General features: G+C 47.1%; 5 protein-coding genes, 1 long non-coding RNA gene and 1 pseudogene across 7 annotated transcripts in view; 3 read left to right on the forward strand and 4 right to left on the reverse strand.

Moving 5' to 3' along the window:
- Nucleotides 1-8,989: 8,989 nt before the first annotated feature.
- LOC8026701 (zinc finger protein 628) lies at nucleotides 8,990-122,154 on the reverse strand. The gene is made up of 3 exons (XM_040219333.3): nucleotides 121,523-122,154; nucleotides 20,422-20,517; nucleotides 8,990-17,158 (listed from the first exon to the last, which is right to left on the reverse strand). The coding sequence occupies exon 3, from the start codon at nucleotides 17,110-17,112 to the stop codon at nucleotides 15,394-15,396; it is 1,719 nt and encodes a 572-aa protein (XP_040075267.2). The 5' UTR covers nucleotides 17,113-17,158; nucleotides 20,422-20,517; nucleotides 121,523-122,154; the 3' UTR covers nucleotides 8,990-15,393.
- Nucleotides 122,155-124,144: 1,990 nt separating this feature from the next.
- LOC8041450 (serine/threonine-protein phosphatase 4 catalytic subunit) lies at nucleotides 124,145-171,248 on the reverse strand. Of its 2 annotated transcripts, none has more exons than XM_002414683.4 (8): nucleotides 170,886-171,248; nucleotides 170,310-170,468; nucleotides 165,263-165,415; nucleotides 157,442-157,615; nucleotides 149,946-150,072; nucleotides 133,994-134,183; nucleotides 132,312-132,390; nucleotides 124,145-124,792 (listed from the first exon to the last, which is right to left on the reverse strand). In XM_002414683.4, the coding sequence occupies exons 1-8, from the start codon at nucleotides 170,886-170,888 to the stop codon at nucleotides 124,742-124,744; spliced, it is 936 nt and encodes a 311-aa protein (XP_002414728.1). In that variant the 5' UTR covers nucleotides 170,889-171,248; the 3' UTR covers nucleotides 124,145-124,741. The 2 variants fall into 2 exon arrangements, with proteins under 2 accessions (XP_002414728.1, XP_029843717.1); XM_029987857.4 differs by lacking the exon at nucleotides 170,886-171,248 and adding an exon at nucleotides 170,657-170,780.
- A 2,875-nt stretch (nucleotides 171,249-174,123) lies between these two features.
- LOC8041452 (flotillin-2) lies at nucleotides 174,124-209,145 on the forward strand. The gene is made up of 9 exons (XM_002414682.5): nucleotides 174,124-174,429; nucleotides 195,800-195,881; nucleotides 197,011-197,225; nucleotides 199,562-199,794; nucleotides 200,229-200,348; nucleotides 200,593-200,807; nucleotides 202,379-202,562; nucleotides 204,359-204,505; nucleotides 206,228-209,145. Exons 1-9 carry the CDS (start codon nucleotides 174,381-174,383, stop codon nucleotides 206,258-206,260), a joined length of 1,278 nt encoding a protein of 425 aa, XP_002414727.2. The 5' UTR covers nucleotides 174,124-174,380; the 3' UTR covers nucleotides 206,261-209,145.
- On the reverse strand, nucleotides 178,873-180,930 carry LOC120847528. Its single transcript, XR_005717391.3, has 3 exons — nucleotides 180,723-180,930; nucleotides 180,207-180,334; nucleotides 178,873-178,928 (listed from the first exon to the last, which is right to left on the reverse strand). It is a non-coding gene; the product is annotated as an uncharacterized LOC120847528 (long non-coding RNA).
- Nucleotides 209,146-211,576: 2,431 nt separating the features above from the next.
- LOC8041453 (leucine-rich repeat-containing protein 47) lies at nucleotides 211,577-234,458 on the reverse strand. The gene is made up of 6 exons (XM_029987856.4): nucleotides 233,601-234,458; nucleotides 229,359-229,517; nucleotides 225,351-225,467; nucleotides 224,370-224,488; nucleotides 219,382-219,484; nucleotides 211,577-215,007 (listed from the first exon to the last, which is right to left on the reverse strand). The coding sequence occupies exons 1-6, from the start codon at nucleotides 234,429-234,431 to the stop codon at nucleotides 214,735-214,737; spliced, it is 1,602 nt and encodes a 533-aa protein (XP_029843716.2). The 5' UTR covers nucleotides 234,432-234,458; the 3' UTR covers nucleotides 211,577-214,734.
- A 19,330-nt stretch (nucleotides 234,459-253,788) lies between these two features.
- The window catches only part of LOC8040437 (rab effector Noc2), a 48,873-nt gene continuing 14,303 nt past the window's right edge, over nucleotides 253,789-288,358 (forward strand). Inside the window, exons 1-9 of the mRNA XM_040219335.3 lie at nucleotides 253,789-253,982; nucleotides 262,068-262,149; nucleotides 263,346-263,489; nucleotides 265,710-265,839; nucleotides 266,498-266,584; nucleotides 268,129-268,285; nucleotides 269,093-269,191; nucleotides 273,069-273,221; nucleotides 280,342-280,493. Of these exons, the coding sequence (XP_040075269.1) occupies nucleotides 262,082-262,149; nucleotides 263,346-263,489; nucleotides 265,710-265,839; nucleotides 266,498-266,584; nucleotides 268,129-268,285; nucleotides 269,093-269,191; nucleotides 273,069-273,221; nucleotides 280,342-280,493 (990 nt within the window). The 5' untranslated portion in view covers nucleotides 253,789-253,982; nucleotides 262,068-262,081. The remainder of the gene's footprint in view (nucleotides 253,983-262,067; nucleotides 262,150-263,345; nucleotides 263,490-265,709; nucleotides 265,840-266,497; nucleotides 266,585-268,128; nucleotides 268,286-269,092; nucleotides 269,192-273,068; nucleotides 273,222-280,341; nucleotides 280,494-288,358) is intronic.
- LOC115325573 lies at nucleotides 274,011-276,323 on the forward strand (annotated as a pseudogene).

The raw sequence follows: 288,358 nt of genomic DNA on the forward strand, positions 1-288,358 counted from the left end.
CTTTTCTCGAATTTCGCTTTATGTTAAAAGTTATAAGAAAATTATTATTACAAAAACTAGCAAAAAATAACCTCCTTCATGACGTCCTTGGTCGCTTGAGTGGCCGTGAACTAGAGGAGGGGTTGTGAGCTGGGCGAGTGCTCACGGCTGCCGCATTCCGTGTCTTCCCCGACTCTATAGTCAGTTACAAGTCAAGAAGGTAGCGGCAAATGCCCCTCAAAGGGAATCAGATATCCCTCCGCCACCTCCGCATCCAATAGCGTCCCACCGTTTCCTTGACGTCGCGGCCAAGGCGCGAGGAGGGTCTTTACCTTTCTGTACATATTTGCTTTATTTTTCGACTTTGACTTTGCATTGGGGAAGCCACGAGAGGGAGATTAGAGTTCTCCCCCACCGACGGAAACAAATACGACTTTCGGGGATTAGCTCCCCCCCTCCGATGGATACAAAGGCTGCATTCAGGGGCTCGGTTCCCCCTTCAATGAATACAAAGGTCGCTTTCTGGAAAAGTGGGATCGGAGACAAGTGGGAATCCATTGAAGCGGAACAAGGAGCGTTTCCAGTGAACTCTTCTTTCGACTGCGGAGAGATCTGAAGCGGGCTCATCACGCTTGTGGGAGGAGCTTCTCCTACCTTCTTGACTTGTAACCGACTATAGTACCGGTACATATGGTACTGGTACATATACACCGGTGCCCTCCGGGCTTTGTGGGTCCCCCAAAAAGCTGCAACATGCCGACCCAGCCTCTCTCCCCTGTAGTGGATCCCACCCTGTAAAAGGGCAGGAGCCATCCGCATAAACTTCCCAGTTTATTTCTTTATGCTCTCCGAGGTTTTAGTTGTACGCGACAAATGAAAGCGACTACCCAGAACAGAATTTGCGTCTCGAAATTCGGTTTCTTTCCGCCCAAACACCGACGATCGAGAACTGGCCGCTTTGAGCCGCGCTCACTCTCTCACACTCACACTCTCTAAGGTTTCGACGCAACCACCAAATTTAATCAAAGTCGTGGGTCATTGAAGGCACACAGTCAATACTAAAAATAGAAAAAAATACGAAACCCATTTTTTTGTGGCTTCCAAAAAGCTGCAAATACGTTGATTGAACAAAAAAGGTTGCACAGACAACCGGAAGAATTCTGGCGTCATTTCGCGTTTCGTGGGACTCATGGGTGGCAGCGGAAGACGGGCGTGGGACCTGTACTTCAGAACTGTCGTTCACGGTACCGGCGAATTTTGTCTTCCTTCGAAAGAGAAATTTTTGACCGATCAAAAAATTGATATTCATCCCGTACGACACGCCCGACCAGCAAGCCGATTGCACGGAGACGTCGCCGAGCCGTCGTCCCTTCTCGTGGCTGAAGACATCGCTCGCTCAAACGTCAAGCACGAAGTGCGTACATCGAGTTGAATACGCACGCGTACGGTTTCTTTACTTGGTGCTAATGTGGCAAATGCGGGGTGCTACCCGACTTCAAGCCGGGAGTGCATGTACTGAAGGGAAATCGGCAACAAACTTTCCGACATACAGTCGACCGGATGCATTAGAACGAAAGAGTTCCTCCAGTAGTTCGCTGGAAAGACATCCGCTTCACACGCAGCGGGCACGGGTTCTATCCCTAGTGTGAGCGTATCATTTTTTTTTTTTTTCAAACATTTTGCGACGTTTACATTTCTTTCACAGCGGAGCTGTTAAAGGCTAGGTTCCCCAGGATCGTGTCCGTGTATGTAGACGCATACACGGACACGTACCTGGACACCTGGACAGCTACCGCCATCTATAAGCGACGACGGCAAGCACACAACCAGTATGGTTTCCGCCATCGCTCGTAGATGGCGGCAACCTTTCCAGCTATAATAGAAGAATGGATAGTTGGGCGCGTTGGTGGGAATTTATCGTAGGAAACAGCGCGAAAAGCGGACGACGACGAAGAAGAAGCACACAGTGTATCAAGTACAGCTCCGCTGGTCTTCCTTCTTCACGAGAGTGGAAAGACTGAAATATTTTTTTTTTCTTTTACAATTATCACTGAAAAAAAAAAAAAGAAAAAAAAAAGAAAGAATTGTTGTGGACGATACGCCGCTGAACTAATAGCGAGTTCGTTTCACACGCACTGGCACCGTTCGAGTTCTCTCCCAGAATGCATCGCACTCACAGAGTGTTGCACGGAAAACTGGACTCAAACGAACTCGCCAAATGCACCGCGTGCAGAAGACTGATGTTGCCGCCATCTATGTTGTAGAAAAGGTACCGATTTCAAACCGAAACTAGCGCCTTTCTGTTCAGAGTGATGCGTGGGAATGCGAGAATGCAGTCGGCTACCAATGTTTATCTACAAACTGTGGTCGCTGCAACCTGTAGTTTATAGTTGCGATGACTTCAAGCAGCTCGGCTGCCGTAGAGATAGTTACAGACGGCGTAAATTTTCGCACCCAGTTTTATACAAAGCAGCTGGTTACGATCTTTCAATTCTTATAACCGTTTACACTGAAGAAAACTGATGATGCTGTCCGAGCAGAAGCTTGATCCGTTTGAGCATGGTATTATGCGTGAACCACTGAAAGGGTACGGCTTAAAACTAGCCTGTTGGAATATCCAGCAAAACTGGGACTTTCGATTTGGATTGTCATTATAGGTGGATCAGAAATTAGCCTTGGTGAGGGCGTCAAGAACGAGAGCTTTCTCGAACAAAATACGACGGGGCAAGTTAGCTGACGTAGGTAAATGTTAAACATGATGATGTTGCCCAATCCTCGGGTAAAGTTACCATCTTTAGCTTTCTCTGATGCTTATTGGGCAGACAGAGGTTTCTGCTGGGGGAGTGTTGCCGACAAATATTAAATTTTCCACCCGCACACGGATGATGATAGACATCTTGGGGGGCCGCTGTTACGTTTGTTCTGAGCATTTCTTTACACACTGGTATATTTCAGCGTTTGTACGGCAACAGAGCGATTTAAAACCTGCAAATAAATCACGGGTTGTCAATTGCTTCCTTCGGGAAATAGCAGACGCTCACAATTCAAGCTCGCGTTTGATTTCGTGGCCCGCGGGACGCGATTTCTCTCAGAAAATCTACTTTTTGTTCCGTTCGGTTCCGCGACACATCGTAGCAGACGAACCCTCGTCGCCTGCTCTCGCTCCTCGCCGGCCCCGCCGGAGCGAGGCATGACGGGATTGCATTTTGGCGCACTCCCGATTTTCTTGGTGCAGCGAGTGCATGCACGCGTGGGGTATCAGCGCTGAAACGAACTCGGAGAGTGCAACCACTCGTGGAGTGCCGGCCGAAACGAACCCGTTCCACGCTGCGAGTGGGCACGCGTGGGCACGAGTGCCGTGAAACGAACTCGCTATAAATGGTATAGGATTTCATTTTTGACACCTCGGCCGCACAATGCCACTTTCAGATGTGAGGCAGCTCTTCACGCAACATCTTGGGAGTATTCTCGGTATTCTTTTCGGAGCCGATCACGAGAATTCCCCACGGGCACTCCCTCAAAACCGACGCGCCCCATCGCGGCGAAATACCACGCAGTGCACTCTGGGAACTAGTTGGCCACTCAGTTTCGGTTTCGACTGAGCAGCTTCATCTCATGCTATCACGCCGCGACCGAACGCGCTGCTTGCATTTTCGTTTACCTGACTTTTCACGAAGGTACAATACACTCATTCTCGAGCGATACAAAACGAAGACCGGGGCACTTTCCTTGGTTCCCGAAACACTGGATATTGTGCGTGCGTACGCGAACGTAGTAAGTCGTGGCTTAGTCACCTCACCCCACGAGTGGATCTTTGAGCTCAATGTCAGTAATCCCGTCTAGTACCAGAGAACTACAACTGAAATTTGTTCGTCTGGAGCCTTACACGCATTTTGTTTGCCAAATGTCCGCTTCTCGTTACTTCATTGGGCGAAAAGCAAGCCGCATCCTCGCAGGGTATCAAAGTTGAGGCCAGCGTTTACGCATGAACTTTTAAGGAAACGCAATAAATTCGACCTCACTACTGCACAAAAGGTACTATGATGTCTTCCTCGTGTCATCATATATCTCCCACTAGAATTGTATGCTGATAGAAGATTAACTTTTCGCAAACGCTGAGATCGGCTAGCTACGACGGAGGCCCTAACAAGCGTCCCCTACTCCTCGCTAAGCCTTTTTGGACGAGCTTTTACTGACGCCCGAGATCTGTGCCGGGAACGGTGTGTCTGAAATTATCTCGGCATACTCAGGCAGGAAGAAAGCAAACACATAACAAATATTATGGCCATTAGCAGTCGTCAAATGCGCTTTGAATCCGTTCGAGCACTTGTCTGAAGAATGTCGCACCGTGCGCCGGACGGGCATGCATGAACCCGTCTGACGCACTACCGGCGAACGGTGCGACATTCTTCACACAAGTGCTCGACTTTTGCATTCTTAAAACGGCCTGTATGCGCGAATTTGCCTATATGATTGCAGGATAACTTTATGCGCATACGCGATGTCGAATATTAGTGGAATGCAAGTGGGTAGGGACTTCACTTCGTGCAGTGCTGCGGGTCAGTACAAATAAGAGATAAGTGTGTTAAAATTGAGCTTTTCAATGGCACCTCCGAGTTCTACCTCGCGTACTCAGACACATTAAGAAAAACAGCAATTGCAAACAGTAATATTTCGTCTATGAACGCACGAAGCAAACTTCCTGATCAACAACACTAATGTAAAGGCGCGAGCTCGATGTATGCATACTTATTGGTTGCTACAGCTTGTTGATTCGTACACAAGCAAGATCCCCGAGCACCCGAGCTTCGCAGCGTCGAGACTCCCAGCACTGGCTCGTCCACATACCTCGATTGGAACGCTAACAGGAGGGCTCAAGTACAAAAATACGACAAGCATGTGTTAAGACAAGCTATACGTCTCTGGATTGTGCTAAAGCTTCGAGGTATGACCATTTAGCTTAGTTTAGAGACCACAAATGACGCTCTCGGGACCAGAAAACAATCTCTTGTCGACGTGTCGATCGAAACCGAAACCATGCCACCCTCCTCCCTGGCCAACTAGTTCCCGGAGTGCAACGCGCGCCGTGTTGCATGCAGGGCTTTATGGAAGTAGTCTATTGCCAACAGTTATATGTACAAAACAACTCATCTTGAAGTACACAACAGCGAGCGGAACAAATATAACTGCAAAGGAATCGCACGTACGGCAAACGGATCCCGAACACATTTCGTCTGCTGCACGCGAAAAAAAAAAAAAAAAAATCGCACGGTCGGGTGCCACTCAATTTCTCCTCATCTCGAGATGAGGAGAAATTGAGGAGAAGGTGCGGTGCGTGGGTTTCGATTTCAGTTGTAAGCAGTTGCGTTTTTTGGTTTTATTAAAAAAGTACGTGACTCTGTAGCAAAATATTAATTGGGTAGCATTCCGACACCATAATAAATCGCCTGGCAAAAAATAAAATAATATTTGGGGGGGGGGGGGGGGACCCGCTTCTCGATGAACCGCCTTTCGATGTCAAGAGATTGTCCCCGGACACGTGGGTTAGTGCATATTTCCACATGCACCCTCTCACTGACCGCTCTTAGTTTATCCAGTCCTGCCTCTATTTGTTTTCCCAGGTTCTGGCTCCTCCCGTTCAACACGAAGTTGAGTCCTGCGTAGATCAACATCAGGTTTTCCCCCTCCATTAATTGTCCCACAATACCTCCTCTGCTTTGGCAACGGCGTCTACCATGTAGTTTCCTGGCTGGGCCTCTACTCGCACCCTCACCTTGCCTAGCAATCCCTCTACGTTCCTTGCCACGTTGGAGTCTCCCACTACTAGGACTATCCTACCAGCCGACGGCTGCTCTCCTTCTCCTGGCACTACGCTGCCACCCCCTCCATTTACTACCGGTAGCAGGTTGGGCTCAGGGCCGGATGCAGGAATTTCCTGAGAGGAGGGGGGGGGGGTCAGGTGTTGGTCAGCGTACTATATGTTTAGGAGCCCCCTCCCCCTCTCCCTCGTTTCATGCCCTAAATTTTACACATGCAGAAATCGAGAGGGGGGTCAGGACATCCGGACGCCGCCTCGAAATCCGCCCCTGGTTGGGCTCTACCAATACAGCCGTTTCCTTCTCCTTTTGCGCGGCTTCACTGTAGGTCCTAGGAACCTCCTTCGTGCCCGCACTGCACGCTCCCTGCTTTCTGGCCCCTTGAATCATAGGCACTGCCGTCGCTGTCGACTCCCTCTTCATCTCTTCCCACTGTGCTTGTAGGTCGACCCTTTTCTCGACCTCTACTCTGAGAATTTCCTGTAATTCTGTCATCATTGCTTGACCTTTCTCGTTCTTCCCCTTCTCTAATTACACCGATGACGCGCTACACTCTATCCTCGCACTCCTTTTTCCCTCTTCTAGCCCTGCCTGAGCTCCTCCACCTGCTTCTCAAGCTCTGCCCGCTTCTCCCTTTCCTCATTAAGCTCAGCCTGCCATTGCACTTCGGGCGCCCCCCCCCCCCCTTCAACTCAGTGACCTGTTTCGAGCAGGACCCGCTTTTCCCGGTCTTCCTTCAGTTCCTCCTTCATCTCTTCGAATTTATCCCTGCACTCTCGTTCTAGCCTTCCCAAGCCTTCCTCAATCTTCTCATAAAGTTGGCAAGCGAAGGTACTTTTCTCTGCTTCAGCTACGCTCTCGAAGTCCGTTTCTTCTAAGTAGCACCACTGCTTGCACTCTCCGCACTCCACCATGTTCAGGTCCCCCTTGATCTTCTATGTTCTACTCATCGCCTAGTCACTCAGAAACCCGCACGTCTATCACAAAGAAAAAGCCCGCCGAAACCTACACAAAGACCGACCCAATTCTACCTTCTCATGGTTCGCCCGGCCGCCTAGGCTAACCCAAACCCCGTATCCTGCCGCTAATTAACCCTACCTCTATTATACCATGTACGCTTTAAACACCAAAATACCAAGAAAATGATGATAGTGATGAAAGTGGCCAGACTGAATTTCGGAAAGGGTCTAAAAGTGTTGCCCGCACAAGCAATTGTAGTAGTTCGACAGCGTGTGGTTTGCCCTTTTCACGGCCCCTATCCACGTTCTCGGACGAACCGAGCAGGCAGAAAACACGAAAACTGACCTTCAAACCTTCCCCGACTCTTTTGGTACAGCCCCCGTCGCGGCGTTTTGACGAGAAGGCAGATTTTTTGTCTGGTTTCTTCCAAAAGAACACAGGAATGCATGTCTCATACGGTGTCTTCCACCCACCGCCCCAGACCGGAAGTGCGCCCGACGAGCCACCACCGCGGCGTGACGTAACAGAGATGAGTTCCTGTTTAAAAGTATCATCCCTTTCCTTCTCGCCCAATGTACCAGCGTCCAAGACGCACTCCCCTATTCCCTTTACCCTGTACTATGGTCAATAAAGCGCTTTCAACAACAACAACCTGGAGGGCAGTACCGTGAGCAGCGAAGCGATTGGTTTGTACAGAGGCGTTCCCGACGTCAATCACCAAAACTTTTACGCTATTTGTCAACCAGTTTCTATCTTGTGCCCATAAAAACTGGAAGCAAGGTTTCTTCAAATATACTGATCATTGGAAGAGAGCGAAAATCAGCATCAGTGGTTACATGCTTCCTTTGCTTGCACCGTGAGTGCGAATTCTCAGCCTTCGAAACGGCGAACATTACATTAGGTTAGGCTCCGGAAAGACTGGAGGTCTCAACCAGAGTACGAGAGTTGGCTCCTGTCCGTGGACAGGAGCCAACTCTGTTGGTGTTAGACTAGTGGCAGCTGATAAAACCCGTTTGCTCTACTGACGTCTAACCCCTGGTTAGCTCAGTTGGTAGAGCGCTCCACTTGTAATGGAGAGGTCCCGGGTGCGATACCCGGACCAGGCGGATTTTTTCGGTCGCTCACCAGTCACCTAGCTGTGTTTGGAGATTTATGTTTGTCCCTTGCCCCTCTTGTTCCCCTTCTCCAGGGGTTATTTTCAGCATTTAAGTGTGGTTACTTTTCAGTGCAGCACAAATGTTATTCCACTGACTGCTATTTTTATGCCAACCAGCAGACTAGCTGGTTAGCTCAGTGTTGTGAATTTGTGTACATGTATGTACATTGTTTTCTCTAGAAAAACAATGTTACAATATATTGCATTGCTTGTCAGACTTCACATGGCGTTTTCTTTTGAACGCAAATTCAATCTTCTATAATTAGAAAAAAACAATATGTAGCCCTAAGAATATTTAGCCACAAAAATGAGATGAGCAAACAAAAAGTTAGCACGCAAACAAGCTGGTGAAGGTTTAACATTTTAGACAAAACCCCGAGACTGGGGGGAAAAAAGGACAACACAACACAAAGTCTCAACAGACTTTGTGTTGTGTTGTACTTTTTTCCCTCCAGTCTCGGCATTTTGTCTAAAATGAGATGAGCGATTTCAGGGGAGCATTCTGGATTTTGCGCAAGTAACCAGGCTGTTTTAAAACTTTTGTTTTTAATGGTCACACAAGACAATATTAAATATAACCTGAATAATTGCATCAAATGTTTTGTAGAAATTAAATATGCGGACTGCACATTTCGGTAACTGCTGGAAGTAACAAAGATAAGAAAAGGTGAGTAATGAAAAGTACTCCTTTTGGCGTTTTCCAGAGCAGTTGCCAGTCATGTGTCGCCCCCTTTCTTTCATTTGAAGCTGTGGACAATGGCATAGCCAGGGGAGGAGCTTATGAGGCTCCTCCCCCGGCTATGCCGCCAAAATCCACCAGACAAAATCTTTGGCGGATTTTGTCTTTCGGCGGCTTCATAGACTTTAATTCATAGAGTTTGGTTCATTCATCTGCTACATTTTTGATTATATCCCCATGGTAAAGAAATAAGCGTATCATTCCAAATTGCAAAGTTTTGTACCCACAAAGTATTCCCGAAACCCACACTCCGCAAAATTCGTGAAATATGGAGCCTGTATAGATGTCGTTTACCGTAAGTCCTTTCTTCGTTCCACACAGAAAGCAAAACAAGCAATGTCTTTCAACTAAAAAAAAAAGTTTATTTGAAATGAATCTTCGTATGGGAGCAGAGGAGACTATGAGAACAGCCAAGGGGAAGACATCATCGAGCAGAAAAGCAGCAACATGTAAGCACAAAAACGGCACAAGCGGCACCAGTCGCCTTTGCTTGCCTTCATCAAAAAGGAAACTCAGCGTCCAAAGTAGCAGCAGCGCAACTGTCACAATCAATCGGTCATTCTATGGCTCGATCCAAACAAGTTTGGAGGGAGGAGAGCTGTACTCGGCGCACAGAAAACATCTCAACAAGCTCGGGTCAGGAGGTGACAGCAGCAGGGGACAGTAGCACTTGGGGACTTTGCAGGGGGGGGGGGGGGGTGGGGGGGGAAGGCAAACTATTGGGAACAGCAAGAGAAATGCAGTGAATACTCTTCCCTGGCGAGGAAATGCAATCGTTGCTGGCATCGGCGGATGCCCTGTTCGCATGATACCATCCAACACCTCGAGATTCGGATACACATACACACTGACGCACCGGGGGGGGGGAAAATCGCGCATCGATCCAGCGTTACTTTGAAGACAGCTTTTCTCCATCACATATACAGCGCTACGACACACGGGCTTCACCACGAGGCTCTGAAAAAAAGAGATGATAAGAGAAAAGTGACACACGAGGCGGCTAGGCCGCGCACTTCGTCCAAAGTCTTTTGGGAGGGCGAAACAAAGGAGGAAGGTCCAAAAAGTCCGTTCGGGAGCGAACTTTTCTTCCCTCTTGGATTTGTTTCATCACAGTCTTCTTGCTTGCACGACATTCAGAAAAGCTGACATGTTTTTTTCTCTCTCCTCTTTCACACGCTGGTACAGATGGGGGTATCACACCGTGCCTGCACGGTAACGGAGGTGCCTTGCTGGCACTGTCTGCTACCGCGGCTATGGCTCATGAGACGCCCGTGAACAATGGGTCTGCAGTCACACACAAGCGAAATTGCCATTCGAGATGCTGTCATCTCTGCGGTGGGTTACTTCGAAAACTAGACCTTGGTAAAGTGAGAAACACATCAGCATGACTAAGCACAAAACAGCGGCAGAGCCAATCATGCCAATCATGGCAGCGGTCAAATAGGGTGCGGAGACCGGGAACTGTTTTGCTCGAGGAAACGGGCACGCAGCATCAGCAGCCTCATTGTAAGGCCGGTCTGCAAGTGTAATGCAATGAGACCGACCTCACAATGACCTCATAAGGTTATTCTAAGACCTTATATGAGGACCGCATGGCCACTACTTTGAGAAAAACAGAAGCCTCGCACATTCTTTTCTTCTGGCACTAGATGTCTGTGGCACTTAAAGAAACACCGGTACAAGCATACTTCATTTTAGAGAAACGAAGAGACGAGATGGTTTTTGAGCTTGATAATGTCTCCAATGAGAAAGCCAAAAGACAGGGTAAAATAAAACCAGCTTTGTTTGGTAAGTGGTAGCATGTCGCTTAGGCTTTCCTCTTGTTTCACACACGCTTGTCAGCACAATACACCAAAAAATGCATCCGTGTTTCTTTGCTCACGCATCGTGGCTACATACAGGTAAAAAATAAAAAGAGTACAAGTCATTATTCTATCGCAAGACTAGATGCGTAGTTCCACTCTACGAGACCACTCAGCCATTTATACCCTGCTTAGTATCGTCCAGACCCCAAGAAATGTAAACTAGTCAAAAAAACACACAAAAAAAAGAAAAACAGTAGTGTCTTTACTGGAATGAATTTCACCTTAAAACACACTTGCACATTTGCATCTAAAAAAAAAAAAAAAATGTTTAAAAGAAAGCAGAGGAAGTGTAGCTATCACAGAATTTGGTTCGAGAGGAAAATATCGAACCAAGGTATAAAGCATACTCACCCACATTAATTCCGACCAGGTTCTTTCTAAACACAATGCAACACAGAAATTTATCCAGTCAAAACATCATCTTCCAATAGCCCCTGTCTATTTCTTGTGCTCCACCCAACCACAGAGTCCTTACTGATTCGAGTGAAAAGCTAGTCATCTCTCTACCCTTCTTTTTTCATCCTTGCAAAGAGTGCAGTACAAACGTTTGAACAGGACGGATCCAAATTCTGTCTTTTCATCTTTGAAAGTGGAGCTTGCAACATAAGTCTTCACGTTGGAAATGAAATGGTCTAGCTCGACCGGAGCATCTGCTTCTAGTACGATACAACTGAGAAGCTCGGACAGAGCTAGCTGCCAATGTTAATAGACAATCGGAGAATCTTCACGAGCAATAGCGGGGGCCTCCCTCGACGGCTTCGCATTTTTCTTCGACATAAAAGCACCAGAATTCTCTACGCAACACCAAACAAAGGGAAAGACTGGACGTTCCCTCGCAGACACATACACTCATCACCATCATCGTTGTCACACACGTAGACAAACACGTCGTTAAACGTGACGACCATTGCGGCTCTATAAAACGACAAGACACTGGCCGGCAAACGCCGACAATGAAACATTTTCATTTTCGATTTTCCTTCTTAGAGAAGAATGTGCCATGGCTGCGCACAACCACGGCGGACCACGCAGAAACGCTCGAGCTGCCCCGCCCGGGCTCTCAACAGACGCTCGGGAAGGACAGACAACAGAGGGGGTGGGGCGAGACGCCTAGTCTTACTAGGATCGCCCAAACGAGGAGGGGGAACAGAAACCTTTGGGAGAGAGAATGCGTAGCGCCACACACGCCAGACTCCTCGTCCTCCGTACGTATACAGGAAGGCCGGCTGCGAGGCCGACGGGAAACTTTGCTGCATCCACGCGGTTTCCACTTTGCGGAAGAACCGACGACGACTCGTATTGCATTCGACCGGCACACCCGCCGATCGGGGCGGGTGGCTTTTCGGGCGAGCCTCGAAGGCCGCCCGCGCGTAGCAACCTCAGAGAGCGCTGCCAACGTCCGTCAAAAGTCTGCAAGGGGGAGACAGGTCCGAACCAATCCCCCCCGTCCCAACAACCGAAGGTCTGCATAACCAGAAGAGCAAGACACGACTCCTCCGTCCAAAGGATCCCTCGCGTAACGAAGGAGTGTGCGGGTCAGACGTCCGCCCGGCCTGCTCCCACTCCTCCTCGTAGCACTGCGTCGGTTCGGTCGTCTGCCTTCATAAATAACTAATGCCAAAACGGCCACTAGAACGAGGAGAGAGTGGCCGACGGGACTTCGACGAGAAATTGCCAATTCGGAAACGTTGGGTGTCGTAATTGGAAATAAATACTTTAAAGGAGCCAAATACGGAAGTCTCTTCCGTTAAATGTTGCACGGTATAAAAGACCGACGCAAGCATAAACTAGCCGTTTCGAGATCTAGCACCCTCTTGATCCACCGTTTAAAAATTTATTGAACGAATTAGATCACTATAAAAAAAAAGACAAAAACATTTTATTTTATGAAGAACCTAGAATATTAGCTTACTTTTAGCCCATCTCATCGAAGAGTTTGTACAGCCGTTTCTTTCAGACCTGTCCGTTCGGACCGGCTCATTTTGATTGACGGACTCCCGTGCAGAGAGTGCCACCCCTCCTTCCCCTCAAACCTCTCTCCAACAAACAAAGGAACAAATCAACTCTAGCCAGGACTAGCAGGGAAACAGTTTGAACTCATCCAGTGTCCGGCGGATGCCACACTTAGTGGCAGACCGCATCCTTTTGCTTTTGGTCTCCTGGAAACGCACTTGTAAACGTGCGAAGGCAAAAAAAAAAAAGTCAGACAAAAAAAAGAAAATAGCCTGTGTAAAAAAACAAACCAAAATAAACAACCTCACTGCACCTCGTTTTTTGATATCATCATATTTGCATTTCGCTTTCCACAAAGCTCGACAACAGTGTTCCCCCCCTCTAAGCACAACCTGTCAAAAAACGATCAGGTCTCGAAAACGACTGACTTGACAAAACAGAAACCCTCTCTACTCCTCCTCCAACTTGTAACTCGGTGACTACGAAAACCGCCCATCAAAGTAAAGACGACAGTTAGGCCCTCGAAACAAAGGGGGCATCGGCAACCGGTGTGCCATGGCTGTCTTCGTCACGGCTCCTGACAGACGTGGGCGGAAGGAAGGAGAGCTACAGGTCGAAAATGTTCCTTCTTCGAAAGATTGTCGTTCGTCCAGCAACGCAAGAGGGACAAGGCAAAGCAAGGCTCGAAAAAGCAAAGAATGTTCCAAGTGCAAGGGGCAGATTCACCAAACGAGGGGAAGTGATTATTGCACAAAAAACGCCAACACGAACAGTGCTGCCAGGGGGTGGCGTTTTGATTTCATTGCAGCGTCTGTGCTGCCAGCAGCAAGGAGCTTCTTGGAGCTTTATGCTGGCTGCGGTGTTCAAGGTTTCTCAAGGATATAGACAATGCCGAGTTATCAGACCGCGTCGAGGGAGGCTGTCATCAAACAGCTTGGCACCGTACCCAAGCCGGCTTCCAAACTGCACCAACCGCCACCCCCGGCATCACCGCCTCATGGAGCGGAGAAGCCTCCAGGGCAGACAATGCAGAAAGGGAGCCAAAGGCCAAAACACACTGCAGGAAGTAAGGTCGCTCATCCTCGGCTCTTACCGAACACCCCGTTACCGTGTGTCCGCTGTGACCCTAGCCTGACGCAGTCTCTTTTGACAGTCTTTCCGCTTTATAATGCTTACGTGAAACAGACAGTTATGGGTATGATTCGTTTACAGACAGCAGCAATGATCTGACGACAGGTTAAGCAGGCAGGGAAACAGACCGACACAGAGGGAGCCGAGATGAGTGAGGAGACACTGCAGTGGTGGCAGTGGCAGCAGTGGCCGAGGCACCCAGATAACGAGAGAAATACACCGACCCACGCCACGAAGTACAGTAAAGTAGAAAAGAAAATGGCCCGCTCAGCAATGCTACCACCGTGATTTTTTTTTCCTTTTTTTTTTTTTGAAACTGTGCCAAAACTCGGCTCAGGAAAGTTTCAATTCTGTGTGGTACGAAGTCTTGGGAATATTATTGTTATTGTTGTTTTCACAAAAAAAAAAAAAAAAAAAAAACCGAAGAAACGACGAGAAAAATAAGAAAGCAAAAAGAAAGCCAGGCAGGAAACGACAGACATCACCTTAAAGAAGAATGAGGGAAAAGAGAGAGGGGGCAGGAACTCAACAGCAGGTCGAAAAGACATCCATGCGCAGAACCGACACACTGCGAAAAATTGAACGGAAAAAAACGATAAGGAACTAACACGGACGAACACGACATCATGAGATCCAAGGGGCATAAAAGAAGTGGGCCATTAGATAAAAAAAAGAAAAGGATCCACCCCAAAAACCGACGAGAATACTCTGCCAGGTAAACGAAACGAAAAACAAAGAGTGGTAAAACCTATCCGGCAAGAAGAGAACGGCACCGAAAGAAATATAAGAGGATTTCTCGCTTAAAACTCCAGTGAGTGAGAGAGAGAGAGAGAGAGAGAGAGAGAGAAAGAGAGATAAGAAAAAGTCAAAAGAAAACGATCACAGATTTTTTTTTTTTTTTCGTTGGTGCCTTGGCACGGAATTCGCCACATGGGGGTCGAGGACCCCAGACCCCAAACGCGACGTCTCCCGTAGCGGCGGCATCGCAACCAGACAATGTGCATGGCCCCCATAGAGTCGGTTTAGGGTGGCACATGCACCCACCACTCCCTCCCCGTCTTTGAACTCAGCACGGAGCGACTTCTGGGTGGAATTGGCAAACCACCCTCCCTCACGAACACATATGAGAAAAGATGACATCGCCTCCGTCATCGTTTCTCCGTTCGTCTCCCCAGCCCTCGGCGGTGTGAGCGTGTCAAAGGAGGGCACAGAGAGACGCGAGACTGAGCCGGACTTCGCAGGCACGCCCGCCGTGAGCAGAAGGTTAACTCCCGACGCGGGAACCGAAGGACACTCGCGGGATTACCCTGTCCAGAACGCAGAAGGATAATGACGGGTGTGCGGGGAACGAAAGGCATGCCAGATAAACCCTATGTACAGCGCTAGAGCAGAAAGAAGGACCGCTTACGGTTTTACATCCGTCCTCGCGACGATAGACGACAGAACAGAGAGCATGATCTGGAGGGAGACAAAATAAAATAACTCGAGAGAAAGAAAAAAAAAAAGAACAGCAACAAACCAGCATTTTTCGGGCTCCGTTCCCGGAGTCGAGTCTTGAGCAAAACCCATTCGGTGCAGGCAACAACCCACCGCAGCTTCCGGGAGAGACAGACACGGCCGACAGTTCCAAAGAGAAAGGGGGAGGCTGGGGGAGTCCCAACGTGCGCACAGTTTCAGGGTCAAAGGGTCCCCCTGCAAGCCACACCGGAGACCCCCACGTGGGGGGCGACAGAGTCAGCGAGGGTCGCCCCCCACGGCCGTCACTCCCGGTCGTAGGCCGCAGTGGCGGCGGCGTCACTCGAGGAGCTGCGAGAAGTCGGGGTTGCTCGGCGAGTGGAATGAGTCTCCCGTGCCGAGGTGGTGTTGCTGCTGCTGCTGCTGCTGCTGGGAGGGCTGCTGCTGCTGTTGTTGTTGCTGCTGCTGTTGCTGCTGCTGCTGTTGCTGTTGTTGCTGCGCCGAGGTCTTGTCCTCGGGCGAGGCGCCCCCCGACGCGCTGTGAGGCTGGTGCTGCGGCGAGCCCGCCCCCAGCAGTGCCAAGCGCGATGCCAGGGGCGGGTGATGGAGCGACGACGGGTAGGGGGGCGCCTGGAACCCGCCGTCGTAGTGCCGCGGGTGCACCAGCCAGCGCGGGGAGTGTGGTGGCCCAGGGGCCGGGGTGGGCGGCGCCGAGTAGAAGGGCCGGGGGTCCCCGTGGCCAGAGCCCGGCGAGGAGTCGTCTCCCCGTCCGGGCGGTCCGCCCAACTCAGGGCTCAGGGGCGTCGGGGGCCCACTGCCCCTGGCGGGGGACTTGTCCGGCGGCGCCTTGGGCGAGGCCTGCTGGGCCGACGTGGAGGCGAGGGCAAAGGCTGCGGCGGCGGCGGCCAAGTGTGGCCGGTGAAGGAGACCTCCGGTGACTGCCTGGGCGGCGCGTGAGCCCCGCGAGCCGTAGCGGCGGGGCGGCAGCTGGCCCGTGTGACGCTGCATGTGCGTCTTGAGGTTCCCCTTCTGGGAGAACGTTTTGCCGCAGAGAGTACACGGAAAACGGTCCTCCTTGTTGTGCGTGCGCATGTGCGTCTGCATGTTGCCCTTCTGCGAGAAGCACTTTCCGCAGACGCCGCACGCAAAGGGCTTCTCCTTTGTGTGCACGCTCCGCACATGGGTTTTCAGGTTTCCTTTCTGGGTAAAGCGTTTCCCGCACGCCTCGCAGCCGAAATCCTTCTCGCCTGTGTGGATTTTCATGTGGGTGTCCACGTTGCCCTTCTGGGTGAAGCTCTTGCCACACACCTGGCAGGAGTAGGGCTTTTCCCCCGTGTGGATCATCATGTGTGTCTTGAGGTTGCCCTTCTGCGTGAAATACTTGTGGCACACTGGGCACAGGAACTGCTTGGTGGGCGGCGGGCGGGCGCGGGGGGGGCCCCCGGGGCCTCCGTGACCGTTGGCCCGCTCCAGCAGGGACTGGGGCTGGCAGGGCCCCACAAGCTGTCCGCCGCCGTGCTGGTGTTGTTGCTGCTGTTGCTGCTGCTGTTGCTGTTGCTGCTGCTGCTGCCCCAGCAGGGGGCCCTTGCGTTCCCCAGGAGGCAGGCCACCCCCGAGAGCCCCCGGCATTCCGCCGGCGGCGCCCCGGGGCCCCGCCCCCTCGGCACCGCGCAGGCTGTTGCAAAGCGTCAGGTACTTGTGACACAGGTCGCACGGGTAGGGCTTGTCCTTGGCGTCCGGGTGGGGACACTTGTGGTGGCCGTGCTCCGCCGCAGCCGCAGCCGCGGAGCCCAGAGTTGACATCTTCTCCAGGTAGCTGGAGGCGGCCGCCAGCTGGGAGATGCCCGTGCCGAAATGCAGCGGGTTCTTCTTCAGGAACAGGTTGGTGAGGGAGGCCTGGTAGCCTGGTGGCCAGCTCTTCTGGCTCAGGGCGGGGGGCGCCCCCACCCACGAGTAGGCACCGTTCTGCATCGCCCCACCGCCGCCTCCCCCGCTGCTCGTGGGGGGGCCCCCGTAGCACTCGGGGGGACCCCCCGGCTGGCTGGCGCTCAGCGACATGCGGCGCTCCAAGGGAAGCTCCAGGGCTCAGGGGTGCGGTTGGCACCTGCGAGCAGAACAGCAGGCTTCAGTGGCACCAACCGTGTACGCACAGAACTAACAAACTTGCAGCCACAAATCCCTACGAGCTATCTCACGGTCAGCTACCTCGATGTGGGATTGGAACACTTGACACATCGCGCGAGTCACTTACAAAATCAAGTCAGACAGTTGTGCGTCATCTAGCAGGAAAGCATTTTCCTCCCCCATTTTGTGACAGATATCCTCTGTTGCTGTGTAAACATTTAGGACAAATTACTTCAACATTCCTCTTGTATAACATAGTCTCATGTTTAATTAATGCTTCCACAAGATTAGTTTTTTTTTTTTCTTTTTTTAAGTCCTCTAGAGAATCGCTACTAAAAAATGGCAACTAAGAAGGTTGCAAACAGTTGCAAGTTCCTTAGTGTGTTATTTTAAGATGCACTAAAAAGAAAGCTGGGTGGTGCATCAGTGCATGGTTGAACTAGGTTATGCATAAATTAGTGCTTGCACAGTTAGAACACTTTACGTATGAGTAGCAATCAAGAGCATTGGTTGTTCGAGGGACCGCTGGGTATACTCAGTGACACTCCTAGTTTCACAGATATTCTGTATAAGGTGTCTCAATGCTCAATTGCCAGCCCCTACTCACTTCATAGCAGTGTTGCGGAGTTGCCACTCTGGAGTTAGAATGATTCCACAACCATTCCACACTTTCCCGACCCCGGAATGGAATGGGAATACAATGGCGGCATTGCTGGGGGGAATGGAATGGAAATGGAATTAAATCCCTTTTGTCCGGGATGAACTGGGAATGGAATGGGTATTCGCTATTATATTATGCGAGCTGTGTCGATTTTCATCTAGGGCCTATGGGCCGATGGCGCTATTTGCTAGCGCAAGGTAAGCGGCTCTTAAAACAGCATCAATGCAATGGAGGCGACTGATGGCTTTATTGTCTCACTGGCTTATGCCCCTTAGAGAATGAAAATGGCACGCCCTCCGTGAAGCAACCAAAACTGAATAGTTCTAGACGAACAAGCAGTTGTTGCTGGCCCTGCGAGACATGATGAGGCGGCTGTTGTAATCATGAGCGATTAGCATGCGGCTTTTAGCCAGGGTGTTGAACCGAACCAAAAATCGGAGCAGAGCCGTTATTTTAACTGAACCGGAACAAGACTGTAACCGAAATCAAACATTTGATATTGAACCTTGACCGGAACAGAGCCGTAATCTCATCTGCCGGTTACTGATTCATTGGAACCGGTTCGGCGTAATGAAACCTGAGCTGCACCTTCTTGCAGGCGGCGGCACAAAGTCAACTAAACTGGTGGTACAGTCCCTTGTGCTGGCGCCTTCTAACGATTGCATTTTGTCAGCGGTTTTCTGTTCTTGCCGCGGTGCATGGAGATTTGGGGTTCCCCAGGAACACCTTGCGTCGCGTCAACAGCGCGTCAGCGGTGCCGTTGCGAGTATTTGAAGCAGAGAGCAAGAGAGGTTCTTCTTCTGCTATCCACGAACTAGAGATTTTTAAGGCCTAATCAAACAAACAGCACGCTAAACATGTATCTGTGGAGGGTATACGGTCCATTTGCGAAGAAAATGGGTGGTTTTAATTGTTTGCCTCTGTTGCGACTCGCGAGCCTTTTATGCTTGATATCAATGTCTGCAGTGACACTAAGTGCCACAAAGCGCATTGTGCGACCACTCTTCGGCTTAGTAAAATGAATGATTTGAGGAAGCTTTTGCATACTTTTGCAGTCGTCTCCACATTTGCAAACACCAAAAGCTTCATGCTTCCTTTTTCCAGTAGCAATGTGGCTGTTAATGGCCATTTTTTCACATTTAGGAATTAGAGGAATGGAATGGTGGAATTCAGCCATTCCAGGAGTGGGAATGGTCCCAGTGTCTCCATTCCGAGGAATTGAAAGGAATGGAATTGTCGGAAACTTTAATTCCTCGGAATGGAATTGGAATGGAATGGGGGGTGCCCATTCAGCAACACTGCATCATAGTAAATTTGACAGTTGCATTGCCCTGATCCATTTTTTATTATTTTACCGAGAGAAGGGTCACTTGAAAGCAGCAGTGATTCGGCTTTATTGCCACTCCATTAAAGTCAGACGTAGTGGTGCTTTAAGAGAGATTGCGGAACGAAAATGCAGTTATGTCCCACTAATGCAACACTCAGTAAACCGTATTTCTACTCACTGAAATGTTTTAACAATTCAATATTACACTGTATGCTCGCTGCTTCTGCCTTTAAAGAAGCGAGAAAGAACTGCAATTGGGGCCCGAGAGAGGCTTACATAGAGCGGTAACAAGAAAAAGTTGTATTGAGGAGCTAGCAAAACGGCAAGTCATTGCCCTCTTGATCCACAACATTTTACTCCTTTTTGACTCCTAATGTAACCAAGGACTAGGTATAAACATGCATCCATGTTCCTCTGAATGCCATCTAAAAATTCGCTACAGAAGAAACATAGATGCAGTACACCCCTACAATTCATTCACTCCTAAGCTGGGACTGCGGTGGGAGCTATGTGCCCGCCAAATCAATCAGCCGCCTCCCTTTCATCAGCTAACGTGGCTCTCTGTGCGTGGGCATGGGCAGCAGTGTGATCAGAAGGCGAAAGAGAGATGTATGACTGATCCTACAAGGATGTAGCTTGTACGACAGTGTCAGCTTAGGGGTGAACAGATTGTACTGATCAGCAATGACATAGCTGATAAGCTTGGTTCTGGCCAGACTAAAAGGACATGCAGGTCCTACTCTCTCTTCAGTCAGCAGTGTGCAACTTCAGGGTTCCCACGGTGCTTTCAGAGAAAACTGCAACGAAGTTCAAAGACATGGCGACAGCTTCTATGTGGCCAAGCAATGATTGCCCCCCCATCATTCTAATATGGAACAATACTCTATAATGTTTCAAAGGGATCTTCTGAGCAGCTTCCACAGCATCTATTATCACTACTGACGATGCCTTGCCCCTTTTAAATTCCAATCTCTGTAGTTTCTTTTAGGGCCGCTTGGCTCTCTATCATAAGTCGGCACACTTGTATGCTACTCTTCGTCAGAAGTTGAAGCAGTGTGCTTTCGAGCTTAATTTTGTTCTGTGTACCACATCGTCGATTCCTTCGGTGATGAGGCACCTTTTTGTTGGAAAGATTAGAAGGTTTCAAAGGCCTCTAGACATCCATTTTCGTATTTGAGAGCTCTCAGGGGCCCATGGGACCTCTCTGCACCTTTTATCACTCCCCTAAAGTCGACGTCCCCCCGCTGCTGCTCACCAGAGGGTGCCCGGAAGCAGACGTATGTGATCCTCTTCAGCCCCCAGGCGCCCCCCTGGCAACATGGCTTCCCAGAGGCTTCCCCTTGGTCCTCCCCTGCAAGCGCAACAAATGGGACAGGCCGTCAGCATTGCGGGCACCTGCACGCACCTGTGAGGTGTCGGCAAGAGAAACTAGTGATGCGAAGAATAAGGTGCCAACAGTCTTTAAAGTAGTACCACCAAAGTGTTAGAAATTATTCTTGGATGCCGTTGACGAGAAATCGGTGTCTGTTATGGCAGCAGACATCTGCCTCCGTGCACATGCAGGTTCTGCTAAAAATACTGCCAAGCTCACGCCGAGCTTTATAGTGGCACTATTTCTCTCTGGGAAATCAAAGGCAGAGCCTCTCCCACAGTTTTCATGTTGAAACAAAGAGGTTCTAAAATTTTGGAATCTGACCCAAAAGTGGGAGAGTTTAAGATCTTACCCGCAATGCGCGATAGTCTATTTATGCCGTGAGGGAAACGCACTTCACCACAATTACGGTGGCTATAAGGGGAGGTGTGCCGAGCAGAAAATCGATAGCATGCCACTTGTTCATGACGCCGGTGGCACCGGTACCCTGTGCCTGTTGCCATCGGGCGGCGCACAATGGCACCAAGCGTAGAAGTGTGTCCTGCATGGGCACGCGCAGTATGAAATGCTCTCGTGCCCCGTGACGCTTCACACCACGCCACTTCCAGCAGAAATGCACCGGTCTCCTGGCTACAGCGCCACTTTTTCGTCATGAAGCGGCGGCACGTGGAACTACCCATAAACGCAGAGTGCTCGGTACAACTACCCCTATAGCCACCGTACCACAATGACTTTTACTCAAGACTGGGGCAGGAGAAGGAAGAAGTTTCTTTTTTTTTTTTTTGTTGTAAACTTCCACCAGCTCGCTTGCACATTGACTGCAATTTCGCAAATGCCCTTTGTTTTTCTTGCAAGCTTCTAATGCAAACAATGGTGTACTTCAACGATGTGGCGCATCCTTGCTTTACTCCGAAGGCATGTGACTGAAGCTTGTGGGAACCATGGGGTTTCCTATATCCCTATCCAGGCCTAGCTTCGAGCAGGCCGTGGGAGTCGTCGTCACCAATGGCGTCGGCCTCCCGGATACAAGGAACCACAACTTTTTTTTTCTTTTTTTTTTCCCCCTTCAAAGTACTGACTATGAAATATTGACAGGTGTTGTCTGTGCCAAGTTTGAATAGGTCTCATACCTTAGATATGTTTCATAAGATGTCCGTTTATATAATATATTTAGTGCTTAGGTTCGATATAGGTGACCCTTCGATTGGTACGTGTCCTAACACTTGGAAAAAGCTGCGGTATTTGCTGATTACAAACTTTTATTGACTTCTTTTGAAATTTACTGACATCAGAGTGTGAAATTGCGTGTCCCAAAAGCCAAAATCTCTCCTTCAAACAACCAGTCATCAGTTCCATGACTGAGTTATCATATGATGAAAATGAACACTTTATGACCATAGGGATGTGCATCTCTATATCAACCTTCTAGTCCTTGAAGTTTTTCCTGCAAAAATATTTCCTTCTTCATTTGTATCAAACACTGATAGTACCCGGAAGTCGTGCAGCACGACTTCCGGGTACTATCAGTGTTTGATACAAATACCAAACCGAGCAGTATGTTATTTAAGGCGATAACCGAAAGCTCCGAAAACTCCAACAGACATAACGTAACGATCCGGCCGTGGAGCTATTATTATATTTTCAATATTAATAAAGTAAAATTATGTTTTGGTGCAATGTTAGCGCAAATTTGTCCCATTTTGCCAATCACATCACGGGGGTTGTTAGGTTAACAAAGCCGTCTCCACTGCCGCTATGCAATGTCGCATTACATAAAATAATGCAATGTGTGCACCTTGCTAAGCGACCTTGGTCACAAGGTAGATAAAAATGTGTAAATGTCCAAAATTAACCTATAATAAGAAGTGAAGAAGGAAATATTTTTGCAGGAAAAACTTCAAGGACTAAGAAGGTTGATATAGAGATGCACATCCCTATGGTCATAAAGTGTTTGTTTTCATCATATGATAACTCAGTCATGGAACTGATGACTGGTTGTTTGAAGAAGAGATTCTGGCTTTTGGGACACGCAATTTCACACTCTGATGTCAGTAAATTTCAAAAGAAGTCAATAAAAGTTAGTAATCAGCAAATACCGCAGCTTTTTCCAAGTGTTAGGACACGTACCAATCGAAGGGTCACCTATATCGAACCTAAGCACTAAATATATTATATAAACGGACATCTTATGAAACATATCTAAGGTATGAGACGTATTCAAACCTGGCACAGACAACACCTGTCAATATTTCATAGTCAGTACTTTAAAGGGGAAAAAAAAAAGAAAAAAAAAAGTTGCTTCAGCAGCATGTTGAAGTTGAAGAAAATTTGAAACTTCTTTTTTTCCATAATTTATTTTTTAGTCAGGCGTCTACGAAATTGCCTCTCTCAAATTCCCCGACTTTTCCAGGTCTTCCCCGAATATTTCGATTAAATTCCCCAACCATTACAAAAGAAGAAAATGCAGAGGATGGTGTTTCAGCAGCTGTTTGGGCTGTTCCCATTTAATCCGGTGAATCGGGTGGTGGCTTATTCTGCCCAGTGATTCCTCGGACATGTTGCTCAGTGCAAAGGCCATTCACGTCAACGCACGCCACACCCTCCCGTGTCGCTGCAAAGCATGTTCCGGCCTTTTGTAATATTCTATGTTGTATATAATAAGATAATTGAGAAGAATGTATGACTGGTCTGCCTAGCTATCGCTAAAATTTGGGGATTGAACGGCATAAAGAAAATTCTAGAGACAACAATCGTCACAACTCCGTCACCCACCCGCAACGAGCAGTTTACAGTGCGTTTTTTTTTAAGTTTTACAGATTTGTTTAAAAAACTGCATGAAAGCTATACTATTATAATGTGTTTTGTGCAGGTGCGTCATACAGCCAGGTGAACATAATATAGGGGCTAATTATCACGGTAAGTTGGTCAATTAACTAACATTTGTTAATTATACTTTTAATTAATGATAAACACATGGTTAGATATCACTCACATTTTTGCATCGGCAGCCTGCTTTTCCCACACACTTCAGATCTTTCTCAAATTGGCTGATAAAGTAGTTTTCGATGGCGCTCAGCAAGTTTCTAATTGAAATCACATGTTTATTTTCACTAATTAAAACATTAATGAACAAGTTCTAGTTAATATATGAAGCATGGTGTAAGGCGCAAAAAACAATGGACGTAAGGAAGAGGACACACATACAGGTTACACTCACAGCTATATTTGAAAAGTGCAGAAAAAAATACATATCTCGTCTCTTTCATCAAGTTTATGCATGACTGGAAATACGCGCTAGATCATCCATTCACGAAAACTTTAAAAAAAAATCTTATCTGACCATTAAAGAGTGCTATAGATGTTTCAGGTAAGCCTTGTGCTCCCCTTTTTGTGATAAAGTGCTTTCTGGCTCTTGCCCTTATTCAGAATCGCTGTCTCAGATTTGAGGTGACGAGATAAGTATTTCCTTTCTGCATTTTTCAAATATAGTTATGAGTGGCACCCGTGTGTGTGTCTTCTTCCTTGTGTCCACTGTTTTTTGTGCCTTACACCATGCTTCATAACGTCCACCAACTAGCCCAACTACAAGTTCTTCTAGGTAATTATCCAACTTATCCTGGCGATTAGCCCCAATACCATGTTTCCCTGGCCGTGCAACTCACCTGCACACACCACATTAGAAATGATTTCACAACTTTTAAAGTAAGCCGTTTACAACTCCCTGTAACGACGAATTAGAGTGCAGCTCTTGAGGAGGAGAAGGGGAAGGTACGCGGAGAGGAGACTATGCCCCTCCTCCTCTCCTGCTCGCCTCCCATTTAGGGGAAAATTTCTGCTAAATTTAGTGGGAAAAATTTTCCGCTAGATATAGCGGGGGAAATTTCCCGCTAGATATAGCGGGGAAAGTTTCTTGCTAAATTTAGAGAGTAAAATTTCCCGCTAGATTTAGCGGGGAAAATTCACCGCTAAACTTAGCGGGGAAATTTTCCGCTAGATTTAGCGGGGGAAATTTCCCGCTAGTTTTAGCGGGGAAAATTTTCCGTTAGATTTAGCGGGGAAAATTTCCCGCTAGATTGAGCGGGGAAAATTTTCCGCTAAATTTAGCGGAGAAATTTACCCATCATGCACCGCGCGGTTACGCCGACGCTGATGGCGACGGCGACGCCGCTCAAGCCGGAAACGGGCGCCTAAAAACCTGCGCTCTAAAAAAAAAAAAAAAAAAAAAAAAAAAAAAAAAAAAAAAAAACTTTTCAGTGAAATTGACGGCACTTGGCGTTTAAAGCAGAAAGCTGTGGCGGCAGGTTGCCAGCCTTCTCCAGTAAATCAAATATTCAGTGCTTGGCGGTCTAAAGACGAAGCAGTGAAGCAGACTTTCTAAGGTCAACAGCGGACGTGTTCGCAGACAACCGAAGTCGCGATGACCTAAACTTGTGGCGCCATCTCCCGACAAGAACAGCAAACAAACGACGCATTCTTTCGTCTACTCGCTGCGCTTATCGGGAGGTGGCGCCACTAGTTTTAGATGTAGGGGCCTCACAGCCATCGCCTATTATCACCTGGGGAGACTATATTATACCCCTGTCAGACGGCAGCTAAAATGGCATTTACACCAAATGACATTCAGTGTAAATGTCATTTAGGCACTGCCACACGGCAACTCAAATGGCATTTAACCTAAATGCCATTTCGGGTAAACAGAGTTCCCCAAACTCATTTACGGCTCGCAAAGCGTACTCTCGATGGCAGCGCTCGACACATATTACGGGATTGTTTTAAAAAAAGAAGGCATATATTACGGAAACAATTTTTACATCGTTTTAATTACGAAAATAATTTCTTTAACGCGTATTTCGCACGCACTTTACGTTCCTAATTGTTTAACATACTCACGACTCCAGTTATCCAGTAGGCCTAATGGCTCTGAACCGCTGAACCTGTTGCGTGCGCGCCTAGGTCGGCTCTCGGTTGTTGGTTACACTTGCGATGTGCTCCTCATTTACGCGTTTTTACGATGTCGGAAATAGCGCCTGCCGACAAAAAAAGGCGACCTGTCCCGCGAGACGTCGGTACTCAAACTATGCGAGACGAGCGCCTCGAATGGTCTTCGGTAGCAGAAGCGGAACGGCGGGTTCTGCACCGGCCTACGGGCGATTTGAGATGCCCTCCGTTTCCTCAAGATATACGTCGCACTCCATCACAATACCGAAACCTCAAGGAACATTTTTGGGTAAGATATAACTTTGACGGTGGGCATAACCAACAGGAGCACGCGAAACAATTATCGGAGCGGACGGCCGCCTAGTATTCGTTTTGTGTGTGTGGGTCGTCGCAGCACTGCGTACCTCGACCGAGTACTGCGTACCTCGAACGAGTTCATTGCACGGCCGGCTTGGTCGTGGTTCATACTAGCTGACTTCGCCTAGCAGCGCTTTAAATTTCGCGTTTGTTGCTCTGGCAACAGCTTGCGAAGTTGGCTGAATCTTTACTTGGCTGCCGCGAAGTAGAGATTCTGGGAAGAATGCAATACGACAAAAAGAGTTTACTTTTCTTTAAGTGATACAAATCTTGTAAATGCCCTGTTCTAATAAACGTAGTGTAGGTATTCGTCACCCTGACTTTTGACCGGCTTTTACATTCCCATTGACATCCTCCAAAAAGAAATAAAAAGAAATGCTGCGTGAAGTCAGTCTCTCAATGTTTCTATTTCTAGCTTTCTTTGATGTTGGATAATCCCATACTGTTTCAAAGCGAAATATGTTACGTGTGTTTACATGATACGTGCTCAATTTTATTCCAAAACATCCTAAAAATTGTTTAATAATGCATTGCATATATACATTGAATACAGTTGCTGCACAGTTGCTACTCGAGATATTTACGTGTTCCAGAAAACATCTGCTGCTGGGGGCCACCATAGAAGTAGGCAAAGTAGTGAGCTGGCTACATTACAAAGGAATCTACAAGTTCCCGGGATCACTGTCTCTAAATAAGTGGCAGTTTCTTGCAGTCATGGCCACTTTTGTGACATTCTCTTCACTTGTTTTCAGACGTGCAGTGTAAAAGTATCGCAGAAAGCAACCTGGGTGAGGTACCTTCTAGAAAAGCAGCAATAAAATAATTGTGTGAGGCTGACGATGACAGTCCAATAGCCAGCATCAAGGCTGTCACTGGTATTGACCCCAAGATACCTTAGACTAGTGGCGATGTCAGTGATGATGCCACAAGTACCAGAACAGGCCGACGAAGCAGTGGTGTAAGGGCCGGCACAAACAGTAATGTGCAGCTGAGCTGACAAGTATGAAAACGAAAAGGCCACATAGCCATAGAAGCTGTTTCGGCTCGTTGAAGCAGCCCGACATGCCCCACTAGAGCACTCGGAAGATGCGAGTCGCAGTAGCAGTGCCACGAAATGTTGGAGAAGCAACTGCTCGCATTGCGCAGAAGGTCGAGTGGGTAACTACGTTCAGTAAAGAAGGCGGTCATCGTCTTAAAGACGAAAATCAATTTCGTTGCTGCAAATCTTATGGAGGCAAAGGAATTGTGAGAAGGGAATAGAGTTGATATGGGATCTAGGATGGATCAAGGAGTAAAGAAGGTAGCTATGGCTGTCAGTGGGTTTATAGTGCACAAAGGTGTGGAACCTGTGACCGTCACTAGTGACTTTTAAGTCTAGGAAGTTGACAGCGCATTTCGATATCAGTGAGGTAAACTTGAGGGAGGGGTAGGCGTTACAGAGTGCAGACCACCATGTTTCCACCCTTATTGGCTGGCTTGGTTACGAGGTTAGTGCGGTTTCGAAGGGAGTTTAGAGCGGTAACTTCTTGTGGGGTTGCGTTGCGGTATTCAGAGATTAGTTTGCTAGAGGAGTTGGCAAGAATGCTACAACATGCTTTGATTGAACTGTCAGTTTCAGGGTGTTTGGCGGGAAGCAGGGTCCGGATAGTAGTCTTTGGGTTAATGGTGTCGAACATGGTGCGATTAAAGTTAGACGGATGCTGGGCGAAGTGGGCATCTAAAAGTAGGCATCAGAAGAATTGTTTGCTGTCCACATGTAAAAACAAAAAAGGGTAAGGTCAGCTTTGAAATGCAGGAACGAAGGATGGGCCCTTCGATAAGATAACGTGTTCAGGGTCAGTGAGGGGTAAATCGTCTAGTATGGCGACATCATCAATGCGTTGGACGGCAGCCTCATCATTTCGGGGCAAGAGAGTGTATAGTTTCCTTGATTTACAGGTGAGACCATCGGCATAGAGGTATGAGTTGACTTCCAGAATTTTGTCAACAAGTTTGCATGAGTGTGAATCGAAAGGTGAGTCAAGGGACTTGAGGAGCCTTAGCGACGGTGAGCGTTTGGCGTAACTGGGCACAGTGGTCATTATGATATCTTAGATGTGCCTTCACTAGCTGGAGAGCAGCATTATCTAATATTTGTGACACTTTTGAAGGGCCGGAAGAATTCTCATTGGCAGGTTGTAAGGAGGGCCGGTGTGTTTGCACGCAAGACATATCGGAGTGCCGCACGGCGTGGTACCAGGGAGCAAAGTCTGAGGCTTTGTGGTCTGGTTGCTGCATACTGGAAGGGATCATAACTTGGGCTGTCGATAGGAAGTTAGGGCGGGTGCTTTAGAAATAACTGTAGAGTCTTCGAGGCGTGAAGTGGTTTCCATGATTAGTTTGCCGAGCCTGGGTACGGAGGGATGGAACGTAAAGATGAGGGGGTTTCGGAATGGTTGCTGCATACTGGAAGGGATCGTAAGTTAGGCTGTCGATAGGAAGTGAGGCCGGGTGCTTTAGAAATAACTGTACAGTCAATAAGGTGGGAAGTGGTTTCCATGATTAGTTTGCCGAGCCTGGGTACGGAGGGATGGAACGTAAAGATGAGGGGGTTTCGGAGTGATTGCTGCATACTGGAAGGGATCGCAAGTTAGGCTGTCGATAGGAAGTTAGGGCAGGTGCTTTAGAAATAACTGTAGAGTCTTCGAGGTGGGAAGTGGTTTCCATGATTAGTTTGCCGAGCCTGGGTACGGAGGGATGGAACGTAAAGATGAGGGGGTTTTGGAATGGTTGCTGCATACTGGAAGGGATCGTAAGTTGGGCTGTCGATAGGAAGTTAAGGCGGGTGCTTTAGAAATAACTGTAGAGTCTTTGAGGTGGGAAGTGGTTTCCATGATTAGTTTGCCGAGCCTGGGTACAAAGGGATGGAACGTAAAGATGGGGTTTCGGAGTGGTTGCTGCATACTAAAGGGATCGTAAGATGGGCTGTCGATAGGAAGTTAGGGTGGGTGGTTTAGGAATAACTGTAGAGTCTATGAGGTGGGAAGTGGTCTCCATGATTAGTTTGCCGAGCCTGGGTATGGGGGGATGGAACGTGAAGATGAGGGGGTTTCGGAGTGGTTGCTGCATACTGGAAGGGATCGTAAGTTGTGCTTCGATAGGAAGTTAGGGTGGGTGCTTTAGGAATAACTGTGGAGTCTATGAGGTGGGAAGTGGTCTCCATGATTAGTTTGCCGAGCCTGGGTATGGGGGGATGGAACGTAAAGATGAGGGGGTTTCAGAGTGGTTGCTGCATACTGGAAGGGATCGTAAATTGTGCTTCGATAGGAAGTTAGGGCGGGTGCTTTAGAAATAACTGTAGAGTCTTCGAGGTGGGAAGTAGTTTCCATGATTAGTTTGCCGAGCCTGGGTATGGAGGGACGGAACGTAAAGATGAGGGGGTTTCGGAGTGGTTGCTGCATACTAAAGGGATCGTAAGATGGGCTGTCGATAGGAAGTTAGGGTGGGTGCTTTAGAAATAACTGTAGGGTCTATGAGGTGGGAAGTGGTCTCCATGATTAGTTTGCCGAGCCTGGGTATGGGGGGATGGAACGTGAAGATGAGGGGGTTTCGGAGTGGTTGCTGCATACTGGAAGGGATCGTAAGCTGTGCTTCGATAGGACGTTAGGGCGGGTGCTTTAGAGATAACTGTAGAGTCAACCAGGTGGAAAGTGGTCTCGATGATTAGTCTGCTGAGCCTGGGTATGGAGGGATGGAACGTGATGATGAGGGTGTTGCATGGTGGTTTAGATCTTGGTTGGAGAAATAGAGCGTTGTGTCGCGAAATGTTAGAGACGCGACTGCTCGCATTGCACAGAACGCTGAGTGGGTAGCTACTTTCAATAAAGAAGGCGGTCATCGTCTTAAAGGGGCACTCAGGTGGATTCTGAGATCGTCTATTTTATGTCATAACTCAATCTATGGACTCTAAGCATCCTAAGAAACCCGAAATTACATACAAGGGCGGTCAATCTCGCTATTTAAAATTCTATTAAAAATTGCGGCATGCCCTCCTTTCTGCGCTGTGGCGCAGAACGCCAGAGGGTGCCATCGGACGGGAAGGCAACAGGGGAGGGCACATGACAGCCAATTACGAATAATGGCTTCCCGGCACACTAAATTTTCAAACATGTGCGCCTTTGAAAAATCAGTCTGCCGAGAAGCCGTCACTTGTGACTGGCTGTCGCGTGCCCTCCCATGCTGCCTTCCCGTCCGGTGGCACCCCCTGGTGTTCTGCGCTACGGCACAGAAAAGGTGGCGTGCCATAATCTTTAATTGGATTTTTACTATGAAAATCAGCTGCCCTTGAATGCTATCTTGGGTTTTTTAGAATGCTTAAAGCCCATAGATTGAGTTATGCCAATAAATAGACAATCTCAGAATCCACTTGAGTGCCCCTTTAAGCTGTTGACGGAAATCAATGTCGTTGCTGCAAATCCTACAAAGGCAAAGGATCTGCAGCCTCAAACGCCTTTTTGAGCTCCAGCACTGGTTTGCCCAGGGGACGACGCTGCACCCTTTTGTCCAGGACACCACACACCAGACGGTCCCATAGCATGGCTGACAAGGTCTCACCAAAGTTGCAGTGTTCGGAGAAGCAGCGTGGGGCGGGGACCAAATTCGAGATGCTTTCTCCAGGCTGTTGGCTGCACTTATGAAACGCAAAGCACTGAACAATCACTGACAGGCACGGTGTGAAGTGGGCGGTGAGCTCCAACACAATGTCCGCATAGGGAGTCCACTGGCACACACAACGAGCATACGACGGAGTAGATTGTCGGTCCACAAACGCTACACGGGACTGCGCATATTGGGGACTCCTCGACGATGTTGAGTATAATGAAGAAAACGTTTAGTCGCTCCTGGTACAGGGGCCATGTTTCAATCGTTTTGGGTCGAACTCTTCGAGATGTCTCAGCCGCCCTTTGATGACAACGTTAGGCTCGTCTTTTTTCGCCATATTGTCTCGTCGTTGCCAAGTTGCCACGAAGCTGTCGTTGCTCAAAAAAGTGTGGTTGCGTGCCTCGGAGTTTGAATTTCTTCATTCTCGTTGTTGCCCAAAGCTTTATTCAGGCGGCCGACTTGGCCGTGCAGAAAAGAGGAGTTAGACAAGAGACACGTGGTTTACGACGAGTCCCCAGAATGACAAACGGCTCGGTAAAACCAGCTTGACTCGCCTTGGCTTGACTTCTGCCGACTCGCCGATGATGCCAGATGCACACACAACACTCACGACGCAAGATTTCGTTTCATTTTAAGTGCAAGATCCAGGCTTTCAATGTCGCTACCAAGCATGCACGGTCATGTAGTGTTAGCATCGTTCAGGGCAACATGCTCATGCTCATAGCTTCAGCTTCACTTGCGCATGAAGTAAATGAAACCATAGCCCCTGTATCCACTCTAATTCTCCAAGTCAGTAGTAGGCTGAAATTTATCCATCACTACAAGAAGTTGGGAATGATGCTGAGAAGTCTGGGAGGGTCGTCGCATGTACGGAATTGACTGATCGACGTGCCGTTCCCTGCAAGATGATGTCCTGGGTTGGGCGAGGTTCGAGCATGTTGGATGCTATCAGGAACACGTGGTTACACAGGATCCGTGGGGACACGGCGGTCCCATTGACTGTGGCCATATGTGCCTGGGGCGTCACTGCTTCCCGAGTGCTAGCCAGTGCCAACCTCTGGAAGATGGTCACGAAATTGCCTCAGCATCCCAACATTGAGATACTGGAACTGGTAGCAGTGGTCTAGGAGAGCCAGAGGAATCACTGTAGTTGGATAGAAACGTTGCAACAGATGCATCAGTCCTCTAGGCATAAAATATCTTACACCTTAGACATATTATTCTCAAAATTGTAGATTCAATGGGCAAGCAGAGCAGTCAAAATTTCACCACACAGCTAGCTTGGAACATTTCTTGGAAACTTCACAGAATGGCAAACATTCTATAGCTTCTAAACATAGTATTTACAGTGCTAGAAGCTGGCACTCTTGTCTCGTATTTAGAAACAGTTATTCAGTCATTTTCACCTCATCAAAGATGCACAATTGGGAAGATGATCAATCCAGTTGTTTTATTCACATTAAAACGAGTTAACGAATAACTTTAGAATGCTGACAGGAGCTATATCAGTTAATTTTTTAGTGACATTCAGTAAAAGGAAGACAAGTGAATTTTTTTTATCTTTTTAATTTTGTGAGTTTGAAACAAGATTGCCTCATTTTCTAAGAGCTAAAAAAACATGTAGGGATATTATTTCTACTAGTTCAAACATTTTTTCTTTTTTTTCTTGGTTTTCGCAAAAAAGGGTACTTACTATATTTATTGTGCTTTGGTAGCCGCTGGTGCTGAAACTTGATGTCCCAGGTGGCATTCCTACAGCGATTCCCTATGACCTGAGGGAGTCCTGGGGCAGTTCGGTTATCCCGTGTGTGTTTAACCGTTCAGCGGTCGCGGCGGCGCTCAAGATCTTCGGCCAGTCGCGTCGGAGGGGTGCGATCACTTGGCAGTGGTTTGCCTCACGACGAGCAAGTTGGCGATGGTTCTGTCCTCCGCAGGAGAGTATAGCTTTGCAGTGCCGACTCACTTTGTCAATGGGTTGGTTAGGTGCACGCAAGTCACCTGGCGAACCAAGCACTCTATGTAACACCGACACACATTCACAAGGTGCCTGATCACGTCGCCGACATCAGCCAAACGCCTGCTTGAAGACGCAGTACGTTAGTAGGTACGGTAGCCTGTCTTCAAACCGAAGCTCGCGGAATGCGTCTACGACGAAGATGATGGACGGCCTTCTCAACAGCCGGAGACGCTCGAACCAAGATCAATCCATGCCGCCGTGATAGTGACGGCGGAAGCGCAATACGGCATCCAAGATCCCTCGCAAACGTAGAAGTGAACACGGCAGCCGAAGATCGAGCGTGAGGGACAGCCAGAGCAAGCAAGCACTACCGAAATTAACGAAAGAACTGTGCGAGCAAGCTGTCAGCTGTAGTGGCGGAGCGCAAGAGGCTCGGCTTACGGATCGGCTTATGACAACGTTAGGTTGGCTAATGGATTTCGCCCCACGCTTCGCTTTATTTTTTCGTCAGAAACTAGTGAGCGGAACTTTCTATCCCAGTTTTTTGTTATATTTTCTTGTTTCAGCAGACAAAACACACAAAAACAAGTGTTTTGCCGTGTTAAAATTGTTTATTGACGAAAACGTGTTATATGTGCACGCGACGAATTTGCGATCGTAATTGTAATAGACATCACTTAAATGTCATTTTAGTTGTCGTCTGGCAGGTCCCATCGTGAATGTCATTTGAAAACCTGAATGTCATTTGGCGTAAATGCCATTTTAGCTGCCGTCTGACAGGGGTATTACAGAGGTTCACACTGCTTTTCGCCTGCTTTCCTCGACACAGCGCATGCGCACTCGCGACCAATCTCCACAGGAGGCGTCTGCCACTAAATGGCAAACGCTCCCCATGGCTCTGTAATCTGGGCTCTCTACCACCCCCATATCGGTCGTCTGAGAACACGCCGGCCGTTGACCCTGGCAAAGTTTGTTTCGTCTTATTTTTCGCGGGAAGGGGGCTACACCTTAAAGTGTCACCAGGTAAAAGGCACCACCTACATGCACCTTCGGTGAAAGTTTGAGCTTTCTGCGTGCAAGCGCCGATTTCTCCGGCTCGTTTTTAGAGCGCTAAAATCCACCGCAGACACTTCTAAACGTGCCAGCGGTAGGTAGCACTGTAACAGCTCAGTCAGACGACCCTCCAGCAGAACGAAGCAAACAAGCGTTCGAGAAGTGTGCGGCAGCCTCGCTATTCCCAAGAACAAAAGCAGTGGGCTCTCCGGGAGAGAAAGGGTGGACCGCGCGGGAAAGCACCACGAGGTAACAAAGGCGCGACAGCAGGAGGCTTTCTCTCTTTCCACCCCCAGCCTACTACGAATCGAGAGACGTTCCCACACGACGCGCAGAGAAGAAAATCTTAAACCCGATCAACCCGCAACGAGGGACCGCGCACCCAACTGTACGGATGAGTGTGGCGGCTCCCCGCGGGGGCCGAGCGTCGTGCGTGTTGTTCTACCCCACTCGTCTAACAAAACCCAAATCGGCAAAACTAAAAAAAAAAAAAAAAAAAGAAAAACAAAGACGGGAAGGAAAGTTTTCCCTCCCCGCGCAACCCTTTCGAAAAATCAATATTTTCTAACCGGTTCTTTCCTAAAAATGCCCCCCACCCCTTCTCCCCTATTTTTCCCCCGGCTCTGGCGCTACTGCTGCTGCTTCGGCGTTGGTCCCCCTACTCCCCGTTCTGTTTGTGCTTGGGGCATTTTTAATTCCGCCGGGATTTTTCTACTTCTCCCCCGCATTGAAATGAGGGTGACTCAGACACAGGGGGGAGGTTTCCCGCGTCTCAAACATGGTGGCTGGTCGCGCCCTGCCCCGCGTCGGTCTCTCGGGCGAACAGAGCCACGCGCGTTCTCCTTTTCGAGCTGTCCCGATTTTCCCTCGTTAATTTACTTCATCCAACGGATACGATTTCAGTTCTTTCGGGGAACAGAATTCACATTTCGCGAGAAAACTGCAAGCCAAAGTGTAGTCGCGCCCTACAACAAAGCGCTGGACAATGACATGACGGGAGTTATGGAGCAACCAAGCGACGATCTAATTCGAGTGCTTAGACTAAACCACGCCGTAATCGCTTCGAAGAAAGGAAACAAATAACGGAGTCTACTATAAGTATAAGCGAGTCAGAGAGCCCTACTTTTCGGAATAAAATAGTTGGGAAGTTGGTGCGATCCTTCCTGCAAGTTATTAGCTGATCGCGGTCCTAACTTTTGAATCGCGGAGAACGTTAAGGCTAGTTCACAGATTTGAGTGGGAGTGAGATGCCTCGCCACTGCTTGTGAGTGCCTCCGACGAAAGCATCCATCAGCCCATCTGTCAGGCACCACAAATTGAAGGTTTCGCGGTATTTGCGAGAAGAAGTTCACGCACTATCGACGAGATGCGAGAGTTCGGGCGTTGCGGCTTATTCCTGCGGTGTAAAAAAAATATATATATAGGTTGTTTTTTTTTGTAGCTAGTCGGGATTTTTACGCATGCAAAAACCAAACTCGCAGCGGCTTGCGGACCTATCTTGTCATACAACTGTGCCGCGGCAGCGACTCCAACAACGTACTTCGAGAAGATACGTCAAAACGCGAGCCGAGCAGTCGTGCGCTGCATAGGAAACGAGTGGCGGATGCAACGCACATGGCAGCGGCACGTACTTTCAACGTCTGTCTCTGCCAACGTCTGCCCTCGTGCAGGAAGAACGTCCGCACTCCCTAAGCGCGGCGCGTGCAACCAGCGAACACCTGTCCCGCAGCAGCAATGCAGCAGCGAAGCACCGTATCCTCTGTGCACCGTTGGCAAGGGTGCCCTAGAGCACTATATAGCTCCTACGGAGCAGAGTAGCGCAATCCTTTGAACCCCGTGTTTTGCCGACAACATGGCCGACAGAGCGGCTCGGCGCGAGTCACGTGGTACTCAGGGTTCCAGGAGGCGGCCCGCCCTATGGGAGAATACATCGAGATCGACATAACACGGCTGATTAAAAAACTAACGGCGAGTTCACACTTTTCGAAACTAGTCTGTCGTGAAGTTAGTAAAGCACTAAATACTTTATCGAAGTTTTAATAATATCGGATGCGTGTGCGAATTTTGAGAAGGCGATTTCCAAGGCAATCGCGTTTGAAGCAGACGATTTTTGCTCGCAGCGGAGATGGGCTTTTCGGGTTGGCCGGAGCGGGTCACGTGAATGGTGTGACGTCGCCGTGTCGTCTGCTGCATGATGCCGCTCAGGCAATTTTTAAAAAAAAGTTACTTCCTTGTATGGCACAAAACGTATCGCATATTATTCTAAAATGTTTCATTATTATGTCAAAAATGATTTCCATTCCGCATATCCCCACAAAACTGAAGAAACAACGATTTTCTCACGTTCTCCATACATTTCTGACCGCAGTTGGAACCTCCGGGCGTTCGCCGCTAGTCGCCGAGAGACGGCGTTCTGGATTGCGCTACTTTGCTCCGAAGGAGCTATATAGACGCTTTGCAGCAGCTGTGCATGGGCGCCGCCATAACTGACCTTCAGTTTTTGTTCCCCCTCATTACGTTTACTTCACTTCATTATTACCTAGCAGGCCAGGTTATCGACATTTTAGATTTTATTGTGTCTTGCTCCCCAGCATTGGCCTTTCTGGAGGATCGTCCACACCAATTTCAGTGGCTTGGTATCTCGTTAAAACAGGAGAAGGTCAGCAATGGCGGCTGTATTCCGGCGCGTGTGTAAAGCGTCAATAGTGCTCTAGGGTGCCCGAGCCTGCGTCGGGCGCGAGCAAAAACAGCTCTCTGGACGCCGCCATTCTGCGACTCGGGCGACCCCTACGAATCAGAAAATTCTCCCACCCAAGTTGCACTTCCGTCGGTTTTTATGTCTCAACAGTGATTTTCATTATTCTGTTCCCATGAAAACCAGTTCAGACCTCCCCAGATCGGTCCATGATATGAGTGGTCCAGTCATTCGGGAGCAATCAGGCTTTTGGAGCACATGTTTGTGCTCCAAAAACTTCTGGCCACGAGTTGAGAGAAAAAACGCTGCTCGTTTTTCTTTGATTTTTCTTTTACGACTGCGAGAGTACAACTAACGCGCGTTTCGTAGGTTATAAACGTCAGGGATGCAATCGAAGTGGTAATTACGCAAAGTACAAAAAATTGTTGCACAGCATTATAGTTTTCGTTTCCGTAGCACGGGTTCTATTACTTTTTTATTTTTTTAATACAGCTGAGGCTGTGTTGTACACACTTTTTTCTTCTTAACGACTTGGAGCTGTGGACATCACTTCTTTAGGAACCGGCTAGAACCGGTTCGCGCTTGGTGGAACCGGTAACCGAACCGTTATTCCGAATTCATCACCAAACCGGAAGCGAACCGGAACAAAATGCAAAGCTACTGAACCAGAACCCAAATAATGACCGGTTCGACTGCCTGCACAGAGCATCATTACGTGCTTTCACCACAGTGCTCGCGCGAAACGGTTGGAATTTTCCAAAAGGAGCGAGAACTACGACAAGGCTAAAGGAACAGTGGGCTGGGCTAATTTACGGGCGGAGAAAACATTCACGAAAGAAGGGGTAATTTTAATGATACATATAGGCAAAAACAAGGGGCGCGAGCCACTGCCCGAGTCGAAGGGCTGTATCTTAAATTCATCCATCCATCATCCCCTCCCTTCCGAGGCCAATGTCCATCCGTTCACGGGCTCACTTTCTTCTTTTCTCAACACGAATTGCAGGATCGCAGCGCGGAAGGGGGGACGTACAGCAACGGAAGTTTCATCTGTCATAATCACGAGAACAACGCCGCCCATTCTCGAAGGAACGTCAGTCGTGACGTCAGAACACGACGACATTCTTCCTCAGAAGGTGCAGCTGGTAACGAACGGTCGTGGCGCTTTTCGAACGCCTTTCATCGAGGGATCGCGGGCCGCTGAGCAGGCAGGAACGAATAAACTCAAGTTTATGACTTCCAGCGAATTCATGTACCCCCCCCCCCCCCCCCCCCCCCCCCTTCACGATGGACCGCAAAGGACCCTACCGGCCGTCGAAGCCAATCCGATGCCGTATGAGCATCACGTGACCGCGAAGCTCGGGGCACGCGGTCACGTTCCCAACGCCAGATTGGCTGGGCTGGCCGGTGTCCGCTGCGGTCCACCGTCAAGTCGTCGTCACTTGCGGGCGCCAAGTGACGACGACTTGACTGCGCGCTGCCCATTTGTTGATTAGCCCGAAAGGGTCATCGTCGTGCGTTGTCTGCAACGCGTTTTCTCGTGCGTCGACGTCTGCCTTTTATATCGCGCACTCGCTGCTCCGCCTTTTCGAGATTCTTCTCTCTATCTCTACGCGTGCCGAATGCTACAGGTGTCGAGACGCAACGCGCGCGTCAAAGCTGGCGTCTACCCCAATCTGTTCCAAACGTATCGTAACATATTAATGCGCAAAACCAGATTTAAAAAAAAGAAAAGGATCTTTTTCTGTGGTATTTTGCTGGTGGTCGAAATGCGATAGCCTCGCTAGCCTTCTGAAGCGATCTACTAAAACTCCCTCTTAGGGAGTTTTAGTAGATCGTTTTCAAAACCAGCTGCCGTTACGGGCGCGCGCTTCAGAGCATGCATCGAAATGGCAGCGCGAGTTCGCGCTAGAAATAGCGTGGCCTGAAAACACGATCTACTAAAACTTTATATTATCAACCGCGTTTTTAGACCACTAGCGTTGCGCCTGTTGCACGAGGGAACTTCAGCGCACCACTGTGCTTACCGCATACTCCGAATTCTCCTAAAATTGAACGATTTCGTGGTTTTAAATGACGCTCATAAAGTGACTTGAAGCCACGTTGATTTCCACACACACATACACAAAGAAAAGTATTAAGAAGTTTAAGATAAGTGTTTGACTTATCGTGAAAATTAGTCCCTCGTATTACGTCCCCCTGTCCGCACAACTTACCTGCACAGACCTTTCACGGATCTTCTTTATTATTCTGTTCGAATTAAGATCAAATATCCTGTATACTTCATTCGTCCAGGAAATCATTCATATAGACTGGAATCGCTTGCGTCCGACTGACGGAATACACACAAAAAGACAAAATGAACGCGAAGTAAATACGTGGATTTAGTGTTTGGCGAGCTATCAATTTGCTAAGTCACTACATGCATTGTACGAACATACAGGCAGACTCTTACAAATATATTTACATAAAACGTAAAAAAAAGGAAAGATTTATTTTTAAATATTTTTTTAGTGGGTTTGTTACGTACATTGGAGTCTTTGAAGTAACCATTATCCTTCACACAAAAGATGGCGGGCATACGATTGGACAATTGTACATGCTGGGACGATAACTGGCACACTCAAAATTGTCTCAGGCAATATAAAAAAAAATACGTACTCGATGAGCCAGTTTTAGGCTTCTTGGCTCGGTTTACCCTGGCCAGACCCCCTTGCTCGGGGAGGAAATTAAGCTTTCTTGTATATCCTCTCTCTTTAAATAAAGTGCACCTGGCCAAAGTGCGCTTAGCACAACCGCATAAATTGCCTCGGCGAATGGGTCTTTCAAATTGTGAGAGACTGTACAAAAAGAAACGTCAAAACGCACACAGCAACACGTAGAGAGACGCTGCGAAAGTGGAAAAGGCAGAATGGACCCAGAAACGCTCAAATCAATTCGTCGAACCCACTAAAACAAGTGGCGCATTAAGCGCAAATAGTATGGTGCCACCGCACTCGCGCTATCGTGTCGTTTATGGACGCTGATGCGTCCATCAAATCCAGACAATCCGGAATTTGCAAACCCCGCATAACCGTAAAATTGCGTCACTGCGGGACGCCGATACACGAAAGTTAAGTAAACACAATATATATATATATATATATATATATATATATATATATATATATTAAGCTTGATTTTTTTTTTTTTTTAATTTTAAATGATGCAGGCGTATACGGTGCATGTATACGAGGTCACTTCGTTGTTGGCGTCTGAAAGGGTTCGAAAGCGCCTTAGGGAAGGCCGTTCCGTCAAAGGACGTTCAGTGCACCTCATCAGCGCTCCGCCTTTAGTGATAGGAACGTCCAAGAACGAATCACGGAACAAGCAGAGAAAATTCACAGGGTATCACGTTACCCCTAAGACGACGTGAAGCTGAAAGTCCAAGTGCCGATGCATTGAAGACAGACACACGATTTACTTTGTTTCACGTTCTCTTTTTTCGCATAGTCACTTTACTTAGCCAGATTAATTTGCCGAGTCATTCCTCTTAATTTGTTGAGTCATGCTTCTGTGCTGGGTCATCCACTCAATGTGCTGAGTCATCATATTCATTCGCTTAGTCATCCACTTAATTCGCCTTAATTCCTCCAAATTCACTCTAATTCCTCTGGACTTACTTTAATCTCTCTAATTCTAGCTTTGTCGTCCTTCTTTATTAGCTTTGATTACTCTTACTTCTCTTTAATTCCTCTTAATTCACTTTGACTCCTCTTAATGCACTTTGATTCTTCTTAGTTTGCTTTGATTCCTCTTAATTCGCTGTCATCCTTCTTGATTTCATTGCCTGTAATTCGCCTGGGTGGTCATGTAAACGTCTTGGTACCTTTCATGTCGATGACGTGTTTTCGCTTAAGGACTTTGAACGTCGACTGAACGATTATACATATAAGGCTTTCGTCTTAGCCACGCGCCGCGATTCTTAGGGGGTGGGGTCAAGGTGTATGTGTCACGGGTGGTGATTCGTGACCAATAAACGAGAAATAAACAGAAATAAATAAACGTTTAATGTGGCGAACTTGTGCCAAAAATAAAGAAGGAAACAGAAGAAAGCAGAGCGTCGCGGGCGTCGAAGTCGGCGTGTCAGCAGAATCGAGCGCTGGGGCGAGACTGACTCGACAAGGTCGCGGGCGGCCTCTTATCTAGAGTGCGTCGCTATCTCGAAGATTCGGCGAAAACGGTTCGAGCGTCGCGTGATCGGGGCGAGAATGAACACGCACTTTCTAGAAAACAAAAGCAGGATAAATGATAGAAGTTACGGGCGGTACATGAATAAACGGGAGCTTTCTGGAGGACCGCGACCGAGCGTTGCTTTCTCAGCCTTGCGCGCGGCATTACTCCCCCCTTTAAAAGGGCATCGCCCCGATGCAGTGTAAAACAAATCAAAATAAAAAAGAACGATAAACTAAAGAGTCTTTTGGAGCACAAAAGGTCCACAGTCCTATCGAGCGTAGTACGGCTTCAGGCGCACGACGTGGACGACCTCAGGTCGTGGTTGGCGGCGTGACGATGTTCGTGTTCCGTCGGGCATCACCTCGTAGTTCAGACCCCCGAGTCGACGAAGCACTTTGTAGGGTCCAAAGTAACGTTTCAGGAGCTTCTCGCTGAGACCGCGGCGGCGAATCGGTGTCCACACCCACACCCTGTCTCCGGGCTGGAAGTGGACGTCCCGACGACGAAGGTTGTAGCGGCCAGTGTCGACACGTTGTTGAGCCTGAATCCGAAGTCTGGCGAGCTGACGGACTTCTTCTGCCCTTTGGGCAACCACCTGGGCGTCGTCACTTGCGTCGACAGCCACTTCGTGGGGTAACATAGCGTCCAGCATTGTCGTTACCTTGCGCCCATGCACCAGCTGAAAGGGTGTCATTCCGGTGGTCTCTTGTACGGCCGTGTTGTAGGCAAATGTGACGTACGGCAGCACCTCGTCCCATGTCTTGTGCTCCACGTCGACGTACATGGAGATCATGTCGGCGATGGTCTTGTTGAGTCTCTCCGTTAGCCCGTTGGTCTGCGGGTGGTACGCCGTGGTGCGGCGATGGCTGGTGTGGCTGAGACGAAGGACTTCTTGCGTCAGCTGGGCCATGAATGATGATCCACGGTCTGAGATCAGGACTTCGGGAGCGCCGTGCCGGAGGACGATGGATTCAATGAAAAACTTGGCAACTTCCACAGCAGTTCCGGAAGGAAGGGCTTTCGTTTCGGCATACCGCGTGAGATAATCTGTGGCGACGATGATCCAGCGATTTCCCGACGTCGACGGCGGAAAAGGGCCAAGTAGATCCATTCCGATCTGCTGGAAGGGTGCTGTTGGCGGAGGAATTGACTGCAAGAGTCCGGCCGGCCTCGTCGGAGGTTTCTTTCGTCGCTGGCATTCATGACATGATCGCGTGTACAGGTGGACGGTTTTGGGGAGCTTGGGCCAGTAATACTTTTCACGAATACGTGCCAGGGTCCGGCTGTAACCAAGGTGTCCGGACGTCGGGTCGTCGTGGCAGGCTTGAAAGATCTCCTCCCGAAGGTCGGTCGGGATTACCAGCAGCCATGGCGAGTTGTTGTTCCCGAAGTTCTCTTTGTAGAGCACACCTTGTCTAATGGCGAAGGTCGGCAGCGCTCGTGAAAAAACACGTGGCACGGTACTCCCGCGCCCTTCCAGGTGCTCTATTAGTGCGCGCAGCTCAGGATCGTCTCGTTAACGCCGGGCCATGTCGTCGATGTTCACTGCGCCCAGAAAACGCTCGTCGTCATCGCCGTCGCTGCTGCCGGAAGGTGTTGCGACGGGAGCTCTGGACAGGCAGTCGGCGTCGCTGTGCTTGCGGCCTGACTTGTAGACGACGGTCATGTTGAACTCTTGTAGTCGGAGACTCCACCGCGCGAGGCGTCCTGACGGGTCCTTGAGGTTCGCAAGCCAGCAGAGCGAGTGGTGGTCCGTGACTACCCGGAACGGGCTCCCGTATAAGTACGGACGAAACTTCGTGATTGCCCAGACGACCGCAAGGCATTCTTTTTCAGTCGTGGAGTAATTTCTCTCCGCCTTGGTCAATGTCCGACTTGCGTAGGCGATGACTCGCTCGGTGCCTTCTTGTACTTGAACCAAAACCGCGCCAAGCCCTGCGTTACTTGCGTCCGTGTGAATCTCGGTTTCCGCATCCTGGTCGAAATGTCCAAGAACAGGAGGAGTCTGCAGTCGTCGCTTCAGCTCGTCAAATGCCTGCTGCTGTTCATCGGCCCATTCGAACTTCTCGGCGTCCTTCGTGAGGTGTGTGAGCGGTGCGGAAATTCTTGCGAAATCTCGAACGAAGCGCCGATAGTAGGCACATAGCCCAAGGAACCTTCGGACGGCCTTCTTGTCTCTTGGCGCTGGAAATGCTGCGACGGCACGAGTCTTCTCGGGGTCTGGGCGGACACCTTCGTTACTAACCACGTGGCCGAGGAACTTCAGTTCGTCATAAGCGAACCGACACTTTGACGGCTTCAGGGTGAGTCCGGCGGTCCGTATGGCTTGGAGAACTGCTCGGAGTCGTCGCAAGTGCTCGTCGAAGTCGCTGGAAAACACGATGACGTCGTCGAGGTAGACGAGACAGCTCTGCCACTTCAGTCCTGCCAGTACGGTGTCCATGACACGTTGGAAAGTTGCTGGCGCCGTGCACAGTCCGAAGGGCATCACTTTGAACTCGTACAGTCCATCCGGCGTGACGAAGGCTGTCTTTTCTCGGTCCCTTTCGTCGACTTCGATCTGCCAGTAGCCGCTCTTCAGGTCCATCGATGAGAAATATCGAGAGTGGCGCAGCCGGTCTAGAGTGTCGTCGATGCGGGGGAGTGGGTAGACGTCTTTCCTCGTCACCGTGTTCAGCTGCCGGTAGTCTACACAGAACCTAAGCGTCCCGTCTTTCTTCTTAACCAGTACGACTGGAGAGGCCCAAGGACTGCTTGAAGGTTGAATTATGTCGTCGTTCAGCATTTCTTGAACTTGCTGCTGGATCGCCTGCCTTTCCTTAACGGAGACTCTGTATGGCGATCGATGCACAGGGCGCGCGTCGTCCTCGGTAACGATGCGGTGCTTCGCAACGGTGGTTTGGCGCACCTTCGATGACGTGGCAAAGGAGTCGCGGTATTCGGCGAGAAGGTTAATCAACTGTCGTCGTTTCGGGCCCGGGAGTTTAGGGTCAATGTCGAGCTGCGCTGGCGACGCACTGTCTTGCTGAGGTGGCGAGAATTCGTCAGTAATGGCGGCGACAGCGGCGGAGTTTTGGAGTTCCTCGACCTGGCCCACGGCTGCACCTTTTGTGAGGTGTTGCGCTTCGTTTCGGAAGTTCGTGACGAGGACCACAGTGCGGCCATCCTGAAGTTCAGCAACTCCTCTTGCGACGCCTATTCCTCTTCCCAGAAGCAACTGGAGGCTTCCTTCGAGCAGAACTTCGCCGCAGAAATCTTCGGTGATCCCGACGGGTACGAAAACACTCGACCGCGGCGGTAAGTTGACGTGGCTGGCGAGGACTCGGACCGCAGATGACGTCGCTTTGGGTTCCTCCGGTGGTGAAACAGGCTTTCGCAGCGTCAACCGGTTTGCTCCGAGGTCGATGACGGCGCCATACTCGCAGAGGAAGTCCATTCCGAGGATAACGTCCCTCGAACAGTCTTGCAGAACGACGAACTTTACAGGGCACGTCTCACCGTGGATCTCGACGCGAGCGGTGCATCGCCCGATTGGTGTGATGAGGTGCCCACCGGCGGTTCGTATTTGAGGTCCATCCCACGGCGTCGTGACTTTTCGAAGGCGGCGGGAGAGCCTCCCACTCAAAACTGAGTAGTCTGCTCCGGTGTCCACGAGTGCCGATGCGTCGTGGCCGTCGATGATGACGTTTAGGTTGTTGGACACCGTTTCAGGAGCGTCGTTTCGGTCTCCGGTAGCGTTCGAGTGGGGGCCCTCCGACGTTCGTGGAGGATCTTGGCGTCGGTCGTCTTCGGCAACTCCACCTCCAGGGGTTGCCGCGCCTAGTTTCCCCGGCGTGGAGCAAGGGGCGACAGGCTTTCACGTCGGGGTCGGTGCATCGGCGAAGCTGGACGTCGTGGTGAAGGCGATCGGAACTCTCGGCGGGACGCAGGCTCGGGGGACTGGGGTCGTCGCAAGTACTCGTCGATCTCCCGAGGGCGTTCACCATACCTGGGACGCGGGTCGCTTGGGTGGAATCCGCGCAGCCCGAGTCGTCGGTATGGGCATCGGCGGTACACATGGTCAGCTTCCCCGCAGTGGTAACACAGCGGGCGTCGGTCGGCCGTCCTCCAGACGTCTGTCTTCCTCGGTGCAGGTCGGTCTGGGTGAACGTGCGCTTGATCTTCCTGTCGTCGGGGGTAATGCGGCGTTGGGGCGTCTCTTCGGGGTGGCGACGTGGCTTGACGGGGGGCTTGCGGCGGTCGTCGGGCCATTGCGGCGTAGCTCAACATCGGTTCCTCCGGTGCCACCGTGGTGACGGGAACCTCTGGTTGGAGCGCCCGACGCACTTCTTCGCGCACAGCCTCGGCAATGGAGAGTGTCGCTGGACGACTTGCGGCTGGCAGCAACTGGCGGAGTTCCTCCCGGACGACCTCCCGGATAATTTCGCGGATGTCCGTACCAGGAGCGTTCTCGCCGCCAAGCAGCGCGGTTGCAGCGACACTTGGACTTGGATGTCGCTGGTAGTGGGAAGCGCGCGCTTGGAGGGCGCGCTCGATGTTTGTCGCCTCGGTGACGAAGGCTTCGACGGTGCCCGGCGGGTTGCGCACGAGGCCTCCAAAGATGTCGTCTCTCACCCCGCGCATGAGGACCCGCAGCTTCTTGTCGTCTGTGGCTCGTGGGTCGGCACGGGCGCTCAGGCGGAGGACATCTTCTACGAAGCTTGTGACGCTTTCGTCGGGGCCCTGCGTTCGAATTCGGAGGAGATCTTCTGCCTTCTCCCGTCGGTGTAGGGTGGCGAACGTCCGCTGCAACTCGGCCACACAGATGTCCCACGACGTAAGCGAAGCCTCGTGATTCTCGAACCAATGCCTCGCAGTACCCTCCAGCGAAAAGTAGAGGTTCTGGAGGCACTGCTCCGCAGTCCATCCGTTGTGGCGCGCCACACGCTCGTAGTGCTTGATCCAGTCTTCGACATCCTCGTGGATCTCGCCGTGGAAGGGTGTCGGCATACGGGGAGCGGCGGGCAGGTAGACGATGGCAGGAGCGGCGGGCGTCGGCGACTGGTTGGCCATCGTCGGCTTTGTTGGCTGCTTGGTCCTGGGCGGCAGAAGTTCGTGTTCCGGGGGTAGACCTCGGATGCGGCGACTTGACCGGGTCTCGATCTGGTCTTCGTCGGGTCCTCTGGAGGCTGGGTCCGGACTTGTACTGCGGGACCTCGGAGGGGTACGCGGCAGGGGCATGCGTTACCCAGCACCTCCACCAGAATGTCACGGGTGGTGATTCGTGACCAATAAACGAGAAATAAACAGAAATAAATAAACGTTTAATGTGGCGAACTTGTGCCAAAAATAAAGAAGGAAACAGAAGAAAGCAGAGCGTCGCGGGCGTCGAAGTCGGCGTGTCAGCAGAATCGAGCGCTGGGGCGAGACTGACTCGACAAGGTCGCGGGCGGCCTCTTATCTAGAGTGCGTCGCTATCTCGAAGATTCGGCGAAAACGGTTCGAGCGTCGCGTGATCGGGGCGAGAATGAACACGCACTTTCTAGAAAACAAAAGCAGGATAAATGATAGAAGTTACGGGCGGTACATGAATAAACGGGAGCTTTCTGGAGGACCGCGACCGAGCGTTGCTTTCTCAGCCTTGCGCGCGGCATATGTATAAGCGACAAAGCCTGGCAGATCGCCACGAGAAGCGGCCGCCAAAATGGAAAAGGTGGAGCGGCAGAGAACAATGAAAGGAGAGCCACGTGATTGGCGCCCCGCTGCGGCGAGACGCCGAAATACACTTCTCCCGATCGAACAAGCGTGTTTCAAGTCCTCGCCGCTGCAAAAGCTGTGCGCTGACGTCCAGGTTCCCCGAAAAATGGCTCCTTGATGCTCTATGCTACCGGATCCTTGCGCTCCAAATCTGCGACCGGGCACTCTATGGCTTCGTCGTCGAACTGCCAGGCTTTGTGAGTATAGAGGAGGCAATGGTGTAGGTTGTACATAGGCCAGTTTCTTTCGGCCAGGTTGCGCGAGCGCGTCCTCAAGACGGGACCATCTAATTGCGACGGTAGCGTCTGAGATACGCTAACATAAAGGCGGCGCTGTACCGTCAGATCACGCACGAGGTAGGTTTGAATGCAAGCGTCTGTCAGCATCTTGCTATGCGCGCCAACAAAGTGCCGAAAAAAAATTAAAATGAATAAACAAAGTTATACAAGTCGCGGCCTTTGCGTTCTATGAAAACGCTAAGAGTAAGTTCCTTTCAGCTGCTTTGTTTCTATTTTTTTTATAGCGTCCGTGAGCAACTTGGAGGATCATAATGACACGCAAACGAAACGCGACCAAAAAGTATTATATTGTGATCACCGGGGCGCTGCTAAAGCTTGAGAGCTACAGACCTATAAAATCTGCTAAGTTCTTTTTTTTTGGGGGGAGGGGGGGGGGGGGGGGGAGGGTGTTCTTCTGGCAATACCACTGCTCAGGGGGGCTCGGCATGGTCCTCGGTCAATGACCCTCGGAGTCGCCCAAACCCCCCTTGAAAAAGCTTCAACCCAAGAGACAACGCGGTGACCACTGACCCCAAGTCAGCGTCGCTCTGTACGGCTCAATAAAGGTACCGGATGTATTCTACTGACCCTCTCTTTACATGGACCCAAAGGCACGACAACTCCGGCGGCAATCAGCTCGTCGAACGACGTCTCATCAAAATATATCTTAGTCGACTTGCGACGTCTTGAACCGCGGCACGGCGCAAGCATACCGCCAAAGCCAACGTTACTGGAGCAAGCTCAGTTTCACAGTTCCGCCTGCGACGTGGGCTCAGTGGCGGTCACGAGAACTACCAGCGCTGCGTTGGAGTCTTGCTTCCGGATTGTTTAGCCCGCCAAGTTTGAATAGCAATACTTGAGCTTGGGCGAGTTGTTGATTCATACTAACACGTCACAGCGCACGGAAACAGACGCACACAAAAATAAATTTCAAACACTCGAAGAAAGAACACTCACAATGCGCTGACTCTGATCTCTGTGGTGTATTACACTTCATCTTTATCATCTTTGTTTTGCTATTATGCACATGGAAGTAAAAAAAAAAAAGAAGAAAAGCAAAAGAAAAGGAAGCTTTCAATGCAGTTAGTGTGTTAAAGGGACCATGAAGGCAATTTAATTTTTTTTTTTAAAGAAGGCGTTTTCGGAAGCATTGGGGTCCTGGCATGCCACACAATTATTTCTAGAACGTTGTGACTCTTATTTCTATACCTGCAAATAAATTTGCGATACCGAAACAAACATTCAGATTTCTTCCCTTTTTCGCCTCTGGAAAGAGAAGTGACGTCAAGGAGCACTGTCGGCATCGGTAGGATTTAGTGCACACTCAGTGTGGTTCCCGTGGTTCGCTCTAGTGCACGGCGGTCTGTGAAGAAAACCTGGAAGAAATGGACGACAACGCCGCGCTCGCAAACGAGTTTGAGCTCCCGTTCAGCGACCTCACGCCGACTGAACGGGAGATGCTGCTAAGGACGCAGAACTCTGGATTGGCGACCGATGCAGCAATGCTGCGCATTGCTGCATCGGTCGGCAGTTTATGCAAACTGACGTCGCCCGATCGACCGCACGTCTTTAGCCGACCTTTCGCGCAACCTACTACTGCACATAAACGCGGCATGATTGGTGAGACACCAGTTTGCAAAGCGAACACGAGACGACGCACGAAAGCAAAACCAAAAGTCCGCCGCCCCCGGCGCTCGTACCTTCTTTTTTTTTGTCCATGGTTGCTCGATGCTTTTTACGCGCCCGAGGTAGCAGTACGGGATGCGTTCAACCAGTGACAAACGGAGGGATGGCTTCAGATTATGCTTTTATACACGGAATGAAACCTATTAATTCCCAACTACAACTTCAAAAGATTATCCAACGTTCAAATAAAATGTTTTTCATCACATCTCACCACCGAAATCGAAACCAAGAGCGCGTTTATCGTTTGAACCAATCGCCAGACGAGGTGCCCGTTGTCGTCACGCTTCGGCGCACTTTAGTTCACCTTTCTGCCGCCGCCTCGGTGGGGTCTCATGCATCGTTCCCGGCGCTATTATTACCGCGCCTGTTTGCTCGATTCGTGCGGCACCCAAGCTTCTGTTCGGGCTAGAACTTGGTCAAGAGTATCTGAGACGTGCCTGACATTCATTTCAGTCGTCGAATAAAACTTCGAAACTGCCTTCATGGTCACTTTAAGGCCGGTTCAGACACTTGCGTTTGAGTGCGTTTGACTGCGTCGAGAACCGAAAGCGAGTCACCGGCACATCTGTATTTTGTATAAAGCGTGGAATCAAATTCAAGGAATCACCTTGGCACGCGATATAAGCAGCAGGGATGTCCTGGTTTCTCGCAGCCGCAACGCAGTCAAACGCAGTCAAACGCAACTGTCTGAACCAGGCTTTATGCAGTGGTAGCAGACAACGCGCGAGACAGGGAAGCAATATCCGACTGCAGCGCTGCTAGTTCTCGTGACCGCCACCTGGGCCACTCGCCTTAGCGATGTGCGCGGCTAAAAGCGTCGCTGTGGTCAGCTTCCACGATTGGCCCAGCCATGGTCATATGAGCACTGTCAGATTGTCAAGTTTGACTGTGTTAGTTTCGGATTGCGATGGCTCCTAGCTTCTACTGTGGTTTTTAAACACACCATCAAACTCGTCGTCGCACCCGATGGTAAGTAGCGAGAATAACAACTGGTGACGTCACGGCGAGGCAAACCCCAGTCGTGAAGTCACGCAGGGAAATCATAAGAGGGCGCCACCAAAATATCTCGGCGCTAATATATGGAGCTGCGAAACTGAGCTTGCTCCAGTAACGTTGGCCAAGGCGTGGTTCTGGAATTTGAAAAAGAAATCATGAAACGCGCATACACATTTAAAATTAATTAACGACTTCAACCGAATGGATGGCGTTGGGATTAAGTTGGTGAGAACTTGAAATAAATTAATTTGCCCTTGGATTAGATTGACGACGACTTGGATTAAATTCAGGCACGCCGGGATCAAAAAAGATGGCGTTTGGAGTATTATGGGCGGGAAAACCCAGAGACGAAATGTCGTACCACCGGAAATACCGAGAGCTCGTGCCTGGAGATGCTCTTTCCCGCGTTCTAGAACAAAAGAAAGAAAACAAAACGTCGCGACTAAAATTGTGCTTGCCACAACATCCTTATTTTTGGGGCTTGTGCTTTGATGCCTGATTTAACAGCTAATTGACAGGTTGGGGCAATTAAACAATAGGACAATAGTCAATCATATCCTAATGTATGCAGTGCAACGAATTAGAATAAAAAATAATCTTGTGCCGTCGTCTTCTTTTTTTTTACAGCGGAGTTGTGTTAAGGGCTAGTCGTCCCAGTTTTGTGTGCCTGGACAAATAAATCAGCTACCGCCAGCAATGAGCGACGGTGGCACACAGTACAGCTCTTCCTTCTTCACCAGAGAAAAGGTTAAAAGTTTTTTGCTGTTCCAAAATCTTTTTTTTTTTTTTTTTGGTTTCTCTAAAGTGTGCTTCGAAGCGATTCAATCCATCCCCATCACTGAAAACTTTACTATAAAATATTGATCGAATCAACCAAAAGTTAGTATTTTATGCTAGAAAATGTCTACAACAAGATGGCGCTGATTTGTAAGCTTAATTCCAGCTTCCACAAAAAAAAAAAAAAAAAAAAAAAAAAGTGCAGTAAAAGCTGGAACAAAGCTGTATGTTGGGCTAGTTGAAATTATGTTATGCACTGTGCTTGAGTTGGAGATATTTTGGTCCCAGGGTATATGCTATGTCGGTACTCACTGAGCCTGACCTACTTCGGGAGATGTTTGACTTGGGCTGGTTTTCTACATCGGGGAATGCACTGTAGCTAAATTGGCAGATAATGTAACAGATTAATCCAAAGCTAGGAAGCTGTACCGAATAAATAAATAAATAAATAAATACAAAGTTTTTATTGTTATTTATTTATTTACTAGCTAAAGAAGCATATTTTAAAAGAGGTTGCACTGCACGTGGTGCGAAGGAGTTCTAGTGACGAAGCGCACGGGTTCAAGGGGGGCTGCAGTCCACCAGTGCGAGTACGCCGCAGGGAGGAGGCAAAAGGGAGCGAAGAGTCCGGTTAGCAGAAAAGTGGCTAGGAGCCGCGTGGTCGCTACTTGACGTCGACGTTGAAGCGGATCCCTGCCGAATGAACGGAGAAAGTGCAGTGCTCGATAGGATGGCGTTCGGGGGCCAAGTTGGCGCCTCACAATAAGCTAGGAAGCGCGACGTTGCACCGACTCGAGGGAGGCAACAGGTTGCCTGGTTGTCCAATCCCATACCGAGCAGGAAACCTCCAGGCTGGGCAACACCAGTGCTGTGAACAGCAATCAGGGCACATCGGGACTGGCTCTTCTTTTGGATCGAGGGACGAGGCCGAGGAGTCTCCTTTCCCCGGACACGACGTTTCGGACGAAGCGATGGAAATCGAAGTGCTAGTCGATGATGAGTGACACCCAGGAGGTGGATATGCGTTGTTCTCGGGGTCTCCACTTGGTTCAGGAAAAGTGTTGGAGAGGTCGAAGGTTGGCGGTAGGCAGTGATGTGCATGGTAGCGCATTTGGTTTAAATCCGAGGGAAGTTTGTTATCTTTCTACTAGAGAAGAATGCGATCTAGATCAGACTATAGCTCTTTACCGAACGTACAATCACAATAACGATGAGAAAAGTCCTTAAAATACAACCGATTATCCTCAAAACGTCGCCGGTCGAGGAGCGGACGCACACAGATACACACGCGAAAGCGTCTGCTAATGTGAGCTACAGCGACAGAAGACGCCGTGGCGGTTCAGCGAACTAGAGAAAGTACTAATAAGCAAAAGCAAATGCGGAGCGCTCGCGCTGCCTCGGGTGACCTGGTCGTCCCTATAAAGCCGGTCGTGCTCACGCCATTCATCACCATGTATTCGCGGGCAGTCATTGCCCTATATAAAAATATCTGAAAATCACTTGTACCGTTTGAATCAAATAACGACAAGCTCTGAAACTTTGTCATTTAGTCCAGACTGCTCGAGCTAAATTTAGGTGCAAACTGAGCTTTCGGCAATGCATAGTTTATTTTTGCAGTCAATAAAAGAGCAACATTTTTAGGGGGACACCTCGCACAAAATGGTGAGTGTGCAGCCATATGTAAAAATGAAAAAAAAAATGTACTGACATCGTTTCCAACGGAACATGTTTGAAATAAGGCAAACTTCCCGTCGTTAGCAGCAAACCGCACTTGTATACCATCATAGTGGTGTACGAGACACAAGCCTGCTAACCCTCTTGGCACAACATGTCCCGTGCTAAGGAATGATGGTACATGTTCTGTAGTTCAGTGATACGGAACATGTTGTGGCAACAAGGCCAGCAGGGACATGTCCCGTACAGTGCGCTGTAGGTGACAAATTTAGTCGGTGCAGCACAACCGCTAGCCTGGGATCTTTAACGAGCACCACGCAGTAGTGATACACGACCGCACGCCGGCACAATGCTCATCCAGATCAAGACAGGGAAGACAGAGGATTGAACCGAGGATCCCTGGGTTCTGCAGCGCGAGCTTTCGCTCCACGTGCTCCGAGCTGTTCCCCTTGCGGGCCTTGGATTCGACGCTACTCGTTAGGCCGGGGTCACACTGCTTATGCACCATACAGAAGACAGTCTGCAAATAGAATCGAACGCGAGTCACTTTAAGATATCCGATCCTCGAAAGCCGCATGCCAATGAGTTCAAAGAGGAAACTTGGCACGCGGCACTCGAACCACGCATATCACGGTGACTCGTGTTTGCAGACTGTCTTTTGTATGACGTATGAGCAGTGAGACCCCGGCTTTAGACTCGCACAAACACATCGAAGGGTTCAAAGTACGGCCACTGATCTCTATTGTAGTAGGCTGGATCGCGGACCGCGGCCTCGGCAGCTGGGGCCGATTGTCGCCACCGGCAGCCATTGATTGACACCAGCCAATGCATGGGACTCTATGGGAAGAACGAGAAAAAGTGACGTTTTCCCCTGTTTCTAAGCTGTTGTCAGCACTGAAAAATTTTGGATGCTTTTCGATGAGCCCGTCAAATAGTTTGCGTACAAACATTAAAACTGACAGCCCCTCGCAGTTCTTATAAACAAATATTTCGTGGTCAAGAGTGACTCCGCTGTAGTGCAGCTCAATGAGGCGAGAGTTACCTAGAGTTACCGCGGAGTCGGTGGCGGTTTCGTTGAGTTGGGTTTAGCAGACGACAAGCTCGAAGGCTATGCTACTCGGAAATCCCTCACTCCCGGAAAAGGGGTGTCCAAACAGGGCACTACAAAACTCACGACTCCGACAAATCGTGAAAATTGAAGCGGGCTTGAAGCGGGCGCGTCCGCTTCAATTTTCACGATTTGTCGCAGTCGTGCGTTTTGTAGTGTCCTGTTTGGACACCCCTAAAGCCGCTGTCAAGATTGAGCTTCTTTGTCAGTCATTAACTTCTGGGCTTCCCTAAGCTAAGGACAGTCTTATTGACAGCAAGTTCCTTTGTTTACTCCACTATGAGAGCAACCTTGCCAGCTCAGCCGTAGGTGCTCCGGTACGTTTCATTTTTTTATTCGGCGACCGAACGTTTGACAAATACCGATTCGATCTCCAAACACCCGACATAAGGATAGCAGCGCAACATAAGATACTCGCCTCCAAGCACAGCGTACATGCTTCAATATGCTCACTTTTGTGCGTTTCTCCCATAGACTTGCGTGTATTGCCTGGTGTCAAATAATGACCGCCGGTGGCGACACCGACGGGCTCCCGATCCGCGATCCAGCCTACTAAAATAGAGATCAGTGAGTACGGCACATCCAGCACAGAAAAAAAAAAAAAAAAACACGCCAACGAGAAAAAGGAGTGGGTTTACAACTCACTTCCTTGCTTCATTCGATCGGCCGGCAAAAAAACACTCGTTTTCACCATTACCACCAAACCTTAATCGCAAGCAAACTCTTCAAAGCCAAATAAAAGAGAAAATAATAATAATAATAATTCTATAGCTGCGTTAGCGTCGTGAGTTTGGCACCTGGTTTCTTATCAAAAACAAGAACAACTAAAAACCTTTCTGAACACCATCTCAATTTTAGTGGAGCGTTGCCACAACTAAAGCAAAAAGAGACTGACAATAAAGCAAATCATCAGCGCGGATCCTAAATGCCACCTAGCTAAAATTCAGGAAGGAACAAAAAAAAAAAAAAAACAAAAAAACATTGATCGTTTGTTTTGAAAATATATAAAAACACTCCCCCCCCCAAAAAAAAAAAAAAAGAAAAAGAAAAAAAAAACTCGTTTTTTCTTTTATTGCCTTTCTGTTTTGTGGTTGCTATCCTTATCTTTCATTATACAAAAAAAATTAATTTGCTTTTTTTATTAGTTTATATGAAAAAGTTTGAAATAATAATTCCCCAACATTTACCTCTCGAGTGGCTCCCAGTCCTTTCGAGTCCAATGTCGATATCCGTAAGCGCCGCGCTGCCAAATCATCCGAGCAGAATATTAAAAAAAAAAAGGGTAAAAAGTTGGAATCAAGAGTGCCCATACAGTTCCGGCCGTACCAAAGTTACACGGCCCTTTTTTGCGCCCGCTGCGCCTCGATGCACCAACTTTTGCCAGCAGGTGTCGAATGAGAGCAGAGAACAAGCGCGTGAACAATATATTCCGCCAGAACACAGAATTTCTCCTCCTTTTGTCTGGAATAGAAAAATGCCGTAAACACGTCGACTACTCGGCCAAAAGCACAATCCCTGGTTAGGAAACCCGTTGAAAAGGCTCCATTCAGTCCGGAATTTTTGGGATTGCAATTGTGAGAAGAGGCCATAAATGTATTCGTACTTCCAAATGCGCACTAAAGACCTTTTTTTCGCCTACTCTTGTCCCCAGTCACCCGGTAGGCATATCCCGTATGGGTGACAAAAAAATAACAAAAAACATTTTAACCTGCAAAAAAAAAAAAAAAAAAAAAAAAAAAAAAAAAAAAGAGGAAAAACGAGAATGGGTGACGGTTACTTCATATTTTAAAATATATTCTATTGGCGTGGAAACGGCAAAACAACGCTTTCGCTCATAGTGGAAGTGACGATATTTCAATATGGCAGCGCCCGTGTGAAAAAGGTCTATTGAGCAGCAAAAGCTCGTACCACAAATGTAAAAAAAAAAAAAAAAGAAAAAAAAGAAAAAAGTTATTTGGTGTTTTTATTGTTGGTTACAGGTTAAGGGGGGGGGGTGCAACGATTTTAAGATTAGCAGAATTTCCATCTCGTCACGTTTACGTTGTTTATCGTGTCCCGGAGAGAGAAAACATCTAATTCATTAAAAAAATGTCGCCATTCCGCTGCATAATCGCAAAGGAAAAGTCGAGCTTTTTCCTCCACCTGACGCCGCAAGTGGCAGCCGAAGGAACTACGGCGAAAAGCTGACGTGACCTCGCTCGGCTCTAAGCGGCAACATAACGCCCGCTAATGCCAGCAGAGAGAGGGAGAGGAAGCCTCCTCCGAGAGAGCACAGGGAACCTAAACAACACTTTGAATGACGTCACTAAGAGGGGGACCAGGTGTGACTCTGAAGACTGGGAGTGAGTTGAGGGGCGCCAGGAATGCCAATATATATATATATATATATTTACACAACTAGGGCACGCAGGCGAAATCGGTTTTCTGTTCCTTACTTCAGAAGTGCCAGAGGGAAACTTCCACAGATGTTTGACCGCAGTCCCTAAATCGTTGCGCCCCTCTTTAAGAAAAGTTTTCGAAAGAAAGGGAGGTAATGAGCAGGAAGCAGACGGAACGCAGGAGAGAGGAGGTTTCCATCTCTCCTCTCCAGCATTCCGTTTGCTTCCTCCTCGCCAGCCCTCCTTTTCTCGAATACTTTCCCTCGAACTGACTAGCAGGGGTCTCAAACCAATACCCCCTAGAAGACAAGGCCTGCGCATGACGTTTCGTTAGTAGATCCCCGACCCGCCCCGAGCGGCAAACACCCCGAAGCTTGACGAGAGTAGGGGCTCCCGGCGGAGCACGGGAGAAAAGTGATCGCAGAGTGGCGAGCTCGGAGCCTCCGCTAGCAGACGAATTCTCCGCAACGCATTCGTTTTGCCCATTTCCGTGCGAGGTGACCAATGAAAAACTTCGTCCCGGGTATTCGCTGCTTTTAATGTGAAAAAAAAAGGTGCCACCTCATAAGTGAAGGACATTTTCTTCGCGTGGGAAGGATGTTAGAGCTTTCAGGTTGCAATTTCGGGGCTCTCCTGAAGAAAACACCCTGTCACAACTTATATAAGCGAGACAAAACGCGAATGTATCTTCGCATTGTCTTTTGAAAAAAGGGCAATGTACCAAAATTTTAGAACGTAGCGACATTTCAACTTTACTGTTATTATCAGTCAATTTGTTTCCTTGTTGCAGCTCCCATTTCTCCTTGCTTATAACCGTTTTGTCGAATAGACGAATAGGATGAAGAAGCAAAACGCAATTTCGAACCACGCACGTTATTGCGATCTCAGTATGCTCTGGAAGGAGTCGATTGTGCACATAAAAATTTGACGCTATTACTGAAATTAATAAAAGCGGAGTTACAAGAACAACAAACTTCTTGCGCGTCCAAAAAAAAAAAAAAAAGAACAGCGTCGTAGTGCAAAGAAAAACAACAACAAAAGGATTGTCAGCGCCCGGGCGACTAACGTCTTCGTCGCCTTCTAGGCTAAAAGTCGGCACCCTTTGGACCGCCGTCAGCAACTCTGCCATTTTTCAGTCCACTTTGTATTTTTATTTTTGAGGAGCAGCCTCGATGGTGTTCGACAACGCGTTCTTTCTTCCTCCTGCTTTTTTTTTTTTTTTTTTAATTTGTATTCTATGTGTGTATGTTTCTGTTTACTTGATGTTCGGACCATCGCGGGTTTTGTTTTGCCTTGATGGACCTAGTTTTTGCTTTCTTCACTTCGGCGCTTATTACCGCCAGTCCGTCTGCTACACTGTTCCCGGACATTTTGAGGGCCGTCTGCAACTTTGTTGTTGTTTTCTTCTACTGCCGTCTGCAATGACCTCCTATTTTCACCTTCGATTGAGTTTCTAATCCGAAATCTTCATACGTGCTTTTTGGTATTTATTAAATATATTAAAAAGTGCAAGCTCGTTATACATTTATATTCGAATTTTATTTGTCTACGCCGGAACGCCTGCTATGGGTCATCGTTTGTTGACCAACCGGCCGCCTTCGGGCATACACCAGCGCATACTTGGAGAAGGCAGGCATGTCATTTGTCGATGTGTTACAAAATCCTTCTTCCGCTTCCCGAAGCCCGAATAAACGTGAGTAATTAAGTTGCTGCAACATTAAAATAAAGCTAAAACAAACCACTAAAAGCAAAAAAAAGAGCTCTTTTTTATGCTGCTGCTTTCTATTTTTTTTTTTCTTTTTTCCCTAAGCGCCGCAATGATCGTCGTCGTTGAAGGAGTTTCTTTGATGGGTGATACGTATCTTTCTATCGTCTGCTAACGTTTTGTTTTATTCGCCGTTGTTTGCTACTTGTTCCCCATTTCTCTTTATTTTCGCCTGAGAAGGGGACCCCATCCTTCCTGCAAAGTTTGGAAAGCGTTTGCACGGTCATTTTCTCGTTACTTTTTTGTTTTTGTCATGCTGCAGCGGCTGGTTCGCTTACTCTGTTGTTTGCGCACGTTTTTATGATCACCTATTTAGGTAAGAAACTGTGACAGCACAGTCTGTAACGGATCCACAGTAACCTCTTACGACGTAGTTCGAGTAGCTAAACGCCTTTCTTCCGCTTCCCAGATGCGCTCCAAACGTGTGTTCCCCTGAGTGGCGTTTGAGACCGCTAAATAGACTGCTCTATCTTGGTTTAAGCGCGCGTTGTTATTTGATTGTCATTGCAGTTCCGATCAGTGGATTCCGCTTCGCAAGCGGACTGACCGTAATGAATTGTTCAGCTGTTAGGGTGACGAAACGGGGATCGGAAAGCGTCTGCTTACGTAGACTCCGAGTCCTCTAGAGGCGTTCGCCGCCGCGCTCCCGTGGGTTTTCGGAGGAACTACCCCGCATTTACTGGCCATTACAGCTAAGTGCGCGACTGCTTAGCGCGAGCTAATAGCGAGCTACCACAGTTCACTTGCAACGTGTATGCGACACCATTAAAGGGGTTATGACACGAAAATTAAACGGATAGATTATTCTTGAAATGGAATGCTCATAGGCTACTTAGCATATACACCAAGTTACGCAATTTTTAGAGCTCTGATAATTGTAATATTCAATTTACGAATTTTTATAATTTTCATCTGGCGACCAGGCAACACTGCTCAAGTTAGTCACACCATGGTGTCCATAAACCACGTTACCATGAACACTCTCTCATTCTAGGCGCCCCTATGATCGCCCAAGCTCTTCTCGTCGCGGTACGAACAAAACCGCTCAAACAGCTCGGTAAACTGAAAGCTATTCTCGCTCTCGCCCCTCGGCCGGTTGACCTTCCACCCTGCATGCGCCTGCGAGACATTCCCGGACGACGGTGGCCACGGTGAACTCGTCATCGCTGGAGCTCGTCGCCAGCGGGTCGCAGTCAAAATGAACAGCTTTCAACATCTCTTGATAGCAATCACTCTCATCGCTGCTGCGATTAATGTCGAACACTTCGACAAGGCGATCGATGCCGTAGACGAAATCGTCACAGACCGGATGCTGGAAACGTGGAAGGTAAGCGAGAGAGCTGAGGCTCGATACGCCAAGAGAGCCCAGTTTGTGAGTGCGTGCAAGTAGACACCACGCTGGAGGCTGGCTACGTCATCAGCCTCCAGGTCCGCCCGGATCTGCCCCTCCGAGGGGCCCGCATATAAATCGATTTATCCACGAAATTATCGCGCCTTTTTCAAAACAAATTTAGTAGGATTATAGGAACATAGAATGGGTCCTAGCAGTATAGTTATGTAATATTTTATTTTTGGCGTGTCATAACCCCTTTAAGATTGCCGGTCTGAGCAATGCGAGTTCGATCTGAGCACGACCACTGAAGCAGGCGATGGAGCAGACGATGGAGCAGACGATGGTGCTCATCCGGGCTACCTAGGGGGCGCTGAGGGGATCTACTAGTGATGACGTTTAGAGGAGGAAACGCGCAGGCCTTGTGTTCTAGGTGGTATTGCTCAAACACGCGGCCCGCGACTCGCTGCGACGTGGCCCGCAGGCAACCGGCTACGAGTCCCGGTTCTAATGTCTTAAGCACTAGAACTGGCACGCGCCATCGTGATCTCATATCGCCGATTCATTTTCGCTCGAAAAGTAGTTTGTACTTATTTGTGTTATTTGCCCTTTGTTTCGCTTTATATTTTGCTTCCCAGCTTTTTGTAACGTACAATAATTCCGCTACTAGGCTGCAAGCGCAAGTTATTCGCTGAAAAATGCATTTCGGCTGCGCGAAGTCTCGATCAGCAGGGGTAACTATGGCTACGAGCTCGGAATTCTCGCCTTCAAAAATATATCACCATTAAAAGACAAGTATTTGTTCGAGTGTTGAAGTAAAAATAGTCAGGAAAACAACAACTGCCATATACACTGATTGTCTTTACAGACATGTGGAGCTTGGTCAATTCCTGGGTGAATTGAGCAACGGGAACGACAGCGTACTTGTTCTATTAAAAATGCCAGCACGTCGGCGGAGCCGGTGTCATTTTCATTTTTATCACATCAGGTCAATGCCCAAAGTAGCCTCATAAGCAAGTTAAATCTAACGATCTCACTGGCAAGACTTTGAGTTCGCACAAATCACAAAGCACGAGGTCTAATCCCCCCTTCCCGCGTCTTGCGCTGGCCCTCGTCATTTCAGGTGTTGCATATCTGGCCCCCACACTCAAATGAGTTTGAAACCACTGGACTATAACAAAGCCTGGAACACATGCGCCAAACATCAACCGAAGAATGTACGAAAATCTGAACTTAAACAAAAATAGTTCCGCGTAAATATTTTGTATTTCTGTTTAACGAAACACGCGAGAATATTTGTTGTACGGAAATCGCATTGTGTGCGTATTATAAAGGGTGATTTCATCTCGAGAAGGCTAAAAGTGCCTAATGTTTGTTTAAATATATGTTTCTAAAAAAAAAAAAAAGGAAGGCACAAACCGCAAGTTTCCCGTATTTTTTGTCCTCCAGTTATGTAGCGTAGAAGACGCAGCGGCAGAAATTAGCGTTTTCTCTTGCCGTCGCAGGTCGTATGTTCGACGCTTTCTGGTGCCGTTATTTCTTTCCTTGCCTCCTTTACACTTTTTTTTCTCTAGCATTTAGTATGTATACTGTAAAGACACTCTGGACAAAAAAAAAAAAAAAAAAGATATAAGTAAAAAAAAAAAAAAAAAAAAAACTTTAACAAAATCTGAAATTTCGATCTTCGTTCTTTTGTTGCACTTCAAACGAAGAATAATAAGCACATTTTAGAGGCCACAGGAAGCTCCCGAAAGAGGGCAAGCACCACGTGACCCCTAACGACCACTTTTCCGCGGGCTCCCGCGGGCGCCAACTACAAATTCGTTGCGTGCCGTAAATAAACCTCTAAAACTGTCTTTTTTTCGTTGTAAATTTGTTTTATGACATCCTTTTTCCCGTATGTTTTTATTTTTTCTTCTTTGCGTTCGTCTTTTAATTCAGATAAAGAAAAAGGAGCTTTTTTGTCATTGAATCATGAACATGAATGACATTTTGTGTGTAGAACTTCACAACAAAGATCGGCATGTGAACGATTCGGCATGGCACGATAAGTATGCCTTTCTAAAACAACCCAAAGTGGATAACGTTATTCCCAAATTTCCTTCCACTGCTTCACCTAAATTAGTTTTTATTTATTCCATTGACCGCACCTCGAAAGGATAAAACCTACTGAGAGTACTCTCGCTAAATCTCGATTAGAAAAAAAAAAAAAGATATCGCAAGAATATCATTGCCTTCATAAATAATAGCCGCAGTTTTCTTCAGAAAATTTTACTGCAACTAAAAGCTTTTACATAAGCACTCCACCATGTTCCCCTTAAAAAAAAAAAAAAAAAAAAAAAAAAAAGATGGGTTGTGTGTATGTTTATAAAACGTAGAACTTGCTCTTCCTCAACGGGCGACGAGTCTCCCAGCTGTAGATGAGCAATTTAGCCAGTGCAGTACAACCGCTAGCCTGGGGTCTTTAACGTGCACCACGCAGTAGTGATACACGACCGCACGCCGGTACGATACTCATCCAGATCGAAACGGGCAGGGGTCCTTGCGTTCTGCAGCGCGAGCTTTCGCTCCACGTGCTCCGAGCTGGTGTGCGCCAGCCCACTCGGCCGCCCTTTTCTTTTAAGTTAACAGATTTGTTGTAAAAAAGCTGTGAAAGCTACACTTATGCGGTTTGTTCAGGTAAGTTATAAGGCCAGGGGGACATAGTGTATGGGGCTAATCATAGCGATCAGTAGGGTAATTAATTAAAAATTTAATTAGCTTTTTAATTAGTGAAGAGTCTTATGGTTCCAATTACAAATTCACTGAGCGTCGTCGAAAACCCCTAATTCAGTAATTTTTAGAAAGACTGAGCGCGTGAGAAGCGCAGTAGTACGCTAAAGTTACCACTCGTGGAGCAGGTACAAGGCTGGGACTAGATAAGAGACGGAAAAATTGTGCGGGCGCCTTACCGCAACCGCTAGCCTTGTACCTCGAGTGGTAACTTTGGTGCACTACTACGCTTCTCACGCGCTCAATATCTTTCTGGAAATTACTGAATTAGGGGTTTTGGACGAAGCTGAGCAAGTTTCTAGTAGGAACCATATGTCGATTTTCATTAATTAAAAAGTTAATTAACGAATTTTAATTTATTAGCCGAGTGACCGTTACGATTAGCCCCCTATACTATGTCTCCCTGGCCGTATAACTCACCTGCACAAACCGCATAAGTATAACATTGACTTTTTTTTTTTCTTTTTTAGAAATTTGTTAAGCTAAAAAAAAGAAAAAAAAAAAAAAAAAAAGAAACACTTTACGCTTGCGCGCGCGTTGAACGTCCCGCTCTGGGGGAGTGCTTTCCCTTTAGCACTTGGATGCGCTGCGGGGAAGCAAGACGAGCAAAATCAGCGATGCTTACTTCACGGTTGTAGCTTCACGTAGTACACAAGAGAGCGGTGAAAAGGGTATTCAACAAAGCTAACTTATCCGCCAGAGCAGACCACGAACGTTAAAAAGAGTTGCGGAAATTCCGAGTACCGTCAGAGCTTGACACCGACAAAGATATCAAATAGGATAGTAAGTACAGCTGCAACGGAAAAAGAGTAGCACAAGTGACCGACGACCGGAGCGGCAAAATCGCGACACGCGGCGCTATTGTTCCCGAGCGCGCCGATACCGAGAGTGCCAGTCACGTTCCATGCCTCAACGGGGGGGGTGGCCGGCAAAAAACAGCTCCTCCTAAAGCCCTCATTTTAACACCTATCTTATCTCTCAATTTTCTGCCGGCCACCCCCCGCGTTGAGACATGCAACGTGACTGTCACTCTCGCTATCGGCACGCTTGAGAACAAGAGCGCCGCGTGTCGCGATTTTGCCGCTCCGGTCATCGGTCACTTGTGCTACTCTTTTTCCGTTGCAGCTGTACGTTATTTGCGGCTAGGATCGGAAGTTCGGAAAATTCCCACATGCCTATTATAACGATCCGGACGTGTAGCGGGGCCCGAGCCATTCTAGTTTCAGCATTAATAAAGTGCAATACAGTTCTGCCGAAATGTTGGCGCAGCAATCGCTTCACTGACTTTAGCCAGCGAACGCTGGAGAGGAGGCAAGGAGGGACTCTCGTCTTCTGCAGCGTTCGCTCTGCTAAAGCGGAAAGAGTGGGAGCTTGGCGGAAGGAATTTACGGGGTACCTCCGTTCAAAACTAACCACGATATCCATTTACGAAGACGAAATACGAGCACCGGCAAAAATATCGTACAATGGGAACCGCGATCCACTCTAAAACAAATATTCAAAATGCTGCCACCAGCTTCAAGGGGGGCATTCAGCGGATTGGCAGTTTGTCAAGCAACCTTGTGCCGCGTTGTCATGCTCGTACTCAAAAAGGTTTTCTTTTCGTATTACCCCTGACCTCGGCGTGTTTGTCCGCTGCGTTATTCGATTTCTGCATCGTTGTGTCACGTTTTAACGACCGTAGTTTGTAAGTGCTCCAGATTATGCGCCGAGAAACCGAGGGAGAGGAGGAGGCGAGAGGGACGCCAGAACGCCTTGCTCTGGTTGGAAGGATTAGTGGGCAGACCGAAAGGTAGAGCTGCCCTTGTCTCCACTGCGCTCGTCGAACGCTTCAGAATGCGGGACGCCCCCGTGTCCGTCGTTTGGCTCTCCCATTCGAAAGCGTTCGACGAGCGCAGTGGAGACAAGGGCAGCTCTACCTTTCGGTCTCCCCACTAATCATTCCAACCAGAGTTCGGCGTTCTGGCGTCCCTCTCGCCTCCTCCTCTCCCTCCGTTTCTCGGCGCATGGACTCCCGGCTCGCCGAAGCGCGTCGCGGTGCCGAGGGTGGCATTCACTGGCGGCTATAGTTCAGTCCGTTCTTGCTAAGCGCGAGCTTACGGTTAGCTTCCACAACGCTTCTGCAACGTGCATTGCACACCACAGGCCGGTTCACGCATACAACGGAGCGCTCAGTTAGCGCTTCACGAGCGCCGAAAGCAGCGCTCATGTGGCACCGACTTGCGCGTGACGTAGCGCTCGGTTAGCGCTTCAGAATGCCGTCGAAAAGGGACTCTCATAAATTTTATCTCATTGTTTTGTATATAAAGCTCAAATAAACGCCATTTAAATTACCTTCGTAACATATGGTAGGTACACTTTTGTTTTTTATTCCGACACGAAGGTACGTCAACGCTGTCCAGCTAGTACAGGTCGTGGGAGCTACGCGTGTCACGTCACCCCGAAGCGCTTACCAAGACACGGTTGAACAGCGCGAATCCAGCGCTTCGATCAAATGCGCGCGTCCGCTCCGAGTGTGAACAGGCACTTCCGTGGCTCTTGCCGACACCCGTAGTTCAAATGTATCTCTTTGGACGTCGGCTCGCTCGTGCATCTACGCCGCTTTGCAAACGAGCAGCGCGGACCGACACAATCCCCAGACAAGTGTTGGCGGAAAGGCCGCCTGTGTTTGTTATTCAAGATCCACGTGGCTCCGCACCATGGCGAGCTCTCCGATTGGTTGCTCGTGCTGCCGAAGACGCTGTCGCCATAGCAACAGCCCGCTTTTGCGAGAATCGGGAGCTTGCGGGACACAGGAAGTTCTAGTTTTTCCGCACGAGAACATCGCTTTCCTCCTCTCACTTAAGAACGCGTTCGTGAATACCGATTTCTCCTCTTCTTACGATGTTCTTAACCTACGAACTTCTTAGCTAAGTTGTCGTAGCCTCAGAAGCTCTTCGTGAATCTGGCCTCTGCTTCGCACGGAGGCGCTGTACCTCTAGTAGAAGCAATCACCCCAATATGACCCGCAAATATTGAGTAAAAGAAATTAAAAATAAAATATATATATATATATTAAAAGAACGTTAACACGGATTGTACTATATAGTATCAAACCTCGTACCCAGGTTCAAAAAGCTATGCGAAACAAGTGTGGAGATGAAAAAAGAAAAGAAAAAGTGCAGCATGGTTATTTTATTTAGGGAAATCCAAATTTTTTTTTTTTTTTTATGTACGGAGCTATTTTTATTTTATTCTTTGTTTTATACGCGCTACAGAGTGCAGTCCAATATGTCATAAGGCGCACTTGTAGCGCTAGCCCCCAGATGTTCGGATGAATATCTCAAATTAAATAAGCTTCGCAACTTGTCTATCTCCTTCTCCAGGGCAGCTGTTCACCGTTCTACCAGAATACACAAAACATCGGTGAGTAGAAGTTGCACTAACTCGACGTAACAAGACTTTTTCTTGGACTCCTCTCCCTAGCGCCATGCTGTCGATGACTTAAAGCCCTCCTGGAAAAAGTGGCGCCATTCGTTGTTGCGGAAATCCTCGAAGCACGTGCCGCGCGCCACTTCTGGGAAGAACATGGCGTCTGAAATTTAGCTCCGTTCTGTTCAGGGATGGGCAGTATTTCAAATACTTTGTGTATTTCGCATTTAATTACAAATTGGGTAATGTATTTGATGTGCGTATTTATATACTAAAACGTAGGTATTTCAAATACAATTGTAATTAAATACAAATTTGTGGGCGAAAATACATCTTGTTTTTATGCATGTGGTTGTAAGATATAATCTCCATCCTTTATTCGCCCATGGAGCTTTTTTTTCTTTTTCTCCTCCGGCTTTATTTTAAAGGCACTGTCCAGCGCAGGAAGAAAACTGTGTTCTGCACCGAATGCAATGTCTCTCAATCAAGCACAAGCGTTTAGTGATTTTGTGATTACGGTGCTAGTCCAGGGCAAGAATAGTGACGAAATCGACGTCCACGGGCAGACTGGCTAAATAAGTGCCTGTGACAACTTATGATGCTTTCCAGCCTGATTTTCACCATATTTTTGCCTGGAACATTCTAAATGCGCGGGTCGTCCAGATTTTCGTAACTGGTGCGAGTTGCAACAATAAAAAAATCTCTAGCTAAAGCTGCGCGTCTTGATCGTCTCGGTTCTTTGTTGGTCTATACCAAAATGTGATCGACAAAAAAAAAAAAAAAAGCTGCTTGAAGCTCTATATCTTTTTCACTTATTACGTCCAAGCTGATTACATTATTGTAATTAGCTTTCTGTTACATTACTAGAGCCTCGCACACTAACTCCCGAGTGTGCGATGCAAAATTAAAATTAGATACCCAGAAACCCGTTGCAGGTGCCCTGAAGTCGCTGACGCAAATTTTGAGGAATGTATTTGGAAAAGTATTTGGAGGAGACCAAATACATTTGGTTGTATTTGTATCTTGTACTTAAATTAGTTTTTTCGAAATGTAATTAGATTTGTAATTAAATGCATTTATGACAAAGTATTTTGTATTTGTATTTCGATACATATTTGCGTGCATTTTGCCCATCCCTGGTTCAGTTGCTGTGCCGCCATGATCTTCCCAAAGGCTGCACGTTGCGCGTGCCTCGTGCATCGACGCACATTGCGCTACTTTTGAAACATGAAGGAGCTTTACGATTACTTAGGGTGTCTACATCTGCCGGCCGCTCCGCTGACAGGGGAAGACACCCGCCATTTTGGGGCGAACTTTGCGATGCTCTCACCGGCGTCATATTGCGTCTACCTTTCCGGAACTTTCGCCAAACGCAGCGTTTTTGCACCACGACTTTGTCGCACACGATCTACAGGACCCACACTCAATGTGGAATTAATACTGACCGCAGGCGCCATATTGTGGCGCTCCATTGGCTTTATTGGTGTCTCTACTCTGTCAGCGGAAGCGGCCGGCAGATGGAGGCACCCTACGATTACTGGGTTGAGAGCGCCTCCCCGCGGAGGGACGCCCGCCTCCTTCTCTTTTTCCGATTACGCCCTCTCCGCACGAATGGGACGGCAGGAGAAGCGTTCGCGCGCTTCGGGATCTCGGAGGCCATGCTCTCAGCCTCGAATTTCAGCCACCTTTCAAAAGATGGCGCAAGTGCGCGTCGTCTGCTACAACATGAGTACTTTTTTGACATTTGGGACAATTAAACCGATTAAAAAAAAAAAAACAATCATAGAAAGTGACCTTAATTAGAACGAGAAAGGCTCTTATTTAAAATTCGTTGTTTAAATAGCTGTCTTTTGCTCTGAAACTTTTTTTTTTTTTCTTGCGAACAGAGCCGAGTTTTAAAATAGTATCATGATTTAAAATTATTTTAAACAAGCCTGTGAATATGAAAAAAAACCAAACCAGCCCTACGAAAACAACCTAAATCCTCTAATATGAAAAAAAAAAAAAAGATCAGATGTTAGAACGTTATTTGAGAAAATCAATAACGTGTGAAGGGAACTCTTTGAAATTTTATTATCATAAAGTGGTGTTTACGAAAAAAAAAAGAAAAGGGCTGGCGTTGCACTTTTAATATCGTTTTTTTTTTTATTTTGCGTTCATATATGTTTGCCAGGAACATGCTCTTGGATGTCGTTGCTGCGTTATGATGTGAAACTAAGTTAGGACACTTCCAAAATCTTATTTTAAAAAAAAATCACATTTTGAATAAATTTTTAAAAATGTGAGCGTGGTAACTAGAAAAAAAAAAGTATATACACAACCAGACGAGTCCTTTATCTATTCAATAAAAAATAAGAACTTCTTGGATGCATTACAAATCTAGAAGCTTGTAATACGTAGAGGGATATCTTTGAATATATTAACACTTGCACTTCTTGTTTTCTTTATTGTGCGGTAAGTTTTGACAAATGCATGTCACATTCCTCACTAAATCACTGATGATGAATGGGCCATTTATATGCAAAAAGAAGGAAATACGTGGCTCGCACACAGAAACGACATTTGCACCGCACACGTTAGCACAGCTGCCACCGCTATTATGGCTGGGGCGGTGAGGCCACCGCCTTAACACAGGCACAAAAAAAAAAAAAAAAAAAGTTTTGTTGGTGTATTGTTGGTATATGAGGTGCTCACAATACAATAAGAAAGCAAAAATAAATCTTATGGTGATTTTTATGGAATGGAAATGATTACACTCCCCATCACTACCTTCCAACCACTAATATGTCGTTCTATCAAAAAGAAGAGAGAACGGTCGCCCCCGAAAGAAGGCGGTTTCCGTGTTCGCCTCCGATGATGCTGGAGACAGATAGCGTCACGCAAAAATGTAACCAACCCGCGAGCGGGCGGGCAAGCCGAATGCAGAGACAGAGAGAGATCGGGGCTCGGTGCACTCTCCCAATAGGCCGAACTAGAATGTTACCAACGCAACAATGTGCTGCGGCGGCGCTTCGGGTCGAGGTGTTACACACACAAAACGATTGCGTGACTTAAGCGTCAGTTAAAAAAAAAAACACAAAAAAACGGGCATTTACTTTGCACCATTTTATAAAGGCGTATGAGAGTGCGTTCATTGTTGTGTTTGTGTGCTATGCACGCAACCTTTCTGGATGCCCGCAAGAGACCTTCCGCCGAATTACCCAAGCACCAAAAAGAATGCCGGGAATGTAGGTACACGCGCTGCGCGTGCTGGCGTCTCCAGCTCTAGGTCTTCGAAAACAAAAATCTCAAACAACTGGCACTTTGCCCGAGCGCGTTCCACACACCCTTCAGTTTGGTTATTTACTTCAAATATCTTAAGGCGAACACGTGCAGCACGTGCATACCTACGTTCCCAACATTCTCTTTGGTGCTTGGGTAATTTAGCGAAAGGTCTATTGGGGAGGAGATCGAACAGTCACGCCTTTAGCGGCATGCTTCAGCTGTGTGGGCAACAAGCCGAATTTGCGTGTTTGTTGTTGATCAGAGAAATCGAAGATGGCGATTCGAAGGCCGCTCCTCGTGCGTCCAAAGCACTGTTCAAGGCGAAGCGCTCGTGCCCAGATCGTGCTAGGCGAGCTTCAATTTATTTGCGTTTCTGTGTTAGTAAAGGGGTATTCACGTGAGGGAAAAATCCCGGGGATTTATCCCCGGCGAGCGCGCATCACGAGACGAAAACACGAGGCTTCTGCACATCGCAAAGCCTGACGTTTTCGTCACGAGAAGCACGTGCCGTAGAGAAATCCCAGGATTTCTCCCTCGTGTGAATCCCCCTTAAACAAGGGGCTGTGCGGACAATAAGCTCGATAAAGCGCCCCCTATAGTTCGACCTCCTGCCCAATAGACCATTTGCAGTATTCCCGAGCGCCCCGACCCGCACTCAAGGAATCATGGGAACGGTGTTCCTTCACCTCCCTAGCGGTCGCTAATTTTCGACCAACTCCATGGTTACACAGTTTTTGAGCGTAATTCGAGGTCACCTTGAACAAGCGCCTGATATACCCCAAGGACCTCTCATATTACTTTTAAATTTGCTCGTCAACGTGAGCATTTTTGATAGTGCGCATGCGGGCCACCTTTCAACCTGGCCTGAGCTGCAAAAATCTCTGACATTATCATTCTTTTGATTGTTGTTTGAGCAGGAATTGCTTCAAAAGCCGAGAATTCACAACAACAAAAACCAGGATATAGCTCGGAGTCCGCGGGGCTGTTTACAGCATTTTTAGCGTTTCTTACTTAATATCAGCATGATAATAATGTAAGAGATTTCCGCAGCCCATCCAGGTTGAAGGGTGGACAGCATGCACAGTATAAAAAACGCTGACATTGACGAGAAAGTTTAAAAGCGATGTGACAGGTCATTGGGGTATATCAGGCGCTTGTTCAGGGTGACTCCAAATTACGCTCAAAACCTGCGTAACCAAGAGTATAGGGTTGAAATTACCGATCACTAAGGGGCTGAAGAAACACCGTTCCCATGATTCTTATAGCGCGGGCGGGGCACTTGGGGGATAACGCAAACGGTCTACTGCGAGCGAGCGACAGCTGTCCTGTGATTTAGCACTTGTGGACTGTGATATGTCGTAAATAGTGGAAACGTCTATACTCAAAAAAAAAAAAAAATTGGGTTGTGTGTATGTTTATACAGCCTAGAACTTGGTCTGCCTCACAGGGGCGACGAGTCTCCCAGCTGTAGATGAGAAATTTAGCCAGTGCGGGACAACCGCTAGCCTGGGGTCTTTAACGTGCATCACGCAGTAGTGATACACGACCGCACGCCGGTACGATGCTCATCCAGATCGAAACGGGCAGGGGTGGGGCTCGAACCCAGGATCCCTGGGTTCTGCAGCGCGAGCTTTCGCTCCACGTGCTCCGAGCTGGTGTGCGCTAGACCACTCGGCCACCAATCCCCCCTCGTCTATACTCCATTTCACCTTAGGTTGTACCGCAGCGAAGGCTAGAAGCGCGAGCTCATAGCGGTGGCAACTGCACCTGGTGCACGAGAGCTTGTGCAGCCGTTTCCTACAGAACAGAGAGCTCGCGCTCGCAGCCTTTCAGGAAGTACAAAACTGCAAAGCAACGCCCTTTTTTTTCTTCACACGAGCACTCCTCCTCCTTCCTCCTCCTCGTTAACGTCCCTCCCTTTCTCCCTCCCTCCCTTCCCTCCCCCGGTTAACCCCTTTTCGCTGCTGCTCCAACGTAATCTTCGTCTTACGTAAGCAAAGCAAACAAACAAACAGGGCAAGGTAAACAGAAACAACGACCCTGACCGCATTGAACTTCGACGTTAGCATCAAAGTGTTGAGCGAAGACATCGTCACGATTATAAAGTTACGTAACACAGATGCAATCAGATCCTTTTCTTTCGCGTCTTTTCTTTCTTTTTTCCGTATTCGTTTAGTACCACTTTTTTTTGTGTGTTCCGGATCAAGGAGAAATACAGACGGACTAAGAAAGATAAACAAACAAACGAGTACAAACGTTAACAAAAAAAAAAAAAAAGGTAAACATGGTCTTTTTTTTTGCAACGAACAATGCCCCCCAGCTGTGCGAGCAACGCACATGTCCCGAGGGGAGCCTTTCCCAGTCAATGACAACGATACAACGAGCGAAAATAATAATAATAACAAACAACACACACAGCCGCTTCAGAAATAAAAAGTTACCGCGGCGGCAAAATAAAAATAAAACGATAAAAGAGAGAGGGGGGGAAAGAGGCTACACGGCCTTCCCCGTAACAAGGTTCACGCAACTCGCAACACATCTGAGCGTCGTGCCTCTTTCATTACGGTGCTTGCGTTCCTGCAGCGCCCCCCCGACCCACCCACAAAGCTTCGAAATGAAAACAAGCGGGCAGTACTAAACGACGAGGTGAAACGTCACGCGAAACATCTCTCGATGTGGTGGGCGGCTCCTTCCACCTGTAGCTGTTACCCTCTCCTATCGGCTGTAAGAGAGAAGAAAAAATGTAAACAAAGAAACATCGCTAAACATAGAAGCCACTAAATATAGACAAACACACCGCGCAGCATGGTCGCGGCAAATCGAGCGAGGCTTTCCTCCCCGTCGCCCCTTGTATTTTTTGCTTGCGCGTCTTTTTTGTTGTTTATTGTTTCTCTCATTTCTGCGCGCGAGCAGCTCCGGTATCCCCCCCTTTACGACTACTTACCACAGTTCGCTTCTCTTTCGTGAGTACCGCCATGAAGGCAAAGTATACAGTGTAACTCGAGAAAAAGCGCGCGGCAGGCGGAGCTTCGTGGTAGACCGTTTTGCACTCCGATGCAGCACTTTGTGTCGCTTCGCGATATCGGCTATGGATCGTCTCGACTTGGCCGCGGCTGCAGATCACACCTGGCTATTTCGTACTTCTACAAATTGGTTTCTGGAACGACAGCTTCGCGGCGGTATTTACGCAATACCTGCTTTCCCTCCAGAGATTATTTACACTGAGGCAACACGACGGAAACAGCAACACAACACGTTGTCCAACATTCGGGCAACTTGTTGTTCACTCCCCGTGTTGTCCGACAAACCTGTCACATCGCGGCAGCAGAACGACAACATGGACGACAACTAAAATGCTGCCTCGGTATGACAGCTCTCGGCAACAAAAGCAGCAGCAACTTGTGTTGGACAACGTGTGTTGGACAACGTGTGTTGGACAACGTGTGTTGGACAACGTGTGTTCGACAACGTGGGTTGCTCTGATCGCTGGCTGAGCGAGTTTCGGGCCGGGAACACAACACAGATAGCTTCGATGGTAGAGCTAGTTCCCTCCCAATAACGTCTTACTCAAATAAAGGCTCGAAAAACATTATTCAACAATTACTAGGGCTGGCGTGTAGCAAAGTATTCTCGATTAATGTTTTTAGTGCGTAGTTACGGAAAGCGATTTTCAAAATGGCCACAGCTACGGTCGTGAACGTTCAGACTGGTGCTGAAATTACAACTGCCGAGAGATTAGCTCACATTACTACAAGTGAAATAAAATGGAATGCCTACTCGCCCGCTGATAAAGTACAGTAAAAATGATCCAGAAAAGCAAACATTAAAGAATCGAAGCATTAAAACGACCACTCTGATCATGATTGTTGATGCTTGGAACTTAGAAACAGCCGCTACCAGACATCTGATTTGTTTTAAAAATACCCAGGACGTTTTGAGGAATGAAGCGACAACGTTGAAAAATATTTCTTCCACCGATTGTTATGAAGGCTGATCGTGTCGGTGCCGCAGTTTTTAAGCAATGTCAGTTCAGCTCAACACCACGCTACGAGAGACGCCTTGGGGTACTGCCGGTGCTAACTTGCTAACTCAATTTTACAGTAGAAATAGGAATTGCGCGAAAGAAAGAACCCGAAACAAACCCTTCATACGGTGGCGTAAATCCCGAACATATTATCAGCGATGTCACGTTCCTCGGTTAGGGCTATCTGCTTTTTCAGCGAATGAAGAACATTTTGATAAAATAAAGAGTGCAAAATACTCCCCGTGTCAAGTTTTTTAATCACAATCACTGGTTGATGTATCGTGGTAATTTCCGGCCCTTCGAACGCACTAGCACTTTGCAGAGTCACATTTTCCAGCGACTCCGCGCCGCACACGAACGAAGGTAAACAATCAAGATGACGGAGTGTTTCCCCATGTTGTCCCCGCCGTCAGCGCGGTGTGAAGCGCCGTTCACACACTTGGAACCGAGCAGGACGGAGAGAGAGCAGACCGGTTTTTAGGCCTCTTGCGACGTCTTAGGACCAGCTCCCCTGCAGCGCATCCGGTCCTAAGATGTCGCAAGAGGCTCGAAAACCGGTCTGCTCTCTCGGTCGTACTCGGTCACAAGAGTGTGAACGGGCCTTGAAGCACCGTTCACGCATATGCGACCGAGGAAGACCAAGAGAGACGAGACCGGTTTTTAAGCCTCTTCCAACGTCTTAGGACCGGATGCGCTGCAGCGGAGCTGGTCCTAAGACGTCGCAAGAGGTTTAGGACCAGCCGGTCTCGTCTTGGTCATTCTCCTTAATGCTTCGGTAATATAGCAATAGGTCTATTGGCGACGTGAGCGATCGAAAGCGTCGCAGTGGTCGGCCTGCCACTATTGACCGAATGCTGACTATGACGTCGGCATAGGGTTTCCCATCGGCAGAAATAAGAGTAATGTAAGACCTCCAATTTTGACGGTGTTGGCAGTGTTAGTTTCGGGGCGCAATGATATCAGACTTCCACCATGCTCATTACAAACACCACCTAACTTGTTATTCGCGAGGAAATGACGTCACGAGAAGGAACCCTAGAAGGGCACCACCAAAACGCATCGCCGCTAGTAGTGGCGATACTCGACCGCACGCAGACCTAAAGCCCCTTGATAAAAGCGTTTTTTACAAGTACCGCCAACCATTGTTGTGGAAGCGCGCGAGACACCTGCCATGAGCGGGTGCTCCGCCGCCATTCGCTTCCAAAGCCCGCTCATTTCAGTGCTGCGCCGCCATTTGCTTCCAAGGGCCGCTCGAGACATGGGCCTCGTGCACTCGCGCATTTGACGCTACTTGCAAGACAAGCGCAAACACATCGAGGGGCTTTACGCAGACCCAGGGGTACCCATGGGTTCTACAGCGCGAGCTTTCGCTGCACGTGCTCGGAGATGCGGTGCGTTGAACACTCGGTCACCGATCCCCCCAACGCAACGTCGGCCAAGTTTCAAGGGCATACACTAGGATTGCCTGATGGCATCCTAGTACGAGTTATTACTCGCACACCCCGCTTTCTCGGTCATTCCACGGAATGGGCTCAAAACACAACGGACGCATGGACGGCAGAGATAGACACCAAATCGTGTCTATCTTCACCTGCGTCGCTACAACGGAGTGAAAAATCGATAGCTTCGGAGTTGTCAACGACGACATCGTGCACACTACAGCACACGCACTGTTCGCCATGCGCACAGCTGAAGAGTGGATGGAAGAAAACATTCCGATATCTACTAAACTTGCCCACATCTCCCGCACGGGGGAAGCTAGTCATTTAAAAAAAAACAAAAAAACTAGGTTTCAGTTGTACGGTATGCTGAAGAGACAAGAGGTGAACAAATCGATTTATTTAAGCTACGGTATACACAGCACCTGTGCGTGTAATGGCGTGAAAAGAGACCTGAAACAGCACCCAACCCCCTTGCACAACCTCAGGTCGTCAGAGCTGGAAACCATTAAAAGTGCTGATGGTTTTTCTCGTGTAGGGGCCCCGAAAGTGCCTGGAATTGTACTCCTCCAAAGTGAAGCAGCATGCCTCGCCCAATACAGTGACACAGTTTAAAAAAAAAAAAAAAAAAAAAAAAAAAAATGGAATTTTTATAGTCTTGTGAAAAACATTAAATCCTGTCGCTTGTGAATGAAGGCTCCAAATAAAAACGGGTATTTCGAAATTGTGATAAAAAAAAAAGGAATCCTCAAGAGTAATGGTACACACACACACACACACACATATATATGTCTGTGTGTGTGTGTGCTAGAGTTCCTCGGTATGCTCCCCCGAAGGGAGAGCCAGAGTTGCGCATTTGTTTTCCCCGCGCCGCCACGCCGCTATTCGCCGAGACCCATCACGTGAGGAGCAAAGCTTCCGGCGTCATGCAAGAAAGCCACCTTTACGGTCGCTCCACCGACGTTGCTCGCGCCCCGGCGTATGTTCCCCTGCCTTTCGCCTCCTTCTCCTCCTCTCCTGTTTTCCATGCGCGGCGGCGCGAATGACGCGAGAGAAAAAAAGCAAATATACGGAAACAGCGAGTGTTCCGCAACTACTCAATAGATGGCGTCAGTGAGTTCTCTCGTCGTGAGAGATCACAAGAGGCAGTAACGCGCTCGCGGTCGTGAGCAGTCGCAACGTATGACAAACAAAAAACACCGCAGCAAAGCCCTCAGGAACAGTACCGATGCCAAAAAAAAAAGAGAAACTACACCAACGAGTTGTCTAAGGAAGAAAACACCGGCCAAGATATGCGGGTCCCACGTGACGGTGCCCAGCAAAAATGGATAGCGCGAATCGCAGAGAGGGTGCGAGCGCGCGTAGAGGCTTGCTGGGAAAAGGTCCACTGTCCGACCAACACGTCAGTACTTTTTTTTTTTTTTTTTTTTTAACGTTTTCTCAAACCTATAGACGTCCAACATCGCGGTTCGACTGGTTCGCCGAACCATCGAACCTCGGGCAAGATTCGCCAAAGTTCGACGTTTTAGCAGTGATGCCAGAATTGCGCACACAAATTTCGTCAAATATACATTGTTTTTGCAAGATAGTTTATTTTAAATATTAAAAAAAAAAGTGACTGCCAATGATCTCCCCACCACCACAACAGACATGGGCTCTCTCGGTTACTTCGTCAGTGTGCTACCCTCGTCCGCCAGGTGGCGTCGGCTCGTCCTCAATTTCCGCGCATGCGCATAAGAGTCGAAACTGGTGGAACGGGAAGCTCGCGACACTCCTACTTTCAACCAGGTGAAATAAACTAGAAGAAAGACAGGTTGGTTTCTTTTTTAGACGCCAGCTCTTTCTGTCGTCACCGCGGCGCCAGCTCGGCGCTCAGTCGCCGACACCCAAGTCCGGTAACGGGCGACTCGGTCACGCCAACCCGAGGCAAGGTCGCCGTCTCTCCTCCCGACTAACCAGAATAGTCAGCTCGCGTTAGCGGCAGCAGCCCCGCATACCGAGCCCCTTCGTCGCTCGCAAGATAGCATCTCCTCCTCGCCCTCCCCCAAACTGCACGAGGAGACGAGAGAAGGAAACAGCAGCAGCCAGCCACAGAGAAGGCACCGCGTGCCAAGGCGCTCTAATTATTCCCCCTAAAACCCGAAAAACCAGATTAAGAGCGCGAACGCGTGCCTGCCTGGCGACCGGCGTTGCTGGGCTTCGCCTGTCCCACCCCCTTTTTTCCTCCTGCCCTCGCTCACCAGCGACAGACGCAACTAGACGCAACCGGTGCCGCCGACGGCTCCCAGTGTTCTCCGGCGGCAACATTGTAACCAACTTGCAGGGCCGTGGATGGACCAACGCCGCCAACTGCGCCAACACGCCGGCGTGCCATCGCCTGCCCCTCTCTATCTCTCTCGAAGGGGACGTTTTGTCGCGCACGGGCGCTGGCGACCACCAGAGATCTTTTCTCGAAGTACATCGAGCAACACTGGTGGTCGCCATTTCTCGGGTACTAATTACGCGTTTCCGACACGAGATCAGCCGAATACCGACGCGAGCCTCGCGTCCAATACACGCCTACCTGCCCCAAACAATGCCGGGTTCGGATAATCGCCAAAGCATAGCTACTATACCCGTGTTCACCTCGAGAACCGTAGTAAAAAAAAAAGTGCGGTTCCTCACAGAGCATCACTAATTTCCCCTTTTATGATTAGGATATATGTAGGTGCATTTTAGATTAGATATATCTTAATCAGGACGAACACGTTCCAAACACCAAAAGCATCGCATCTTCGTCCGACAAGCAAATCTTGTAAGAATTACTTCGCGCGGCGTATGAGCAATGCGCAAAACTTCCTTCTTTCATGGGGTCCACACGAGTATATATGGCAAGCTCTTTTGAAAAGGGTCTATTTTGCCTAAGGCAAGGACCACGACCCTCTAACTCAAATTTTGCGAGGAACCGGGCTATTTACGGTCGATGAATGGAAATCATCGACCAGTCGGCAGTTTTCGTCAATCCCCACTCCGGCCGCTACGCCCTCCGCAACGAAGACGCCGCTGGTGCGCGCGCGCGCCACTGGCCTTGACTGCAGGGCTCCGGATATCGTAGTGGGTTCCGCAGAGCGTTGCGGGACGAAAAAAACATCTACGAAAACTCCCTAACAAAAACAAACTCCCTAACAAAAAAAAAGAAAAAAAAAAGCGCAATTTAGTGTATTTGACATTAACTATTGAATTCCTGCCATATCATGGGGGTCACTGTCATTTCGGCCGATAGTCACATTACGGCCGAGCGCGCATTACGGCCGAGAGGGGCGGAAGGGCCGGTTTTGGCTTTGAGGCCCAATAGTTCGTAGCGGCCGAGAACTGCGTTAAGGCCTATAGTCCATGAGTGGGCTGGTGTAGCCGTCTCCTCGGCGGTTGCGTTGTGTTTGACGACCGTAGTTGCCAGCATATTGGATAGATGACGCCACATATTTCTTTTATTTGTCAGTGCACACTGTATCTCTCGGTGACGGCAAATACTGTTTTTGATTTTATTGCTTCATTCTTTACGGAGACGTGTTTGGCACGTCTCCGCACCGGAGAAGTGCCTAACACGAGCAGACCAAGATACGTGGCAAACGCCGCCATCAGCCCTCCCAAGGCGAACACCGCGCGACACTGGAGCTATACATGAGCGCCGCAGCAGGAATGGGAACGGCAGCCATGTCGAACCTACAGCACCAGTTCGCAAACGACATCAACGCCTTCCTTGATGAAGTGTCCTGGCTGCTGGGGCTGAACAGCTAGGCGAGAAAAAGCTTGGCGGCCAGTTTTTTTTTTTTTTTTAACATGGCTTATGTGTTTTTAATATTTCCTAGCCTGCATGAATATTTTCCTTCGGTGTTTTGCTCTAAAAAGATTAAAAATTAGATTTCTATAATCAAGCTCACACATCGTTTTTGTAGCCGCCCGGTAGAACCAGAGTCATAATTATTTTGTTGAAGTGGTGAAAATGGAAAATACGCAATACATTTTTCACTGAGCTCTTAAAAACCGATTATTAAAATAAAAGAATGTTATACCAAAAAGGCGCCATAAATTCATAGCATTTATCTGGAAATACGTGTGGGCGTGCGTGTGTGTGTTTGTGTGTGTGTAATAATCCAAATATGCAGGTGAAGGAACTATTGATCAAACAAATAAGAAATTATAAAGCGCAGAAAAGCAAATAAATAAATAAAAATTTGGCTAGGCAAGGCCTGCGTACCGACATGGTGCCGGCCGTGAACGGCGAAAACAAACCCAAAACTGCAGTATTTCCAGTCACCGACACAAACTCGCTAAAAAATCCCCATACATATACTTTCCCGCAGAAGACTCGGAGCGCCAATCATTGCGATCTGCGAAGAGACCTCGGCGAATGACAGGACTGAAAATATGTTAAGATTAAAAATGAAGTCTGAGACGTGACACTGAGAATGACGTTTCATCCGTCATGCTCAGTGTGGCGCCATCTATCTAATTGGGTGGCAACTAAAGTCGTCAACCATAACGCGACCGCAGAGAATGCGGCCGCACCAGTCCATTCCAAGACTGTCGGCCTAAATGCAGTTCGCGGCCCTTACGCCCACTCGGCCTCAGAGCCACTTCCCGCCCTTCCGCCCCTCTCGGCCCTAATGCACTCTCGGTCGTAATGCGACTATCGGCCTTAGCGGGATGCTCCCTGTCATGGGAGGGAGGGAGGGGGGTGTCCCGACCGATGGTTTTGCCCGAGAGACAATGGCCTCGGCAGAGTGGGAATCGCAGACCTAAAATATGATCACGTGCTGCCAGTCCAGTTCGAACCCTTCACACACCGTCTTCGATCAAGAACGTTCAATGACCTGGATGGCCCAGTTCACTGCTTGAGTGACGAGTCTTGAAACCTCGTTGCTGGCAATTTCGTTTCCTAAAGTTTCGCGGCCCTTTTTCTTTTCTTGTTTCAATCTAAGCTAAATAGCAATCCATAAAGTGCAGAAATACGCTGTGCTAATATTATGAAAACCAAGATAAATGCAGATAAGCGTCGTGCATCGTCGAATGTTTTGCGGGAGCCAATCACTCCTAAAAAAAAAAACATGACCATAGGAGAAAAAAAAATTCTTACGCCTAAATTCGGTTCTCACCACCAGAGATCGTTTTAGAGTAGTAAAACGTTCTATATCTCGCAAAAAAAAAAAACACAAAAAAACAGTCTTTTGAAAAAGTAATGAATGCAGGGGTATCAATCGTGTCAGAAAAACCTGTTCCTCTTTGGCAAAAAAAAAAAAACAAAAAATCGGGAAAAAAAATAAAAGAACGCAAAACGGATTAGTTACAAGAGGTAGAAGCAGCCTACAGGTAGTGATGGGGCGAAACCGCGGAGGTTCCTTTTCAGACTGTTTCGGAAGATACCGAAACTTTTGGACGATATCGCGGTTGTTTCGAAGGTTCTGCAGTTTCGTTGCTATCTAGGCAACATGGCGTTGTTCCTTTTGGTTTTGTGGGCGTTGAGAGTGTTTAAAGACTCTGAACCTTGATACAGACGGAAATTCGATCGGTTTTGGGTTCCTTTTCTGCGTTATAGCATTACGTACCAGGCTGCCCGCGGTATGTGGGGGGACCTTCGTAGATCCTACGATCCCATGCTGAGGCTGGCGGGAGCGTCGACTCATCGAGCGCGTTCTTGGTCCGCGCTCAAAGGGACAAACTGACGGTAGGAAGAAAAGCTCTCTATATGGTGGCGCTCTATGGTAGCTTCTGCGTGTCCAAGTGGCAGAGCTCTGGGCGCAGTATGAAGGCCTCCCGACCATTCCGGTCACGAACCAAGGTTGACCGATCGGTGATTTTATTTCCAGTGTGGAAACACGCTGCCAGTGGTCTTCAGCGGAATACTCCGTGTGAAAGACGCCCGTCACGCACGAGAAATAAACGTCTTTGGGTAAGCAACGGATTAGCGCCTCTAAAGAACTAGGAATAAGTCACATGGCCACTGCAGCAAATAGTGACGGGAAGTGAAGCAAACCTCGGTCATCTGTACTGTGCAAATAACGCTACAATTGAAAACCGAGCGTGTCGGTTAATAGATACAAAACTTGAAAGTACCGTTGTTGTGCCATTCTATGTTGTTGCTAAATGAAAGATGTCCTGTTCCTGTCCTCATCCTCTCTGTTTTATACTTTCAAGTTTTGTAAATAACGTTAGCTTCGCGAAGGTCTGTTTCGCCGCCTTCTGTTCGCAGCCTGTGCCGCTATGAAAAATAGTCGCTCGGACCGACCCCTTTGTAAACGTACGTAAGTACCCGCGTTGAGGGTACACTTATTAGAGAGTTTTAGCAGATCGTTTCTTCGCCCCGATAACGATACGACGTGTGCCCAAGGCCGCCGGAGGGGAGAGGAGGTATCGTTATCGGGGCGAAAAAACGATCCGCTAAAACTCTCTATTAGGTTCGTCGGAAACGACTGTACCGAGATCCGCACTGTTTATTTCTTATAAAAGTGATACACGTATACAGCACAGGAGGTTTCGGGCAGCACGTGAGCACATTCTCGGTCGCATAACACAGATGTCGGAGATCTTCCGACACAGTCACCTCGACATGCCACCTGCGATCGTGTCGACGTCAACCGCAACGTTCCCGGCGCTTGGAACGAACAGCGCACACGTCGTCGAGCTATTGATGCGATGAAAACGAGCGCTGCGTCTTCTGATAATCCATTTCATTTCACCTATACCTGCCAGCTTTGTTTTGGTCATGTAACAACGTGACTATGGCGCTTGGGAAATCGAAGCCAGTTTGAACAACACAAAATCTCAACTTTTTTTTTTTTTGTCATGTCCGTTATTTGATTTTTCCGTATCTCAGATTTTATCTGAGGTACGAAGCGTTGCAACATTTTTAACGAAACAATATAAGATTGCTTAGATAGCAACGCTCAATTATGTGGTATGGTCAATCTGGCAACGCTCCGAACCTATCCGAAATACACCGAGGTCCGGCCGTTCTTCCGGAACTTCACGAAACCCGTTTCCGAAAACGTTTCGCCTTTTTTCACCTATACAAGTCGATCCGACACATTTAATTCAAACTTCGGGAGTGGTGCACGAACTTGCGCCAACACGAGTTTCCATTGTGGCGCGGTTCGTGCATGCCATCCCAGTATCCAGTGTACCGCCGAAGAGGGACTTCTCCTTAGCGGGCCTTGTAAATCGAGAGAAGCGGAACCAGCACTCCATTTACCCTCCATCGAAGACGTTCTGTTTCTCGACAAGTAAAACGTAACACGTCCCGAAACATGCTTCGAGTCCATGCGGCAAAACGTCAAAACCGTTATAAACTTTAACAATCTGTCTTACGAGGTACATATCGAGCTTGCGCATGAACACACTGCTTACAAACAAGACCGCGCGTTCGCTGCGCAGAAACCAAACCCACGAGAGAGGAAGCGTCGGCACACGTGCAACTGCTTGTGACTGCTATAGCGACGACGAGAGGTACCGTGTAGCCTCGGAACACCTCCGATCTGCGTAAAGATTTTGATCGTTCCTTTCTTCTTCAATGTTTGCGAAATCAAATGTACGCACTATCGATTATCAATGGTCGCTTATACCACCGTTAGAATAGACCTATCACTAAATTCCCCGAGCATCGAGGAGAATGCTGGGAATGTAGTTCGGTATACGCGCCGCACGCACTCGCCTTCCTCGTCTAAAAGATGCAAATAACCCAAACAAGGCGTCGACGAACGGGGGCTTGCAATATGCCATTTCTTTTTAGACTTTCGCTTTCCAGCAGTTACTGCTGTAGACGCCAGCACGCGCGGCGAGTAGACATATTTCCAGCGTTCCCCTCGATGCTCGGGTAATTTAGCGATACGTCGAGCACCTCCACAGGGAACGAAAGATGCGCGAGAAATTAAAACAAAAATACGCCCAGACCGGAAGAGTTCCGGGACTACCCCAAAACTCTTCCGGTTTGAGCAGTCGCAGCGCCCTCGGTAACACACTCAAACGCCAAAACAACCCTTTACATTTCCGTAGCAAGTATATACGAAAGAAGAAAAAAAAAACTAATAAATAAAGGCTGTTAACGAAATCAATGCCCACTTCCCTCGCGTCATCGTGCACGGTATGCGACGGGCAAAGGAAAGGATCGAGTCACCTGGGCAGTGGCTGTGCGGATTTCAGACAGCTGGGGAATAATACGTCGAATTGCACCGTCTTCCTGTAAACATCGTATACCAAAAGCTCTAGCGGAGGCCTACCCACCCATCATTTCAACCAGGGCTGGGCGTCCCCGTGCGCTCTCGCCTCCTCCTCTCCCTCCACTTCACAGGTCCGTGCCACTGATCGGCCAATATAGAACAGCTTTTTGTTGTTGTTTGTTTTTCATTGAGAGGACGTCCGCCGATCGTCGGAATTTACGGCAACAACGATACCTCGCGTGTTGCCCCACGGCAGCTACTGTTCGTTTCGGAAAACGGCAGCGAAACCCGTCTTCCGGAAGCTGGCAGCGTCAAAACTTCCGCCAAAAACACGTGTCGAAATTCGGACTTCCGGCCATGCACGCCCCCGTGGCTCAACCCGACCAAGAGCAGCGATGGGCATTCCTCCCTCCCGCCTTTCCTGCCGGCGGCTGAACTTCCGGCCCAGACGAAAAAAAAAGAAAGTTTCCTTCCGCATAACGCGACATTCGTTCAATTTACCTGCACCTCTTGTATTCAATTGGCGACTGCATCTCAAAACACAACTGCAAGTGCATTCTCCCGCATTTTCCCACACCTTGCTACACTTTTCTGTACCGGTGCAGGCTAGCGCGGGTGAATCGAACGAGATCAATGTTACTGTTTATGCCGTTCTTTTTTGTTTTTGTTTTTTTTTTCTTTGCGATTTCCACGTCTTTTGGGGTTCGGGCAAGCCAGCGGGCACGGAGATAGTAGCTAAATATCAGTGCATCATATTTTAACCGGACGACGCGGAAACCTCGTCCACCGACAGGGGCGACCCGCGGTACCGAAAACGGGCGAAATGTGACGTCTTTGGTCCTGAGCTTACTACTGGTCAGAGCCGCTAAAAGCTTCTTTTTAGTCGAAATACAAGATATAAGTGGCCACGAACCGTTTCAATTATTTATAAAAATAGTTTTTGTCCAGTATTTTAGATCAGGAAAGGAACAAATGTAGTTTATAAAGTACGGAAACAAGAAATGAGCCGTCGACATACCCGCCACCAAGCGGTGGAAAAGGCGGCGCATACTAGAAAGGAGTAGTGGGATCAGGCGCCGACACGGAAAGGTCCCGGATGTACGCGGCGGCGCTGCGGTCGTTTACGGACTGGAAGATCCGACCGGCTGCGAGCGCTCCGAAGGCCTTCAGCGAGCAGCTTTGTCTTGCGTTTTGGCCGTTTCGCGGTATGGCAGCGCAAAGTGGCTCCCATTCTGAACTGATCTTTCCCCCGTGTGTGCTGTCGTTTGCGGCCAATGAAGTGTCATGCCGAGTTAGTGTTTAATCGCGCAGCAAATGCAATGAGAGCCCCTCTGGCTGCCCGCTGTATTCGCGACTCCAGCAAAACGGACGCCGCCAAGCGGGCAAACCGGGAACCAGCCGGTCCAGGTCGCTCCGCGCCCCTCCGCGTCTCTGGTGGCTTTCGCGAAGACGCGCGTTGTCGGCGCGGTGGCGAACAATGTAATTCGACGGAGGTCCGAATATTTCTTAAGTTTGCCTGAGTGATCATTAGTGTGGTGAAGCCTCAGTAGATTGTTTTCTTCTATTACGTGTTTGAAAGCCCGTTTACTCCACAGCACACGGTCGCGTGCTTTCGATTTCTTGGATGGGGAGGAATTACGGAAAAACTTTTTAATTTCTTTTCTGTCTCCAATATCATTCAAAGTGACGAATGTTTGGTAACTGATACTGGAGGGAACATCAATTTTGCAGTCAAGTGAATGGGAAGGTTCGATAGCTGCTTTTCTTGAGTTTGGTTGTGTTCGGTTAGCTTCAAGTTGAGCCACCCACGCCGGTCGGTGCGTTGGCTATTCATCTCGGCTGCTTTTCGCCGAAAAAGCCTCTGGACCACACTGAAGGAGTTGGACTGATTTCGCAATTACTTGATTCAGGAAAACTTGCTCGCTGCAGATGATGAATGAGGGAAATTATCTGTTTTCAAAAGGTGGGAGACAAGTCTCGCAACGTTAGATGCTGTCACGGCATTTTGACCTATCGCGCCTCCAATATTTATATTACGAGGACGTCGAAGCCAGCAGCAATATACGTTTACATTGGTCGAAGCAAAGTTCAATGCAGAGAGGTTCTGCGTGGATCTTCAATGAAGACTCTCTTCAGTTTGTCTCCGTGCTGCCGGCTATAGAACCATTTGGCTAAGTTTAAGTAGTATGTCTCCGTCTGTCAAATATACTTCTATTCAGCAGCTCACCTAATAGCTAGTCAACGAAGCTCATATTTCAACCCGAAGGATATACTAATATCGCTCTAGTGGGACCATGTACGTAATATAATACATAACCCGCTCGTCAAAACGACTTCCCGATTGCTACTAAAACCTGAATTGAAATACGAGTATCAGCTGCTTAGTAAGGTGCCGGCGGGTTAACATGGTCTTTGGCTCAAGAAGCGGTTGCTTAATTTTCGTAATTATCCTGCAGCCTGTATTGTTGACCGAGCAGACGACTGGAGCTGTTTCGTAAACGCGGATACGCACAAAAGCTCGATTTCGCGGACAGATAAGTCGCATGGTCGAGGCATGCGAGTTAGCTGAAAAGTTACTCTCTGTGGAACAATTCTATAGTCATCGCCGCTTTCCTTAGAGAATCCAAACTGATTAGTATATTACCGTCTGTCCGGAGCCCATAGTTTCGGTTTTGAACGAAATCTCCGAAACGAAAGTTTGACACGAAAAGAACAAAAAAACACCAGCAAAACAAAACTATACTTTGCAAGTTTATCTGCACCGGCTACACTTAACCGTCTCAGTTCAAATGCCTATAAAATAGGGCATTAAACAAAAGAAAATCTGTTAAATTGAACACGCCACCTGTTCAGGCGGCCCGGCCGAGCCGCCGCGACCTGGACTCAGCCGCCATGTTTGTTTGGTGGTGGCGCCCCCTATAGGTCGCTGGAGTCGCGAATAGACCTTGTCTGTGTACTCTCGTGCCCAGCCACCTACAACGCGTATCCGGTATGGGCGACGAAAAAATAATCCAACGTTTCAACCTGCAAATAGTAAAAAAATAAAGGGGAGGCAAAACGAGAAAGTGTGACGGTTACGCTTTTATCCTAAATGCCTTCTATTGGCGTGGCAAAGGCAAAACAATGTTTTCGCCCATACTGGAAGTGACGTCAATTCAAGATGGCGGCGCACTTGCAGAAAAGGTCTATACAGCTTATCCAGAACACGCTTTAGTGGCGCCCTCTCGCGCTGTCAACACGGAGTGCGGCAGCCGTGAGCGCTCGCTGAGCTCACTATCCCTCCTCTAGTTCACGGCCACTAAAGCTACCAAGGACGTCATGAGGGAGGTTACTTTTTGCTTGTTTTTGTAATTTTAATTTGCCTATGACTTTTAAAGTAAAGCTAAATTAGAGAAAAGAAAAGTTTCATTAAGTTACTATGGTGAGTGCGCTCAGGTTCGGTGCAAATTAAAAACCAGTAAAAAAGTGCTTGCAGGGCCCCTTTAAGCGGCCAAACCACCCTTTCCATGTAAGATGCGTAAAAGAGCCGATGTCGTGTTCGCGCAGAGAACAATGAAGAGGGCCGATGCATGCTCAAAGTACGAGTCAATCAAACTACTGACCTCAAGTTAAGTCGCAAAGACTAGATAGACGAGCTAAAAACGCCTCACCGGTCACTGCTGTTCACGAAAGGTGGAAAAATTCGATACTGCGAAAACTACGCGTCGCAACAAAAAACGGCTTGTGTGTTTTGGTTCTGGGCCACGGGGTTATTTATGAAAATGATTAAATCAGGGGATAATTAGGTTGTTAATTATTTTTGCGTAATTAACTTTTTTTAATATTGGGTTTAAGGGCATGGTTTCAATAAGAAAATTGCTCAGCATCATAAAAAAAAAAACTAAATAAACAAATTGCAGAACGATAGAAGGCACGCGAAGCATTGTACGGCTTTCTAAAAAAGAGCAGAAATTCGACGGGCTTTTAAGTTTCGGTTTGCTATCGCAGCGCATCTCGGCCCCGGCGGCACAGCGCCCATATCGGGTGTTTCTGCGAAGACTTTCAAAAATCCTAAAAATTAAATCGTCAAAAAACAAAAAACAAAAAAACTTCCTTTGGGAACAAATTACCAGCCACGGCGGACGTCAGGAATTGCCAAAAACATAGTAATTAGCCAACTAATTAATTAATATTCGTTAATTAACTTTTTAATTAGTGGAAATAGACATATGGTTCTAATTAGAAAGTTGCTGAGCGTTATCGAAAACCACTAAATCAGTCATTTTCAAAAAGACTTTCGGCGCGTGAGGAGCGTAGTATTGTACTAAAGTTACCACTCGTGGAGCAGGTACAAGGCTGGGGCGAGATAAGAGACGGAAAAATCGCGCGGGCGCAACCCCTAGCTTTGTACCTGCTCAAAGAGCGGTAACTTTAGTGCACTACTACGCTTCTCACGCGCTCAAAGTCTTTCTGAAAACGACTGATTTAGTGGTTTTCAATAACGCTCAGCAACTTTCTAATTGGAACCATATGTCTATTTCCTCTCATTAAAAAGTTAATTAACAAGTTTTATTTAATTAGCTGGCTAATTAGCATGTTTTTGGAAATCCCTGACGTCCGCCGTGGCTGGTAGTTTGTTCCCGAAGAAAGTTTCTTCTTTTTTTCAAACGCCCTAATTTTTAGGATTTCTGAAAGTCTTCGCAAAAACATTCGGTATATATATATATAAAGCTTTATCCGATATCCAAAAGATACGTACTCACAAAGGCCACAAATTATGCGGGGCGACCTGGGGCTATAATCTGGACAAGATCGGCGAGGAATTCTCCCGCTACGATTGGCCAGCGCCAAGATGAAGCGAAGCGTCGGCCAATCACGGCCGCCGAATTCCCTGCCGAGTTTCTCGCCAAATGTCCAGATTATAGAGCCCCCTGCGAAGCCACGAACGGACGGACTGCGATCTAACTTCTGCCTATAGTCACCGCGCACAGAACAAATGCGACGAGTGCGTTATTAGGGAGTTTTCGTAGATCGTTTTCGCCGTCCCGCAAGGCCCTCCGCAACCCGCTACGATAGCGGGAACTCCACAGTCAAGGCTATCGGCGCGCAGGCGCAGTAGCAAGTGCTTCGTTGCGGAACGCTTAGCGGAGGGGGCAGCGCGGTCTACGAAAACTCCCTATTAAATGCACACTCCGTCGCGGCTTCCGCGTCAACGAAATTGACGGCACCTTGCGGCGGCTATAGAAAGCTGTGGCGACTTAAAGACAGAGCCGTTGGGAGCCGTGAAAGTAGGTTGAAGAACACGCGATAAAAGTCGCCGGGAGACCGACACCATGTGTACAAACAAGCCCGCGTCAACATTTCTGGGCACTGCATGCGTGCGCCGACAGCACCGCCACCGCAGAGGCATGGCGTCAGAGCCGCGTGTTGGTCTACAGCCCATCTTACACGTTGCGTGATTTTAACAGGCCCTTGCGCCTATACATGTGTTGGCATACAATCCCACACTGCAAAAGGCGATTCAGACACTTGCGCCGAGTCCAAACCCAGTGGTCGGGCTTAACGCAAATGTTTCATTTTTGTTAATAAAATACAAAAATAAAAACAAAAAACAAACAATGCAGTCCTTTTTAGTGTCACCCGGAAGACCACACATCAAAGATTACACGACGTAGTTCTGTCTAAATGTTTCTTAAACAGTCCGGCAAACTTTGCAACTTGCCGAAATCGGCTGACTCGATCGAGCGGGAGAATCGAGGCGCAACCAACAGCGCAGTCAAGGCTACGGGCTGGGCGTAGCCAACATTGAGCTAAATGTCATCATCATCATGGCCCCCTTTTCCTTGTTTTTACTTTTCCGGGGAAACGCAACGGGGGTGACATCAGCCACGTTTCCTCTCGGCGCTCAGCAGTGTCCATGCAGCGCGTATCTTGGGAGCCGTCCGGCCGCCCCACCGTGGCCCCGCCGATACCACCGTCTCCCGCGTCACAACCGCCGTCGTCGTCTCACCGTTTGTGATTAATAGGAAGTTTTAGCAGATCCTATTTCCCCCTCCGCTACGAAGAAACCGCCACTGAGACGGCGCACCGGTGGCCTTGGCTGTACAGTTCCGGGCAGCGGAGGGGCTTAGCGGAGGGGCTTAGCGGAGCGGGAAACACCGTCTACTAAAACTCGCTACTAGGGAGTTTTAGCAGGTCGTTTCCACACGAACGGTTCGCCCTCGAACCCATCCGCGACGCCACTGCGCATGCGCGCGCGAGTCGTTCGGGGAGTCGGGAGGCTCTTCTCGTTCGTTTCTCCCATTCCGGCCTCTGGACTCTGGAGTCGTCACCGCAACGCAGCCAGCACCGTTCACGACTCGAGTAAAAAAAAAGATGGCGGTCGGTTCGGCGACCGCCTTCGCCGACCCAGCCGAGTGTTAGGCTTAGGACAGCGGGAGGCGATTTGCCGCCCTGTTAGTGTGCTTCATTTGAGAGGTTGAACCAAATCATTTCGAGGACTGCTCACAATGGTAAGCAATCGTGAATGCTGTAAACTGCGCATGCTAGTAAATTTTTGCGATCTGCGGGCAGACTAGCTGCCGTGGCGACCGCGAGCAGACGAAATAATTTGGTTCGACGGCACACAACGTGAACGATCGTTCAAGTTCAAGATGACGGAGACACACCACATACCTTTACGCTCGTTCAGACACTTTTTACTATCTAGCTTGCAGTTCTTGAAATTCCGGCCGGCAAATGTTACGCCGGCCGTCTTGTTTACATCAGTCGTACGCCGGAAACACGAGCCGCCACCACGGTGTCCGCCACCGTCGGCACAGATTTACACGTTGCAGAATGTTTCACATGTTTACTAGAAGATGGCGCCACCATTAAGCACGATCATCATCATCGTTTGCACGGTCGTGCCACTTTCACGATTCGCTAAAGTATGTCAAATTTTACGTACGGTTTCACGGAACGGACCAGCTGTACCGTTCGTGATTTCGGAACCGTGTGCTTGAAAAACGACTCGCTAAAACTCCCTATTGTCTCTCGGAGTTTCGTCCACACCACGGACTTATGCCGCAGTTGTGCGCAGACTTATGCCGCAGTTGTGCAGACGTCGTCGAATGCCGTAGACACCAAAACGTGGCGAACAGTGCGGTGCAGACGACACTTGCCCCTGGCGCACTTCCGCCCCAATCCCGCCCGTCGTAGCGTAAAGGATCACGTAACATCTCGTACCACATTGAGAGGTCCCAGGTTCGATACACGGACGAGGCGGATTTTGTCGGTCGCGCACCAGTGACCCAGCAGTGTTTGGAGATTTGTGTTTGTCCTTAGTCCCTCTTGTTCCCTTTCTCCATTATGTTCTTGGCGGCCCGAGGCCAATGTTGCCGGGCGGAGCCGAAGTTTCGGTTTCCATTTCTGCTCGAGTTTAAAATTATATTTAAAAAAAATATATATCCCATTCTTCACGAAGCAAATGACGTAGTGCCTCTTAGTAAGGCTTTTTAATGCGAAATCACTAATTACCCAGAAATCTTCCAAACTTCCCGCAAAGCGATTGGCCCTCTCAATCGCAGGGGGTGTATTGCCTTGATCGAAGAGCACCCCCGTTACGGAGCATGCCGTGACGTTTTTCCTTGGTGGCATCCCTCAGGCGATGAATCAGGGTCACGTATTAGTTTCCTGTGATGCTGTGTCCTTCCTGCAGATGGAACAGACGGAGCCTTCTTCGAGGAGAGGAGGGCTGTATTCACTGTTTAGACTGCGCTTTGCTGTCGGATTGTAAGTGGTGGACCCAGGCTTTGTCCACAGTCACAAATTGCGTACGGAACACTGCGGGATCTGACCTGAGCAGCTCGAACTTTTCCCTGGGTGTGGTGTAGAGGATGCGTTTTTGGTCACAGTGACACGAGAGCAATCTTGGAACCCGTCCGGCGAAGATCTTGTGCGTGTCGAGATGTTGGGTCAAAATGCACTCCAACTGTGGTTTCGGACATGCCCGTGACCAGTGCAATGGTTCGGAATTCTACTGGGCGATCTGCCTTTACCTCATCCTGCACACGGTCGAAGATTTGTTGCGCGGTCACTTCCGCACGGCTGCCAAGGCAGGGGTCGTCTCCGAGGCTCTCGTCGTTTGAAGTTCGAGGCCACTTTTTTAAAGCCATCTTTGTCTCCTGGGCCGTGGAACGCCTTCCGAGCATGCGCTGTTGTTCTGCTGTGCGGCATATCAGACGCTCCGCACGCGTGCACAGCTATTGGCTCAGCATTTTTTCGCCCGGAAGATAAGCGATACAAAGGTCTATAGATGGGGCATCCTGTGCCTACGTCACCACCATATATCCGTGGATGCATGCCGGAGTTGGGCCTTTCCGAGATAAATATTAGATCACCGAACGTGCCTTCACTTTCTTCGTTTTAGGTCGACTGCGCGGAATGCCACCTGTTCCACAGGAAAACCGCCTTGTGCGCGCGCGTCATTTTTGGTCATGTGCTACAATAAAGATTTTTGCCCGTGCTCGCACTCTTTCATGTCCACCCGAGAACTTTTTGGGCTCGTGTATATATATATATATATATATATATATATATATATATATATATATATATATATATATATATATTTTTTTTTTGCGTGTGTGAAATTTGTTTTTTTTTTCTAAGGATTACTCCGAAGAAATCTCGAAAGCAAGGTACGCTGTCACACGTACAATCAGGAAAAAAATTAATAACTCCACGCAAAAAAAAAATAAATAAAAATAAATAAATAAATAAATAAAAAAAATATTTTAAGGCGAACGTTTTAGATTTTTTTTTTTTTTTTTTACGCGAAAGGATGTCGGCGTTGTGCACAAAGGATGGCCATAAAAACACCCCATCAAGCACGCGCCACTCAAGGTCAAAGCGGACGCGCCTCCGAAATATAACACGAAGAAAAGCACAGCAACGCAGATGCTTCGTGACGGAAGCCGTGGAACCGGCGAGGGCGCCGCACCTGCGCACTGGGAGAGCGCGATGTCGCCGCCGGAGCGCCGTGTGCAAAAGGTGCGCTTCGGACTTCACCCGTGCTCGTTGCGCGCTTCGTGCGATGGACTGTGAGGCGACCTTCCTAAACGTAACCAGTCTTAAAGTGACCACTGAGAGGGTATTTATCCTCGCAAAGGTTTCTATCTGTACATGACATATGAGCAGTCATCTCACTATAGGGGGCTGCGTGGCGCACTGAGCAGACAGGTGTGAAGCCACCGGAAGTAAGCGGCTTGTCCCGGAAGCGAGCGCTTGACAGGCTTTTCACCTCTTCACCTTTTCATGAAGCCCAGCGCACGCCCGATTTCCGGGACAAGCATCGACTTTCCGGTGAGTCCACTTGCGCCAGGTCGCAAAGCAGCTAAGCGCAATCCAGACCCTATAGTTAGAGATCAGTGCACATGAGAACCAATCTACCCAGAACACAATTATCGGCTCGAAATTCGTTTTATTTCCGCCCGAAAACCGCCGATCGATTGCTGTCAGTAAAATTGACGTGTGGGCCAGTTGGTATTGAGTTATGTAGAGCACAAAGCTTTGCTCGCTGAATACCTCAGTATGAGAACTGACAGGTTTGAGTCGCACTCACTCTCTTCTTCGTGGTCACGTGCCGTTTTCTATGGTTTAGACACGGCCACCAAAGGTAATCAAAGTCGTGCGTCATCGAAGGCTAACACTCAATACTATAAATGAAAAAAAAAAAAAAAACACAGGATACCCATTTTTTGTGGCTTCTAAAACGCTGCAAATACAATGATTGAAGGAAAAAAAAAAGTTGCATAGCCATGTGATTTTTGACAATTTTGCAGTCTAGTTTCGGTTTCGAGGAGTTGCGTTTTTAGAGCGCAGGTCTTGGGCGGCCGTTTCCGACTTGAGCGGCGACGGCGTAATCGCGGGGAAACTTTTCCGGAAAATTTCCGCTAGATTTAGCGGGGAATTTTTCCACTAAGTTTAGCTGGGAAAGTTTTCCGCTAAGTTTAGCGGGGAAGTTTTTCCGCTAAATTTAGCGGAAAATTTTCCCCTAAAGGGAGGCGAGCAGGGAAGGAGGAGAAGCATAGCCTCCTCTCCGTACCTTCCCCTCCTCCTCAAGAGCTGCGCTCTAATTCGGCGTTACAAGGGATTGTAAACGTCTAATTTTTTTAGAGCAAAATATTGATTGGGTAGTCTTCCGACACCAGAATGAACTCGCTGGCAAAAAAGAAGAAAACATTTTTGGGGGGTGTCAGTGTCCCTTTAAATGTCTTCCTGTATTATTATTTTTGCAGCGTTTGGTCGGTGGTTGTCGGCCCAACTGGGAAACCCATCAGCACAACGAAAGTTCCGTTATAATTTTTGTCTTAGTCGCTGTTGTGTAAATAAAAGGAGGGAGACGAGTTCGGAACAGGTATGCGCGGCAATCACTCGTGCAAGCGTGAGTTAGAAAAGATAAAAAGTCGCTTCATTTATGGGGGAGGGGGGGGGGGGGGGGGGGGGGGGGGCAAAATGAAGCTAGATAACATGGCAACACTTTGCCATGTTATGTTTATTTATTTCTTAGAGGGGCCATAAAATTTATTTTGGGCTGGGATCAATGCTTGCGATATTTCAAATGGCATACCGTTTAGTAAGGCGAAAGGGAGTCGAAAATTCGCTTTTCGGTACGAAAATTCGAAAACATAGCGGACTTCCCTTCCCTTCGAAAGCTCTCCGCCTATTCACTGCGATACATCTGCGGGGCCCAAAGCGCGTCGCATGACACCCGTCGCTTCATAAGCGGACAGTGCGGTGGGAGCTAGGCGCTTGCCGGACCGACCAGCTGCCTCCCTCTCATCAGCCGACCCCAATCTCTGCGCCTGGGTATGTACGAGGGAGCCTGATCACGCGGCAAAAGGACAGACGTGTGGCTGGCCCAACGAAGCATTACACTGTCAGCTTAGGGCAAAGCAACTCTTGTCCGAATTTCGAGCGACGGGCTAATCTTCTATGCTCCGTTTCTCCTCACGATGGACCGCGGAGGACGCTACGATGCCATCGGAGCCAATCCAATGCCGCATGAGCGTCACGTCACCTTTGAGATGGACGCAGCGAAGCGCGAGGTCACGCGATACGTTCACATGCGCTGGATTGGCTCGTATGACCTGTAGCATCCTTTGCGATCCATTGTAAGCTGAAACGGAGTATAGGGCAGTACTTCTCTAATGGGGGTCCGCGAGGCCCTGCCTCATCAGTCAAGCCCGGCAATAAATGTCTTATTTTTTTTTTTTTTCAGATTGAGAAGAAACGTCATAGTTTTCGGGTGAGTTTTCTCGTGTGTATGTCAATGAGAAAAGTCTGCTTCACATCAGCCCTTAGGTATATACATTTACTAAACCATTACCATAATTACCCTATACCTTTCCCATCCCCTCTCCACCGATTCACAAGGGGTTCGCGAAACATCAATGGTTGACTTGAGAGCCACTCTACAAGAGGAAGAATGGCGACGTCCGGGTACACAAACGAAGAAGGTTCGAGGAAGACAGGAGTCCCCTTTTCCCTCCTCTTGAACTGCTTTGTAACGCTGCGCGATTTGTGAGTCGAGGAGGAAAGATAAGAAGTTCAACTATCGTTGATAACCCCTTTAACTGTCGATGCGGTATTTCTTCTTTTTTTTATGTGTGTGTTTATTGTTTATGATTCTGCGGATCCTCTCCTGCCCTCACTGAGACAGCTGTGACCCAGATAATAATTTCAGCTGGTCTGCGTCGATCGCCTCCCCCGCCTGCTTCACATGGGCAGCCCGTGACGTCAGTTCGATCGAAAGCCGCCAGTGAAGCGTTCCTCAGAAAAAAAAAACACTCCAGCACGCTTTGAGTTATTACCTTCTAGCCAGACTGTACCTAGCTCGAGTTACTGCAAAGTTTCCATTTCGTTGCTAAGCAACACATAATCCAATATATCTCGCCCTCTCCCCCCTCCCCTCGAAAAACAAACAAACAGAAATTGTATATTCTCGCCGCGTATAGCGACAGCCACCACGCACCGCCGCGCGTCCGCGTGCAAATTTACACATGGGCATGCGCATTACACAAACAACCTTTAACGCGCCAATAACGCACCAACTAATCGGCCCGAGCACACACAAAGGAGACGCGCGCGCGCACAAACACGCCGCAACCACATACGCGCACGCACGCAAGGCACGCACTCAAAACAAAAACGCACAAACGCGCGCTCCCCGCCAAGACTACTACTGTCTGCGCACACACGCACGTTGCAATCGATTTCTTTTTTTCTTCTTTTATCCGCTTCGAGGCTTTGCACACGATTCGCTCGATGCGGCGGCAGCATGTTCCGATCAGCCGCAGCCACTATTATTCCCGGAAATAAGGTAGTATGTTCTTTACTCGTCTAGCAGTGAGCCGCCGCCGCTCGTCTCTTCAAAGACGACGGTTGGAGAGCAAAACACACAAAAGAAGACAAAACTTTCGCGGTCTGGTCGGAATCGAAATGATCTTCGCGTCTCCCCCGCCCTCCTGCGGAAAAGACGTCACGTTCGCCCTTCGCGCGTTTCACTGCCACGCCGTCGATCCATTTCTTCCCTCTTCTCTCCCTTCCCGTCGGGCAGCGCGGAAGTGCTCCCTCCCCGACCAGGAAGTAAGACGACCGGCGGCGATGAGGAGCGCCCTTCGGGAAGAAGACAGCGGGGAAAAGGAGGGACGCCTGTCAGGCTGTTGCTGCATCGATCACTCAGCAAAGGCAAAAATGTGCTACACTGTCGATCTCTCCGAAACCTCGGTACCGCGGTCGCCATTTTTAATACGCCAACAGACGTCTTCGTTCGTCCTCCTCCTTTTTTTTTTCTTCCTTCCCGTTTCAGTCGCTCTTTTGAAGCCAGACTAAGTTCATAAACTTGCATATAGGGAATATCTCCTTAGTTCTTTTTGTTTTTGTTTTTTTTTTAAGGGCGAGAATGATGAAAAACATCTAAATGAGACTCAGCTGATCGTGCAAACACAAAATATAAGACCTGTGACGAGGCTATGAAAAGATGGCAACTGTTTTTTTTTTTGCGTACTGGTGTTTAATTTATAGCAAGGTGTTTAATTCAGCAGGTTTCTTGGCCATCTCTCTCTGAAAAAGTACAAAAACTTAACCTCTATTTTTATCGGTTTACTTTTAAAAGACCCCCTTAGTATTCAACTGCTCTATAGATGACATTCCACTACAAACTTAACGAGTATAGGTACCACAATAACTCTTAATTACAGATAGAATGGTCGTATATTATTTAAAAAAAAGCATAGGCAAATTTTTGGTCAGTGAAAAGGCAGCCTCAACCGAGCATGCAATTTTACATTGGTTCAACCGGTTATAGAGTATATCGGTACACTGACACAAAGGCGAATATCAAACGAGGGAGTGCAAATGAAGGGTTTGCGTTTTGTCTGTAACAAATATAATAGATTGAGTTCTATCACCAAAATGTAGAATCAATCTAAAATTGCCCTTTTATCGATTCGTCGCCATTGTTCCATGACGCATCTCGTCTCTCCTTTAACAAATTTGTGCAATTTAATACCTCACGTCAGGCACGTCACAAACATGCAATCACGATTGTCGTACCCTAGTGTCGTAAAGCATTTTCCTTTCTTTTTTTTCACGCGTATTATTAATGAATTTGGCGCCCGGAGGTAAAAACGCGACTCGTGCAAACGGGGAGGAAATCGATCATGTTAGTATCTGCAGAAAACACCTCCGCCGTCTGGCGGCGAAACCGCGAAATGGAGGCACGGGGACCGCCGCAGATCGTGCCCATGAGCGATGAATTTTGCCGACCGCAAAGGCAGCAGACGGACGCTGCCAGCCAAAGCGCCGCGCTCCTTCTGAAAGTCAGGTGAAACGGAGCGCCAGTGTCCACAATACTAGTAACGAAAACATTGAAACAAAACTACGCGTTTGTCTGTGCATCGTGCAGAGAGAGAGCCAGACAGTGCGTCACAACATCTGCGCGCGAACGCAAGTACGTAACTCGACAAACTTCGTATTTGCTTTATTCCGCTACAACTTATATGTCGGCATTTCGTCGTATAAAATAAAAACTAAACGAAGACCACGCACTGGTCTGACGTTAGAGTAGGATTCCGAAATGTATCGAGGCAACTATAGTTGGAATTCAGACAGCGCTACGTTTCGTGCTATTAAAGTCTGGCAGCCAGCTGCGATTAAAATCGCGCAGCAGGTCGCTCGCCAGCTCAGACGAGACAATCGAGCGAGCGCCGCGTCATGCCTTGTTTTTCAGGTGTTTCAACTTTGTAAATTAAACTCCCATGTTAAAAAAAAGAAGACGAGCAAAACAAGCGACATACATCGCGCACGCAAGCCCATAGAAAGGTAAGCGAGTAAATAAAATAATAATAATAAAAAAAACAATCAACTCAACAGGCGGCTGCCAAGGTAGCCAACCCTTCCCCATTCTATTTCCCCCTAAAGCACCTCCAAAAAGCGCCTCTTCTCTCCCCCGCTCCGAGCCCGGCACATTGTGAAGCGGCCGCCGCCATTACCGACCTTCGCCTTCTTTTCTTTTTTCCTCCCCGAGCGGAAAGCAAAAATGTACGTACACAAACGAAATCAACAGGAGATAGAGGGCGAGTGCGCGCCAGACAATCTAAACATACACCGCGCAAAGCATAACAAGACCGACGACCGAATAATAAAAACAAACGAGCGCGCCGACGAGGAAGCGCGGCGGCAGAGGAGAGAAAGCGAGGAAACACAAGTAGCAGACGACGAATAAGGAAAAAGAGGAGGTGGAGTGACAGCGAAGAAGACCAGACAAGAAAAACACACAGCGGAAAAGACGGCAAACAAGCCGGCAACCGAGACCGGAAGAACCATCACCAACGCAAAAACATCAACAACAACAATACAGAAAAAAAAAAAAAAAAAAAAATGAAGAGCGGAGCGAAATCTAGAAACAGAGCAGCATATCTGATCGCAGCGGAGGCTCGAAAAAAAAAACAATTATAAACAAACAGCGCGCGGCGGCCGCCATTGGAGCGGCCTAGACGACGGCGACGAAAAAATCGAACCAATAACTACGGCAAAGCGAGTTCCCAGACAGAACGAGAGAACACGCGAAGAAGATGGAAAGCCGGAGAGCGAGAAAGACGTACAAAGAGAGCGAGAGAGAGAGAGCGCGCAGAGCGCGCGAAGCTACACAAAACAAAACAAAAACAAAAAAAAACCGTCACAGCCGGCAAAGTAAACTGCTACAGCGCCGAGAGCAAGCTGAAGAGGGAACGGCGGCGGCGGGCGCAGACTAGCGGCGCAGACGACGCAGACACGCGAACAAAAGCGGATCAAGCGTAAAAAAAGAAGATGGCAAGGCCCCAACCTTGCGCGTGTATCAACGTGTATCGAAGGCCGACGGCGGAACTGTGGGCAGCGCCGCCTCGCTGGCTACACTGCAGCAGCAGCGGCGGCGGCGGGAGGGAGGAGCGGAAGCGCAGTGCACTGCGAGAAGACGCCGCCGCTGCGCTCGCTGCGCCGCCGCCGTTCCCAAGCGGCGCTCCCGCGTCTTTTGGGCTGCCTCCGCGGTGGCCCATTTTTTTCTCCGGGCCGCTGTCATTCGGGTTTGCAATCGTGCTTGGGCGCGAGCTGAAGGATAAGCTCGCTGAGCGAAGCCGAAACTAAAAGCACGAGCATGTCGTCCCGCTGAACGATAACCGCACTGCACGAACGCGGGTGCTCCGCTTGGCCAGGGACGCCGAAAGCCCGGAGCTCGCCCTCGTTGCTTTCATAGCGAGGGTTGTGCTTCGGACCAAGTTCGGGGATTTCGGTCACCGCTCTCATTGGCCACGGACGCGACCGACCACGAACACGTTCGTCGACGGATTGTTTCACCTTAACAGAGCGAACGCTGGAGAGGAGGTCGCCTCCTCTCCAGCGTTCGCTCGGTGGATTGCCTTGGCACCTCCTAAACCCCAATGCTCAAATTTTTTTTTTTTTTTTCGTTTATTAAGCGAAGTAAGCTGAGATCGGCGGCTCGTTTCTTGTTCAATTACAGTGTGCACTAAAGTAAGCGTAGCTACCGTCGCATGCACCACACGAACAGAAACTCGGTCAGTATGGGTACTCTGCGCACCCACCACACACGCTCCAAGAACCGCCAATAAATAAAGGGGGAAAAACGTCGGCGGACGATCCAACTTCTCCAGACCCATGCAAGGCCCTCCACTCCGCAAGTAACCCAGTTCCACAACCATACGGAGCTTGAGTCTTAGTGCTCCGATAACGATACCCGATGCTCCGCTGGTGCCTTTTTGGCCTGTCCGGTTATCGTTATCGGAGTGCTAAAACGACCTCGTAAAACACCCCAGCTGATTGGCGGAGCTTACAACAAGTCAGGTTTGTTATTGGGAGATTTTTGACAGCGGGCATTTTCGTCTGCCTCTTGATAAGGTCTAATCTCAGGCACGCCCGAGACCTGGCACAATTGCACGGGAATCATTATAAGTTTCCGTGTTTTCGGAGTTTGTTTCTCGTGAAATTCGGAGGGTGTTTCTTGGAGCTTATTTTTCGCTGAAAAGGTTTCTCGGACTTTATTTTGTTAAACTTCCAATTCTTGGAAATTCTAAGTTCATTTTGCTGTAATGTTATATTGAATATATATATATCCGGCATTTTGTCAGTAGTTCTAGATTTCAAAGGATACTGAAGTAACACATTCTCAAGACCACTGCATGTGCTCTTATAAAGCTTACTTGTAAAACATGTTTTTTTTTTTTTTTTTTTTTTTTATTTTGTTATTGTGACCTCAAAATTCCGAGTTTTTCGAATAAATCCGGATCGACGGAAAATTTACCGGCGAGTATTTTTTCAAATTTCTGTTTTCGAAAAAAAAAAATTGCAAGCAAGGCATTGATCTGACCGTCACCATGTTTCTCTGCTCGAGTGAGCAAGTATTGTCGATTTTCATTACGCGTTTCTTCGGAACCTACTTTCACCAGAGGTCGGCATTTTAGGTCGCCCTCACTCACCCTCACCCTCACAGCCACACTGACCTAAGCCCCTCACTCACCCTCACCCTCACAACTACACTCATTTTCAGCCCCTCACTCACCCTCACCCTCACAGTCACACTCACCTTCAACCCCTCACTCACCCTCACCCTCACAGTCACATTCACCTTCAGCCCTTCACCCACCCTCACTGAACCTCACGCACTCACCGCCCTCACGGCCCTCAGGGCCCTCACCGCCCTCACGGCCCTCACGCCCCTCACTCACTCATGGCCCTCACGCCACTCACCGCCCTCACGGCCCTCACCGCCCTCACGGCCCTCACCGCCCTCACGCACTCATAGCCCTCACGCCACTCACCGCCCTCACCGCCCTCACGGCCCTCACCGCCCTCACGGCCCTCACCGCCCTCACGGCCCTCACGGCCCTCACGCCACTCACCGCCCTCACGCCACTCGCCTCCCTCACGCCACTCACCGCCCTCATGCCACTCACCGCCCTCACGCCCCTCACCGCCCTTGCGGCCCTCACACCCCTCACGCACTCATGGCCCTCACGCCACTCAGGCCAGCTTCAGATGGGGCGATTTCGCCCAGAAACTACGTCGCAACACCAGCGACACGGGCCGCCCGCGATCACACGCAGCAAACAATTGCTGCAATTTGCCATCGTCATCATAAAATTTTATTTTTCTTGCACTATTTAGACACAATTACGCGTTATAAACGTGTTTTTATGCATTTAAACCTCGTTAAGAATACTAATGTACCTTTCTGAAACAGTTTATTTCCGAAAAACGATCGATTTCAAACCAGAACCAAGTCTTTCGGTGTCATCATCAGCGGCACGAGGTATCACGTGAAAATTTTGCGTCCCTGATTGGTTGCAGCCGTTTCAAACGTATTCGAATTGCTCCGAGTTGCTTGCTTATTTCGAGCCGGACCCGATCTCAGCAATTCGTGTCGATCTAGGGAAAGCTAGAGAACAACCCGCCATTAACATCAAAATTGCTGAGAAAGATGCTCGATCTGAAGGGGGCCTCACGCACTCACAGCCCTCACGACCCTCACCGCCCTCACGGCCCTCACGTACTCATAGCCCTCACGCCACTCACCGCCCTCACGGCCCTCACCGCCCTCACGCCCTCACGCCACTCACCGCCCTCACGCCACTCACCGCCCTCACGCCACTCACCGCCCTCACGCCCCTCACCGCCCTTGCGGCCCTCACGCCCCTCACGCACTCATGGCCCTCACGGCCCTCACGGCCCTCATGGCCCTCACCGCCCTCACCCCCCTCACGGCCCTCACCGCCCTCACGGCCCTCACGGCCCTCACTCACCCTCACACTCATGAATTTTCCTGGTTCAGAAACTCACTCACCCTCACCTCACCTGTGAAGATGAGGGTGAGTGAGGGTGAGTGAGGGCCCTCATGAGTGAGGTTTGCCGAGGTATGACTTTCACAGCTTCGTGTTTCGACCGCCAGGCGCTGCGAATGTGTGATCGGCCCGAAGAGGCTGGAGAGCGAACCTGCCGCCACAGCTAGCCGTCCTAGCCGCTAGGTGCCGTACATTTCCCTCGAGTCGCCAATACCTCCACTCGCAATCCTGACAAAAAAAGCTACGTTCAAGCGGTTACAGAAATGCAACTACTCTCCGCAGACACATCTCATGTAATTCAGCTAGCCCAACACGAACGTAATTTTGGAGTCACTCATCACTACGAGCAACTTTAATAAAAAAAAAGTACTTGATTACTTTTTCTTTCTTCTTTAAGTTGCGTAGCTTTTGGAGCATAAAACACGCAGCGAATATTACGAAGTAATTTCGAAGGAAAGGACAGGATAAAGGTTGACTTCGAAGTGGTACTAGGAAAGGACGGTAAAGGCTCGAGAACCACGGGTCAAGATCTCCATGCGAGGACAACATGGGAGTAAGAAAATGGAAACCGACGAAGAAAAGAAAAGGTAGAGGCGCGCCATGGCCACCCGAATTTCAGAAAAGGCCAGACCTCCACGACCCCCGACATCTCCATCTCTCCAAACAAAAACCGTGGCTATTTTAAGATACCATAAAGAAGGAGCCATTTTAGAGTAATGCCATTGCTTCCTAAATGTAATTGTATATGTGGTCATCTGTAAGGTCATTTCATTACTTTTTTTAGGGAACCTTAAAAAAAAAAGTAGTAATGATTTTTTTTTTAATATCGAACTAATTTGGTTAATATTGGGTAATCCCAAACGTCCACGCAACAAACTTAACCCGACGGAGCCAAAATAGCGGCGTCAAGAATGCACCGTTATGGCGCTCACCGTCCTTGTATTTTTATTTGCAAACGCAAATAACACAACAAACAAGTTTGCACTTTTTTTTTTTTAGATTTTATTTAGCGTAGAGATACGTGCGACAGTGTATTACAATGCATTAATCTGCTCAGATACCCGCAGAGTCCCGTACGCACCTTTCTTCTTAAATCGCGGGAGTTTCAATTTCGGAGAATCAAACATCAGAGTTACTTTTTTGCTGTTGTTCTTGCGTGCATCTCTTTGTTTATGTATAAACTGCACCAGGAGTTTCCCCAGGAATTGAAATTAAGGGGGGGGGGGGGGGGGAGGGGGATCATTGAGAAGTCGTCGTAAAATAAGGGGCTGCCCTAAAAAAAGGGGGAGGGGGGTGCGTACTGAAGAGTCGATTTCTTCCAGAGGGTTGGTATGTACTTCAATTACAAATAATAGTTGTTCGATCGATGCGAAGTGATAATACGTCTACTTCCACGCTGGTTTTATAGTTATATTTAATCTTTTTTATACACATCCTACTTTCCCAATTTTTATTCCAATAAGCGTAGGAGAGCAGAGACGTGATCCGTGAAAAAGTTCACCAGTTTCGATCAATATCGCGGCGTTCTCGAAAACGAGGGAAAATCATCCATTCCTCCCGAATACCGCGCGCCCACTATTTGGCTAGGTACATTATAATTGGATAAACCGAAAGATTTGCTCGTGGACGGCAGTCGGACCCCATCCACTTCCGGTCACGTGAGCTCCGGCCCAACTCTGCCTTTCGTCAAACTTGTCAGCCCCCCCATGCGTGAACTCCCGAGATTCTTGGCGCGCAGTGCTTCGCAGCACGCCAAGAATCTCGGAGGCGACGTGTGTGACTGAAAGCGTCGCTGCGGTCGGCTTTCGGCGACTGCCCAAGTACACTCCCTATGACGTCTTAAAAGGAATTCTACCTTCCTCGACGGAAATACGAGCAATGTCAAAACTCGACCGGGGCGGTGTGGATTTAAGAACGCGATGACACCGAGCTTCCAGCGTGCTTTTTATACACACCGTCGAATCTGTCGCTCGAAAGGCGTGACAAGTAGCCAAGATCTCGCCTCCTTAGGCCCACGGCTAAGTAAAATCTATACTCGAAACGTCACAAATAATAAAAAAACAAGCAACGAGGGGGGCGCCATTAAAATATATTGGAGCTATCAGCCGCATCCCTTTCAGCACCTGACCCCGCTCTCGGCGCGTTGAGTAAAGGCGCCGCGCGTGCGTAGCGGCTACCGGCTCCACACTTCGGAGGATGTACGGCAATCTTCTCCGCAAAAGAAACCGCAACGTCAAACGACGTCCCCCGCCTCAACGCAGTTCTGCGAAGGTCGGCTCGCGTCTGCGGGACCCGAACTCCTTTCCACGCTGTCGATCAAATCCGTTCCGTTGACGTGCGCTGTCTGACTCGAGAAAATCAAGTGTCCGCGACAGCCGATACACAACGGCGCGCCGGTGCAATGCCCGCTCGTAGACACCGGCTGAATCGCCGCCGGGTCTCACCGGCGCCAGCTTTCACTCCTGATGCGACCGAGCGGTCCATAGCGTTACAGGTCAAATTGCTTTGGCGGGATGATCTATGCGTACCGGGCACGTAGCCAGGATTTTGTTTGGGAGGGGCGGGGCGCCCGTGACAAAATGCTGTATGAGGGGGGAGGTGAGAGGAGGTCCAAGCAAAATAGAAGATTTCGGGGGGGAGGGGGGGGGGGGCTCCATGCCCCCCCCCCCCCCCCCCCCCTGGCTATTGTGCCTGATATACTATATTTACCAACACACTGTTTGCAAACGAGCCCGCGTTCGCCCACACCCCGTGTGGGCGTCGCGCGCGCGCAGAAACCACATTCGCGACAGGCGAAGCTTCTGCGCACGCGCAATACCGACCGCAGCGCCACCGCAGGACCAATCAGATATTTCTGTAATCCTGCTAAATTTTTTTCTGAAACTGGCGCCATAGTTTCGCGGATAAATCGATTTATACGCGGGTCCCTCGGATCCGGCCCCTTCGAAAAGGCCGCCGTGGCTGGGAGGCTGGGGACGTCACGGGCCTCCCGCGCAACGTCCCCTTGCACGCACTCACAGACTGGGCTCTCTTGGCGTCTCGAGCTTCAGCTTCCGCGTTTACCTTCCGCGTTTCGAGCATGCGCGCCGTGATTATTACGTCTACGGCATCGCTCGCCTCGTCAGAGTGTTCGACATTGATCGCAGCAGCGATCAGAGTGATTGCTATCCAGAGATGTCGGAAGCTGTTCATTTTGACTGCGACCCGTTGGCGACCAGCCCCAGCGACGGCGAGTTACGGACGATCTCGCCGTAGTCACCGTCGTGCGGGAATATCTCCCAGGCGCATGCAGGGTGGAAGGTCAACGGGCCGGGGGCGAGATGCCGGGTCGGTCGCGTGAGCGGTTTTGACCGTACCGAAGCGAGGAGAGCTGGGGCGATCATGGGGGCGCCTAAAATGAGAGAGCGTTCATGATCACGTGGTTTATGGACACCATGGCGTGACTAACCTGGGCAGTGTTGCCTGGTCGCCGGATGAATATGATAAGAATTCGTAAATTGATTAATGCATTTATCAGAGCTCTAAAAACCGCGTAACTTGGTGTATATACTAAGTAGCTTATGAGCATTCCATTTCAAGAATAATCTATCCGTTTAATTTTTGTGTCATAACCCCTTTTAGGCTTATTCACTCGATGTACCTTTTCAAAGCGTCACGGTGTAGCGAAATCAAAATTTCGCAAAATCGGCCTGTTCACACGTGGAGTTTGACGCGCCAAACCTGCGAGGTTTTGAGTCACGGGAATTTCGCCAAACCTGGTCATCTGCACCGCGAATATCGAGCGTTTCGCATCAAAAGGATACAAAGTGCCATAGCCTCCTCTATACTGACAAAGCCTGGCAGATCGCCACGAGAAGCGGCCGCCGAAATTGGAAAAAAGGTAGAGCGGCAGGCAACGGATGAGAGGAGAGCCACGTGACGGGCGCCCCGCTGCGGCGAAACGCCGAAACACACGTCTCCCGCCGAAGCGATGGAATGTCCGCTCGTGCGCCTCGCCTTCCTCGCGCTCGCTTCTTTTCTCCGTCGGGTTTGAAAACCAGGTATCGGGTCCTCGCCGCTGCAAAAGCTGTGCGCTGACGACCAGGTTCCCCGAGAAACGGTCTGTGCTACCAGATGCTCGCGCTCCAAATCTGCTCTATGGCTCCGTCGTCGAACTGCCAGGCTTTGTGAGTGTAGAGGGGGCTATGGAAGTACACACAGCGTAAAGAGAGAGTCTGCTTTATTATTACCACTCCGTAAACTTCGTCCGATTCGGCTCACTGGATCCACTAAGCCTGCCAAAGCCGGGAAAAACCCCGAACGTCAAAGAGCAGGCGGATGATCTCGAAGAATTTCGGACATTTTTCCAGTCATCGTGTTTACATGCGGTGCTTGCACTCGTCGCAACTGTTGATGAATCTGCACCGCGCTAATAACCCGTACTGCTAACAGATATCGCCCGTACGCACCGCTTTTCCGCTTGTCGCCTGCCGCCATGTCTGCTTTTCTCTTTTCAGCTTTGGCTCGGATACGGAATCGGCCGAAAATCAGACTCCTCCAGGAGATTGCTCCGCCTCGGTCAAACGTCATAGCGAAGTCGAGTGGCCATTGGCAGCGTCTACGTTCCTCCTTCGGGTGATTGACAGGCCTCGGTGAGGTTTCAGCAAAATATTGCTTCAGAAGTGAGGAACACGCGCAACCTTTTTCGGAGGCGCGTCACTGTTTCGGTCGCGTTCACGCGGCTCATCTGATTCACAAACAAGATGCATCGTGTGAAAAGACCTCTAGTGCTCCTATAGGGAGGTGCCATTTTGTTACATCCAGGCATCTCAACGAAATTGGCGGAGTAAAAGAGGGAAAGCGCATGCGCCCGCTCCTGATATACTGTTCTAGATTTTTTTTTTCGTATTTTTTTATCTTGCATTAGATCCAACAAGCCCATCTCGCAGTGTTAATACTGATATACTCCGTTTCACACACTTGCAACCAAGTACGACCAAGTGAGACAAGACCGATTTTTAAGACTCTCGCGACGGCGTAAGACCAGACACGCTGCTGCGAAGGGGTCCTCGCAAGAGACTTCCAAACCGGTCTCGTCTCAGCCGGGCCTACACTCGGTTACAAGTGCGTGAACGAGCCTTAACTTGGCGAACTGTGGAGGTCACGACCCCCGCGACCCAATAAGAGCGTCGGAGCGAGGTACGTGACGCCACGTCACGGGAGCGTGTGTGTCACTCCGCCCAATGCGAGGCCGGAGGAACCGGCTGTCGTCTGCTGGCCTAAAGTCGTCTGCTGCGAAACCAACCAAGCTCGGACGAACGTCCATCGCCGTAACATTGCCGTCCGCTAGAGTAGCGAGCTCTCGGAGAACGGTTCATGACAAAACTATATGTCCGGTAAAAACTGGAAGTTCTTAATGGTCACCTGGCGGAAGCCTAATGATTAGCATACGCCACTTTTATTCCATTAAACGACACCCCAGTGTACTGTAATCAATGACGGAGAATTACACGAAACTTCGTATCAATGGCTGCGCTCCCATGCCTGATGTGACGTCAGACCATGCAGGCTTGCCAAATTCAGATCCTATGCCTCATTCCTCCGTGGGAACACAGTGCTCCCTACGCCAACGCAGCGTTCCATTTTACTCGCCACTGTAAATGTCGCGGAGAAGTGTGGAGCGTGACAACCGCACAACGAGAGTCCTCTTTCATTCCCAAAAAAAAGTTTTCTAGCGCAGCAACGAGGGTGAACCAGATCGTGTACGCTCATGGGGAGGACAAAATTCGACGGACGCCTCAGTTCGGCGCGACCTTTGCGTTATCTTACGTCGGAGCCCCCGCTGCTCTGAAGGTAGAGGAAAAGTCCGTTTTATGCACGCTCGGTTTAAAATATAATCGTCCAGGGAAGAGTACACCATTCCGATTTGTCGTGGAAGATCAGCCGTCGACAATCAGGTCTACGTGTTTTCTCGAATACGAAATTTGATCTGCGCGGGTGCTAATGGCATGGCGACGGTTTGAGCGGAAGCAGTCAACTACAGGACTGCGATGGTGCAAACATCGTTAAAAAGCCACATTGTTCTCAGGAAAGAGTTGATTTCTTCCGTGTCGCGTAGCGCAGTGTCAATAAAAATGAAATCACGCAATTTAAAAACAAACAAACCTTAGCATTATTTTTTTTGGCGCTAAACGGCGCTGTTGCTGTGGCGGTAACAAGGCGCTAATGCCGGCCTCCGGGGCCTCGACCCTGGAGTGAGGTCAGGTGCCTTGATCCGACGCCCTTACTGCAGGTCGCGGGGGCCGCAGCCTCCGCAGTTCGCCAAGTTTTATCGTGAAACGGAGACGACTAACCGGCCCTTTGGACCTGTGGGCTCAACCCATGGGCGTTGGCTGGACCGAACAACTGATGCTCGCTCTCTGCTGAACCCATGAGGTGGTTCGCGCTTCCACAACATTTACGGATATACTCCAGGATGAGCCTGTTGTGCGCTGTCCGTCTATTTCAGTAAATGATCGGCTAGCGTATCTTCGTTCGACTGTTTCGATGGCTACGACGAACACCGGAAGTACTACCCTCAACGACTGCATCTGTTGCGTCACGAGAAAATAGAATCCTAATTGTACACACAAAAAAAAAAAAGAGAATCTTGCCTGGCTTTTGCGAAACACCATGAAAACGTACATTTTGTTTCTTAGTCCGGGGTCGGTGGGGCGGTGCATCCAAGTCAATTGCGGCATCTATTGCGTCACGAGAAAGTAGAATCCTGACTGCACAGTTCGAAGTAAGTTAAAAAAAATCTTTGCTCGGCTTTTGCGAAACGCCATGAAAACGTCAATTTGTTCTTACTCCGGGGTCAGAGACATTAAAACCCAGAGCGGTTTTTCTGACGTGCTCCCAGCCATACGCGATATCATTTTTTTTTTTTTTTAGAAGGAAGCGCCGTTACGTCAAAGATAGTTGCTTTAGTTTTTTTGTTTTGTTTTTTAAATAGCAATTAACAACTCGTGCACCAACCAAGCTGCCGGCGCACCTGCGTCGTTGGATATTCGGCGATGCATTGAGTTAATTTCGCTCCCTTAGACGCTGCCCAAATAACACCTACGCTTAAACATGAAAAAAAAAAAAAAAAAAAAACTTATTTTAGTTACAAATATACCATTACAAACAACCACGATCATGTACGTCCTATAACTCGTAAGGTCTTCCCATCCAAGGCTACCAAGGAATAAAAAAAAGATATGCATATTCGTCGTTCTTAAAAAACAAAACAAAAAAAACATATCTTTGTTTTATGTTGAGCTCGTTTTCTTTTTTTAACATAGACCGCATACACTTTTCGCCGGAGATGATCATCGCCGCCGAAAAGCGTATGCGGTTTACAGTCAATTGTGTATGCGCTAAAAAGTGTATGCGGTTGCAGTAAAGTGGATACAACCCTGTAAACAGTGTTATTGGTTCGTCGACGGACCAGTAACACTGCTTATAGGGTTCTATTCGCTCTTCTTCATTATTTGTGCGGCAGGCGACAACAGGATTGTCCAGAAAAGAGTCAAAGTACAGGCTAGCTGGTGGAAGTCAACCATTTCGTCGTTTACCCTGAGACTGGTTTTTTTTTTTTCGAAGAGCAGAAGTAACAGAAAAAACAGACAGGTTGAGACCTGTCTGTTCTTTCTGTTACTTCTGCTCTTCGAAAGAAACCCCAGTCTCAGGGTAAACGACGAAATGGTTAACAGGATTGTGCCCTGCTAGTCTCTTTATGGGGTCTAACATTTAATTTGCGCCTAATATTGCCGAAATAGGGCAATTGGCAACCGTGTTTGCGCGCCAGCCGGTCTGCAGACAGAGCAGACGGCGTGCCGGGGTGAGAGGGGGCGCTTCCCTCTCCCCGGCACGCCGGGGGAGGGAGACGCCCCCTCTAGTAGTAAGACCGTATTTCAGTGGCGCCCTCTTACGGTTTCCATCCGTGACGTCACACGTCGATCCCTTACCAGTTGCGACGACAAGTTCACTCGTGCGTTTCAAAAAGCACGGTACAAGTGAGGAGCTATCGCGCTCTTGAATCAACGCCGTGGAAGTACACAGTGCCGCTGTCGAAAACTGGCACCGCCACCGAAAAGTGGCAAGAAGCTCCGCCTTCGGCGCGAGCCCTCTGCCCTTGCTAACACGAATGTAACCGCGCAGGCACACGCAACCGAAGCCCTGCGGAAGCCAGCGAGCTCGCGCTGAAGGCGGAGCTTCTAGCCACTTTTCGTGAACGTAATATAGCGTTTATGCGTATAGCGCGCGCTTTACTCGCTCTCGGAAGGAGCGAACAAACGCGTGTTAAACGCAAAAGCGCACGCACGCACGCACACACGCACACACACAGACACACGAAAGAAAGCTTGAGTATTCCGGGTTTCTACGTTCCCTGCCACTGCCAGCATGCGCCTGTACAGAGCAAGCATCGTTCGGGGCAACATGCGTGTAGCTTCGGCTTTGGTCGCCACAGAACTCGTTACCCGTAATAAAGAGAGAACGAGACGAACACTTTGTTACTCTTGAGACAGATACGCCTCTAGTAGGCGGCACAAAAAGATTTCCAGGAGGACACTTAAGCTTCGCCTTGAAGAGTGGAACGCGAGGGCTAAATATAAACCTCTCCCAAGCGGTACAAGCGTGTCTGCCTGGCCTGGCATGCAAATGTCAGTGTCCGAAGCGTCCGGAAATACTTCATTGAGAGCGATGCCTCGGGGAATGCTGCATAAAAATAAACAGCCACACCAAGTGGCTGGCAGTTCTGGACGAGCTGGCAACCTTAAGGCCTCTTAACCCCACCCAATACGGCTCCCAGCCAAAACATTGGCTGGTATAGTCTTTTATCCTCATTACTGGTCATTGGTTGGTGTGTCAGTGTGCGTGTGTGCCTGTAGCTGATTTCTTCTATCTTGCTCCCCAAACCGCAGTGTCTCTATTGACTGTATCATGTAAGACCGGCAACAATAATAATAATAATAATAAATAATAATAATAATAATAATAATAATAATAATAATAATAAAAGAATGTGTTTGCGTGGTTTAGTTGCTAGCGTGTCTGGCTCGCAACCGAATCGTGGTGGGTTCAAATCCCGCCCCCCTAAAATTCTTGATTTTGTTTTCTCTCGAAGGCAAATTAATTAGTTTATAAAATAATTTGAGACGCGCGAGGTCACGTGGCTGTGACGTCATGAGCACATCGACCAATCTTGGATTTTCCGGCCCCGCCGACGCCGGCTTTTCTGCGATACGAGCTCCTTGAAGGAGCTGTGTAACAGTTTCAGTGCTCTGCTTAAATAATTTGGAAGTTGGAAGTTGTCTCGACCATTCTGAAGTAAAAAAAAAAAAAAAAAAAAACGCTTTTGCCCGCATGTCGTAGTTTTTATTTTAAAAATGGACAGAGATTGAGGTTTTCGGCACCTCTCAACTCCTTCACCACCTTCCGAGTCACGTGCGCTGTGACGTCAATGGGGGTCGCGCGGGGTTCCGATGAAGCTCTCTCTAGAAATAGTACTGACGGTTCTGTTGGACCTCGGACAGATGCTACCAGGTTTTTGACGCATTTATTTTTATGTTGGAACGAAAAGATTTATAGAAAAATTACCTTTTATCGAGCACGTATTTGCACAACTTCCTATCTTTTACAAGTCTCCAATTGACGTTATGCCGCGTGTTTCTCATGGCCGCCGCTCGCGGATACCTCACCCCCCACCCCCAGGTCGGGGAATTCTCTAACTTTTGCCTCGCTATTACGCGGCGGAATCACAACATTTCGAAGGAAGGATGTGTGTTTTCTGTCCTTCGTGACAAGGTGAACAATGTCAAAAGTAGGAGATGCCAATTCTTTCAACGTTAAAATCGTTGCACAGCTCCTTTAAAGGGGTGGTGAAACGAAATTTTAGCGCCGATCTTGTTGCATAAATATGGGCTAGGGACAGGCACCACCTCGGAAATATAAATATTGCGCTGTAAAACACAGGAGAACTAATTTTATACATAATTAAACGATTTCAAATTCTCATCTGGTGGATGGGGGGAAGTTCTCGTGACATCACTTGTGCCAAAATAGCAGCGCCGTTCTGCGGCAATACGGCGTGCCGGCAGAATTCGCCTAGGCCTGAACGCGTTCGCAAAGCCTTGGCGGAGAAAGCCAAAGCGTAGTTGGCCACAGTGAGCTCGTTCTCGTTGCGGCTCTTTGCACGACACGGCCCGAGCATGCTTCTGGCAAGCCGACGTTAAAAAGGATATGTTTGAACTACGAGGGTGTCAGCAAGAGCCACGCAAATGCCAAATACCTGTTCACACTCGGAGCGGACACGCGCGTTTGATCGAAGTGCTGGATTCGCTCTGTTAGACCGCGTCTCGGTAAGCGCTTCTGGACCGATTTTTTACAATTGCAACTCGATACTGACATGACACTCGGCAAAGAAAGGTTAGACCGACATCGCGTAGCTCCCACGAACTGCTATAGCTTGACACTGACGTAGCGTCGAGTCAGAATAAAAATGGCATACTAATAACAGAGTACATACCGAGTTGCCAAGGTAATCCGTATGGCGTTTATTTGAGCTCTATATCACACAAAACAAGGAGATAGAATCAATGAGAGTCCCTTTTCGACGACAGCGTTCGTCACCGCTGTCTCGGAAAACAAGGAGATCGAGATGACAAGGGGAAAATATTGACCTCTGAAATTTAGTTCAGGGATCAAACTACTCATCCGGTAAGGGTCCACAAGGGTCGCACGGGCATATTCCATTCAGCAGGCCAGCCGGTCATGGACAGACGGTCTTGGCCAAGGACCGCTGGAGCAACGGTGCGCCGAGTCGATGTCGCTGCTAGGCCTACTATATTCTGCCGAGCTCGCTCGGTCGCCAGAATCGTGGCTGTTGTAGCTCTTCTCGTGTGTTTGTAGATCCTGCGTTCTTGATCGTCGTGGTCTGTTTTAAGTACTCCTTCCTTTTTTCTTGCTGGTTGAAGTCGGGACGCACGAGAAGAGCACGAAGAAAAATAAATGTCCGTTGGTGGCCGATACCAAGTAACTGAGCGACGCTGTCGGCCTTGTTGATTTGATCGTAAAAAGTGCGTAAGACAGCTTCGGAGCTGTCGTAGGATTCTGTCGTAACCAGCGCAAAGGTTACGACAATTTCGTTTCGAGAGCACGGGTTTTCTCTCAAATTTGTCGTACGCACTTTTTTCGTCGTGAATTCGCTTTGAGAAACCGGCCTCAGAGCTGGTTTTGTCAGTGCTGCCGTGGTTGCCGACTTGCCGTGGTCCCGTGGTGCAGCGTGCGTGCAGCCCTTGCACATCTCAAACGGCCACGTTGTCACAGGTCGTCAATCGTCGACGCGCCACCAAGTGGCAACGCTCGTAACCACAACATTCACGCCGTAGCCTTTCCCGACCGGCACAAGTGACGTCACGAATGCGCCCAATATCCCAAGACGCATCGCGCTCTCCGATGGCCGATTTTTGAGCGCGCGCCCAATCGGGCCCATCAGGGTGAAAAATATAGCCATCCGTTCAAAATACAAACGCGCGATTATGATTTATGAATATCATTGATCATATTGAACCTATTTCTGACCATAATAGGTGTATTTCAAGTTTCGCTTCAGTATCCCTTTAAAGCTATCACTTTAAAATGGCACTTTACTTTTCTGCCACCGAATTTGAAACGCGTAGCAAGCGTTTCGAACGGCGTCTTGGCCATTCCATGCCAAAGGAGACGCGTCAACATATTTGCCCAATATATCTACAAAAAAGAAAAACATTTCAAATAAAGATTTTTTTTTTTTTAGAAAATTAATTTTGTTTGTGTTGATACCATGCTCTAAATTTCTGGAATTAAAAACAAATATTTAGTTAAGAAAAACATTGTAAAAGAACGGTTGCTTACCACACACATTTAGGTGGGTGCCTAATTACTTAATAATATGCCCTATCTTACATTAAAATACAAGTAATGAAAGACGCCATATTGAGCCCAAATAGGAGCACCCAAAAAAAAAAGAGACGTCATGAAATTTTTTTTTTTTTAGTCAACTTGGATTTGGGTGTTAACTACATGTTTGGTTTTGTTCTCTCAAGACTAATAATTGAATTGCTCGCATTAAATTTTCAAAGCCTCGTTTTGTTGCGTTTTAAATCAATGACAAAATCTCCAGCATACGCAGAAACGGGTAAAAAGCAATGCGGGCAGTAATGCCCGGAACTTTCGGAATAGCCAAAAAGTTTAATCCACCTCATCTATTGAACATATTAAAAAACGAAAAAAAAAAAAGTACTTTTTCTTATTTACCATTTCCTCGAAGCACCTGAGACTGGGTAGAGAATCTAAAAATACAAAAGTTGTTCTTCTAAATTCTCCACCCAGACTCAGGTGGTTCAAAAAGATGGTAAATCTACACCAGCTCGCCTGCGACATCACAGTCTTACTTTTTGCTGTTGCCGAAAAATCATTTTTAAAGATGGACCATGCCTCCAGGCGCCAACCTCGTAGGCGACGCACGCCGGCGTTCGCCAGCGAGGCGTCAACCGTGTAGACGCCGCCGCAAAGTCTTCAACGCTTTCCTATAGACCTTTGCAAAAAGAGCGCTCTGGCCGCCGCCATTTTGCGAATCGAGCGACCTCTATCAGCCAGAAATTTCTGGCACCCGCCTGAGCTGTGGAAACCCGGTCAGCGTTATTCCCCACCTGCATCTTGCATTCGGAGTTCGCCGGCTGTTCTCGGAAGTTTTTACTTTATTCGCCAGTTTAGGATGCTTATCCTTTGTATGTTATCTTCCACTGTGAGAACCAGAGAAGAGACCCTTTCCGAAATTCAGTCTGGCCACTTTGATCACTGTCATCATCATCGGAAAAATGGCATATGTGCCATACCAATGGCGGCTTTCTATTTACTGATGAAGGAACATGTTAAAGATACTCCCAAGCTGAGGATTCGAGGCCTATACATTCTAGACGTTAGCACGTTGCGAAAATGCAAGCGCTCCGTAAGTGTTCATTTCTCTAATTCGAGCCCAGTGAACCTGTTAGTGGCACAAAATCGACTTCGAAACCCCTTGACTTATAGAACTTTATCAAGGCGTCTGGGTTGGCGCTTCGTTCTGACTGGTTGCATCGTTGTGGGAATCGAGACTGGATGAGATGATCTAAAAAAAACCTGTATAGCGAAAAGTTTATTCTCGTCTGCCGTTGACATGCAAAAGTGACGGTGCCCTATAAAATACTGCAGGCTACGGGTCCATTGCCGCCATTCGTATGGCAAAAGTTAAATCGCCATTTCAGCCACCAGATGGCACTGAATTTCGGAAAGGGTCTATATCAGGGCTCGTAGCCTGCTCGGCCTTCGCAGGAAACGAACGAATAGAGCGAACGTCAAGCAGCCCACGACGCAGGCAGTTCGACGTTCTTGGAGGATTATTTCCGTCAAGATAATCTCCAAAAAGCCTTCCCGGCTGTGTTCCGGGTCTTCGCGAACAATAGCTGATAGGGTCGGGTCCGGGTGTGGGGACAGCATAGACACGCTCATTCGTTTGCTTTGAAGCTGTGCAAAAAAGCTGCTCTCTTCTACATGTTCCCCAAAACACGCCGAATTCCGTTCGATTGTCGTGAAGTGACTATCGTCGACACTGTATATTGGACATGCTGGGTTATTTGAGAGCTTTCTCAAATCCTGTTCGGATAACGCGGCACCGTAAGGTACGTACATTATATGTTGTTCGATTGATGAGACTCATTGAATTTCATGTTGTGGGTGAGGAATATCCATGCAGTTCGGATATCCTGAGTGGTCAAATATTTTGACCTATCTAGATTGACACGGCTTAGTGTACGGAGCCGTCAAACGATGAGCATAAAATGAAACAAACATTCCAGTTGCATTTGTTCTGTCGCGCACGGACTCACCAAAACAGCTTTAATTTCTTTGTTTTTGTTCCCAAAAATAGAGCACTGCTTCCTTAAAGACCTCTATAAATTATGTTCGCCACAGAACACAAAATAAAAAAGAACACGCGGCAATTCAGCCGCTACCAGCGTCCGGAATTGCGCCTACGCGGGCTGCCACAGCCCACTGTCGAGAAACTTCACAGCTCAGCGCAGTCGGGCAACAATGACGTACACTCTCAAAAACAGGGACGCGCGCTGTAAATCGCTTCGTTCGAGACTGCCGCTGGAAAGGTCTATACGGCCCTACGGAGTCCGGGACATTGCCGCCGTCTGCGATTGGTCAACAAGCGCCGCTGGCCAATCGCAGACGGCAGCCATGTCCCGAACTCCCAGTTCCGCTTGGTCCCGCCGTGTAGCATACACTCTAAAAAAAAGCACGTGCGTCTACTTTCCCGCACAACACTCGGAGATCCAATCACCGCAACTTACGCGTGAAACTTAGCGAATGACGACGACGAAACATGTGTTTAGACCAAAACACGCACTCTGAGTTGTGGCATTAAGCAATGCAAGCGTGACGTTTTCCACGATTGCCTATAGTCACAACTCAGAGTGCGCTTTTTTGGTCTAAACGTATGTTTTGGCATCGTCATTTGCCAGGTTGCCTCCGTAGGTTGCACTTATTGGCTCTCCCAAGTGTGTCTGAAAGTAGACGCACTGGCTTTTATTAGAGTGCGGGGCCTCTGAAAACACGTTTATTCAGTTGAAGTGGACGTTATCCTGACTTCCATGCATCCTCTTTACGTTACGTAATGATACTGGCGTCTCAATTTTACTCTATATACTTCTGCCCAGGGAACTGCCGACGAACGCGGGCCTGCATCGTCTGCTTCCCGAGTTTGGGGGAATGCGAACTGCGCGTCGGCATCGTCTGTCGTATGTCCAGATATAAAAAATAACTCAGACCGGACAGCTCTTCACCGATGCGAAATGATAACGGCAATGTCGCTTCTCTATTGAACTCGAGTGTATTCTGATAGAATATGCAATGCTATATACCAAAAGCAGCGTAATGATGTAAAATGCATTTCACCTTTTGCAGCGGACGTTTGACAACCCCGAATTTCCGTTCATGCGCAGGATTTTATGGTGAATTCCGCTCGCAGATCTCGAGCGCTCCCAAAGCGGTCCATTTGCAGCGCGCATATTCCGCTCGCAGATCTGGCTCGAGTTGGCCATCTTCCGCTCGTAGATCTCTGCCAGCGCCCGCTCCATGGAGCGCCTCCAACCCCGCTGAACCTGATCCGCGGGATTTCATAGATCTTTGCACGGGTGCTGTCTTCACCATCTGCGAGTGTCAGGCTCCGCGGATATTTAATGAGGTAATAACCGTCATGCTGAAGCCGCTTTTTGTTTTGGTTTAACAAATTGTTGATTAAATTTTTAATCGATAGTGTCACGGCTCTTCTGGGGCAAGTTTCGTAGATCGTTTGCGCTGTCCCGCAACGTTCTCCGGAACCCGCTACAAGATCCGGGACTCTGCTGGCAAGACTAGTGCCGCGCACGCGCACTAGCGGCGCCTTCGTTCCGGAGAGTGTATAGCGGAGGTCGGAGAACGGTCTACGAAAACTCCCTAATGCAACTGCAGTATTGACGCCAACTATGCTATCAGGGGCTTGACCAATGAACAGAATTTGCGATAGGGCGACAGTTCCTTAGATGCTACGTATCGACCAGTTTTTAATCTCGATTTCAATGTTGCGCGCAAAAGATTGCCACAAGCCCTGCCCAGAATGACGCTTAGAAGAGTGATGTAGTCGTTTCCATGACGTCGTCACTATCTCGGTAGCGCGTCCTTGGTGCATGTGACAACGAACTTCAGTACACCTTAGTCCCATAAAAATACATTCAAGATCCACAGGGAAGCCACGCCACTCTTATCAATATTCGTCGGCGAAGAGCCGTCCGGTCTGGATTGTTTTTAAATCCGAATATGCGACAGACGAGGCCGACGCGCAGTAGATGCATCCCCAAACTCGGGAAGCAGCCGATGCAGGCCCGCGCGTTCGTCGGCAGTTACCTGTAGAGGAAACTCACGACGTCAGTATCATTATGTGACGCAAAGGGGCTACGGATATATGAAAGTCAGGATAACGGTTGCTTCACTAAGCCAAACTCCTTTTCTTTCTTCTTCATCTTTTGTAGGAGTGCGTTGAAGATTGAAGCATGGTCGAAAAATAATTTCTCAGCAACAAGAAAAATGACACACATAAAAAAAAAAAAAAAAAGCGAGACCGGGGAAAAGGAAGGGACGAACGGACTTCGTTGTGCTTGCTCCTTCTTTTCTCTTGTCTGTTTTATTTTATTTTTTAGTATGAACAAAGATTAGTTTTTCTTTTAATTTCTTGATATGTTGAACAGATCAGGTGAATTGAACTTTTGGCAATTTCGAAAGTTTCGGGTACCTCTGCCCACACTGCTTTTTGTGGCTCTCAATATGGCTGTTTCTGCGTAAACTGGAGATTTTGTCATTTAATTCAAACGCAACAAAAAGGGGCTTTGGAAATCTATTACAAGGAATTCAATTATTCGTCTCGAGAGAACAAAGGGGGAAAAAAAAAGCATTGGAGAGTTTTAGAATAACGTACGCAATGTTAGCACACGCTAGCGTTCAATAGGGAGTTTTCGTAGACCGCGTTGCCCCCTCCGCTAAACGTTCCGCAACGAAGAATTTGCTACTGCGCCTGCGCGCCGATAGCCTTGACTGTGGAGTTCCCGCTATCGTAGCGGATTGCGGAGGGCCTTGCGGGACGGCGAAAACGATCTACGAAAACTCCCTAATGTAGCGCTTGCGTTAGCGCCCGCTACGCAAGAGGTTTAGAAAAGCGTTTCTCCGCCGCGACACACAAGCCCAATCATCTCGCGCTTGCAAAGCCACCAAGTTACAAAAAATATATTTCACACATTAAGTGCCGTAACTTAAGAAACAAAATAATTTTTTTTATTCAGAATATCGACCGGTCGTGACCGCTAGCGTCGCCTCGGCGAGAGAAAAACTAAAAACCACCATATTTATATATAAATATATAGATATATACATTCTTTTAACTGCGTTTGTTTTGGTTTGTTTTGGCTTTAGACAACTTGTCCTTACGAATCCTCCTTAAAGTAGCGCAAATACCCTTTGCCCTACGCACGCAATTCCCGAAAAACTAGCGTACGCTAAAATAGCGGACGCAACGCGCAAAACGCATTTACCGTTCGGCGCATGCGCAGTGGCGACGACGCTATTCTCTGCGTATGCAAAGCTTTAGCGTGCGCTATTCTAAATCCGCCTACAGTAGCTGTGGCGGAAAGTGAACTCCCCGGGTTCTGCGGCGCGATCGAGCTTCCGCTGCACGTGCTTCGAGCGACGGTAGTTCGTCCGCTCTCTGGCTCACCACCGACACTCAAGCAGACGATAAGATGACTTCGATTCACAGCTCGCTCCGATGGCCACATCTGCACGAGTACCTACCTCCTTATGCTGCCTAAAACACGCCGCGAAAAATCCCCGGGCCATATCAACGCTGCCAAAAGCTAATCCGGGGACGATGCAATTTTTAATTGACGAAGTGCTGGCCTAATTATCTAAGGAGAAACGTAAAAAAACAAAAAAAAAAACAAAAAAAAACAACGTGTATATGTTAAAAACACCTGGAGCGTTTCAATCGCTTAAATAACCTATCCAAACTATAGAGCGATGCGAATCATACACAACACGACGTTGGAACGCAAAGAGCGTGCCTCATTACGGAGCTTTAGAATAACGTACGCAAAAGCTCTGCGTACGCAAAGAATACCTTCGTCGCCACAGTGCATGTGCCGAACGGTAACCGCGTTTTGCGGGCGCTATTTTAGCGTACGCCACTTTTGTTTTTTTTCTTCAGAAATTACTTGCGTACGCATAGAGGTTTTAGCGCCGTTCACACTCAAGACTGAGGGAGACCAGACAGGTTTTTAAGCCTTTTGCGACTTCTTAGGACCGGATGCGATGTATCGGATCTGGTCCTAAGAGATCGCAAGGGGCTTAAACACCGTTCTGGTCTCTCTCGGTCTTACTCGGTCGCAAGAGAGTGAACGGGCCTTTTGCGTTCCTCCGAGGAGAGTTCGTGATGAGCGGCAGGTTGGCTAAAGCCAACACGAGTCAAGTCAGATAATTGGCGGCTTCCAGGAACGCGGCATGCGGCCGTCGTGAGCGTGACATCGGCGGCATCCTCCCGGCTGAGATTTCCAATATTCTACGGGACAACATTGCACTCCTACGGGAGGTGCACGCCACAGAGTGTTCAGAAGACCCAGCAAGGTGGCCGGCGATCGCTGGCAACCTGCCGCTTGCGACGCGCGATGCGAAAGCTCTTGCCGAGGCGACAGGTCCGGACGACCGCTGGCGTCGTATTTTTATACTTAAACGAGTTTAGAATGTTACTAGAGAATTGCGTGTGCGATATAAAAATTGCTACTGAATCTTGGTGGCGTTGCGAGCGCGAGATGTTTGCGTTCAGCGCCGCGGCAGAGCGAGGCTATTCTAAAAACTCGATTGCATCGCGTGCGATCACACAAGCTCCAAAAATTGCGTACGTTAGTTTAGAACTGTCTATTGCCGCCAAACTTTGCAAATGTCGGAAAAAACTTTCGCTTGCGGACGCTTCGAACGTTGACTCTCCCGGAAACCACTTCATTTTTCCGGGTCACAAAGGGGCGGAGGCACCGAAAAAGTACGACGCACACTCGATAACCCGTCGACATCAGAAGGAGAGCGTATACCGTAGACGAAACAATAACTACTACTACTACTACTACTACTACTACTACTACTACTACTACTACTACTACTACTACTACTACTACTACAACAACACGTTTTTCGCACGTCTTTTTTTTTTTTTTTTCGTATACGCTGCGCGATTAGTTCTCAGTAGATTTTGGCTGTCGGAGGAAACAATCAAAAAAAAAAAAAAGGAATAGCTGACCTTAAACACACCCACAAAAAAGGGGGGGGGGGGGGGGGGGGGGGCATTTGTAACGATCAACGAGGACGAGAACAGGGATTCTTCACCGCATCAAGTTGTACGATCATAACAACGTTCTATTTCTTTTTTTTTTCTTCTTCGAATCTTGGGCGAAAAGTGCAGCTGCGACAATGACAACTCGATTATTTGTAATGCCCGCAGACAGTGGGCGAACCATACCAGCTTGAAAAGGTATACTCAGCCCCTACAGGCGTTGTTTTGCCCCGGAGACGCGCAAAAGTGAAGAGGGTGGCAGAAAGTACGCAAAAACGACGGATTTTCTTTCCGAAAAGCGTAACGTCCTGTAAAACATCTATGGTGAAGTTTCAGACCGAGAACGACGGGGGAGTGTCTTTCGAACAGCCGGCCTCCGGCAGGCGCTCCCTGCCTTCCGTCCGGCAGGCGCTCCCTGCCTTCCGCCATGCTTGGGCGCGCGGGCGCGTGGTGCACGATGGACGCCGAAGCGTCGATCGTGCACCTCGGTTGACCCGCGGTGACTTTATCGCCCTTGGTATATATATAGACTTGCTCAGCCGTCCTAACAATCTTATGCGTTAAAATTTAAAATTGCCATATTTCCCTTAAATATTAGTAATATATTATATATATATATATATATATATATATATATATATATATATATAGGCAGTGCACGAAAGCAGCATTCATATAATTTTCCTACAATTTATTTTATAATTTGGTAAAGGGGGGAAAGTTATATGAATGCGATTTTCACTGCGTGCTTATATGGATCGGCGGACATTAGACGGAAATATAACCATCACTCTTATCCGACTAATTAGCTCTAAAATAGTTAATCCACTTTTTAAGTACCGTGATATGGATATAAGATTATATTACAAACTTTGCGGCGGTCGTTCGCGAATACTGTTTCATTTTGTAAAATTCGCGTAACCGGCTCGTGTTCCGAGATATCTGCCCCCAAATGTTCTACTTAATCTGACTTTTTTTTTTTTTTCTTACATTAGCCGGATAAAAGTGCAAAATTCGGGGACGAATATCGCGGAACACGGGCTGGTATGGGAATTTTTCATTATATAATTAACAAAGTTTTGACAACAAATAGCTTTAGTTTTTTTGTTTTTTTTTTTCTAACAGTCGGCTCACATTTTTCAGAGTCAGGTACACATCTGCGCAGGTGATCCTTTTCTTTCTCACCATGTCAACATAAATTTTAAGCCTTCAAACAATTTTTTTTATTGAGGGGGGGGGGGGGGGGGGGGGTTCGGTACGCCTGTTTTGCCAATATCTACGGTTTTTTTTTTTCTTCAGTGGAAAGGTTTTTGGGATTACGCGAAGTGCTCTGCCGCAGCAGATATGGCTGATTTATTTTTAACCACCCCGATAACGTTACACCTGCCGCAAATCTGTCGGAGCAAATACAATGCCAGTCAGGAACTCCACTATCGCCTTCCCCACGGTACGTTGGTGGTAGCACCGTCCCTGACAGGAGACCGAGCGACCCTAATAAGAAGAATGTAAAAAAAAAAAAAAACCGTTTAAGCGTTTTTGACTAAGTAATGCTTGGCCAAACTGCGCGACGAAATCACCCGGTTCCGTTCGAAGCAAGTTGTAAAGCAACTTTGTGGTCAACGGTAACACGCAATTTACATATTTTATATTTGTTAATTTTAGGCTTAGCGCGTTGAAGCACAAGGCTTAGCATCTACCGCTTCGTAAAACGCGTACGGAGGCACAGCCAGCAGCAGACGGCCGGCGGAGAGAAAGAAAAAAAAAATGGGGCGAGAGGGGATCGAGAGATGGGAGAAATAGCAGCGAAGAGATGCTGTTCCTCTCCATACTTTCGATTTAGGCCTAATCGAGGAACGCTCCCTGATTGGCCCGCACTCCCGCAACGTCACGAAGGAGGGCGAGGAGGCGAGCCGTCAAAAGCTTTCTCGACAAGAGGAACCGCGGCGGCACGCGAAAAAAAGGAGACTATTAAATTGCAGGTAGGAAAAAAAAATACCCAAGTAGTTACACGAATCGTCAAATACGCACGAAAATGTAATCCAAGCCAGGCACAAGGAAGACAGCCGGCCAACAATAAAAAAAAAAAAAAGAGAGCGAAAAAAAAAAAAAAAGCGCGTTGGTTGTACGACGACGACGCGGCATTTGAAGGAGGAGGAACAGAAAAACGGAGAGACAGAAGAGAGAGAGAGAGAACTGTTTATGGTTGTTATCTGTACGCGGTTGTTTCTGTTTTTTGCTCGGCTGCTTTCTCTTCCCCGCCGCCGCCGTCTGCAAACGCGCTCAATGGCAGCAAGAAAAAAGCGAAGCGTGGCGGCCGCGCCAACAACACGAAGAGGAGGAGGTCCGCGCGTTCCCTCGCCCGTCCTTTTTTTATTTTATTCTTGTTCTTTTTGCTTGGTGCGCTTTTGGTCGGCTGTCTGACCTACTTGGTATGACTCGCGCGTCTCCGCGAGCAGACTTCCTACATCGGAGAGACCCGTCTGGGGCAAAACGGCAGCAGCGCGGACCGCGTCTGCCACGGTCGACGCTAAGGTCTGCCCGCCCGAGAACCACCGCCACCAACCACAACACCACCACCACCGCACCGATAAAATAAAGACAACGTTATTTCCGAGGTCCTTGAGGAGGAGGCGATGCCCAAGTCAAAGACCCCCTTCCCTCCGTAGAGAGCAGAAGCCCCTCTTTTTTCCTTTTTTTTTCTGTCGACAACGCCACGCGCGGTTTGGGCCGCAGCCAAAAGATAGACGTCGGCAGAAATAGCGGAGATCTCTCGAGCAGCAGCGGCGCTAAAACAGCCCATAGACGAAAACGCGAGCGCCTGACAGGCCGAAACACGGAAACCACAAAAATATTACGAGAAAAATAAAAAAAAGAAAGATCGTGACCACGGTGCGCGCGCGACATTTTTCGAGGCCGATTCTCGAACAAGAAAAGTGAGGTGCGCGCGCGGGAGCGCTCCCGCGCGCTGGTCCGAACCGCGGTGGTCGGCGAATTCTCAAACTTCTCACCTGTGACGACGGACGGGAAAAATCCGGGCCCCGGCTCGTGGAAATGGAGCAAAATCCGCACGGAGAAGGGGGTCGAAGGCAGCCAGTGGGGGGATCCCTGACACTGGCTGCCCGTACAGCAAAAAACCGTCCGGCTGGCTCTGTTGGCTTGTTTTGCTTGCGGACGCTGGGTCGCTTGGCCGGCGCTGGCCGCCGTTCACCTCTCGTTGCGGCAGCGTTTTCTCACCATGGAGACGGTGGGGGACTTCGCACGTTGACAGACGAATCGACGAACTCGGCTCAGTGGATGCGCGGTAGGCCTAATCACCTCGCTTTTAATCATTCGTAGAGCTCGGAGAAAAACTGCTCCGGACAGACAAAAAAAGCGCCATTCGTGGTCAGGTCCGCAGACGCCGCGGCCGGCTCCGTGCGACGGGAACCGACTGGCGAGGCACTCCATGGCGTGGTGAGCTGTCACATTTTTAATTGCACTCGGCCGTTGTCGCGCGTAGCCCGAAAAGACGACGGCCCGCGTTTATCGAAAACCCGAGGAAAAGCGCTCAAAAGGAGGATTTTTTTTCATCGATGCGAACCAACCACGTTACAACCTCGACGAAGCGTCTTTTGCGGAGCAGCAGCGCCCCCTGCGACGCGATTGCCGTAGACGCCGCCGGGCGACGCCACCGTCCACTCACGCCTCTCGCGTCCCGTCGGAAGCACAGTGGTCGGAACGACAAAATATGCTCCTCGAAAATATGAGGAAGCAACCAGGGGTTAGGGAAGATAAAGTGGAGTCACCGAACCACTGGCCACACAACAAAAATCACACGGCCCGAATATTTCATTCCATTTGCTCACTTTACAGCTTCCATGATGGCAAAGTGGATAATCAGCTGCAATACAGACACCGAAGTAAATGCCGATACTAAAAATCACGTTACATTGTTTTAATGGAGCTCTTGCTCCCCGTAGAGGACATTCTCACTTAAAACTGTCTCTACGTGGCTGAGAAAGGGGTATATTTTAACTGGTTCACTGCATTTTTTAAACTGTGGTTTATAGGTGCACATTATCTTTGGATCTGGACAATATTCAGGGGGCAAAAATGGTTTTACCTTGAATCCTGGCACGAAAACAAACCATCCACGAACCATAAGTGACAGCCACATGCGCCAACCTACATAAACAGACCCCCCCCACCCACCCACCGTCGAGATCAAAAGACCGAGATGCTCCAGAAACATGTAGACTTCGTTTATTAATTTGATCAGGGTCCGTCTGGTAATTATATTAACAGGCAGGACTCCGCCAAATATATTAACGCTGAGCTACCTCCACCTGACCGCTTTTACAAAAAGAAGAGCTCAAAATAATTGGTCAAGGCTCGACCATATGGTTGCATTCCTTTCCCGCCAAAACTCGGAACGTATTTCAGCTCCTTCCTAGGAAGGAGCTGAAATTGCATTATCATACGAGACATTAAAGGGAACAAAAGGCTCTTAGTGGTGCAAAGCTACCGACAGCAGATGCCAAATCCAACTACCTATAGTAAAGAGAAAAACTGGACACTACCAGCATAAAGTATCATGGAGCCATCAGTAGTACTTGCATCGACAAGCGACCACGAGAAAATGTTGGTGAATGCGATGCTAAAAACAAAAAGTAAATGCACTCCAATGAATATTCTTCATGCGATATAAAAAAATCTGGAGTTAAGCCGGAGAACCTCATGGAATGCATAGAAAACAACCAAAAGCAACTAAAACTACAAAACAAAAATTTCCACATTGACACCTAAACGATTGCATTCAGAAACTAATGAATAGTCACGTCATCGACAGCCTCACCTGCAGGAGGGCACTCCATTGTTCACAACCATTCACCGAAAAAATAAATAAAAACAGAACCTAGGCTATAGTGCAACAAGTAACGTTTCCAGGCACCATCTATTCCACAACAATTGCCACTCACCGACGAGTCATCCGTCACCTCCCTTGAAATGAAGATCGCTCATAATGAAGCAACAAAGCAAACAAAGCAGGCACAAACCCACACGTTTGGATAGAAAGAGCACAGAAGGCCGAGCCATTGTTGGTCGTACATTGACAGCGACGTCGCAGCCGCGAGATTTTACTCTTTCAACACAAAGGCGCATCACACTCTGGGACCGAGAAGCTCCCCAGACATGTCTGGACGCTCTCCGGCCAGACGTCGGGGAATTCCAGATGTGTTTTGCGCCGATGGCCCCAGACAAAGCGCAGACGCAGGCAACCCGAGGCCTTGTGCAAAGACGTACGAGGCCTGCGATGCCCCGAAATATTTAATTACTCGCGTACGACATACTGTAGGATTCGGGTTCCTCGAGCTTCCAATTTTCCTCGACCCTTGGTTCCCCAAAGTAAAGTGCCTTTCCAGTTTAGGCACCATCTTTGCAGATCTGAGCCGCCACCAGACACATAACTTTTTCAGTATGTGCATCCTAGCTTACGAGGTATGTAGGCTTCTGCACTGCCTTATGGCATCGACGTCGAGACTTGGAAGGGTTCCTTGCGATCAGAGTTCGAGAACACATGCCGTAGGACTTTGCAGAATAAAGGTCAAGTCCAGGATGTGTACCCTTGCCCCCAGTGAAAAAGACTCGAGTAAACATGTGCACACATTTTATTTAAACACCGTTTCATTCCACACCTAATCATCACCACGCCTCAATTAACCACTGTAAAAAAAAAAATTAATAAAAAATTTTGTAACAAGGCGGGGGCAGAGAACCTAAAGACGCAATGCGAGTTCACAAACTGTACAATGATAACGCCCTCAAAAACTCTGAAGTAAAATGAAAACGCACATTTTTAAGAAAAGAAAAGGGACCAGACGAAAAGGTCTGTATTTTTAGGAAAGTAGGAACGACGTAGAACTGTCAGACGTGCTTTCGCAACCGAGAATTCCTCCCGCCGCTGTAAGGAAGCGACGGAACACGGAAAACCAAAACAGTCCGTCTTCCACGCCCCAGCAATTCGTAGAAATCCCCTTCCCGTCGAGTATGCGAGGAAATGACGAAAAACACGGAAAACTTTGGACAATGGGCTTGATAGGGGAGAGGAGTGGGATCAACGTCCGGCCGACAGAACGGGCCCGACGCCTGGAGCCGGCGGGGCGGAGCGCTTCGGACGTCGCGTCCGCAAGGGAGGGTCGTTGTCCCCGGAAGAAACCGAGAGCACTCCGAGTAGACAAAGCTGGCCGTCACAGGAAGTAGTCCGGCTGTGGCTTCTTGGTGGGGATGCCCCTGCTCTCCTGTAACGAGATGCGAGAAAAGTGGTGAGAAAACAACTCCTTTTCATGTCAAACGGTGTATACACACTAAAGGCTGTTTCACACGTTTGTGCTCAAGTGCACTGCAGCCCTGGAACCCTTCAGATCTGTATAGAGCTCAAATTAAGGTTTTGGAATACTTGAGAGATGGAACCACGACAAATAGTCACTTCTCTCAGTGGCAGGCAAGAAAGGACAAATTGAAGGACTTTCTTCAGAGTGCTCCCAAACTTTACCTTTGTGCCCGGCATAAGCTACCTTGTGCTTTGGCATGCTTAAGAAGTTGCAGGTTGGTCGCGGCAACTCTTGCGGAACTGGACGGAATCGGACTGCCTACATTTCAGGCTGCCACATTTGGGAGGGAAATGTGCGGTCGAATATGCAAACGACCAAACTAAGGGGCCACAGTGACACTTTGTACGAAGCTCGTCGGCTGTAAGCCTGTTGGAGGATGGTGAAGCCGCAACGTTCCAAGTAGATGCATTGGATACTGAACGATAGGGGAAAAGTTTCAATAAAATATTTATGGACTGAACAGCAATTAAAACAAGCCACCGTTCAAGGTGACAGTGCGACATGCTATATTTTGACGCAAACATGAAGTACTAGGTATGTCTGAGTACCGAGAAATCAGCAACGGGTCGTTAAATGGAGAGAGCCAGGCTTGTTTCCCGCTTTAAATATGTATCTATGAATAGCCACATGACTGGTTGCAAGCTTATATTGACGGAGCCTCTTGTTTTGCAGACCCTGCGGCCAATAACGTCTAACCATCTTGTAGGCTTCTGAGCACGGATATGTATGGGCAACAGAACTGCCATTACTGGCATGTTTTCTTTACCTCTGTTGACGATATAGTACAACAAAAACAATGTCAATAGGCCGTCATACAACATTTGGCAATGCACCAATCCGCAACGATAAATATAGAGCACCACATACTTCAGCAGATGAGATAATCGGGCCTATCACACTTCTTGGGTTGCTTGTCACTTCCGAGTAAAGCACAATCAGAAACTCCATCATACAATTCATACAAACATTAAAAAAAAAAAGAAGAAAATTTAGGGTTTTGGAGGACTTTTAAAGCCCCGTAAAGATATATTCGAGGAAGCCGTACAGTGTTGTTGTACCCGGCAGATTTATAATAGTGCAACTTAAACACGTTGCTAATGTCTTATTACCTACTCGTGCATCTTGCACGCACTGTTCGAGTTCAATGACTGCTGGGGCTGTGTCGATGGATTGCTATTTACGCGCGGCATCGAATTACTCGTGGAGCTATTACGGCCGTCTTTGTGTTCCCGCCGTGTACCACACCCCTGATATGGCTTTTGCATTCACGAGATAGTGAACATTTCTTAGCGGGGCTTGCATTTCACCCGATACGAGTTCATTGCATCTGGTGCCTGTATTCGTCATTGATACAGACACAACCATTGGAAGTTGCACTTCCTGGGCATCACGTACGACCTCAAACACATCCACACTCTCCGTGCACCACATGAGGCATGTGCAGATTGAGCCAACCAAGCACAGACCACAAACGGCACGTGAATGTGCAAAGAACGCAAAGACAAAACAAAGCAAGACAACAAGACAGTGAACCAGACAAAACCACACTACTTCCAATGTTGCTAGGCACTTAAGAAACATCCTTTAAATGTCTCAGATGCAATACCGTAAAGTAAAACTTGCTCGTCAGAAGCTTGAAACATGCATGTTTTAATATAAATTAGGCATGTGCAAATAGTGGATTTTAAGTTGGAAGCAAATTTGAAATAAATGGTAGTTTTGGCCGAATAATTTCTAATTACATATTGAATAATTTCTCCAAGTCTTTTACTACTGCACTATGCTTGAAGGACAACCCAGCTGGAGTTGCGAGGGTTGCTCCCAAGCTTCCACTGGACCATTTCTATACTAAAGTGATTTTAATCTAATTACATTCAGGGAAGATTTATAAACCTTCTTGCTATATGCAAATATCTTTTCTTCAATCTCAAATTAAAAAAAAAAAAAAAAAGAAATATATAAATAAAAAATAGACAACTATGAATGATTAAAGCAGTTTTTCGGGGCATCCCTGCCTAACATAATCTTTTATAAAGCCAGTCTAATTTTGAAATTTGACTGATCTCAACATCTACAAAGTTGCCGTCTTTTCCATGCGCGTGTACCACCCCACTTTGAAAGTGCGCTTTCCTCCTAGGCGTGCGACTGATATTTGTACTTTTCTAAGACCGCGACGAGTTGGCCCCATTGCGGTCGCTCCTTACCGAGCACCATTGCTCTGTGGAAAAGCGACCCCAGCGGAAGAGAGATCCATGGGCGTTGCTTCTCCGCAGTGCACCGGTGCGCGACAAGAAGTATGCTCGACTGGGCTAACCCGCCACAATCAACACTTTGAAAAATGTAAATACTGCGGTTCATCTCGCAGCGAATGTCGAACAGCGTAATTTACGAAACTACTATAAAAAAATTCAAATATTCGCACAATCTTAAATAGAAAAAACATATATTCCCCGCAGTTTATTACGCTAAAAATTGGTCGGTGCATAGGTGTGCTATGCTGCATAAATTTCCATAGAACTACCTGTGGGTAGCACAAGAAATGAGAAAAGGGGGGGGGGGGGGGGGGGTTAACGCTTTGCCGAGTCGCGCTTGAGAGTCGCATGAATTGCCCAGGCCGCAGAGGATGCGAGCTTGGCCGCCGTCCGAAGCGATGAGCGAAGATTGTGGAACCACGGCTGCCGGAGCGGCGTCTATCGCTGTTTCAATCAGACAGGAGCGCATCGCATTGAAGCGAGCAAACGAGCGAGCCAGCAGATAAGAAATTGCTGCAGAAACCACTATTGTCGGTTCTCTATGAATTGCAATAGGATTCGTCTAGGACAACCTCAAGGACGATGTCTAAGACGACAACATCAAAGACGACCTCTAGGACGACCTTAAGGAAAACGTCTAGGATGACCCCAAGGAAGACCTTTAGGACGACCTCAAGGAAGACCTCTAGGACGACCTCAAGGAAAACACCAAGGACTACATCTAGGACGACCTCAAGGATGACGTCTAGGACGACCTAAAGGACGACATCAAGGTCGTCAGGTCCTTTGAAGATGGTACGAGTGTGAAGGAGTATGAGAATGTGAGCTAAAATTGTCTACTGCACATTACGAGGCCTGAAAGTCCAAAAATCTGGGGGGGGGGGGGGGGGTCAAAGAATGCTATCGCATTAAAAGGATGCGGGTGCACTGCACGGTTCTCGGCAGCAGGCATGGCATGCCGTCGGAAAGCGCGGCGATGCAAATTGGTCGGTGCTTCCGTGTTATCTGCGTGACGTCACTTCAGTGACCAAGTTTTCGTGACATCAATCTCCCAACTTTGCACCCCCTTCCAAGCGCGGAGAAAGACATAGTTCTACTTCAAAAAGGAACACCTGTGACTATAGTCGCAAAATTCAAGGGTTTTCAAACACTGTTGAAAATTCCAGGGCTTTCAAGGACTCGAAAATGGCATTTTCGAATTTATGTGTTTTTAAGGTTTTCAAGGGCCCATGCAAGCCCTGCACACCACATACAGGCTTAACCAGGGCCGTACCCAGAAAAAAATTTCGGGGGGGGGGTTTTCGGGGACAACGGCGGCCATTTTGAAAGTGTCTGTTGTCTTATTTTCGCCTATGAATCATGTGCATCGGTGGCATATAATGGAGAGTTACAGCAAACCGGAGAACCGGTCCCGGTTTGGTACCCGGTAGCCGACTGGCGCCACTGCGCGTGCGCAGAGGTGGAGATTAAAATCGGCTGGCTGCCAGTGCACCGACCAGGGCCGTACCCAGAAAAAAATTTCGGGGGGGGGGGGGTCAGAACCCCCTATCCCCCCCCCTGGTTACGGCCCTGGGCTTAACCCTACATTGCATGTAAATTACTTTCAATCGGTGATAAGCAAAGTCTGCAAAGAGACTGTCTCCATTTCATTCAATAATATATTCATCACTGCCCCTCAGAAATGGCCTGTCCTTGCTGCACAAAAATTAAAACAAGTTATAAAGGGTTTAGCAACTGCAACAAATTAACGCAAGACACCGCCTACCTTTTTACGAAACTGCAATCCGTTCGAAGCATGCAACCAGAGTATAAAAACCAACAGGGAATTTCTAAATCTAGCTCAGAAATAGATCAGCACTTGTAACAAAAGGCAAAGCAATAAAAACTGATTCAGTTTTAACACAGAAAACCAGTAAATATATTACACATATCACAACTACGTAAAGTAACATTTGCACTCTATCAAAATTTGTTTTCCTTCTATCCCTTTCGTCGAGAGATTACGACCAAGAAAAATATGCGAAGAACTTCGCTGACAGAATGAGAGATAATTTTTACGTCTGTGCAGGCTCACACTGAAAAAAATAAGGTACATTTTTTTTGTTCTTGCTAGATTTTCTAAGCCACACGCAACACGCTTGGATCAACATGGCAGCTGCAAGAACTCCACAATTATTCAACACGAAGCCACGTCAACATGAAGACACGTAGCCTTTACATCAAAGATGGCTACAGGGTGCTGAGACATTGTAGATAATTTATATGTGGTGGGCACATAATGAACCAGGAAAAAATCGGAAGTGCACGAGTAAATGGGCGACCTGAAAGAAGACTACAAAGACATAACAAAGCGTCCTTTCTTGCAATTAAGAAAACACGGCCCATTTTGAAGTTCCGGTGCAACCGGCGCAAAAGGCCACATCATCTTGGTGGCGAAATCTGCAACCCGCCACCAAACAAACTAAGCGTCTGTGCCTCGCACACATTGAACCCTGACATTAAGCGCGTCTCGACTTGCCGTCGAAGCAAAGGCCACCGACGCGGCCTTTTGCAAGGCAAGTCTGAAGCTTCGGTCCACGGTCTGAGCATGCACAATGGACATGTTGCGAACCGCGTGGGTGCTCCGAACAAGCGGCAGTGCGGCAGTTGCTCCGAGTATCGCCATGTCAAAACAGGGCCATCCATCATTCGTCGCTCTCCTTCCCACTTCCAAAGTGCAGCAGATATTTTTTTTTTTTGCTCTTACTGTACTTAATTTCACCATAACTTGGCAAAGAGTGAATGCTATGACCCCTCGAGCTAATCAGAGCGATGGAGGAAAACCGTGTGACAGCCCTTCCTAATGGTACAGGAGAGAGAGCGAAATCTAAGCAGTTGGAGAAGAGGGGAAGGAAGAACCCCCTTTTCACCCAGACATTCTTGTGTATCCCAGATGTTGCTTTTGGTCCCCACTCAGAGACTAGCCTGGCGCTCGAAATTCGCACAAAAGCGATTTTTTTTTCTCTCCCGCCCGTGGCTTCGACAGTGCTGCACGCAGCTTACGATGTAAAGATACAGTCGCACGTTTCCCTCCGACATTCTGATTGGCTCACTGGGACCGTAGCCTTCGCCTTTTGCCACGGAGTATAGGCTCCGCCCTCTCTTTGTCTCGTGGTTACAAATCCACCCGGCAAGAACATTTCTTTCGTCTTTTGCACGACATGTTACAATGGAGTCCTTGTAGCACTAAACCAAAATGAGCGTTAGGCTTACTTGAGCCAGATTTTGGCTTTTCTCCACAATGAATATGTGCATTTGTATACTTGCGCGGGGACTGGCATATTTTTGTGCCTTCGGACTCCCAGCGTATCTCCTCACACAGTGTATACGGGTTCACAAACAATAGTACAGATTTGTTTTTGTTGGAGCAGGTGAAAATTCTTGTCTGACAAAAGGGATTATGAATGATTACGAAAAAGGAGTATGTTGGGTTAGTAGGTAATTCCCAACATTCACACTTTGTTTCGTGCAAAATTTGGAAACTGCACGAACAAAGTTACAAGTGGGGCCATTACAAATTGGCTACACCAAAAAAAAGCAACAATTAAATCGGCCGAAAAAAATTTTCGCATCAGCAGGTTCCGCAGGTGGGATGCCAAGGTTTTCCTATCATGCCAACCAAACGGTTATGAAGTTGGAAAGGAGGCGAAGGGGGACTCCTCCCCTTCCTAAATAGCCAAGTTGAAGAACTTGTTCCCTTGAATCCCATATTCTTTGTCCTTCCTAAATCACCTTGTTCTTTTCCTCCATACTGTTCTTTCCCTCCAGGTTTTAGTACCAATAGAGAAGGCTTCACAGGTCAGCCTTAGATGCAAAGGAAGCACGCCTGTATCAAGCTGCTCAACAGCTGCTTCCATTTTCTCAGCTTTATTTTTGCAATGCAAAGCAAATGCTCTAGCTGCATTGTACGATACCAGCATGCGTTGGTCACTACTGCACGATGCCACATTAATAATACCGGGTTAGCATTCATGCTGCACTGGCAAAATGGCTCTTCTACAGCGAAGAAAAATTTTCTAAGTTTCAAGGCTGACTGATGTCCTTATTGTCTACCCAGTTATACAACCGATTTTTCATTATTATTTTACTTCTCAAGCTTTCAAACATTTCCTACCAACCACTTTGCAAGCAGACCTATCTTAACCATGTTCAAAATCTTCCTACACGGCTCAGTGGCTGCTACTTAAAGTATTGGTTCACTGGGACGTGCACACAAGTAACATTAACCGTGCAATGCACGTTGGAATTCAGATGTGCGTAAAACGCACCACAGGACCCTCGTGTCACATCCTGCAGGAGTACTATACCAGGATGTGGACCTCGAAGTATCATAACAGAAACATTAAGTTCCATTTGATCTGAAACCTACGCAGGTCAACTTGTCACATACACACAAAATATTTTGGAAAGCAGCTCTAATTAAGAAAATATCTATCTTGTTTTTCACCTGGCAACGGCTACGCTGATAGCCCGAGACAACCCAGACCTCTGGATTGTGTTGCCGTGGCACTTTTATGCTCCGTTCACCCCCAAGCTGACAGTGCAATGGAAGCTAGCGCTCGCCGAACCAATCAGCCACCTCCCTCTCATCATTTGACCCCACTCCTTGTACAAGGGTATGGGCGGGGGCGTGGTCACGTAGAAAAGACAAACTACGACTGGTCCAATGAAAACATAGCTTCTGACGCACTGTCGACGCAAGGGTGATGGAGAATAGGGCCTCAGGTCATCAGAGGACTCAAACAGTGAACATTCGAGGCTAACGCTACAGGAGAAGAGAATGACTGCAACAGATTAAAGTACTACAGCATTTGTACCTTGGTCTACAGCGAAGTACTACGGTAATTCTGCTGAAAAAATAAATAAAACGCAACTTTTCTAAAGGTCAAACTCCATGGAGCAAACATGAGACAACTAACCAATGAACTTCACCTGGCGGCACGTTCGCTTTGCGTGTGATGCAACGGCCACTGTTGTGACGCAAAGCGCGGAGCAAATGCCGCCCAGCGAAGCTCGTCGTTTATTTCGCTCTATGGAGTTCAAGCTTTGGAGATAGTTCAGTCAAACTATAACCGGTAGATTAAGCGAGCGGGTCCTCTGCTCCCAAGCTGCACTTTCCAAAAAACAGGACTCACCTGGGGAGCCGCCTCAAATATTGTGAAGTCCCGTTGCAAGTGCTCGTCTAGTTCCAAGATGGCCGCCACATTCCCGCACCTGGGGATCGAAAACGAAATGGTAGACATCGTGGTGGGACTGCATCCAGCCTGACCGCCATCATAAATGAATCGAACTTACTTTAAATGATTTGTAAATATTAGTTTCAGCACAGAGGCTTTTTTCATACTATGCTGCTGAAGAAAAGCTTGCCTCACTCGAGAGTGACAAACAAAAGCAAATTTTTTCCAAGACCCAACATGGAGTGAGCAAGCGCCGTTGGGGAATTCCCTATTTTTATTAAATCAAATACTTCAAGGTCTAGGGCAACATTTTTGCACTTTGATACAAAGAAGTCTGAAACCTTCACCTATTGCAGGAAACTTACTGTTTTTAGTCACAACGTTTGAATGAAGCAAGTATTTCCTTCGACATTCCGCAGAAAAATGCACCACCTAGCCACATGCAGGGCGACCAGACGTCCCCTTTTAGAGGTTCATTTGCATCGTCCCGTCAATCTGGTTCTAAAAAGCCTAAAGTCATGTTTTTGTGGGAGCAATCAGTACTAAGCGAATGGAAGAAAACTGAAAGAATGCTTCTTGACCTGAGACATAGTTACATAAAAATAAGCATACTATAAAAATGTTACATCCCATACGGAACAATTTTCAGCTCCTTTCCTCGTTACATCTGCCAATCACTCTGCAAGACTTTTCTTGTAGCACTACTGAATTTGACATGTTAGTTTGGCAACAATGAAACGGCGATGAAACTCACTTATCCTACTCGGGAACAGTATGCGCTTCTACTCTCAAATTAAAAAATTTTACAGCCGACGCTACGAGCTGATGGCACCAGTCATACAGCGTCAAAAGAGCACCATCATGGTACTTGTCATATTTCTGAACGTGCCCTATCATCGCCGAGCCAGCTATAAACAGAAAAGGCCTAGCGACTTGCGCTCTTGACGCTGCTTGATGTCCCATTAGCTCGTAGCATCGACTGCCCTTGGACTTAAGCTGAAACAAAGTAATAGCACTGCGTGACGATCGTGCGAGCGGGCGATCACGACACACCGTTTTTCTTAGCCCCCACCTGAGTGTCCAGTCTTTTACTTCGAGGATTATGGTCACCCTACACATGACCTTCGTAGCAGGTTAATGACAAATGTCAATGACAGGCTAAGAATGCAGCAGAAGCTCCATCTCTAGCATATTATCGTTGTCCTCTGCTGGGCTTTGGGTGCCCGTCCGACAAATTATTACCAAAGGCAGAAAGTTAGCAATGAAGGCAAAGCCCATACAGTCTTTTTAAAAAACATATGCAAAGGAAAAAAAAAGATTTAAACAGTTGGCGTCTGCAGGAGCCCGCGGAAAAGTGGCAACTAGCAGTCACATGACTAGCCACTAGTCACGCGGTGCTTGTGCTCTTTCGGGAGCTTCCTGCGGCTTCTAAAAGTTATTTATTAATATATATATATATATATTTCTTTTGTAGCACTTAAAACAAACATTTTAAGTGCAAAAAAATCTTCAAAATCTTGTCCTGCCACTGAATATAGCACACAAAACTGATTTATGCAATTTACTCGAAGCCTGTCCGACTCATTCAGCTAGGTTGGGCCATATTTGTTGGCGACCACATGGCACGCCTGTGTCCATACCTGTAGCAGTAGTTTGGGGCAGACCAGACGGTGAGCACGGTCTCGTTGAAGTGCCACTTGTAGCCCTCCATGACCAGCTGGTGGGCCCGGCAGATCATGTCGATGTGGTTGGTCGTGTTGAATTGGGACACCACGTCGCTGCCGAACAGGTAGCCTGCCCCCCGGGGGCTCACCCCCCAGCCCTGGGTATCTGCGAGAGGGAAACAGAAGACGTCAGCCGCAATAAAAGTGCGACAGAACCCAGTGGGGTTTCCAATGGGCAGCGTTTTCGATCGGAACGATGTGCAATGTGACACATAGTAAAGGGACTGCGAGTGCATACACCACCACGCTGTTTACAAACAAGCCCCCGTCTGCCCACATCGGGTGTGGGCACCGCGCGTGTACAGAAACTGGATCCGCGTGAAATGGCCCGTCTGCACATGCACGGTGCTGACGGCAGCGCCATCACAGTGGCGTGATGTCGAAGAGGTGAGTTGGTGTATAAACAAACTCCTCTTCTTCCCCATCCGTGTGCCTCTTGTTCGGAGGCATTGCGTTGTTTTCTCCGAAAAAGCCGTCATGCGCACGAACAAACCATGAAATTCCTCCGCACCTACTAGATTACTAATACGCAGTTCTTGTCCTGCCGCACAGCCCCTGTTCCTATGTAGTAAAGGGGTGGGAGTTTTGACTCGCTGCTTACACCCCGACCCCCTACTCTGTGCGGCACCACACTGTCGGTTGCATGCGCTATGACCAATTGATTGACTCAGATTTTACGGCACAAAAGCATCTAGGGCTATGAAGCGCCAGAGACAGACTATTGCGGAAAGGGTTTCAGAAAGGAAAGAGCTTTAGTAGCTTTCGATAGATTAAAACTATGTGCTTGATTTGTAAACAGGTATGGGCATGAAGTTAGAATATTAAATCATAATTGGCGTAAAAGACCAATATCTCTTAAAAAGTTAAGAACAGAGTTGTGCGAGATAAGAGGCTCGTACTTGAGTATGATTGTACGGTGTCACGGTGTATGCTCGCGATATATTTTGGAAAAATGTTTACGTCGTGCAGAGCCATACGCTGAACATTCAAACAATCTGTGTTGAACAGTTAATGGTTCATTGCAGTGCTCACACTTGGGAGACTTTTCCCTACGCGGAAAATGGCCGCGAGTGAGGTGCATACGAAACATCCCCAGTCGGCACGCGACAACCTCATGAGAACGATCCCAATGCCGTCCACTCTCCCACTCACTGTGCAATGGCTTTACTGTATGGAGCTTATTACTTATTTTAATCTCACTCTTGCTGCCAGTCTTGGGTGACAACATTTTACGAGTCTATGGCAATCCTTATGTGGGATATTATGACAGTCCGCTTCTTTCTCACCAGTAGAACTAGCTGCAACATAAAACTATTTCATTGTTTTTTTGGAAGGAAGATTAATTTTGTTCCGCAGCTCTACAATTATTGGGTTTTTAGAAGCTTTTAGTGATGAGAGTGCTCATAGAAAACTTAACTGAGTCGGTGTAGATGACACAGTGCATGCAGTTTGTTTTCACAATATGGTCAATGGCAAGGGGTAGACTACATAGTTCTACCGTTAAAATAGGGGCAGCAGATGCAGTTCGTTGGGTACAGCAAACAAGAGGGTCCAACCATGCCACATCCAACAAATGTAACTGTCTTTGTGCCACTTGCGTAGTATGAGCTGTGCACAAAATATCTACTGTGAAGTAAAAAAAATATACTTGTCTCATCCACCATAAAGCAGTGTCTTTCTTATTGTATTTGGTTAGTGAGAAGTCACAGCAATTGAGGTTGTAATCCCGTGGGGCTACAGTTTGTCGGATAGGGGTTACGGGCATTGCATTACAGTAGTTACGTTACACGACTGTAAGTCGACCCCCCCCCACATTGCACATCAGCAAAAAAAAAAAAAAAAACATTTAGAGGCACATTTTACGGCGAACACCTGAAAGTGGCAGGGTATCTTTTTCGAAAGCCCAGCCTCCAGCACGCGATCAATGCCTTCTGGTGTGCTATCGCTGCGCATGCACGCGCGAGGCGCACGAGATGCCCAGGCGCTATCGAAACTAGGAAGCTCCCGCTGGAGGTGGGACAACTGAGGCTACACCCTGTCGTGCTCACTCTGTCCGCGACTAGAGACTACGATTCATCCGCACAGGTGATGTCAGTCCCGTTGTCATCACTGCTACGTTTCTTAAAGCACGTCATCGGCGTCGTCCAACAAAATCTCGCACTTCGCAAATGACAGCATCTTCCATGCTAGCTCAGTGATTGTGTTGCACGTCACGGGTAGGGACCGATTGAGCACTTCTGCGGCGTACGTTGAAAGCCTAATCCTTAACTCCACAAGGCGTCCCCACCTATCCAGACTTTGGCCCGCGGGAGCCTCTTTGTTTGCAGTCACAATTAAAATCCCTCGCCACTTCAGACTCCATTGGAGCACCACTCGCTCAGACGGGTTGAACTTGCATCCAACAGTGCAGTTGTTGGTTGCTTCTGGATGAAGGATGGCCATAAACGAGCAGCAAAAACATGAACTGCGTGGATCACGCTTGTCAATACAAAAAACCGTAGACGGCGCTCCAGCATAATCTTGACACTCGATCAAACGACGCAAGTCCGTGAATCGTGCGAAAAGCTGCAAAAAGAAGCTGCGGGGAGTGAGGTTTGAGGCTGTACCGGCGGCCATTCCGGAGTGCCTCTTACAGGTGCCGCCATTTCCGGTAGTCAGGCGTGCTGTGCGCTGTTCGCCGCCATACATTTGGGCTAATTTGCAAATCGCTATCAATAATACTTGTTCGTGCAAATAAAAAAAAAACTTGTAAAATGAGCGCACAGAATAGCGCAATGCAACAGGTATAGCCGGCTGAACTCTTAACAACTCAAGGTGTTCTTGTTATCGCGATTGTTTCGTTTTTGTCGGCGGTGGAACGCTTAACTTCGATTATACGTCGACTCCCCCACTTCTGATTTTCAAAAATTGAAAACTGGGTCGACCTACAGTTGTGTACATATGGTACTCAGTCCAGCAGAATCTGCTACACTTGCGTTTCTCATATTGAACAGAGGTGTAATAGTAGGTTTGTTTACAAGGGCGCACTTGTATCTCGTTTCCGCTACAGCATCTTGGGAAGGGTGTAGGTACACTTAACGAATTCCAAGTGAATACATGAATCCAGTGGCGTACACAGGGGGGGGCCGAAGGGGCCGCGGCCCCCCTCCCCCTCCCCCGAAATTTCCGAGGGGGGGGGAGGGGTGGGGGGAGTCGGCGAAGTTACTGACTCTCGGAATATCAAACTTCGTGGAGATGTTGTAAAAAAAGGGAATAAAAAAGGAAGGGAATGCAATATGCCATTTACGACATAGTAAAAATAATAAAAAATGTGTAGTTTTAACGTCTTTTATCTCATATGACTGGAAAATAATTAATTAACGAATATCTTTTCTACTTCTATTACTTCGCGAGTGCCCCATGTCCCTCTCGTGGAGCCACCAGGGCTGGTTTGTCGTCGCCACGGAGCGGCCCCCGTGTCCCCTGTCTTAATTGTTCCTCGAGGACCCCGCTCTGGGTGCGTACCATGCGCTGTGCCTCACCCGAGCACAGCGGGGCCCCTCAATGTTTGTAGCCTTTTTTTTTATTTTGAGAAAAAGCGTCGGTGCTGCTCTTGCACCCCAACGAGGGGTTTTTCCTTGAAGCGGTGTCCGGCTGACGGTCGACAGTTAGGGCGAAGGTTTTTAGGAGTTTTCTGGGGTCTATGCACGTGTCCTCTCTTAATTGGATTTTGTATTGTATGTGTTTGTTTTGTACCGGGTGGCTCCCATTGGGGTCTAAAAAGAGCGATATCTGATTGGCCCCTCGGAGGGTGGGAAAAGTCTTAGCAAAGTGTAACCGCAAATCCCGCGCCTAAAGGCGCAGGATTTGTGGTTCAAGGTTCGAGTACGGAAGTTGTCATCAGCAGTTTGAGAACCGCGCGAGATAGGGGCGTGAGTGTGCGATTTGCTGCCTCAGGACGAGAGTCAAGTGCAATATGTGAGTGCGTAAACCATTTTACATCGTCCCTTTGTTGCGTTGTGTGACTTCCTTGACTTTCTTTTGTGAGCGGACTGCGGAAAGCTTAGAAATCGGCACCAACGAACAAATCACGTGAGATTTTTGTTGGTTAGATCAGGTTAAGATAGGGAGTACTTCATGGTGGAGCAGCTTTCCAGTGCTTATCGTCTATCCATCAAGATGTTCCGCGTTTCTACTTATGCATCATTGTTTTATCAGCCCCGATGACTGGAGGCTTTGTGCATTTGAGTCGTGCTTCATCAAATATTTGTTTTTATGATTCTTGTTTTCTGCTTACTCTGGTGCCTTCTTTTGACGTGACTTGTAAATTAAAAAAAGTAAAATGCAAATGCCTTCCTGGTGGGGAATTTCCGGGGCATCATTTTTATGTATCATAATCATCCGAAAACCAACATGACAACTTTATTTTAATTACTTAATAGAAGAATGCATAGTTATTAGAAAAAAATGAACATGCTTTTATTTTCTCTTGGACTTTCTTTTCTTTTTATCTCGTCCCCCTTTACTCTCGTCTGTCCGGCCCCCCGCGAAATGAAATCCTGCGTACGCCACTGCATGAATCCTAACACAGAACTTCGTCTTTCCAGCGACCATTAATTTGATTCTGCATAGAGGCTAGCGATAGGCGATGTGGAAAGGCATCAGTGGATAAATACAGCCCTCGGTGATGTTACAGGACAAAACATTTTTAGAGCTGAAGGCCTCGCCGATCCATATACAATACTGCCATAAACCAAAAGCAAGTGAATCACTGATCTATAGGTTCGTAGATGGGTAGCTGGTCAGAGCCCCAAGATTAGTGAGAAAGCACTTAAAAATGTTCAGTGCTGTTTTGCAGATAATTGGTGGTTCAGAATAAGCCCTGGGAGTTTGTGTTCTGGTTTTGTCGGAATTCAGGTGGAGTGCATAGCGATTGAGGGGTCCGCTAAGGGTAGGCGAGAGAAACAAACCACGCACAGCTTTTTCAGGAAAAAATTCAAACCCATTTTGATCCGCCCATGTTAGTAGATTGTTTACCGTTACCGTTGACTACTTCCAAAGGGGGCAGAACGGGAGTATGATGGGTGAGCTCCCCGATAATTCACACAAGAAACAGTGCCACTACCGCAGTTGTCGGTGGGGTGGTCGGTGCTTGCACATTTTGCACAGGGGGCTTTTCCCCCGCAGGTGAGTGACCCATGCCCAAAGCGTTGGCAGAGAAAGCAACGCCTTGGGTTGGGGATGTAGGGATGAACCTTGTGGTTCAGGTACTCAGCCTTGACTCTAGGGAGATGTGTTGTCGAGTTGAAGGTTAAAACAAGGAATCTTGTGTCTTGTTCCTCACCATTGCAACGGACTGTGATACGTTCTACAGCAGTGATCGGATCTTGTCGGTGGGAATTTGAAGCAGATAATCTTCGGAGATGACGCCCTGTGTGCTGTTCAGTGAGCGGTATGGAGCCGCCGATACTTTGTAGTTCCTTACTTGGTTAAGTTCAAGAAGTGCTGTGCTCTGCTTGGTGGTGGCGACTTCCACAAGAAGGTTACCAGGTGAAAGTTCCTTTAATTCAAAACATTTTCCAACCAAAGTCTCTAGGGTTTTTGCAACTAAGAATGGGGAAAGTTTTGCAAGTGGTTGGACCTCATTTTCCGAGTGCATTACTAGGAATTTTCTAAAGGTAATAGCTGGCAGGGTTACATTTGTTTTTGTGGCGTCTTCGGTCCGACCCCTTTTCAGGGGCCAATTAAGAAAAGATTTAGCTTTGGTACTAATATAAATGGAAAAATAAATTCGGCATCTGTGGTGTGCCACCCACCATTGAACCCAGCTGCTGAGGGAACAGTCAACAGACCATAAAAAGGGCTTTGCTGGAACTGTGGATTTGTTAGCACTTGCCCAGGTGCGATACCCAAACGTGGGTATAGATAAGAACGGGGTGGCCAAGCTGCAGCTCTTCGCGTGTTTAAACGCGGCCCACCCACTCACTGCAGATGAGCAATTTAGCCAGTGCAGCACAACTGCTAGCCTGGGGTCTTTAACGTGCACCACGCAGTAGTGATACACAACCGCACGCCAGTACGATGCTCATCCAGATCGGAACGGGCAGGGGTCGGAATTGAACCCAAGACCCTGGGTTCTGCAGCGCAAGCTTTCGCTCCACGTGCTCTGAGCTGGTGTGCGCTAGCCCACTCGGCCACCAATCGCAAGTCACAAAATCTAAGAATAGCAGTTTTAGAACTTTTTTCTATCGTATACCGAAAGTCAGCTTGCTTCTTACTTTACACCAATTTGCTTTCGATTTTAGTTGGGTCATCTCTCCGCATATTACGATAGAAGTGGTGCACGATCGAACGCCAGTGGAATGCCCTTCCAGACTGAGATGGGCAAGGGTGGGGATCGAAGCCAGGTTACCTCGGTCCTACCCAGTGTCGCAAACTCAGAAATAAAAAAAACCTGCCAAAAGAATCGAGAAACACCGCTACATTTAAAGGGACAATGAAGGCAATTTCAGAGATCTTTTTGGCGATTGAACTGGGTTCCAGGCACGTCTCAGGCCACGTTGCCCAAATTTCAGCCGAAACCGGTGCTTGTGTGCCGCGCAAATCAATTAAACAGTCGCGGTAATAATCGTACCGGGATCGACTGGGGCGACGCCCCAAGAGTTGCGGGAGAAGCCAGGAGAAGCGGAGCTCACGTGACCGATGCGGGGCCAAGGAGCGAGACGTCACAAGAGACGCGTCAGCGATTGGTCGAAACGAGAAACGTGTTCTCGGTCACGTTTTAGTTCGCGATTTTTAGAAATACTGTTCTAATTTCCGCTTGAATAACCATCAAAAGTATAAATCGGATCGGAAATGGTTACTAAACCGTAAATAAAGCAGCATCATTGTTTTTTTTCTTTGCTACGCTGGACGCGAAACCGGCAACGAGCAACTATGGGCCAACAAAATAAAATTAAAAAAGAACACGGTACTCGAAAGATTTTGCAAAATGGTAGCTGTAGATGGCTGTTCTAACGGTCGACTGAAGACCAGTATTCGTTTGGGCGACGCTAGTTTTACGTGTGGGTAGCTGTTAGTGTTCTTTGACGACAAAAAGAGGATGTCCGCGGAGGAACCGGATCCCGGCATGGCGGGATCGCTGCCGCTTTCCCTTCGGCATCTCCCCCGCGTCCGTCCTTCGGCATGCGGGCCGCTCGTTGCCGGCTGGGCGGTCTCCGTCGGGTGATGGCGGTGGCCGCCACAAACGGAAGCTCGAACTCGCTCGCGAGAGCGGCATTCGTCCATGTTGACAGAGTAGGCGCAATGACCGCGCCATCGCGCTGCTATAACCCACCGCGATAACCAGAGTCTCGATCTCCTAAATACTACCGGTACCGACTATTCACACTTGAATTCACTCCCTACGTCACCTCCGTTTTCGGAGGCCCAGAAACGAGACTGTAGATGGTTTTGTTTCAGTTTCTTTACTTCTTTCGTTGGCACATAAATATGCGTCATAAATGTCTACAAAAATTGGGCGGCATGCTATGTTCCCAAAAGCATTAAAACGCCATTTAAAAAAATTAAATAAAATCGTCTTCATTGTCCCTTTAAGGCGCAGGCAAAGAACGACTGTTTGAACATACTCTTCATTCTTGCCCCCCGCAACGTCTCGACGACGTCGCGAGCATTATTCTCTCTGACAATTTTGTCGAGAGTAAGCAAAAACAATGACCCCACAACTCGAACCTACCACAGAAATCAAGCTATTTACGATCAATAAACGTAAACTGAAGAACATTTTAGACTGCCAAAGAACACACTGACGTGACCTGGAAACTGCCAAAAATCCCGCCAACAGTGACTTCTTACGCGAGACAACTCAGAAAACCGCCAAATTGGTGACGCTGGTCCTGCAGTGCAAGCTTTCGCTCCGCATGTTCCGAGCCGCGGTGCATTAACGCGCTTGGCCACCGATCCACCCAGGACCCTAGACGTAAGTGCGACGTAACGATGTGCACTACACATTATCTGCCATTGAACTTTTTTAATTCTATGAAACAAAACAATGGCAGAAGATGCTCATGCCGACCTACGTAGGAAACTTGAAAACCACAAAATTTAAGCCCCGAGACAAGAAACAAAATAACGGGCAAGATTTGTCTCGAGGTTTAAATTATGACATTTCATAACCAGTTCGCCTGCATAATCTCGCTCCTTGGTAACTACTGCTGCTAAAAAAAAGTAAAAAAAAAACAAAAAAAACCTAAGAGGCATTTTTAATGGCTCTCATAAAACCGCCCACTGCGCACGGCACCAGTGACCTTAGTGTTCACAGTCGCGGTGCACCTGCATCCCTCGTTCCTATTGCACTTTGCCCGACGTGCGCAGAGCTTTTCCACTATGGCAAGCTAAAGGTAGTTAGTTCCTCGTGAATATGCTATTGTCGACGCAGTTTGGGTGGAAGCCTCTCAAAGCGCGATAGCATAAACCCGACTGACGCTTGCAGCCCAACGGCCCCCCGTCGTACTGCATCCCTAAGCCTGCACTCAAATCGCGCTACAGCTGTTGCCACAACGAGCATGTAACGTGGTCGGTTAAAAATGCACAGCTGCAATAAAACTGTACAAAGTGCTCAGAGGACGGTTGCCGTCTGTTACGCTAACATTATCACACTGGTGTGCATTGAAAGCAAAAAATTGCAGTGTTGCTGCAACGTGACTCCCACATGTCTTGTTATAAAGTAAAAAAAAAAAAGATTGATTGTTAAAAAAATAAGCAATGTTATATAAATTTCTTTGTGAAATGGTAGCCATGAGCAAATAGCAAGGGTGGAAGAAAGCTTCAGCCTTTTGTAGCAGGTCCGGAAGCAGCAAAGATGCCCCTTTGGAGCGGCCTTGGGGCAGTAAAAGTTCTGCTTTGGAGCAGCTCAGGAGCCACAAAAGTCAAGTTTCGTAGCTGCAAAATTCTGAGGGATGCCCACCCCCCAAAAATAGCTCACACCTATGTTTGGCTTGGTTTACTACATTCTTTCTAAATACTGAAAGATAGCCCACTCCTAGTAATAGCAGTGTTGGAATCAACGGTGGCCTTGACGTTAATGCGGCTAGTCAGCTATGGCGAGATATAAGCGAACATTGCCGAATGGTAAGTACAGTCAGCTTTGCTTTGTTGCCCCTAGCCACGATAACGACCTTTGAAGGGGCACGTGACGTAAAAAGAGCATTTTTTCAACTTTTCTTGATTATACACCAAAAGATAGCCCACTCCATTTTTTCACCCGTTTTGCTCTTGATTTTAGGTGGGCTATCTCTCGGAGTATTACGGTACGTAAATTTTGGAATTGGTCACACAGGTAAAACTTGAGGCTACAAGCGCAGGTGTTTCTCCAAATACAAAAATATCACAACGAAAAAGCATCTACATGTGAGGTTCCAGAACCATTTCTAAACACACCCTTTCCTTAAATATAATCCAGCCAATAGCATAAAAAGCAAACGGCGTAATTGCAATTTAGCTGAGTGGCAGCTACTAAGACTGTCCTGGTAGCAGGGTGGTTTCTCTTATGGATTTTCGATTGAAGGATAGATAGAACAAAAGAAGCCCAACTTAAGCCTCATGAAAACAAAACGTTGTGTCTATTTATTATGAGTTCCCTAAGTTGAAAACAAAACCATTTTAAGATGCAATAGTATGATATGAAATAAAGCCCTATACTTACTGACTACAGTTTCTATTATTAGGAAACACAAATGTTTCAAGTACCTGTTTAGAAAACAAATGTATTCCAAAACTCCGATAAAAGTACAAATGCAAAATATTGAAAATTTCCCATCATCCCTGCTCATACATAAGTGCTTAAGCCCTTACTATAACAAGCATGACTGTATAGAATAAAAAAAAAGCTTGTTTAAGTGTTATTACAAAATTGTAGAGCCCTTCCACTTCACGTGAAGATCCAGGACCAGCGAAGCTGTTATTTTTACGACGTCTAGGATGACGCCTAGAGGATGACGTCTAGGACGACCTCGAGGACGACGTCTAGCACGACCTCAAGGGCGACTTTTAGGACGACCTCCAGGACGACGCCTAGAGAATGACGTCTAGGACGACCTCGAGGACGACGTCTAGGACGACGTCTAGGACGACGTATAGGACGACCTCCAGGATGACACCTAGAGAATGACGTTAGGACGACCTCAAGGACGACTTTTAGGACGACCTCGAGGATAATGCCTAGAGACGATAACAAGGGATCAGGACCTCACTAGTATCTAATAATGCCAAGGAAGGCTGACTCACGCTAACTGCCCCCTCTTTTTTTTTTTTTTTTTTTCATACTTGCCACAATCAATTTTTCTGTCAACGTCCACGAACACATTTTTTCCCAGATCCTAGCGCATAACAGCTTCGCTATAAAAACACTTTTTTTCTTTGCAGTTACTTCTTAAGATGCCGCACGACAACATGTCAAAAGTTGCTGGCCTACTTTGAAGATAAGCTGATCAGTTTTCAGCAGTACGCGATGAAACTGTGCAGGGAACGCTGCTACGGCCTTGGCCAGATTGGCAACAGATATGAGATGCCAGTCTAGATTGATACACCAGGGACATTAACTGTCAATGAAGTAGACGCACGAGAGATCAAAATCCGGACCACAATCTACCAAAGCAGTGCGCAACGGTTCTGTCTTGACGGATCTGAGGAAGACCTCTTGTGGGACATGGAGAGCAACCGAAGCGGCAGCAGCTCGAACGGATGCACCGAGGACTCGTCGTTGAGCAATAGTGATTGAGCAAAGCGTGCTGCATGGTGTGCTGTGAGCTGTGCCGGCAAGTAGAGTGACAATCACCTGTATTTGTTGTATCTTCCATGTTCTATTTTACCTTTTATTTCACTTAGAATAAATTAATATTTCTTTGCTGAAATTTCTGAATATTTAGTGTCCTTCCAATCTAAGCACCCTCCCCCCTCCTCTTCGTGAAGCATCACAGATTTGAAAAAGGAGGGGTGCTTAGAATTGAGTGAATAAGCGCTCTGTCGATTGACACGACTGAGCGGGCAGCACTGTCAAAACTTAACGTAGAATAAAACTTACATTCCGTTCGCTCTAGATTTGTTGTGGACATACACAACAAAAATAGCTTACAGCTGTTTGTTTTTCATTTCATAAGGGAGAACAAACAAAGAAATGACGTCCAAGCCAGCGTGGTCCGAAAACACAATTCACCGAAATGAGATTGACATGAGAGGCTCAAGTCCACGACTGCAATGGTGAATAAACAAGGCACAAACCAAAATGGTAACAACAATGATGATGATAATGACGCGCAGCTAGAGAAAAAAAAAAAAAAAGCTGTACGGCGTCACCTAGCAGCAGGACTTAGCAGTACTCAAGTAGCACTGCCAAACCAAGCCAATCCATGTGCAGCCAACATAGAATTCAAAATGGCCACTCCTCGGTGGTATATTCCACTGATCGCTCGCGACGATTTTGTCCAAAAAATTAAACTTTCGGAGTTCAAGCTGTCCGAAACATCGGTCGTGAATATGCACTATTTCTATTGCGTAAGTCACAGTTCCTCCTTTAAGTCCGAAATATCCAATGAGTCCGAATTATCAGCGTCCGAAAAATCAGTCGGCGACTGTATATACAGATATACAAGAAAAATAGAAAAATATACAGATGCCGTAACTTGTCCAGAAACACATCGGAAGCTTTGCAACAGTGCTTGCAAATAGTCAATCACACTTGATCGGTTTCAATGGGATCAATACGTAAAGAGTTAAAACAAACATTTGATCGAACAAACCTTGGTATTGAGCGTCGTGGCAGCATTTTTACTGGAGCGTAACGAGAGAGCGATTTCAATTAGCCAAGCATTTTTGCAAGGCATCAGCAGTGCCTCCTTTAGTTACTTCACGCATTGCATAAGGCCATAGTTGCCGTTGCCACATTCCTGTTTGTCGAGGAGCAATTAGAGGATATTTTGCATCTCGGTTGTCGTGGCTATCTTGAGGTTCTCGTCTGACGCCTCTTTGGATTCACCACGGCCACACACAAGGTCTACGATCTTGGCATCCAAGGCGGAAGCAACAATGCAAATGTCCGCACCTGCAGGCACAAACGAACCCAAGTCCTCCTCGGGTGCTTCAAAAACGATTTTGTACACACTTCTGTATGGATTGTTGAAGCTCTAAAAATCATCTGCAGGCTTGATGAAGATGCACGAGAGAGAAAATCAAATGCGCAAAAAACTAAACCAAGTCCATGTCCACAGAACATGAGCAGGATGCAGATGAATGTCCACACAACATGAGCGTGCATAAGAGATTCAAAGAGATGGTCTAATTTTCTTCCCTGAACCAATTCTGATGGAAGCGTCGGGGGTTTCTCACGTCTCTCAGGTAAGTTGGGCTGTGGGCGTTGTGCGTGGCCTTGGAAGGTAAATGTTGCTCCTTGGCCGCGTTAGAGTGAGTCGCGTCGCCGCATCAGTGGGAAAAGCGCCCATGCGTCTTCATCGCTCCATTTACCACTCCACATGTTAGGGAGGGAATGATCAGGTCACCCTCTGCGTAGGTGTGCGTGCTTCGGGCAAATCGTCTTTCGTAATAAGCGTGGTCGGCCGCTGATGCACTTAGAATAAGATGGTTCAAGATGCACGAATTTCGGTCAAAACTGCATTAAGCTGAGAAAAGAGTGAGTTCATTAGTTATACATATTTATTTTATGTGCAGAGCAGGTGTTCACTGAGGCCACCAGAACCTCTTAACTTGATTTTGATGTACTATCGTGGACACTGTTAGCTATAACACCGCAGCGGCGGCCGTCCCTAGAGTAACTGTATAGGCTCTGCTTGCAGAGCCAGAGTATCGCGTTCCTTTTCCTTTCGCCGCCATCTCCGTATTGGCGGAGGAGTGCTCACGTGGGCAGAACTTAATCCGACCTTCTTGCGGGAAAGAGGCCTTCCAGAGCGCCGAGTTTCGGGGAACATATTTTCCGCTTTGAGTTCGCAAAATATAGATCCTAGACTAAACTTGAACGAACCGAAAACTTCCTAGGCCATTGAACATTATGTGCGTCAACTGGGTACAATACAATACTGATTTTTTATAACGCGAGCAATGTTTTAGGAGATCCGTTTCCAAGGTATGGGAAGCAGACGACACGGACGACGATCGCGTTGCTCGCGTCCAACGTTGCTCGCGTCTGCGGCGTCTGCGGGTCTCGCGGAGTGATACACGACTAGCACATCCGGCCATCTTGGCGAGTCGGCGAGCTCTCGTCCGAAAGCGAGGGGACGGCGTTTTCGTGAGCCGGTGCGTCGTTTACCGCAATGAATTGACGACTTCGCTTCACACGCGACCCGCAGGATCCGCGGGTGCGATTTTTGCAATTGAGAGGGAAACAGGAAACGACGGGAGAACGATTACGACTCATGCGCGGCTCGTCGCCGCACTATTTTCCTTACGCAGCGCGCCGCAGCACGCCACCTCGCGTCTGCGCCTTCGCATCCCCTGCAAAAACCGACCGTGGCTTCCCGCAGTGCTTGGCTCCAGAATGGCACCATTGCGGTACTCTGCTCCGCAAGCGGAGCATATACAGTTACTCTAGCCGTCCCGTACCCCCAGCGCCTCACAGCAGGCGCCGTCCGAAACTCCGCGCATGCGCCGTGTGGCGGACTCGCTCCTCCCGTTTGCGAGCACACCCTCGCTTTGTCGTCTGCTAGGCGCAGAGCAGGCGATGCCACAGTGCTGCTCGTCTGGTACCCTGGCCCTAGCGAACTGGTCTCAAACTCATTTTAAACCGGCGATTTTGATTGGGGGAGATTGCAGAGTCATTAAGGCATTAACCCTTTCAACATTGTTTTTTTTTTTTTTTTTTTTTCTTTTTTAGAAACAGGATTTTGCAATGCATCTTTCACAATATGCGTTCGCAAACCAGTATGAGCGCAGCAGGTGTGATACAGAAATAGACTTATACTCCGTTTCACCTTAAGTCCGAATGCAGCGTACGCTACAAAACGACATAGCCAATCAAATAACGGCAAAGGTGCAATGTCACGGAGTGCATCACCAGGGGACACAATAAGGTGCAAAAAGTGCGCTTTTGTCGCTTTTGGTTGGCCCTATCGTCTCGTAGCGTCTGCTGCGCTTAGACCTAAAGTAAAACGGAGTATAACTGCAAGTTTGTCCCATAAAAAAACAAAAAAGTAGTCTACGGTGATATTACAATTAGTGGCAATGATTATCCTTAGCCAGCGGAGTCAGGGAATCAACCGTGGACACCTCTTACGCGGTGGTTTGCTGAACCATGTTCAGGGAAAATTGGCAAGCGCTGTGGCGTCGTCTGCTCTGTGCCTAGCAGACGACAAAGCGAGGGTGTTACGTTACGCGTTACAATCGAGGGAGTGTTAGATTCAAGTAAATACGGTAGCTAGCGCAAATGCGGCATCGAATGATTTTCTGACTTTACTCCCCTTTCTAGTGCAGAGGTGCGCAACGTGGGGGTTGCAAGACGACGACTGGGGTTTCACGGGCTTAAGAAAGCTGAGCCCCTGATAGCTTTGACACCACTCTCAAGGGAGGGGGGAAGGGCGTGTACCGAATGGCGTTCATGTACCTAGTTTTTCTATTTTAATCTAAGACTGAGGGAAGGGTATGCCCCTCGACTATGCACAGCTAGGGATCACAGGTTTAACGTTATGTCAAATCTGTCGATTGCTTGTTGCCCCACGTAGGCCTTGGACTCTCCAAGGCCCAGTTAATATAAGTGGCTCCATTCGTGACCGCGGAGAATTACTAACCCCAAGATCAGCTCACTCGTAGCACGCAGGATAACGCTTGCCTGTCCTCTCTTTAGTTTGGAGAGCACAAAAGGTTCCCATGACAAAACCGATGGCGGACAGTTTGCCTGGGAAAGGGCGCACCAGTCTGAGAAGGGTGGGCACCATTAAAGTCTGTAAATAAGCTACACTTTAAAGTAGTGACACTTCTGGCATCTTGGTGCTTACAATCACTGACGCCACTTATCTGAAGCTTTATCTGGAATCCCAGGAAACGCTTTTAGGCCCTCCAGAAATGTTAAAACAGAGCGTGACAGAGTGTAACGATATCGTTTAAGCTTCCCTACGCCGCATCTAAAACACGGTAAGACACATTTTTCAAGTGTAACTATCGCCAATCGCTCTCGCTCTGCACTAAGCATCAACATGGCGGTGCCCACGAGGTAATGGGGAATGATGTGTTTGTGTACCCAAAGCATAGCTCACTTAATGGCTCCAGAACACGGTGTAAGATATTCTTTAGGTGAGGACACGGCATGGCAAACGGTGCGATGCAAGCAACCAGGTAAGGTCCCATTCGTGCGCACCCGAGTGGACTATGCCGACGGCGTCTTCTTCGGCCGAACGGCAGAAATGAGAAAAAAAACAATACAAACAAAAACCAGAAGAAGGTGTTGTTACCACGTCACCTCGAAACATGCACTTTCCGCTCGGTGCATCGGCTCTGACCTTGACAGATACTGGCTCGAACACCGCATCAGAGATCTCACCGCTTCGACGTGTTCATAAATCTGTTCTGGCCGCCGTTGAGGCACGAAACTACACAGGTTCTATGGTGAAGCTGCGTTTAAACAACACGCAGAGCGTGAGTGCGAAGTTCTACATGACACGGCACAGCCGGAAAAGAAAATTTAAAACAGGAGTCTCCCGCGGGGAAGCGTGGGAAACCGGGTATGCGACAGGCTATGACCAGCCGCTTATCAAAGAGTCATCTGGTGGCGTAGCTTGCAACTGAGGCGACGAGAGGTCTTCACCTGGCAGCTTTGACGCGCCCAGTTCTACACCTACGCCTTACAGCCTTCTCCAGGCGCTGCGTAGAAACAGGTCAAAAAGCGGCTCACCCTCGGGGTCCGACCAGAGGAGGTCACACATGGGTCCGTCGTGGGGCACCTCCTGCTTCCGGTCTATGGTCCGAATCTGGTCCAGGGTCTGGATCGACGGGGACAGGCCGCCGTGCACGCAGAAGATCTGTGGGGGATGACACACCGCTCGTCTCCATTGGGCATTGCATTACAGTCGACACGTGGCAATACAAAGTCGCTTTATACTAATTTTCAGTTTGAAGCAAAAGCACAAAAAGAAGTGCAGGATTCAGGCGCATTCACCGAGTGCGATTGGTTTAGTCATTGACAGAAACTGCACAAACAGCATCAGCGCAGTGATGATGCACTTTTGGTACCGCTTGATCGGCTCCATTGGATTGCAGCATTGGCTGCACTCAAACTTAACTTAAAACAGGGTATAGAGGTGCTGTCCCTGCAATTGCACATACGTTAAAAAAACAGAAATGCAAGAACCTGGCTATTTCCAAGGATCTCGTCATGTGCTCCAGCAGTCCGGAAACTCAAGAATGAAAGAACTTCGTAGCTATGCTGACCACTTCGGGCACATGATCATGCACACCTCGGTTCATTTTGTCCTCCGTAGGAAAGAGGGCAAAGAGCGTGGCCGCGCCAGCCAAGGAGCCAACTGAAAGCACAACCTGCTGCACACGTTTTGTCGTCCACCGAGTTGTTCCTAGGGAAGAACAGTGAGGTAACGCGGTGCGTTGGGGATGTCTTGCATCCTTATTTCTAATGTGAACTCGTGCAAGTGGTTGGACCTTGTGCGGTGCAAGAAAGTGCCGATCACTCCGACAAGGAACCGCCACGCTGCTTCCCCTGCTAATGCGGGGACTGCATTAGTCATTGCAAAGCGCTACTTCGGTGAAGGGAACAAAGATAACGCCCTAGAAATGTTTGCGACCTGCACAGCACCGTGGTGGATGTGAGCCAATGAAAACGAGTCGAAATTGGAAGCTCTTTCTTGCAAGTGACTACTTAAAAAGAAAAAAAAAAGATGCATGCTTTGAATGTTTTTTAAAATTTGAAGTCCACCAAATTCGAAGCAATTCGCTGCCTCCTGCAAATTTGAATTACAGAGAGCCAACCATATACCTTTCTTATCAATTTCTTGAGACCACAGCGATGTTCCCAATGCCTTGAGCCCTCTTGATGCATGCCCCCAATGAGATACAGAGTGGGGGATACTCGTTCCTAATGGTTGGCTTACAACATATCTCTTCTGTACAGGACTGAAGCACCAAGTAGTCTAACGATATGACATTTATAAGTCAGCAAAAGTTTTCAAGTGGTAGTAACAGGGGTGGAACTCATGAAATGTACTTGGGGGCAGTCACAGGAGCAGCTGAAACAGCTGTTTTGGAGCAGGTTGGGAGCAGCTAAAACTACAGTCTGGAGCAGGTAGGAGCAGCTCAAATCAGTCTTCATTGCACTTCAGCTTGTGTCTTCGACGAGCACAAGAACAATTTCAATTCTGCTTAGCAGCACAGATGAACATGAGAGGTTAGGGACCTAGGTAGATGGAATAACAGTAACAAATGCGAAATCTTGCAACGTTGTGAGCCTTAATGAGAACCAAAAAGCAAGTACCATATGTTTCTGCAAATAGTGTCCTTGATATTTTCTGAGTGGCTTTCAGCTGCTCAAATGCAAACCAGCACTGCTTATGGCACAACCCACACCTGCTCGACATAGTAATTATATGTGCGTACCACGTGACGTGTGTAAGCAACGGACATGCAGTTGCACGGAGGAACAGGGCAACAAATTCTGAGATGATACTATTGTACAACTCAATATTGAAGCAGCAGACTACGATCAATGGAGTTATCGTATTCTAAGCGATAAGCAGGAGCAAGGTTAAAGTACGCGGAGCAGATCTACCGCTCGCGCGAGAGCTGCTGGCCGGCAAGGATTCGGATCGGACCGCGTTTCAGTTTAATCAAATCACGATTTATCTTGCAGGAATGCGGTTCCAACTTCTAACGTTGAAGTACTAGAAAGAATCTTTTGCTAATGTGTTTTCGACAGGCTGAAGTCCGGATCCCAGGCCACAGAGCCTCAGGTAAAGTGACGCTTAACGACTCGACCCCATCTCGGCCGACTTGCTTAGCTGCTTATGGTTGAAGAATAACAATCCAGTCGCAGATGGTGTAGCGCTTGGAATTGAACCCCCGAGTTTTTTCGCGCGCTTCCGACTCGGGATACACAGGAAGAATAAACGGAACAAAGGATTGCAAGACCAACCAAGCTAAACGCGCTCATTGTTGCCAATCGAGTCAATAGAAATCAAAACCAAGACAAAAAAAAAAAAAAAAAGATTTGGCGCACGTTAAGCGATTTGGAGCATAATGGCACTAGCTATTGGCTGTGGCGCAGTTTTCGCAAAATGGCGCAGGATGGCGCAGACAAATGCGTCTGGCGCAAAATGGCGCAAATGGCGCAGCCGTTCCACCCCTGTAGTAAGCGTGATCTTTCTTCTTCCTAACCCTTTGAGGCCATGTGCCGGATGTCACCCGACAAAGAAATATTCCCAGTGAGGTCCAGTGTAGGGGCTCCAGCAACAGTCTCATATCTGCTTTGTGATCAATTGTCGCGCGCACCCCGACAACTTCCAACTTGTGCAATTTATCATCAGGTGCGTAAGCATGATGCATTTAAATTGTAGTTTTATGTGAAAAGGCCCAAGTAATTTCGTATGCCTTTTATTTTCTGGACAAGCGGAATTTTGCTTGCACATTCGCGCCTCGTTTACCACGGCAGCCTTTTCTCCAATCCCTTTTTATGAAAGATATGTTAGCAATTCAAGTGACGGTGGTGGAGAAGACAAGCCTGAAGAGGATTCTGGAAGTTTCAGTAATAAATCCTGAGAGAATGATTGGGACAAATCCGTGAATGAGAGCGATAAGGCGAGTCTTACAAATTCTCAAAGCTGGACACCCTACATGAACACAGGCCAAAATTCTGAAAATCTTCATTCTGCAGTTCAAAATACAACACAAAGTTTTTTTGTTTTGTTTTTTTAACGGAAGTTTGATGATGAATTTTACATACGATTGCTAAGGGATTGTATTGTTTTTAGTGTAAAATATTTCTGACCCCCAACAACAATGCAAAAAGTCACCCTTCGACGGTCATTGCCGTACATGTATGGCAGCGATTACACAGTTGAAAGTTCCTGCCTAAACGCGAAACCGAGCGCACCGCAGGAGGTGCTGCATTCTGTTATGCCTCTCGGGAACTATAAACATTGTATTCACACTGCGTTTCGCCTTGCTGGTGCTATTTAGAGTTTTAAAATTAGGCACTGAATGCACGTGATATATACTATCGTGGACAATATGAGCTGAAACGGCGCTCCGGCCTGTGCACGGGACTACCTGCGCCGCATGACGCATCGCTCCGCAAACACGGCGCACCCTGAGGCCGAGATAAGTTATCACTTGTGCTCACTGCGCCGCTGCGCTCTTCCGGCCGTCTGCTAGCGAAAATATTGGCCGACGGAACCACCATCACGATGCTCGTGCCGTGCAGCCCAATGTTCACGTTTTCAGCTATCATGCATAGCAGTGCATGTAAAGAAAGCGCCAAAGTGGAAAATGAGTTTTCAGGCTCGTGTCTCCTCGAGGAGAGCTGCCCGACGGAGCTGCTTTGACCGCCAAAAAGGAGCCGATCTGAACATCATCAAACACGTTTGGAGGTGCATCAAGATAGCGATGTCACGGCGTCCCCTCCCCCGCGCCACTGCCGATGAATTGCGGGGAGCTTTGAGAGGTGAATAGGGGGGGGGGGGGGGAGATTCTTCGGGCCAAGCAGGCGTCTTGGCCGCGCTCTATGAATCTTTTCCAGACAGGATGAGAGCCGTGGACGCGGTATTACCTTCCATCGTAAGCTTTAGTGCACCTCAGGACCCCATGAACCGGACTTCAACTGATTGGAACAAAGCTTGCTGCTACGATTTCGACACACTGTTTGGCTCCGTTACCCAGCAGATACCTTTGAGTGGTGCATCCTTGATCTCGATCTTCTTGTATAGTGCAGTTGAACTTCCATGCCAACTATTAATCTTTTGTGTCTGACATTGTCCTCTGCGAATATTCCTTTGATGAACTTTCAAGCTCCTTCTCTTGGCAAATATGTGACTCTTTGTTGAACTTTATTGAGACTAGGCATTTGTAAATAAAACACTGATGCCTTGTCAGCACTTGTTTTGTTTGAAATAAACACGTGGGCCCAGAAACAAAGAAATATTAATTTTGAACATTTTCATATTAATCAAATCAAATCAAATCTTTATTAAATCAAGGTTACAAAACCTCCGTAGTAACATGCATGGTTACCGTTGTTTCTTTTTTCTTTTTTGCCACTGTGCTCAATAAAAACAAAAATAAAAATGTAAATATCTTGAAGCCGGACGGAATTTCATACAAATTTCGGCCTGTATTTTACGATATCCTACTTTGTGCGTGCACTTCAAAAAAAAAAAAAAGCCTGCAACGTCTTTTTATATGACTTCCAAAAAACGATAATCTCAGCTGCATTTTAAGATACTTCAACATTTTTTCTTGATCAGTCTGAGTTTTTTTCTACGAGATTCTACACGATAGACTGAAGTAAATCAATTGCAAAAAAGGAACGACAAGTGTAGTCTTCTGTCCCTCTCCCCTCCCCCCCCTTTCCCTGCCGCCTTACCACACACATGCCCGCTGTCGCACACGCCGTCTCGCTAGCAGACGGCCGGAAGAGCGCAGTGGAGCAGCGAGCGCAAGTGATAATTTATCTCGGTCTCAGGGTGCGCCGTGTGTGCGGAGCAAGGCGACAGGCGGCGCGGGCAGTACTGCGCGCCGGCCGGAGCGCTGTTTCAGTTCATAATGTCCGCGATAGTGCAAGATGGTCACCTCTTGTGTCGCCTGCTCTGGCAGTAGTGGCAAACACAGTGCTGGTTCTCTCAATTCAAACTTTTAATGCTTCTCAGGATTGGATTTAGAGGATGGGAGTTCCTCATCCAATAGAGAAGCTCCAAAAAGATTCTGCCTTTCCGAGTCCGCCAGAATATCCCGAAGGCGGATGTGCCAAAATTAAATTGAATGAAAGGCGACAATGTATCACCCTCTATATTTTCATTCAATGCTTCTCAACTTGTACAGCTTGCAAGCACTATATGTGCTCTTGTTAGACAATTAAAGGAAACCTGAAGAGGCTCTAGGAGAAAACGAGTTGGAGGTGAATTCTAGAGTATTTTTATCCCGTGAATCTGAATATCACGTTCGCTTTCCCCGAAGATGTAACTAAACGCAAGAAAACACAAAAAACCTCCGACCAGTCGTTCTGTCATTAAAGGGTCTTTCAGCCGCCAAGCGCATGTTGCTCTGTGGGCAGTGCGCGTGCAATTGCAAGCTTGCCAGGTATATTCCCCTGCACTGACACCAGTTGTGACGTCTTTTTCTGACCTTTTTAAAAATAGCAAGTGCGCGCGCATAGCTTTGATAGCTGCTGAAGATGCGCAAGCACAAAGATTCTGAAAACTCCTTTTATGACGTAACGCAATCCACGCGAGTTGGTCCCGCGTGTATATTGCATCGTGAAATACGATTCTGCTGCATTCGCAATCTGCGGTATTTGTTCCCGTAACATACGAGTTTGTAGCGGATTCCTGCTTTTTTGTCCGTGATCTGCGCGCGCGATATCGGTTCCCGTGACAGGCAAGTTTGTAGTGGGTTCCCGCCTGCTTATTGCACCATAGAACTTGCATCTGCTGCATCTGCTGCATCCGCAATTCGCGGCATTCGTTCCCGTGAGATGCGAGTTCTCGGCAAAATTCCGCGGGTCTTTTGCACCATAAAACTTGCATCTGCTGCGTCCAGGATATGCGGCATTCGTTCCCGTAAAATGCGAGTTCTCGGCAGATTTCCGCGGGTACTTTGCATCGTGAAACGCGAATTCGCGGTGCCCGCGATCTGCGGTATCAGTTCCCACGTCACATGGTTTGTAGCTGGTTTTTGCTAAAGTTTTACTGTGGCATCCCCAAAGATAGCCCACCCCATGTTTTTCACCATTTATCTCTTCATTTTGGGTGAGCGTTCTTTCGGAACTTTATGGTAGTTCACTGGAAACGCCCCTTGTTCCGCTTCAATGAATAGATATTGACTACAGAGTGATGCCAAATTATCTCCGACCCCCACTTTTTAAGAAAGCGACCTTTGTATTTATCGGAGAGGGAACCAAGCCCGTGAAAGTGGCTTTTGTATCGATCGGTCGATACAAAAGTCGAGTCGAAAGGTGAAGCAAAAATTTACAGGAAGGCAAAACCCTCTTCCACGTTGGCCACGGCATCACGGAAACGATGGGACGCCATTGGATGCGGAGGTGGCGGAGGGATGTATGAATTCCTTTGAGCGGCATTTGCTGCTACTCTCTTGACCTGTAACTTACTATAGTGCCAAACGTGCCTTAGAGCATTGGGGAACAGGTTGAGCTCAGCTATTTTGTGGGCAGGGTCTTTCTTGCTGCTCTTTTGTCGTAACGCACTGTAAAAATACTTCTTACAAAATATTGACAATTAAAAAAAAAAAAAGACAGAGGTAACACGAAATTTGGCAACCAATCCAAGGAGTAGCTTGGCACACAGTCTAACATTCAAGGGCTATGCTGTTGACTCACCAGAGGCCAACATGGGGCACAGACTGGCTACCAGCGTTGCTTTGGCGTTAGGTTGGAACTCGCGTTAAATCGATGCGATCCCCAGCCGGACTCTGCACCCGGGTGACACGCTTCTGTTCCGGCCTTACAAAACCGGGAACTGCGGGGACTCAGCCGGATTACAGAGTCGGCGTTACGCTACAATGAGCAACTCCAGAAATGTGCGAGTGACCTACCAAAAAAAAAAGCCGCAGCTGAAATTCACTCGTAATAAATGGAAGTGGTCACAAATTCAGTGGAATCTATTGGCCCAACTACTGGCCTAAATTTAAGTATGCTAATGGTGGTTAAAATCCTGTACTCGTTCGTCGACCACAAACATATGAAAGTTAGGGTCTTCTTCGTTTTCGACTTGTTTCAGTTTTGTTGATGGTATAGAGAAACTCCCGCTCTGTACGAGGCACTTGGTTGAGTAAGACTCTCGATAATGTTCTCCACACTTTGTTGCCGTGAGCTGTCTGAAAGGAGACGAAGCCGAGCGTTCCGAGGATTTGCGTGACAGCCCCAAATCCGTAGCGCAAAGAAGCTTGTCGTCTCGGTGACATTGATCAACCATACAGCAAACCAACGTCTGGAACGCTCAGGCTCTGCATCAATGCCAGTCTTCAAATTATTCCTTCATCAGCCACTAAAGGGCAGCCTTAGCACAAACAGAGAATATACGCTTATATGATGATAGTTATCAAGGTGGCCAGACTGAATTTCAGAAAGGGTCTATTCACGTAGAGAATATTAATAGACTTCACAATGAAACCTGTGCTCCAAAAGGGCCAAGAAAACGAAAAGGCGTCCCCCACCTTTCCGTCGATGACGGCCGAGAGGGAGAGGTAGTCGAAGATCTCGGTGCAGTAGCGCCAGACGGTGATGGAGCCGTACTTCCGCAGGCACTCGTCGTAGAAGCCGTACACCTGAGTGATCTGGCGGCTCTCGTGGTTGCCCCGGATCAGGGTGATGCGGTCGGGGTACCGCACCTGAGAGGAGCAGCCAGTCAAAAGGAGGTGCAGCCTCATAGAAAAAAGTCAAAACTCTGAAAAACAAACCAGTATCTGGTAGATATGTGAAGGTTTGTGTTTAGTTTATGCTACTTTCAATTCTAGCTGTTCCTGCAGTATCACACTTTAAGAGCTACACAGTACCATTTATTAAACGATGTATACAAAATTCAAAACACAATGCTAACAAAAAATTTTTTTAAATAAGCAGCCGACATAGCATTGCTTTGAGAAAAGTTTAGTCATAGACTTTATGTACAAGTTATCAATAAAACATTAATCTTTCAAAAAAAAAACAAACTTGCAAGCTCATAATAACAAAGTTTTATAGATAAGATTTACATCCTGTCAAAATGAATTATACTATACTGAGTGTTCCTCACGACTGCGGTAAATAAGAGTACAAACAAGGAGGACATTTATTTCAACTAGCAATTTTTTTATTTTGCATTTTATTCAGCCAGCTGTGAAAACAAAGAAATTTATTGATGTGTGCCGATTGTGGCAGGTATTTTTTGTTCGTCAACAATTGTTCCATCCTGTGCTATACACCCATATGCACAACAGAGAAGTGGCAGGGATGCACAAGAACTACGACAACCCCATAAAGGGGTTGTCAAACACACGGCTCGCAAGTCCGCAAGCATCCCGGGACTGTGTGCCCTCGCTCAGACGTCTCGAGCGCTATGTACTCCACAAATAATAGACTCGTGTCATTGATGCCTTTCTGCTCCAAACATAGCTCTGGTCTTATAACATGTTCACATACTTTGCGCTATTCTGTTTCCTTTTATAATAAAACTTGCAGTTGTATTTCAATCCACTGATCAAACCGTCATGTGCTCAGAGCTGCATTTTATGAGGAAAGCAGTGGACGCTAACTCCAGTTTCAGTCTTTGGGGCATGAGCCGACATCTCTAGCGTAGCCACATTTTCATTTTGTATGCTTTATTTCTCTCCTTCCTTGTTTTCGAAACTTTTGCAGCTGGTCGCGATGCAGGAGTTTGGCACCCAGTGAACCCTCTTTGACCATGGCCACCATGGCATGCTTCACTTTTCAAGGCTAAATGAAACATCAGTAAGAGCGGAATTCAGCATTAAAAGAAAGTAACTACAAAATCAATCTCTAAATATAAGGGGGCCAAAATTTAAAAACCACTCAGTTTCTTGTTTAGGGGCCACTGACTGTTGAGGAGCAGCTTCCTCTTCTTCTGAGAGCAAATATGACTGTTCAACTGCAGCAGCCACTTTTTACAAGATGTTGTCTTTTCCTCTTGGTCACATGGCACAAAACGTCTGTTGAATATTTTCGAGTTTGAAGGGGCACTGACACATCAAAATCATATTTTTTTTATTATCCGAAACAATTGAAAACGATGCCAGGACATTACCCTCAAAATTCGAAACTTGGGAATTCAGTATTTGTGAAGTAAAAAAAAACAATTTCCAAATGTTGAATTCGAAGTTCCCGCGCGATCCGCGCACGTCAAATATTGCGGAGTCCTGAGAGTCCCCTTTCTTTCACAACTCCGTGCCGTTGCTATCGCGACCCAAAGCGAGGAGGAAAGGAGCAAGTGCCGGCGGACCGGTTTTGAGCGGTGTCGCCTGTTTTTCGTGGGAGGATACAAATCCAGGAGGCGGCACCTCAAAGGACTCTGATTTTTGATATTTCAAAAAGAAAAGCGTAGTGCGATCGCGATTGTGTTAAAAAACATGTTTTACGATTGCCGTTATTAAATGTTATAGAAATGTTGCCTACAAAGCTTCTAAATTTCATGATTCTTGACGTCACGAATCAAAAGAAGCGAGGAGGCGAAAAGCGGGAGAGGAGGGCAACAAAAATAAAAAGGCGGGCGCGCGCGTGGGAAAATTTTTTTTCGCAATGCGTTTTTTTTTTTGCGTGTCTATGACTATAACGTGCATCGTCTTAGACAATAAAATAAAATACGACCCTTGGGGTGTCAGTGCCACTTTAAGTATATTTTCTTTGGGATTAAGTTGTGATTAGTCTAAGGTTTTGCTTCTCAGTTCTTTCTCGCGTAATAAACATATAAAAAAAAAAAAATTCGCCTCCGCACGGTGGTTGAGCATCGGGCTCACATTTTTGGTGTCCTGGGTTTTGGGGTTGTAGAGAATTTTTTTCTTTCTTCTCTATCTATCCTCTTATCACTCCCACTCGCTCATGCATTTTTTTGTCTGTTACAGATCCAAATTTTTTCGGGAAAGGGTCCAAGGAGAAAAGGGGTAGGGGGGAGGGGGCTGCTAAAAGAACTGCAATTGCATTTAAAATGACCTTTCATGGGTTCTACTGTTGTTATTAATGAAAACATGTCACACAAAGGTTGGTACTTTTCAGGTGTACCGAGCTCTGACCCACCACTGCATGTAATTCAGGGAAAGCATAGGGGAAAACCTGGGTGGCTGGCTCTCGACTGGCAATTTTCTCGCAGAAAAAAGCCAGATTTCGAGTTGTGAATATTTTTTCTCGACTGTTGGTCCTCGATCCGCAAACATGGGGGAGCGCACAAATGCCTCATTGGATTATAGGTTGTCTTTTGAAGGACAAGCTGTACTGTCTTTTTGGCAAGGCTAAAACTCTTTCCCCTTTCATGCACAAAAGCAACATTCAAGAGGATACAGTACAGCAATTTTCGGTTCCATTTGCTGGCGGACATCGGAAAGAGGGAAGACAGAGAATAAAAACTCTGGGTTGGCTTTTGTAAGAATGGCCGTGTCACAAAGATGCTCCAACTTTTTCTCCAGCACTCAGAGTTGGGTACTACGTGAGAAGCGACTGGATAAGACTAAGCGTCACACACGAAACTGTCGACAAGCCACCTGGATGGCCACTTCCGCTTAGACAAATAGAGCTTTCTTGAAAGTCGCTCTAGCCACCCTGTCCGGAGTCGAACAGTGATGGAGGCATCACACAGCCTCTCCACGAAAGGAAAATTAAAAATTTTACAACACTACGGCAGGCAGCAGAGAAATGATTGGCACAAACTGGTTGAAGTATATGTGCCCTTCAGTTCACGAAGCTGAGGGTAAGTGATTTGGACAATTTGCTCCTTTTGTGACCATCATTGGAGCAAAAATGTTGGAGCTTATGCGACCACGGAACGTCCTTCTTCCTCGTGGGCGACTTTGTCAGCCATGGGGAAGAGGAACACAAAAGTGCCGACAGCAAAGAGTTGGCGCGCAGGATCACCTTTGCAAATGCAGTGATGGTTTTGTGGCAGGCATAATGTTGCTTAGGAGCAGCTAGTGACACATCATTTTGAAAATTAATTGATGATTGCATCATTAAATGAGACAAACTTTGATAATACTTCAGTGTTCACATTTTATATTGAAATATATTGCCTATTATCTTTTGTAATTATAATGCATATAATAATAAAAAGGTACAACATGACACACACCTCTTTTTTCTAATAAGGCTCAGGTCGATGTGGATTTCATTTATACTAGGGTTAAAAAAAATGTCTGAAAAATGAATCGTAGCAAGATACTTCACTTGAAATGAAGTGTCTCGCCCACTCCATATTTCTAAAATTCCGGAAAAAAACAAGCATATCCGTTGAAGCGTCAATCAATGTGTTGCTTACTGACTGTGATGGCATACCGACCGCGAGACAGTACGACGGTGGACGCAAGCACCGGCTGCTGCGCAATCTAAATACCGCCTTCCGCGTGCCCACATTCGGGATATGGACGCTCAACCTAGAGCATGCATGTGCGCCCATAAACCTTTGGTTCACCGTGCATGACTTACAGGACGCCTTGAATGGACTACTTTACACAATGAAAATATGTTCCACGAAGATTTACAAACCTACAAGACTCAAATATCTAATATCATGTGCTGCAAACACCTCCCTTCAATATTAAAATATTAACAAAAATTGAAGTTAGTTTGGGGCCTTTTCGATCAACTGTTGTGCGGGAACTACCTGGACTACTTTTTCAAATAAACGTCCACATTTTTTTTTCCTTTTTCGGCATTGTTTTTTGTGTTGTTGTTGTTTTTAAATTAAGGGTCGACCTACAATCCAGAACAAGAGACAAAAAAGGTAGACCTGTAATAGAAGGTACTGAGCCTAATTTTGGATCCGATTGCGCTGAACAGTGGATGCACTTTTAACAAACCAATGCGGCGCGGTGAAGATTGATGCACACATGCCAGTGCGAGGTGGTGAAGATTGACACCAAATAGCGATAGTGTCACGGCGTGGAAGCATATGGCCGAGATGAAGATCAAGTTATCTCACCGGGAGTATGAGACCCAACCTGGTTCTGTCTTACAACAGCAACCGCCATATTATTTTTTTTCTTGCGACTTCTAGCTCCATGACATTGCCAACATTATTGTTTGGAAGTTCAGATGATGAAGTGGATAGCAGTGTTGCGGAGTTGCCACTCCGGAGTTGGAATGTTTCATGAATCATTCCGCATTTTCGAGACCCCTGAATGAAATGGGAATGGAATGGCGGCAACGTTGAGGGGAATGGAATGGGAATGGAATTAGATGCCTTTTGCCTGGAAGGGAATGGGAATGGAATGGGCCCGGTTCTATATATATGTATGTATTTACGTTCAGTTATACCGAGCCAGTCAGGGAGTGAGTTGTTCAGAAATAAAATGAGCGGGAAACTGCGAACCCGCGTAAGGCCCTAACAGACTTACAGTTAAACCTCGATGTAACGAAGTCGGTAAAATTCGCAATTTACTTCGTTACATTGAAATTTCGCTAAATCAAAATTTAACTTTAGCATGCAAAAAAAAAAAATTTCGAAACATTTTACGGGTAAGAAAACTCACCGAAAATGACATTTATTTTGGGGCAAAGTACTCCGCGAGTTTTGCTTGCGCCTTTACGACAGTAGCAGCGGCGTCATACGGCGTTCGAGCGCCCAAAGCGCTTGCACGGCATCTTGCTGCGTATGCGACGCCGTGTACCTCCTCAGTACGTCCACTGCGTCGAGCACTTCCCGAGTGCTCGTGATCTCAGCACTTTCTTCAGGATGGCGTCCAAAACGTTCGCTTTCTCATCCAAAAAAAGAACTTTACGTTTCCTTATGCCAGCAAGCACGTGAGTGAGCCGCCCGGTTGAAAAATAAAGCTGTTTAGTTTAGGCGGTGCCAATGTTTCTAACCTACACAGCACTCTTGCCCGCACAGTTTACTTGCCCCCTTGCGCCCACAGTGTGCTTGCGCCTTTGCTTTACATCACGGTCGCAAGACGATAATCGGTCTTCTCGGTCTTCTCCTAGATGGTACTGCCCGTGCGGTCGCGCCATCACGTCGCTCCCCCGCTGAAGTTGGCTCCCGCGCTACCCGCGGTACAGTGGACTATGATGATCAGTGAATGTCAGTCTGTCAGTGGTGATGCTGTTATGCCGTGTAAACTTTTTGCTCGGCATTTTCTGGCCAGCCCCGCGGAATCCGCTTTGCCGCATGCCTCGCCGGCGCTACCGGCGCCGCATCCTCGGGCAGCCTAGGAACGTTGGAAGGCCTGTCCCCGTGAAGTAACCTTTCAAAGCGCTCGCGTTTGCACATAATTTTTTTTTTACCACGATTTTTTTTGCGAAGTTGTTTTTTAGAGTATATTTATTTATTGCCTTCTATGGCAATGGCGCTTTGTTATATTGAAATAGCAGCAAAATGGACTTCGTTATATAGAGACTAAAAATACATGGGGTCTATGGGCAAATAATTATGAAAAATAAAATACTTCGTTAAATCGAGGATTTCGTTACATTGAAGTTCGTTATATTGAGGTTCGACTGTATATGCAAAAACAAATGCAATACAAAAAACAAGCGTCAATGCAGGGGGGAGGGGGGGGGGGCGGCGGTGGCGCCTTTCACCAGTGAAGTTCAACATGTATCCGAATGCGTCTGCGCCTATAATATTGCACGGCTCAAGGGTACGCCGACGAGAACGTGACCCGCTGCTCTGGTGATCCGATACCCAGGAAGGAGGCCAGACGTGGCCTCGCTGTGCGGACCCACATTTTGTACACCTGCGACTCGTCTCGAGCGCGCTGTTTCTCGGAGAGCTCGCACCTGTGCCCGCCATCTTGGGTCGCAATCCGCGAGCTCTCTGTTTGAATGATGCTAGGCGAAACTTGAAGACTGCCATTCATGCGTTGGAGGCAGAGAGTCGGCAGGAAGGACCGTCACAACAGGGATGCCACCGTATCAATTTTTCAACCGTAACAGAAGATAAGACATGTGCTTTAGGATGCTTCAGGTGGTCCACTTTTTTCGAAAATTCCAAATGCAACAACCTGCATGGTCTTCAACGAGGTCACCTACAACGAAAGTATGTATTGTCCTTTCATACAGCAGCGTGGGTAAAGTTTCATGTTCAAGGCAACACATACAGATACAAGGATACTAGTTCACCCCACCGTGACGTCATGTGATCAGTGCTGACAGGGGATGCCCTTATCGGACAGGGAAGTGCTGATGTTTTGATGGAATTCATTTAGAGGTCGAAGCCTTTTCGCATCACTAGTCAGTCAGACAGGATGCCGGGGAAGGGACCGCAGTCAATCCTTGGTGGAACGTTTTTTTAAACCCATTGAGGACTCTTTGCCCGGAACCACTACCTTCAAGGCGAAGTACCAAGCCTGCGGAAAAGTAATTTCGGGACCAAAAAAAAAAAAAAAAAAACTTCCACTTTAAACTTAAAGCCTTATCTCAGTTGGCGTCTCAAAGAAATTTGAAAAGTGTATTGCATTATCAGTATTTATATTTCTGCCCTCCCTAAAATGTATTCTTGTATTTGTATTTCCAAAGACTTTCTGCCTATTTTTAAAATGTATTTCCGATACGTATCGCGATACATTTTTACGGATATATTTGAGACTTGAGTATCAGTATCTTAGTAGCTATCTTCATCTATCCCAGTATTTGTATTTCCAAATATATTTTTGAATATTTCTGCCCAACCCTGCAACGTAATGCAGCTGTCTAGTGACACCTTTAACGTTTAGGAATTAAAGGAATGGAATGGAACGATTCAGCCAATCCAGGAGTGGGAATGTGCCCAGTGTACCCATTCCGAGGAGTTGAAAGGAATGGAATTATCGAAAACTCTAATTCCCCGGAATGGAATTGAATGGAATGGTGGATAGCACGGTAGACAAGCGAATGTTTCCTACAGTAAGTAGAGACACCGCAAAATAATGTTCTACCATTTACTTTGATTTAACTTCTCTCAGTATTAGTGCCGACAAATATTAAATTAATTTTGTGCTTTGTTTAAAGGCTTGTGTACACTTCGCGCTTTACATTTTTTCCCGTCTCCTACTTTCCTATATCCTCTCCACTTTTTTCCCTTTCCCAGCTTGGCACACCTCAAAGCTCCAGGAGAGGGGAGCGCTAAGAGGATTATCTTCCCAGCAGAAAACCGAGGTTGTATGTGGGCCTTTAAGCACATCTTGACGCAATTTTCAACAATGGCATTTCGGTGAGACACTTTACAGACTTGCGTTTACGGCACACCTTTGTACAAATGGCGCGGCACTTCAGTCACTACAAATGTGTGCAGAGGCCCTCCCCCACTGCCTCGGTCGCCAGGGCCCGAATGGAGAGTGTGTATGCACGTGCAAACACACCTTGAGCGCCAGTAGCAGCAGGAAGGTTTCGACGCTGTAAAAGCCCCGGTCGACGAAGTCGCCCATGAAGAGGTAGTTGGTGTCCGGCACGTCCCCGCCCACCTTGAACAGCTCCTTCAGGTCGTAAAACTGGCCGTGGATGTCCCCACACACCTGCGTGGCAAACCCCGAAAATGACATTGGCACCACTGGTCAGTCGCAACCTTCGCCAAGCGCCCTTCCATCCATCCGACGGGCTTGCAGTCGCTTCTATACTACCGTTTCACACTATACACTACAGCTTTTTAGTTAATTAGGCAACGAATTCCGCCATTGCGCCTTATTTCTAGTGGCCATAATAGCCACCAACTTGGCCCAAGGGCTCAAATTACCCTATCTCAGCTTCCAATTCTTCTAAAATTAAAAAAAAATATAAAAATTGCATGTCTTTATGCTTAATCAGGTTTGTTGACTAAAGTCGGAACTGTATTTTTCTTTTTTAGAGCGCAGCCAATGTTGGGCAGCTGAAATCCCAACTTTCGCAAGCCTGAAGAATGCCATGTACAGGGAGCGACGCCGTCATCAGCCAAGACTAACTGCAACTGCGGACGACATTCAACTGAGCCTGTTGTACCAACAGACAAAAGACGGCCATTCCTTCTACTAGGATCATGTGATGAGCTAGTTGGCTATAGATTACAAAATTAAAAGTAGCGCTAAAGACGAGGACAAGTAGGAGACACAGACACAGACAGGTATAAATATCAATTATTTGTCAGCGCCTATCCGTGTCTGTGTCTTCTACCTGTCCTCGTCCTTAGCGCTACTTTTAATTTCCTAAGGCCATTCCTTCGTCGTAATCGATGACATTAAAGGGGCACTGACACATCAAAATCATATTTTTTTTTATTATCCGAAACGATTGAAAACGATGCCGGGACATTACCCTCAAAATTTGAAATTTGGGAATTCAGTATTCGTGAAGTAAAAAAACAATTTCCAAATGCCGAATTCGAAGTTCCCGCGCGATCGGCGCCGGTGCCTTGACGTCAAAAATTGCGGAGACCTGAGAGTCCCCTTTCTTTCACCCCTCCCTGCTGTTGCCATGGCGACCCAAAGCGAGGGGGAAAGGAGCCAGCGCCGGCGTTCCGGCGGACTGGTTTTGAGCGGTCTCGCCTGTTTCCCGTTGGAGGATACAAATCCAGGAGACGGCACCACAACGAACTCCCGATTTTTGGTATTTCAAAAAGAAGGGCCGTAGTGCGTTCGCAATTGCGTTAAAAAACATGTTTTAGGATTGCCGTAATTAAATGTTATAGAGATGTCGCCTACAAAGCTTCTAAATTTCATGATTCTTGACGTCACCGATCAAAAGAAGCGAGGAGGCGAGAGGCGGGAAAATCAAACGACAAAAACAAAAAGGCGCGCGCGCGCGCAAAAAAATTTTTTTTCGCGATGCGGTTTTTTTTGCGTGTCTATGACTGCAACTTGCATCGTTTTAGACAATAAAAATAAATACGACCTTTGGGGTGTCAGTGCCCCTTTAATGTCATTGATTACGATGACATTAGTGTTAGTGGCTCTCGGATCTTGACATTTGCATCACGGGAGGGTTTGCTGCGCTTGTCATCCGGGTAGATGCTCTTTGTTGACGGCACAGTTTTTGTTGTGCCTCAGATTCTTATCAACTACTGACCACTCATGTCATGTCGGATGGCAAACACTCACTTACAGTGTATTTTCTGTTGTCCGATAGATCTCGTGAGACACATGTTCGAGCATTTCAAAACTTGAAGGGTGTATTCACTGCTGCAGGCGTCGTATTTCCGAATCCTGACACATTTCTTAGAGACTTCGAGCAGGCACTCATCGCAGGCATGCTAACTTTATTCCCAACCGCAATCCATCATGGGTGCCATTTCCATTTTATAAAAAGAGTGTGGGCTGCAGTGCAAAGAGCCGGCCGCCAAACCGCGTACGGGCAGGATGATACTATTAGGTCCCTTATTAGGAAGATGGTGGCCCTGTCGTTCAAGCCAGATCCCGACGTCCAGCGTGCATGGCTGGTTTTGCAACAAAAAGGCACATCCCTCGGTGTTTCAGGCGTCATCACTGTGCTCGACTATTTTGATGGCGCCTGGATAAATGGCCATTTCTCCATTCAACAGTGGAACCACCACGGAAGCCGAGGACCGCTAACAAACAACCATATGGAGTCCTGGCACCGCAAGATAAACGCAATGTCAGGGAGGGCTCACCCGAACATTTACAGCTTCATCGATTTGATCAAACGGGATGAGGCTTTGACAGGGGTATCTTTGCAGCAGCTTCCAAATGGTGGTGCCGTGAGGGCCAGGGGGCACAAGTGGGTTAGCAAAAACCACTAACTATCAGAACTGGAGTGTCAAATTTCTGATGACACAATTTCCCTGTTTCTCAACAAGGCGAAGGCATTTTCTGGTCTATGATGTTTTTGCGTGTGCACGAATGTTCAGTGTCTGAAATTGTAAAAGAAAATAAAGTCGCAATCATATGCCTGTCAGCCTGTCTGATTTGTCGCTCTCCAAAATATCAAGATCACTAATGTGATTAATAGAAGAGCAAACGCAAGCGCTTTGGGTACCTTAAAAATAGTGTCGTGATGGCGACACTAATTTTAGCTTACCCAATGTGCTAGTGTACGTAAGACTTCATTGTATGTAGCGCGACACTGTTAGTGCGAACAAGCGATCGGCGGCATTGCTGTCTATCTTGTATAATTAAAAGGCTACCATAAAAACTATTACTGTCTTTGGAAGTGCTCATATGAGCCACTACCCTAAGCCCTCAAATTTGGTGACTGCAAATACCATTTCGAGGTAAAATTAAAAAAAAAAAAAAGCGACAAGGTCGCTTTTGCAGTAACGGTGTCACAAAGTGTACATAGACCGTTTCGCGGTAGCACGTAAAGGGTTCAAACAGGAATGGGTTGTTTCGGGCTACACCTCACATCAGCTCTGGTGTTCACTGTGCTGCGCGGAACACCAACCACACGTTCCGATGTTCCCTTTAAGAGTAGACTGCTCTGTAACTGCTTCAGCTTTCTTCAACCATCAAACATCATGAGTGAACAACCAGAAGCAATTTATGGTTTCAGACAGAATCTATAAAAGCAAAAGGTGAACACCAAATCTATTCTGAACCAACATAAAGGGACACTGACAGGGTATTTATGCTCACCAAGGTTTTTATTTATACATGACGTATGAGAGCCGAACCCTAGAACACAATTTGCCTACCTAGAACACAATTCGTGGCTCGAAATTTGTTTTCGTTACGCCCGAAAACCGACGATTGAGAAATGACTGGTTCGAGTCATGCTTACTCTCTCCTCCGTGGTCATGTGCAGTTTGCTATGGTTTAGACACAACCACCAAAAATAATCAGTCGTGGCTCATCGAAGGCACACACTCAATACTAAAAATAGACAAAAAATTGGATACCCATTCTTTGTGGCTTCTAAAAAAAACTGCAAATATGTTGATTAAGAAAAAAAAAAAAAAGTTTAACAGCCACATGACTTTTGGTAACTTTCTCCTCCTCTATAGCTCTTCTTCCTCCCAGTCCAGTTTTGGTTTCGAGCAGTTGAGTTTTTTTTCACTTTATTAGATATATATGGAACGCTGTAGCAAAATATTGGTTGGGTCGTAGCCTTACGCCCTAATAAATCGTCTGGCAAAAAAATTAAGTTTTGGGGGGTTTCAGTGTCTCCTTAAAAGAAGAAAATGAATTTCGTAACAACCAAAACCACCAAAAAGATTGGGTTGTGTGTATGTTTATACAGCCTAGAACTTGGTCTGCCTCACAGGGGCGACGAGTCTCCCAGCTGTAGATGAGAAATTTAGCCAGTGCGGTACAGCCGCTAGCCTGGGGTCTTTAACGTGCATCACGCAGTAGTGATACACGACCGCACGCCGGTACGATGCTCATCCAGATCGAAACGGGCAGGGGTGGGGCTCGAACCCAGGATCCCTGGGTTCTGCAGCGCGAGCTTTCGCTCCACGTGCTCCGAGCTGGTGTGCGCTAGACCACTCGGCCACCGATCCCCCCAAAACCACCAAAGAAACACAAGCATACAGCTTTCTTTTAAAGAGGAAGTGAGGACAGTGTTGGTTTAACGGTAACTGACACTGAAAGAATAAAACACACATTTGGAACGTACAACCAATCTTTCATCCAATCGTAAATTAATTTTTTTAAAGACTGGTTGTCCGTCCCCAAATGCATGTTTTATTTGTTTAGCTTCAGCTTTCTTTTGCAGTGAACCTAGGTTGCAGGAAAACCTCAATCCAATGCAGGCAACTGTGATATGCAGTTTTGGAGCCTGCAATTCGTTTCCAATTTCAAAAAAAGAAGAAAAAAAAAAACTGCTAGGTTTTAGATACTGCAAAATTGAAACCTTGCAAACATGCAAAAATGTAGGGTCAATCAATGCTCCTTTACAAATACAGTTATTTTATATGGCTTAATGTCACTAGCTTTTCAAGTAAATAAAAATAAAATTTAAACCAACCCTTGACAGCCACGGGTGTCAAGGACCCTTTCCCCCACGTAAAATACACTTTAAAAACTTTTTATCGTAAAAAAAAAGAAAAGAAAACCGCCGTGTTCTCAAAAATGTTTGCAACCAATGGACGTAAGAAAAGAAGGTTGCAACAATTTTTTTTTTTTACAACTTTTACAGGTGTGTTTTTACCTCTCCATTACGATGGTTGCACATTTCACGTCAACAAACATTCCTCCCTGCAAACTGAGACGGAGTTGTAACGCACACACCTGAGTTGCGTTTTAACATCTTCATTTTCGCCCTTCCTTCTCGAAAGCCCACGAGGTTCATGCCAAGTCGGCCCACTGACCGCTAATTCATATGCGTCACATCCACGAAGTAGCTCACCTGAAGCAAACGTTGAACCTATGAAAGTTGGTATCCGAACAACGGCGCTCGCAGCGTACGCGCGCACATACAGGCACGCGCGCGCAGACTCCTTAAAAAACACACCTCCCTCACCGGTAAAGCAGCCGTACTTACGGTGACAGGAGAGTCAACTCGTTGGACGTTGCTCTCTTCGACGAGTATCTCGCGGGCCTTGGCGCACAGCGATTTCACCTCCGACTCCTTGATGATCTCACAGCGCCGCAACTGTTCGATCTGCCTGTCCAGGTCGCTGCAGTCTCCCATGCCCCCGTCCTGCGCGCAATCGAGGAAAAACAGACGCGGGTTCACGTAACCCAGAGATCGGCGAGACACGATGCGCCGAGGCACGGCACAGGGGAACACGTTTGGCCCCCGAAGGACGCGGGACGTTACGCGGGTCGAGAGCGGTCGCGGGCAGCACCAAGTCCGACGATCCCGACTCCCGAAGAGTTCGTGCTTACCAGAAACATGCTGGGAGCTTTTAGATATATGTCGGGGCCGACGGAAAGCGGATGAGATGGGCGTCGGAAGCGGCAAAAAGACTTGGTTGGTTGAATGAGTGACAGGCGGCGGCGGCAAAAGAAAAAAGCGGCGGGACGACAAACCCGTATGTGAAAGAAACTCCGCTCGTGTGCGTCACCACAGGTCGTGGGGCTCTCGTTGCGAGGGTGAGCTTGACGGGGGACTCACCATTTTGTAGGGGGTTGTGGCACCGTCGCCGTTCGGGTAGACAGCGGAAGACGTTCACAAATTTTGAGGCTGAATCATTGCTGTCCCTTTTTTCTTTTCCTCGCACCCGCCGCTAACCACCAGCCGTGGCCGCCGTACCCGCACCGGACGCACAAAACACGTAAAAAATTATAACAACAAAAGAAAAATCGACACGTGATTGAATTCGGCCGCACTGACGTGATGGCATTGTTCAAATCACGCATATTCTGTAGAAAAATAAATAATTATAAACCTAAATTAATAAAAAATACATTATTTGTTATAATTTGTAAGTTTTTGAAGATTAACAGTTGACGCACGAAATTGTACGAAAACGAGAACGAGCTGCTGCAGTCCGCCTGGCCCGTCTCCTTCGGAGCAGAGTAGCGCCACTGATCTCTATGACAATTGCTGGATCGCGTTTGCCCGCTCCGCGAATGCGGTCACTGGCGGCCATCTTTAGGTAGAGTTATATCACCTCTAGCCAATGTAACCTGCTGCAGCCGCTATCATCCATCCATGGCAGATAGCGTTTTGGCAGGTGGGTTGGCAGGCTGCGGTCAAAATAGCGCGGGTGATATTGCGCGCTTGATTAAAATTATTTGACGAAACATGTTTTTGAAACCCGGCGTGAACAGTAGTCCGGTTTTTGAGGACCTGGTAAAAGTTTCACAAAATCGCAGCACAGCACGTATCGAAAGTCGCATCGAAAGAAGCATCGAAAGCAGACGACGGTTCGGAGTCTGCTTTTGATGCGAGCTGCGCTGCTTTCCGCCGGTGCTGCGCTTTCGTAGAACTTTTGCCGGGTCCTCAAAGATGAGGCTACCGTTCACGCCGGGTTTCAAGAATCTGCTTCGTCGAACAACTTCAATCAAGCACGAAATGTCACCCACGGTACAGTGTACTAGATCTACGGCTATTTTTATGGCAGCCTGCCGCCATTGCGCTGTCCGCCATATTACTATGATGGCTAGAGATGATATAACTCTACCTAAAGATGGCCGCCAGTGACCGCATTCCGGTCCATAGGAGGAGCTGGTCAAACGCGATCCAGCAAATAGACATAGAGATCAGTGAGTAGCGCACACTGATCTCAATGACAATTGCTGGATCGCGCTTGCCGCTCCCGCAAGTGAAGCCACCGGGCGTCACTCGCTTGGGATACGATTTGCCGTTTTCGCTAGCCTTTGCTGCGGTTTTCCAGCGTGCTGACGACACGTTTTCTACTCGTTCGTCGTCATTCGCCGAAGAAGTTTTTTGAAGACTCTGTGTATTGTTGAGACTTTCCGTTGTGAACACGTGGAAAATTTTACGAAAGTGCAGTGTCGCAGGAAAAAGGCACAACGCGTCGAAAGGAAGGGCTGGCGGCGTGTTCAAAGCATCCTTGGCACGCCGAGTGATGCATCTTTGTGCCTTCGCACGCTTGGATACCGGTCAAGAATTGACGCCGCGCCAAAGTTCTGAACGTGTGTCGCGCGTAGATGCCTTTAGATCATTTATATATATCGGCCACGGAGTTCTGGATCGTCCAGCTGTTCCGGTGAGTTGCTATCAATAAAAGGGGGAGATCTGTACGTATTCTTATGTACTATATTAACCATGGCTACGTCCCAAATCTACTCTAATAGATTCCGTGGGAGCACGAATAGGGCAACGTTGTACGTGGAGCCAGGGGGGTTTTCGAAAGCAAATGTACAAGACGGCGAGAATGAAAATCTTTGAAGCGCGGCCGATATGGTAGTGTGCAATCTGTTGACCAATTACAATTAGGCGAGTCGCGTAGGTTGATAATAAGCCAGCACTGATCAGTGATGAGGAGCTGTTGTGCACGGTGTTGTGTAAATCGTCTAAGGACGAAAAAAAGACGTACCTTCTCCCCATCTCCCGTCGCTAGTGGACGCTGGATTAAGCTCGTTCCTAACCCGCGAGGGGAAAAGACGCTGATCCAGAGGCACGAACAGCTTCACGCACATTGCACTCGCTGAACACATACACACGGCGTCGGTTCTTGGTCGGTATCCAAGCGTGCGAAGGCACAGAGACACGGCACTTCGGCGTGCCAAGGATGCTTTGAACACGCCGCCAGCCCTTCCTTTCGACGCGTTGTGCCTTTTTCCTGCGACACTGCACTTTCGTAAAATTTTCCACGTGTTCACAACGGAAAGTCTCAACAATACACAGAGTCTTCAAAAAACTTCTTCGGCGAATGACGACGAACGAGTAGAAAACGTGTCGTCAGCACGCTGGAAAACCGCAGCAAAGGCTAGCAAAAACGGCAAATCGTATCCCAAGCGAGTGAAGCCCGGTGGCTTCACTTGCGCTGCAGCGAACAAGCGGGGAAGCGCGATCCAGCAATTGTGTAGCGCACTAGAACGCCGCCTCTCGGCGACTAGCGGCGAACGCCCGGAGGTTCCAACTGCGGTCAGAAATGCATGGAGAACGTGAGAAAATCGTTGTTTCTTCAGTATTGTGAAAATGTACGGAATGGCAATCGTTTTTGACCTAATAATTGAACATTTTAGAATAATTTGCGCGAAGTTTTGTGCCCCGCAAGGACCTGAATTTTTTTTTAAAATTGCTTGAACGGCATCATGCAGCAGACGACACGGCGACGTCACACCATTCACGTGACCCGCTCCGGCCAACCCGAAAAGCCCATCTCCGCTGCGAGCAAAAATCGTCTGCTTCAAACGCCATTGCCTTGGAAATTGCCTTCTCAAAATTTGCACACGCATCCGATATTATTAAAACTTTGATAAAGTGTTTAGCGCTTTACTAACTTCACGACAGACTAGTTTTGAAAAATGTGAACTCGCCGTTAGTTTTTTTAATCAGCCGTGTTATGTCGATCTCCATGTATTCTCCCATAGGGCGGGCGGGGCGGGCCGCCTCCTAGAACCCTGAGTACCAAGTGACTCGCGCCGAGCCGCTCTGTCGGCCATGTTGTCGGAAAAACACGGGGTTCAAAGGATTGCGCTACTCTGCTCCGTAGGAGCTATATAGTGCTCTAGTAGCAACACCATTGGTTGTCACACATACATTATAATAACTCTATGGGTTGTCAGGTCGTAGCCCCCTTAACAACAGTTGCTAAGGTAGGCACGCTACGTACGGAAGCCAAGCCAAGCTGGCCAAGCCAGCCAAGCGCCAAGCCGCGAAAGCGTGACCAAGGCAACCGCGCGCGCAACCTGCATGAGAAAGGGGGAGCGGGAAGCGGCCCTTTTTTTTTTATCGTCATCTCCAAAAAACCCAGGAACGCCCATAGGAGCAGTTTCCTCGCATCCGAGGCGATAACTCCCTCACAAATTGCACAACCGTCGAATGCAGACTCCGGCGACTCGATGCAGCGGCCCGGCGTAGTGCGGCCCGTGTGATTACTCCGTCGTTGTGCGGCATCTTTTGTCCGTACAGCCGTGCAACGCGATCTCCGATCATCGCATCGCTGGCATCGCGCGCGCGGTCACCGGATAAGCCATGGGCAACATTCAGACGGTTGGCCCCAATGAAGCTCTCATCGTATCAGGTAAGCTGCTTGCCTTTTAACTCCCTCGGTTTATCCACCAAGATTTCGGTGAAGCCGCGTTGAAAGTCCCTACCCGCGCCGGCGCTGGTCATCTTGAACATGGGAGCGGACGCCGAAGGATGTTCTCCCGGCGTCGCCTTAGGCCTAATCGCGAGTTGAGGCTGTAAAAGGAAAGCGGCAAAATCTGTTTTCGAAGAAAACTGCAGTCTGCTAGGTTACAGTTAGCAGACGAAACTAGCACATCGGAAAGTTCATCTGGATAGGAGACTGCGGACCTATTATATTCCTTTAATTACTCAGTCGTCGACTTCTCGTACCGGCATACTCGTTCGTTCGCGTTTGTCCCTCGCTTATCACCGCCAGCGCTACCTGTTTACGTGGTTTACGGTTTACGTGCGAGCGATAATGCTGACAAGGGCTTCCGGGACTTTAAAGCTGCGGCCAACGTTGGCTGCGGCAACACTGACTGGCATTGACCGCGCGTGCTTTGCTCCCGTGATCACAGGCGCACAAGTGGCTCGAGTTACCGTGTGACGAATGTCTTCGCTTGAGTAGTTTGTTTTCAAAAGGCGGTCTGTACAACCAAATTTGACTGTCAAAAAATACACTCTCTCCCAAACCGCAGGCAGACACGCAAGCGTCCGCTTCACGAGGATAATTAGTCCGTGCTCGAACTGGCAGAGTAATTAAAGTGTTTGCAGGTCTGCGGCCAAGGTCGTCGCATGCCAGACGGGGTCGTACACGTTCCATTGCCCGCTCGTTGCATTGAGGAAATCAGAAACTTGTCGCATTGCGCTGTTTGAGGAAACGTGCAGGCGTGCGCCCGGTCTGGAAAATTGCCTGGTATCTACGAAGAACCGCAAAAGCCTGCTGCTGAAATTGATTGTGATCGCGCGCAGCAACCGCTTGTGTAGGCATTAGTTGTGTTACTACTATGCGATTTCTTCCGTCATATTATAATAAAGATTCCGTGTATTCGAAGTTTTATTTTTCGTCCAATTCGGAGGGTGTTTGTCCGAGTTTATTCTTGCTTAATTCCTAATTCTTCGAAATTTGGAGTTTAATTTCGCAGTGTTTCTTACTAATAAGAAAGAAAATAATAATATCCGAGTGTAAACGTATTCTAGATAAAAACAAACAAAAAAACACGTGCTTGTATTAATATTTCTTCAGCTGGATTTGGCAGTGGTGCCATTTCCATTGGCAATACTAATTTGTCCCACGACAAAAGTTGCACACAAGTGTTGCCTCGATAAACGTCGATACCTAATCAATAAGTCCCTGGAAATAGTTGCTGCGAGGCTCGTATTCATCCCATTCTATTCCATTTACCTACCTGCAGCCGTGCAAAATGGAGTGGTAAAAGTGTAATAGAGAAGTTTCAACTGCCTCAGAGCCGTGTATAGAGAAAGTTTAGTCAATGGGGGGAGTGGGCAGAGCCAGGGTGTGCACAAGACGCACACAGAGGGCTTGGCATGATTTCTTGGCCAACCAGAAGCCGAAAAGTATCCCCTAGCGGTGGTAGCAAGAAGCAGTTTTAAGCATAAGGGTTAAATGTAGTAACTCTTCATGGCTGAAAATATGGTGCACATAATGTTTCGATTATGATCACGCAAAGAGATGTAAGAAGCGAATGTGACCGTCAAACTCTGTTTTGCTTGGACAGTGTGTGACCGCTCGGTTGGCAGATTCCCGGCCCTCGGCGTCTGGCATACGGATTATGTTGATCATTCTGCTAGTTGCGCTTTTCCACCATGATCTTGGATGACCGTGATTGAAACATCACGTGCACCATATTTTCAGTCACTGAGAGTTACTCTGACGCACTTATTAATTTCGTTTCTTGCAACCACCACCAGGGTATTATTTCCGGCTCCTGGTTGGCCACATTCAAATTTGTGAAGACGCCTAGCTCGCTTTTGGCCGATGGCACCTTCTAATTTGTCTCCTATACTTTCCAATGAATGGCCAAATTCTTTACATATATGGCTCTGAACTGCCCCTCTTCCCCATTTTATGCAATCTGTATGGTCCATAGCTTTCACTGTTACAAAAGCACATCTAATTCCTCTAAAGCACAAGTAGTGTGACCCAAACTGGGAACCATGGCTTTTGTCGTGACCCGAAAGTACAGTGGTCTGTTATCCTAACACCTTGACAACATAACCAGTAAGACCACTTTTGGCAATGGGCTGAGATTTGAAAGATAACTGTGGTGTCATTTTCCTAGGACCATTGACCCTGCACGCTGATCAAACTTAATTTTAAAATACGACTGGCATTGGCGCATCAAAATTCAGAGTTTATTGGATAAATCCAAATTCACCGGCGGGAGTTTTTCGGATTTATCTGAAAACACGGAAACCATATTTTTAATGCATATTAATATTAGATTATAGATTATATTTATCTCTTATCTCTCTGTAAATGTGCTTCCCTCTCCTCGTGACGCATCGGATAGCACTAGGGTGCCTACATGTTTCCGCTCCGCTAGCGAAGCGGCGGAAACATGTAGGCACCCTAGATGGCACGTTTGAATCATGTTACGCATGGCATAACCAGGTGCATATTTTGCTAATTTTGCTATTGATTGCACGAACAAACAAATGAGTGTATGACAACTTTCTAAATGTATTATTTTTGTCCCTGGAACATTCACCTAATAAATTAATAAATACATACTGTCAGACTTCTTTGCACTGCAACATATTTATATCCACCCAAGTAGCACAAAATGTGGCTACAACGTTACTGGAATGTTGTCAGGTAACGTTGCCGAACGCTGCTAACGACCGCGGATTCTACACTCCAGTAACGTTACACCACAATGTTACAGTAACGTAACTGCATACGTTACCTGGACATTACCCAAATAACGTTACTGGAACGTTGTTAGATAACGTTGCCAAACGTTGCTAATGGCCACCAGTTCTACCTTCCAGTAACGTCACATCAAAATGTTGCAGTAACATAGCTCTCTATGTTACCTGGATGCTAGATCAGTGATGTTACTAGGACGTCGTCGCTAACGTTGCTAGTTGTTGTTAATGGCCACGAATTCTACCATCCAGTAATGTTACACCAAAATGTTGCACTGACATTACGGCTTACTTAAAAGTGAAGGAATAAAAATGTGAAGAACATACACAAACGACCACTCTTTTATTTCGCAACAACGTTTATTTTTTGAGGAGCAAAGAGTCGCATACAGGTCGAGATCAACTTGATACCGAAGGTGGAGTGTTACTGACTCATCCCTTATCTCCCTAAAGTTCCTTTGATCAAGCCTTCCTTTTGCAGTTAATCTTGACCTGTGCGCGAGTCTTTGCTTCCAAAAAACGAGCGTCGTAACTAAATGAAAGAGCGGTCATCTGTTTTTCCTCAGTGCTTTTATTCTGTCAACTTTCAGTAAACGTTTTTACAATATGCTGGCACTGGCCAGATATTACTGCATGTGTTACTTGGACATTACTGAACAATGTTATCCGAAAATACATTGACAAGCGCTGCCAGGAAACTGCATTTATGGTTGTCATGAAGTCATTTTTTGAGCTGGTGCCTGATATGAGTAAATGGATGTGCATTACAGGCCATTAATGAATCAGCATTTTGAAATCCTAGAAGCAGGGCTCCGGAAGAAAACAAGAAGTTATTGGAATAAATTTATTTCAAAAACGAAACCAACATTACAAGTACCAGAGAATTCTTCTGTTTCTTACAAGCTATTAGATCTACAAAATTGTAAAGAACACACTAAATTACAAGGCTGATCTGCATAAAAATAAAAATGTAAAATATTAAAACTCCCAGTAACATAAAGCAAGTAGCCTAAAATAAAATTCTAAATATATCTCAAATTACACCCGATCTTGGGCTAGGACATATAAATAAATAACGGAGGCAATAAACCAAAAATGACTAGAAAAAGAACATAAATTTTAAATCTTCTAAAAATACCACACTAATGTGTACATAAATTAAATAAAAGAAACCACTAGCTGGGGCTAAAATGTATGCATGAATAGAAATTAAAGGTAACATATGCATATTACAAATTGACATAAAAAATTCAAACAACAGGGACTCTACTCATGGGATGGCTGTAAAAAAAGAGAAAGAAATCATTAGGAAAAAAAGCATTTTAAATGATTTAGAAAGCATGAATTTTTTTTTTTTTTTTTTCAATTCTCTGCATTTAGCATGGTTAACCAATTCCATGCTTCCAACTGGGATCAAAGTAACCAACTACTAACATTTAAAACTAACAGAAAAATCAAGGCAGAAACATGCTGAAAAACAGCGCAAAATGCACGGATAAGAAAACACACAGGAAAAGGCACTGTGTGTTCTTTTTCCTTTGTCTGGTTTTCGCACCGTTTTTCAACATGAATTCTTACCAACTAGCCCAGCCCAACTGTCCATCCTTGTAATCAGAAACACGCTTGCCTTCTCCCCTTGTGGCAGCCCCTCAGTCACTCCTGAGAAGAGGCACACTGCTCCTGCAAAAAAATAACACAAAAAAGTTGGTTGCATTCAGAAAATGGGTGCCTATTTCAGGGCAAAAAGTGTCATCAAGATAAAAAAAGAAATGCCTACATCTGTCCTAGCAGTTTCACCACAGTTTCTTTGCATGCACAAGCCATTCTTTTCATCCAGTTTAGACTTTTACCGCAAAGTGTGACCTACCCACAGAAGACAGTGGATACGCGACTTATTCTTTTCTGGCAAGGTAGGCAGCTGTTCTCGTCCACTCACTTTTTCCCACTTCAACCTTCTATTTATTCATGCGTGAAAGGCACTTTCTTAAGAGGGAAACAGCTATTTTCCGCAGCGCCTTTTTTATTTTGTATTTGTAGATTTAACTTTGTTTTCATTTTATCCTAAGAGAATAGCTTTCTTTTTAAGAACATAGATGTTCTTAAAAAAGACGTGCCTGCCCTCTTCGTCAATTTTTTGTAACCGACAGAACCGTGGACCTGTCGGATCTTTGACATGCAGTATATTACTGTATGTCGAATATCTGGCAGGTCCACGGTTCTGTCGATTATAATAAATTAACAAAGAGAGGAGACACGTCTTTTCTTTTCCCCGTATCATGGGCCACGGAGACAGATCACTGCCTCAAGGATGGCTTCATCTTGAAGCAGAATAGGTCTCTTCAAGGATGAAGATATATACCGTATACGCTTTTGAATGGATGTGCATTCATCACTGCACCTGATGATCACAGCTTTTAAAAGTGTCGTTAGTGTTACCGTGTCTTATTGGCCTCATTAACAGAAGTCATCATTTACTAAAAAAAAAAGAATAGAAGGTGACAAAAAAAGGTTCCTTCCTTTTATAAATATATAAGTTTATAAGTTACAATAAATATTAAAACACTGCTATCCTCCCGGCACTAAAAAGAAAAATATTTCTACTGCTCAAATAAGCTACGTTCAATGAAACAACTTCGATGAAATGGCGTTCAATGAAACAGCGTTCGATAAAACTGTGTTCAATGAAACAGCTTCGATGAAACAATGTTCAATGAAACGGCGTTTGATGAACTGTCCGGACCCAGGGGCAATGTCAATGAGCATCATATTTTCTACAATGTCAAGCTCATTGCAGACGATGTCATAACATGGTGTTCTTTCATTGGCTAAATAAATTTCTTAATACTTAAAAATGTCTTTATGTAAAGTGGACTAATGCCTTTGTTTGAAATCTGGGCTTGTTTTAGGATGCAAAAGTATTTTTCGGGAGTTTAAGCAAAATTAGAAATATCATATTACCATTTTCTTGGTCCTAGCTGGTGCATGCCTGACCGATTCAGCAGCAGCCCATTTGGCGTCGGCTTCCTGCACGATGATGGCTGGCTCATTGTTTTCTGCCTTCTGTTTAAAGCAGGTGCGCACAGCTCCTGTTTCAAAAGTATATAATTACAACACAACGTCAGCTACCACAGTGAAATATCGACAATTTCATGCCCTACTTCAGCATAACTTGGCAGACATCGGTAACTATGAAATCAGCCAGGGTGTCTAGCAAATTCCTCCTTCTAAGTTCCCCAGCTTTTCCAGGTTTTAAATTCCCTGTCCATTACAGAAGTTTGGAGATGTGGTACGAACTGCTACTAAACACCTCAGTGTCCACCGACTCCTCACTGCTCGTACCGCAACTTTCAAGTTCCTTGCGAACACTTTCGGCTACTCTATGTCTTTTTTGGCGATCGGATAGCTCTGATAGCGAACGCTTCGCCCGCTCCATTGTTCAGCACAAGTAGTAACAACAACGAAAATGAAACATACCTTTGTTTACGTTTCCTCCACGCCGAGAGATCGGCAGAGCGGTCCGATGAAACAGGCCTTGACGGTCCGTTGACATACGGTCACGTGGTCAACCTGGCTTCGACCTTGCTTGGCTTGAGCTACTTGCACTCTTGGCGTCTTGGCTTGTCAACAGTGTGCGTAAACGAGTAAACGACTAAACATGAAGTTTCAAGTAGGAATAAACTGTGGAAATCTGTCTGACAGTACTAAAATAAGTTTTTTTTAAGAGTTATAAAACATTACATCGATTGGAGAAATTGGAAATTGGTAGAAGCCGTACAGCCATAACCGTGATGCCGTACTAGTGTGCAATCATGGCGGACGATGGCGATCTTGCAACGCCTTGCAGTGATCAGTGGATGACCTCGACCGTAATATCGGTAACGATAGTGAACTGTTAACATCGAAACGGTAGTACCGTGGCTATGCGACTGTGCTGTGCCATTGTGATGTGTCCAGATAACAAATGTAGGCAAAGAGTGGTCCACGCAGAGCGAGCTTCGAAGCCTCAAGCTCAAATATGTTCTCGTGTCGACGGCTCTTTGGCGAGAAGTGAACGGGGGCTATCAATGGGTATGGATGTCGCTGGCCTGTAATAAGGCGGAGCCTCCGGGGCAATAACGGGGGCGCGCGTTAACCCACCCGCCGCGCTGCGCTTTACGCCGCTTCGCGGCGACAGTCTGAGGCGGCTCATTACAAAAAATGTGAACCCACATGTGTGTTTGTATTGGCCCACACGTAAACGCCGCTTCGCGGCGCCCAACTATTCGCTAAAGTATCATTTGGTGAACCGCCCCCTCAGGAGGCTCCGCCTTATTACAGGCCAGCGACATCAACACCCTATCAATGTGTGTGCGATTATACTCGTTTCATTATAATTAGGGTCCATATTAGATGAGCGAATGACGTTTTAGCGAACAGCGGCATTTGAGCGAATCGACGTTTTAGCGAATAACGGGGGCGCGCGTTAACCCATCCGCCGCGCGGCGAGTCTGCGGCGGCTCATTACAAAAATGTGAACCCACTTGGCCCACCCGAGAACGCCGCTTCGCAGCGTCCGAATTTTCGCTAAAGTGTCATTCGGTGAAACGTGGACATTCGCTAACACGTCACTTGATAAAGTGAGTGCCTCCCCCCTTGGGGCCCTTCATTTTGAGTGGTCGGCGGAGTGCGTCCTTGTATCCGTGGCCCTTGATGCTAGATCTCCTTCCTACCTGCCCCTCCCCCCCCCCCCCCCCCCCTCTCACTCACTTTTCTTTAATCTCACCCCATTCCCGTCCCATCTCTCCTATGTTGCCTTTTCTAACCTTTCACTCCTCATTTCCTCGCATGATTTAATGTTTGTGGCCCCCCCTTCCCCACCTTCATAGGATTATATGTTCGTTGCCTTTGACCTTTGATCTCGACTTCGGACCCTTGACTGCTCCTCCTCGCCATCTCCCCTTCTATCTCCTCGGTCTCCTTATTCCTCCCTCCCCTCTTCCTCTACTCTCTTGTCCACCTTCCTCTTCTTGCTACCCATCCTACTCATCTTTCCTCCCCTCTTCCCCCTTCTCTCTCGTTTGAGTGATTCTATGTTCATGGCCTTTGACCTTTTCTTTTTGGTGGCAGCTGCATATGGCTCTTCATTTTGAGTGGTCGGGGAGGTGTGATCTTGTGTCCATGCAACAGGGGTGGAACGGCTGCGCCATTTGCGCCATTTTGCGCCAGACGCATTTGTCTGCGCCATCCTGCGCCATGTTTCGGAAACTGCGCCACAGCCAATACCTCGCGCCATTATGCACCAAATTGGAAAACGTGCGCCAAAAAAATTGTATTTTGTCTTGGTTTCGGTTTCTATCGACTCGATTGGCAACAATGATCGCGTTTAGCTTGGTCGGCCTTGCAATCCTTTTTTTCTCTTTATTCTCCCTGTGTATCCCGAGTAGGAAGTGTGCGAAAAAAATTCGGGGTTCGGATTCCAAGCGCTACACCATCTGCCTCTGGATTGTTATTCTTCAACCATAAGCGGTTAAACAAGTCGGTCGAGGTGAGGTCGAGTCGTTAAGCGTCAGATTGCCTGAGGCTCCGCAGCCCGGGATCCGGACGCCAGTCAGTTGAAAACAAATGAGCAAAAGATTCCTTCTAGCACTTCATCGTTAGAAGTTGGAACCGCATTCCTGCAAGATAAATCGTGATTTGATAGATCTGAAACACAGTCCGATCAGAAACCTTGCCGGCCAGCAGCTCTCACGCGAGCGGTCGATCTGCTCGGCATTACCTTGCTCCTGCTTATCGCTTCGAATACGATAACTCCGTTAATCGTAGTCTGCTGCTTCGATATTGAGTTGCACAATAGGATAAACTCGAATTTTGTTGCGATATTGAGTTGCGCAATATGAGAAACTCGAAATTTGTTTCCCTGTTCTTCCGCGCAACTGCACGTCCGTTGCTTACGCACGTCACGTGGTTCGCACATAAAATCACTCTGTCGAGGACGTGTGGACTGTGCGATAAGCGGTGCTGGTTTGCATTTTGAGCAGCTGAAAGCCACTCGGAAAATATCAAGGCTCACAAAGTTCCAATTTTTCGCATCTGTTACACTGTTATCCCATCTGCCTAGGTCCCTAACCACTCATGTTTATCTGGGCTGCTAAGCACAACTGAAATTGCTCCCGTGCTTGTCTAAGACATAAGCTGGAGTGCAATGAAAACTGATTTGAGCTGCTCCTAGCCTGCTCCAGAGTGTAGTTTTAGCTGCTCCCAACCTGCTCCAAAACAGCTGTTTTAGCTGCTCCCGTGGCTGCTCCCAAGCACATTTCATGAGTTCCACCCCTGATGCAACCGAGGCCTATGACCTGCGATGTTTTACGTCTTACCTGGCCCCACCCCGTCCCATCTCCTCATTCCCCTCCACTCCTTCTCCCCCATTGGTCTCATATTCCCTCTGTGTGCTCTTCCTCCCCTCTTTCCTCTCTCCTCCCTCTGATCTTGCTCCTCCCTGCCCCACTTCTCTTCATCTTTCTCTTCATGCTCCCTCAGCCTCTCATCCTCATTCCCCTTTTCCTTTTGTCTCCTCTCTTCCTTGTGTGAGCATGTGTTTTTAGACTTCGAACTTCATACTTGACCTCTTTCTTCCTGCCTCTATTCTCCTTCCCATCTCATCGCTTACCTTCCCCCTCAACCGTCTCCCTTTTCCCCTCCTCTGTCTATGAGACAATGGCTACCGCCAGTCGTCTCACTTGCAGTGTGCTGCAATGAGCCGCCACTTTTTGAGTTTTCCGAATAGAGTGCTGAGCTGTAAATTGGACTGAAATATGAGCTTCTGCATGTAACTATTTCAAATTTTCAACCAGGGTGTATCTTATACTGCACGCTCCAAGATTTCTCTAAATCTCTATGGCAAGCACTGGCGCAGACAACCTAGACAGGGCGAGAGTAAGAACCACCCAGTCGCTCGATTTGACCCGAGTCCGTCGTGAAATTAGTCCTCGCTTCTATTTTAAATAGTAGAAATCATTTTGCAGCAAGCTCGGGTCGGATAGAGCAGTCGGTCGACCCCAAGAGCTCTCTGCGACCTGGCCGTAGGGTAATCATGTTCGTATTTTTCACAGAAACAGAGCTACGCTTCGAAAATAACGCAATAGAGCACACAACTAAAATACACTTTTGGTGAAATTTTAGCTAGCTACATGTTCCAAATTAATTTACAGGCTACGACTCTCATGCCATCCTATACATGTTCGGGAGGTCTTTGGGTCGTCGCGTCACCAGCGCGAGTTTTCCACCTTTGATAACACAATAACACCCCATGACTTCACCCTCTTGTTATCTTTAGCATGCGTTCCAAAAGCTGGACATTCGAATGACCTTAACCTAAAAGCTATGATGAGGGTGCATGCTAGCTCGTGAATATTGGAAGCAAGGAAATGCCATACACACAAATGAATTCAATTTTATCATAAACCTTTTGGACAGATATTTTTTTAATTTTCTGCAATCTTTCCAGGGTACATTTTGAACATTTGTTTCAAACACGCCCGTCACAAGCATTAGAGCGGTCTTTCTGTTTGTAAAAAAATAAAAATGTTTGAACAAGAGAATCAACATTGAACTATTATAAGTTTGGTATCTTCGTGTATCCTTGACCAGCCTCTGTGTGATGTGGTGATGTGTCACATTTCGTCACATTAGGCCAACATCTCTGCATAACATTGCCCGTATGTCAGGATGGAAATGTTACCAAGAGGTTATTTCTAAACGTTGCTCCAATGTTGCTTCTCTAACATTCCTGGAACGTTTGCCTATGTGATGTAACGTTACATGACGTTCAGTGACATTCAAACAATGTTACAGGAGAACGTTTCTGTTACGTTAGTTTTCAAACATTGCTATAACATACCCAAATGTGCCCCAACGTTACATTACATTTGTGACATTCCAGTTACGTTATGGCAACATATGGTGCTACTAGGGCATAGACACAAAAATAAATAAATTATGAATGTATGCATTGTTCATTGCAAAATTTGCCTCAATGCCACAGTTAACGGGGCAAACTACCGTGCATATAGATTGAAATAAAGGCTCACTTTGTTTCTTTTTGCTGTACTTGCTAAAACATTGCATCTTCCCTAATGTGACATACTTGACAACCACAACCATAGATGGTATGAGGTTTAAGAAGTATTGAATTACAGTCAATGGTTTGGTCTTCTGGGAATTCATTGATACAACAGGTTTGTGCCTATGACTGACTTGAGGGCTACAGATCAAAGAGTTTGATTCTAAGCCACCAAAAGTAAACATTTACCAATACGTTGCTGAGATTATTACTAGTTTCCTATTTATAAGGTGTTTTGAATGAGTAAAATGCAATACTAGAGGCCTGGCATAATATTGAAGCAGTAGTACTCATTCCCTACAATCACATAAAATGTCATATCATTCATGCTTGTAAAAAAGCAACATATGAAGGTGAATGCAAATATGTCGCAGGAAAAATTCTGACTTGCTTCTGTCCACTTCTTTGCACAGTGTAGAAAAAAAGAACAATAATTATTTTAGCTTGACTTAGCTATCGGAGAGCTACATGATTGATTGATTGTGGCTGGCAGCAGATATGTGCAAAACGTCAAATACAGTCAATGTCACCAGCATTGAGGCCAGAAGCAAGAATCCGGTATCTACATTTGCCCAGTTCTTACTGTGATGTGTGTCATTGAAACTTGTCATTGCTGCTATTACAAGGGTACCTTGTTCCCCCAAATCCCTTTGTTATTGCTCCTTGTTGGGTTAGAGATTCGGAATTCATTTGACTTATCACACTAAAACATTATATTGTCATAATGCCTTTTGTTACATAACTCATTCTTGCATATGTACATTCAATTAGCGATGCTCTGTATTTGTAAGCATGTCTAGCCATAGCATTTTAATAATTAACATTTACATATGAAACATAGTGTAATTGACTTGATTGTCGCGAAGAATCTAATATTTGCAAAATTTTCTAGATTTTGAAATTATTATGAGAAATTAATCATGCATATATTCAGAGTGTTGAACTGGAATCAAACCGAAAACCTGAACCAAAACATTATTTTTAGCCAAACTGGAACTGAACTGAACCTAAATCTTCGCTGCCAACTTGGAACTGAACTGGTAAAAAAATATAAGGGTAACCAATTCAAGACAATTCATTGTAATTTTTTTTTTCTATCACAAAATGAATATTTGAGAATGAAAAATTCCGGTTATATTTCTATGTATTGATCAAATCATCATATACAGAATTGCAATATATGAGAATTTGTGGGTTCTCGTGGCGTTTATGTATTGGCACTATGATTAATCAATCGTGTGTGACGTGGTCCCATACATCATGGTGTCAAGACAGATTGTCAAGTAATGTCACGTCATGTGGCGCCGTGACTCACTGCGTCAAGTCGATTTGAGAACGTCACTAGATTTATTAACGTTGTTGACACCATGACATCGCATGATTTCACGACTTCGCACCGACGCTGTGGTGTACTCAATTATCACGAGCCCGAATTGAGCACTCGGATATATGATAATCAGCATCGCCAAACATTCTGGTGATGGCTCATTTTCAATCAAAGATGAGAATAGTCGAACTTTAACAATGTTTGAAGCTCAGCCCGTGCTCTATGCTTTGCCAACCCCAGTGCATGACTATGATGAACACTGACGATATATATATTTAGTGTCGGATAACATAGTCGCTTGTTCTAATTGCGAGTTCACAAGAGGAAAGCTGTTTCTTTTCTTTATATTTCTGCGTCTGCCATTGTGGTAAGAGTAAGACTAGTGGGTGTTTTTGCAAGTTATCAGTCAGGGATTAGCTGTTAGAGGTATTTACTGAAAGTATGAATATCATTGCACCACCTGTTTGACATGTACACATCATTGAGGTGCCCAAACATGTTTTCTTTGTTGCTGAACTGCCTCAGAAAGTTGTCTCCAAGAATAGAAGCATTGAAAGGAGTAAATGTGATTTATTAATTCGACATTGACATAGAACTGCAAGCGTTTATAAAAAAATACCTAAAAAAAAAAGATTTTAGCTGCCTTACAGAGACAGCTGATTGTTGGCCGTTGCTCTGAGTTTCACAGAAGTGTTGTTCTCCAGTTCTTCCCCAAGCTTTGACCACCTTCATATTTTGTTTAAACTTCTCTGTTTTTGGGTGCAAAATAAAAGCAATAGGGAATTATGGTTAACAAGTGACACAAATATAATTGTTGAATTAACAGTCCCAAATAAAGGAGGGGTCCCTCAGAAATCAGAAAAGTATTCTCTAAGAGAGCAACGAAAAAGGTAGAGAGAAAAAAAGGGGTGGGGGAATAGCTAAAAAAAAAAAAAAAAAAAACTTTCTTGTGGAGGTTCCTCTGCCCTGCATCTTCGGCGCAGACCAGAAAGCATGACCCCAAAAACTACTTCGTTTGCAAAAACATTCTTGCCAGAAGCCGCGTTTTCGTAGTGCCAGATGCTCGTGCCATTTCTCAAATCGCGGCACCAAGCAAGAATAATTTGTGTTTTAAATACATGGCTTGCACTGAGCGCAAAGCTTCTGCAGCGTGCATTTTGCACCACTGGATTTGATTTTCTCATCAAGAACAAGTTGCAATGACCACCAGCACATAGTGTGATGACGTTACATGCAAACCATGTTAAACAGTTTAGTTTCCACTAGAAGATGTCCAGATTGTAAAGTTGCGCAGTATATATAGCAGTCTCATGATGATATATGGCAGACTATGAAAAATGTTAGAGCTCATGATTGATAAAGCACAGGGTTATAAAGTGAGGGCCCAAAACAAGTGCCTGTAGGACCGAATATAACATTCTCTCGAGGCAGTATTTTGCGAAGTTCCGAGTTCGTGCAAGCTAATGCCCAAATGTGATTTGTGTTAGGAATATGCACTCCGTGCGACGCGACTGGCGCGCCGCTGCGCGGCCGGTAATGAAGGTAGGCACTGAGAACCCGAGAGAAAACGAAACCGAAACCACGCCGCGTACGTTGGTACGCATTGAAGTCGGAGCGGTGCGGTTGCGCTGGGTTCACAGCATGAAGTGCTGCTCGCTCTGCATCATTAAGTGCTTCAATAGTTATGCATCGTATCTCGTGGGGACAAAGTTTCACAGTTTTTCACCTCGCCGATGTTATGTGGGACAGCGACAACGATGGACCCGTGCCGTACAACGCGAAAAATTTGGTCTCCCGATCATGTCTACCACTGTGTCGGCACGGCTGACATATTCTACACTGCCGCTTTGCGCTCTGCGTTTGTTTTTGTACCAGTAACGCCTGCATGTGTTAGCACCGATGACATGAACTGAAATGCCATCCCTCACTCGCATGTATGCAGTGCCAATTTCGTTGGAGGAATGCCCTCCAAAGAAGTTTCGTCCCCATCGTACGTGTCGATGATATTTCTGGACAAGTATGGCACGCAATCTATACTTCATGAAGAAAGATTCGAACGGTAAAAAAGTGACAAATATGAATCTAAAGAAAACAACAATGGAACTCGGAATCACTGGAGAATCAACATTTGAGTATGGAAGTTTATGTGGTGTGCTTTCTTTCTTGATCAGCCTCCTTTTGGATGTGGAAACGCTGACACCCCGAGTTATGTAGGCAGAAATTTTTTTTTCTCGGCTTTAGAGCTACCTATTGCAAAGTGTTTCGAACTGGAAGTACCGTCCACTAGTCCCTTCCTACCTGTAACGTCTCCACCTCCCACGACCAGTGATATTCTCTTGACAGCCCTTTCATGGTCAAAACCGGTTCCCATTAAGTTACGCCGCCCAAACCAAATTTCCACCTGGTTTCCCTATGCCACCTCTTTTTGGTATAATAAGTGCTGTGTCATGTTACTGTCAAGTCCAAGCACCTGTGTGCATGATGGGGAAAACAGCTCAGAAAACACGGACTACGAAGAGGAACACACACGACAGGACAATGTGTGTTCCTCTTCGTAGTCAGTGTTTTCTGAGCTGTTTTCCCCATCATGTATAACGTCAACCAACTGGCCCAGTTCTCCACCTTATTACACCTGTGTTGCTAAATCTGCACTTTGCACAGCCCGCTATAACACAACATTTTGGGTCCAATATTGGATATCCTGTACAGCTTTATTTCTTTATTCGTTAGAAACATAACTTTCACACCTGCTGTCTTAGTGAAACTTGGCACACTTCGTGCACAAACTTAGTGAACATCTCACTCGCCTCCAGATATCATCGTTCCAGCAGCCCTACGTTTACAGCGACGAGCGAAATAAATTTCCAACTCGTAGCAATTATGGTGGCGGCCGTCTTCCTTTTCGGAAAATTGCTCCAACTCCTTTTTCGGCCGCAACTAGAGAAATTACTCCTAATAACGACTCAAACTCAATATATGAGAAGTGGAGAACAGCTAATTGCCCTTATGCCCTAGCTCTCAAGCAATGTCACCCTCAACGTATCGGCTCAAAAAGCAAAAGTTCCGTCCGTGCGCGCTTCCGCCGCCACAGCTTGGCATGCGAAAAGGAGCCGCAGGCTGCTGAACGTGCCTCACTGTCAAACGCCAGCTCCTCCGCTAGTGGCGCTGCACGCGTTTTTCAAAGCGCCCCCTATAGTTCCCGCACGGAGCGTATGAGAATCTTTGTCCTTTGCTCTATTTATGTGTAATTAGGAATATCATTACATCTCCATGTATTCCTTTTTGCAGTAGGGTATTGTGTATCGGATTCTTTTGAAGAATATTATTTATTAACTTTTTCTTTCTGCACATTTTCATGTATTTGCCTTCAGATCTATCATGTGCGCCCAAAGTCCTTTCTGGCATACCCCAGGACCTGGTGTTTCACACTGCTAAACAGCGAACGCAGAAGCATGTTTTCGCAGATCGGCTCACCACATATTTTTGAGTATCCTCCCGTGTCGGTCTCTAGTGGTTATGTGAACTTTATACAGCCAAATTGATCATAAAAATATATTTAATTACTGACTGAAGATTTGGCAACATAAATAATGAGCTGATCATCTTAAAGATATACATCATAAGTAAATGTACTCCCAAATTATCTGAAAGATGCTCTGCAAATCTTTTTTGGCGTTTTTGTCCTCAATAGGCTCATGTATAAGTGACTTAGGAGAACCTTAAACAATTTTTTTTATTTTGAAGCTAATTTAAGTAACTGTGTTCCTGACAGATATATAACCTCTCAGGCACGTAGAAGTCTGCTATTGCCTTTTTATGTGATGAACAGCAATTTTGTGTGCCTGTGGGCTGGACCAAAACAAAGTACACTGGGGCACATGGTGGAACTATGACGATTATGCATGCAGACCGTCAGAAAGTGACCATTTAAGCAGCTGTCGAGTAGAGCATAAAATGCTGCTTTGTTCTATTTAACAAAAATCATAAATTAGCAACGGTGCTGCATATTTGCAAATTGAATTGACCAGCATTTTTTCAAGAACGAGCTGAACCGAACCGATAAATATTTCGGTTCGACACTCTGTGTATATTTCACCCCATGGTAACGAATAGATTGCAGGCTCCCAGTCACAATACTCGCTAAATATTGAGCCCACACAATTAAGGTCGTTTACAATATGTGTGGTCACAATGAATTACCTGAAATTTAATTAATCACTAGTTGTCTTTACTTCTTTTGAACTAATCTGCAGTCACCCCTGTAAAGCATGGAGAACGATACGCATATGGCGGATTTCATCATTTGCTGGGAGAATTGGTGAAATTTCACAATCACTTTGGAGCATACTTTCTGCAGTGCGACAATTGTCTCGGCCAGGATTGATGGAGTGAATGCTGCTGAACGAGCTCAGCGCACAAAAATAGAAATGGGTGCCTGACTGATGACTGATGTGCTGCAAACAATACGTTACATCGTGCCTAGGGAACATGAAAGCTCTCTTCCTGTCTTGTGGGTTATTGTCTTTATTTATTTATTATGCCATAATGAGACCCTGCCATATTGCTCATGATCAACGCTTGCTAAAGGGTTCTGGTTGCATTCATCCTAAGGGGGAGTGGGAGAGGAGGCCCCAGCAAAATGGAAGATTTCAGGGGGGCCCGGGCCCCATGGGCCTCCCCCCTGGCTATGTGCCTGGCTCACGTTATGCATGTATGACCAATTATCACAGTTCTCGTCTGATCTGCTATCCGAACACCTTCTAAGCAATGTTTTTTCATTAATGTATTTTTTTCCTTTCAATTAGTTTAGCTATGCCACACCATGGCATCGTGGCATTTTGTGCCTCATGTACCAAATGCAGAAACATCTCTGTCTGATTTATTTTGAATTGTCAATTAATTATGTCTTGCTTTCCAATAGCTTTTGAAGTAGAATTGTATACATATAAAATTACCTATGAAACTAAAATTGCCAGACATGTTTCATTTGCACTGCAAGTGACTCGACATGCATACTCTAAAATACCGCCGAACCGCCCACTTCGTTCAAGCACCCACTTTGTTCAAGCGCCCACTTCGTTCAAGCGCCCACTATTAACATTTCCCAAAATTGGGAATTTTGAAAATTATACATTAATCGCCCGATTTGACTGGACAAGCACCCATGTCTAGATTAACCCAGTTTTCAGTGAAAGTGGTGTGGGTGCTGCCACGGTATTTGGCGCTAGATTTACTTTGTTTGAATTGAATTAAGTTTTCTGTAAGTGTATTTATATTAGGAATCGGGAAGTTTGTCTATGATTTAGATCCAACATAATAAGGAAACAATGTTTCATACATCGCTTACATTTTGCACTGACTTAATTTGTACTAAATGAAAGAAAATGGCAAAGTAAATGCACTGCCACACTGTCATAATTTTTTTTTTTTTTTTTTCGTTTTACAAGAGATAGGAACCTGTGGCCATCCTCACAATTTCCTGTAATACTGTAAACAACTTATTATTTGCGGGCTCAGTATTTCGCGATTTAGGTCAAAGCTGAGGTTTTGAAATAATTTGTGGGTTCTAATTTTTCCGACGCGGTGGGATCTCAATATAGATTCCAATGTGTTTACATTTTACCGGGTTTGTTCGAGGGATCTATTTTTTTTTTGCAAATTTTAGGCAATTCGCGAAATTCTGAAAATTTAGGTCTTCACAAAAATTAAGTCGTTTACAGCATATCCACCATGTTCATTGTTCAACTCTTTACGTACACCTCTCCCCGCCATGATGCCACAAGGAACACAGCAAGATTAGGTGTAAACAAATAATAAAGAATGCTGATATGAAGGAATTGACTATATCAACGGGTGCCCATAGGACATCATGAAATTTCATTTTCAAAAGAAGTTTTCAATAAGCAGCACTTTTTAAAAGTTTCTATATAATTTTAAGCCTGCAAATATACCATCATTTACTGAAGATCCTATATATCTACACCAAAATCTCAATCATTTGCTTGCCATCTCATTTAATCGGTTGTTTCATGATCAAGGCTGTCACCTAATTGCTTAGAATTATGCAAATGGTTTGTTCTTTATAAGGCGCTTTCCATTTTGAATTTTTATTCTTTCTGGTGTGTCATGCATAATGTGTTAAATACGAATGTCGTGAACCTTTTTCTAACCGAAGTTTCGATGATCGAATCAAGCGGTTTGAAAGATTTAGAATTTTTGAACCTTTCTATATAGAAAAATTCGAGGGAAGTCAAATTTTCGCACTTGTTAAACTAAGAAGTTTGATGCCTTTCGAACTTTGCACGTTCAGAAATGCAAAGTTTTTCAAAACTTCAAACTTGTCACACTAAAAAATTCGATCCTTTTCAAACTTATTATGCTGCAAAATTCTATGCTTGTTGAACTTTCGAACTATTCAATGATTTTCTGACTTTCGAATTTTTCGCACTAAAATGTTTGAAGTTTTTGAAACTTTTTATGCTAAGAAATTCAATAGTTTTCGAAATAGAATTCGAAAATTTTTGAACTTTCAAATTCTGAAAAGTCAAAGGTCTGTTGAACTTCGAAAGACCGGCGGGTGGTTTCATTTAGATTAAAATAGTAAAATACATTCATAATTTTTTTTTTTTTTTTCAAATCTTTACATGCGGTGTTTCATTTTTTGCGAAAGACAATGCCGTTTATTTTAATGTTCTGGCATGCTTAGTTTTAAAGAAATAAATTCCCGAAGGAGCGAGGTAGGACGATTTAAATTAACACCACAGACAGTCATCTGTAGAATACAAAATAATGTATTTATTGTTTTTTTTTTCACGTTGAGAAACAAGTTAACTCATGGGAGAAAATTTCTAACATTGTTCAAATTTAGCACGTCATTTAAAAAAAAAAAAAAAAGCATTACAATTTTTTTTTATTTTCTCGCTTTACATTCTTGGGACGTGTTTCTTTTTGGCCTGTACACATATTGGTAGGAGAAACTTGTTCTGAACCTCTGAATATGCAAGAATACAACACTTCCGGCGGGTTCTTGATAGTTTTTTTTTCTTCTCCAGTTTTCATCCCTGCATTTATTGTTATGTTTATTTTTTTTATTTTTTTTTTTTTACCAATGGCACAGTTATTTAGGTTGAAAAGACAGCTTTGAACTTCCAAACCACCGAGCATGTGAGGAGTAGTGCCTTCTGACAATGACCATCTATGCAATCTTTTATGCAGTGAAGAGCGGCAATAGCTATACATATGCATAAATAATTTCAGATTAAAACAAGCTCGACCACGCCTTCTTTCCCCGTATTGTTTTCCTTAACAGTCCAAAATATCTAAACAAGGGGGAAGGGGTTTTTTTTATTGTTTTTCCTCTTCTGACGCCACTGGTATTGTAGAACGCTCCTCGACCTCGAGTTGTGTCGGCATCTGTGCTTTTTGCTTGGCGTTTCCTCTGTCCAGGAAAATAAACCTCCAGAACAATTACAAACTGGTGTATGTTCATCATGATGCAAAATCCCGAGACTGGGAATGAAATTCGCAAGAAATGGTGTAAGAAGAAAGAAAAAAGGGGGCAGGACAATGTTTCAAACTCAGCCGAGTTGAGTTTGAGACGTTGTCCTGAGCTCAGTTTTTAGCTGAGTTGAGTTTGAGACGTTGTCCTGTCCCCTTTTTTCTGTCTTTTTACACTTTTTCTTTTAAATTTCATAGCCAGAGCTGAGTTTAGGCGTTGTCCTGTCCTGTCTTTTCCGTCTTCTTACACTTTTTCTTTCAAATTTCATTCCCAGTCTCAGGATTTTGCATCATGTACATACTAAACTTGCTATATACCAGCGTCACTTGGATGGCGTTCGATGGGATTACTACCAGCATGCAAGGGGGTGGGAAGTAGTTTGCCAGATCGCTTCAAGGTTTTTCTGGGCCTCAACCTCCTGCCTGCTTCTGGCCGTTTCAAACTGGACGAGTATCGTAAAGCAGTGCGTTCGTGTGATCACTACTGCGTGATGCACGTTAAAGACCCCTTCCTCCCCGGGCTGGCGGTCACAAGTACTGATCTATGGTCACGCGTCACTCTGCACTGGCAAATATTCCAGCACATCCGGGACACTCGTCATCTCATTTAAATGCCTGACCAACTTTGCGCACCCAAACTTTTCTAAACCTGATTTCGTGAAAACCAGTGAGGCGTGAAAACGGTACTTGAAACTGAAACTCTGGAGGAACATGAAAACTGGACTTCGAACTTTGCGAAGTTAGACTTGAAAGAAATTCGAAATCTTAAAAGTTTTTTTTTTTTTTCTAATTTAGCCCTAAGAAAGAATTGAAACCTTCAAACTTTTTGAAATTTATGTCAAAAGTAATTTGAAATCTTCGAATTTTTCGAACTTTATGACTATAAAAATTTGAAACGTTTGTATATTTCAGATTAAAAGAATTTAGAAATCTTGGAATTTTTCAAACTTCAGATCCCTAGAAATTCAAAATTTTTGAATCTATAAAATTTTAAGTTCGAAAAGTTGGAAATCTTTGAATTTTTCAAACCTCAAGTAAAAAAAAAATTCGAACCCAAACTTCTAGAAACCGTGAAAGCTTCGAACTTTTCGAATTCGAAACTTCACGGTGTTCAAAAGTTGCAAACTTTTTGAATACGAACCTCGGTACGGTTCGAAAATATCGAAATCTTTGAAATTCAAACGTCAGCTTGGTTAGAAAATATTGAAACCTTTCTAATTCGAACCTAGGGTGGTTTGCGACATCCCTAGTTCTAAGTAGTACACAAATACAGTGCATGCTAAAATCATCACCTGTAAAATTATATGACATATTGCCTTTACAAATTACACTTCGTGGTTTTCTTATTTTTTGCTCCTTCATTTTTGCAAAAGATAATTTATACAAGGTAACCTAAATGCTGTTTTAAATTAACAAGGTATTAAACCCGGGGAAGTATCATTAGCATAACATATTCTCGGTTGCTACTGTGTACCACTCTCTGTCTGACCAGTTGGAAAACTAACAGACGTGTGTTTCCAAAGACTCAGTTGCTTACAGTAAATCAATCTGAGCTTTCCTTTTCCAGCAATGTTTGATTTCGTTGCCGTTGAGATGAAAGCACTGTGTGGCATGCAACTTTGTTCACAGGTGGATGCTGCGGGACTGCTGGCAAAAAGATGGTTGTTGGCGGCTGGGCCTGGGCATGGTGGCTGGTCACGGACGTCCAAAGGTGAGCTGCACCACTCCCTGTTGTCCTGCAAACTGCTGGGGCAATAGTGCAAATAAATATTTTTCTGCATATGGGAAGTTCACCTATTTCGTAGCAGACTGCAGCATGTAGGGATGTACTGTATTGCCAGAGCGCCATGGCACATTGGGAACACGCAGGATTGGCCTAGATCATCTTGATGGATGGGACACTGATGTGAAACAAGGTTTAGAGCTGCCCCCAGTCAGTACAGCACTTGCACAAGTGTCATTTATGATTTTTGGAAATGGTTTGTCAGCTGGCATTTCTGTACCAGCTGTTAAGAAAGCCAGGAGCAGCTTTCTTACACTGCAAGAGGCGAAAGGTGCATAGTAATTGGTTGTGGAAACTCTTTTCTTGATCTCAGCATCAAGCCTTCTGATATTGATTACAAAAGAAACTGAGGTAAGCCACTACATGCAGTGACCACGAAATAGTAAACTGTAAATTAATTGAGAGACAGAAGTCCTTATTTACCTGCCTCACGAGTGCTCCTTCAGCAACTAAATTACCTCATGTTTTAGTAATTATCTTGTTCCGAATTCTTCGGGGTTTGCTCGTAAAGAACCAAGGGAGCTATTAATACTTATAGTACTGCACATTTTCTAATTGACGTGAGAGTGCTCGATGGTAGCTTCGTAAAGTCGTCCCGTGTGTGCTTATGCAGCGGAAGCCGTTTAGGAAGGAGTGGCCTTGAACTCTCGACTTTCGGAGAAGTGCAGCCAATCTACATGTCGGTAGATGATCGAAGCTTATCTTGGATACTATGAGTTTCATACCTGCGCTTGCTGCCAGTAGATGACTGTTTGTTGCAGCTATTTATACTTAGCCAGTTGGTCCGTGCTAACCGACAGTAATATTCCTATGGGCTGCATTTATGCGAGCAACCATGAGTTAGAAGCCTACAACAGGAAACTATATCATTCTCCTCTCCCTCATTAGCTGATATTGTGGCATTTTGAGAACATGGGCTTTTTTTTTCTACTTTTGAGGTCATGGTAGCTTATCTTCTATATTATCCCCAGCAAATCCAACTGTACAGAAGACTGCGGGCACCTTGCCAGAGTGGCATTTGCCTCCCTCGTGACGCCCTGTGTGGCGGTGGTTGCAGGCTGTCCCTGGAGGTGATGACCCTGACTCCTCGTTGTGAGCACGTCGAGACCTCACAGGGGGTGCCCCTGACGGTGACCGGGGTGGCCCAGTGCAAGGTGATGACGGAGCGGGAGTTCCTCTCCACAGCTGCCGAGCAGTTCCTGGGCAAGGACGTCGACCACATCAAGGCGGTCATCCTGCAGACCCTCGAGGGACACCTCCGAGCCATCCTCGGTGGGTGGGAACGAACCCAGGGGCTTTGAACACTGAACCGGAAAGAGGCGTCTGGCACGCCCCGGCGGAGGATTGAGGGTTCATTTCGACTGCTGGGGGATCTTTTGACGTGCAGCCAAAGGCTAGGTTACGAGCCTCCGTCAGATTACGGGCTCCTTGGCCGGTATTGGAACCTGCCGAGACACGTAGGCCGGTGGCTTTGCCTCTGAGGCACCGAGGCGGCTTCTTTTGAGGGGGTGGGGGCTGCCGGAAGCTGCGAGGAAATGCCGACCTACCGAAACTGCCAGGAGAAGAAATAGTGTTCACCAGTTTGTTGCTGCGGTTCACGCCGACCTCAGTTTATAGTTACTGCGAGCGTGAGATTCCGGACACTAAAGTTGCGGTTGTCTTTAAAGCATCATAAAAGTTTAGGTACTATTTGCATTACTTTTGGATTGCCACAAACATTTCCTGTCAGGTGCGAGCATGTTTGTTTTACTAGCTGTTAGTGCTCCTTCCTGGCAAAAAATGTTCATGTATGCGTGCTAAACCCCACTCTACAGCAGAGGTACTGCTCCCCCTCTCCCCGTCACTCCTCATACACAGCGAGGGTCTCTCTCGCTCTCCCCCCCTTCCCCTTGTAGGCTGCCATTGGTCTTGTTCTGGCGACGCTCTCCCTTCCTCTCCCCTTGCCGCTCTGGCAGCCGCCATTGCGAAATAGTCGTGTCTCGTTAATATTGACCCCATTAATACAGATACCCCGCTATATGAACACCATTTTCGGGGACAAACTGAGAAACTACGTGCATTTTTGTCTCATTATTATTGATAACTCAAATTAATGACAGTTTTTAGGAGGAACAGAGGGGTGTCGACGTTATTGAGACATCACTGTACCACGTGGTCGTGCTGTGCGGACACACTCCTTTGCCTTCCCACTGCCACCGCCAAGGTTCCGTTCTCTTGTACTCTCCACGCCTCTACAGAACAGCTGGCATACATACTTTCGCTTCTTCCACCATAGGTGCAGTCACAGGCCTGCAACCAGAAGAGTGTTTCAGCCACACACACAAAAAAAAGCGCGTCTCTGTGTCCTTTTTTAGCACGTGCAACATCTCGCATAATAGTTGCACCAAAGCACACATCTCCTCACAGTTGTCTTGTACATCTATTCCACTGAAAGCAAAGAACCTATTGCAAACATTGGACAGCATTTAAAAAGTAATAGCGTCGAAAACACAGACAGGTATGAAGAAGTGAACGAACACAAGGTGCACATGCAACTGTTATTTATTCAGAAAAAACATTCATAATATAGCCACCTAAAGAAGCGCAAAAAATACAAAGACGAGGAAGTAAACAGACAAGAGTGCACTCGCAAACCAGTTGCGAGTGCGCTCTTGTCTGTTTACTTCTTCGTCCTTGTATTTTTTGCACTTGTTTAGGTGATCATGAACCAACTGGCCCATATTGCTATCATAATATAGGCCCACAACAATGTGTCATTCATCACCATGTCAATGCATTGCTTGTCTAATATATTCAAACTGTTTCTTCGATAGGGCGAGTGATGCTTCACTTATACAATCTGCACCCTTATCCCAGATTTCAAGCGCCTCATGCAGCTCTCTGCTCGTTCTATCGTGGTACCAAGCCAAAATCCTAATGTCATCTAGAACAGGCGTACGTCGGCATCTGTTGCAATGAATGGCAAGATGACCAGGCAGGCTGGCTCGCGACCGCATGCTTGTGGGCGCGGTCATTCACGTATCTGCCCGTCTGGCCAATATACACAGCGCCGCATGACAGATGTATTTCATAGACAACTCCAGAGGCACACTCGGCAAATTTAGTTTTGTGCTTTTTGCTGCAAGGTACAGACTGTTGTCCGGTGCTGTTGATTTTGGGGCAAAGTCAAACCATCCGATTTGGAGCTGAGAAAATAATTTTCTTTAAATTATGTGATACTACGTGAAACTATGGAGTAATCACCGGCCTCACACTAGGTTTCTCGTGAGCGCGTTTTTCTATTCCTCTGAAGCTTTTTAACAAGCTTTCTGCAACCTCGGTTAAGCATTTTTGTGGAAAGTCCCCCTTTGCCACAAAACGAAGCCCCACTTTGCTCTAAACCCTCTTGGCTCTTAAAAAAAAAAAAAAAAAAAAAAAAAGGCCCCCCCCTTCCTAATTGCACTAAACAAAGCATTATATTAACAGGAAGAACTCTGAAAAGAGCCTCCCAGAGAACCGTGGAGTGGCAGTTGACGTTGAGAGGTCTGCCTGTTGGCAAAATGCCAGAGGAGGCTTTGCTTGGGATGCTGAGCAAGAGGTGCTTCCACTGAGGCCTGTGCTCAATGCAGGCACCCTGACGGTGGAGGAGGTGTATCGGGACCGGGACCAGTTTGCCTCTCTGGTGAGAGAGGTGGCAGCGCCGGACATTGGGCGCATGGGCATAGAGATCCTCAGCTTCACCATCAAGGACGTGTTCGACCGGGTGGAGTACCTCACCTCCCTCGGGAGGGCACGCACGGCCGCTGTTAAGCGGGACGCCGACATCGGGGTTGCCCAGGCCGAGAGGGACGCGGGCATCCGGGTGAGGGGCCCCCCATTCTCTGCATTTCGTTTCATAGGGGAAATAGGACATTTCGGATGAGCAACCTTGATCCCTGTTTTGTTTCCCGGGGACAGTAGGTCAATAGCCCAATCAGAGCGAGGGACCTCGATTCCTATATTTCGTTCCCCAGGGATAATAGTTCAATAGGACAATTCTGGCAAGGAACTTTGATCCCTATTTTGTTACCCAGGGACAGTAAGACAATCTGGGTGAGGGAGTTTAATCCCCATTTTGTTCAATAGAGGGGCTATTTTACCCTCTTGAATTGTAACCTTACCCGCTTCTTCGTAACCTTGAATACAGCAGAGTAAACTGTTGTATTTGTGAGATTCCCGCAATGCTTTTGAAGCTGACAGTACAGCTTATGATGCTGTCTGCTCGAAATGACGGGATTTTGACCGTGCCTTATGCAGGAGGCAGAGTGTGAAAAGTCTGCCATGGACGTCAAGTATGGCGCCAACACCAAGGTTGAGGACTCCCATCGGATGTACCAGCTGCAGAAGTCAAACTTCGACGGCGAAGTGAACGCACGGGTGAGTGCGGCACAACACAGGCAGGTTCATTGTCTGCTTTTACAACCTGCAGTGCAGTTAAACTGCAGCATAACAAACTGCGATTCAACAATATTCATAGTGTATCACAGTCTCCTTTTTGTCCAATAATTCTTGTGAGAGGCAGTGAATCTTCTTTCTCAATTTAGCAGTTCAGAATTTAAGAAAAAATCTTCCTAAAACGTTTGTACACATGTCGACAACCAATGTCATTGGTGCGTTGCAGAAAGCAGAGGCCCAGTTGGCCTACGAGCTGCAGGCGGCCAAGGTGAAGCAGAAGATCCGAAACGAGGAGATAGAGATCGACGTGGTGGAGCGGCGCAAGCAGATCGCCGTGGAGGAGAAGGAGATCCTGCGTCGGGAGAAGGAGCTCACGGCCACCATCCGACTGCCCGCCGAGGCCGAGGCCTACCGCGTCGAGATGATCGCCCAGGGAAAGAGGTGCGCCCGCCCACTCCATCTTGCGCTCGCCGCGGGCCTTTGCAGGGTGCCACATTCTCGCGTCAGTCGGAGGCATCGCCTTTGTGTAGTGAAAAGGCCGTTTTCCTCTACAATCGCCGACTGGACGAGAACGGCAGGGCGCTCTTTCGACGCCTGACCTCCAGCACGCGCTTGTTGCCTCTCGCCGCACTTTGGTTGTGCGCGCAAGCTCGAGGCCAACGAAACGCCGAAGCGTCATCGAAGGTTGCAAGCTCACGCTGGAGGCGAGACAACCAAACCTCCTCCCTGTCCTTTTCATCCCGTCAGTGACTCTAGTCGGCGAAAGTCCCTGCTGCATGTCTGCTCAAAACACAGTTCTGACTTTCCTTGTTGTACTAAGTTGAGTGAAAGGGAGAGAGGTGAGGTGAACACCGAAGCTGGTCGAACTGATCGCTCCGGAATCTCCGAAATGAATTGAGTAGAAACGTAGATAGGGGTGCTTCTGAAGACTGTCACACGGATGTTTTCGTTGGGATTCTTTCCTGCAAGTAATTCTGGGGTAAGTGTGGTGCTGGTTGATCAGGTTATGTTATCTATGCGCCGAGAAACTGAGGAAGAGGAGGACACGGGAGCTCGCGGGGACGTCGGAACGCCGAGTTGTAGTTGGAGTGATTAGTGGGTAGACCTAAAGCCTTTGCCTCCCCTGCACTCATCGAACACATTTGAATGCGAAAACCGAGCGTTGGACGCCGGTGTTCTGTGTTCTGGCACGTTCGCCGAGTGCAGTGGAGACAAAGGCGGCTAGCTTTAGCTCTACTCGCTAATCATACCAACCAGAGCTCGCGGTTCCGACGTCCCCGCACACCCTCGTCTTCTCCTCTCCCTTAGTTCCTCGGCGCTTAGTTTGTAACATTACTGTTGCATTTAATACTGTCATCACTTTCAAAGATGTTATTAGACACAAAAATGAAAACTAGCGAGCAGAGATGACTACAAAAAAAGACCATAGGAATAAGTTGCACGGTGAGACGTGGAATAGAACTGTCGCAGAAAAAAAATGTCATGGAAACGGTGCAAAAACACGAAGTAGTAGAAGAAACATGAGAGGACCGCTGACCATCAACTGAGGAATTTTATTCATTTGATTACTTTATTTATTAAAATTTTTGAATGTTTAAGCACAAAGATCAGCTGTCTAGAGAGATAGTGGAGGCGTACCGAATAAAAAAAAGATGGGAGCCTCTTGTGTCGGCCAACCGTCCTTGCACTACTAGACAGGGAGATGACATTTTTGGATTTGGGCTAGCTTATGTAACCCCTATCATTACACTTTTATTAGTGGTAGCGTAATGGGCTTGCGCAAGATTGCACTGCCATAAAGTGAAGGGTCGTTTTTGTGCGTCTTCCCAACAAAATCTGTCGGTTGATAGTCGGCGCTCGTCCTGCGCATTTCTTCTATATCCTTGTCTTTTCGTGCCGTTTCCACAAGGAATTCCCACCAACTCGCCCAACTATCTGTTCTTTGAAGAAAAAGAATAAATAAAAGGCAAGCCGAGATGGCGGACAACAATTTTCTCATTACCTTCTTCCAGGACGCAAACTGTGGAGGTGGCCCGAGCGGAGGCCGAGCGCACCAAGATGACCGGGGCAGCGGAAGGCTACGCCATCGAAGCTGTGGGCAAGGCGGACGCCGAGCGCATGCGCATGCGGGCGGCCGCCTACAAGCAGTTCGGAGAGGCCGCCATCCTGAGCCTCGTGCTGGACACCCTGCCCAAGGTAGGCACCGTCTGTCTCTGCAACGTGCCACTGTGGACGACATACTAGCAGGCTAGTAGGTGGCCGCCCAAACTACGGTTACCGGAACGAGTCTCCGAATAGGGTGTTTAGAGCGTCCTTACCGCCCACGCATTGAAAATGGTCTCGAAACGACAACAAAAGCACGGGCGAACGCGAACTGTCAAGTTGGAGAACAGCCCGCAGCAGAAGAGGCGTCTGTCGCATCAACAGCACGGCGCTTTTGCGACGTCATCGGGCGGAGCTCGGGGGACCACTTTTGAGGACACAATAAACGTACCGGTCGAAGACACCGTACTCCATTTGGGTGCGGGCACCGTACGAAAACTAAACGCATGCCAAATGTCCCGTCCAGGGGCCCGAATCTATGCGGCGGGAGTAAGAGATTGCATCATCGCCACCTGCAGCAATTGACCAGTGGTGCAGAGCCGGCCAATCGCAGCAGGCGGCAATGTCCCAGTCGCCCCCTTCTGGTCTTGCCATGTAGATTAGGGCTCCAAGTTGTTTCTTCTCTTCCTGGCGGTCTGCCGGGCGGGAAGGTGCACACGCAGTTCGAGCCGACGGGGGACAAAACACGGAGAAGTCGTTTTTCAATATTTTGATGCTTTAGGGCAAGGATACATTGATATCTCTGAGGTTGTTCCAGCACTTCGTGGAGCTTCGAGGGTCGCAAAAGCAAATACTGGTTTTGCATTTATGCTTTTCCATTACCATTGCGGGGCACGGAATAGTAAAATTTTTTTTTTTTTAATTGTGGTTGACTGGGAGAATGCTTGAGAGGGCTTGCTGAACAAGATGAACCGTTAGGAGCACACGAGAGTGAGAGAAAGCTGTTTGGTCTTCAACTTTCTGGTTGTTTTCGATTTGCCCACGTCCATCTGAAGCTCCGAGACCCAAGCTAGTGGCACATTGGAAATTACAAATGAAACAAAACGCCCTCGTGGCATGCGTGTTAAGTAGGAGTGCTATAAAAACTAAAAGGTAAGAAGAGGCAACAGGCCACAGCAAACCTCAGCTGTGGCCTGCTGCCTCGTTGGATTGTCTAGCTCTGCTTCAGATGGTCTAGGAAGAGTCCAGAAAGTGGTAACGGAATTTTCAACCCACTCTGAACGAGCCACCAATAAACTGGGGTGACGCTTCATTGCACTGAGAGCAGTGCTCATTAATGTAAGCGTCTTCAGCTCTGTACACTCAGTGAACTGATCAAACTATCTCTTCTGCAACGCTATCCAAAATAACATCATTATTTATTCCTCTCCTCGCCTCAAAATGAATTTGCTATACTGCTATATCCGTCAAACTTTAGCGCCGCGAGTAGCACCATCAAGTAGAAGCACTGTGAACCTGTACGCTCAGTTGCCTGGCTCTCTCTCGCTAGCAAAAACATTGTTTTGCTTAAAGACAAAGGAAAAAAACTGTTAAGTTTTATTGTTAAAGATCAAAAAAGAATGACCGGTGCTTGCATACAGTGATCAACTACAGGCATAAAAAAAAAAAATGTCAGTGTACGAGAAATTGTTTTATGAAAGCTACTCGTAATTGCGAATTTGGGGTGGCTCATCAAGAGTGGGGTGACCAAACAAAAATTCCCTCTTGGAACAGTAGCGCCCCCAGTGGCAGCTGTTGACCCTGTACCAAAATCTGGCCGAAGTTTTGCGGCCAGTGGCATATTGAAGATTCTGGTCTAGGTTTGGGTCCTTCCCGTAACAATCTAGGCTCCCAACCGGTAATTCATCAGTGGTGGAGATGAAGTGCATCCCGACGTTCCCCTTCACCAGATTGCGGCAGAGGTGGCAGCCCCCCTGGCCAAGACGGACGAGATCATCATGCTGAGCGGGGAGGACCGCACCACAGCGGAGGTGACCAAGCTGGTGAGCCAGCTCCCGCCCACCATCCAGGCCCTGACCGGGGTGGACCTCACAAAGGTGAACACCCTCCCCTCGCAGGCCCGTCACGCCGGGCCAGCACTATGGGGGGCCTCCAGGGAGACCCCGCACCACGCGTGATCCCCGAGCTAGGGAAAAGACGGACCCCTGGGCACAGCGGTACCGGCAGCGGTGCCTAGCGCAACGGGTGGGGACCGCTACTGTGCTCACGCAGTCTTTGGAAATGAAACAGCGGACTCGAGGCATGGTCTAGGATCTGCACGTTGATCGGAAACCTTTCGGCAAACTCGTTTAACCCTCTAGCTTTTCCGAGAGACGGCTAATAACCCCTACTTCTCTTGCCATTCTCTTGCATAAGAGCAACGAAGGGTTTAGCTTGAATCATTATGAGACTCGGTCGTTGCGAGACTCGGTCGTTGCGAGATTCGGTCGTTTCAAAAGTCGGTCGTTGCGAGGCTCGGTCGTTGCGAGGCTCGGTCGTTGCGAGGCTCGGTCGTTGCGAGGCTCGGTCGTTGCGAGTCTCGGTCGATGCAAGTCCTGACGCTGCACTTAGGGGCTGGTTCACACATACAGCACATCACTAAATCAACACTAAGTAGAGTGCTGATGCAACACTGACTTAAACCATAAATGCCTTAGCACTGCTGATGCAACACTGACTTAAACCATAAATGCCTTAGCACTGCTGGGGCACTGCGTAAGTGCTGTATCATTAATTCGTGCAAATTCAGCACTGCATCAGCAAGACGGAGGCTATTCTCAGTGCCGACTAATACCTTTGAGGTAGTGCTGTGCTGTATGTGTGAACACCTTCATCAGATTGCTTATTAAGGGAGGGCCTGTCACCTGCAGGCCGTTCAAAACTTTTAACAGATAATGACTTGCATTTAGCTGCCACGTGCCCCTCTCAATAACCATGGCTCGGAACGGTATATTTGTCTTATGTGTTTTGGTAGCAAAGAACACGCTTAATGTGTCACGTTTGATTTGGAAACACCCCTCAATTGACAAAAACGTTTTGCTTTAGATGCTTAGCTGGGGTATAAAGTTCCTCTCTATTGCCTTGGCCGCCTTTTCAATAAAAACATTTCTGTAAGGCTACAAAACCACCCCCCTTCTCCGACTGAAGAAGACACAGTTCATTGTCTCTGAAATACCTCACTACACCTTGTAATGCATTGTTGCCACCTTGCCCAGTCTTCGGGGGACACGTAGGTAGCCTAGGTGACGATGGGTCTATCTATATATATATAGTATGTACTTCTATCTTCCTTTTTGAAATGCAGATGCGAGCAGTGCTCGTGTTTGTCTTCTCTCTTGTGTTTCTCTTTTTAGCGCTTTTAACCATGGTTCAAAAAAAACTTTGAATAAGTGCGCTGCTGTATCACAGCTATGAAATACTGTCGAGACCGGTTATAACGAAACAGCGGCTACAGCGAAGCGATCACGATTTCCCATTCATTTCTGCAGTTCATTATAACCGAAGTCGGTTTTCACGAAATAGCAGATTTAGCGAAGTAATTTCCGATTACCGTTGACTTCGTTATAACCGGTCTCAACTGTATGGTGAAAGGGCGTAGCAGGGGCTCACTTTCACTTGCACAGACTGTTGTACAGACTATACCGATACCCTCATTACATATATGTTTGCTATACAAGCGAGTTTGCCATTACCTTTTCTTCTATGCATTATGAGGTCTTGTTACGTTCAGCACATTCAAGTACACTTGAATTTGACTGCTCTTTGTTCCGTGGTTGCAGATGCTGGCCAAGATCCCCGGAGCAGCAAAGTAATAGCTTGAGTGGGGGAGGGAGTCAATAGGGAAAAGGGCGGGCAGACGGGGGCATCCTCTTGTTCCGCGTGGCATTGTGTGTCTCAGTGTGTGCATTCCTTTCTGCTTGCTCCGCCTTGGAGGAGAGTCCTAGCGGTAGATTCCGCCACGCGTCGTCGTGCCGGTTAGGAGGACAGAGTATTTTGATGATGGGTGGGCTCACCGCACGAGCAGTGATCGACCGGACCATCTAGTGCCTCCACGCTTCAATCCGCGTGCTCCGCTGCTCGTCCAGTCACGCAGCCGCAGCACGATCCAATGACGCCCACGATCCACTCCGCCGCGTCGAGCCCTTCTCTCCTTGGAAGAAGAGCGGCACTGCAGCTGCGCGACCGGCCGCTAGCACTAGACGTTGCTGCAACCTACAGCCGCTCTGCCGAGAGTTGTATGCAATGTTGAAGAGGAGTTGCGCGGCATAATGAGCATTGACGGGGAAGAAAGTGCGCTTTTTTTTCCGGCTTAGAGTACTACCTTTTGTACAGTTGTTCTCGACCCCCCCCCCCCCCCCTTGCTTGTAGCGGGAGAGTGTGTACTTCGTTGTCCGCCTCGCTCATTTAGTTGTCACGAAAATGCGCCCATCTCATTACGGAAAACGTCTCCAGGGAGCAACGTTTTTGTTTACCGACCTCGAAGTGTGGATCTAGTTGAATCTTATTGGTGGGTATGCAGAACAGTCTTTTTGTAATATAGTTTTTAGGGTTTTATTTTTCGCCGCTTGCCCAAGTGTGTTCATGCAACTGTTCCTTTTTTTTTTTTTTTTTTTCCCTTCCTTTGAGACTGGCAGCAGTGCCTGTTGGACTTGTCTCTTTTTTTTTTTTTTATGAACATACTTTAGACTCGTTTTATGCTTTGCAACCTGCGCTATTTTAGGCAGGTTTAGTATCGTTTTGTGTCTTTTTTTGCGTCCATGTAACAGAAAGCTAAAAGTATTTACAACTGTGTCATGTCTGGTGTTTTTTTCAATATTTTGCTTCGTTGCAGCAAATAACTGTTTTCAGTTAGTTTTTTTTCTCGTTATAACGGAAGCCACGAGCAAAAGAGCTGGAATTAGCGATTCGACGGCTGAACAACAAAGATGCCACGCACCTTGTGCTGCAGTGTACCATAAATGTGCCGATGATTTATTTACTCTTCCATTACCCTGTACATTGTTCAGTCGACTTTCTCCGTTTACCAATGCTTGGCATTATCAGTAGCGAGCTAGACGTCTTCAAAGTGCATCGACCTCCCCATTCCCCGCCTTAAAACGCAATCTCTCAACATGCGGACACACTCGCGAGCCAGGGGTCAAACCGAATGCAGTGACACTGCCAATCACAGACTGCCCCCTCTAACATTGTCACCTATTTGTCTAGAAAGATTTTCTTGCCTCCAAATACTTACCTTTCTGTTTGGAGACTAGCAGTGGTGCCAAGATACAGGAAAGTTCCTTTCATTCTAGTCTTCAGTTACTTTTCAAGCATAAAACTTATGGCAACCTCGGCGGTTATTCCTTGGCGGCAGGAAAAAACGTAGCAGCAAACATTTGAGACTCGGTTTTGGCAAGGGTAGATGCATCTCCACCGACCACAGTGAAGAGACATAGAAGACAGCAATTGTGCAGTTCAGCTGATTTCAGTCCGAGATTTTATGGTACTGCTCCTCAGCTTTCAGCTCAATTATAGATGGCTTACAGAAATGGGGATTTTATTACTTGTACTAAACTGGCATGCATCTGCTGTACAAGAATATGCAAGGGTTTGATTCCATGACATTTTTAAAACATCTCCGAGCTGACAGCACCCTCCGTTATGTCTTGCGCCGATCTCATGTTTTTGAGTGCGATAGCCTTTCAAGGCATGAATATTATCTGCGGATGAATATTATCTGCGGATATTATCTCGTGCACTAACACAAGCAAAAAAACTAATAAGTAATACGAATCTCATTGTGGCCCGTGGGGAAGCATTTAAATATTTGTAACCATTCTTTTGTGCATGGTTTGGGTCGTTCGACATGCATTCTCACACTTTGCCACTGGCTGTCTCCACGTTCTAGAATTCATATTGGAACATTAGCGAATCAGACAAACCGGTCGTGCCGCCAACAAACTGCCAGTGCACTCGTCGTACGGCCTACCACCAATACAACATTTAGAGACGTGTACATGTCCCTCGATACTGTCGTATACATAGAGAAGAAGAAATTAATTTCCAGAAAGTCTAGGCTTAGTTTTGTACGACGCCGTGCCTTTTTGCCCAAACGTGAAGCACACATATTTTGTGGCTGTCGGTGCAGCAACTTTGCTACGAGTAGGATTTGGTTCAAGCTGGCGGCTCTAGGGGTGGCTTGCCTGGCACATTTTAAAATAAAGTAGGGCAACACATCTGGTTTGCACACAGCAGGTTGTGGGAGAGTTCCCCCTCCGGACAGACACAATTGGTTGCGTGGAGTTTATGGCACTGCACCAGTTGTAACGGTCGTGTCAAGAATTCACACTGAGAGACGGCGTTCCAAACTTCACTGCACCAGTTTCGGCAACGACGGGCTTTCCTCAGGACGATCCTCGCGTGTCAAAAGTTGCAACCGACACCTTTCTGCCGCCAGTTTGTCTGAAGGCTTGCCGAGGCGGTGATTTCGGCACGCCGAGCCTAGCTTTCGTTGCGCCTGTCAAGTTCCCCCCCCCCTCCCCCAAAAGTAGGAGAGCAATTTGTGCCGCTGTTTTTTTTTTTTTTTTTTTTTTTTTCTGGATCTTGCCACAGCTGTCGAAAATGAAGCGGAGAGAATTTTTGTATGCGCCAGCTCTGTGTCGCACTGCTACTGACGCGGCAGATTTGGAGAGATAATAAACTACATTTTTGCAGCTTTCTTGGGAGCCGAGACTTTGCAATCTGTTTGGGAAAGTGCCATCTTTTGTGTAGGTAGGGCAATTATTTGCCCATCTCAGTCGGCTAGCAAGCTTGGATTCTTCACTTCTTTGACGCGTTCGTCATTGCCTAGTGCCATTGATTTGCTATTATTACACCAGCAATGCATCACTGCTAACGGCTTCCTTTTTTTTTTAGCTTGAAACTGTAAGCCTGCACTTTTCTGCAAAGGAACCGTGGACAGGGATAGCATCATCGTGACATTGGTCAGTGGAAGAAATGAAAACATTCATTACCCTCATTCTACAGGGTGAAACGAGGAGACTCCAGGCTCTTTAAATCGACCGGAAAATTCGGTTTCTTAACTTATCGCGCTACGACCTTGTGCAGCGTTGCCCACAGATGGTGCTGCTTTTTTTTTTTTTTGTAAAATTTGCAAAGCGAACTTACCTAAGAAAAAAGTAAAGAAAGAAAAAGGCTTAGCTCCTATGGAAACGCACCAATGCCACCGGTCTGCAAACAACACGGCGCCGTTTCGCACGGGAGACAAGAGATGGCGCAAGCGGTCGCGACGCCAACTGCTGCCAACGAACGAGCAGACGACGCCGAGAGCCGGCCCTTTTGCAGCAAGGGACTGCAGTTCCTTGCTGTTACCGCGCCCGTCTTTTTTGTTTCTGCGACTGTCGCCGCCTGCGGAACGCGCGCCGCTTTTGAGTCGAAAAGATTGTCTGCTAAAAAGGCCTGCTCTCGGCGCCGTATGCTCGTTCGTTGCGCCATCTCGTCTCCCGTGCGAAACGGCGCCGTGTTGTTTGCAGACCGGTGGCGTCGCTGCATTTCCATAGGAGCTAAGCCTTTTTCTTTCTTTACTTTTTCCTCAGGTAAATTCGCTCTTCGCAAATTTTACAAAAAAAAATGCACCATCTGTGGGCAACGCTGCACAAAGTCGTAGCGCGATAGGTTAAGAAAAACAAATTTTCCGGTCGATTTAAAGAGCCTGGCATCTCCTTGTTTCACCCTGCAGAATGGTTAAAGAAGTTGCAAGGACTTTGTTTAAAATTTTCTTTAAGTCAGTGTTTGGCATATGGGTGAAAGAGTGTTTTACAAATTCTCCATTTCTTTATTAAATTTACGTGTCGGATCGCTTACTACTTCGCGGACATTTAGAGTTCTGTGTTATCATTACATGTGACAAGAAAAAAAAAGTGGGAGGAAGCCCCAACTAATTCTTACAGAAAAAAAAAAAAAAAAAAAAAGTTATAGCTTGAGTTAACAATATTTTTTTTCTCAATTACCATACCCGATTATTCTGGGTCCTGTTACGGTTAGAGTTAACAATATTTTCTCGATTACTAATTACCCGATTATTCCAAGTCCTGTTACAGTAAAAATCCAGGCATCTACAGATGCCTCGTTAAAGGTCCTCGAAATTCAATTGCTCGCATGTCGAGTGCAGCCTGCGGTATGGTTTGCCAGAAGACCCGTCCAGTATCCACAGCTGGAGAGTTTTTCCTGGAGACTTTCTCAAGGTGACAAAGCATTCAGGAAGCCCATGTTGATGCACCACTGCTGCATTAGCCGTAGCAAAAAAAAAAAAAAAATCTATACTTTAACAATTAAATACTTTTCTCCCTAATGCTGGTATGTTTTAATAGTACCATGTCCATGGCTACTTATACGGTCCTGTCAATATTGTACCTTGCTAAAATAAGTAATTTCAGTAGATAAAAAAAAACAAAAAAAAAACGCAGTGTCTTGCCACAACTTGAGCATGGGAGCCACAATTATGTCCATTATGCTCAATTGTCAAGAGATTGACAGTGTGAAAATAAAAAGATCCACGTGCAGGATCTGGCATAAGTCGATATTTATCATTTGTATGAAATACAGCTATTGTAGTACTAGTATATCACCCATGTGCTTGAGTAGCACACAAGTTGCAGTTCAACAGAACTCTCGTTTGTTCTAGACAAATGTCTGATCATGCTTTTGCTATTCCGATATCTGGTGATCCCTTACCTATTATTTCTACTGCACAATACAATAAAGACCGTGATAGGAGTAGTACAAAATACACAATATTAAACAAACAATGCTGGAAGTGTGCCTTGACCTTTAGCACTATGTCCCGTCAGATTGACTGACCACCACTGAGGTCGTCCTTTGAAATACAAAAAAAACTAAACACGGCACTTTCGGTTAGCTGCTGCAGATGCATTAAACCATATGATGCGGATAAGAGTAAAACATTAATTTCATATTAACTAAATTAGGAAAATTTGGTTAGAAATATTGTAACCAATGAGATCTTTACATTAAGAGTCTGCTAGGCATCTTTTGGGGCTCGTCCAGTGCTGCTCAATACATTTCCATTGACGCCTGTTCATAAACTGGCATTTAGTCTTGTCCCCAAAGTCAAAGAAGGAACACGGTGCTGCAATAAATAACGGACCCACTTTATTTGGCTTGTTCATGAATGTCAAGAGCAAGTCTCCCTGGCTGAAGAAATATGCAATGCCACAATCGACCCACACAGGTATAGTAACTTCGTCTTTCTGTTCAATGGGCCGAAATGGAAAAGAGTCCAAACTCTTGTGGCTCTTACAACACAAGCACGCAGAACCCCTAAGCAGTGCCCTTTATCACACCGTATGCTACCTAATGAGAAACAACAAACCTGCACCATGACAATGCGTTTCCTACGCTTGCAATAGTAAAAGCACAGTCGACGCTTCATAGCGTGCAGATTGATGCAGCAGTTGACCAGTGCGGCAGGGTGCAGACCCTGAGCCGATAATCCCATTGGGGATCTGCCAAATCGACCCCTCCAAACAAGAGGAACATGTAAGAAGAATAATTGCTCTGAAGATAAAAAGAAACAACCTTGTTAACACTTAAAGTAAGCCCACAATTTAAGGCTTAGAGTGCAATCTCATAGCTCTAAAAGATGTCCTTATTATTCGAATGTGCATGCACGTCCTCTTGAGGTCACACATTCATGCTTGCACCCTTCAGTGTTCACCTTCATCAAGACCGGCGGATAAGACTGCGTGCTGCAACCAAAATACCAGGAATCGAGTACAGCAGCAGGTACAGTACTCGTTGCACAGTACTCGTTGCTTTCTTTCGCCATCACAAATGCAACAAGTCGAAGGCTACAACATGAGGCTGAAAGCTTTGAATGTGCTTCTTTCGCCGCATGCGCACCTGTTTGGGGAGACCATCCAGTACGTGCATAGCCTTCACCATCTGCGCTCACTCGAATCCTTTTACTACTTTGACAAGCCTTTGTTGCTCATACTCGCCGACCTATGTATGATATGTCTGAAGGGTGAATTGCGACCAGGTTACTCTTAAAAAAAACTGCTACAGATCTGTGGACAAAAAAAAAACACAGCATGAAACCAGGCATATGAGATCCTTAGGTAAAGGTGCACTGAACCACTTTCTGGGATAGTCTATTTATGGTCATAACTCAATCTATGGGCTCTAAGCATTCTAAAAAACCAAACATTGCATTCGTGCCTGGCCAATTTCCCTATAAAAATCTGTATCAAAAGTTCATTGCCTTGGAACCATCTCGGACACCAGAAGGCACTGTCGCACGAGAAAAAGCCTTCCCCCTTGTCCGACGGCGCCTTCCGATGGCTGCGACGGTTCAGAAGCAGTAAATCTTTGATACCAATTATAACAGAGAAATCGGCCGCACATGAATGTAATGTTTAGTTTTTTAGGATGCCTAGAGCCCATAGATTGAGTTATGACCATGAATAGGCTATCACAGAAAGTGCATGGTTTATACCCTGTCAGACGACGCCTTAATACTCCTTTTCAATAAACATCCTTTCCGCTAAAGGAGCTGCTCTCACACGACCGGCAATGTACTATTTACCACCAATATTGTTTTGGGGCTGGCCACATGGAGTTTAAAAAGAAACTAAATTTATTATTCTAATTTTTCTATCATGTACAAAATTGCAAGTTAATGATTATTTTAGGAATAATTTTTTTTTCATTGGAAATAACTTGGCTAATAAAAATACTTTCGCAAGAATTTTGAGTCGGAGAGAGGCATTGGCAAACGCGAGAATATACTAAATTGACGGTGTACTAAATTACTGCCTGGTTACCGAAACCTAAAAATAATTAAAAAATCGGAATTATTGACACTTCAGTTTAATGCTTTCTACCAGACTGAAAGAAGTGTGAACGCACAGGTGAGTTGGGGAATCTAAGCCTGCGATGCATGAGGAAGGAGACTCGGATCGTCTGTTAAGATTCTAATTGGAGACGAAAGCCTTTCCTTGATACAATGCCCTCAGTCAATGCTCGGAAAACCCATGCCAAGGTCAGTCCTTCAAAGTTTTACTGCTTTTGTACTAAAGGACGCTGGTGAGCTTTCCCGAAAAGGACATTTTACGGGAAGGAACATTTAGTGTAGTGTGGCACAAACTCCTCTTCCTTTTAGGAGATTTTCCTTTCTACTAAAGTAAAGGAGTTTAAGCGCTCCGTCTGACAAGGGTTTTAGTGCCCCTTTGAAACAGGAAAAAATGCCACCAGGTAACACCAACAAGCCAGACAAACAGATTACACACATTCCAGTTACCTTTGTACACAACTGCACAAGTGCTTGTGTGGCAGGGGTATGAGGAAAGGTAGGGGTTGACATTCACAGCTGCTAGGAGTACCAAATCGGGTTTGTTCAGGGCCCCTGGAGGGTCGGGATGAAAGAGTATAACGGCGTAATGCATTTTGATAAAGATCCATCTTTTGCAAAAGCAGAGTGAAAGCTATGAGCGCAAGTTAAAAACTTTGAAACGCGTTTCTGCCGCACGAGCACCCAAGCAGTCGACGTACAGTACGATTGACATCCCTTCTAAAGCTATCGTCGTGCACGAACGGAAGCACCTCTTGCGAGTCGCACTCGTAGCTTTTATGGTCGAGGCAAAACTGAGAAAACGGCAGTAAGCGATGCAGACGAATCTGCAATACCTGAATACTGCAATACTTTGGAAGGGATGTCAATACAACACCGGCAGCGGGAGTTGCGGAAAAAAGCGCCCAAACCAGAGACGAAACAAAGCATTAACATATTCCAGTCCAGTTTCAGGACTACCTCCCCTTCATCTTTCACAGGAACACAGAGCGAAGGCTGCAAGTACAGGCTAGTAACTTCGAAACGCGTTTCCGTCGCACGAGCATTCGACATACAGCGTGGTCAGCGCCCTATGCGAGGAAGCTGCACTCTCGAGCTCGTGGCCTTTACGGTCGAGGGAAAACTGAACGTGCAGCAATCTGCGACGCAACCGAAACTGCAGCAACCAATGCGGAGTGCAAGTTCGTCTGCTTCTTTCACAGGAGTTGCAGTGACGTCAGAACAATACCGAGCTCCGATTGGCTTTGATTGAAAGGATAGTGGGTAGTCCTCAATACTGGATGCCTTGAGGTATACCCACTATTTCTTTCGATCAGCCAATAAGAGCTCGACATTCTGACATCGACACAACCCCTGTGCAAGACGCAGACAAACTTGTGCTCCGCACTGCAACAGTAGCGGGAGTTACGGGGAAGGGCGCCCCAACGAGGGCGAGCCCTACTCCGGACGCTGTTCCACGGAGATGCCGTCGCAGAGGAGGTCAGTCTTGGAAGGGTAGACCACTCTGAGGTTGCCCTCCCGGTCCACGACCTTGACCTTCTCCACGGCCATGCGGTGGACGACCTCCCCCGACCCTTCATCCTGGTGCACCTCCTCGTCGCCCAGCCCCAGGCGCAGAGACTCCGTCAGCAGGGCATCCATCACCTTCTTGCAGAAGGGCAGGTTGCTGCCCGTCACCTCGCAGAACACGTCCTTGGTGTCTTCGGAGATCTGCATGTGCCACGAGCATTGCAGATGCTAACCAACTGCAATCTGATTGGACTGGATTCTTTTGGCTTTCCCCCTTGCGTCGGGTGACGACAGAACTTTGGACTCTGGATCTAGTCTATGGTCACTGACAGGATTAGAATGTAAGGCAGGTCTTTCGGGTGCCCCTCCTCTGGCACGAGCTTCTTACCTTTGACAACACTTTGGCGTGTTGAGAGTTTTGAGCATGTGTGTGCGGCCAAAGCGCGGTAGTGGGCAACGAGCGCATGCTCAAGGCTGGGCATATAAAGGCGACGACCCGTTGGTCTCTTCCTGCCTGTGACCATGGTAGACTCAACCGGTTGAGGTTGCCAACAAATGTGCACGGGAGGAGAGTTCAATGTACGATGCAAGCCTCGACGGCACCAGCCCAGTTAACGGCAACTCCAATAGAGCTGTTTCTCCGTGGTTTTCGTAGCGGGTACAGATGGCGCCGTCAACTGTACCTGCTTTAACGGCTCTGTGCTTTGGTCACTTGGTATTTATACGGTCGTGTCCCACTAATACGGACACCCCGCTATATGGACGACAATTTCGGGGACGAACTGAGTAAATAGTATGTGCATTTTTGTCTCATTATTACGGACAACTAGAATTATGGACACTTTTTTGGGTGAACAGAGTTGTCCGTTATAAATGAGGCACCACTGTATTGCACTAAAGTGTGACCACATGCTGCACGTGCAGCAACTGGTGGCAAGAAGAAGCAGCTACGAAAGCAGGTTTGGAAACGCCTTGCTAAATTTTCCGATGACTGGCAGTCCAGTTTGTATCACGTGCTACAGAATGGCAATAAATCACCTCCCAGCATATCTTTTGCCAAATCTGTGGGAGAAGAGGAACGAACAAAGAAAGAGTGATGTCTTTTGGTCATTAACAAGTGCATCCTTTTCCTCTTTCCCATAAAAGTAATTACCATTTATTTACGTCTACCGTGTCTACACAACATAAACGCCACTGACATGCCACCGAGCATAGAGAAAAATAAACATTGAAAATGCGAAACCACAATTATGACGATTGTTTGCTGAGAAACCCCAACTTCCATGCTCATTGCCATGTCAACAAGTAACCAGAAACAAGCCTCTATACTAGGGTCACCTACTCCATGAAACTGTTTATCCAAAACCCAAGTGTCTAACAAAAAAAACAAAAGCAGTGGTTAAAGCAGTTTCCTAAACAAATATTGTGTTCTAATGTGTTCAATGCCAAGCATAGGCCACTAGCCGTACTTGAAGGCCTGCGGTACCACACTTGGCACAAAAAAATGTTTTTGTTATGCATCTGGCTATTTCAGCACTTAAATGAAAATAAAAAAAGTCTGATCAGCTGGCAGTGTTGCCAGATGACGAAATTCATCACCAGATTTGTGAAATCTTGTTAAATTTTTTAACCTTTGGCATTCTGGTTAGTGAACTATGACATCAAGCAAAATCTGAGAAAATCTTGGGAAATATGCCTCGTGACTTCCAAGAAACTGAAAATGCTACCGGTGCCGCATAGTGGCACATGCCAATACCACCTAGAAGACAAAGTCTGTGCGTTTCCTTCTCTAAACGTCATCACTAGTAGATCCCCTCAGCGCCCCCTAGGTATCTCAAATGAGCAACATTGTCTGCTACATCGTCTGCTCCATCGTCTGCTTCAGTGGTCATGCTCAGAACGAGCTTAGATTAATAGGCTGCTAGGACCGGCAGTCTCGATGGTGTCGCATGAATGTTGCAAATGAACTGTGGAAGCTTGCTATCAGCTCGCGCTCAGCAGTCCCGGCCACACTTGGCCCACACTCTCGTCATGCTTCAGCCCATTTGCTGCTTGGGGCAGGTCGGGGATCTACTAATGAAATGTCATGCGCAGGCCTTGTTTTCTCGCTGGTATTGCATGTGCCACCGCTCGATTGAAGTAAAGCTGTAGAGTAACAGATTTTAATAGAAATATTTCACGAAAAAGCAATCCGCCGGGAAGTTCAGATAATGGCTCTTTGATATTTTATCAAAACATGCATATTTCAAGTGTAAGAAAGATTTCCTTTTTTGGTGAGACAACCAAATCTTGCAAAAAAAGCTATCTTGAACAATTCATGAACTATGTGCAAAACTTGTTTTTATTAGGGTTTTTACAGCTTTAACTTAAAACAATGAATCTAGAAAAAAAAAAGTTTTTTTCCCCAATATTTTTGCTACAATATGAATTTTTCGATTTGCGGGCAAAACAGAAATTGTGCCCCTATGAGATGATGATGACAGCATTTGTACCCAACTAGTGTGCGCTCCAAGTTCGCTGGACCTCAGAGCGCAAGCTATACTCCGTTTCACCTTTGTCCGGACGCAGCAGATGCTATGAGCTGTCCTAGCCAATCCCACTCTGTGAATGTAGCCCATACGCTTTCTGCGCGTCGCTCTGCCTCTCTTCAAGGTCACGCGACACTCGCACAGCTTTGGATTGGCTCTGATGGCTCGTAGCCTCCACTGTGATCGGACATAAGGTGAAACTGAATATAGTTGAGTACAAACGGTATTGTCATCATCCCACAGGGGTACAAGTTCGGTTTTGTCCACAAATCAAAAAGTTTGTATTCTAACATAATTACTGGGCAAATTTTTTTTTTTTTTCTTTTTTTGACTGACATTAATTTTGTGACATGCTTGTCACCAGATAGGAAAAAAATAAGATTTTTTTCTAGGATCAGTGTTCTTAAGAGAGGAATACGTGAAAGTACAGAGATAGAAAAATTGAAGGACCCGCTAAAATGGGGGTCATTTCAAACTGAATTGTATTTATAGCTCTTAGAATGAAGAAGGAAAAGAAGCAGATATTCAAGGTACAGGAAGAAGAAGTATTAAACCACAGTTGATAGTCCAGCAATATCTCTCTCTTTTTCTACCTCTGTACTTTTCCCTCTCTCAAGCTCAAGCTGGCCCTATCCTAGTATCATGCACTAGCTAGCTCAACTCGAGCCTGTTACTTGTTTTTATTTTCTCTTAAAGGGGCCCTGCAATCACATTTAAGCGTATACCTTTTTTTGCGGTTTCCACGTCTCTTGGGCAAGCCAGCAGGCACGGAGAAAGTAACTAAATATCAGTGCATCATATTTTAACCGGACGACGCGGAAGCTTCCTCCACCGACGAGGGCGACCCGCGGTACCGAAAGCGCGCGAAATGTGACGTCTTAGTTCCTGGGCTTACTACTGGTCATAGCCGCTAAAAGCTTCTTTTTAGTCGAAATACAAAATATAAGTGGCGCGAAACGTTTCAATTATTTATAAAAGTAGTTTTTGTTCAGTATTTTAGGTCAGAAAAGAAACAAATGCAGTTTATAAAGTACGGAAACAGGAAATGAGCCGTCGACATACCCGCCACCAAGCGGTGGAAAAGGCGGCGCACACTAGAAAAGAGTAGTGGGATCAGGCGCCGAAATGGAAAGGTCCTGAATGTACGCGGCGGTGCTGCGGTCGTTTACGGACTTGAGGATCCAACCGGCTCCAAACGTTCCGAAGGCCTTCGGCGAGTAGCTTTGTCTTGCATTTTGGCCATTTCGCGGTACGGCAGCGCGAAGTGACTCCCATCCTGAACTTATCTTCACCCCGTGTTTGCTGTCGTTTGTGGCCAATGAAGTGTCATGCCAAATTAGTGTTTAATTGCGCAGCAAATGCAATGAGAGCCGCTCTGGCTGCCCGCTGTATATAGCCTATCCAGAATATGCTTTAGTGGCGCCCTCTCGCGCCGTCGACACGGAGTGCGGCAGTCGTAAGCGCTCGCTGAGCTCACTATCCCTCCTCTAGTTCATGGCCGCTCAAGCAACTAAGGACGTCATGAGGGAGGTTATTTTTTGCTTGTTTTTGTAATTTTAATTTGCCTATAACTTTTAAAATAAGGCGAAATTCGAGAAGAGAAAAGTTACATTAAGTTACTACGGTCAGTGCGCTCAGGTTTGATGCAAATTAAAAACTAGTAAAAAAGTGCTTGCAGGGCCCCTTTAAGGTGACACTACCACCAGAATGGTGACGTTCCTGCTCCGCTAGTCCGTTTCTTTCACGGTAGCCTTGTCTCACTGCACACGTTGAGAAATGTGCATCTGTAACCTAAACTGAACCAGTCAATTGACCACTCTTCCTATACTTTGATCTGAATATGAATGCTTCATCTTTTTTTAGGCACTTTTTATGCCAATTTTACTGCCTGGTGAAGTCTAGTGAAATTTTAAAGCGAGAGTTTGGTGTCGTGTCCGCTTTCCCGTCTGGCAATGCTGTCTGTCAGCTGGTCTTTCTTGAAACCAGGTCCACATTGCTTTGTTATGACCAAATGCTACGTGCAAAGGGTAAGCGTGCCAAAATTTACCCTTGTTCCCTCGCTGTTGGTGATGGGTGGGAAGGACATCACAACCTTTGCCCCGTCCGACACGTATGGGTACAGGGTCTTGTCCTTGAGTAGGTAAAGGAACCTGAAGGGGCAAAGAACCGGTGTGTGATTTCTCTGCAGCAATGCAGCGCACACAGGAAAAAGTGCCTCTCTAGAGACAGATGTACAGTCACGGATGATATGAAAAAGGCCAGGGGGATGCATGGCTCCAAACACTGCCAGTGCTATCTAACGGAAGAAAGCCGAGTTATCATCGAGGCTACTGCGCGAACGAGAGGCGTTTTAGCAGCTGTTGGAATTTTGTGCTTACTCCCCACTTGGCCAGCAGACGATTGCCGGTTAATGTCGAGAGCTCGGCTAGTTGAACCTCGTTGATCATAATATAGAAATAGTGCAAAAAAACGCGGACGGAGCAGAAGAAACAACGCAAACAGGATGAATGCTCGCTACGCAGAAATGCTCACTGGACAATGTTTGTCCTGTTAGCGTGTTTCTTCTGCTCCATCCGTGCTTTTTGCGCTGTTTCTACATTATGATCAACTATTGCTGAGTCAACACCGATAGTGGTAGCGCTCTATGAAATAAAATAAAAAATCACTACATCTCCACGTGGTGAATGATGTTGATTGGGGCAAAGCTCTGGTGGTGCTGATGATACTGATTTTATTGTTCATAGGTAGTGCCGAGTTCCGGGTTGCATTTCGACTTCATTATTACTGCCCCAGCTCTAGCTGGTGATGTGGTAGTAACCCCAGATCTAGTTACTACCACATCTCAAAGACAGGTTCGAATCCTGTCGACTGCGCAAACATTTTTTCTTTTTTTAAGAAGACAGATGGGATGGCAATCGATGTGAGCACGGACGCCGGATGGACAAGGCTAGACCCTGAGGAGCTTCGCCCCTGAAACCATTTTTCGTCATTTATCTTGCGAACTTATCGTCAGCCCCTCCATCCTCCCTCTCTCTCGTGACATGACTCGGGACCCTCGTGACATGACTCAAGAAGGCCGCGTGAAGGTCGTGACCTTCACTGTGGAGGCCGTTACCTTCGTTGTGACCTTCACAAGTGACTTTCGTGATGTCACTTGTGACCCTAGTGACCCTCATGACGTCACTCAAGATGTCACTCGTGATGCAACACATGATGTAACGTGTGACGTCATTATGGGAAACGTCCCATAATGCAACGCGCAATTACGGCGACACCGCTTAAGCCGGAAACTGGCGCTTAAGAACTGCGCTTTAAAACTGGACAGCCACCGAAGGCTCGTTAATGGTCAAGCTTTCTTCTGATGGGTGGTGCAGCAGGCCCAGTAGGCCACGCCAACGCCTTGTGTATCTACGCCCGTCAGAAGCGCTCTCCGAGACAGGCACATTAACTAATTTCTCCTCCTCTTCTAATGCCTGTGTGCGCCGGGAGACAGTGCTGCGTTGGGAGCCTATAGAAAGCCGATTGAAGAGAGGGTCCGTCTCAAACCATGGGGAACAATTGCAATTCAATGGCGGTTCCTGCGGATATTGGTCACAAGTGCGCATGCGCTGTGCTTTTGCGTGGGGAGGAGGAAAGGCAGAGACGTTTACAGACAATCGACGCTTTGTCAACACCTTCGTCGCCACCTCGCAGCTCGCATTGCAACCATGTGACCCCGATCAAGCAGTTGGAAATTCTCTGTAATGCAGGCTCTCTAGGGCACAAGCAGACGAAGCGTTGCACGCGGCGCCCCGACTTCAGCCTTCCAAAAGCCTGTATTACAGAGTGTCCAACTGCTCTAACAGAGTCCCGTAGTTTATAGGCCATATTTGCAATACAAGCCGCCAGGAGGTGACGAAAGTGCCGATCCTCCCCAAGCGTCTCCGCCTTTTCTCCCGCTTTTCTCCTTGCCACGCAAAAATGCGGCGCATGTGCATTCGCGATCAATCGCCGAGGGTGGTGTTCGCCGCCAAATTGCAAATGCTCCCCGTGGATTTGAGACGGACCCTTTCTTCAATCTAGGTCCTCTATCCTTCCCAACGGAGGTGACGCCCCCACCCCGAAGCAACCGCGGCAGTGTGCAAGTTCTCTGACGGGGACCGCCGCACAAGTGCTTGCGCGACACCGCCCGCGGTTGTATTTTCTTCCATCCAACAGGCATAAGGTATACAGAAGGCACTGGACACAAGTGATGGAAAGTGTGCAACCTTCCCCCGAAATACTGCAATTCCGTTGCGTAATCGGCAAGAAAAAAATGCATTATTCGCCGATTTGCAGCAGCACTTGGCGGTTACGGAAACTACGGTGTCCCGTAATTGGGAGTACACAAGTTCTCATGGCACCATATATCGGAGGTTAACAAAACCATTTCCTCTCCGTCACTACCTTCCCCATCTTTTCCATGGCAAACAGCTTTCCCATGGCAAACAGTCTTTTGTCTCTTTCGATTGCCACGACCTTCAACGATGCTAAGCGGGTGCAGTGCTCTATTGTAGTTGAATCGGATGTTGAAAGGCCTACAATCGTGGAGGAAGGGCTGGGGGCATAAAGATAGAACCGAACGTAGTACTCCCAATGACATCACTGCACACCTCACTTGAAAGACACTGAGAGTTGAGAGGTACAAAAACCTTCGATTTATTTCATATTCTTTTATAAAAACTGAGCACGCAAGACAAATATGGTTTTCAGTTCTTAATTGTGTAGGAGACATGGAACAATTCCCGCAACCAATTGGCCAAAGTCCCAAAATCGTTGCGCCGCCCCTTTAGAAAAAAAGGTTAGAATGAAACATTGCGTTTCCTGTTGTCAAAATAAAGCAGTCGGTTTCATAACTTAGCGTGCCAGAAGCACCCCTTCGGCTAGCACTAAATTTGGCCAGATCATGTTGTCGCTAACTGCATATCCATTCACTGTGGGCAAATGCACGAAACATGCTTCATGCACAAGTGCCAAGAAAAACAGGACAGCACCTCGATTGTAGAAAATCAGTGTTGCACAACCACATTCTACTCCGGGGTTGCAACCCGTACATTGGAGCATTTTTTCATGAAAGCTGTCCTGTTTTTGTCCCCGTCCTTGATGTTTTATCCTTTTGACTCTTTTTAAACTTGTTAACTTTTTATATGCACACTTTAGCACCACCAAAATAAAACCGCTAAGTATACACTACACAGTACTATAGTTACATCCTAAAAGGCAAGCAGAAGAGGATCTCGAAGAATCCGAGTTCATGGTTGAATTCTGACATATATTCACCCGGCGAGCCCAACTACCAAAATTAGAGGTGTGTGAATATGAATTATGCGACTGCAAATAGAGCCTACCGTAAAATTTCGAAAGAATGGCCATCCAAAATGAAGAGATAAACTTTATAAAAAAAATTAATGATAAACACCCTGGCACCACCCACAAACCATGTGACACGGGAACTGATACCGCAGATAGCAGACACAACAGATTCGCGTTTTACGGCGCGAAAGACTCGCGGAAACCTGACGAGAACTCGCATCTCACAGGAATCAATACCGCAAACCGCGTATGAAGCAGATTGAAGTTTTATAATGCAATAAACACGTGGGAACCCGCTACAAACTTGCCTGTCATGGGAACTGATATTGCATGCGCAGATCGTGGACAGAAATGCGGCAATCCGCTACAAACTCGGGACTAACTTGCGAGGAATCAAGATTGCACGCGCAGAACGCGAACAAGAACACACGAATCCGCTACAAACTTTATGTCGCAGGAACGGATGCCGCAGATTGCGGACGCAGCAGATTCGCATTTTATGGAGCAACATACAGGCAGGAACAACCCGCGTGTTACGGGAGCCGATATTGTGCGCGAAGATCGCGGACAAAAATGCTGGAACCCGCATGAACTAGCTTGTCAGACGTGCCGGTACAGCAAATTGTGCGGCTGATGCGATTCCCGTCGGACGTGACGCTTGACGGGAATCGTGGGGTGGGCGATGTTTTGGAATTTTTATGTTACAGATATTTAGCCAAAAAAACGGGATGGGCAATCTCTTGGGGGCGGGCATTCTCTCAGAACTTTACGGTAAATAATAAAAATTGACTGCAAATCACATAGAATATTTTCAAATATGAATATTTTACTACTTAACATGCATTGGGCGTGAATACTTAAATAAATCACAGATGGAAATTTTTTTCAGCAAACATTCCTATGAAAATAAACAGTTTTATCGAATGAAAAACATTTTACGCACTTGTATTAAGAAAAAAAAGGCCCTGGTAAGATGAGCTACATAAAACAATGTAATGTGTAAATTAAAGTAATGACAACCTTATTCAATTATGAGATTACAATCTTTTTTCTAAAACTGCTTTTTAATGTTGGGGGTTGAACTATAATTGGAACCAAAGATGGCCAACCTACAATAGTCGCAAATTTCCAAGACCGGAGTACCAAACAAGATGCTCCGTCGTGCTAAGGCCATCATAGTCACACCAATGCGTTTGACTACAACCAACTGAGACAAGACCTGTTTTTCAGCCTCTCGTGACAGCTTACGACCAACTGTGCAGCAGCGCATCCGGTCGTTAGCTGTCGCAAGAGGCTTAAAAACTGGCCTTGTCTCAGTCGGTCGTAGTCGGTTGCAAGTGTGTAAACGGGACTTTAGCCTCTTCCCCAAGCATTTCAGTGCAAAGCAGTGAACAATGTGCACCACGAGAGCGCTGGTGTGAAGCGGTGAAGCTTGGCGCGGGAAATGAGGAAATTTTGAGGACATTCTTGGTAATTTTCTAATATTAAAAAACTTAAATACTTCGAAATACAAAAGTGTGTTGTGCATTGAATAGAATAGCAAACACTATTCGCGAATTATTAGTTTAAAATATTTGCACACATCTAACGAAAATGGTTTCTGCTGAGAACGTTGATTTAATGCGAAGAGAGGATGAAGGAAGGGCACCGAACCACGATGCCGACAACCCCGGAATCCCGCTACACTGTCGCCTGAAGACCTACTTGTAAATGCCCGGGTAGGTGCTCCTCTTCTTCTCCTTGCGCAGGGCGTCCGCTTCTTCCGTCATCTGCCGGTAGAGCTCTCGGCCACTCATTTTTTCCTTCCTGCCCAGCGGTACCAGCTGCCGACACCAGAGAAAAAAAAAAAATCCAAGCATGAGACAGGCTGCAGAGAAGGCCGGACAAAGCAATCGCTAAAAGTTAACGCTCCCCTTAGTAACTACCTTCCTCTAAAAAAAACTAGAGTAAAGCAACTACCTAAGCAAAGAGTTGTCAGCAGGAGAAAGTTGAAGGAATGACTGTCATCTATTTGTTGCAGTAGCATCACTTTGTTTATTCATTCGTATAATTATCCATCCATTTTACAGCAATGGCTGTTATAGGACTTCTTAGCTGCATTTGTGGCGTTGGCGTTGTGCCTGGCAGAAGACTCCGTTTCACGTGCACTGCCCCGTGACGCCGGGCAAAGAGTGCGCACTTGGCTCTTGCCAGGCAGCAGTGTCTTCAACTTCTCCAGCTGGCAGGGGATGCCGCCATGCGGACCGCAAGTTTGCCTGCTTCTCTTGGAGGGGTTGCGGTGACACCAGAACGCCGAGCTCTGATTGGTTCTGATTGAGGGATAGGGGGTAGACCGCTCAAGGCATCCCGTTTTGAGGTCTACCCACTATCCTTCAATCAGAGCCAATCAGGGCTTGGCATTTTGACATCACCACAACCCCTGCAAAAGAAGCAGATGAACTTGCGCTCCGCATACATTCCTCGCCGTAGAACATGATTTCCATGTACTGTCAGACGGAGAACAACCCAACACTTGTAACATCACCAGTCACTAAATTTACCTTAAAATTCTGCTGAGCATGCAAAAATCTCCCTCTACCCTCTCCTATTCTCTTCCTCAATCTTCTTCCCCAAAAACTGTGTGACTCAAGAACATTTCAACATGTTACCCAACAAAGATCGAACAGCAGACGCCCCGCCGCTCACCCTCAGCTTATCCGGGTCTTTGGCGTCGTAGAGGACGTTGCCCGTGATCTTGGAGAGGTCATGGGTGGCAATTGTGGCTTCGGACCGCTTGACGCATATTGTGTCGTGCAGCTTGTTCTGCGGGCACAAAGACGCACAGAACGCACCTTTAGACCATTGAAGAGAGAGCACTCGGTTTAGAGCTACTGCGCTGTGTGACCCCGCCAACTTTCCGTCGTGGTGCACTGCTGGCAAGAATTAAATTACCATATTTTTCGGTCTATGAGTCACATCATTGTATAAGTTGCACCCCAACATAAGTGACTGTTTGCACATAAAAGTTGGTATATATATTGTGGCGTTACGTAACATAGTTAACGAAGCGCTGCGAACGATGGTGCGTGTAGTCGCTGCAGCCACAAACTATGCTGCCACCCTTTGGACCGTCTGTAGACTATCAAAAGTGCAGGCCATCAACAGGAGCTTTGCCGTTCCTGGTTTGTTGTAACTGCCGATGTGGCTTGCACCTTCAGCAGTTAAGGTTCATACTTATCAAAAAATATACATACAAGTCGCACCATTGTACAAGACACGCCAATGGAAGTTTGGAAGGAACTGCGGCTTATACACCGGAAAATATGGTATATTAAACTGTAAGCATGCAGCCAATGACACCAATATTTTTACATACAATCCTGCATTTAAAACACAGTTAGGAATGCTTATGGAGGACTTAGAAGTGCACTTGATTTCTGCCTTTATGCACCACAGTTGTTGGGCGAAAGAATTGTTACGACAAAAGATTTCATTCCCTCGGACTTCGGACAATAAATGAACAAATCTATAGACCGACACGCTGTTTACAAACAAGCCTGCGTTTGCCCACACCAGGTGTGAACACTGCGCGTGCGCAGAAACCGAATTCACATGAAGTGAAGAGTCTGCGCATGCCCCGTGCCATGACTGCGCCACCGCAGCTGCGTGACGTCAGGGCTGCGTGTTGGTCTATATGAGATCACATCACACACCCTCCTCATCCATAAATGCAGGCACAATGCTGTGAAGGACTAAATGACGACACGGAACATGAGCATAAGGAATTGCCCTTGTTGCTTTGGTTTTAAGCGCTGTACCATAAAACTAAAAATTAAAAAAAACCAGTGCCCAACCTTTTCTTTATTTTTTTTTTCTTTTATATGTAAAGCAATTTTATTAACACTTTAAATTGTCATAAATTTAAAGAAAATCCCAAATTCTCATAAATTCAGCATTTATTAGAGTTTCACTTTGTCGTTTATTTTTTTTTTTTTAAGCTAAAAATAAATAAAATCATACCAAAACAGGTACCATAATATCCTGAGCAATGCCTACCCCCGAAAAATAACCCGCCCCCTATTTTTGGCACGATTTGATTTTTTTTTTTTTTCAAAAACACCGAAAGATAGTTTATTTCCAGTAATTGTGGGGCCCTGGCCAATGGTGACCTTGGCAGAAATGGTGTCCCTTAGCCAATACAGAAGATAAGTGAACACTGCTGAATGGGAAGGTACCATATTTTCCGGGCTATAGTCCGCACCCCGTGTATAGTCTGCAGGGGCATATTTGGGGTCAAAAGTAAAAGTTCTTGCTTAGATAGTCCGCAGTTGGTGCATAATCTGCCTGCCGTGCATAGTTAGCACCTAGTGCTTAATTGACATGAAAATCTTCTCATGCACGGCACAACTTGACAAATGTATGCTTTCTTAGCTCATAAGGAAGCTTGTATTATACATAGATCATCATGAACATCTCTCATTTACAACATCAGTCACGTGTCCTCATAATGAGCAATCTCGAAAAACAAAATTCCTGTATACACCCTCTTCTACGTGGGTGCCGCCATGTTCAATTCTGGAACTTCCGGTATGCGTGAAAACATTGTTTTCTTCTCACCTCGACAGTGTTAACATTTTAATTGTAACCGTTAGTCGTTCTTGTTATGACACTTTTATAGTATTTTACTAGTTCGGGGTTGTAATCTCTTGCTTATTGTTCGGAACGCATACCGGATAGGGGGACAACGCGGCTGGGTGCGAGGCTAAACAAAAAAGGTGAATAGTCCGCACGCATAGATAGTCCGCACAGCCTGAAATTTCAACCTTTAAACACGTATAGCCCGTGGACTATAGCCCGGAAAACACAGTAAGTCAGTTTTGGTTCATAGCCCTTCCCTGCAATCACAAGTTTTGCAGGTCACAGAATCTAAAACTAGCATTTTGTCAACTTTTTTTATTGTATGCCAAAAGTTGGTCCACTCCTTATTTCCACCCGATTTGCTTTCGATTTTAAATAGGCTATCTCTCAGGATCTTATGGTAGAGCCATTGTGATTATGAATGATACACACACAATTGTATAGGACCATAGGATGCTCCCACTGTTATAAAAACAGGGGCTAATCCTCCATGAGAGTCAAAACTGAAACAGTAGTTAGCATAACCACATGCTTAGATTTGCTCTGTGCCAAGTCATGTCTATAAAAGCAGTGTACAAAAACTGCTCTCCTTCGTATCTCAACTTTGATTTATAAAATTCCTTGATTTGTGAACAGGTTTTCAAAGAATCAATAGGTACCGAGTTTTGGGATGAGAACACCTTTAATTATCATCCATTCGAGGCACAGAATGTCGACACGGCACTGAGACTGCTTAGATCAAGGGTATCAGACAATGCCTTAAATGTTCCATGGTAAGCATGTCTATAGGCTAAAGCTTAAGGTACTTCAGTTCTGGCAGTACTTAAATGTTTCGCCCGGACTGTGGGACCTCACGCTCTTCATCCGGCACAGTCTGGCAACGCGTCTCGTGTGTGCCATTAGCATTAGACATGTTTCTGGTAAACGCTGGCGGGTAAACAATGCTGTCACTTGGGACGCCGAAAAAACTATGAGGTCTTTCTGTACGCTCGGAAAGATGTCTAGCAGAGTATAGATATCTCTATAATCTTCCTAGTAAGGTCCTCCACAACCTGTTGGTTCCCCCTGGTTGTTCAGTTCATCCCTGGAAAGAAAAAAACTCTCCCCTAGCGACATTGCAAAGTTTCCGGGCCATGACATCAAAGGATCGTGGTTCTGCTGTGTTTGGTGCCAACTTCATCCCCCTTAAAATTTACCTTCTAAAATAAATTGCATCACCCTAGGCCATGGGCTCCCAAACTAAGTTTGCAGGAACCCAGGAATTCCTGGGACCTCTAGGGGTTCCGAAGCTCCCAAATTTATGGGACCATTTTTACCCCTAAATAAAGTATTTTGACAGTCTTAAGCACTATTTCAGCCGGTACGAACCATCCGTAGCTGCGTACCTATCAGCCAAACACCTCCCAGTACCTGCGTTACGATTTACTAGCTCTGTACACTTCTACACCGCTTTATTGTGTCAATGCCGAAACTAGGGCGTCTTCCTCGGCTAGCAGAGGTTTAAAGACGGGAGCAGAACGTGGCAAATCATAAGCGGCGATATCCACGGTCCCAAGAGAAAAAAAACGAGATGAACAGCGATAGAAAAGAGAAAGAAAGCAGATAAAAGGTTAGGCTTGACTGCTTTGCCATGACGAGTTCGAGTTGTTCTAGCGCTTGGCAACTTAGTTTCTTTTACAATGTGCAACGCCAGCACTTTCCTGCAAAACAAAGCTAGAAAACAAGTAGGTAGGTAGGTACGGACCTCGCGAGTGGTGTTTTGCCGTTTCTTTTGCCTTTCGTCGCAAGTGATATGGGCCACCGATGTCCGCGTCTATGCCCTGTCATTTCGAAGCGACCAAAATGCACGGGAAGCTGGTAGACCTTTTGTTTTTATAATATTATATAAACCCTATGTCGGCTACTAATTGAGAGAAATGGTGATTCTTTGAAACCAAAATGTTTGAGAATGCCTGCCCTAGGCCATAGATTTCTTCCTTTCAAACTTTAACTCAATTCCTGGCTTGACACTTAGATGGAAGAAAAGGGCACTTTTCGTTTACACCGTGTTATGCTGTGCGCCTAGGAGGTGGGTACCTGCAGGGCCAGGAACTTGCGCAGCCTGCTGTCCCTGTCCAGGAAGACCCCCCTGATGATGCAGCAGACGATGTATGGCCGCACCTCCTGCACGGCCTCCGTCACCACAACCACGGGACTGTGCGAGCTCAGCTGAAGCACCTCGAATGTGCTCAGCACCTGTGGGAAGGGGCCCCACGTCACTGCTAAGGATGTTGCAAACTTTTTTTAACCTAAGGTTTGACAGGTGCAGTGAATCTTCAAACTTTTAGAAACAGTATTCGACGAAGTACGACTTCTTCAAAAGAGCTGCTCGAGTTCTACGAAAAGTTAAACAAATTTTGGCGCAACATTTTTTGTGTAATAGCTTGTTCAAACGTTTCATACCCACATTTACACATCAAAAATATTTTTTTAATTCTTTAATTTGTTGTTAAAATGATGAAGCCCTCAACCACCCAGCAGTGCCAGTTCGTTTATTGTCGCGCATGCGTGCAATAGTTGAGCATTTGTCGAACTTTGAGTCCAAACTTTGAGACAAAAATCTAAACAGGTCAAACTCGAGCCTTGGCAAATTCCTGAAATCCCTAGTCAGCACCTACAAATACCTTTTCACTTGCCGTCCCTCCCCAAGACAACAAGGGCGAGAGAGAAAGCTCCTGCCTACCGTAGAATACCACAGATCCGGCCATTCCACACTACCGTAAAATACCGGGCAAGCGCCCACTCAAAATTTAAAGATAATCGCGAAAAAATGGGGAATGGACGCTTGTTCAGTCATCAATTTTACATATAAATGTACCGTGCATATTTTCTCAGATCTTAGAAATTTGGATATCAGCGCTTAATGTGGAATGGGCGGATGCATGGTATTCTACGGTAAGTGCCCATTCCCAAATTTGAAAGATCTGAAAAATTACGCACAGTACATTTATGTGTAAAGTTGATAACTGGACAAGTGCACATCACCCATTTTTTCACGATTATCTCCAAATTTCGAGTGGGCACTTTCCCAGAAGTTTAAGGTTCATGTCACTGCTCTCCTTAGTATAACGTGAATGAAATTTGTAACCAGTAAACAAGGCACCTGGAACTGCCAAGAAAAAGTTAGCTTGCAAAGGCTGCCTTGATGCTTCTCTCTGTCTGTTTCAAGGCGAGAGCACTCAAATTGGACGGCTAGACGACGGATCATGTGACTGCACCCTTGGTGTCTCTCATAAGGAAAGCAATCATTTGCTTTACATAAAAAGAATGCCTGCATCATGCTAACTTAAAACACATTCAATTTACATATACCACTTTATGCTTGTGTAGAAAGTGGAGTTATTCCTCACTCAATGTTTCTCAGGATGCCCTCTCAAAACACATACCAAACCAAACTGCCCTATTGGCGACGTCTGCAACCAAGACCTTTGCTATGGTCGGCCTCCAGTGATTGGCCAAGAGTTCACTATAACGTCTTTTGCAGGATTTATTCTGTTTCCATCGATGGAAATAAGACCAATGACAAAAAGTTTAGTTCCACAGTGATCCAGCTGAGCATGCGACGACTACAAGCTTCCATCATGCTCTTTATGCACACCATCAAACTTGTCATTTGCAACTAATGACACATAGCCACGATCACAACTTGTTACACCATGATGAGACAAATCCTGGTCGTGACATCAAGGGTAGAAACCCCAAGAAGGCCCCGTCGAAGCATCTCGGCACTAATACCAACATTACAATTTCTGCACTGGTGCCGGGCGGTGTGCGACTCACGAAAGCCTCTGGTTCCACTAGCACTGGGAGCAACATGCTGTGACCACCGACATGATGAGGACAGCAGGGGGGGGGGGGGGGGGGGGGTCCTTCGGTAGCCCCGCCTCCTGAACAGGCTTCCTACCTTCGACAACACTTTGTCGTCTTGTGAGCCTCAAACGTGCGCGCGCACTCGAAGCGCAATGTAATGTAAGGAGCATATGCTAAAGGCTATTCGGCGAATACTGAGTGTGTGTGTGTGTGTGTGTGTGTGTGATGGATGGCAAATAGCCATTTCGCGGACGATATAAGAATTTGTCAACAAATTCGGCAGATGACAACAGTGCGTGACGGATGACGGCTTAACATACCACATCGTTGGTAAGAAGAAAAAAAAATTTACAGGAAGATCTATTGGTGGATTTTCAGGCATGCTTCAGACTGGGCGATTTCTCCCAGCAACTTGACGTTGAACACCAACAACAAGGGCAGCCCGCATTCACATGCAGCAACCAATTGCTGAAATTTTCCATCATCATCATTAAATTTTATTTTTCTTGTGCTATTTAGATGCACAGTTATGTACTATAAACACGTTTTCATACCTTTAAATGGTGTTGAGAATACTAACTTATCTTTCTGAAATGGCTGATTTTCGAAAGCGATCAATTTCAAACCAGAACCAAGTCTTTAGTTATCATCACCGGCACGGGGCATCACATGAAAATATTGCGTCCCTGATTGGCCTGCTGCTGCTTCAAACGTCTTCGAGTTGCTCGCTTGTTTCGAGCCGAACCCGATATCAGCAATTTGTGTCGATCTAGGGGAAGCTAGGGAACAACGTGCAAGCAACCCCAAAATTGATGAGAAAGTTTCCCCGTCTGAAGCGGGCCTTAGGGAATGCATTAGCATGACCCTTGGAAATGCTACACAATTCCCACTTTGGGAAAGGCTAACCTTTCACCCTTTTACTTTTCTCTTTTGACTCTTTTTGCTTCCACTATTTTTTGCCGCCTCTTTTTGGCCTTGTTACAGGGTCAGTGTTAGCAATTCCCAAAGGGGGGCGTGTGCGGCGTCTTCCAAAGGTCATGCTAGCGGATTCCCTAAGAATCCACCAATGGATTTTACTGTAATTTTTTCACCCCTTTTCTGTACTCTACTTGTCAGAGTATGCCGACGCCCTAGGCTACGGTCATCCATATCACTCATGAAAAGAACCATATCTATACCACCCATGGAAAGAACCGCATCTATATCACTAGTGGAAGAAGCGGCGTAGACCTTCCATTTTCCCGGGGAGGGGGGCTGCTTTTCCACGCAATTTTTTTTACACCAGCAATTATCAGTAGTTTATTTTAGGGGGTACATTTTACAGCGTATGTATATCGCCATGTGTCCGTCGCCAATGTCAATCACCATACAAGCGTAGCCGTGTGTTCATCGCTGGTACCACGGCGTATGCGCTGGCGAGCACAAATCTTAAAAACAAAAAGCTTGTGCCAGCTGCGAAATTGGGGGGGTAGAACCCAGGCTCCTGTGCTTCTGAAGCAGTAATCCACTCGGCCACAAGTCTTTTCTCTTTAATACATGAAAACAAAACCTGCGGTACCAGGCCCTTGTAGAATGCACACAAATACACGCTGTCGGCTAACGAAAACACGCTGGGAATTAATTTCCCATGTATTTTGCCAATAAAGGCAATATGGACATTATTTTGCTTACATGTCACTACTAGAACCTCGTTACATGGCACGTAAACAGCGTCTCGGGAAGGATCATGGCCCGGGGGGGGGGGGGGGGGGGGGGGGCTCTGCCCTTGCCAGGATCTCACCCCGGGGGACACGAGCCCCGATGCCCCCCTGTAGTCTATGCCTATGCACACACATCACAGCCCACACACCACTACTATGGAAACCCAAAGCAAAGGACAACTGGCAGCGGCAACTGAGCATGCCCAGATTCAACTGCCCCACCCCGCGGCGCAACAGCTTCTGATAATAAAGGGGTAGTGCTGAATGAGATGGCGTCATCAGAGAAGGTCAACGCTGGGCACAGATTGGACACGACGACGATTGCGTAAACGTTCTGCTCAAACTTGACACCAAGTGCTGACATGGCACTCGTTTCCCATCTGTGTCCAGCGTTGGCCTTCTCTAATTACGCCATCTCATTCAGCACTAGGGCTTTGCTATCTAGGTGGTGTTGCGCGGCGCCTCCTCCTCTCTGGTTCCCCGCCAGCTGTGTGCATGACTTTGCTGAAAACGAAAGAGCTCGTTTTGACGAGAAAACCCGGCGGTGTCTGTCAGTTTGCCAGCGCCGGGGAGGAAGGTTGTGGCTGACGCGTGTTGACGTCAGCGCTTCGAACCAATAGGAGCATCGCACGCGTCACCCTCTCCCCGTCTTTCTTCCACTCTCCACGGCGCTCCCAAACGAAAGACGCCGCTGGTTTTTCGTCAACAAGCATTCTAAAATGCTAAAGCATTAAAAAGAGAGATAACGTAAAACGTTTTAAGTGCCCACCTCCTGCAAGTCGGTGGAGGACGCCGGTCCCTTCTTCTTGCCACCCTTTTTGGCCCCGCCAGACTTGCCCTGTCCCTGAACCGAAACCGCCTCCCTCGGCCCGTGGCTCTTGATGTACTCGAGCACCTGCTTGTGGTGGCACTGCTCCACGAGCTTCTTAAGTCTTTTGTCGCTCAGCGGGTTCTCCTTCAAGTGAATCTCCTTCAGCTTGGCGCAGTCGCCGACCTCGCCGGGTACGAGCTTCACGGCGTTGTTCGCCACGTCTAATGTTTTGAGCGACGGCAACGTGGCTGCCACTTTGGCGGGCAACGCCTCGATTCGGTTGTTGTTGGCCACAAGCTCAGTGAGGAAGTCGAACCGCGACTCCGTTAAGAAGGACGGGAATTCTTCGACTTGGTTATTCGAGAAGTTGAGCACGATCAGACGGTTTAGCTTGGAGAATTCGGCCGGCAGCGAGCGGAGCTGGTTGCCTGCGACGATAAGGCTCTGCAGCTCAGTTAGATTTGAGATTTCTATGGGCAGGTCTTCGATACGGTTCCTAGACACGTCCAGGAACTTGAGTTTCCTCAGCTTGCCCAAATCCGCGGGCAGCTTGGCCAGCTGGTTAGCGCTGAGCACGAGCCGGGTGAGGTTGACGAGGCGAGCGATGCCGTCCGGGATGGTCGACAGGCAGGTGTTGCTCACCTCCAGGAAGTTGAGGTGCGAGAGCGTGAAGACAGACACGTCGAGGTCTGCCTCCTCAATGCGCTTCGAGATGGCCGGGCCCGAAAGCACGAGTTCGCAGCGCTTTTCCACCCGAGCATGGTCCACTTCTTGCCATGCGGGCGCCATTTTGACTTTTCTGTTTTGAAACAAGCTTGGATTGGATTGGATATTTACGACCACAGAAAGTCTGGGGAGTATGGTCTCTGGCCACCTTGGGCAAATCTGGGACTAGAAAAGGGAAAAGAAATTCATCAATTATGAAGCTCAAGGCGCTATGGAACTGTAATATATATGAAGTGGTCAGAGGTATATGGAAAGGAGTGATGGTGCCAGGGCCCAGGGCTGTCTTTTGGCAATGCAGTGCTGTGCATGAAATCAGAGGTTCAATCAGGATTAGAAATTCGACAAAGAAGCGTAGGCAGGCTGGCACTGGGAGCACATGAAAAAACACCAAATGAGGGAGTACAGGGGGACATGGGATGGTCGTCTTTTGAGAGCATGCAACCTGAGAACAATCTTTACGCTCCGCCTCCACCCACAAGCACATTGCGCCCATCTGAAGTGCCTCCGCCGTCGAGAAAGTAGTTCGCTAGCAAAGTTGCTTTTTCTTCCTCCAGGAAATAACGTGTCCTAAACTACTACAATGCGGAGTGCAAGTTCGTCTGCTCTTTGCGCAGGGGGTAGCGGTGACGTCAGAACGCCGAGCCCTGATTGGCTGATCGCGACCCCCTATCTGAGCGTCGTCTGCTCCTTTGCAATGTCGTCTGCGTCTGTCTTGCCTTTCCTGCGACTTTCGGAAGTGCAGAGGCCAGATTCGCGACACAACCTTAAGCCAAAACTGTGCGTGAGACAAAACTTAAGAACAAATTCGTATTCACGAAACGCAAGTTTCGTTTTGCGCAGGTTACGACGAAATTCTACGACAGCTCCAAAGCTGTCTTACGCACTTCTTACGATCAAATCAGCATGGCCGACAGCGTCGCGGTCGCGACGACCCACGGACGTTTATTTTCCTACGTGCGCTTCTCACGCGTCCCGACTTCAAGCAGCAAGAAAAAAGTAAAAAAGTACTTAAAACAGACCACGGCGAACAAGAACGCTGTATGCACAAACACCCGGGAAAAGCTCCAACGGCCACGATTCCACCGAGCACGACCAAGCGAGCACGGCAGTTAGGCCTAGCAGGCACTCCGCGACTCGGCGACCGTCTGCCCACGACTGGCTGGCGTGTTGAATGGAATGTGCCCGCGCGACCCTTGTGAACCCTTCCCGTATTATACTTTGATCGCTGACCTCAATTTTAGATTAAAAGTGCAATGTCTTCCTCTTGTTATCTCCTTGTTCCCCGAGGCAACGGTGACTCTCGTCAGTGAAAAAGCGGTGAATCTCGGACAGACGCAAGAAAGGAAAAAGCAGCCATCGCTTTGACTAGCAGACGTAAAGCAGACGACCCGCCGACGCCGTTAAAGAATGAGGGGTCTCGCCGCACACGAACGGAGGGAAAAAGTATTTGGGAGGGAACTTGCGGACACTAACACGCTCACTCTCGGTTCTTAGCAAACAAACCTCGGTGCCTCAAGACATCTCGCCAGTGAGTCCTTTGACTTCCCTCCTTGATGCGCGCCTGCTAGTTGTTAGACAAAAACAACGTACCGCTCGAGTTATTTCGTCTGTCCTCTCTGAAAGGCCAAGTCGAGCTTGCTCGTAAAGACCTGCACTTCCGAATGTCGCAGGAAAGATGAGACAGACGCAGACGACTTTGCGAGCAGACGACGTTGCAAAGGAGCAGACGACGCTGAGATAGGGGGTCGCGATCAGCCAATCATGGCGCGGCGTTCTGACGCCACCGCTACTTCCTTTCTCATGCGCAGAAGACGAAAATGAGCCCACTTGCGAAGCGTATATTTATTTAATTCATTCAAGACATTTAAATAAGTTAGAATACGTTTTTGTCAACGAAATAGCTGTTTAGTAAAGAAAGAAAGTCATGTTCAATGTACCGTCTTCCCAATTCATTTTCTGTCCAAGATACTGTCTAACCAACCTCTCACCTCTCAGCCTCTCACCTCTCAGCCTCTCACCTCTCAGCCTCTCACCTCTCAGCCTCTCACCTCTCAGCAGTGCTAAGCCTCGCGCCCGCTTCGAAATATTCGTTGGCGATAGCGTCGCTGGATTCTCACGTTGTCGCGCAAAAACTGCTGCAAACGCAAGCCAATACCATTAAGATTTCGTGGCGCAACCTCGGGCACGTAAAACTAGCGTCGCGTTGCTAAGGCCAGCAACCATGTTAAGCTTTTTTTTTTTTTTTTTTTTTTTTTTTTTTTAAGGATTGCGATTGGTCCACAGAATCGTGACGTCATTAAAACGATTGGCTGGCGTTTCTCGGCGTAGGATTACATTTTCCTCTGAGAGGTATAAATGGACAAACCGAACCCAAAACTTACAAAAGAAAAAAAAAAAAAAAAAAAAGGGAGGAAGTGGTTGAGTGGGCTAACGCGTCTCAGCTCGGAGCGTGGAGCGAAAGCTTGCGCTGGGAACCTCCTGGGTTCGATCCCCACCGCCCCCGCCCGTTTCGATCTGGATGAGTTTCGTACCGGCACGCGTTCGTGTGATCACTACTGCGTGATGCACGTTAAAAATCCCAGGTTAGTGGTTGTACCGCACTGGCTAAATTTCTCATCTACAGCAAGAGACCGATTACCCGTTGAGGCGCATCTCCATCAAGGCTGTATAAACATAAAGAGCAAGCCAATTTTTTTTTTTTTTTTTTTTTGAAAGCTTACATTTAAATACTTACACACTGGTGATGGGGCTGAAGACTACTTCAGTGAAAAAAAGGGTTAAAGAGGCAGAGAGGAAAATGTGGGAAGAAAGAATGCAGGATAAACCAGCTCTAACAGTGTACAGGTCACGAAAGCAGGACATAAGAAACAAAAATTTGTTTGACAATTCAATAGGAAGTTCTTCACTGTTTGAGATGAGAATGGGTGCTTTGAGGACGAGGACGTATAGGGCTAAATTTCAGGAGACAGACACATTGTGTGCTGCCTCCCATAATGAGAGCGAGACACTAGAGCACTTTGTTTTGTAGTGCATGGGGCTTCGCCCTGCCCTCCCTGATGGGGTAACAGATTTGGCCCGGGCCCTTTAACTGACGACGATGGAAGGACGGGAGAGAAAAGGATTACAGTGACAAAGAGGCGATTAGAAGATTGATAGAAATTATCTAGGGAAAATTGAATGATGCATAACTAAGTAGCACAGCTGGGGACAGGCGGGACAGAGAAAAATTAGGACTCCCTCCCGCGTTGCTCCGGCCCAAAGTCTCAACCCTGTCTCCCAGTGGGTCCGGTGCGGTGGTAACGCCGACAAGGTCTGACCAGAGGAAAATTGGCGACTCCCTCGCCGGGGGGAAGAGGCGAGGGGTGATGTTTTTAGTTTTTTGACCGATCCCCCAAAGGTCATCCTGGTGATATCCCACATTCATACCTCGGCAAACCTCACTCACGAGGGCCCTCACTCACCCTCACTCACCCTCATCTTCACAGGTGAGGTGAGGGTGAGTGAGTTTCTGAACCAGGAAACTTCATGAGTGTGAGGGTAAGTGAGGGCCGTGAGGGCCGTGAGGGCGGTGAGGGCCATGAGGGCGGTGAGGGCGGTAAGGGGTATGAGGGCCATGAGTGCGTGAGGGGCGTGAGGGCGGTGAGTGGCGTGAGGGCCATGAGTGCGTGAGTGGTGTGAGGGCGGTAAGTGCGTGAGGGGTGTGAGGGCCATGAGTGCGTGAGGGCAGTGAGTGGCATGAGAGGCGTGAGGGCCGTGAGGGCCGTGAGTGCATGAGGTGTGTGAGGGCCATGAGTGCGTGAGTGCGGTGAGTGCGTGAGGCCCCCTTTAGATCGAGCATCTCTCTCAGCCATTTTGGTGTTAATGGCGGGTTGTTCTCTAGCTTTCCCTAGATCGACACGAATTGCTGAGATCGGGTCCGGCTCTAAATAAGCAAGCAACTCGGAGCAATTCGAATACGTTTGAAGCGGCTGCATTCAATCAGGGACGCAAAATTTTCACGTGATACCTCGTGCCGGTGATGATGACACCGAAATACTTGGTTCTGGTTTGAAATCGATTGTTTTTTGGAAATAAACTCTTTCAGAAAGGCGCATTAGTATTCTTAGCGAGATTTAAATGCATAAAAACACGTTTATAACGTGTAATTGTGTCTAAATAGTGCAAGAAAAATAAAATTTTATGATGACGATGGCAAATTGCCGTGAGGGCGGTGAGGGCCGTGAGGGCGGTGAGTGGCGTGAGGGCCGTGAGGGCGGTGAGGACCGTGAGGGCGGTGAGTGGCGTGAAGGCCGTGAGGGCGGTGAAGGCCGTGAGGGCGGTGAGTGGCGTGAAGGCCGTGAGGGCGGTGAAGGCCGTGAGGGCGGTGAGGGCGGTGGGGGCCGTGAGGGCGGTGAGTGGCGTGAAGGCGGTGAGTGGCGTGAGGGCCATGAGTGAGTGAGGGGCGTGAGGGCCGTGAGGGCGGTGAGGGGCGTGAGGGCCGTGAGGGCGGTGAGTGCGTGAGGGCCGTGAGGTTCAGTGAGGGTGAGTGAAGGGCTGAAGGTGAGTGTGACTGTGAGGGTGATGGTGAGTGAGGGGCTGAAGGTGAGTGTAGCTGTGAGGGTGAGGGTGAGTGAGGGGCTTAGGTGAGTGTGGCTGTGAGGGTGAGGGTTAGTGAGGGCGACCTAAAATGCCGACCTCTGCCCACACTACGTGGTGATAGTTAGGGGGTACAAATTTGTCTTAGATGGGCGCAAGAAATCAAATCAAATGTTTGTCTTTCTTAGACTTAGGCTAGGTGGCGCAAGCTACCACCCGCTACAAAGGGTATAGCCAGTAACATCAGAGCCGTAAATGTAGAGAGTTTGGCCATTCGTTGGGAAGTATAGCACCTATAGAAGACAAATGAGGAGGCGCCATTGGCCGAAAGCGGGCTGGGCGTGTTCTAGGGCGTCTTCAGAAATTCGAATGTGACCAACCAGAAGCCGGAAATAATACCCTGGCGGTGGTCGCGAGAAACAAACCTGATAACTGCATTGGAGTAACTCTCAATGGCTGAAAATATGGTACACGTGATGTTTCAATCACGTTAATCCAAAATGATGGTGGAAGAGTGCGACTAGCGGAACGATCGACATGATCCGTACGCCAAGCGCCCAGGGCCGGGAATCTGCCGTCCGACCGTCCGTGCAAAACAGAGTTGCGCGGTGCATTCGTTTCTTACATCTTTCTGCATGATCATGATCAAAACAACACGTGCATTCTATTTTCAACCACGAAGAGTTACTACACTTCACTCTTACGCGTTTATTAAAACCATATACGAACATAGACTTTTGATCAGAACTGTTTGCAGCTACCACCGCTAGGGGATTCTTTTCGGCTTCTGGTTTGTCAAGAGAGCATGCCAAGCCCTCTTTCCGACTCTGCCACACACCCTGACTCTGCCCGCGCCTCCCATTGACCAAACTCTCTCAATACACGGCTCTGAGTAACATCCACCCATTTAGGGGTGTCGCGAACCGGCCGAGGTTCGAGTTCGACCAGGTTCGACTTTTTCGAACTTTTAGTGGAAAGTTCGACGAACCTTGTATTGAGGTTTGACTCGTGTGCGCATGCGCGACAGGCTGGCCAGTTGGCTTTTAGTGGTGTCGCTAACCGGCCGAGGTTCGAGTTCGACCAGGTTCGACTTTTTCGAACTTTTAGTGGAAAGGTCGACGAACCGTGTATTGAGGTTCTACTCGTGTGCGCATGCGCGACAGGCTGGCCAGTTGGCTTCGAATAGGATGGTAATGGCTAAGGGATGAATTAAGGGCAGCGCTGATTGGTTATTTCAGTTAATACAGTACAAAAAATTAAGTTATTAACTTCTTCAGTGATTAGAATTAACTTCCTTTAATTACAGTTGTTCACAAAACTAAAATAACCCTTAGCATAAAAAAAAAAAAAATCTCCAAACCTAGACATGCTTGTGCCAAGGTATGGCCACACTGTCCAAAAAGTCGAACCCAGGGGGGTAAAGGTGGGTGAGGACGAGTGGCAAATCCCGCGCGCCGACATCCTGGGTCCCGAGCAGGGTGTAAGATAGACAGGCGGGGAAACAGCCCATAGAGCCCTACCGCAGCGCCGTGACCGGATTGTGTACTCGTCTGCTTGCGGGTACCCCCGATTTGCGACAGATGGCGCTGCGGCGAGAAGAAAAAAATTGGAATCGAATTTTGGATGGAACTTTATGGGAGAGTGCGCAAAATAAACCGAGAGCACGACATTCCTTCATTGAAAATCCACGAGAAATCATCTCCCAACTGTTTAGCCGGTCGCCACCGGTCACCCACCCGGAGTGAGAGTTCGCGGTGCTCCACATAGATGACACCACAGAAAAAGAGAAACCCTAGGGAGGCTCAAGTGAGGGTGGGTGCAACTGCTAGATCGGCGATCGCGGGACATGGGCGCCATTTAATTGCTAAATTTTGCTGGGAGTCTATGGGGCAAAGGGTCGGTTTCTTTCCTAACTCGGGTCATAAAAGCCCATTAAGGTGCTTGAATAATTTACACAAGGTATAAATGATTACTCTTCCATAGCCACCAGTTTTGTTGCGATAGGTTAAGTATTTTTTTAACGCGAAAAATGGTAAATTTCGCCATCTTGGACGTTGCTGCTTGTCTGGCAACTTTGCTTTCTCCGCTCGACGTTTGCAATTCTCGGAGCGAGAAGGAAGCGAGAGAGGCTGCGCCAAGGCGCTCGTTGCTTGCAATGGGAGTATAGAGGAGGAAAGGCGCATGGAGCAACAGAGTTGCAACCATGGAGAATAGAAGGGTAGGAGAGGGCATGACGTCGGCCGCGTAGCCTCCACAAGCCATGCTCCCTTGACGCCTCGCCTCTTTCTTATTTTCCTCCTTACTCTCCTCACTTACCATGCCAACGTGACCACATCACGTGACCGTAGCTAGCATTGGTCTTGCTATGGGGTACTAGAATACACCACAGTCTAGCCTTCGATCTGATAAAACCTACCGGACGGAGCGCGCGCAAGCCTGGAAGGGGTCCTTCTACAATCAACCATCCATCTCACACGTGACATGTCACGCGCACCAATCACCAGACAGATCTGCGGTCACGCTGGGCACAAAATCATTTAAACTTTTTATGACTAGGCTTCACCAATATTGCAACGTGCCCCCTCCTAGTACTTCTAACCTCCTTGGTTGCAACAGAGCGGGCGCCTGCTCTCGTGCAGGCAACACTGGCGCATATCCTTTCTCAAATCCTCTCCCTCAGGCGCCGCCATTAAATTGCAAACGCTCTCCAGGTTTTGAGTTGCGCCCACCCTCACTACAGCCTCCCTAAGAAACCCGAGGGGGACACAATCCGGTCGCTCATTTGGCTCTCGTTTCCCCACCTGCCTATCTTACACCCTGGTCCCGAGTGAAAGACCGCGAAAGAGAACGACAAAACACGAGAGAAAGAAATTAATGTTGCCAGCTGAAGGACGGCAGTCGCAATGGTAATCGCGAAGACTGAAAACTCTCAGCAATACAAACAGCGATAATTTAACGTTGCAAAAAAAGTTTTGAGCTATTCTAAGGTTTATAAAAAGCAGCATACTCATTACGCTGTGTTAACTTCCCTTCTGTCGAAATCTCGAAAATCTAGTAGTTGCGCGGTTTCGTATTTCCGGGAATGGCCACCCGCGCCCGGAAATACGAAACTAAACCAGATAACCGAAGCCGGTTATCTGGTTTAGTTTAGGGTTGACGGGAGGCCGTACATCTGCGTGCTATGCAAAAAGAAAGCTTAGAAAGGCACGCGAATGTCTTTCCACCGTTAAGTTCGTGGATTGTTGAAGGTCATGAAACTGCTCTGATATATTTGTGAAATCGAAGGCAGTTGGTAACCACGTGGGACCCCCGAGGGTCTGGCTGCATACTCCGCCGCTTGCGGCAGCCAGAATGCATGGGAAAATGGCGGACCTTTTCCTCTAGAGTTAGTATGTATGATCTCTACGGTCGAACCGGTCGATTCTGGTGAAAAGTTCGAAAGTTCGTCGAAACGGTTCGACCTAGTCAAACGCCGAAAGTTCGACCTAGTCAAACCCCGAAAGTTCGACCTAAAAATCCGGTTCGACAAAAGTTCGCGACACCCCTATCTGGGGCTCGATTTGACTCGATTGCTCGCGAGGGTTGCGAGTTGAGCGTTGCAGCCTTCCAAGTCTTCCATTCTGAAAGTCCCTACAAATTCCTCGAGAGTCAAAATCCCTCCCTACGTCCCTACAGCGTAAAAACAAAACAAAAACAAAAAAAAAAAAAAAAAAACGCAATTTTTTTTTGACTTTGGTTGTGCTTGACAATGAATTGCAGAGAAAATTGTGACTTGAGAGTATCTTGGAAGTAACGAGTTACTTTTTTTGGAGTATTTTGTACTTTAATCAATTCCTTTACAAATTTTAGTATTTAATACTATTTTTCGTGGTAGAGTTCTAGCGAGTTCGTTTCACGGCACTCGTGCCCACGCGTGCCCACTCGCAGCGTGGAGCGGGTTCGTTTCGGCCGACACTCCACGAGTTCGTTTCAGCGCAGAGAAAGAAACACAGAAAGGAGGAAGGGGAGAGAACAAACAAATCAAACCAATAACATACGCTATCACCCACGCCCACGCGCCGTCACACGAACCTGCCGCACTTTCTTACAAAATCTACTTCGTCATTCGCAAGGGCAACAGAAGGAGCGCTCACACACTGCGAGAGAGATAGACGAAGCGTATTTTATGGCGTCTATCGGAGCTGACACGTGTGTGAGCGCTCCTTCTGTTGCCCTTGCGAATGACGAGGTAGATTTTGTAAGAAAGTGCGGCGGGTTCGTGTGCGACCTGCAGCGGAGCGAGAGCAGCGGAACAGGCGTCTGCTGCCACATACACCACCGCTGCTTGGTGGTGTCTGACGTCACCCGGGAAGGCGGTACGGGAGAGGAGGACTACGGAGGGCAAGGGGAGAAATGGAAAGCAGGAATGTAAGAGAGGAGAGGAAGTTTGGGTCAACACCATAGGTCTCCACCCTCCACACCAGCTTTCTTGCTCTTCTCCCCTCGCCTGGCGTTGCCTTTGCCTGTACTGCACGCAACTAGCGGAAATTGATCGCAAGTGCGAATTCCCTGCGTTTTCGCGTGGAAAGGGAGAAAGCAAGTGGAAGGGCGGAGACGTACCGGCTTTGCTCCGGTGCGACCAACACCGACATGAGCAAGCAAGGTCCCATGCAGTGGGACATTCCGTCAAATGCAATAGAGAGGGTCTCTTTTTTTTTTGACGCGCAGCACTTGATGTATTACATGTAATGTGAAGGACTTCTTCATCCATGCGCCTCTTTTCTGGTGGACTGCATTATTTTCTCTGCAATGGTGCAAACTAGAGTGCCTTCACACACGCGCCTTTATGTAGTGCAAACGAAGCCGTAGCGCCACTGCAGCGCTCCCGCAGTGCAAGTCACATGCTTGTATCTGCACGAGTGCACGTGCTTGGCAGGCTTGTAAGCCGGGAGCTCGCCCTCGTTGTCTCGCTAAAATTCACCAGATCGTTTGCGCCTTCACATTGAGTTCATTAAAATCTACCCTACTACGCAGCTCCCGTTCAGGCAACGGAAAAGGGGAAGGGGGTCAGCGGTGTCAGCTTCACCTTCTTTTGACTTCTTCCAAAACCGACGCGCCCCACAGCGGCGAAATACCACGCAGTGCACTCTGGGAACTAGTTGGCCACTCAGTTTCGGTTTCGACTGAGCAGCTTCATCTCATGCTATCGCGCCGCGACCGAACGCGCTGCTTGCGTTTTCGATTATCTGACTTTTCACGAACGTACAATACACTCATTCTCGAGCGATACAAAACGAAGGCCGGGGCACTTTCCTTGGTTCCCGAAACACCGGATATTGTGCGTGCGTATGCGAACGTAATAAGTCGTGGCTTAGTCACCTCACCCCACGAGTGTATCTTTGAGCTCAATGTCAGTAATCCCGTCTAGTACCAGTGAACTACAACTGAAATTTGTTCGTCTGGAGCCTTACAAGCATTTTGTTTGCCAAACGTCCTTTCCTTGTTACTTCATTGGGCGAAAAGCAAGCCGCATCCTCACAGGGTATCAAAGTTGAGGCCAGCGTTTACGCATGAACTTTTAAGGAAACGCAATAAATTCGACCTCACTGCTGCACAAAAGTTACTATGATGTCTTCCTCGTGCCATCATATATCTCCCACTCAAATTTTATGCTAATAGAAGATTAACTTTTCGCAAACGCTGAGATAGGCTAGCTACGACGGAGGCCCTAAAAAGCGTCCCCTACTCCTCGCTAAGCCTTTTTGGACGAGTTTTTACTGACGCCCGAGATCTATGCCGGGAACGGTGTGTCTGAAATTATCTCGGCGTACTCAGGCAGGAAGAAAGCAAACACATAACAAATATTATGGCCATTAGCAACCGTCAAATGCGCTTTGAATTCGTTCGAGCACTTGTGTGAAGAATGTCAAACCGTGCGCCGGACGGGCATGAACCCCAATGCGGTGCGCATAGGGGTACATGTCTAATGCACTTCCGGCGAACGGTGCGACATTCTTCACACAAGTGCTCGACTTTAGCATTCTTAAAACGGTCTGTATGCGCGAATTTGTCTATATGATTGCAGGATAACTTTATGCGCATACGCGATGTTGACTATTAGTGGAATGCAAGCGGGTGGGGGCAAAAAGTAATATTTCGTCTATGGATGCACGAAGCAAACAAACTTCCTGATCAACAACACTAATGTAAAGGCGCGAGCTCGATGTATGCATACTTATTGTTTGCTATGGCTTGTTGATTCGTACACAAGCAAGATCCCCGAGCACCCGAGCTTCGCAGCGTCGAGACTCCCAGCACTGGCTCGTCCACATACCTCGATTGGAACGCTAACAGGAAGGCTCAAGTACAAAAATACAACAAGCATGTGTTAAGACAAGCTATACGTCTCGGGATTGTGCTAAAGCTTCGAGGTATGCCCAGACCATTTAGGTTAGTTTAGAGACCACAAATGTCGCTCCCGGGGACCAGAAAACAAGCTCTTGTCGACGTATCGATCGAAACCGAAACCATGCCACCCTCCTCCCTGGCCAACTAGTTCCCAGAGTGCAACGCGCGCCGTGTTGCATGCAGGGCTTTATGGAAGTAGTCTAATAGACTACTTCCATAAAGCCCTGCATGCAACACGGCGCGCGCTGGCCGAGCAGACAAGGTCCGTGCAGGGTTCCCATGTGCAACAAAAGCGTACAAAAGAACTCGCGGGATTTCTATGGTCGGCAGCGTGATCTGGACGAGAGAGACAGCTGCAGCGCTTGACTCAAAGGCTAACCCGAACTGTCATTATCGTCCGCCTGATTGACAGCGGAGACGGCCTCGTCCGTCATTGTGCCCCTCGACAATGGACAGGTGAGCACGACGCCGAGTCTCGTTTTCTCGTCTATTTTGGGACAGCGGCGCCCTGCTATTCGGATCGGAACCGACAGTCGGTTATGCTCCGTTTCACCTCGTGATGGACCTCCGCGGACGCTACCAGCCATCCTAGCCAATCCAGAGCCGTGAATGCGTCATGCACGTCGTTTGTCGCTGCGCTCCTACCGATGGTCACGTTGACACACACAAGGCGCTGGGTTGGCTGCGATGGCCTGTAGCGTCCGTTCCGGTCCATCCTAGAGTGAAACAGAGTGTAGACTGGACACATGAGTAGGAAGGAGCTGATGTACTATATAGTGACATGAAAAGTATATATACCAAGTTTCGGCGTAACATTAAAATATATAGAATTGATCGACGTCAGAGAGAGAGAGATGAGAAAGCCTGACAAAACCCTTCCTACTTTTTTAATATTTATTATTCTTTGTAATATCTATTATTCGCGTTGAATTGATCGATGTAAGCACTGTCTACTGTTTTTATTTATTTATTTTTTTCCGCTCGGCGCATCTATCTTTAACACATAAAAAAAAAAATACTTTTCTGATCCAGAAATGCGTTGCCGGAACACTGATCACAGGAAAGATGATTCCCAGTCTCCCACTGCAAATTGCATTTCCGGCTCCGCAGATTCTATCAATTTTGTTTGCGTGTGTTCTGCATACATATGGTTACTTGTAAATAACAAAGCCACGGCAAAGCCTGCCGACTTGGTTCCGCGAGCCCATGCCGGGGGAACCGCCAGAGAGGACACTTGAGTCTGTCACACCCACGATGGAAGAAATACATGTATTTCTTCCACCGTGGTCACACCCGCCGGGGACTCTGGGGCAGTCTGGTCCCTCGTCGGAAGATTCGCCACCTTCTCACTAGCGGTCGTCACCGTTTCTAAAAATTAGTTCATCCACTGATGTGGAGGCATAGTTTTCGTGAGCAAAAGCCATTTTGCATCTCAACCACCAGCGCTTCGTATCTCTCTGTCCATCGCTGCAGTCTTTCTCCGATGAGTTGAGCACGTTCCTCTCTCTCCTGGAGGCACGTCACTTTGCTTTCATGACATTGGAATATGGACATGGACAATGACTTTTGAGGGATTATGCCTGACCTCTGCTTGTATCTTCGGTTTCAACCTTTGCTTCAGTGACTTGGGGGATCCGTTTACTCCCCGACACTGTCTTTACGCCCTTTTATGCCACTTTTGAATTACTCCGGATGTCGGCCTTCCGCGTTTTTGTGTTGGTATTCACGATTTTCATCGTTTTTGAGCCTACTTTCGCGGCTTTGTCTTCAGATATGGCCTGGAGATGTGAATGTCTGATTTGCCCGAGAACGCTGCCGAGCAAATCTTCAGCAAATGCTTTGTGTTCTGTCGCCAGGTGCTGTCAATTTCGCACGGGGTCGCTAATATATGCGATCATGCTGTCGCAGTAGTCCTTCTGATAGAGCAAATGCAGTGTGAAGCCTTCAAGACACGCCTTCCATTCCGTGACTGTTGCGGAACTTCTGGCAAAGCTATCGAATCCCTCATTGAGCATCCTTCAGCTCGTGCTATCGGGAGAGGGAATTCAAAATGCCAATCATAAATTTATATGCATTTATAGCCAGTCAGGGTAACGCAGTTTTCCTCCAAAATGTCGGTCGCGACCCTAAAAAGGCGGGCGGGGGTCGCGACAGATTCAACGGGGAATCACGTCTTTACTGCAGCTGCGCCGATGAAATCAAAGTGCAGGAATCGGAACTGAGAGTTCCGGCGACCAAACTCCCTTGTTTGGAGAAACTGTGCTCCACCAAAGAAGTTCTCCTTAGCCATTAGGGATAGGAACGGTCATTTAAGCTGGCATTCGGTATATTGCCGCGCGCAGGGTCACGGACTTGTAGAAGATTCTTGTCTATTCTTGCTGCGGGCATACCTTCTATCGTTGATCCCTTCTTTTGTTGTTCTAGAAAGTGCGTGTTCATTCTCGCCCCGAGCGCGCTACGCTCAAACCTTCTCCGCCGAATCTTCGAGATAGTAGAGAGTTTTAGAATAGGGGCCCCCAAAGCTTAGGGGCCCCAAAGAAATAGGGGCTCACCACTGCGCATGCGCAGAACCCAAAATCTGTTTGGGGCTTTGGGTTGGCGCTTGGGGTCGGGTTGCGTCGGCAAACATGGCGGCGCCCTTTCTGCTCGCTTCGGAGCAAATTCGTCATGGTCACTCTAGGTAAGAGGCCACCCGCTTGCTTGTAGTCAGTCTCGCTCGCGCTCTCTGTTTCGCCGCCGAATCGCCGCCTGCTTTTTTGCTGCCGGCGACGCTCTTTCGTTACTCATTTTTGGTTGGCACAAGTTCGCCCATTAAACCTTTATTTACAGTTCACTGTTCACCTTCTCGTCGCCTTAATTCATTACAATATATGTATGTTTTTTTTTTGTCTGCGATGGTCTTTTGTTTAGCTGATTCACTTTGTCTGTATTAAAGGGATACTTCAATGAAATTTGAAATATTCCCGTCGTGTTCAAAAATAGGTTGAATATGATCCACAATATCCGTAAATGACAATCGCACGTTTGTATTTTGAGCCTGGTGGCTGTATTTTTCGTTATGAACGGCCCACCCTGGCAAGCGCTCGGAGAAGGCCCAGCGGAGACCACGTGACATCCAACGCAATCGTGACGTAGGTCATCTCAGGACGAGCAAAGCTACGGCGAGGCTGACGTCGAGGGGATGGCCTAGTCTTTCCAGCCGCCAAAGCGGCTGCTTTGTACGATTTTTGAGTGACGGGTTAATCTTCTGTAATCTTGTAGGGGGACAATAGCGACTTCTGCGACACACAAAAGGCATTCCCAGGAAGAGGGGAGTTCCTCCTACCCCTCTTCTCTCGTCGTGGCCGGAGGCGAGACAACCTCCGTCTCTAGCTGTGAAGGTGCCTAGACGGGCATTAAAGGGCTACTCCACCGATTTTTTCATTGTCTCCGATTTGCTTGAAATTTTGCTAAACTAACCAACAAACATCGCGAAAATAGTATCCCAAATATTAGGTCAAAATATTGTTTTTTCGCGAAGTTATTGAATTTACAGTTTTGGTCCTCACCGTGTTTTTCAAGCTCGAAGTCTCTACTGGCAACAATGAAAAAGTGACGTCAGTGGAAGGCAGGGGTTCACTCTTTGGGCTGTAGATTTCGTTTTAAACTGATTCGAAGCAGTTTCATGGTGTCAAATGAATGCTTGGGAAGCTCGCTGCAGTACCCGCGCTCCAGCACGGAACAAATGATTGGCATATTCTATTTTTTGGCTGCTTGTTCGACTGGCAAGCCTGACTGCCACTGACGTCACGGCCCTGAAAAGCGCGCGTATATTTGAATGTTGGTTTTTGCATCATTTTCATTTGCCGATTTCGCAATAACTATTATGAATTTCGCGATTCTAAATAGCATACCGGAGAGAGTAAAGGCCGGGGAGTCAGAAAATATAGTTAGTTGAGGTAGCTCAAAAAATCGGTGGAGTACCCCTTTAAAGGGAAGCTACGGAGCTTCTTGAAAAAAAATGAGTTAGAAGTAAATTCTAGTGTATTCTTACCTCGTGAACCCGAATACCAAAACTATTTGCCGCGCAAGTATTGTTAAACGCGAGAAAAACGCGAAAGACAGACGCTGTCCGTGACGTCATCGACGGATCTTTTGGCTTGCCAAGGCTAGGGAGGCGGGGCTTCAGCCCTATTTTCAAATTGCTCTTGCGGCTCTCCGGCGCGTCGCATTGAAATATAATTGTGATATCTGTTATTCTGAAGGTCAAATGAACGCAATTCAAGCGTTTTTTCTCAAATGTAGAAGTGCCCCATCTTCCCTTTAAGCGCGAAACACATGTACGACGAAACCGTCCGATCCGACGTCCGACCGCGCAATACGACGGTCGGAGGCGAGGGTATTCAACGCTCTCCGATGCTACGAAAACCCTCTCCCCCCAAGGTCATTCCGGCAGTCCGCACGTCGGATCGGACGGTTTCGTCGTACATGTGTTTCGCGCTTTACAAGCGAGGCGTGAGCGACATCCACCAGGTGCTCTTTGCTAATCGTTTATTCGTTTTAAAATTACTTTTCGTGAATTTTTTTAACAAGCTATTGGTATGTTCGATGTGATGCTGCTTTTTAGAACACATACAGACCAAAAAATGAGCGCCGAAGTTTCGTATACAGTACATTATTTGTGGAATCAGCAAAAAAACCGGGGGTCGCGACTTGATATATTATATTTTTGGGGGTCGCAGGAAGTACTGCGGTAAGGACCTGGGAGGCCCAGCAGCGGTTCACCCCCGACAGTACCCTCTCTAATCCTCTAAACGACTTTATTATCGCGGGCTCAATATAGCGCGAATTCGGCGAAGTGTGGTTTTCTGGAATATTTTTCGGGCGCAAAATTTCGCGAATGGGGTTGGTACGCAATGTGTTTGTTTGCATAGGGAAACATATTCGCGGGTTCTATTTTTCGCGATAATAGCCAAGTCGCGAAACGCGCAAAAATGAGATCTTCGCGAAATTGAAGTCGTTCACAGTTAGTGCAATTGGAATCGCTTCCCTGGCTTATTCAGGCCTAACGCCGCATTCACACTGGCGGCTCAGCCGCATTCGCAAAGCAGTTGCGAGCGCGGTTCCTTGAAGATACAGTACTGATTCACGCCCATTTGATGATGAAAACAAGCGGATTCGCTTCGCGGTTGCGATTCGAACGCCAGTTGTGAATGCGGAAATTTCCGTGAAAAAACTGTACCCCTCTCCCCTCAAAAAAAAAAAAAAAGCGTTGTTTTTAGATTTACACAAGGAAAGTGTAATTATAATATTTTATTTTCTATTGGCTCTAAAGTGGTCCTAATTTCCAAATGTTTTTTTTTTTCTTTTAACTTCAAAAAATTGTAAAATAAAAAAAAAAAAAAGAAAGCCGTGAAAGCTACGTTAATGGAGTATGTGCACGTGAGTTATACGTCCAGGGGACATAGTATGGGGCCGATTGTCACGATTCGTCATCTAATTAACTAAAATATGTTAATTGAATTTTTAATTAGGGAAAGTGAATAATGGTTCCAATGAGAAACTTGCTGAGCGTAATCGAAAGCACGGCTGTAAATTTTAGAAACACTTGTAGCACGGTCCCGCTGGGTTGAGCGCTAAACGCTAAAAGTTACCGGTCGTGCGGCAGGAGAAAGGCTACCGGTGCGATAGCGGGCTCGTGCCCGTTATCGCACCGGTAGCCTGTTGCACGAGTGGTAACGTTAGCGCACTCCCGTGCGCTTCCCACGAGCTCAAAGTCTTTCTACAAATTACTGATTTAGTGGTTTTCGGTGCCGCTCAACAAGTTTCTACTTAAAACCACACATTTATTTTCACAGATTAAAAAAAAAAATTAATGAACGAGTGTTCATTCATTGTTCATTCACGAGAGGCCCATGAAACGAATTTTGGACTGGAATAAATCAATCTATATGGGGATCTTACTAATAGCGCATCGTTCAGTGGGCCAAAAGAACAAAGGTAGAAAGTCAGAAGCCTGACTTTTGGTACGAAAATTTTGAAAACACAGCGGACTATTTCGTACCTCCTTCCCTTCGTAAGCTCTCTGCCTTTTCACTGTGATACATCCGCGGACCCCGCAGCGCGTCACCGGGCACCCGCAACGCGTCATCGGGCCCAAACGCACGTCACACGGCACCGGACCTCTCTTAATCCCTTCATCCCTAAGTTGACATTATGGTGGAAGCTACGCGCTTGCCGGACCAATCAGCTGCTTTCCTTTCATCACCTGACCTCATCCTCCGCGGGTCGGTATGCGCGAGAGAGCGTGATCACGTGGCAAACGTGTGGCTGGGCCCAACGAGCACGTAGCTTCCACAGCACTGTCAGCTTTGGGGTGAACAGTGTGGGAAAAGCAACTCGTCTGAATTTTGAGCGACGGGCTAATCTTCTAGGGGGACAATGGCTGTGTCCGGCAACACAAGCGAGATTCCCAACAAGAGGGGACTCCCCCTTTTTGTCTTCTTCAACTGTTTGGTACAATACGCAATTTATGAGTTGAGGAGGAAAGCTAAACAGGAAAAAGTTGGAAAAGCGTTTCATGACTCCTTTAACATTTGTTCGACTTATCGTAACAATTAGCCCCCCCCCCCCCCCCCCCCCTATATTTTGTCCCCCTGGCCGTATAACTCACTTGCCCTGAACGAATTAATGTTTCACGGCTTTTATAAGACAGATCTGTATAAAGCCTAAAAAGGAAAACCGTCATCCAGGTCAAAACGGATAGGGGCGGGGATGATCCGGGTTGTGCATTAATTGCGAGCTTTCTCTACACGTACTCCGAACTGCAGTGACACTCGGCCACAGATCCCCGCTAAAGAGTCCGTAGGCCACCGCAGGTACGTACCAGGGGAGTAGCCGGGGAGTGGGGGCGAAACTTATCAAACTACAGCCCCTCTCATAAAAAAAAAAAAAAAAAAAAAAAAACAGTCTTGGTTACGTTACTGGTACGTTTCACTGAGTGCTTCCGAACGCTATTCGAAAGTAAAAAAAAATTCGCATAACTTTTCACAAAACGTATCTTTAGCTGGTACAATAATTGATCATACTGAAATTTCACGAGTGTATATTACAAAAATATTTGGGACGACAGAATCGTGTTCTTTTTCCTAGGGATGGAAAGCGGTAAAAAGCGTCCGGCGGGCGCTGCTCCTCGCAGCAGATGGCACTACACACGCGCGGATCTGTTGGATCTGCTCTCGGGTGCTCCGATCTCAAAGCTTTAATGATCTTGCTTTGTGTTGTGCCATTTATAAGTAGCAGCGTCAACCAAACGGCTTTGACCGTTTTCCTCCCTTTGCATAGAAAAAAACGAACGAAAAGACAAACAAAGAAGGTTTTCGACTCGCGTATTATTTTTTTCTTTTTGAAACCCACACTAATAAATTATAATAGAGCGGTCGAGACTGTGGTGAGGAAAAATGAAGAAACGTTGTAGTCAAAGGAAATGACAACAGTAGGAAACGTCTCCTGTATACTGTTGTCTTTTGAGACATTCTTCTGCTGTTGCATTTTCCTTCGACTAGAAAGTTTTCTAAAATTTTCGCACTGTACAGTCTCAGCTGTTACACTATGATTAATTATCACCAGCTCGCTTGCACACCCACTGTTTTTTTGTTTGTTACACATAAGATTTTTCTTGCGGATAGGTAGGTCTGTTTAGTGGCGTGGACCGTCTGCTTGGATGGAATTGAGTGCTTCCAATAAACGTCGTACCCGGTGAAGTTTTATGAATTTACTCGCAATAATGCCTCGAGGGCATTATTGCGGGGAGGGTGTCTCTATGAACTTGCTCAGATACGCAAACCGCGAAACAAAATAATCAAGTAAAACATTATAGCACGGGAAAAAAAAAGTGAAATAAATAACGATTGACCGGTATTATATCGCTATACTAAAATCACCATTATTTGCTTTCAAAGGAGCATCATATGTTCTGGAGTTGGGACTTCTCCTGCTGTTTGATCAATAAATTGACACGCACATAACTGATAAAAGCCAGTGTAGGGAAAAAGAAGAAGAAGAAAAAAAAAAAAAAAGGAAGTAAGGAGAATTTTTGTTTTGTATGAATATTCAAGGGTATGCAGACCCTCTGATGCGCAATGACGCCGTTCAAACTGAGCGCCGTCGTCTATATATATATATTTTTTTTTTTGCTGCTGGACGTCACAGCTGCCAGCTGCTGCATACGCGCGCGCACGCCTGCTCTGACTCGTGGCGAGCACAAGTGGTCAGAGAAACGCAGAGAATTCGAGGACATAAGCGTGTTGCGTACATTTTGGACAGCAAACCAGCAGAACGCTGCCCGCCGTCCGCAGCCACCGGAACAATCGCTTGTTGAACCTGGCGGCGACCTCGCGGTGTTTCGAGCTCACACAGCTCCCACCGTTCCCACCAGATGGCGCCACTAACCAAAACACCAACAAAAGAGAAATGGAGCGCAGATTGCGAGCATCCACCACTTGCTACAGTCGAGTCGCAGCCAGATGAGGGACTGGAAGCGTTGCAGTAGCTGTTTACTTCGTCGCGTTGCTTCCGTTGATTCGAAATGGCCAGCTCTCGAGCGTGCTGTGCGAGTGTGGGGACGGTGCCTTGATGCTTTGAGACTTTCCGAAGCGTTCGAACGCACCAAAGGTGAGTTTGCACGCTAAATTTCTTCCCGTGTCGATGTTGTTCAAAATCGAAACCTCGGCATCTTTCGCCCTGCGCTCGGTCGAAACCCTTCTGTTGAATGCATATCGCGTAATGAAATCGGTGTCGTGGGGCGTTTCTCTCGGAAGCGTTTGCGCGTGGATGAGGCGCTCCGTGATCGGAGACGTGAAGGTCTTCGGTGGTCGGGCGGGCGTATTGTATTGACCGACTTCAAAGCACGCGAGGAGCTTGCCAGGGAAGCGAGCATATGTCAACTCTCGGCTTATTGGCACGCCATGTCGGTGAATGTGTAGGAGCGGTAGGGCCTCGGAGCTGGTTTTTCTTGCTCGAAATACGTGGCGCTTTAGGCAAACCCAGTGACGCGCTTAAATATGCGCTTTGACGCCAGAAGGGGAAAAAAAGAAACAAACAAATACACTAGTGCTTTTCTTTTTGCCGGAAGCATTAAATTCTATTTATCAAGTGCTCGACCATTCTCGCAACAGGTGGTGCGAGATTCATAATTTTTTCCCTTGTCGCTATAACGGTGGAATATATATATATATATATATATATATATATATATATATATATATATCGCGCACATTCGATTCATACATTCAGTTCTTAAAAGACGAATTTGCTTGAAACGCGATCCCGGTCCATTTTATATATCAGTTGTCATGTTAATTTGTGAACTCTTTTTTTTTTAATCAACATTGAATTAATATCAAAGCGCGAAAGGACAACAAATGTGATCACATTATTAGTGCACACTTTGCATGGGAAGGCGATTCTTTCAAAATATATTTAACATATATTAGTTTCCAGTTAAAGCTAATTTCTACATGTTCGGAAAACTACTGATTTGTTTTATTCTAACGACCGTTTTGTTTCCAACAGCCTCCTAAAATATATCTATCTATCTATATATCTATACATATCTATATATCTTTTATTACTTGATATCAGGCGGTCGCTGGCGTCACCTACAGGGTGTCACAAAAGAAAATTTACACGGTCTTTTTTACCGCAAAAATAAACTAAGCATCGCCGAACGCTCATTCTCCGCCCAAAGATAGCGCTAGAGGTCACAACCAGATGCCAAAATTTCAGCCCGATCCGATAACTTAATCAAAAGTTATAAGTGATTTTCTGAAAATTTCAATGGGAAAATGGAGCCCATTTTTGCCCGTTTTCGGTTTCTGGTGCCATAGAGCCCCATGTGTTTGAAAACTCCGTCAGCCGCCTTTTTCCCATTGACATTTTCAGAAAATCACTCATAACTTTTGATTAAGTTATCGGATCGGGCTGAAATTTTGGCATCTGGTTGTGACCTCTAGCGCTATCTTTGGGCGGAGAATGAGCGTTCGGCGATGTTTAGTTTATTTTTGCGGTAAAAAAGACCGTGTAAATTTTCTTTTGTGACACCCTGTATATTCATCGCAGTTAAAAGAAATACGCACGAAACGACAACAACAACATTACGTGTGATCGAGCTTTTTAAATTCGATTCCTTTATCGCACAAGAACGCATGAACGCAACTCAGAACTCACGCATAACTCTGCTGCAGGTTAGAAACAAGCAGGACAAGCACCTCCTACAAAGCCCTCTGTTCGCCTTGTTTGGTGGTTTTCTCGTTTCCACTCACCTCCTCTCCAGCGTTCGCTCAAGTAGAAAGAGTGGAGGGCTTTGGTGGGGAGGAGCTTCTACCGCTTTTCGCAACCTGCAACAGACCATATAACACGCTTTCCTGCCACCAGATCGCGGCCATGATGTCACACCAAAGCGGTGGCGCTGCTGTCGGCGCGGCGCGCATGCGCCTCACTTTACGCAGTTCGGTTTCTGCGCACCTTTTGTGGGCACACGCGGACTTGTTTGCGTACAACGTGTTTGTCTTATGCGGAGCGGGAGTTCGCCTCATTCTTGCGGTGACGTCAGAATTTGCCGAGCTCTGATTGGCCACGATTGGAAGGATAGTGGGTAGATCTCGATCAACGTTACTAAAACACTCAGTTGGGAAACTCCCATAGAGACAGCTTTCAAAAAGTGGCCCCAACCTGTCTCCGAGCACCGAGCTAATGACGAACACAACGCCACCATTTCTCCCGCAGCGGCCATTCGAGGAACTGCACGTGACTTCTATTTTGGCTTTAAGAACAGATACAGCGGTAGAGGTTACAGGGGTGCCACCCCCATCTCCCCGGCGGACGCGCCGCGGTGAGCTACCGAAGTTAAAATGCACCTAGGGCGGGACGTGCTACCTGAAAGGCCCGCTGAGGCATGGTTGTATAAAAACACTATTAATTGTGCCGCAAAACCGTGCAAACTAAAATTTTTAAAAACATAACGCGCCCCTTTTTTGGTACTAAACTCCAATAAATTTCATACAAAAAGAGTCTTTTTCGTTTGTTTTTACGCAAAAACGGGCTTTCAAAAAGCTCGAGGTGACCATAGTACAGACAAACGAAAAAGAGTGGCGCAGTTGTCGCATTTAGCTCGGTCTCGGTGGACGCCAGCGGCCCAGGTTTCGACGGCGAGTTTCCCAACTGAGTGTTTTAGTAACGTTGGTTTCTGCGCACCTTTTGTGGGCACACGCGGACTTGTTTGTGTACAGCGTGTTCGTCTTATGCGGAGCGGAAGTTCGCCTCCTTCTTGCGGTGACGTCAGAATTCGCCGAGCTCTGATTGGCCACGATTGGAAGGATAGTGGGTAGATCTCGATCTACCCACTATCCCTGCACCAGAACCAATCAGAGCTCGGCGTTCTGACGTCAGTTCGTCTGCTCAAGAAGCAGACGAACTTGTGCTCCACATTGCCGACGGCTCATGCGATCCTTCTGAGTTCGAGAAGGCCAGGGGCGATCGACGGACGTCCTTTCCAGGGCGACTTTCGTACGTCATTTAAAATGGCGAATTACGACCGGTCTCTGTCGTCGCCTCGGGGTGGGCGCGCTCTTGATTTGCGCCAGAAATCGATGGCGAATCACCCTAAAATAGATTTTCATCGCCCGACGGGAGGCCGTCCCATTTAGAGTCGTTACCTCTTGTACAAACACCTCGGCGAAGACGCGCCGCGTGCTTATGAAAGCGCAGGAAGACAAACACACGACGTACGGATAATCTGCCTGCTGCCAAGAAAAAAAAAAAAAAGAAGACAAGGAAGTTTTTTTTTTTTTTTTGTGCCATCGGTTTTATTTGAATAGAGCCATGTTATTAAAGGGGTTCGCGAATAATAATAATAATAATAATATTAATAATAATAAAGAAATAAAAAAAAGCTACGAACACTGTAGATTTTGCGTCCTGCCGCGCTGCAAAGGTGGCTTTAGCAGGCCAAACACTAATTTCCGAGTATATACTGCATTCTTTTGTCTCCTTGATCCCGCATAATTAATAGCGTTTCCATTTAATTGTGCCCGGGCTTTTGTTTTTCATTATTTTTTCCCCACGCACCTCGTAATGAACCAGCACGCAGAGAATTGCTCGGCGCCGTAATTTGTTTCCTCTTTTAGTAGTCCGCAATGTTACTTCCCTGCCGAGCTTGTGAGCAATGCAGGGAAGCAAGCTTAGCGGAGGCGCGCAGAAAACCGCGCGAAAAAGCCGTGGAAAGGGGGGGGGGGGGGGGGGTAAAAGTTTTTTTGAGGAATGTGCGAATCGCAACAGTAATTAAATCTGCAGAACGATCGATAAAAGGTTTTAGAACTGTTTTAAGAACATGTTCAAATGTACCAGTGGACAGATACAACTCGTAATGTAAAACCTAATTATTTTTTTTTGCTTTTTGCAAACAGTGAAATTGTTATAGAAAATAATATCATGGTATAATTTACTTGTTATTATCACTTAGAATTTTTTGTTCGACACTTAATGGTGTTAAACAAAAAGGAAAAATAAAAAGAAGTGGCAATGTTTTGTTTGTGTTTGGGTATATTTTAAAATTTTTTATATGTCTGCAGTAGTGCACACAGCTCAAGAAATGAATCTTTATTTCGATGTTCAGACATGCTTAGCTTCTAACAAATAAGATCCCAAAGATGGAGAAGACGGCAGGTTTGAAATTTTTTTCTTGCTGTGTCTACGCCACTCTAAAAGATTTCAAGCTTCTTCTAAAATGACGTTCGATTATGACGCTTGATTTCATTATCCAGAGATTTGTGCCTCTACATCTATTGTTTGGGAGTGCCTCAAATATTGCACAGATGGCAGTCGCCTAGCTATGACTTTCCATTTTCTTTGTGTCCTTTAGGAGTTTCTTTTTATACAAATGCAAATAACAATAGAAATAAATATTGTATTCCAGCTACATATAAACATGTAAAGACAATGATAAATACAGATGTGTGCAACTCTACCTTCAGTTTTGTACTTGGAATAGTGTTGAAATGAAAGTACATGTTTAAGACCGTGATTGTTTTTGGCTATTGAGGAGGATATCTGGGATGGAGAAATGTCACAGAAATTTTATTTAGGAAAAATACAAATAGTAGAGCCTCAAAAAATAAGACATGTTTAACAAACATCTTAATGAAAAACGAATGGCTGGGGAATTTGATGCATTTCAGCGGCATATTGATTGCCAGCCGAGTATGTAAAGTGACATATTTACATAATAAGCCTCATTTGGTGTTGTTTGAATACATGTTCATCGGCTCCTGCCTCATATGATTGTCTTGTTTACAAACTATAGAACTTACTCCGAGCCATTAGCCTCATTTTCCCGAAAATATACTATTGCTGTATTGTTTCCTGGACATATGACCTATTAAATCAAAATATGTTTCTTGCTGCGCTAGCTTTTATTGAATACTTGTGTTGGCTTGCTTTTCTTTGTCCAGATACAGAGGGCAGACATATTTTGCTCCCTCCAGTAGTTTTGAAGTTTATTTGTTTTGTTATAAACGCTGACTTTGGTGGAGCTTTAGACGTTTTAGGCATTTATACGTCTTTATAATCTCTCTCTCGTGTTAGCGCTTTGTACTTTGAAAATGTCTGCATAATAGCCTTCGCAGGTTCCGACTTTCTACAATTCCATAAATTCCACGTCGGGGGAAAGGGTAAAGGCACAAAATTTCGGTTGACTTTCTCTGCTTCTTGACTTCTCCTTGATGTTAATGCAATTAAGGCAGAGGTGCAGCGGGCTGGACAAGAATAACGACAATCCCTGGAGAAGGTGAACAAGAGGAACAAAGGACCAACCTTTGTCCCTCATGTTCCTTTTCTCCAGGGATTATTACCGTTATTCATTCTCCTTGATGTTCGTTGTGGCAGTAAATATATGAGCGCATCATCTGCTGGGAGTGTCATGTGGTTACAACTGTGATCAGCTGCTTGTTGGCAGCATATGTGGGTTCACTACAAATGTGGTTGACGGGTTGACGGTAAGTGTTGTGGATACCGTAATATCCCGAGTCATCGCCCATCCCCGAGCCATCGCCCACCCTATTTTTTGGGCCAATATCGATTTCCGAAAAAACACCGAGTCATCGCCCACCCCTTCAAATACCCCAGCGCGGACTCCGCGATCCGCGAACACTCATCCTACCCGAATGACGCGGCCGCGGACCTTACAGTTGGAGGACGTCCGTGACAAAGTAAAACGAAGGAGGGAAAGACACTTCTTTTTGTTTACGCATTTCCTTCGTGAGCGAACCCAAAGTGGTCGTGTATCCGTGCGAAAAGAGAACGATGGAGATAACAAAATAAGAGTTTGTTAATGTAGCCGCGGAGTGTTAGGCCAAAGTCTGTCTCCGCCGAAGTAAGGTCACCGCGAACCCGCTCCTTCTTCCCGCCCGTCGCGACCGCGGTTGTGCAATATTTTAGGCAAAGCCAACGCGTAAATAAAGCTTTGCTGGAACGCCCTACACAGACGTTTGCAGAGCGTCCCAGCCGTGCATTGATAGCCCGCCGTGCACGGACGCACGTATGTACGCACCAAACAAGAAAGTTGCGCAAGAGCTTGCGATTGACAAGGCACCCGACTTGGCCCGACGCCAAAGTATTTGCCAACGCGACCGCCGGCTTTCCCGCTTTCCCGATTTCCCAGCATTGCTCTTAGTCGCTTCTTTGGTCCGCTCGCTCGCTCGCTCGCTCGTTGCGCCTGGTCGGTTTTTCTATTTTCTTGTAGACTGTTCTTTCTTTTTTTTTTACTAACTAGGAGAACATAGTGGTGACATTCTTTGACGGAACAAACGTTCGCGCTATATGCAGATCGGCAGTGTTTCTAGCGCGTATGCAGGCAACGGACTTCGCTATAGTAAAATATTCTTTCGTGAGCATTTTTTTCTATAAAACAAGGAAACTAAATCGAGTTTTGAGTTTGATGTATCTCCTGTGCATCAGCGCTAGATACGCAGAGAAGAATAGGCGGTTTTTCCGCTTTTTTTTTCAAGTGTTTGTGCTCACCCACCGAGACATGGCCCACCCCACTTTTTTAATTAATTTCAGGCGGTAGGGGGGTGGGCGATGACTCGGGATATTACGGTAGTCATGTGTGAATCATAGATTTTGAGTTTGAAGTGAATTCAAAGCCAGTAGTGGTGTTGAGCCAATATTTTTGAATTGAATATCCAATACTTTCTCCAAGCCTTTCCCTACTGCACCATGCTTAAATGAAAACCCAGCTGTGATGTTTGTTCCCAAGCTGCCACCTGTCTACTTCTAAGCTAATTTTAACCTAAATATCTGTGGACAGTGACCTCAGAAAGCTTAATTCCTACATTGAGATGTCAAGCGAATTACATATTTGGCATAAAATATGACCTATTGAATTTCCCAGCTGTACCTAAACGGGGGAATTTATAAATATTCCTGCTCTGGTATGCAAATATCTTTTCTTACATCTCAGTCTTGAGAGAGAAAGAAGAAAAAGAAAAAAAAAGAGACAATTATGAAGTATGAAGGCAGGTTGTTAGGAAATCTCTGCGTAACATTTATTTTTGCGTAATATCTGCAGTTTTAATTGTGGAAGTTTTACACTAGTGTAGATATCAACATTCACAAAGTTTTTTTTTTTTTTAAATACACCAGGCGCGCACGTGCACCGCTCCGCTTTAAAAGTGTGCTTTCCCCCTTAGTACGCGACTGAAATATTTGTACTTTTCAAAGTGTTGATCGTGGCGAGATAGCCCCGTTGAGTGCACTTCAAGCACCGGTGCACTGAGGAGAAGCAACACCGGCGGAGCTCGCAGTTTACCTCGAAGCGAATATCAAATATTGAATATCGTATTATTAATGCGAAAGCATTAAATGTCCCATGGAGCGAACCAACGTCATCAGGTTTGGAGCCGCGCCAAACGGCACCGCAACCTGTCCCAATGGAGCGAAGCCTGTCGTCTCTCGCAGAAATCTGATGGATAGGCTCCCATTAGCTGGCGCGCGTCATCAACAAAACGCCACCAGATAGCCCTCTGCATGGCGGTGCAGCGCACGGAGTGGCTCGGCCGCCGGTAAAAGGTCCGGCAGTACAGTCCTGGCCGCACAGGCTGCACGGCCGAGCTCAGCGCGGCGCGGTCACTTCATGAGAGCGAGGGCAAGCATTCTTTGGCCCCCTCGCTGATGACCCCTGAGGGGTGTGAATTCAGTAAGGTTCTATTTTTGTTGTGCGACGCAACAAAAATAGAATCATACTGAATTTTCGCCCATCCGGAGTCATCAGGGAGGTGCCATAACATGCATGGCCACCCACTGTGCATGCCTTCCACTGAGTGTGCAATTCACAGTGTCATATCTTGGCTGAAAAAAAAAAAAGTGTTATTTTTTAGATACAGTAGTTTCCTCATTGATTGTCCAGTGCGAAAGAGCGTGATCTCAAAAACTACTCTCAATGACAACAAACTCTGATGTAGAGTGATTTTGAAAACCATATTCTCATGGATTCTGCCCCTTTAGGTAGTCCGCACATATCAACTTTTAAACGTGTGTTTAGTCCAGGAATTGTAGTCTGGAAAGTATGGCACATGGTCATGCATAGTTTGGGCTGGGCCATACGAAGCATTTTTTGGTTGCTTTGAAGACTTGAATAATGCAGATGGACATTCGGTAGGCAGTAGACCCAGCAATGCCGACTCGCTCTTCTTTTTGGTGCAGTGGACTGAGCAGCCATGGGTGACTATGGCGAGAAAGACAAGTGGGTCTGTCCCAACGACCGGGAGTTGGCTCTGCGGGCAAAGTGAGCACCCACCTGTGGAGCGCCATCTTAAGCACCCTAATAGTGTTTACCTAAATGCCACTACATTTATACGCTACATATTTCACATACCGCTAGCACTGCCGCTTGCACATGCATATGGGAGCTTGATTGTGTGGGGTTATTTATGCATGTATGCTTTTTGTACCTTGACCAATTGTTTAGGTTTAGGATATGATAAAAAGTGGTTGCTTGCCCACTATATTTTGGTTTAGCCAGTCTCATATTCTACTTCGTTTTGTCTTTGCATTTGAGGAAGTAAACTAATGCTGACCAAAATTTGGCATAGATAATTGCCTACAGTTCCTATAATGTATATTGTGTCATTGTTAGAGCAAAACGGTTTCTAACCAAAAAGGCAAACAGTTTTCTTGATAGCAGCATGTAGGAAAAATGTAAGAAGTTCACAATATGGCTTGCCCTCCATCTGCTTCATTTATGCAACTGTTCTCCTTTCTGTCGGGATCAAAGTATGAGGGAGAAACACCCTTGTGGAATGACGTGGCTCATTTTATTTACTATGACTCTGGCTTGGCTCATCTCCTCTAACGAATTAACTACTAGGTGTGACACTTCTACTCATCATGCATCCACGTGAATGGGAGGTCACATTTCCTTTGTTGCAAAGGGCTGTGGCAAGCTTTTCTTGAGAAATGGTCCCTTCCCAGTGAATAAATGGCTGTCCTAGACATAAAGGAATTGCTGGTAGTTCTCCAATGGGCTCGAATGCTTTTAATTTATTTGAGAATGCCGCACGGGTGGCGTCATTTTTGTTATTTCTATGCTGCCTTCTCTTGCAACTGCACAGGCTTGTGTTAGTTACCCGTCAGCTTGTAGTTCATGCACCTCTATGTGAAATAAATACCGTAAACAACTTTACCTTAGCGTGTTTGATATATTTAGCAATGTTTGCGAAGTGGGAATTTCGGGAATAGTTCGCGGGCAGAAATCTTTGCGATCTGGAGTGGTACGACACATACTCGTTACCGTAAGGTTAATATATCCACGCGATACATTTTTTGAAAAATTCTTTTAAGTCGCGAAGTTTGCAAAAATTAACTCGTTTACTCGTATGCTTGCGTGCCATTATTTGAGCTAATCGTGCAGTAGGACCAACAGAGTTGGACCGGCTCAGACGTTTCGATGCCTGATGATGGACATTATCCGCCACTGGCCAGGCTGCAGACGGGGTGGTCGGTGAAGACGGGCGCCATGAGCACCTTCACCCGGCAGGAGCAGCTCAACGACTCGGAGCAGGAGCGCATCGTGGGCGTCATCAAGAGGGCAGACATGCTGGAGCAGATGGAGCAGCAGCGCGTCGGGTGAGCCTCCCTTGTTTGTTCCCTGCATGGCCCCTCGAGCTCTCCTGTGCATGACATGGACGTCAAAAACTTCAGGCTGGTTAGCAAATTTGCGTTTGAGAAGGATTGATCACATATCCTACTTGCAACTGCTTACGGCGAGAGTCACCGGCGCCATATATAGGGGAGCCCTGGAACCTTTCCAATCTGTGCATCTTACGCTTCGTTTTTCCACCATGTGCTGGAAATAATTCCAACAATGCTATAAGCGACCATTTCTCATAGATACATAGATAGTGCATAGATTTGATCTCACAAGAACTATTGGAAAAGCTTTTGTCTAGTAATTATGAGCAGATTGAACAGGTTTGATAGATCGCACCAGTGTACTGGAATGTCCCCTCGTCTCAAGTGGCTACAAACGGTTGCAGTGCAGTCAATCACACTCAGGCGCATTCACATTTCGCACCACTTCTGCAGGCTCTCGTTTCAGCGTTACTGGAAAGAAGGGTTGTTTCAAAGTCATATCCATGCTACATATTGGTCGGATTGATTTTTGGCCTCTTCATGAAACAGATGAAAAGCATTTGCAAGCATCTGTATAGTTTTTTTTAATGTTATCTGAATTTTACTTGCCATGCTGTGCACAAGAATAAATTATACAAGAATAAATTACAAAGAATTCCAAACAATAGTTGGCTTTTCAGGCATAGGCTCAAAATAATGCTTGAGTAATGCCGAATTCTGAATAAATAAATAGTCTAGTGTGAGATATGTTGTCATTCCTTACACCGGGACTACATCTTGGGGTGCGAGAGGGAAAGGGGGGGACATGGTAAGCTTGTGTAAAATGGGAGCACATGTTTGGGGCTTTCAGGTCATACAGGAAGGGTGCTAGCTTTGTATCAGCTAAGAGTAAAGCACAGACTAATCCTGAACCAGGTATAGTCTAATCTTGTTAATTCAAACTCTCTTAATTCAAACTTGTAGATAATTGAAACTAACATGCAGACATTTTTACCCTGGAGAGTTGGGACAAGGAGGACAAACACGACAGATATCTCCAAACACAGCAAACATTTATTTCACCCTTCACAACCTTTCATAGGTACGTACAGAAAGAAGGAGACCGATGGACCAAAAGGTAACATGAGGACCCAAACGCACAAAGCGAAACAACCTTGAACTCGGGTGAGGGGGCGACACTAAACAGATTCATACTTCGAACCTGGCGAAGGACCAACCATAGAAAAACAGAAAAAGAAGCTTCTAGGGGGAATATCCACACAATGGGCAAAGATAGGTGACCTAGAAAAACATATAGGTGACCTAAAAGCATAAATTACCAACCATAAATGACAAAAAACAATTCACTGGTTTAGGAACGTTCTAATATGATTTCCCAGTGAAACAGACATATTGCTAAAACAAACTTTTTGCTTATCTATCATTAATGACTCTTTCACTAGACATTTTTACAGATCATTTTCTTTGTTAACCTATTCGCTACCAAAGCCGTCGAATTGCCGGGTGTGCCATCAGGGGCCATATTGCCAAAGCTGGCGATTTGCCGGTCTGCATGAATTTCTGTTTTAAAGAGCCATTCATAGATGGCGCGCTATGTAGACTTGGGGTAGTGTAGTTAGATGCATTGATAGCAGATGGCGAGGGTCGTTCTGTTTGCTGTGTTTGTTTGAGCTTGTTCTTTTGTGTGTCGTCTTTCCCGCTTGATCGCTGCCTGCTTGGAGAAGATGGCAGCGTCCAGTGTATGGCGTGGCCTTTCTGACGATGAAATTATAGATATTCTTTTCAAAAGTGATGATAACTGGGTGACTGGTGAGGATAGTGAGTTTTCGGAGCCTTCTGTCGACGATGGGAGCGATTCCGATAGCTGTTCTAAGTCCGAATCACAACAAGAGCGCACTGGTTTGTGCGACGCCTAAGCGACCGAGGATATAGAGTGCTTCGAGATTTTTCTTACGAGGAAGAATCTGTGAGGGCCTATTGAGTTAGACTTGAGCGAACCACTTAAGCAAGTACATAAACATGTTTACTTGTTTTCTGCACTCAGTTTCACTGTAAAAGCTTATTTTACAAGCAAAACAGTCACGAGCAAAAGGGGTTCCTCAGCCATCGGTCAAGAGCGAAAGGGGTTCCTCGAGATAAAACATTCAAGACCTCCAACCTTGGGTCATATGACGTGGTGTGTTCTCGACCGAACCTCTCTGTCCTTTTCTGCAGGCGACTGGTGGAGCGTGTGGAGAACATGAAGCGCAACGCCCTGGGCAATGGGACCACCCAGTGTGTGCTGTGTGCCAACGAGTTCGGCTTGCTCAGCGGATCTCCACTGCTCTGCAACGACTGCAGGAAGGTGTGCTCGTACTCTCATAATCTCCGCGGGGAAAAGCACTTCCTTACTCAGTTATGGACGCGTGCCTCCGTGATGCCACGTTTCCATTGCTGCTTTCAGAGTGCTATGTGTAGGATACAAATTGTGAGCTGTTCTTTCCTAAAAAAAAAACTCCTGAAGCTTTTTTCATAAATTGCTTTGGAACTCATGGTCCTAGTACAGCCTGATTTTCCTGGAAAATGATGCATGAATGGCATGTGTAAATATGATAATTATTAGAAACAAACAACAAAAAGATAAGGGCAAAAAAGAAGAGATGAACACACCACAGGGCCGACTTACGACTTATTTTTATTCGCATTGGCATCATAGTGCACATACCAAAAACATCAGCACGTAGCACACACCTAGCCGGAGAGTGTCTGTCTCCTCTTCTTTGTCTGTGTCTTTGCCATTTTGTACCATTGATAATCGCCAACTAGCCCAATCAGCAACACTATATTGAAATACAGTAACTAGATTGCTTTGAAGTCCCAGTTCATATGGTACTCTTAGTAGCAAAGATATTCTTGCTTTCCGCATATTTCTACTTCGTGCACTATGCAACATATCTGCATGCATCCTTTCTCTTAAACTTCAGTCCATCATGAAGTTCCTCGTACGTGTCTTGTCTTCTCAGGCCGTGTGCAGCAAGTGCAGTGTGGACACATTTAGTGCACAAAGGGAGCAGATATGGCTGTGCAAGATTTGTTCAGAGACACGAGAGGTGAGTGACCAGGCACATGAGCAAGGGCTCTTCTTTGGTGCAAATGGTGGGGTTTCGGTGGGGAATTTTGCTTGACAAGCATCAAAGAAGAATCTAGACCTAGTTTATTAATGTGACAGAGCATGGTATTATCTTTTATGGTAGAGCCAAAAGGTCAGTGCTCTAGTGCTGTAGCCTGTCTAGTCTATTGGCAACAATCAATATTGTGTGTCTGCATATGATATCACTCATCTCCCATTAAACATGCAAGCCAGCTGAGAGCGTTCCGAAGGTGCAACATATAAGAGCAGCAATTTTTTTCTTCTCTTTTTTGGAAAGAGATTTTCATGCTTTGAGTCAGAAATGTAGCTTTTACTTTACGTAATTGAGTGGACGTTTAGTTCAGAAATTAAATGCCATGTTGAGCATTTGCTACTTTAGTTGCTTTTGGTGTAGTTGTATATTTCATAGGTTCCTGTTAAAAAGCTGAATGCAATGACAGATTTTCTGATCTTCTTGAGGTTGGATATGTAATAATTTAGTAGTATTATACACATAAGCAGGAATTTTATGACTTCTTGTTTCTTTAGGATTTTAATTGACTCTTACACCGTTCAGGATCTGCTGTAAAATACAGGGGAAGCACCCATTGCACTTTCACTGAAAGTAGGGTTAATCTAAACATTGTCGCTTGTCCAGTCAAATTGATGAAAACCACTGATTCCTGTGACAATTGCTGGATCGCGCTCCCCCGCTCCGCATGTGCGGCCACTGTCGGCCATCTTACCACATTTGCTTTAGCGTTATCGAGCCTAGACTGTTACCATAATTACCATTTGTAGGTTACGTGACAACAGAGGCAAAGGTCACGTGACCACATCCTTGACAACGCTTCAGCAGATGTGGTAAGATGGCCGACCGCGGTGGCCGCAATCGCGCAATGGGCTTGAAGTGTGGAAGCATGATCCAGCAATTTTCATAGAGAGCAGTGATGAACACTAAGATGGTGGCCAATGAAGAGCTTTGAAGGCGGGGTGAACATAATCAAAAAAAGCACATTTATTTTCACATTATATCCCTGTCATCGCTGCTGTCGGTCTCGTGGCTGCCGCAACAGGGTCAGTATTTCCGGCCGGTGCTAGCGCTTAACATATAATTTGCAGAATTCCCGGGAAATGTTAACACTGGGCGCTTGTATGAAATGGGTTCTTCCACGGTACTTTATGGTAGCACACAGTATTATTGCTATATATAGCACATAATATGACTGCTAAGTCTTTGTTGTAATTATGACAAAAGCAAGAGAGCACCTCTACCCAGGTTAGTTTTAAATAATCAAAATAGAGATCAGTGTTCACTCCAACCGAATCTTTGCAGTTTATATATTTTAGCTTTGAGTTTAATGAAAAAAGAAAAGGAGAAACATTTGCTCATGCGTTTATGATTTCCATGATTCAGGTCTAAATATCTAGCTGAAGTACTAGGCTTACAGCACCGAGTGCAAACGTTTCTGCAACAGCTTGCTCAGCTAAGTTTGAACCCCTCATCAAATTTGTGGCATGCAGATGTGGAAGAAATCCGGTGCCTGGTTCTATCGAGCTCTGCCTAACTACGTGGTCCCTGACAAAAAGGCGGAAGGCGCCTCCAAGTACAGCTCCAGCCGAAACCGCAATGGGACGGAGGCCACAACAGCTGCCATTGCAGGCCGGGGGTGGCACAGGGGTACTCTAATATTTATTGTTATTTTTCAGTGTACTGTTTGTTTGTACATGCTTTTGCTAAAAAAAAACATAAAAAAAACAGCCCTGTGCTGTTCCCCATCCCCCCCCCCCCCCCCCCTTCCCCAAGTCTGTGCTGTGCATGAACACATCCACCACGCTGGCACTTTCCTGGTTGTGTGGAAAAGAATGCTGGAGAAAAGTCGAGAATCACATACTTACCAGACTAGCTGTGTTCATAGTCAAGTGTGTCACTTGTGTCACATGAAATCGCTTTATGTTTACCATATTAAAATTTTAATTTTTTACTATTACTTGCAGTTCGCAGACTTGTTTGTTACATAGAGTTGAGATGCTCACCAATCTGGCCTGGCAATGCTCAGAAACTTTCTGCAACCGTTCAAATTGCAACTTTGCTTTTGTGGGCCAGTACATTTAGATGTGTGTTTTTTAAGCGAATAAGGCCATTAATAATATTATTGATATTGAAAAAATAGGATATTCAGTCACTCTTTCAAAACTTTCTGAAATCCATAATTCGAGTCTAAAAAAAAAGCTTTTGGTTATTAAAAAGTCGACAGTAAGCAAACTCTTTTTAGGCTCCAGAAATGGTAATTGTTTATGTTGCAGCCGTAGATCCTGACCCTTGTTTTACAGTTTGTCAAGGAAGCTTTGCGGTTAGTATGAGAGCCTTAGCCTCCAATATTGCAAATAATCTGAAGACAGTCTTTTTGACAGCATTGTACTGTACAAAAGCCAACTTTAGAGCATCTTAAATGCGTTATACAAGTGTTCGGGTTTAATGTTTCAGGTCAGAATGAGAAAGAGTCTACTGACAGCTCGGATGAAGAATCCAAGGCCCCCAAAGTTAATCGCAGACTCATTTCACGGAAGGCTATGTACGACTCAAGTAAGCTGTTCTCATCACCCCTTTCAACTTAATTAAGGTGCTGACCTGTTGCATAGTGCAGGGTCGAAGACAATTAGTAACATCACAGCAGGCCAGTGGAATGATCATTCCACTGACCGCCACAGACACTGCATGCTCCCTTGTTCAGTCGTTGATGCATCGGCCCGTTTGGCTAATATAAGAACTTGCCACATCATGACGGATTCCGATACATAACCCCTGTATCGCAGGGGGCGAATTGCATGCTGTGGGTTATATCACATCTTTTTAATGCGAAGGCATTAACTCTTTCATGGAGCGAGCTGATGTCATCAGTCTGAAGCGCGAAAATGGCAGATAGTTTCCTTCGGTTCCATTTGCTGGCGCGCGTCGACAAGGCTCCCATTGGCCACTGCGTGTCCATCAGCACGGAGCGCCCGAGGTCACCAGGGGAGCACACGCGCTGACAGGTGACGAAAAATATGCAGCAGACGAAAAAGGAAGCAGACGAGCGGCTTGCATGCTTTCGCAATCACAACTCATAAGGAATGCTTAGTTGTACCTCAATCTTTTTTTTCTTACTAGTGTGTGGCCCATGGTTTAATTTACGAAACATCGAGTATACCTTTTTTTGGCGCAGAGAACTCAACCTGAATACTTTGCGTGCCATCAAGCATTTTAATTTGTGGGTACTCCTGAAAATGTAGGGCGCCACCACAGTGACTTTTTGGGTTGTCACTTCTTTTGTTTCATTTCTGCACACAGGTTCGTGCTTTGATTCTCTGTGGATCATTTCACAAATGTCTCCCAAGAATAGAACTCAGCTAGCCAGCATTGTATAGCCTGGAGATCTGTTTTTCAAAAGTTTGGTTAACCTATTTGTGGCACGACTTGCAAAATGGATAGGTTTTTTTTCGAAAACGCCGTGTGAAGCACCTTTGACATTGTCGTAGGCCATGGCAGTTGTGAGACATGCATGCAGTCCGTCATATTTTTTGATGGCCAGTTTCCTCAGCTAGATTTTCCTTGAAGCAGATACAAGAGCCATGATGGCAACACCTCTTTTTGCAGTTTTTGAGTGTTGTGAGTCAGATGGAAGAAACCCTTTGCATGTCTGAGCTTTGTACCACCAGTACAGATGTCCTTCCTTGAACTCCAGGGTGGGGGCCCAAGAACTTGATGTATATTTTCACGAACTACCCATAAAAAAAAACCCATCAGTTTCTGAACCTACCATAAAATCCTGTTAGGATGCCCTCCCCCAAGAGATCACCCATCCAGTTTTTCTGGCTGAATACCTATCACATAAAAATTCAGAAACATCACCCACCCTGATTCCTGTCGGGCATCACGTGATATCCGATGGGAGTCTTATCAACCGCGCAATCTTCGGTACTGGCACGTCCGACAAACGAGTTTGAGTGGCCGGGTTCACACGTTTTTGTCTGCGACCTGCGCTGGCAGTATTGGTTCCCGTGACACGCAAGTTGATCTTGCGTGTTTATTGCATCGGGAAACGAGAGTCTGCTGCCTCTGCAATCTGCGGTATCCGTTCCCGTAACATACAAGTTCATTTTGGGTTTACGCAATTTCTTGTACGCAATCTGCACATGCATTATCGGTTTCTGCGTGTCCTTTGCGAGTTCCCGTGTGTCTTTCGCACTGTGAAAAGCGAATCTGCTGTGTCTGTTATCTGCGATATCTTCAGCTGTGACACAGGAGTTCGTAGCGAATTCCTGCGTGTTTTATCGCATCGTTCAATGTGAATGTGCCATGTCCACGATCGGCGGTATCGATTCCCGTTTCATGTGGTTTGTAGTAAGCCCCCCCCCCGGTGTTTTATTTCTATCTTTTTATAAATTTTTGCTGTCACATCTTTGAAGATAGCCCACCCCATGTTTTTTACATTTTATCTCTTCATTTTGAGTGGACGCGTTCTTACAGGATTTTGTGGTATGTGTATTGACTATAGTTTATTAATTCACTGTTTGACATCGATTTGTGCATCCACTTCTTTTTTATATAACAGTAAAATACCGCGGAAACACCCACTTCAATCAAGCGCCCACAGTTAGCATTTTTCAAATGAGAATTCTGAAAATTATTAGAGTCGTGCAAATATTCAAATTTTCGAATAGTAGTTTCGAATATTACGCTATTTGATGTTTAATTCGAGAGCAGTTGTAATATTCATGCTTTTCGAAGTGTTGGCGACGTCGAGTCACCATGTTTGTTTACTGTGTAAAAATATGTAAGAAACAATTTCTAAAATAAAAAATATACTCACTCGTTCGGCAAAACGGTACAAATATTATGGTGGGAACTCTCAAATATATTCATCGTAGTCATTTCGTCAACCTTGTTTAAAAATGGGCAAAAGAAACCGATCAATGAGCTCCTCCAGTAACACCTGCACCATCTTTGCCAATCTTGGCACCCTGTATTCCTGTAAATAATTCATACATGAATTAAATAGGGTCTCATTCTCACGTATCAGCCCACTTAATAATTGCACATCTGCAATAACTATCTTGCATGCCACTTTGCAGCCAAGATTTTTGAACAGCAAGTATTCAATTTTCAATTCGAAAATATTCGGCCAAAATCACTATTCGCTTCAAATTCGATTCGAAATCAAAATCCCCTATTTGCACAGCCCTAAAAATGATACAATATGCACCTGATTTGACCGGACAAGTGCCCATGTCTATATTAACCCAGTATCTAGTGAAAGTTGGGTGGATGCTCCCCCGGTATGTTACGGTATTTGTGTACATGTTGAAGTTGGCCTTATCTAAAATGTAATTAACCAACTAGTTCAGTTTAAGCGAATTATGCATTTGTGATTTCGGGTGCAACAGAGAACTTTCTATTAAGGTTCGACCCAATGCATTGGAGGCAAAGCTGCAAGCATGAGGCTGTAGCCTTGAAAGACATATATCTCTAGCACAATCATTTGTAGAGTGGGTCAAATATTTGATACGAGGAAATTGTACTAATAGCCTTTTACACAACAGTGCTTACCTCCGTTTTCTTGGATGCATGAATTTTTTAGCAGATGGAAATAACATCCATCAGTTGCATCCAGTCAGTTCCAGATGCCTTTTAGCATCTAAGGTTTTGTTAATATTTACAATTTCCCCTAGAAATGGCTTGTAACAAAGGCCATCAGGCATTAGCCCCTAGAAGGGTAACTGTATTAAAGCAACCAGATATGACTGCATGAAGCCCTAACCACATGAGGTGTTTTTCACGCGTCTCAACTGCAATGGCATCTCCCTACGTCGGTCAAAGTCACCTGCAACAATGCAATGCGTCCAAGGTGCCGATCTTTGTCTCGGCCTAATCTTGGTGTCGACGCCGGAAGTGGCTCGCCAGGTGGCGAGCCACTTCCGGTGGCTCGCCACAGTCACGCGGGGCGGGAGTGAGGCTGGGCGTGCCCCCTGGAACAACCGAGTCAGTCTCTGTGCCATAGATGCAGCAATACAACTGTTTCTGGATTCACAGATAATTATCTTTAACCCTAAGATAAAACAAAAGGTAAGCGGTGAATAACCTTATTTGTGCGGTACCAATACACTGGTTGTCGCTGATTGTTCAATGTTTTAGGCCGAGTTGATCTGGCGACACTGCGGAGCACCAGAACGACATGGGCTGGTGTGCATCCCTGTGGGGATGGCCGCTCTTTCTCCTGTCGAGCGCGTGCTGACACGGAGAAACGCGGACATTGTGTCTCTCCTTGTATGAAAAACATGCCCATATGTGGTACGGCATGTAAAAAAAAAGGTGCACATGAAAAACATGGTAACATGTGTGTTTGTGTTGAGAATGCAAACAGGAAAGGGATGAGTGGGCAGGTTCGGAGTTTACTCATGGGGGCTTGTTGCTCGTTGTGCAGCCGACAGCGACTCGTCTGCTGCCAGTCCCCGCATAGGGGCCTCGTTTCCGGCGTCTCCCGAACTGGCGTCGGAAAAGTCCAGGACAGGCCTGGAGGGTGCCTCTGCACTCGAGGCGAGCTACCAAGACCCGGGCCAGGCACTGGCCACTGACTGTACGTTGCTGGGCACCTTCCATAGTTCTTTAACCACATGTATGCCTGTTTGCAGTAACTGATGCTGTTTTCATCTTGACTTTTCGTCGCAAGTTTGGGAATAAGCAGGGGGAAGCTACGCGGTGCACTCGGTCACAAATCATATTTCATCAAATATGTCCTAAAGTACTAGAATGTTTACGACACTGCTTCATGTATTATGAATTAAATCGCTAAGTTTAAATAGGAAGAAATAGGATGATGATTATGCCAAGTTATAGCCAATTACTTTTAGAGCGCAGCTCTTAGGCGCCCGTTTTCGGCTTGAGCGGCGTTGCCGTCGCCGTCGGCGTAACCAAGGTCACTCCAAGGTCACGTGACCCCCAAGGTCACCCCAAGGTCACGTGTCCCCAGATCATATGACCCCCAAGGTCACGTGACTCCCCCCGCCGAGGTCACATGACCCCCAATGACGTCATCGTCCCTGATGCCGTCACCGGCATCCGCATCGTCATTGTCACTGATGACGTCACCGGCATCCACATTGTCATCGTCATCATCACTGATGACGTCATCAGTGATGTTATATATGTACTAAAAGGTAGCGCCACCTATGTGGCGTTAGCCCTACTGGCAACTGTAGCAGAGCTGGCAGAGCCAGTCGGGCGCCATTAGAACAACAATAAAGGAACACGTTATGTAAATCCAACGCCATCCTGTCGATCCGAAACACTTAGAAGAACCCACGCATAACATGGTGTCAGAAGTGGGATAAGCAAGTAAGCAGCATCTACCACAGAAGTGATGGCGTTGTTTTTTCCGCCCATTCAAGCCTTCTCGGCAGCCGCCAACCCGGCAGAGGATTGGAGCGACTGGAAGAAGAGCTTCACGATCTACGAACGTGCAACAAAGTACCACAAGGAAGACGACGAGACACGGATTGCTCTGCTGCTACATGTTGGAGGCGCGGAACTCGTGCAGAAGTACCACGCATTCACATTTCCGGCGGCGCAGCAGAAGTTCGCCGATGTTCTTCAGCGTTTCGACGAGCACTTCGAAAGGTACCGCAACACAACGCATGCATCCTACGTCTTTCATAACTTGAAACAGTCGAAAGACCAAACGTTCGAGGCCTTCGCTCAAGCCGTAGAAAAGCAGGCAGATCAATGCGCTTTTGGTGAAGCTCGCAACCGTATGATCACCGACCGCCTCGTTCATGGAATAAATGACAACTCGCTGAGAGAACGCTTGTTGCGCGAGAAGAAACTTACACTCGACAAAGTCAAGGACCAGTGTATGGCAGCGCAACTTTCCAGAACGTACGCCCAAGAGATGCAGCCACAGAGTCCGGAGGTGTTCGCAATACATCGCCGCGGTCCACCAACTACACGGCAGTATGACGCTACGCGGGAACCAAGTGAAGGAGCGCCCACTCGCCGCCAGCCACCGCAGCCTCGTCACAACTCGCAAAGAACATGCTCCAGGTGTGGCCAATTTCACCAGCCACGACAGTGCCCAGCATTCGGACAACAGTGTTACAACTGTGGCAAGCCCAACCACTATGCTGCGTTGTGTCAGCAGCTACATCAGCCTCGTCCGTTGCAGTCGCGTCATGCCCACGTCGTGCGAGAGCTGCAGGAGGATGCACCTCTCTCCTTGGATGTGCTGACTGTTCGCACCGTTCAGCACTCTTCTTCATGGAGCCAAAGAGTGAACGTCAGTGGACACGACATTGTGTTCAAACTGGACACTGGATCAGATGTGAACCTAATCTCGATGGAGCAGTTCCAGAAGTTGCCGGATCCCCCACCACTTAACAGCCCTGGTGCTTGTGTGACTACTTACACCGGTGAGCCTTTGCCACTACGTGGAGAGTGCTTTCTAAGATGCAGCGTACCTGGCACATCGGCAACACTGAAGTTCTGCATAGTTGACATGTCAACAGCTGCCATTTTGGGTTTGGATGCCTGTCGGGAGCTGAAGCTAATACAACTCAACAGACTCAAGTGCAACTCGGTTGATGGCACTACAGGCAGGGATGACACACCAGAAGTATGCTTTCTAAAGCAAAGCTCCTCCATGGCTTTGCCGTCTAAACCCAAGGAGACCCAATCATTGACTGCTCACTCCTGTCAGGATCTCTCCCAGTTAGCAAGTGAGGACCAGCCAAGCAATAGGGTGCTGTCGTCTGCGGAGAGTCTTCGGCAGATCACGCTGCAGCTAAACGGCCTGATGAACGACACCAACGCGGCTCTCAACGGAGACATTGAGGCGCTTGCGGAGAGCTCCGGCACCCCGAGGAACGATGCCCTCTTGCGAAGGAACCAGGAGCTGGCCACGAGCCTCGAGTCCCTGCAGCAAGACAGGGACCAACTCGAGTTTCAGCTGCAGGAGCTGAGGGGCAAGCTGACACGGCAGCAGCATGAGTACGAGCGTGAGCAGCAAGAGCGGGAGGATCAGTCCAGGCGCGAGCTGGGGGCCATCAACGACCAGCTACAAGTGCACATCCAGACCATCGGCATCCTGGTGGCCGAGAAGACAGAGCTTCAGTCGGCGCTCTCCCAGAGCCAGCAGACCGCCAAGCAGAAGGCCATGGCGACGGAAGAATTGCAAACAAGACTGAAGGCGACTAGAGAGAAAAACATGGACTTGGAGCGAAAGTTGAATTCTGTCAGCAGCCAGAGCCAGGTTCAGGAGAAGAGTTCCCAAGAGTACCTCAGGGAAATCGAGAGGTTCAAGATGGAACAGTACAAATCAAGCAAATCAATTGAAGAACTGAAGCAAGAACTTTCTGAGTTGAGCAACAAGCTTGGCAAGAAGGCGAAAGACAATGAAGCCCTGCAACAGGAGCTTGGCGACGTCAAGAAAGAGCTGTTTATGCTCAGCAGCTCGGAGGCGCTCAAGCCTCTGAGAATGTGCACAGCCAGTTGGAGGAGCTCCACCAAGAGAAGTTGGACATGGAGAAGAAAGTCAACAAGTTCAAGGATGCCATGGAGCAGATTGCAGCAGAAAAGCAGCAGATGTCCTCTCACTACCAGTCGTACGTGGACCGGCTCTCTCAGCAGCTGGAAACAAGCAAGGAAACGGTGGAGGCACATACCGCAGAAACCGCTACCACCTGAGAGAAGCACCCCTGCCACCGAGGGATCGAGAGGCACCACCCCAAGTGCAAAGGAGTGTGGAGGATCTGTGCCCATTGTCTGACTTAGATGAAGACTCCTCCCGGGCAGTGAATATACCATGTGATACCAGCAGTGGACCGACAACCTCAGGTCACACACGTTCAGGAAGACAAGTCCGTCCTCCAAACCGCATAAACTTGTAAAAAAAAAAAAAAAAAAAAAAAAAAAAAAGAAGGAAAAAAGGGGCGTGTTATATATGTACTAAAAGGTAGCGCCACCTATGTGGCGTTAGCCCTACTGGCAACTGTAGCAGAGCTGGCAGAGCCAGTCGGGCGCCATTAGAACAACAATAAAGGAACACGTTATGTAAATCCAACGCCATCCTGTCGATCCGAAACACTTAGAAGAACCCACGCATAACAAGTGACTTCACTGATGACGTCATTGACATCCGCATCGTCATCGTTATCATCACTGATGACGTCATCAGTGACGTCACTGATGACATCATCGGCATGGTCATCGTCACGTGACCCTCCCCTTCGACCAGTTGACCCCCCCCCCTCCCCGTACCCTTCCCTCCTCCTCCTCAAGAGCTGCACTCTAATTCGGCGTTACAGGGAGTTGTAAACGGCTTTTTTACTACAGTCGAACCTCGATATAACGAACTTCAATGTAACGAAATCCTCGATTTAACGAAGTATTTTATTTTTCATAATTTCTTGCCCATAGACCCCATGTATTTTTAGTCTCTATATAACGAAGTCTATTTTGCTGCTATTTCAATATAACGAAGCGCCATTGCCATAGAAGGCAATAAATAAATCAACTCTAAAAAACAACTTCGCAAAAAAATTGTGGTTAAAAAAAAAATTATGCGCAAACGCGAGCGCTTGATAGGTTACTTCACGGGGACAGGCCTTCCAACGTTCCTATAGGCTGCCCGAGGATGCGGCGCCGGTAGCGCCGGCGAGGCATGCGGCAAAGCGGATTCCGCAGGGCTGGCCAGAAAATGCCGAGCAAAAAGTTAACACGGCATAACAGCATCACCACTGACATTCACTGATCATCATAGTCCACTGTACCGCGGGTAGCGCGGGAGCCAACTTCAGCGGGGGAGCGACGTGACGGCGCGACCGCGCGACCGCACGGGCAGTGCCATCTAGGAGAAGACCGATTATCGTCTTGCCATCTAGGAGAAGACCGATTATTGTCTTGCGCAAGCACACTGTGGGCGCAAGGGGCGCAAGAGGGCAAGTAAACTTGAGTAAACTGTGCGGTCAAGACTCTATGGGTCAAGAGTGCTGTGTAGGTTGGAAACATTGGCACCGCCTAAACTAAACAGCTTTATTTTTCAACCGGGCGGTTCACTCACGTGCTTGCTGCCATAAGGAAACGTAAAGTTCTTTCTTTGGATGAGAAAGCAAACATTTTGGACGCCATCCTGAAGAAACTGCCGAGATCACGAGCACTCGGGAAGTGCTCGACGCAATGGACCTACTGAGGAGGTACACGGCGTCGCATGGGCAGCAAGATGCCGTGCAAGCGCTCTGGGCGCTCGAACGCCGTATGACGCCGCTGCTACTGTCGGACAAGGCGCAAGCAAAACTCGCGGACTACTTTGCCCCAAAATAAATGTCATTTTCGGTGAGTTTTCATACCCGTAAAATGTTTCGGAATTTTTTTTCGCATGCTAAAGCCAAATTTCGATTTAGCGAAATTTCAATGTAACGAAGTAAATTGCGAATTTTACCGACTTCGTTACATCGAGGTTTAACTGTATTGAGATTAAGAGAAAATAAAAAGGTTAAGAAAATCACAATACAAGTTTGCTAGAATCTGCTCATGAAAATGGTGTGAAAACCCTTGTAAGGCAGTGGCTTCTTGACAAAAAAAGTGATATAAGAAAATACACTTCCAATCCTACACTTCATATCAGGCCCTTTGATACTTATAATTTCTTCTTTTATTAATATTTAGAGATTTATTTTTTAGCATCCTTATTTTATGAGGAGATGCTGTGGGACCTGTAACGATTTCAACATAGTAATTTCTAAGATGAACTAAAACTTTGGATTGGGCTAGTTGGTTCATTGTGATTTGGAGGACTTACTAAAAGTGCAAAAAGCACGGACGAGGAAGAGACGCATACAACACGTACTGGCGCTAACTTTCAACTGATTTAATCAAGGCAATCAACCCAGCACACATGTGTGAACACTCTTGCCTATCTTGCCAAGTCCCGTGATAAAAGTGACCCATAAACACAAGCAACAGAAGGCAATGCTTTACAAATTCGTATCAGTTCAATATGTCTACACTAAACCATGTAGAAAAGAAACTTTTTTGTCATTTAGTAAAATTGAAGGCGTACTGATGCAATTTTTACCTGAGTACTTTATAAAATACGCTTCATCTAATTTCCTTTCAGTCTTGTTATTTTCTCTTTTAATAACTTGGGTTAATTCTAAAAGGGGATCACACCCGCACTGCATGCAGTGTACTGCGAGATGTCCCCCCGATTTGTTATGACTAAATGATGTTCAGACGCCCTTTTATTAAAACACCGCCCGGTCTGTTCAATGTACACGTGCCCACATGTTATTGGAATCTTGTAAACAACATTAGAAGTCAACAGATGACAACATTGTCATCTGTTGTTTGTGTTTATGGGTCGCTTTTTTCACAGCGGGTTTTTATGTGTGCTGGGTTTATTGCCTCGATTAAATCACTTGAAAATTAGCGCCAGTCCGTGTTGTATCTGTCTCTTCCTCGTGCGTGTTTTTTGCGCTTCTAAGTTCTCCAAGTCTAAGATGAGGATTGTTTTGCATTTTTTTTTCGTACTTCAAAACCTGAACCCTCCTTAGCTGCATCACCTTATCAATGAATTTAAGATCACCCACCTCTGCATTCCACCCTTGGTCCTCGAACAACGAAGGTTTGAGGACACTGTCGCGTTAACCTGATTCATGACGGGAGTCATTTTGCACCTGTTTGAATTGATTTCTGCCACGAGGACTTACTGCCACAAGATCATGACTGATGTAGCCACCCTAAGAGAAGTTAGCTGCACTAGCCTGACATTATTAGCAACTCGTCAACCTCGGTTGTACTACTGTGGATGCATGCCACCGTCCTATTCTGCCCATGCATCAAAAGTGGTCCCGAAATGGCCAAAAATGACATCTTGAAGCCAGAGTGTCGTGCGGTCAGATGTCGCGGTCCTGGTAGTTGGGCGTAGAAGTTTTGGAAAGAACCACGAGTGGACATGAGTGTCACCATTGTCACGGCGTTTCAACTCCTGGCTGCCAAAGCTTCCGTAAGCTGTCACAGGGGAGAGCGACCTGCAGCAGAACAGGCATGTGTGATATAGACCACCACTGCTGTGATACCGTCAGATCGCGGCCAGCGACAGCATGACTCTTCTGTGATTTCACAATGTGTAAATTGGGGGACTTTTTTTTTGGATGCAGTAAATTTACCAGCCGGATATGTGTTCCGGGCACCATAGTTGTATGTAACCAAACACTAGAAAAGATAATGGTTGCCGGTATTGCGGCCTCTTTGGAAACGTAACTCGTTTCTTTGAATGCTTTTCTTAACCGGACAAAGGTAGGCTACTCCGAGGGGCAGCTGAGAATCAACCTCTTAGACAACCTCGAAACGGCAGCCAGCCTTGGCCACCGAGAGACTTAAGTAGTGGTCAACACACAAAGAAGCGAAGTATCTAACTGCGAATTGGTTCACTCGCAGCTGGATTATAGATCCGGCTGGAACCAGTTCCGTAATCCAACCACAGGCGAACAGATTTTCACCTGGGTGCGGTTGTTCCGAGGCTTTTCTGGTAGCATTTTTACGAACGTCTATCCTATGCACCTTGTATTCTTGCTGCGGTAGATGTAGGGGCACAGCTCCAAGAAGGCCACTCCGGGACGTATGGTTCAGTGTCGCCGTTGCATGCATACTTCACAGTGAGTAGGGCGCGGTCCCTGCAGAAGTCATTGACTCAAATGTTTCAGACGTGCCTTCATCGCGTGACATGGGGGCCGTGGCGAGAGGCGAGCACTCGGAAGTGGCACCGTGGAGGCAGAGACAGCACAAGGACCTCAGCGCCGACGACAGTGACATCGACACCGGCTCGTGCGGTCGCTTGGGGCCCTACCTGGTCGAGGTGAGTGGCGGTCCAAGTCTTTACCACCCAGAAGACAATAAGGGCTGTGCATTATGTCGTCGTGAGTGAAACCCCGACTTGCGCCGAGCGGCGAACACGCTGACGCTCGACTAGAGTCGCATCTGTCTCGGCGATGATGCGTGCTAGCGTCTAGCGTCCCGCTTGTTGCGAGACGCTGCAAGACCTGCTGGTGGTGACTTCGACACAGACTAGGCGGCGCCACACGGATCCACTAGCGATGACGTTTGGTGGGGGGGAAAGGTGCGGGCCTTCCAGGTGGTATTGACCGAGTGCCTTTGTAGCAAAACGTTACGCGTAATTGCACTCTGCGTTGTCACTGGAGAACATGCAGTGCCGCTGCAGCCGGAAAAGCGGCCGTGAAACGGGAAAGAGTTTGTTCTACGAGTAATCTCAAATTCTTAAAGGGGCACTGACACCCCAAAGGTCATATTCTTTTTTATTGTCTAAAACGATGCAAGTTGCAGTCATAGACACGCAAAAAAAACCGCATCGCAAACAAAAATTTCCTTGCGCGCGCGCGCGCGCCTTTTTATTTTTGGCGTTTATATTTCCAGCGCTCACCTCCTTGCTTCTTTTGATCGGTGACGTCAAAAATCAGGAAATTCAGAAGCTTTGTAGGCGACATTTCTATAACATTTAATACCGGCAATCGTAGAACATGTTTTTTAACGCAATGACGAACGCACTACGGCCTTTCTTTTTGAAATACCAAAAATCAGATTTCGGTGGGATGTCGCTTCCTGAATTTGTGTTCTCCCTCGAAAAACTTGGCGGTGCTCGAGCAGAGGCTTATCGTCGAGTCGGGGAAGAAACCGGTTTTTCCCCGTGCCGGCTCCCTTCTATCCCGCCTGCTGACCTCCTCCTCTCTTCGGGTCGCGGTAGCAACGGCGCTTTGCTTCACAGCGTGGTGCGGAGGTCCGAAAGAAAGTCGAGTCGCAGGAGACCGCAAAATTTGACTCACTGCACTGGCGCGGATCGCGCGGGAACTTCAAATTCGGCATTTGGAAATTGTTTTTTTAATTCACAAATACTGAATTCCCAAGTTTCGAATTTTGAAGGTAATGTCCCGGCATCATTTTCAATCGTTTCGGATAATAAAATAAATTACGATTTTGATGTGTCAGTGCCCCTTTAATGGCAGATGGTTGTTTTAGCATTCTGACTAGGGTTACCACCTTTCCTCAAAACAAAAATTGACCCTTCGATTGGGGGGGGGGGGGGGGGGGGGTAGGTAGGTAGGTATTTATATTCTTTTTAATTATAGGAGATTGAATTTGTGTTCAACAGAAGACGACATGTGAAGTCTTTGACAGGCAATGCAATTTATTGTGGCATTGTTTTTCCGGAGAGAAATCAACATGATTTACATGTACACAAATACACAATACGAAAACTTGAAAGAGTAATTAAAACATTGAGGATGAGGACAAAAACAGGACTTCTTTCAGTTTAATAACACACTCGTTTTCAATTATTACAAATACACAACACTGAGCTAACCAACTAGTCTGCTGGTTAACATAAAAATACCAGTAAATGGAATAATGTGCTGCACTGAAAAGTAACCGCACATAAAAGGCTCTTCTTTGCGTTTGAATCTACCAAACCAGTGTGATTATATACAGAAACTAATGTTAAAAGTTTACAATGCTAATGCCAGAATTTATTGGATATACATACATACTACTGTAGGAACATACAGCTACATACACATGCAATATTGTGCAATACACAAAACAATGCAGAAAAGCAAAAAGTAAAATTTTTATGCTCGCTTTTTTTTTTTTATTTGCGGAACTTCAATGTATATTTTGAATTCGACTTAGCTGCTCAGATGAGCTGCTTGCTTTCTCTCGCCATCTTTATAAAGTCTTCACAGCTGTACACCAAATTATACCGCACAAAGAGCTCTGCTTTAACCATTGGGACGCTTAGCTAATTTTTTCCATCCGTCCACAAGTTCCCCATCACGGTAAAGACGCGTTCCACAATCGCGTTGCTGCAGGGGAATGGAGGAAACATACATACTCCATTAGTAGTTTCTGTAAATGGGAACACTTCACATCTTTCAAGAATTTGAGCCAGATTGAGCTCGATTTCTCATCATGTGCTAGAAGTCCAGGGAGAGTATCCCTCAAAAGACAAAGCTCTGAGTTGTGGGAATTAAAAGGAGGGACAGGATCACGCACCTTTTACGTCCGGACCCCGGTGCTCAATGGGGAAATCCGAGGCCCGTCCCACCGCGCGGCCGACGGCTACCAGCGAGGGCGGTTGCCGCGCCGGGTTCGGCCAACGCCATGCCAACAACGATGATCCCAGTATCCAGCAGCGTTTATTAAGTACCAGGGGTCCCCAACAAGACACTGCGGTCAAGCGAGCCGCGGACACAGTTTGCCCGCAGCGCCCGCCGACCTGAGAGCCAAAGGGGGAATTGCGAGCGGAGTCGTCGCCGGTCGGGCGAGCTCACGCCGCTACCCATCGTCGCAGGAGTTCGGGGCCAGAGCTCTCGGCAGACGGACGTCCACAGGTAGTGGGGACGCCGACTGTCAGAGCCAGCTCACTAGCGTGGAGTCATCGCCGGTCGGACGAGCTCGCGCCGCAACTCGACCCGTTGCCCGGAGTCCAATCCAGGACTCCTTGACCACACTGCCGTCCACTCGGAGGGCAGGCCCGACTCTCCCCCGCGCGATGTCGCTGTCCCCCGAAATCGGGGAGACGCGCGGAGGAGTGCAAGAGAGTAGGTCAGCATGGTGACGTAGTCTCTCCGACACAATACGGAGCGACCGGGCTCGAAGTCAGACGGCTTCGCCCGGAACGGCCTCAGCTTACACCTTCTCGGGGGAGGGAAACCAGTGGCTCCCACAGAGTACAGTTCATTGCCTTCCTCTTTAGAGTTTATGCCAAAAAGCTCTCCCGCATTCATTACCACTGATATGCTGGGTGCACCTTTGTGCAGATCCAATTCGGCGAGCCTCTTAAACGGGGAATTCTCGAGGTCAAACCACTTTTCGAGGTACTCAAGGGCCTTGTCATAGACCTTCACCAAGTCCAGCGTTGCAACCTGTCCGTCTGAAAGAATTTCCAGTCTCTGATTAGCCTTGACACCGAAGAGCATATCATCCTTCCGGTTAATCAGTTGCTTCCTCAGCTTAGTAATTACAGCTTAAAGTTCTGTTGGCTCAAGATGACCCTTTTCAAGGGTGAGGATAGTTGAATGAAACATTGCAAGGAACGAGCACATGAAGCGCAAGTAGCACTACGGAAGCGTGACACACCCCAAAGTTCATCGGCTTAGTTGCCAATAAATCTCCAGATTATTTTTTCGCACTCCTCCTCCCCCTGACTTAGAAAGTAGGACTTGATGGGCGACCAGTTCTTAAACAGTCTGTGTAAGGCCATAAACAAGCTTAACACGGACAGAAATATGACCCAGCACTGCGCTATATTCCTAATCAGAGAAGTCGAAAAACGACTTCAATTCCTCTTCACATTTCAAGCTAGAAGAAAATTCTTTGAAGACCTTTAGTACAAGGGTTTTCGCATTAAACTTTAAAGTCTTCACTGCATACTTGGCAGCGTTGTACAGAACATAGCAATTGCAGTCCGCCTTCAACAAGTTCAGCTGATCTTTCTGCATCTTCTGGAAAACTGAGTTATGTTTCCCATAATTCGCAAAAGCATCATCTGCACTATACGCAACAGCTCGCTCCAAAGAAAGACCCACCTTCTCCAAACTTGTTGCCAAGAGTTTGCAGATGCCGCCGGAAGTCTCGTCCGCCTGCTCACAGAAGTTGATGAGAGCGTCTGTTATTCCGGCACCATTCACGTCGTAGAAGTGCACAGCGATGAAAGAAAGGGGGAAAGTTTTTTATTTCCCTTGTTGGACGCGTCCGTCAAGAAAGCAAACGGAAGATTAGCGGCTTGCTGGGGTGAAGTGTTTTGACTATGTATTCTACCGTGTAAAGCACCAGAACATCTTTCACGAGATGTTCTGTCTTTGTCCTTCCAAGCCGCACTCTGGAAGTGAAGGCCGAATTCGGGAAGACTTTTGGTGCCAACTTGCTGCCACAGTCCATTGACAGTTAACTGTAGTTCTGCTTGATCCCATGGAATATGGTGCCCAGTTCTGCAGCAGTCATCAGCAGTTTATCATCTGCGCTAGAAGTTGCTGGAGCAAAGAACTTCATGAGCAAAGCTGTCTGTTTCGAGGAGAGGTTCTTCTGCTTATGTTTTTGCGTTGACGCATGATGGGGGGGGGGGGGCTTGACAGCGCTGACGCGATCAATTTTCACCGTTAACGTACTCGTGCATAAAGTACACCTTGCAGCTGTGGCATCGTCGTCCATGGGCAGGAGCCAACTCTCCCTCTCTGGTTGAGACCTCCAGCCTTTCCGGAACACACACTGACATAATTTTCGCTGTTTCGAAGACTAGGAATTCGCGCTCATGGTGCAAGCAAAGGAAGCACGTAATCACTGATGCTGATTTTCACTCTATTCCAATGGTCAGTATACTAAAGCATCTTGCTTCCAGTTTTTATGGGCACAAGGTAGAATCTGGTTAACAAATAGCATAAGAGTTTTGGTGATTAATGTCGGGAACGCCTCTGTACAAACCTATCGCCTCGCTGCGCATGGTACTGCCCTCCAGGGCCCAATCTCCAATAGGATGTATCGCAGAACAAGAATAGCTTTGCCCTCGGTTCCACCTCAAACCTAATATGTGTTTAACGTCTCTTTGAAAAAAAGACAGATGCATCTCCTGGCACATAATTAATTTATGGCAGGCTTCTAAAAATAGTTAGAAAGCAAGCTGGAACATAGCAGCGCAAATCAATGAACTGAATGAGTGCCGAAAAAGCGACAATGCCAGCTTCTTTCTTTTGATCTTCTGCGATGGCTCCACTGACAGTGCAGTGCATGGTAGCCCAGAGGATGAGTCAGCACTCAACGTGCAGCTCCTATTGTGCACAGTCTCTGTTACTTCGGAATGCATGCAGGCCACTGCAAGCAAGTAACCACGGCTGTGAGAGCCGCGCATCCTTTCCTAGGAATCCCGGACAAAAGCTCACCGGACAAAAGCTCACCGGACAGAAGCTCACCGGACAAAAGCTCACCGGACAAAAGCTCACCCATACTTTCACAGACCCGGACAAAAGCTCACCACGACAAAATTTCATGTTGGTCTTAACACGAGTGCGGACAACTTAGGTGCATGCGTGCGACACAAAAAGGCAACGATAAATTAAATCTGACAGGCGCATGGTTTGTTGAGTTTAGTAGAAACAAGTTTATTTATCGATTGGTTAGAGGCGAATGCAGTCGCCCACTAGCTCCAGCAGTCTTGGTAGATCTCGATGTACATGCAAGCCCTCGCAAATATTTCTAAGACGATTCTGCAGGCGCAGAGTAATTTTTCGCACCCGCTTTACGGTGGGCTCACCTCTCCGGGCTTTTGCCAATGCCGTGGCAACGAGCGCCTGATTTTGCTGTAGGCATTCAATCAGCCTCAAGACGCTTGGATGGGCGTGGCCGACGAGCTTCTGGAACCCGGTACTCTATCTTTCGCAGGTGTTGCTCATCCGGTCTTTATCTTGAAGAGTGGTGTCGTACATATTCCACCGTACCGGGGGAAACTCCGGTCGCCGTCGGCGCAGAGTCAGGCGAAGGGAAGAATTCGCTCTGGGTGCCGCTGCAGATGGAACAAAAGCATAACGGAAGCGGCCGTTGAAATACGTCCAATCAAAATAGTCCAGCAGGTAGCGATGTCACCGGTAGACTTTTCCCTGGTGGTTAGTTCTTGTGGAACAAGCTGTGGTGGAAGGAACCCGAGCCTATCTAAAATCCCGCACAATTTTTTAAAATTGGTCATCTGTCTTGTACTTTTCCAAAAGGCCAAACTCCCGTTCTTTCAAAGTATTTTTAAAAAAATTCGCAACTCAATGGTGGATGAGGTACAAGTTCTCCTAAAAATGGTCCAATGTCCATTGCGTCCGCACTTTATTTCAGCCCGTGTTTCGCCCGGGTAGGAAAAAAAAAAAAAAAAAAAAGAAATCGAGGTGAGCTTTTGCTTGGGTTCGTCAAAAAACGGGTGAGCTTTTGTCCGGGTCTGTCAAAAAACGGGTGAGCTTTTGTCCGGTGAGCTTCTGTCCGGTGAGCTTTTGTCCGGTGAGCTTTTGTCCGGTGAGCTTTTGTCCGGTTACCCTTTCCTAGACATCGTCGGCATGTGCCTAGCTCTTGGCACTCAAGCAATTAACTTCGAATATCCCATTATGCTCGCGCAAAGCTTTTTTTTTTAAAAAAAAAAAAGTACCAAGGAAAAAAAAAATTTACAGGCTTTTCACTTTGGTGAAGATGGAAGAGCAGTGGAGCTGTAGCTTCTGTTCTCAGCAGTGGCTTTCCTGGCGAGCAATCTGTTCTTCTGTCGTAAGGAGATCTGAAGCTTTCTACACAGTGGAACTTTAGGTGATAGCGGCTTCATGGCGGTTGCTGAACCATTCGCACTGCTTTCTTTTTCTGAAGAAGGGTTGCCGCCATTGCTCATAGATGGCGGTAGCTGTCCAGAGTTTGGTGTCGTCATTTCTAATCTGACGTTCACGATCCTGGGGGAACTAGCTCTTAACAGCTCCACTGTAAAACTATGGCGCTTTGAAGGGAAAGGAAGGTCTAAGAAGAAGCAAACGCTGACAGTGTCATTGGACACGCGATAGCGCCGTGCGTCTTTGTCAAGAGACAAAAGCCGTAAAACCATTGCCTCCCAGAAAGTGCGTCAATAACCTCACAGCTATCAGGAAGGCACGTAGTTATTATATGGCAGACAGCTGGAAACAGTTGGAAAGAAAGTCTGAAAAGATGTTTGGAAAGAATACCAAAGAAACAAGAATGTCGGTGTGTTCTTTTGATCCTGTTCGATGGCTTCAGTCCTGCGGTGCACGCTGGCAGGAACAATGAGCCAGCACTCAATGTGCAGCTCTTGTTCTGCCTATCCTCTGTCGCTTTGGGACACAGGCAGCCTACAAAGTGGCAACAGCTGCCAGAGACACTTAGCTCTTCCTAGACATCGTCGGCACGTTTCTCTGGCCTTGGCACTTAAACAATTAAATGTAGAACGAACGGGGAGGGGAAAAAAATGATGAGGGTCTGAAGTCATACAACAATATTACACCATGTGTAGTGGAAGAAGAAAGTGCATACGCCATCCGTCTCGGTGGACCGACGAAGCGCCGTGCTTGTCTTTGTCAAGATGGCGACAGTCGTTGAAAAAACCAACGCCTCCCAAAAGGCACAGCTATCGGGTAGGCCTGTCACCAAGTTGCCCGCCTCACTTTTTCTCATTTTCTTGCTTTGTACAGCGCTCTCGGTGGTCGTTTCGTTTTGTGTTGTCCCTACCCGTCTTCCTCGCCTCCCTCTGCCCTCCGTTAAAGTGAACTAGAGGAGGGGTAGTGAGATCAGGCGCCGAGGCGCGCCATGCATTGCTGTGAAACGGCGCATGTGGAAAGGTCCTGGATGTACGCGGTGGCGCTGCGGACGTAGTGGCTGTAGGATCCGACCGCCTGCGAGCGTTCCGGAGGCCCTGAGCGCGCAGCTTCGGCTTGCGTTTGGTCGATTTTGCAGCGTTTGCAGCTCGAAGTTTGCCCCCCATTTTGAACCGCTCTTCACCCCGTGTTGCCCGTGTCTGCTGTCGTTTATGTCCAATGAAGTACCATGCCGAATCGACGTCGACAACGCCACTGCTTCGCTTCGGGGTGCCAGACAGGCTATCAATGGCGGAAAGGTGAGCAGCCGTCGCTGTTCTCAGTACCCAAGGAGGAAGAACAAGGAAAACTTTGGGAACGGAACTTGCAT

The sequence above is a fragment of the Ixodes scapularis genome, unplaced genomic scaffold (assembly GCF_016920785.2).
Source record: "Ixodes scapularis isolate PalLabHiFi unplaced genomic scaffold, ASM1692078v2 PGA_scaffold1__304_contigs__length_218370807, whole genome shotgun sequence".
Taxonomy (NCBI): Eukaryota; Metazoa; Arthropoda; class Arachnida; order Ixodida; family Ixodidae; genus Ixodes; species Ixodes scapularis.

What these genes read in the sequence shown, in the direction of transcription:
- LOC8026701 (XM_040219333.3), bottom strand. Translation starts at nt 17,112, where the DNA reads ATGTCGCTGAGCGCCAGCCAGCCGGGGGGTCCCCCCGAGTGCTACGGG.
- LOC8041450 (XM_029987857.4), bottom strand. An exon ending in CGGCCGTCATCGACGGAAAG is followed by an intron (nt 150,073 to 157,441) that starts GTGGGGGACGCC and finishes CATCCCCCACAG; the next exon opens with ATCTTCTGCGTGCACGGCGG. An exon ending in CCTCTGGTCGGACCCCGAGG is followed by an intron (nt 134,184 to 149,945) that starts GTGAGCCGCTTT and finishes TCCCTCTCGCAG; the next exon opens with ATACCCAGGGCTGGGGGGTG.
- LOC8041452 (XM_002414682.5), top strand. Translation starts at nt 174,381, where the DNA reads ATGGGCAACATTCAGACGGTTGGCCCCAATGAAGCTCTCATCGTATCA. An exon ending in CTGGTCACGGACGTCCAAAG is followed by an intron (nt 195,882 to 197,010) that starts GTGAGCTGCACC and finishes CGGTGGTTGCAG; the next exon opens with GCTGTCCCTGGAGGTGATGA. An exon ending in CCGGGGTGGACCTCACAAAG is followed by an intron (nt 204,506 to 206,227) that starts GTGAACACCCTC and finishes CCGTGGTTGCAG; the next exon opens with ATGCTGGCCAAGATCCCCGG.
- LOC8041453 (XM_029987856.4), bottom strand. Translation starts at nt 234,431, where the DNA reads ATGGCGCCCGCATGGCAAGAAGTGGACCATGCTCGGGTGGAAAAGCGC. An exon ending in CCTCCACCGACTTGCAGGAG is followed by an intron (nt 229,518 to 233,600) that starts GTGGGCACTTAA and finishes CCCTTCCCACAG; the next exon opens with GTGCTGAGCACATTCGAGGT. An exon ending in AAGACCCGGATAAGCTGAGG is followed by an intron (nt 224,489 to 225,350) that starts GTGAGCGGCGGG and finishes TGGTGTCGGCAG; the next exon opens with CTGGTACCGCTGGGCAGGAA.